Below are 215,949 nucleotides of genomic sequence, written 5' to 3' on the forward strand. Positions count from 1 at the left end.
AAAGTACAGATAATTGCGTGAAAATGTAAGGAGAAGAAGTACAAAGTCGTCTGAAAAATTATTACTCCAGTAAAGTATAGATACACAAAATATCTACTTAAGTAAGGTAACGAAGTATTTGTACTTCGTTACTTGACACCTCTGCATATATGACAATAAAAGAAACAATCCAATTGACAAAAATGTTTGGGCCTACCTCAGGAAAGAGAAAACTACAAATTAACTCCACTTTATTTGTGAAGTTCAGCTGAGTTTTAGAATTATCCAGAAGAGCTTTAAGGTGTTGATAAAGAATGGCACACTGCTGCTCATTGTTCATGTAGACAGGAACACGTGGCTTAAGGGGGAACCACTTTGATGGTTTCCCATTGAGAACATCCTGCAGGGCAAACAAAAAGTGTTAATTTAAGCCATTAATGAATAACTGGCATAACCATTCAAAATATAGCTAAGAGCATATTGGATAATCAATTGACAATGTTGAAGTTGATAATGATAACAGCCCTGGGTGAGTCATTTACGAATGCTAATCTTTAAATGATGATACATTTATATTTCAGCACCACTAAATGCTGCTCTGTTCCCTTTGAAGTGACAATGCAGTTCACCAGTGTCTCTTCGTTTCTTGTCCGATCCTGGGCTGCTTGGATGTGCTGTGGGACATTGAGCCCTATTTTAACGATCTGAAACGCAAGTCCAAAGCGCAAAGCGCAAGTGACTTTGTGGGCGGATCTTGGGCGCTGTTGCTATTTTCCCGGCGGGAGAAATAACTCTTGCTGGGCGCAAATCAATAAGGGGTTGGTCTGAAGTAGGTTCATTATTCATAGGTGTGATTTGGGCGTAACGTCAAATAAACCAATCAGAACGCTATCCAACATTCCCTTTAAACGCAAGGGCGCAAGTTCCATGGCGGGTTGCTATTATTATGACGGATTTGACAGGCGCACGCCAGGAGCGGTTCACAGCCGAGGAGACCCACGTTCTTGTAAGAGCAGTCAAAGACAGAGAAGTTGTTTTGTATGGGGATGGGAGAAATCCGCCCAAATCAGCGTCGGTTAAACAGGCGTGAGAGGAAATAGCCGCAATTGTCTCATCAGCTGCGCCAAGCACTACAATGATATCAGGAGACGGGGGGATCCCAAGCTTGCCAGCATAAATCGGGCACACCGGGCACACAGGAGGACATCGCTGCGTCCACCCTCACCGCTGAAAGGGTTTGGTGGCTTTGAAATCAGACACAAGAAATGCAAGCAAGGTCCAACCCCAAAGTACACTTACAAATCAAGTTCACATACATGAAGGTTTCTTATGAAAACATTTTAATTATTATTTAGATAAAATAAACGTAATACAGCCACACAACAAACTTATGAAAATATTTTAATCGTTATTTGCATGATAATTGTTTAATGCTGCCACACAAAATAAATAAAAACTATCACCACAAGGCTCACCACAATGATTTCCCTTATCTCATGTATTAATATTTTTTATTGTAACAATTTATGATTTAATGATTTCCCTTATCTTATATTTTTTATTGTAACAATTTATGATTTGCAAAAATAACTGTTGCATCTGTGTAGATTAGATAAGCAATGTGCGTTGTGCACGCTATACATTATGGTCAAGCATGCGCCCTTAAAATAGCATAATGAACCACGCGCAACGCGCCACTGACTTTAGACTAGTTTGTTTTTGTTAGTAGCGCAATTGTTTTTTGAAACTGCAAAATAGCATAAGAGATGGTTTGCGCCGGAGCACGGCTCCTTTTTTGCGCTGAACCGCCCAGGGAGCGCAAGTTCATTCCCTAGTTTGCCGACGTGCGTCTGTGGAGGGAAAAACCCGCTGTGCGCCAGGGCAAAATACGAAATGATACATGCGTCACTGACAAAGTCAATTGCGCTGGGTTCAAGATAGGGCCCATTGTGTGTGATGCTTCTTTTTAGCCTATACAGAGGTTGTGTCTTTGCCTCTAATAAGCATTTTGCCTCGTCTGTCCAGAAGGCAAACCTGTGCCCATAGCTTGCAAACATTAATAAAAAAAATTATAGGAGCAATTAAAGGAACAAAAAACAAAATAAAAAAAAATTAATTGTCTCCTAAGAGAATTAATAAGGGTTTTTTGTTTTTCATGATAAATAAAATGTTGTATTGACAAAATATTCAAAATTAATGACAGATTTAACTCATTTATGGGACCTCTGAATAATTTTTGACCAAAAGTACAATACTTTTTGACATACCCATTAATTTGAAATCGTTCCATTAGCACAAGGCACCACCATTTTCTAATCATAGGCTTGTCAATCTAAAAGCCCAGTTAAAAGGTCATACTGTTTTCTACTTTTACCAAACAAACTTGAAAAAGTAAATAAAATAAACATATATTTCCTATTATTAACTTACCTCCTGGAAATCGAACTCGATGTCACAAACAAAGAGGGTGTACTGAAATACAGGAGACAAGCTGTTGTTAACACTGTTCACTAGACCTTACTTATAAACAAATTAAAGACCCTACCATCAACACAAAAACACCACAGTCATTCCCTCTTGTCTGACGTGGCAAAGCCTATGATTGAGAAAAGGAGAAAAACTCAGTTTAGAAATTAATAATAGATGAGGTACAGATGCAAAATAATTTTTGCAGTAGAATTATCACAGAAAAATCCTTTCGAGTCATTTCTGTCCAGATCCCTGGATCAATTTGGTTGGCAATTTTCTGTAGAAAAAAACATGTATATGATTGATCAAATTTAAATAACAGCTCATCTGTAACCTGAGAACAGACACACCATGCAAAAAAATGGCTAAATGAACGTATACAAAACCTGCAAGACATGGCTAGGAGAACATAGCCAAAAATTAGAGTAAAGGCAATAAAGCATGGGCTTTAAACTTTGAACAAAGCTAACTATGTAGTAGAACAAAAGCTAGAAATGGCTAAAGGAACATAGCCAAAATTAGAGGCTGAAACTGCATGTCTAAATTCATAGATGGACCTAAAAATTGCTCTGTATTCCTCATCTCCAAAGCCGGATTCGTGCTCTGCATATTGAGAGTCTAAAAAGACTATCTCCCTTCGAAGAGGCCTCATAATCTATAATGTATGAAGGTGTAAAAAGAAAAGTTCTTGGAAGAAGCATTTATGGTTAGTATATTTTAAGAAACACACCAATTACGCTTTAATTAAAATATGTATGCGACATTCAATATCTAGAAAGAAATGATGATTCCTTACACAGACAATGTAGTGGTCAGGGCCATTAGCTTTTGTCCATGCTGGGAAGACTACTAAGTCTTTCATATCTGCATCCTCCTAAAATTATCAAATTTTTGAAATAAGAAATTATGCTTTTTTATAGTTTTACCTCCCACTCACTATATACACTCACCGGTAATGCTGTAACAATGTTTGGGGTTTCCTTCCAAGTAGGAACAACATAAAAGTTCTCTATGTATATATCTTTGCCCTATGGAAAAAGAAAGCACGCAAAAATGTAGGTTGATTCAAACACATGTATACTCTTTGACAGTTTAGATTGTAACAATTTATATACATACAATATTCCGAGCCATTACAATAATGCAGGTGTTTCCAATCTGCAAGAAATAGTAAAATTAGTCACTCATTAGTTAATGTGTAAATACAAATATGGGTTTCCAAATGCAGACTGCTTACGTGAAAATCCATATCCCTCAGCAAAACCAAGCTCCAAAACTCCTCTCTAATGAGACACAATTTCCCCTCTTTGACAATAATTTCAGCTCCATGCCGATTGACGTCCAGCACATAATCAAGCTATAATTTTTTTTTTAAATAGTCAAACAATAGTGCTCAACTGCAAATGCATGCACATTAAATTTCAACAATAATAATTTTACCAGTTTTTCTTGCAATGGATGCCAGTCCCTTTCCCATGGCTTTACTGGTGAAAAATATTCCAACAAGGTTGTTGGTCCCAAAGCAGCGTTTTCTGGTGATGGAGTCTCAGTCACTGCAGGGATGGCAATGGTAAGGTAAAAACTGGAAACAACAATTTACTTACCTACTGACACATCCAGATTCCTCAGAGGTTATATGTTCTACAAAAACATAAATGAACAGCTCAGTCAAATGAGTAATAAAGTGTTACATTCATAACAAAAGTGCACAAGTACTGTTAAAAAATTACCCAAAACTGTCACGTCCCCGGAACAGGTAGGAGGATGCAAGTGCAAAGTTAGAAATAAATAACATTTATTAACTGAAATAACAAAACAGGCAGGAACAGGGACCAAGACATACATAATATGTTATGTTACATTATGTTATAAATTGTTAGGCTCTTACAATACACCAGCATTGTGTTTTATTATAGTTTCAAAGAAAGAAATGGTGAATGAGGCCCTTTTCCATCGTGGAGGATGCTGGGTTTAGGGAGCTTGGATCCCACTTATGTTATTCCTACTTGAAAGGTATGTAATTAATGAAGAGGTTCAATACAAGTTCAGTATGTAAAATAAAGACTACATTTATTTCTATCCACAGGCTTTGAAGGGCATGGTTGAAAATAAATACAGGGAGACTAAGGACAAGACAAGAGAGCAGTTGCAGAAAGTTGTGTCTGTAAGCCTTACATCTGACATGTGGACATCACTACACATGGATGCATACCTAGCAGTAACCTGCCATTTTATCGATGAAGAGGACAAGCTCTGCACCACTTTATTAGATGTACAACATTTCCCTAAGTGTCATACTGCAGAGAACCTGGCTACTGGACATATGAAGATCATGGAGGAGTGGGGCATAAAAGATAAAGTAAAGTGTCTGCTAACTGCTGCTGCAGCCAACATAAACTTGTGACATTTTTTTGAACAAGCACTACTGCAAAAGAGAGACTGGCCCAAGTACAGGAACAGATGGGGAGACCAGTTCTTAAGTTGATTATTGAAGTGGACACTCGCTGGAACAGCACTTATAACATGCTGGAACGACTCCATCAGTTGAGAGAACCAGTGGGGGCAGCCCTGGCCTCTCTAAGGACTGACATTACCCCTCCCACAGCACTGGAGTATGAGCAGGGGCGGAGTGGGACCAAAAAATCTACCAGGAAATTTCGTGTACCGGCCCTCCGTGGTAAAAAAAAAATGTTTCGTAGCCTATTTGTAGTAAAACTAGGGTAGGCTAATACAAATCGTAATCAATTTGCCCCCCCAAAAAAACATTTTCATAATAATAATAAAATCATTAAATCATGGCTAATTTTCCTAAATGAGTAACTATACAAAATGATACCTGGTTGAAAGACGGAGATGCGCACCTCAATCAGCTATTACATAACAGAGTGAGGCCAGAGATGAATGTGCTCATAAACGGAGTAATATGGAATAATTTGTGTATCTTTGAATAACTGTAAGAATATTTCCTTTAAATATAATTTTTGTCATATAAAGTTTTGAGAGATAATAATGTTTTTTCCACGGTTATTGCTTATTTATTTTAACATGTTTGGCGCATTTGCTCAGAGTTTATTTCAGTAATATTGCTTTTTTTCCCGCTAATAATAATACAATTTACATGCCAATCCTGCTTCCTTGTCTTTTTATTCATTTCATTATGCTGTAATGTTAATTTATATGTGGATATGAGACGTTCATTGCCGTTATATAATCTCGTCTAATATTAAAATCATATCTGGAATAATGTGTGCATCTTTGAATAACTGGAAGAATACAGTTCATTTGAAAATAATTTTTGTCAAAGTTTTGAGAAATAATAATGTTGTGAGGATATTTATATATTCAAGTTGAATACTCTCGTCTATTAATATGGAAATCTAATAGAAATCTAATAGTAGGAAATATAAAATGTGATACTGAAGTTACCCTTCTAAATTTTATTTATGATATATAGCCATATGGAGATAAACCTTTGCAAATGTGCTGATTTTATCCATTCAAGTACTGAACACCAGGCTAGAGATTTTAAACATCCTTAATCCACACTTTCTATCAAATAGTCTCCGCTTGATGGATCAATCCGACCGCATATGTACTGAAATAAACAGGCATTCAGCGACGCGGCTTTTCACATCAAAGGCCGACAGGCTATGCCATTTGGAGAGGGGCCGTTCAATAATCCCCCTATATTTTTTAAAAATCCTAACATGATTGGACCTGCCGAACAGGTTGAGCACTTTTATATAGCCTGCTGTGTTGAGCAAAGAGGCTGCACAGTTTGACCAGAGGGAAGCGGCCGCACATCAGGCCGCCAGACGGGGTTAACTTGCAATGTATAACTATTATCAGACCGGCCCTCGCAGCCTCAAAACACTACCAGGCCCACCGGGAAATGTCCCGACTCTCCCGATGGCCACTCCGCTACTGAGTATGAGGCAGTTCAAGATGCTCTCCATGTTCTTGCCCCTTTCCACCAGGCTACAGTAGAGCTTTCTGGAGAGAAAAGAGTATCTGCCTCCAAAGTGATACCTTTGATGAAGATGCTACATCACAACATTACAAACAAGTGTGAAGGCCTCAACACAAATTGCGCAAGGCAGCTGGGTGACAGCCTGGTTCAGAGGGTCAGGGAAAAGGCTGTACATTTAGAAACATTAAGTGTGATGACTATTCCCACATTACTGGATCCCAGATTCAAAAAAAAAAAAGATTTTTAGGTCAAGGAAAAATGCAGGAAGCTATAACAAGATTAAAATCTGAATGTACTACTGTCATCAGAAGTGCTGGTGTTAATTCTGTTTCCACCAATACCCCCCCAGCTCAGCTGCCAGCCTCTTCAGAAGCAGGCCAATCTACAAACCACAGTAAGTAGAATATTTTTTGGGGGTGTATATTTTCACATTTCTGATTAGTACATTGTTAATGGAGATTTTTTCTTTGTACTATTACTTTTAGGTGACCTTTGGCACCTGCTGGATAGCACGGTTGATCTAAGTAGAAGGAGCTCAAGTGCAACCGCAGATGCTACTGTTGAAGTGGACCGATACTTATCTGAAGTGAATGTCACAAGAACGGAGGACCCACTAGTATATTGGGCTCAACACAAACATCAGTACCCACACTTATACCAGCTGACACTGTCATTTTTATGTTGCCCTGCATCTTCCGTTCCATGTGAAAGGATCTTTTCCAAGGCTGGAGAGGTTTTATCTAAAAAGAGGAATCGTCTTAATCCCAACACACTACAAAAAATTCTGTTTCTCAATAAAAATCAATAATACATTCCAAAATGATGTGTTGCAACTTTCTTCATTGTACCCTCAGTCCCATAAGCACTATACAGGACTAAAACTACTTATGGTTCCACTTTACACACACAAATTTTATTTTTACATTCTTCCCACCCCAGACTACTGTACAAAACAAAGTCGTACTTGTATAGTTCATAATGTCATTTTTCAAACAATTAAACTAATAATTAACTGGGTGTAATACATCTCAAGAAAATTCACACAGACAAATAGTTTTTTATTTTTTTATATAACCAGAAAATGAACAAATTTCTGCTTAGGTCAGTGCATAAAATGTATTTTATTCATCTGCTATTTCTTTTAAACGTCGCTAGATGTCACTAGGGAGCACTGTTGAATGAAGCTTCGGGTAATGAACCTTTGGGTGAAGCAATGGGCTGTGAAGAGTCAGTGGTTCAGGAATCCTCATTTTGCCATCACTAGATGCAAGTGCAAAGTTAGAAATAAATAACATTTATTAACTGAAATAACAAAACAGGCAGGAACAGGGACCAAGACATACACTGTAATACTGACACAAACTGAGGCAACCATAGATATGTATATAAAGGCTAGATGGCTCAAGGCGGAGTCCCTAACGGCATCACCTGGCGGCCATCTTACGACAGGGTGCTCGCTCACTCGTAGCATTGAGTTTAATGGTGCAGGTACTTTTAAATGACCATAACTTGCTCAATTTTCTACCGATTTTCAAACGGTTTGGGTTTTTACAAACGTTATTAACGTGGCTATAATTCTGGATGCTTTAACATGTTTCATGAATTTATTTTTTATTTTTAGTATAGGTATGCAGTGTCATAGGTACATCTTTGATGTTTATAACAAACCAAACCGTTTGAAAATCGGTAAAAAATTAAGCAAGTTATGGTCATTTAAAAGTACCTGCATCATTAAAACTCAATGCTACGAGTGAGCGAGCGCCCTGTCGTAAGATGGCCGCCAAAATGCGGACGTTGCACTCAATTGGCCAGCAGCGCGGACGAGCCATCTAGCCTTTATATACATATCTATGGAGGCAACGATCCAGCAACTGAACATCTTCTTCTTCTTCTACTTTTTAATGGCGGATCATATCTTTACGATACATACCGCCATCTACTGGATAACTACACAGGAGTGTGTAAAATGGACTTTGGCAAAAGACACCTTAAATCATAAAACAATAAAAAAAAAAAAATTAATAATAATATAAACCAAATAACCTAAATTATTCTACTTAATCCAGTATCATTAAGATAAATAATGAGGTATCTGTATCTTTGTCCCTGAATTCCTTGCTCCTGTAAAATATTATGAATGTCATTTTCTGCATCTGAGTCTTTCCATTTCTGTCTAAATTGGTCAAATTTCTTACAATTTTATATAAAATATGGGTGACATCTTCCAAGACTTTACATTCAGAACATGCGCCATTACTTTTATCTATTAAGGACAATGTGGAATTAAGGCCTGTGTTGCCCAACCTCAATCTGATTATAATAACTTCTTCATGCCTATTAAGACCCAATGAGGTGATTCTTTTCCCTCCAACATAATTCTGATTCCTATGATAGTGGCTGGCCTTACTCTCTGATTCCCATTCATCTCGCCATCTAAGCATAATCTGTGATTTAATGAAAGCTTTAGTATCTCCTTTACCTAGTGGAATGTAAATTTCAACTTGGTCTAATTCCAAAGCTTCTTTAGCTAATTTATCAGCAGTTTCATTGCCATTAATTCCATAATGGCCTGGGATCCAACAGAACTGTATCACTAATCCGAGGCTTATGATATTTAAAATAAGATGCTTTATTTCCAATACCAAATCTTCACGTATTGAATTATCTGATATAAAACTTTGCAATACTGCTATAGAGTCAGTACATATGACTGATCTAAGAGGTTTAGTTTCTTCAACCCACCTAAGGGCAGTTATTAAATGTAGTCATCTCTATTGAATATACTGATAAATGGTCACTCACTCTATACCCATATCTTTTCCCAAATTCTGGAATATAAATACCAATACCTCAATGCCCATTGGGTTCTAGAACCATCTGTAAATATTTTCAGGTATCCATAATATACTGTATTTAAATAACTTACACAAGCTTTATTAAAATTTTCCCTACAGAAATGCTCGCTTTTTTCTGCTAATAAATTAATATTAACCTCCGGTATAGGAAGCAGCCATGGCGGAATACAACTTAAAGCTAATGCTGGCCCATACTTCAATTCTTTTAGTCCATAATGATCCACTATGTTGTCAATATTCCAACCAAAACCATTGGACTTTTTACAATATTCCCAACAATCACTAAGTACTGACAGAGCTGGGTTGTTGAAACTTCCTTTTAACCTTACCCAATAAGTTAATGACAATTTCTCATACCTTAAATTAATAGGGGTTTCCTTAGATTCTACTAATAAAGCATTTGAGTTGTTTTAAAACCACCAAGGGCAACCCTTAAAGCCTTATACTGCATTCTTTAAATTTTCTTAAGGGATGTCTTACATGCTGAGCTATACATTATACACCAATAATCAATGATTGATCTTATTAAGGCTTTATATATGTTAATTAGAGACTGCTTATCAGCTCCCCAATTATGCCCAGTGACCATTCTCATAAGGTTAATTACCTTTTTACACTTTGTTTCAATATACTCAATATGATTTTCCATGTAAGTTTGGTATCCAACCATACTCCTAGATACTTAAAATTTTCACTTCGTTCAAGTTGCTGATTATAAAGCATAATTTTATAAGTTTCAGGGACTTTTTTCCTAGTAAAATACACAACCTGTGACTTTGAAATAGAAAATTTAAAACCCCAATCTATTCCCAACTGTTCAAGTAGATGAATGTCCTTTTGAATTGCATTATTAACATACGAAATGTTACGTCCTCTTCTCCAAATGACAGCATCATCTGCATATAAAAGTCCTTCGTTACTATTTCCCAGTTTTTCATATATGTCATTATACAACAGTTCTTTCTGGTTCTCGAATCTGATTGGCTAAGAGCTATGCAATATTGTGCTGATAACGGCACTGTAACCACTTCACCTTTCGTATTATTCCGCCACCTAGTGAATGGAGGTCCTAAGCAGGCTCATCTCTGAATGGAAAAACACAGACGCCCTGTTTTGAATCACTCTCCGTGTGTCTCATTAGTTTACTAGCTCATAAATCAGTCTGTGAATCCCCAATCGGAAGTTATTATTCCGTCAAAGATCAGCCCTCTTGGATGTTACGTTAAAGTTAATGGGAGAAATGTCTTGTCACATCGTGTGGAGGATTAACACTTGGAAAGAGGAATATAAACAGCTATATTTCTTATCAGAACGCGAAAACACTGTGGAACTGCAGGTAAGCACAGCAGCTTTTAAATGTGGACATTGATCATTTACTTTATCGTGACGTGACTATTAAAACATGTTATGAGATATCGCCACTGGCATATTTATAAGCAGCATGCAAAAACATCTCTCTGACACTTATAAAAAAACGTTTTATATAGTACTGACAAGAACAAAGTTTAATAATAATAATCGAGTGCTCGTATCGCGTTAAGAATAAATGAGAAAGCAATAGTAACGTTACACAAGTAGTTTTATTAACTTTTACCTCGCGCCAAAACAATAACAACACAAAAGACACTAAATATGAATAAAAAAAACAAGTAATAGTTTGATCATGACACCAAATACTGCTGATTTGATCTCATTTTGACGATTATAAACAAACAAGGCCAACATGAGAGCCAGGGAATTCATGTCAAAGATGTAGCCCAGAGAGGGCGGTGGTCAGCGGGGCGAGTGAACACTGACGTCCGCTCATGCTTTGGTTCTCATTCGTACCGAATCTCACTAAGCAAACGTTCAAACAGGCGCTATCTTTACTAATCGACTGCAGATTTAAATATAATACATATACATTCTTGACTGAACTAATCTTAAAACTACACTTTGAGACCAAGAAACGGTAATATAAAGTAACGGCTTTTCCGTCCATTGAGTTGTTATGAGCTTCAAAGCAGCCGAAAATTTTACCTGTCATTCTGGCCGCCCTCAAATCCGTGGCGGAAGTAGTAGTTCTTAAACAAAGAGGCTTTTAAAATAACTCCGTTGTTGTTTTCTAGTTTTCGTTTATCAAACATGTGCCGTCGAACTGTTGTATAAAAGCAATATCGCTCTCGTAGTCGTGTGATATAGCTCTATATCATCACGGCTGTGATTGCCTCCGGCCTCGTGCCTCTGGCCTAATCACAGCCGTGATGATATAGAGCTATATCACACTCCTACTCAAGCGATATTGCTTAATTAATCATTATGTTAAACAAGATAGGACTGATAACACTCCCCTGTGTAATTCCATTTTCAACAATAAACTCATCAGACACCACATCACCCACTTTGACCCTGATGGAACGTTGAGTGAGAAAGTCAGGTATGTAATTATACATTTTCCCATTAATTCCCAATTTTCCTAATTTAATCAACAGACCTTCTCTCCACATAGTATCATATGCTTTCTCAATATCCAGGATTACTGCCACCATAACTTCTTTCAATATTAAAGACTTTTCAACTTCATTACATACTTTAACAAGCGCATCTGTTGTTGATTTGCACTTTCTAAATCCAGTTTGATATCCTTTAAGTGGATTTATGTATTCTAGAAAATAATTCAAACACCATACTACCATAATTTTTTCCATTAATTTCCCAAAATGTGAAGTGAGTGCAATAGGCATATAGTTTCCTGGGTCACTAGTATCATTCCATACTTTATTAAACAGATCAAGAACTTTCTCCAGTATATTATCAGGTAACTTCCTAAACATAGCATAACACAGATTGTCTATCCCTGGTGCAGAGTACGAGGTATTTCTCAATGCCTTTTTAAGTTCAGATTGTCCATTGTTAGTGTTCTACGTAGAGTCTTAAAAGCTCTATTCCTATCTTTGATAGCCTCAGAACACTTATTATTCCACCATGGAACACTATTTTGCTTCTTTTGAGCAGGAATGCTTTGGTTGGCAGCAGCCAATATAAAAGAACTGATACTACTATCAATTTTATCAACTGTCTGATCATTATTTATTGATATACTTTCCCAATTCGCAGAGATTTCTACAAATTTCTCCCAATCTGCTTTTTTAAAATTCCATCTTTGGGGCACATAATTCTGTTCAAACTTAAATTCAATATCAACTTTACATGTAATTGGAAAGTGATCACTACCCATGCTTGTGCTCTGATCTATTTCCCACTCACATCTACTCGCTATTTTCCTATCAACTAGAGTTAAATCTAAACAAGATGTGTCATTTTTATAAATATTAACTCTAGTACTAGTGATGGGACGTTCGCGAACGAGCCGCTCTAAGAGCTGATTCTTTGTAGCGAACGAGCAGAGCCGAATCTTCAGACGCATGCAGGGGTGGCACCGCAAGAGCCGGCTCTTCTAATGGAGCCGTGCCAGAAGAGCCGAATCTATGAAAGAGCCGGACTGCCATCACTAAAATGTAGAGCCGGAGCTTGAGCTGAAAGAGCCGAATCTATGGAAAGAGCCGGACTGCCCATCACTATCTAGTACCATAACCATTATTTATACACACTAACATTCTATCATTTATCATTTCTTCCACTGCCTCACCATTCAAATCAGTCCGTTTACTACCCCATAAACTATTGTGAGCATTGAAGTAGCAACTGAACATACAGGTGACCGGGATATATATACACAAAGACTAGTTGGTAACAGGTGTGATGATTGGTAATCAGTGAAAAGTCCAGATGACACCAATCAGAACAGAGACAACAGAAACACGATTGAAACCAGGCCCGGTACTAGACTTGCTGGACTGGGGGGGCAGTCAGGAATTTTGGGTGGGCAGCCATTTCTCGACAAAATGCTTCATACACTAAAATGATGGATGTTTCAATACAGTTTTATTTTGCATCTGTATTATAATAAAGGGCCATTCATATGCTCTTTTGCACACTCAAATTCAAAATTTTAAATGTAGATGCACTGCAAAGGTGCTAGATAGATAGACAGACAGACAGACAGACAGACAGACAGACAGTTTTTTTTTTGCTTTTTTTTAAATGAATAACATATTGTTTTGGTTATGTATGTATTTAACTATATTTACATGTATTAAAATTGTTTTTGTTATTGCATAGCATGTTGTATATTTACATATAAAATTCTAAATGTTCTGTACTGGTTATATTTTAATGCATGTCTACTAAATATTAATCTGATTAATGTAGCTATTTATCTTTAACTCATTGCAACAAAGCAAATGCCAAACTAGCTGTGAACAAATATACAATCTGAACAAATGAACAATTTCTCTAGACTTTTACCTTTAAGAACAAGTCTTCTGCTTTTCGTGGCAAAAAGGTCTACACATTTCTCCATATCCAATCTGTTAGTGATTGATTTTTCATTGGCCAAAATGACTAAATTGCTCTTTCTCTTATGCAACATTGTGCGTCTAAAAGGAGTTAGAACCCTTGAAAGTGTGGAGAATGATCTTTCACATGATGCAGAGGACACTCCAATTACTAAAGCCGTTACATACAACCGATGCAACTCAGGAAATGCTTCCTTGTATCCATGGACGTGTTTGCACATTGCTGAAAGATCTGATTTGGTGGGAAACTGTCTCAGCAACATTGGTTTGGCAACACACACTTCATTTGTAAGACTTTCTCTTTCAGATCCAACAAGAAGCTGCAGTGGGCTGAGTGTACTTACATCAAGAAAAGCTTTAGACTGCGGGAGAAGTGAGCTCACTGCCTTTATCAATGCAAGGTTTTTTACTGAGAATCTACTTTCCATCTCAGTAATTGCTCTGTCCAGAATATGCAGCAATGATCTTTTCAGAGACATGCTAGGATCATTAGAGGAATCTGAGTCAGTTTGACCAACAGAGGTGAGGACAAAACTGTCTGACAGGTGTTTGTTCACTGTTCTTTTTCTTTTCTGGCCAGGAATTTCTGCACTCATTTCAAATTGATCCCATGATGGATCTGTTCGCATGTCTTTTAAAGCCTGCAAGGAAGTACTGATGACCTCACTTGCTGTACACAGATTTACAGTGTTACTCTGGAAAAGAGCATTTGCAGGTTTTAAGACTCCAAGTATTTTTACAAGGAAATTGCCAGTTTTAAAGAAATTGTGTTTTTCAAGCTGTACCAACAAGCCAGATGCTTCTGTTTGAATGTCCATGTGTGCAGTTCTGCTGTGTGAAACTTCAGAGAGAATTCTTAAAACATCCTCCTTATTGTCCACCAGACACTTAGTCACATCATAGTGGCTTGTCCACCTACTTTCCTTAAGGCAAGGGACATCATAGTTTTGAACAACATAATGGCGATGGAAAAGTGAGTGGAGTGCTGAAGATAAATCAAAAAATATTCTAGCACAAGGTTCTGCTTGAATTGCGTGTACTACAGCTAAGTGAAGTTGGTGGTTGTAACAATGTATGTATGGGATTTCTCTACCAAGTTTCTTTTGAAGCAGTGCTTGCACCCCACCCCTGATACCACTCATTACAGAAGCACCATCATAGCATTGACTGATGATCTTGTCAGTACTATAGCCTTGATCATTCAGGACTGTAAGAATTTGTGAAGTAATGTACTCAGCATCTAACTGCTTAAGGTCTAGCAGGCCAATTAGATGCTCTTCTGGAACTGAGTTGCACACAAACCTTATCACCAGGGACAGGTTTTCCACATTACATTTATCTCGAGTTCCATCACTTTTTATGCAAAATTCTGGTGTGTCTGCACTTTCATATTTTCCTTTAACCTCATTCAGCACACACTGTGCTAAAATTTCAATTATTTCATTTTGCATGTGGTTAGAAGTGTATTTGGCATTTTGAGGTAAACTACTTGCAATTTCTGCCAGTTTTGTGTCCTTCATCATAGTATACTCAAAAAATTTAAGGAAGAGGCCAGTGCTATATTCTCCACTCTTAAATTCAGAATGAGAGCTTTTAGTACTTCCACGAAATGCAAGTTCATTGACAGACAGGAAGCGCACAACTTCAGCTAGAGATTTAACATAATAGCGTTTTTTCTCCACATGGGACTGTCCTAACAGACAGGTTATGGTTTCACCGCTGGCCTTTCTACGCTCATACTCTGCCCATGTGGTCGCAGCATGTATGTGCCCATGGCAGGATGCATGCTCTTGAAACCCCTTATCTTTCTCCAGTGCTGACTTCCAGTTTGTGTATCCACGGCGAGTGAAAACAAGATCTTTGTCATTTCCAGTTCCAAATTTGCGACAGGGGAAACAAAAGCATGCATCCAGCTTTACAGAATATTCCAACCAAGGCCTTGAATGATACCAGCTAGAATTAAAAGCTCTGGTTGTGCTACCAAACATGCGTTTTGGGTAAGAGTTTAACACTGGCTGTGTTGGAACAGTATCATTCAGCTCATGGCTTACATCATCTACACAATTTTTTTTTTGCAGACTGCACACTAGCTACATGTTCAGTGGTGCTTGGAGAACTGTCTAACTGTGCTTCGTTTGGCACAAGTACAGTATCACCCAAGCTTTGCGAAGAGGTAACTCCTGCGTTATCAGTCCTTGCCTCGGGTTTTCTAAGAGGTATTAAAAACCTTTGCGTGGTGACAACAAATTTTCAAAGCTAGCCGTTCACTACAAACAGTAAGTTCACCAATACTGCTAAGTAAAAAAATCAAAATGAATTAAATAAGCAAATAAAGATTAATTATGAGTTTTAAAAACCTGTTTAGAGTAAATTAATATTTAAGTAATAGAGAATATCTGAGTGCCGTTCGTTGCTGCTGATCGCTCCAGAGAAAATATCACACTGCGGTCAGTTATGACAGACGCGTCAAGTTTAGACTGAGCTGTCCAATAACAGTTCAGCAGGGTCAAAATGCTTTTCTGATTGGCTAAGCAAATGCACTTCTAGAATTTGAATAAGGCAGTGCTATTTATTTATTTTTGTTTTAGTAGTATTTTTAAGTGAAAGGGTGATGAAAATCTCCATTAATAATGAAACATTTGTCAGTAATTTGTCATGCCATTTTTATGTAATTAAATATATGAAATAATAAGCAGCATTATAACACCTTAATATGTCATCTAATATAAAGATATAGAAACAGATCTGAAGGTTTTACATAATTTGCCTCCCTTAATCAAAATTCATAATTCACATTCTGTGACTTATCAATGTCGGCAAATGCAGAGAGAATAAAAAGAAACCCGGAGCCCCCGACGAATTATAAAAGTTTTTAATCAATGTCAACATTGAAAAATATGATAATGCGGCAACGGCGTTCAATACAGGTATGTGACCCTGTCTATGAAAACCCAGTCATTTTTCTGATTTGCTTTGTTAAAATAATCGTACTTAACTTACAGAAAATAGGATAACCTTGGTATCTTTATATTGACTAAAAGTAAGTTCATGTCAAAGATTGAAATCATACTATGGTTTTCACAGGCAAGGTCGTGGCTGTCTCTCACAGCACATAAGTTGTTGGCAATTAGTGATGTTACGTTCGTGAACGAATCGTACTTTTTGAACGAATCTTTTAGGTGAACGAATCATTCTCGTTCACGCCATCCATTGACTCATATTTCTCGTTCACTGAAATTTCCCTCCCTTCTTGAGGAGCACGAACAAATGAAGCGCGGCTTTCTTTCTGCCTTCAAAGAGTGACAAAACTACGAGCCAATGGCAATCGAGTATAAGCTGTGGCCAAGCATATGATTGGCTCAACGTACTGAATGAATACGCCCTTCACTGACCGAGCCGCTGTTTTGAGTCTGAACGAACGAGATAGAGAGACAGGGATCGCGTTCTTAAATAAACTGAATTACTGGTACAAGTTACAACCTAATGAATGAGAGGGATCGTATAGAAAGCGAGAGCAACGTAAACAATCTTGTGAAAGAATCATGTGGTTTTATTTTAGTTATAGTAACCATGTTTAGGCGGACTATTTACCTTAATACAAATGATACTCAAGGTAATTACTGTTGAAAAATTTGGTATTTCTGTTTAATATAGTTTTATATATCTATATAGTTTAATCCACCCTTTCACTGAACTTAAATCAGTCATCTGCGTCTGAACGAAGTCTTGAACGACATGACCGAAATTATATGATTCGTGAACGAGGATCTGATGACTGACTGAACTAGAGGAGGCATGCACGGGAGTCTTTATTTACAACAAATCCAGATTAGGTGTACTATAAATGTATGTGTGTCTTAATATATTCTGTAGCATGATAAAATTATGTTTAGTATTTCACAATTGGAGCTTTATTTAAAACTAATGAGTTTTTGCAAGTCTTTCATTGTCTTATAACACATAATGACACACATCTTCGCCACCTATTGGCGTATTTATGTAAAATTAAGAAATGGTCACTGAACGAATCATTGAACGAGTCTGAACGAATCATTTTGGTGAACGAACTGAAAATGAACGAGTCACCCATAGATATGTATAAAGGCTAGATGGCTTACCGGCGCTGAGAGCCAATGGGACCCGACGACGTCACACGGCGGCCATCTTAGGACAGGACCGCTCGTCCAGTTATAACATTAAAGTCTATTGTGCATGTAGCGCTGAAATAACTATATTTTGCTCAATTTTCAACTGATTTTCAAATGGCTTGGTGTGTCATAAAGTCAGGGATGCGGCTATTTAACTGCATACTTGTGAAAAATTATACATCGAAACATCGGCATCAGCACAAATCATAGCCACGTTAATAAGGTTTGTAATACACCAAACCGTTTGTAAATCCGTCAAGAATTCAGTAAGTTACGAGCATTTTAGTTGGCGTATGTCACTCACCTTCCGTCCACAGCAGCAGGGAGCAGCACTATGGCAGCATTGACCTAAGATGGCCGCCAAGTGACGACACAGCTGACTCCGCCTTGAGCCATCTAGCCTTTATACATATCTATGGAGTCACCTAAATGAACGAAAATTTCCATCACTAATATATCGCCATCTGTTGGTTTGGCATGCTCATGACAATGCTTCATACCGGGGTTTTGCGTGTTCGAGTTGACGTGGAATTGTTTTTTTTTTATGAAGGAGGGGAACACAAAACAATGATACGTGCAAAACAAGCCAATAATCCCTTATTTTTCCTCACTTTCCCCAGTTGCATTTTCTCTAACTTACTTGAGTATTAACGGCGGCTGGCAACCAGCGTATGTACATTACTGCCCCCTTCTGCTTCGGAATAATGGAACTCAGCAGCTGTGTGTCATTAAAAGCAAAGAAGGCGCTGCTATTTTATTTATTTTACTTGTATATTATATTAAAACATTTACATTTACTTAACGGATTCCATTTTTCTTCACTTATTATCATTTACTTAGTTCTTGTACATACTTACACCCATAATGTCACCTTTGCTCTGGTGGTTGCAAAGGGTGGAATAACTGGGCACGCACCAGAGAGAAGCGCGGCATCGGCCTCCGGTATAGTTATCCGACCCAAAGCCGACGTAACAGACAAGCCTGATGAGCGGGAAATACCGTTGACTTGACTGAAGATTTGGCCAATGCGTGGCCGATACTTATTAGATGTTTCAAATAAGGAGGCCGACGTACGCTCTTGAGCCGACGTTGGGCAGACGTACTTGTGCTGTCTGGGATGTAATCTGAACCATTGAGAAGTGAGTGTTTTCCCTTGTATAGGTGACCTTTGGTATCTGGACACCACAGTGCATGACAACAGACGGAGCTCCAGTGTGACCGCAGATGCAACGATTGAGGTGGATCGTTATTTGTCAGAGACATATCTGGCAAGGACTGAGGATCCATTGGGATATTGAAACAAACAGAAGCTCCAACATCCCAATTTATATAAGCTGGCACTGACCATCTTATGTTGTCCAGAATCAATACTGCACTATTGCATTCCCAGTCAGCACTGCACTCACAATAATTTCTTTACACTATTTACAATTTGGGGCATTTACTGTTATCACTAACCCAAAGAACTACTGAATGGTTGAACACAAAGTTGTATATGTGAGAGTTGTGTGAACATAGGTTAACACAAGCAGAGTAAAATACTTTATTTAATACACAGGCAATAGAAAAAGCCCACACCATGACAATTTGGTTGCTCAGGATGAATAGATTTGTGTGCGATACATTGCTTTGCACAGCAGGTGTCACCAGAGAGCACACTGTTTCACGAGGCTTCAGGTAAATGAACCCTTTGGCAAACCAATGGGCTGGAAAGCCTTAGTGGTTCAGGAAGCCTTATTTGGCCATCACTAGCAGTGTTTATTTAACTTAAAGTAAAGCAACAGGCAAACACAATCCAAACTAAGGACAAGCACACATTGAACACATGAAGGCACTGGGATTAAATACACTGGGTAATGAGGGATAACAAGAGACACCTGGGAAACAATCAACACACAGACCAATGAACAAAAGACCTACTCAAAACTACAAACATGAACGACACAGACAAAACTTCAAAATAAGAGTCCTTAATTGTGAGACACAAAATGGAATCATGACACTCCCATTCTGAAACAGAAAACCCAGAGTTTCCCTCATTTCAGGGTTAACATAAGAGTTTGCACTTAACCTCCTTTCTGAAAAGGGACCCAGGTCCATCAAAAAATGCAACACTGACAAACAAATACAACAGTAACAAATAAAAACACATAAAAACAACAAAAGACAACAAATATGCATATTTCAATATAAGAAAGGCAATTAAACTAAAGCTTCCGCATGTAGGATTGATAGTGGACACTAGAAAACCTTGGGTCAGACAGCACCTTAATGATAGTGTTCTGTGACATATCCAGCCTACAAGTAAATTTATATATGAGGAAGAGTATCAACACACTATTTTTGTGAGAAGTGTCATACATCTCACACTATTTTTGTCTGACCAGACCATAACACTCGAACATCGCGCAACGTGGCCCGTTGCTTTCTTTCTTTCTTTCTTTCTTTCTGTTTTTACGTAATTCATTAATGACGCTAAAAGGCACGGTGGCAATGTGCAATGTTCAAACAACTTAACATAAGATGTTTATTTTTTCGGACAGACCGGCCCAGGAGACACCTTATCAGCAGCACATTGGTTCTTTTTAATTTGACATTTGGCTAGCCCAGTCACAATTTTCGGGCTTTTTTATGAAGCATGCAGCGTCAGTCAGTATGCGTCTGTCAAAATAAGAGACGACTGAGAACCGAGTTGATGTGTGGTAAGCAGAACTGCTTTTAAAACACTGTCGTTAGATATCCTCTTGATAAAACGCAGTCAAAAACACAAGTGAAAGACCAATGGTTGTTTGCAAAATGACAGTAATTACACTGCAATAAAATACAGTGTGGGCATAATTATTTGGTAGCTACATCAAACTTTTGATCACAGTTTTTATCAAACATATTTTACTAATTTCAAACCAAATTAATCTTAATAACTACCATCAATTTTGTAAATAAAGCATTTATAAGTGATTATTAATGATGGCTGGCTGGAGAAAAAAGCACCTTATATTCAGGTGTGCAGAATTATTATTATTTTCTTTTACAGGTTGGCCAGTCTGTAGTCTCGCGTAGCCAGACCTTCAATACTGAAGGTCTGGTGCTTTTCGCTGCTTTTTCTGGACAAAGCCCACCAACGAGCTGTTTGACCGACATGTCAAACAACCAATCACAGTTTGTTTCATCTAGCGTCACGTTTCGGACTCCCCACAATAACGAGCCGGCTGGCAACAAGTCAGTTATTGAAATAACCAGCCGCAACCAAATAGTATCTAAATAAACAACATTACCCACCATAGGACAACGTTGTGCACTTCATCAACAGCCACACCAATGAGACGATCCTGTTAAACGTCTGTTTGAAGCATATCTCTCCAAGCAATACAGGAGAACCAAACTTTTTGACTCCACTAACTGCCTTAAAGAAAACTCTTGGACGCCTTTTAGAGAGTCGATGCCGCGAACTTTGCAGATTTTTGAGAATCCAATGTTTAGCTGATCATGATAATGTCACGGTCCTGTCAGACATCTGTGTTAGATGTAGGTCTGAGTGCATCTGGCAGGACCGTGATAGTATTATGTTCTGTGTGGGGACATGTGGAATCACATTGTGTGTGTGGTTTCCACATGTTCCCGATGTCTTGTTGCTGTCATGATCTTGCCAGACCTTAGTATAGGTTCAGGTCTGTGTTAGAGAGCAAGATCATGGCAGCATTGTGTCTACGTGGGAACACGTGTGTTTCACATCATGTCTGTGTAACATGTGTTCCCAGTGTTTTGTGGCTGTCATAGTCTTGCCTGACCCTGGTTATTATCCAGGCGGTATGTCAGAGGGCAAGACTATGGCAGCATTGTGTTTATGTGGGAATACGTGTGTTTTCACATCATGTATGTGTAACACGTGTTCCCAGTGTCTTGTCACTTTTACCCTACTCCCTTATGTACTCGTGTCTGACGTAATTAATTATGTTCACCATTGATGTGGTGTCTTTATATTGCCCTTTCGTTCTCTGTTGTGTGCGCGTGCATTGTCAAAGTTATTTGGCTCTGTGTTCATGTATTTCGTGTTAAAGAGCTGTTCCTGTTGTTCCTGTGTTTTGGTTTGTGTTTTACCACAGTCTTTAGTTTCCTCATCTGTTTTACCCCCACGTGGGTGTTTCTGTTTTGTATTTAATAAATCATAGTTTATTTTTGTACATCGTGTCTGCGTTTGGGTTCTCCTTTAGTTTTCCTTTTTTGGTGTTATACACACCGTGACAGATAACTGCTCATTATTATCCACGTGAACACGACTGATTCTCTTCCATCAATGGAACGTCAGAGCTTTGTTTTCCAGGGACTGAAACTAATCGCGACACTCGCGTCTACTGGAAATCCGTTTTTTCCAACCAATCAAAGACGACTTTAACATTCTCACAGGGTTTCCAGAAAAGTGTACGAAAAACATCAGACGTTCAGCCAACAGTTTGTGGGCGTGACTAGCCAGTCTGGGACAAAATGCCAGGGCCAATTTTTTGTCCCAGTCCAGCCCTGGCACACACATACAAAAACACACGAGTCAGGAAATTTGACACACTTTTTCCTATTCTTATAAAAGACGCGGTTGCAAACAGCAAATCTAAATCCTTATTTACTCGCGTCTATGAGTATATATCTCGGCACAGCAAGTTTATTAAATGCATGATCACATGCATGTCCACACATTTCATAACACATTAAGCTATTGAGTGTATTAAGAAGACTTTGATTATAGTGCATAAAAACATTTGTGGTGCTTTTATAATACTTTGTCCTTTTAATCGGTTGTCAGTAACAACCATGGGTAACACACAGTATCGGAATTGGATCGGTCCTGTAAGTCCAATATCCGATACAGCAAAAAAGGCAGAACCAAACACTTCTAGCCCAAAGACAAAAATGAATCACAGTGAAGAACTAAATATGAACACATAGCAAACCGATCAATGCAATGCAGACAAATGAATTAGATCAAACTTACCAGATGGCATAACTGGGGGGGGGGGCATTTTGCAAACATTTTACCGACTTATTCACATGGTCATGAATATATTGATGTGACTCACACCTGGAGATAAAGTCACATCAATGAACACCAACCCCCTCATGAATCAATGAGTGGTGCTTGAATGAATTTGAGGAGACTTAAAGAGAAAATGTTTTGCTTGTAGTTTAATAACAAAAAATAGTGTAGGATAAAATCTAAATAATAAGTATCAAATATAAATTTTGTACACATAGCAGACAACTTTGTGTCAGTTTAAAAACAGGTCTTGAAGATACAAGTGAACATCACATGACTGGCATTTCCAAAGTCTTTATCCGAGCAATGCAAAGTAACTGAAACTTTGAGTGATACACAACAGAGCTTTGCTATGAGCGGTCACATAAACTTCATGTGGCTCATGTTACCATATAACTTTCAGTCCAAAAATGTGAATATGTCTTTCCACTTCATAGTTTCGTACTGATGAGAGTGATGCAGACCTGTAAGAAAGTTATAAGTAGCTGTTAGCATAAATTTTCCACAAAATTACCACATTAGCTTACATACATAACTGATGGGTAAATATCACTGATAACACTAACTTCTTCCACCCTGAAGCTATTTTGGGGATTTTCGCCTGGATTTGGCCTACCCAATTTCAAAAGCTTCCCATACCCACATGCAGAGGTTTACATACAAATGTTTGGTATCATTTTACAGGAAACCCTTTGAAATTACATAAAACACTGTTGAACGTGCTAAACATGGTTGTATGTGATGTCAGTCCTCTAATAAACACAAAAATAAATAGGCGCTTTTTGATGTTTTTTTTCTAAAGTTTTTATTTAAAGGTGTATAACTCTGGCCCTGAGTGCCTCAGCTCCCTGCAGACAGTTTTGTTTGATTCCAGCAATTGCCAGCTCACAGAGGAAAAAATATTTTTTTCTCTATCATAATCTATGCAAAAGTTATTTTACTCCAACTGATGGGAGGAATAATACCCTTTTTGTATACAATTTCTGCCTAAAAACATTTGAAGTGCTCCCATAACCACATACAGTGGAATAAATGCAATTTCTTTATATCATTTTGCAGAAAACCCTTTGAAGTTACATAAAAAGCTGCTGTTTGTAACAAATAGTGTTATTTATGTTGTTTTTCATATGATGAAACACCAAATTTTCTTTTTTTTATGTTGTAAATACTGCCTTTGATAGTGTATAACTCTGGTTCTGTGTGCTCTAGCAGACTGCAAACAGTTCTGGTTGTTACCAGCAGCAGACAGTAAACACCCAAAAAAAGAATGATCTCTTTAGCATGTCGCATTCAAAAGTTATTTTCATTTTACTGAAGTGTCCGAAAATACATTTTTCATATAAATATTAATTTTTTGTTTAGCACATATAATAAATAGCAAGGGATTATTAATGCACACAACCAAAGAAAATGCTGTGAATGGACTCATTTTTTAGAGTAGGACCTAAGAGAAAAGATGGTGTATTATTTGTGGCTATCTGTGCTATCTGAGGCAGTCCACACTCAGTTTTCCCATATGTTTACAAAAGACGATTTTTTACATCATTATTCATTCAACTATTGTTGGATATGTGTTAATAATAGAACAAAAATAACGCTGTAGCCTTATTCCTGAGAATGAGAGCTTTCATTTGATATAAGACTTGCCCATGTTTGTCATACTTGAAAAATATGAAATATGTGAATATTAAATCATATACAAAATTATGGGGGGGGTGATAGTGTAAATTAAGTGTAAATAACTTTCTTACAGTAAAAGATTTCTCAAAGTGATGCATATCTGGAGAAAGTAGAGAGTCTAAGCTTTCAAACAGTATCTCATATGTGTTACTGGGGTCCATGATGGACCATTAAAGATTAAAAGAATATTTTATTTGAGTCAAAATACGAAATTTTGTCCCCGGGACTGGGTCCTCAGGGTTTAAGAGGCTAAATTCAGTTCAGTGATTAGTTATATTTATACAACAGTTATTTCTGGTTCTTGAATCTGATTGGCTAAGAGCTATGCGATATTGTACTGATAACGGCACAGTAACCGCTTCACCTTTCGTATCATTCCGCCACCTAGTGAATGGAGGTCCTAAACAGGCTCATCTCTGAATGGAAAAACACAGACGCGCTGTTTTTAAATACTCTCCGTGTGTCTCATTAGTTCACTAGCTCGTAAATCAGTCGGTGAATCCCAATCGGAAGTTATTATTCCGTTAAAGATCAGCGCTCTTGGATGTTACGTTAAACTTAATGGGAGTAATGTCTTGTCACATCGTGTGGACACTTGAAAAAAGAGGAATGTAAACACTAATTTTTTCTGGAGCTATATCTCTTATCAGAACGCGAAAACACTGTGGAACTGCAGGTAAACAACGCAGCTTTTAAATGTGGACATTGATCATTTATTTAATCGCGACGTGACTATTAAAACATGTTAAGAGAATATTGCCACTGGTATATTTATAAGCAGCATGCAAAAACATCTCTCTGATACTTATAAAAAACTGTTTTATATAGTACTGACAAGAACAAAGTTTAAATATAGCTGCAAGCAGCGATACCGGGGTCAAGCCAAAAAGGGCACAGAAGAAGGTAAACTTGAGTCCGGATGAGCAGTTTAAAAAACCTAGCAAAACCTACTAATTTCAGACAAATTAATATAACAGTAATCAGCAAAAAAGCTGTGTTCTTATTCAGTGAAATCTCTCCCTCACGTCTTGAGGAGCATTGACAACTAGAACACTGAAGGAAATGTGAGTGGTGCTTGCAGTGGTAATACTCAGCTCACAAAATGTTACTGTGGTGTTAATGAGTCGAAAGAGCCCACCCCCATGTCTCTACGCTGTTCTGATGAAGAGATATAGCTCTTGCAAAAACAGTTGATAAGGTATTCTCATTGGTTGCTAGACAGTAAATTGACATCCACCAGTGATTATAATCCAAGCCATGAAATGAATAATCCATGATGACTGATGGTTTTAGATGTGTTTGTTGCAGTAGTTTTAGGCAAAAATTACCATTTTCTATCTCAAAACCACTAGGTGGCGCTGTGACAAAATTGTGCATGCAACTTCAGGTCATGATTACGTTACATCGAGCTAGTTTTATGACTATACACTTTAGTTTAGTGAAGGAACAGTTGTATGACCATAGGGCTGGCTTGATATCACAGGTTTTGTTCAATTATAACGCCAACTAGTGGTGCAAGCAAGCAATTTTTTTTGTGTAGCCTCAGACTGTGGTCGTACATCAGCGTATCAAATCTGGTGAAAAAATCTCTTTTCGTTGCGAAGTTATAACCATTTATGTGTAAAAAATACAAAATTTAAAGGTAATTTTTCGTTTTTTGCATTTTTCGGCCATTTCTGATGAAAATTTTAATATAACGTCAATAGAACTTTTTGTTCAGAAGGTAAGGTTAGTTTCTTCCTATGGTATTTTTGAGTCGGTCAGAATTACGCTCACGGAGATATTCGCGCGTGTTTTTTAAGCGCTATTTTGCCACACAGGGTTAACCGTAAGGCGAATCCTGGCATGTTTGGTATCGTTGGACTCGGCAACTATTCAAAACTCCAAGGAAACAAGTCCCTTGTAAATACGATGATCATAGCCAAAGTTATAGGCCTATAAAATATTCGTCTGGCCACTAGGTGGCGCTGCAACGAAACTGTGCATGCTCCCTCAGTTCCTGACTGGCATCTCAAGTACCAAGATTTGTGTCAATAGGCCTAAGTTTGACCAAGATACAGCCTAAAATCTGTTTTTTTGCGCTCTATGTAAAATTCGTTGACGCGCTATACGACAACGGATTGGTTTATCGAAATTCTTTTAATAACTTTTTGCCTTGAGTGTCTCTAGATGCTGCATACCAATTTTCGTGGAAATCGGGCAAAAGCTCTAGGACGAGTTCGCAAAAGTAGGTTTTACGAATAATTCAAAATGGCGGAAAATTTTTCATGACGGAAAATGACGTCATATGGTCATTTCGAATCGTCTTGAGCCAAGGAATCAGAGGAAACAAGAATTTTGTTTCTAGGACTTACGGATCAGAAGTTATAAGCAAAAAGGTAAGTGCAATTTTGGACTGTTGGTGGCGCTAGCGGGTTTGAGATAGAGACTCCAAAATTGCTGTGGATACTATTTGGACTGTCCTCCGTCAGTGTGCCAATTTTCATAACTTTCCTACGTACGGTTCTATGGGCTGCCATAGACCGCAATGGAACAGGAAGAAGAATAATATGTAAATATAGCTGCAAGCAGCGATACCGGGGTCAAGCCAAACATGGCCAAAAATGATTCATACGTGATGACTGTCATGATTTAAGATCTAAGTTTGCATTATTTTTAGTAAAAAAATAGCAATTTTTTGTATCTTGAGACCACTAGGTGGCGCTGTGCCGAAACAATAAATGGTGCCTCAGGTCATGACTGTGATGACACATACCAAATTTAGTGTAAATACGATAAAGCGATACGGAGATATAGCCTTAAATTATTTGACCACTAGGGGGCACTGACCAAAACAATAGATGGTGACTCAGGTCATGATTGTGATGACACTCACCAAATTTGGTGTAAATACGATGAAGAGATGCAGAGATATAGCCTCAAATCTTTTTGACCACTAGGGGGCACCAAAAAGTTTACAAGTCCTCTCAGAACATGTTGCTGATGAACCATACCAAGTTTCATAAAAATACGCAATTGCGTTTCTGAAATACTTGAACTTAAAGAAAAAATTCAAAATGGCCGACACACAAAATGGCCGACCAAAAACCATTTGGTATCGTTTGACTCGGCATGCCTCACGAAATCTAACAAGACCACTTTCATAATTTTATATTCAAGTTTGTAGTAGTTATAAGCAAAAATAGACATTTCTTATATCTCGTGACCAGTAGGGGGCAGTGTGACGAAATGGTGCATGCACCCTCAGGGCATCACTGTTATGACATATACCAAGTCTCATATTAATACGCAAAAGTTTTGCGAAGATACAGGCTCAAACACATTTTAGCGTGTACGTCCTCGCATTCTTTGATGCGTTATACGACAACGGACAGGTCTACTGAAAAGCTTTTGATAACTTTTTGTCTAGAGTGTCTCTAGATGATGCATACCAAAAATCAAGCCAATCACACGAGCGCTCTAGGAGGAGTTCGAAAAAGTAGGTGTTCAATATAATTCAAAATGGCCGACAGGAAGTAGGTTTGACTCAGACATATTTGGTACAGTCGGACTCAGCATGAGCCAAGGAATCAACAGAGTGAAGTCTTATGTCAGTGTGGCAATTTAATCAAATGATATAAAGATTTTAAACAATTTCTTTACATATCCTGACCACTAGGTGGCGCCGTCCTAAAGATTTATAGGTGCGCTCAGAACATGTCACTGATGAACCATGCCAAATTTCGTAGCGATACGCCATTCTCTTTGTGAAATACTGAACTTAATGAGAAAATTCAAAATGGCCGACACCCAAAATGGCCGACCGAAAACTGTTGGGTATTGTTTGACTCGGCATGCCTCAAGGAATCTAACAAGACCACCTTCACGATTTTAGACTCAAGTTTGAACTAGTTATAAGCGAAAATAGGCATTTTTTGAATCTGGTGACCACTAGGTGGCGCTGTGACAAAACGTTGCAGGCACCCTCAGGTCATGACTGTTATGACATATACCAAGTTTCGTGTCAATACACCAAAGCGTTGCGAAGATACAGCCTCACGTCCGTTTTGGCGTGCTCGCCGCCATATATGTTATCAATTTATATGAGAACGCATTGGTCTATCAAAAAGCTTTTGATAACTTTTTGTCTTGGGTGTCTCTAGATGCTACATACCAAAGGACATGCAAATCAGACAAACGGTCTAGGAGGAGTTCGAAAAAGTAGGTTTTACTGAAAATTCAAAATGGCGGAAAGATGTGCATGACACAAATGACATCAACATGTGCAATTGAATCATCATGAGCCAAGGATTCAGAGGAAACAAGAATTTAGTTTCTAGGACTCGCGGGTCAGAAGTTGTGAGCATGAACATAAGTGGATTTTTGGACTGTTGGTGGCGCTAGAGGGTTTGAGTCAGACACACCAATGTTGCTATAGTAACTTCTGAGACTGTCCTCTACATGTGTGCCAAATTTCATAACTTTCCTACGTACGGTTCTATGGGCTGCCATTGACTTCAATGGCGGAAGAGGAAACATAATAATAATAATAATAATAATAATAATAATAATAAGAAAACTAACAATAACAATAGGGTTCTACGCCCCTTCGGGGCTTGACCCCTAAATATAGCTGCAAGCAGCAATGCCGGGGTCAAGCCGAAAAGGGCACAAAAAGATGTAAAATTGAGCTTGGATAAGCAAATTGAAGAACCTAGGTAAATCTAATAATTTTAGATGAAAAAACAAAAAAGTTATCAACAAAAATAATCTAAGTTCTTGTCTACTGCAATCGTCCTTCTGTTATTGACAATCATGGAACATTAGAGCACTGAATGACATGTGAGTGGTGTTTGCAGTGGCAAAACATGGGTCACATCATGTTATAACAAGTTTAATTAGTCAAAAGAGACCATCCCCGTGTCTCTACAATGTTCTGATGCAGAGATATTGCTTTTGCAAAAACGGTTGATAAGGTATTCTCAATGGTTGCTAGGGAGTTAATTGGCAACATCCAGTGATTATAGTCAAAGCCATAAAATGAATAATCCATGATGACTCATGGTTTTAGATGTGTTGTTGCAGTAGTTTTAGGCAAAAATACCATATTCTATCTCAAAACCAGTAGGTGGCGCAAAGACAAAATTGTGCATGCAACATCAGGTCATGATTGTGTTACATCTAGCTAGTTTTATGACTATACACTTTAGTTTAGTTAAGAAACAGTTGTATGACCATAAGGCTGGCTTGTTATCAAAGGTTTTGTTCAATTATAAGGCCATCTAGTGGTGCAAGCATACAATTTTTTTGTGTAGCCTCAGAATGTGCGCATGCATCAGCGTATCAAATCTGGTGAAAAAATCTCTTTTCGTTACAAAGTTACAACCATTTATGTGTAAAAAACACAAAATTTGAAGGTAATTTTTCGTTTTTTGCAATTTTCGGCTATTTCTGATGAAAATTTTAATATAACGCCAATAGAACTTTTTGTTCAGAAGGTAAGGTTAGTTTCTTCCTATGGTGTTTTCGAGTCGATCGGAAAAACGCTCGCGGAGATATTCACGCGTGTTTTTTAAGCGTTACTTTGCTACGCAGGGTTAACCGTGAAGCGAATTCTGGCATGTTTGGTATCGTTGGACTCGGCAACTATTCAGAACTCCAAAGAAACAAGTCCCGTGAAAATATGTCAATCGGAGCCAAAGTTATAGGCATGGAAAGCATAAGTCTGACCACTAGGTGGCGCTGCGACGAAACTGTGCATGCACCCTCAGTTCCTGACTGGCATCACAAGTACCAAGTGTCGTGTCAATAGGCCTAAGTTTGACGAAGATACAGCATAAAATCTGTTTTTTTGAGCTCTACGTAAACTTCGTTGAGGTGGTATACGACAACGGATTGCTGTATCGAAATTCTTTTGATAACTTTTTGCAATGAGTGTCTCAAGATGACACATACCAATTTTCGTGGCAATCTGACAAAAGCTCAAGGACGAGTTCGAAAAAGTAGTTTTTTTGATTAATTCAAAATGGCGGGAAAATGTTCATGACGGAAATGACATCATAGGGTGCAATCGACTCGTCTTGAGCTAAGGAATAAGAGGAAGCAAGAATTGTGTTTCTAGGACTTACGGATCAGAAGTTATAAGCAAAAACATAAGTGCAACTTTGGACTGTTGGTGGCGCTAGCGGGTTAGACATAGAGACTCCAAATTTGCTGTGGGGACACATTGGAGTGTCCTTTATCAGTGTGCCAAATTTCATAACTTTCCTATGTACGGTTCTATGGGCTGCCATAGACCGCAATGGCGGAAGAAGAATAACTAATAATAAATATAGCTGCAAGCAGCAATGCCGGGGTCAAGCCAAAAAGGGCACAGAAGAAAGTAAAGTTGAATTGGATAAGCAGATTGAAGAACCTAGATAAACCTAATAATTTTAGATAAAAAAAACAAAAAAGTTATAAACAAAAATAATTTAAGTTCTTGTCTACTGCAATCGTTCTTCTGTTATTGACAATCATGGAACATTAGAGCACTGAAGGACATGTGAGTGGTGTTTGCAGTGGCAAAACATGGGTCACATCATGTTACAACAAGTTTAATAACTCAAAAGAGACCATCCCCGTGTCTCTACGATGTTTTGATGCTGAGATATAGCTTTTGCAAAAACGGTCGATAAGGTATTCTCAATGGTTGCTAGGGAGTAACTTGGCAACCACCAGTGATTATAGTCAAAGCCATGAAAGGAATAATCCATGATGACTCATGGTTTTAGATGTGTTGTTGCAGTAGTTTTAGGCAAAAATACTATATTCTATCTCAAAACCAGTAGGTGGCGCAATGAAAAAATTGTGCATGCAACATCAGGTCATGATTGTGTTACATCTAGCTAGTTTTATGACAATACACTTTAGTTTAGTTAAGAAACAGTTGTATGACCATAAGGCTGGCTTGTTATCAAAGGTTTTGTTCAATTATAAGGCCATCTAGTGGTGCAAGCACACAATTTTTTTTGTGTTGCCTCAGAATGTGCTCATGCATCAGCGTAGCAAATCTGGTGAAAAAATATATTTTCGTTACGAAGTTACAACCATTTATGTGTAAAAAACACAAAATTTGAATGTAATTTTTCGTTTTTTGCAATTTTCGGCAATTTCTGATGAAAATTTTAATATAACGCCAATAGAACTTTTTGTTCAGAAGGTAAGGTTAGTTTCTTCCTATGGTGTTTTCGAGACGATCGGAATAACGCTCGGGGAGATATTCACGCGTGTTTTTTAAGCGCTATTTTGCTGCCCAGGGTTAACCGTAAGGCGAAATCTGGCATGTTTGGTATCGTTGGACTCGGCAACTATTCAGAACTCCAAAGAAACAAGTCCTGTGAAAATACGTCAATCGGAGCCAAAGTTATAGGTGTATAAAACATTTCTCTGGCCACTAGGTGGCGCTGCAACGAAACTGTGCATGCACCCTCGGTTCCTGACTGGCATCAGAAGTACCAAGTGTCGTGTCAATAGGCCTAAGTTTGACGAAGATACAGCCTAAAATCAGTTTTTTTGCGCTCTACGTAAAATTTGTTAAGGCGGTATACGACAACGGATTGCTGTATCGAAATTCTTTTGATAACTTTTTGCCATGAGTGTCTCAAGATGATACATACCAATTTTCGTGGCAATCGGAGAAAAGCCCTAGGACGAGTTCGAAAAAGTAGGTTTTACGAATAATTCAAAATGGCGGAACAATTTTTATGACGGAAAATAACGACATAGGGTCCAATCGAATCGTCTTGAGCCAAGGAATCAGAGGAAGTAAGAATTTTGTTTCTAGGGCTTACGGATCAGAAGTTATAAGCAAAAACATAAGTGCAACTTTGGACTGTTGGTGGCGCTAGTGGGTTAGACATAGAGACTCCAAATTTGCTGTGGGGACACATTGGACTGTCCTTTATCAGTGTGCCAAATTTCATAACTTTCCTACGTACGGTTCTATGGGCTGCCATAGACCGCAATGGCGGAAGAAGAATAACTAATAATAATAATAATTATTATAAAAAGAAAACTAACAAATACAATAGGGTTCTACGCCCCTTCGGGGCTTGACCCCTAATAATTATTATTATTATAAAAAGAAAACTAACGGATACAATAGGGGTCTTCGCCCCTTCGGGGCTTGACCCCTAAAAAGAAAAAGAAAACTAACGGATACAATAGGGGTCTTCGCCCATTCTGGGCTTGACCCCTAATAATAATCGAGTGCTCGTATCGTGTTAAGAGTAAATGAGAAAGCAATAGTAACGTTATACAAGTAGTTTTATTAACTTTTACCTCGCGCCAAAACAATAACAACACAAAAGACACTAAATATGAAAAAGAAAACAAGTAATAGTTTTATCATGACACCAAATACTGCTGATTTGATCTCATTTTGACCATCAAAAACAAACAAGGCGAATATCAGAGCCAGGGAATCCCTGTCAGAGATGTAGCCCAGAGAGGGCGGTGGTCAGTGGGGCGAGTGAACACTGACGTCCGCTCATGCTTTGGTTCTCATACGTACCGAATCTCACTAAACAAATGTTCAAACAGGCGCTATCTTTACTAATCGACTGCATATTTAAATATAATAAATATATATTCTCGACTGAACTAATCTTAAAACTACACTTTGTGACCAAGAAACGTTAATATAAAGAAACGCCTATCCGTCCATTGAGTTATTATGAGATTCAAAGCAGCCGAAAGTGTTACCTGTCATTCTGGCAGCCCTCAAATATGTGGCGGAAGAAGTAGTTCTCAAACAAAGAGGCTTTTAAAATAACTCCGTTGTTGTTTTCTAGTTTTCGTTTTTCAAACGTGTGCCGTCGAACTGTTGTATAAAAGCAATATCGCTCTCGGAGTCGTGTGATATACTCCAGGCCTACGGCCTCGTGCCTCTGGCCTAATCACAGCCGTGATGATATAGAGCTATATCACACTCCTACTCAAGCAATATTGCTTAAATAAAACTGTTTTCATATTACTGTTTTCAGATGCGCATCGACTGATTGTTTATAGCTTCTGTTTTAAACAATATATTAATGGGTGTGTTTCTTTAAGCACGTAAAAACTGTTTAAAAACACTTCGCATGGCATTGTGTCCATGTGCGCGAGTACTCGTGTCTCCTCACGCGTAAACAATGCGCCGCTTGTAAACAATGGCATTGCGTGTGTATGGAATCCTATTACAGCACAGACTTAAAATCCTGTAGTGTATCATTACTGAAAGTTGAAGGATACATGATAGTGAATTACTGTGTCTAAACTGCACGGATGTATAGTTATTCGCCATTACATGAGTACACTCGTCCTTGTTTGTAAACAATGTCCGTTTTTCAATCCGAAGCGTGCAGTCTGCTGAGGTTTCATATGCAGGGTGAACTGCACAAGCCATGAGCATATTACATGATAGCAAATATATAAATGAGGATAAATGACTTACATCAGGAATATTATCCTCCTCCAGTCGGTCTTTCATTGTTCTTTTTAGGTAACTTTAACACTCTGGGGTCGACGGTGGCGCGGGCGCCGCAAACTCTTTATTTTTCAATCACTCCGCAAAGAGAGTTAGATAACTCTGCTGATTTTGGTCATACAGATATGATTTATACATCATTTAAAACGTTAAAGTGTCTAGTTTTTTTTCTGTCCACTCCCAATAAAAACAGAATGTTGTGCTTTTCGCAAAATTAAGAAAATAATCATGATGCGTGTTTTGTTCTCTCTCCCTCTGTGAAGTCCTTTCAGAAACACGTCAGAAAAATTAACTGTAACTTAAGGAATACTTCTCATATAAACAAAAGATACATATCGACATAATGCTTGGAATGTCTGCTTTTGGAAGATGTAAGTGAAATCGAAATCAAATATTGTAATTCGTTGTTAACTGTGTTAGAAGAGGGAGATGTACCGTCTTTCTCGTGTTCCTGCATTATCTATAATGAGCCACGCCCCGCTCCATTGAAGAGAAGAGCAGAGATCATCCATATTCATTAGTCAACCCCAGTCAATGGAGACTCCTCTGCAGCCATTCAGTGCTGTGTTTAGTTTTAATCCAAGTGTTGGTGACATGACATCTACTTGTTTACTCAGACTGTAACTTAAGTTATCTCCAGACGCGAGTGTGTGTGCTTCATCAAACAGACGCGATCGACGTCCAAACGCACACACAAATACCTCATATTTGACGCGCTTTGTGGTATCATTATAAGATATGCGATTGTAAACATCACATCTACTTGTTTACTCGCGCCTAAAGTTATCTCCAAAACGACGCGAGTGTGTGCTTCGTCAGTGTGACGGGATCGAGGTCCAAACGCACACAAAAACACAAGATGCCTCATATTTGACGCGCTTTGAGGTAAAATAATAAAGTATGCTCTCTCGCCTGTAAATACAAGTCATCTCCAGGCGCTTATGTTTTCTTTGTGCTTCCGTCAGACGCGGTTGACGGCCAAACGCACACACAATGCCTCATATTTGACGCACTTTTGTATTAAGACGGACTTAAACACATCTAAAACCCTGTTTGTTCGCGTATATCTCTGCACGGTAAGTTTATTTAACGCAGGACCACGCATGGGAAGGCATTTATTTTGTGTTGCTTTCACAAACAAACACGTAACAAGGCGTCGTCTCATTAGCCTATGCAGCTCATTATGCAAGTGTTTTGTTCTTCAGCTGTCAATCACAGACTATTCAAGAGCTTCCAGCCTCCTTGCATATTGCCTTCCTAACCAAAAAGTGACTTTGAAATTGTAAATCAATATTATTGTCTTATGTAAATGAGTAAGCAGAATGATTTTCACATCATTTTAAAGAAAAAACTCTAGACTACTAGATCCTGTTTTGAAAAGTCTTGGGAAAACATGTTTAGTATGAGTTTTTTTTACTTATATCAGTCACTTAAAAATTTAGCTTTTTCAAAAACCACGCATAAACATTTTTCTCTCAAAAATACAAACATGTACATACATGTTGATCATATAATATAGTAGCCCAGTTTGTGCTGAACACAGTGTTATAAGACTTTTGCCATTATTATGTTTTTAAGCAACTGAAAAAAGCACAAATGTCAGTGCATGTCAAAACTTCTCCAGGGCCCTAAAAACCCCTTAGACCCCAGAGGGTTAAAGATGAACGCTTCTTTACTCTTCCTCATTGTCCAGACATAACTGAAGATCCTGTAGTTTATCACTCAAACACGCAGTAAAGCATTTTAATCTGTCAAAACTTTATACTTTGTTTGTCACTGTTTAAACTGTACGTCTAGTCATTACAAAGTGAATAGCGGGTACCGTCTGTGGGCGTGACCTCATTATAGATAATGAGATCAACCAGGAAAAACTCTCTTTACTTCAATACAGATTATATAAACAGGCAATATTTGTTTTCGATTATAATTGACTTGTTTAAAAGTAGACATTTCAGGCTTTATTTGGATATGTGTATCATGTTTGTGTGATAAGTATTCGGGGAGATTCAGTTGATTTTTATTACGCGTTTTGAGAGACAGCTGGCGGAGACAGAGATGTCTAAATGCGCACCCTGTTTATTTTCTTTATTTGACAAAAACACAAAGATTTGTTGTTATTGTGAATGTACACAAATTAAAGAAGACCCTTTACAGTTTCAAATGATGTGTAACACGTAAGTGTATGATTATAAATTATGGAGTATTTTAAGTTGATTCTGCAATGATAAGGAAGTTAAACATAAAGTTCCAATGTACTGTGGGATAGTGATGGTCAACCCGGATCTTTTTAAGGATTCGGGTTAATCTGAGTCACTCACTAATATGATCCGGGTTGTGCGAGTCACTTGAGTCACTTGAATCACTTGGTCAAAATCTCCCAGTTCCAATCGCTAATACTAATGCAACCAAGCAACTCAGATCACGCATGCAGCTATGAGTCTACGACTCCTCTGCTCGCAAAAAGGGCTCATGTGACCTGAGGAACTTGTAAAAAAAACATGCATGTCCGTGGTAACATTATCAATAACATAATTGTAAAAGTTCGGTGTGTGTGTTTAGTTTCATTTCATAACGACAAATATATCAACACCACGTTTAAAAGATGTGAGGCTTTGTTGAATTGGGACGTGAGAGGAACATGTCCTGTTTCAGATTGACTTACAAGATCCACGATAGGCTTCGGTTAATGCAGCCACACAGTCACTCATCCGCGCAAGAACATGATCTTGTGAGTGAGTCCCAGACAGAGCCGCTCGCCCGCTCCTGTACGGGTCCTGTGAGTGAACCACTCACGTCACTCCGAGTGACTCAGTCAACAAGAGGAGCCGTGTACGTCCGTCGGTGGCGGATCTTTACAGCAGCACTGCTGCAACAGTCCTCGTATTTAAAATTTTTAAACATTTGCAGCTTCTACCCAAAACATTGTGCCAGTCAAATATTGCAACAGATTAGCCTACATGAGTCAGTGGGTTAATAACACGAGCAAGGCTCGTCGGATTCAAGCTCTATGAGTTGAGTCACTCTTTGTGTGAATCCCCGAGCCGCCGACCAACTCATTGTCGCGCGCACGCATCCCTTTGTACTCGGACTCGGAGCTGCAGAAAATTACGAGTGAGCTTTTGGCTCACTCGGTACCTCCAGTCGACATTTGGTGATGTAAATTAACTCGTTGTTGCAAGTTATAGAACATATGGCAGTTTATGTAGAGTTATGTGTTGTAATTCTGTTGAAGAGCTTTGTGTTTGACCCAATTTCTCATTTTAAAGCAAAATCTGAGAGGACTCAACTGACTCGGGTTAATGGTCACTAAGGACTCATGGTTCTCGAGTCATTTTAGGGATCGGGTTAAATGATCCGAGTTTCGAGTGACTCGCTCATCACTACTGTGGGAGGACAGAAAACTTCATGACATACAACTCAAAAACAAAAAGCTAAACATGTCACATATCTTTGAAAAGTTGATATTCTTGTGATTCATTTAAGATACAATCAACACAGCATGGAACAAATAGTGCTTTTTATAAGCATTTTTAGCCTTTTTCAAATGTCTTAACATTAAATGGCTTAACATCAATATCATTTATGTTTTTCCTGTATGAAAATATCCACAAAAGCAACATCAAAGACGGAATTTGGATTGTAAGTAAAACACAAAACCTAATATTTGTAACAAAAACAACATTGGGATTGATGCACAGACCTGTGAAAAAACAAAGTGGTTTAAGCAAATTAAACATTGCATGTTTATTGCCTCCTCATTTGTAAGTTACTTTGAATAAAACATTCAGTTTTATATCACGGAATAAATCAATAAAACCTCAGGAAAACTCAGCAGCAATCAGTTTAAAGTCATTGCTTTAACAGGACCATATGGAAGCACAAGACCTATTGCTATTGCACCTTTGGTCACAATGCTGCCAAATTGCATTTTATTGCTAAAGACACATTCATATATATATATATATATATATATATATATATATATATATATATATATATATATATATATACAGTCTTGTTCAAAATAATAGCAGTACAATGTGACTAACCAGAATAATCAAGGTTTTTAGTATATTTTTTATTGTTACGTGGCAAACAAGTTACCAGTAGGTTCAGTAGATTCTCAGAAAACAAAAAAGACCCAGCATTCATGATATGCACGCTCTTAAGGCTGTGCAATTGGGCAATTAGTTGAAAGGGGTGTGTTCAAAAAAATAGCAGTGTCTACCTTTGACTGTACAAACTCAAAACTATTTTGTACAAACATTTTTTTTTTTCGGGGATTTAGCAATCCTGTGAATCACTAAACTAATATTTAGTTGTATGACCACAGTTTTTTAAAACTGCTTGACATCTGTGTGGCATGGAGTCAACCAACTTGTGGCACCTCTCAGCTGTTATTCCACTCCATGATTCTTTAACAACATTCCACAATTCATTCACATTTCTTGGTTTTGCTTCAGAAACAGCATTTTTGATATCACCCCACAAGTTCTCAATTGGATTAAGGTCTGGAGATTGACCTGGCCACTCCATAACATAAATTTTGTTGGTTTGGAACCAAGACTTTGCCCATTTACTAGTGTGTTTTGGGTCATTGTCTTGTTGAAACAACCATTTCAAGGGCATGTCCTCTTTAGCATAGGGCAACATGACCTCTTCAAGTATTTTAACATATGCAAACTGATCCATGATCCCTGGTATGCGATAAATAGGCCCAACACCATAGTAGGAGAAACATGCCCATATCATGATGCTTGCACCTCCATGCTTCACTGTCTTCACTGTGTACTGTGGCTTGAATTCAGAGTTTGGGGGTCGTCTCACAAACTGCCTGTGGCCCTTGGACCCAAAAAGAACAATTTTACTCTCATCAGTCCACAAAATGTTCCTCCATTTCTCTTTAGGCCAGTTGATGTGTTCTTTGGCAAATTGTAACCTCTTCTGCACATGCCTTTTTTTAACAGAGGGACTTTGCGGGGATCCTTGAAAATAGATTAGCTTCACACAGACGTCTTCTAACTGTCACAGTACTTACAGGTAACTCCAGACTGTCTTTGATCATCCTGGAGGTGATCATTGGCTGAGCCTTTGTCAATCTGGTTATTCTTCTATCCATTTTGATGGTTGTCTTCCGTTTTCTTCCACGTCTCTCTGGTTTTGCTCTCCATTTTAAGGCATTGGAGATAATTTTAGCTGAACAGCCTATCATTTTTTGCACCTCTTTATAGGTTTTCCCTCTCCAATCAACTTTTTAATCAAAGTACGCTGTTCTTCTGAACAATGTCTTGAACGACCCATTTTCCTCAGCTTTCAAATGCATGTTCAACAAGTGTTGGCTTCATCCTTAAATAGGGGCCACCTGATTCACACCTGTTTCTTCACAAAATTGATGACCTCAGTGATTGAATACCACACAGCTATTTTTTTGAACACACCCCTTTCAACTAATTCAACTAATTGCATAGCCTTAAGAGCGTGCATATCATGAATGCTGGGTCTCATTTGTTTTCTGAGAATCTACTGAACCTACTGGTAACTTGTTTGCCACGTAGCAATAAAAAATATACTAAAAACCTTGATTATTCTGGTTAGTCACATTGTACTGCTATTATTTTGAACAAGACTGTATATATATATATATAAATATAAAAAAAAAAAAATATATATATATATATATATATTTATATATATATAAATTCTACTTTAATGAAAATGTTTCAGGGTGCAGCTGTAGCATGTCATAGGAGGACTGGTCTAGGACTGCTGGACTGTATGAAACTGCTGACATTAGCTTAGCTTAATATTTTATATATTCTGTTAATAGAACTTTTATTATGTGTTTTAGTCTAGGACTAGCCTTAACCTTTGTCTGTCAAAACCGGAGATAAATGTTTGATAAAGAAAAGTGTATGTATCTATTTATTAGGACAATAAAAAAGCAATAATACCAAATACATATCTATATACACCTATACAACATATTTTTTAATAATTTTCAACTTAATTTCAATGAAGACATTCTGACACAGTGCTAAAAGACTATGGGGCGGTTTCCCGGACCAGGATTAGCTTAATACAGGACTAGGCCTTAGTTTATTAGGAAATATAACTAGTTTTAACAAACATACCTTACTAAAAACATTACCTGTGTGCATTTTGAGGTAAAACAAAGGGCCCTGATGTATTTTAAGATATGTAAGTGCACGTTGTTTTCAGTTTGAAGAGCTCTTGAAAGTTTTTAAGTCTAGGAATAGTCTAATCCCTGTCTGGGAAACCGCCCCCAAATGAATGAAGAACAGCTTTAAGGTGGTTGAGGGACAAATCAAAATGGAATACCAGGGTGAGTATGGAGATTGGGCACAAGCTGTGTGATCTTACAATGCAGTCCTGTGTAAGGGTTTTGTCTTGTTTAGTGTTTGGGTTTATTGTTGAGGTCTTTTATGTTGATATCATGTTCTAGTTCAGGGCCCGTTTCAGAAAGGTGATTAAGTGAAAACTGAGTATGTTAACCCTGAAATGAGGTTAAACCTGAGAGAGTGGGGTAAGTCAAGCCTGTTTCAGAATAAGAGGTAACTTATACTCAGAGTCTGTTTCCAGGGTAACTTACTCTTTGAACCTAACCTGGTCAGGAGCAGGTTTTATCCTGTAAACTCAGAGTTTCTTGTGGTCTCCTCCCCATTTTTAGTAGCGGTGTTTAATCTTGTTAGTCGCTTTAGTACATTCATTCATTGCGCACATCTTTATCACGTACACTGTAAAATATTTTTACTGTCTTTAAAGGTGCAGTGTAGGGGTATTAATATTAATAGTCGAAGATTCGATGCATCGATAGGAGAAGCCTGATTCGACTACCAATCTCACAGTCGAATCGTCGCAGATGTGTTATAAAATGAGGATCCTTCAATTTTGGCCATATGGGTGCACACATTATCTGACAGCATATTATTATAATCCTGCAAATAATATGTGAAGTAGCAGCTTTCGATAAATATTTTTAAAATGCGTTAATAAATCCAACAATCCCTGTGACAGGGCTACACGTCCAAAAAGAGGTTCTATGTTAATAAACCATTGCCTGGTCGGAGCCGATGGTGTAGTGGACGGTGCTCCGACACATGGTGCAAACCCGAGTTCGAATCCCGGCTCGAGGTCCTTTGCCAATCCCATACCCCTCTCTTCACCCTATACTTTCCTGTCATCTCCTTAAAGGTAGGGTAACAGATTTGATCCTGAAACATTTTTAGTTATGCTGGTTAAAAGTCTCCTCACATCCTGATAGCAATCACTGTGTTAAGTTGTTTAAATGTATTTGTTGAAATTTGTCATCTGTGAAAGGCGTAGGACCAAAAAATGTTCAACAAATCATAGATTTCGGTCCGAACGGACGTTTCCTTTTTTGTCCCTCATACGTAAGTGTAATTTGAATTCCCACCGCGCAGCGAGTCCACGCAGACACCATACGTCATCGTCGCGTTCATGTGCGCTCACCTCCTGTCTGGAGCCACAAAAGTAAAGGCATCTTTTATAACAACAACAGCAAAAACTGCCTGGATCAGCAAGAGCAAAAACCCAAATTAACGTCGGTAACTTTACTGCTTTACCACGAGATGCAAACAGCTGCAGGAGGGGAAGAGTCTGAAAGGGTCATTGCACTGTTTTTTTTGGTAAGGTAGGTACGCGATATGTTTGTATTGAGATGGATTCAGATATTCTACTTTGATGAAACATTGTGTTGCTTATGAAATTTGTGTCCGTTTACGGATTAGCATAACGATATAGTTACTACGTCTACACAACCGAAAGTGTGCTTAAACTAATTCTGATGTAAACCAGTTGTTTATGTTGGTTATTTTGGAAGTGTTATTCACTTTGTACTGCAAAGTTTTCTCACTGGTGAATGAGACATGAGAAGTGACCGTCTGATCTGTGTGTGTTTTGAAAAGTGTTTTGTTATTTAGGAGTTCATTAAAAAACGGATGTTTTTCGACGGGTATAAGTTTTTTAAATGTATTTAAAACATAGTGGTTATCTTGTCAAAAGTTAAACTACAAAACAGGTAAGCCGTTTCTTTAAATTCCGGTGATGAAACGGAAAATATCTGCACTGAACCTATATTTATACCTGACATGACTGTCTTTCTTGTGATTTAATATTACGGTCGGTGTTCACTTTCAAATGATAGCAAAGAGATTCCTGAAATAAATAATATCATTAGGTCTTTTTTGTATCTAAAGTGAATACAGAGATGATCAAAGTCAAAGCAAGCAAGCAGGTATTTCTGTGTTAAATAATATGCGTAGTGTCTATAATCATTCATTTCAGTGTTTATCTTGTTATAAATTAACGTTTAATGAATTGTATGTAAAGCTCAGTTTTTTTATCATTTGCAGTAACAATCACAAATTATTTGTCATTTCTCATTTGTCGTTATTTTGGGTCATGACTGCTTTGACGCGCTAAATCTTTAAATTAAATAAAAACACTGAATTGTAGCCGGGGTTTCCAAGGCAGGATCACCTTTGCGGTATATTTTTAGGTTTGGTTATCAAAAAGTTTTTTGTGTGATGTTCTGTAGATCGTGGCTTTAAAATGTTATGAATAATTAAACAAATGTTGCCGTACATTTTACCTTAAAAATATATAAATGCATTGTCAGTTTTGTCTGCGTTCATCATTTGAAATACAGTTTTGGTCACTTTATCAGAAAGTTGTTTATGTGTGCTGCTTGTGAAAGAAAATAAAAGCAATTTGTACCTGGTCTGACCCCCTCCCAACCCATGCACACACATAGATGATTCGACTATCGGTCGACTATGGAAAGATTCGACAATTCGGATTCGAATATGTAAATCATTAGTCGAGGTTTTTATCGAAGAAGAAGACGTTTTTATCTACATACTGAGGGTCCCCTTACATGGAAGTCACCATTTTGTGCCACCATGTTTCTATAGAAGCCCTTAACGGACAAACTTTTTTAATAAGTTGTCTCCGAAGATGACATGTTTGTCCAGTGGCAGCTACTGTAGCTTCTCTATGCGTTTCAAAACAGCAGTGGACTGAGACATTGGTTGCAATTCGCAACCTCACCACTAGATTCAGCTAAAATTTACTCACTGCACCTTTAAGTTATAATTAAATTGCCAATACAAATCATTTTAACTTATTACTTTATACACCCTTTTACAGCCCCCGTGATCAAATAGCCTGCACGTGCATCTTGGCAATGGAAGTGGTGTTGTTCCCCAGTGGTTCTAAAGTGTAAGCAGCTCAGGAAGTTTATCAAAACGATTTGCCAGCATCAAAACGTCTGGTTGTTGTGTTTGGTTACACAAATATAATATACTAATATATGTATATATGCATCTGGCAACTATATCCATCTCCTAACGTTTTCTTTCCAATCCACTATAGTACACAAATGTGGTGGCTGTGTTGAAAAAGTTGATATAGATACTTAATTTGTATAAAGATGAATGTGAAAATTGTTAAAATTATAATAATGATGCTTTTTTTCTCTCTCGCGCGCTCTCTTTCTCTCTGCAATGTCTAATGACCTGTGCATTCTCGAGGATGTTCTTAAGTTATGTTTAACTTGACGCGAAGTCACGATAAAAGACACGCATGTGTGTCAAAAGGTTTTATGAAAAAAAATGCATGTGTAAATTGAAAGTTAGTTTGAACGAAAAACTGTTATCCAATCATAGCAGTGGGCGTTTACTTGCAAGTCGTCAGTGCAGCCCGCCCATTAAAACGGATAATTTCTCTAACCAGTAGTGATGGGCAGTCCGGCTCTTTCCATAGATTCGGCTCTTTCGGCTCAAGCTCCGGCTCTACATTTTAGTGATGGCATTCCGGCTCTTTTCATAGATTTGGCTCTTCTGGCTCGGCTCCCTTAGAAGAGCCGGCTCTTACGGTCCCACCCCTGCCTGCGTCTGAAGATTCGGCTCTGCTTGTTTGTTACAAAGAATCAGCTCTTAGAACGACCCATCACTACTAACCAGCCTTTTGATTCTCAAAATCAGGGTACAAATTGGCCTATTACTTACTGCTTTTGATGTTTTTGGATGTAAAAACCATGCAAACGTCATGAGTAGACCTTAGACAACAGTATAAAACAATAAAAACGACAGAGGAAGGGCACCTTTAAAGTCTGGATGGCTTCCAACTTCTTAAAATTTAATGAATAGAAAACTGAAATCTGGTGGTACCATTAATACCCCTGATGTAAATCTTGGTGACTTCAAGTCATTTGTGAATCATGTTTTATCAGCTAAGGCAATTATAAAGTCAAATCATTTGTATCTTTTACTGATTTTAAAAGGGTCATCCATGTTTTATATCATCCCATCTGTCTATTGTAATAGTTTCTATGTAGGTATTGGTGAGGCATCTCTAACACGTTTGCTGAACGAGAACACATTGCACCTATTTTGGCTTCCCTTCACTGGTTGATCGTTCCTTCAAGAATTGATTTCAAGATTTTACTTTTAGCTTTTAAATCAAAATAACATTGCTCCTAAATATCCCTCTGATCTATTACACCCATATGCTCCATCCAGAGCACAGGTCTGCTGGGCAACTGCTTTTAGTCTTTCCAATGCAAGATTAAAGAGGTGACTGTGCCTGGGCAACCTTCCCACGCCTGGCTCCATGATGCTGATTTAGTGATAATGCTGATTTACGATGGGGTGCAGCAGGATAAGCACTTCCAGTTAACCGGACGAGTGTTGACCGCCGTGAGGGAGGAACAGGCTTATCTCACCAGAAGCAGTGGCCGGACACAGATGCATTGCGATGCATTGCGGTCTTCCAACCTGAAGGGGCCAGGCTCTGGTGGCGGAGACCACTCGAGCACGACCTCCCTGACTGCCTGGCCGAGCATAGTCATCATTTCCGAGTCGGATTCGGATCGCGTCACCTGTTGTAAAGGTGACAACGCATGCTCGTCCGCGGAGCCGATGAACTTGCCCTCAAATGCCACAAATGCCACCTGAACTTGCCCATCCGTATGTGCATTAATACTGTGCATTAATTTACCCAACAGGAGGATACAGTGATTCTGGAGTCAGAAACAGGTTGCTAAATTTATGGAGTCAACAGTACACTCATTCGAGAATGGTTTCTATTGGATGCGTCTGAAGAATTGAAAATCAAAGAACTGTGGATACTGAGTATGCGTGAGCCTGAGCCAAACAATACGTATATTGGACATCAGTAAGTTTCTGTGCTATTACTATGAACATAGAGTCATAGACCATAGATATAATGGAAAAAGAAATGGCACTGTTAAAAATGTTTTTGATTCAAATAAACTAACATTATATATAAGTAAAACAAAATTGATTGTATTTGGTAATCGTTTACCGAACACAATAAGTAAATTAATTATTAATGAAGATGAAATAGAATATAACAAGATTTCAAAGTCAATTGCAATATTATATAAAGTTAAAGATTTTTTAAATGAAAAATCATTATATACCTTGTATTGTACCCAAGTGCTTCCATACATTAGTTATTGTGTGAAAGTATGGGGAAATACATATAAAACAAACATCAATCCAATATTTCTGCTTCAAAAGAGAGCCATATGAATAGTGAAGAAAACCAACTATAGGGAGCCAACAAACTCCCTATTTATTGAACTAAAGGCCCTAAAGCTTAAATGATTAGTAGTAGAACTAAAAACATTACAAATTATTTACAAAGCAAAAAAACATAAATTGCCAAGGGTTGATCACAGCAAGAGAATGTCAACATGATGTTGTGAAGTGGCGTAAAGCCCAAGTGCTCATTGGTTGGTTTCATGTAAACATGTGAACCAATCAGAGCCTGTTTTACAAGGCATTAAAGTCCTAGTGGTGTAGAGCTTGGGAAGCGACATTAATTTATCACCCTCTCCATGAAAGTGCTCTTTTTGAATGAGCGGATTTTCCGATGGCTTCTGACAGCTGTGTGTTGCTGCGTTTGCAGCAGGTAGTATTGTTTATTGTGATGTCAGAAACCTTTGATTTTAACAGAGACTGATTATCTGTGTATGCTTAGTGTGCTGTATGTGCATTTATTTAATTTATCCTCGGATGAGTGATACGGCTTGAAGGCTACTTTCTCTCCCGGTATGTATGGTTGTTTTACTTGTGTTACGTCATTGTTTTTGTATTAATTTGTGCGTCTTATGTTGGCAGGTAACTGCACGTCTGAGTCTCTGTAATCCCGAGTTAGGGCGCAGTCACACTAAAAGCGCTTTAAACGCTTGCAAACGCAAGGCGCGACGCACTGCCTTTTTTAAAAAAAGAGCAGTGCGGCGCGGCTTTTCATGTTGCTAAGCAACCACCGAGTCAGCTGTCTTGTCAATCAAATATTGAAGCATGAGCGCTCTTTTGCTGTTAACTGTCATATTAGCAGAAACTTTAAAAAGAGGACGCTTGCTCTGACCTTGTTTGAGGGTGAGAGATGCATAAACACGCAGGAGAGAGTGAGCGAGTGGAGTCCGGTTCTTCAAAGCAACTGTAAACTTCACTGACCACAACGTAAGGCCCGCCTCTCCCCTCATTCGATTGGACAATGGAAGACGCGAATGACGTCAGGCGCTTTCTCCGCTCTCAGCGCTCCTTCAAAAACGCGTGCGCGACAGGCGGCAGAAAACCGCAAGGCGCTCGGCGCGCATAAACAGCGCGCAAACGCGCCCTGCCCATAGAATATCATTCAAAAAAGGCGCCTGCAACTGCCATAAACGCTTTTGGTGTGACTGCAGCCTTATGGGACGTGGAACGTAAATTTATTGGATGCGACTACATTGCTGCTTTGTCTGGGCTTTATTGCCCCATTTTAATTGTGTACCCGTCAGACTGCGGCGCCATTAACACTTTGTGAACTGCATCTTATCGAGTGGGTTGTGTTAAGTGGCAATATTATTAACCCCTTGTGTACTGCATTGATTCAGTGGTTTGGCTGGGGAAGTGTACCCCTAACATCATTGTCATCTCAACCCATTTTTGCTCAAAGTACATCCTAATGCATATATCGTGTGGTCTACTTGTAGAACGGATCGCTTACAGTTATGCTGTTATGTTTTTGTTATTTTGTTTTGGTTTAGTTAAATGTTTAATTAATGTACATTTGTAAAATGAGATGTCTACTGTGGGTTGTGTGTTCACAATTTGCTGTGTTTGTGATTATGCGGTGTTTCACGAGTGTATAAGGTGTGCGGTGCTGACTTCCTGACCCCTGTAGGCTATCTCTCATTACGGATGTGATTTTGGTTTTGTGTTATGCAAATTCTTGTCAATAAACCACATAGATGTTTTTATAGTATGTAATAATAATGAATCTATATTTGATAAATGTATGATTGATGTCTGGCTCACTCCATCTTCGACAGATAGGACCTGTGTGTCTTAATTAAGATTTCCCGAGTGGTGTAGTCGGGACATTAGTAGCCTCTTTCAAAATTCGTAGATCACTGCTTGTACAATTATGCCACAATGACTTAAGGGGAACTTGTATATTCAAAAAGAACCAAGTGAGGACTAATGCAAAATACTATTGTCTTTAGTTAAAGGTGTAAACCTACAGAACAGCTGTCATGAGGAAAAATGCACTAGGCAAAATGAATGTTTATAGTATGAATGTTTATAGTCTATTTATGTTTGTTTGACAACATTATATTATAAGGCAATACATATTGTATTAAAATATGAGCTGTTTTAAAAAGGGTAGGCATACACCTGTTTCAGACTTATGTAAATATGTTGTTGTTTGTTAGCTCAACTGTGTTAAACAACTGTTGTCTGTCTGAAATAAATCATTCATTTTAAATCATTCAAATCAACATGTATTGACTGATAAGATGATTGATAGATGGAAAGTAAGTTTATTTAATATTAACATAAAATTTACAGGAAATATGAGATGGTACAGCTATTTATATTAAACATTAAACATTTTGACTAAAATGTGTTTAGTGTTAAATGTGTGTAAATTGTGTGTCGATTATATTTTAAGTTGATATGAGCTTGATATTTTTTGTTAAAGACACACTATGCAGTTATTTTACCTTAATATAACAGCTTCAAAGTTATTTCGGTGGCAAACAAAGTCATAGTAGGGCGAATCATCCTCCTGTTGAAGCTCGGGGAGGACGCCGCTAGAAAAACCAGCAATGCAAGCTTGAGAGAAGCGCCCATGACAAATCTTGCGAGAATCGCAACTTGCTTTACGGCAACTACGTCACACACGTTAGGCTTGTTCGACTTCGTGCGGCGCAGCAAGAACCGACCGCCGGATGACATCAAAGTACCGCGAGAATGATCCGAGACGGCACTTTGACGTCATCCGTCTGTAGGTTCTTGCAGCGCTGCATGAAGTCGATCAAGCCTATAACAACAACTGCACACGCAAATTGGAGACATGATGCCAAGCGATTTTAAAGTTAAGAAAACGCATTCGGAAGAGAGTAGGAAAAGGAAAAGAGAATCTGACCACATTAGGAATCGGACAAGAGTCCCACTCGGTCAGGTTTTTACTCGTTGGCGTGAGCTTAAAGACAGCACTGGATGCAACAGGGATGCTGATCTGGCAATCTTGTTGATGGACTAGTAAGTAAATCTCTTATTTGTAAACTTGTTTGCGGTCTATGTTGTATGTTGTTGCGCTTGCTTGTAGTATGTCATGCGATTATCATGACAACAGTTGTCAATATCTCACATAATTATCAGGACATAAATAAGCCTAGAGGTTGTAAATAGTGTAAACATGCACAATTTGCAAAGTATTATGATAAAAAGCAATAATCATGTATAATGACATTATAACGGCCAATGTTATGAAATAATGCAACGTACACAATTAACTTTATCATGGCATTTTGTAATGTTTACATTACAATAAAAGAACACAAATGAAATTATACAGTAGACATAGACTATAGACTGTTTACTTGTGATTTAGTTGCAATCATGAAAAAACGTTATAAGCCACACAAACGCGGTAGGCTACTTTATTATTATAGGCCTACTCTACACTTGGAATAAACTATCCTATTACCATCATCAGTAGTTTAGTAGACTATGCAGTAGCCTAATATTTGTATGAAATTGTAAAAACATTACCTGGTCATTATCTTCGGAGGTGTACAGAGTGGGGGTGGAAATTACGACTGTTGCAAGTATTCTCCAGCGACTCTAGGGGTCGCTGTTTGAAAAAACCCTGAAAAATGCATAGAGCACCCCTAAAGTTATTGATGATTTAATAGAATAAATAGAATAGATTTTAGGTGTGGTGTTCGACAGCAATTTATCCTTTGATAGTCATATCTCCAACGTCTGCCGCACAGCATTCTTCCATCTTAGAAATATCTAAAAAATACTCCATGTGCTGTCTGCATCCGATGCGGAGGGGCTTGTCCGTGCTTTTGTGACCTCTACGGTGGATTGTTGTGGCTCCTTACTCGGGGCATGTCACGCAGATCGGGTGGGCGGGCTTCGGCTGGTTCAAAACGCGGCTGCATGAGTGCTTACTTGTTCTTAAAAGTATGACCACATTAACCAAATTTTGGCATCTTTAGACTGGCTACCAGTCAAATATCGCATAGAATTTAAAATACTACTAATCACCTGCAAAGCCTTAAATGGCTTAGCACCCTCGTTTTTCTCAGAGAATTCCTGTCAGAATCAGTGATGTTGGTAACGCGTTACTTAGTAACGCGTTGCTCTAATTTGACCACTTTTTTTAGTAACGAGTAATCTAACGCGTTAATATTTCCAAACCAGTAATCAGATTAAAGTTACTTATCCAAGTCACTGTGCGTTACTATTTTTGAAATTTTCCTTGGTAAAATATATATTTTCTTGTATATTTCTTCTTGCGTCTCGGGAAGTGAAGTCAGGTGTGCGACAAGTCACGTTTTCAGCACGAGGACAACTCATGTCACGTGTAAGCGACACAAACGTAAACAACGTACAATAGAGAGAGAAGAGAGATGCAGCTACAAAAACACTACGTCAAATTAAAAAAAAAAAAAACATTTGGAGTCGCGGAACGGCACAGACAGTCAAACTTAAGAGCAAGTCCCACCCGGTGATGCGAAGCAGTGAGCAGGAGTTCATCCACTACCCAAACAACAAAAGCTGGACTTCAGTGCAAAACCAGTAAGTGTGGGAGAGTTGAAGAACGAAAGTAACAAAGCGATTTTCTCAGAGCCTGATAACATCTGCATCTCACTATGACAGCATATTAGCACATAACCTCTGAAAGAGTTGATAAATATCGCGTTATTTACTCACCGATTTCCACGTGTAGATCCAGAACTGTGTTTTCAACCATGATAAGTACATTCCAAAAGCGGTCTTTTTTTACAATACTGATAAATCTACAAGGTATTTACTATATAACATCCTGAAGACTTCTCAGTTTTTCAAAATAAAAGTAAGTCGAGTTTAAACTATATTTAAACTTATTTTGTGAGTAGATCCTGTCGGGTCAAAAGTAACACTTGTTAGTTTTGTCCCGCTGCTAATACTGTGTATAATATGTTAAAAAAATTATATTATTCTAATTTGATTTAATTTTATTTTCATAGTGTTCAAAACTATTGAATTTTTTTTTTAGTCTCAGCAATTTAAGTTTGTACTGTTGGTTGCTTTTGAAACTTTTGATAAAACTGAAATTTAAAATAAAAATGTAATTTAATTATTTTTTACAAAGATAAATGACAAAAATAAGTTTGCAGTTACATATTAAAGAGGTCATAGTCATATATATTTAATAAAAACAAGTGTAACACAAAAATCTATCATGTTTTGTTGTGTTACTTTTGACCCACCTGTGTTTTACTTTCGTCCCTGCTGTCAAGGTCAAAAATAACAATTCACTACTCTTGTTTAAAGTGAAATTATACAGAAGTCGTTTTACATTAGTTCAAAATTCCAGCTGGTAGACCACACTTGTGAGTTATTGACCACAGCAAAAATATATCTCTGTCTAAAACATTAGCTTTTAAAATTAAGTTTTTCTGAAAATGGCCCCTGCTCTTCCCTATTTATGTTAAGTGAAGTCAAGAAAGACTCATATATATATATATATATATATATATATATATATATATTTTTTTTTAGGTTTTTAAAACACAACAGTTCAACTTAAAATGTCAGGGGATACATTGTTGACGTTACTGTTAAAAATGCACTTCAAATAAAGTGAGTGTTGGCAAAACCGGTTGTCATTTTCAATGTTGAGGCAGTGTTGGCAGCTACTGGAATGTAACTAACAAAGTAACTTGTAATCTAACTTAGTTACTTTTAAAATCAAGTAATCTGTAAAGTAACTTAGTTACTTTTTAAAGGAGTAATCAGTAATCAGATTACTTTTTCAAAGTAACTGTGGCATCACTGGTCAGAATACAATCCATCACGTACACTGCGGTTGCAAAATTCTGGTCTCTTAACCCTCTGGGGTCTAAGGGGTTTTTAGGGCCCTGGAGAAGTTTTGACCTGCACTGACATTTGTGCTTTTTTCAGTTGCTTAAAAACATATTAATGGCAAAAGTCTCATAACACTGTGTTAAGCAAAAACTGGGCTATAATATTATATGATCAACATGTAAGAACATGTTTGTATTTTTGAGAAAAATGTTTATGCATGGTTTTTGAAAAAGCAAAAAAAGTGACTGATATAAGTCCACAAAACTCTTTCTTTACAAGACTTTTCTAAAAAGAATCTAGTAGTCTAGAGTTTTTTCTTTAAAATGATGTGAAAATCATTATGCCTACTCATTCACATAAAACAATATATTGATATACAATATTAAAGTAACTTTTTGGTTAGGAAGGCAATATGCAAGATTGCTGGAAAGCTGTTAAATAATCTGTGATTGACACCTGAGGAAACAAAAGACTTGAATAATGAGCTGCATAATGAGCCTTTAGGCAGGAATGTAAGATGACGCCATTATTCATTGCGTGTTTGATTGTGAAAGCAACACAAAATAAATGCTTTCCCATGCCTGATCCTGCGTTAAATAAACGTATTGTACAGTATACACTGTTTGCAATTGTCTTTTATAAAAATACCACAAAACGCGTCAAATATAAGGCATCATGTGTTTGTGTGTGCGTTTGGCCATCGCGTCACACTGTCTGACAAAGTGGATTAACACAGCACTGAACGCAGAGATCAGATTGATTGTCCATTGACTGGGGTTGAATGAATATGGATGATCTCTTTTCTTCTCTTCAATGGAGCAGGGCTCATTATAGATAATGCAGTAACATGAGAAAGACGGTACGTCTCCCTCTTCTTATACAGTTAACAACAAATGACAATATTTGTTTTCGATTACACATTGATTACACATCGATTAGACATTAAAAGAATTATATAAATATTTATTTTTTGTTTGTATGACAAGTAATCGTTAAGCTACAGTTCATTTTTCTGATGTGTTTCTGAAAGGAGTTCACTTAGGGAGAGAGAACGTCTCGGTTACGGATGTAACCCTCGTTCCCTGAAGGAGGGAATGGAGACGTCACTTCGTAACCTACGAATTGGGAACTCGCTTAGAGAGACCAATCTGCTTCGATAACTACTAAAACGCCAATGAACTTGGCATTGAGATATTTGCGTAATGCTGGCGCCACCCCACCAGGTGCGTATATAAGCAGCAGGTGCAAATATGCAAATTAGCTTCTTTTCGCTGAGAAAGCCAGGAGAATGTGACCGGCCGACAGCAGGGAGCAGCACCTGTGGCGACGGGACGTGACGTCTCCGTTCCTTCCTTCAGCGAACAAGGGTTACATCCGTAACCGAGACATTCCATTTCAGCCGGTCACTACGACGTCACGTCGTGACCGACGAATTGGGAATCCCTGCCAAAACGCCACTAGGGACTGACCTCTTCCAGTCTCTGCAAAAAGCCCTCCAATTCCACTTAAGGAATGGAGAAATTGGATAAGGCAGAAGGCCGGGCACTAGATGTTCCTTTAACCCCACAGAAGTGCCAGCGACTGGGAAGCGCCCTACCTGAGCGGGACAGGAACGCTGCGGAAGTCACCGCCCCTCTTAAGGGCTAATGGTAGACGAAAGACAATTTTAGTTGATAAAGGACAGCCGTGGCTGTATAAGCAAAGCAGTGCTCTGCTAAGGGAAACGTGGGCTGGTAGGATTAACCCCACGGAAAATACTCACAAAGGAACCCCGCTTAGGGGACGCAATGTGGAGCCCGAGCCAGACACGTAGGTTCGCGAGGAGACAGCTAGTGAGAGGCTGACAGCCAATGCTCTGCAACATAGGCTGCCAAGGGAGCGGAGGAAGGACAATTCAAACCATTACGCATTTTTGTTCTGATGGCCTTCCATACTGACACTTGCGAGTCTGCTCTCCGTGCTCCTCCTGATGAGGAAAGAACACGAGAGGAAACAGGCTCGATACGAACAGTGTAAAATCTAATGAACGTATTGGGTCTCGCCCAACCAGCAGCTCTACAGATGTCTGTTAGCGAGGAACCACGGCTGAGAGCCCAAGATGAGGCAACACTCCGTGTGGAGTGCCCTCTCAAATTAAATGGGCAAGGAATACCCTGCAGATTATAAGCCAGGGCGATAGTATCAACTATCCAATGAGACATCCTCTGCTTAGTGACAGCTTTCCCTTTCTGCTGACCACCATAACAGACAAGGCTTTGCGTACGATCCACGTAGAGTCGCAATGCATGTAACAAAGCCATGGTTGGGTCTGCCTCCTCCGGGGGCAGCGCTTGCAAGCTCACCACCTGATCTCTGAAGGGAGTGGTGGGAACTTTGGCCATGTAGCCTGGTCTGGGTCTGAGTGTTTTGCTCGAAACAGCAGGACCAAACTGAAGGCACGAATCGTCAACGGAGAATGCATGTAGGTCCCCTACTCTCTTCACAGAGGCCAATGCTAGCAGGGTCAGAGTTTTCATTGATAAAAACTTAAGACTCACAGACTGCAAAGGCTTTCAGCACCATGGACAGGTCCCAGGGAGGAATAGAGGGAGGGCGCGAAGGGTTCAGCCTTCGAGCGCCTCTAAAACAAAATAACTAAGTCGTGCTGGCCGACCGATCTGCTGTTGATAAGCGAGTGATGAGCAGATATAGCAGCGATACCAACTTTAATGGTGGAGGGTGACAGCCTACGCTCCAAACGGTGTTAATGGGGCATTCTCAGGGGTCCTCGCGTTGCGAAGAGCACCAGGTGACAAACAGGTTCCATTTAACCGCGTAAGCCCGTCTTGTGGACGGCGCTCGTGCCGCGGCGATGGTGTTAGATACCGCTTGTGTTAAATCACCTAAACCTTGCGCACGCTCAACGACCATACATGGAGATCCCACAGGTCGGGGCGCGGGTGCCATAATGTGCCCTCTCCTTGAGAAAGAAGGTCCTTCCTCAGGGGAATCCGCCAGGGAGGGGCTGTCGAGAGGAGCATTAACTCTGGAAACCAATTCATGGTCGTCCAGTAAGGCGCAACCAGTAAAAGGCTCTCCTCGTCCTGCCTGACCTAGATATGAAAGCACGATATTAATGGGGCATTCTCGGGGGTCCTCGCGTTGCGAAGAGCACCAGGTGACGAACAGGTTGCATTTAAGCGCGTAAGCCCGTCTTGTGGACGGCGCTCGTGCCGCGGCGATGGTGTTAGATACCGCTTGTGATAAATCACCTAAACCTTGTGTGCGCTCAACGACCATACATGGAGATCCCACAGGTCGGGGCGCGGGTGCCATAATGTGCCCTCTCCTTGAGAAAGAAGGTCCTTCCTCAGGGGAATCCGCCAGAGAGGGGCTGTCGAGAGGAGCATTAATTCTGGAAACAAATTCATGGTTGTCCAGTAAGGCGCAACCAGTAAAAGGCTCTCCTCGTCCTGCCTGACCTTGCAGTGTCTGTGCGATTAAGTTCACTGGAGGGAATGCGTATTTGCGCATCCCCCGCGGCAAGCTGTGTGCCAACGCATTCACGCCAAGGCTGCCCTCGGTTAGTGAATAAAATAGGTGACAGTGGGTATCGTCCGGCGACGCAAACAGATCTATCTGCGCACGACCGAACCTCTTCCAAATTAGCTGAACCATATGGGGGTGGAGTGGCCATTCGCCAGGGCGCGCAGCTTGGGAAAACGCGTCTGCCGCTGTATTGAGCGAACCCGGGATGTAAATGGCATGAAGGGACCTCAGATGCTTCTGACTCCAAAGGAGGAGATGACGAGCGAAATGCGACAGGTGACGAGAGCGCAAACTGCCTTGACGGTTGATATACGCAACGGTCACAGTGTTGTCGGTGTGTACTAGTACATCCTTCCCTCGCAGCTCCATAGCGAAGCGTACAAGTCCCAGATATACAGCCCACAACTCGCAGCAATTTATATGCCAGTGCAGCTGGGGTGCTGTCCACACCCCTGAAGCTGTCAGCCCCTCGTACGTGGCTCCCCAGCCCTTGTCGGATGCATCTGTGTGGACAACAGCATGCCGAGAGACTTGTCTCATGGACACACCGGCCCTGAGAAACGCGGGGTCTGACCACGGGGGAATGTTAGGCGACACGCAGGTGTAATGGTTACATGATGGATGCCTGCGCGCCACGCTCTCCTCGGGACTCGATCGTGAAGCCAACTCTGAAGCGGTCTCATATGGAGCAGCCCGAGCGGTGTCACAGTCGCGGCTGCTGCCATATGCCCCAGGAGCTTTTGAAATTGGACCGCATTCTTCCCTCGAAATGAACCGAGGCAAGTTAGAATTGACTGGCCGCGCTCTTCTGTTAAACGTGCCAATAAAACGATCGAGTCCAGTTTCATACCGAGAAAAGAGATCCTCTGCGTGGGGCAGAGTTTGCTCTTCTCCCAGTTGACCCAAAGACCCAAACGGGCGAGATGCCGAAGCGTTAAGTGTCTGTGCTCGCAAAGCGTCTGCCGAGAATGCGCTATTATAAGCCAATCATCGAGGTAAGCTAGGATGCGAACACCGCTCTCTCTCAAGGGTTTTAACGCCGCTTCCACCACTTTCGTGAACACACAGGGAGAGAGAGACAGCCCGAATGGTAAAACTTTGTACTGATATGCCCGCCCTCGAACGCAAAGTGGAGAAACGGCCTGTGACGAGGGAGAATGGACACATAAAAGTACGTGTCCTCAGCGGAGAGCTCCTCAAGACACCCACTGGCAATAGAGGAGAGGGAGGATGAGCATGTGAATGCCCGCTCACGTCTCTCTCGATCCTCTGGAATGCACACTTTTTGTGGTTGCCGGCTGAGAAGCCGGCGGAACAGAAACAAAACTAAACCAAGGATTCTCCACCTGGCCCTCCTCCAGGGGAGGGAGCAGTGCGTTCACCGTCTCCTGAAGAGTGATCCCTTCCAAATCCAGGTCGCCCGTCTCAGGGCCGCTTCGATTTCCGGGAAACAGGCGGGGCGGGCAGTCGACAGCTGTTCCCCCTCTGTGGCCTGGATGATGTCCTAGCGCGGGGGGGCGGAGGCAGCCGCCGCAGGGTGCCCTCGGCAAGGAGCAGACGGGGCAGCCGGCGCTGGGGGGCGAGACACAGGTCGCTTACGCCGAGGCATGATCTGGGCGATCGCTTCCTTCTTCTTCTGGGCGGCGGATAACTGCTGGGCGAAGGACTCCACCGACTCACTGACATGTCCACTAGACACAGCCATAGGTGGCATTCTTGGACCACCAGCGTGGACATTGCACGACCAATCGCCTGCGCTGTCACCTTTGTTGCACAGAGAGCCAGATCAGTGGCAGCCCGGACCTCCGAGAGGACAGGCGACTCGTGTCCTCCCTCATGCAGATCCCTCAAGGCCTTCGTTTGAGGCAGGGCTGAAGCCGCCTCTCCCCATGCCTGGTGGGCAGCGCCCGTTAAACCAGACGACTGTCTGCAAGCACGGGAGGGTTGGGCGGTACTTCCAGGAGGGAGCAATGGCCAGACACAGCTGCATCGCGACTCCCTGCTCCACGGGAGGGATCCCTGTATAACCCTTAGTGGCTCCGCTGGTGAGGGGGGAGGGCTTAAACGGCTCGTGACCGTCCTTCGGACCCATGTACTTCCCGCAACCAAGATCGCATGGCCGAAAAGCCATCCTGAAAAGGACGCTGATCCCTGGATATACACGAGAGTGGCTGCCTTTAACAAGGCACAAAGCTCTCCGTATCACTCTTTTAGGGAAATTCACTCAAATGCTCAGTTGATGATGCACACAGGGAAAGGCAATGCACACACTAAACTCAAAACAAAAAAGATGTAGAGTCGTGGAATACTGCGAGGCGTCCGCTGTGGGTACTGCTAGTCCAACCAACTTCAGCAATCGATCCCAAACAGAGCAGAGTAGCTTCTCAGTAGCAGATACTGCCGGCTTTCGAAGCGAAAAAGCTGATTTCCATGTTTGCATCTGCTGCTTGTGTGCGCGCCTTGCGGGGCGGCGCCGGCATTGTGCAGGTGTCTCGGTGCCAAGTTGGTTTGCGTTTTGGTGGTTGTCGAGGCGGATTGTTCTCTCTAGGCGAGTTCCCAATTCGTCCCAATTGGAAGTAGACACAAAGAAACTAGACACTTTAACGTTTTAAATGTTGTATAAAGCATATCTGTATGTCCAAAATCAGCAGAGTAATCTAAGTCTCTTTGCGGAGATATTGCACGCGACCCCAGAGTGTTAACTAGGGATGTCCCGATCCGATCATGTGATCGTAAATCGGGCTCAATCACGTGATTTCAGACTCGATTGGAATTGGACATTACCTCCCGATCAGGACTTGGATAAATGGTTTTAAATTGGCACATAGGCTGAAGGTCTCATTCTGCTCCGTGCCAGTGTACGCGCTGTGCTGGTGAGTGTGAACTGACGAGAAGCAAATAATGACGTGTTTTCATTCATAGACTTCACGCACAAAAACGGATTGTGCTACCAGGTTTTTACCGCTCATTTAAACGACATCACCATGTGCTCAGTTAATATACATTGGTACGTAGCTCCGCGTTTCACTCTGGGCCTCGATAACGCGCATTCGCGCAGGTTCATGACATTACACATTGTAGGGATGAGGGATAGGGAGAGAGAGGTGGGAATGGTGCCCACGTTGAAAAAACTCTAGAAGTCTAAAAACAAAGTATTAGGGGTGTAACGGTACACTCAGCTTGCGGTTCGATTCATATCTCGATGCTGGGCTCACGATACGATGCGTGTCTCGATACTTTGGACACATTTAAACAATTAAACTGAAATTCAAATAACACATTTATTTTCATTAAACATATTAACAATTTTAGTAACGTTTTGTTGTACATACAACAATAAAGAATTGTAAGAAAGGCTTAACTGAACATACAGCAGGTCTATCACTGAAAAAAGTGAAATTTAACAAATTAGAAAATATTACATTTTTATAATTCCCTTCAGGCACAGAAATAAGATAAACCTAAGACAGTATGTCTTTTACTAATAAAAGTGCAGAAAAAAATCAAATAAAAAATGGTGTTCTGTTGAAGTACTGCAGGTTTAACATAGACAGTTTAGGGTTTGTTAAGGTTAATTGCAGGTTTTTTGGAGAAACACCAGCATATCTACATTTTCAGGGAGAAGTTGGGATCTTTGAGCATTAACAATATCCGCTGCTGTAGAAAAACATGTTCGCTTGGAACAGAAGTGGCTGGAACTGTTAGGTAAGCATTGGCCAGAGGGAAAAGATGTTGGTACATTTGAGCGTTTTCTTTCCACCATTTCAGTGGACAACTAGTGAGGGGAATAGAAGTGTCCTTTTTGTACAGCTCAACCTCTACTTCTATGCTGATTGTCCAATTGCTGGTTTAGCAAAAGTTGCATCAAGCAGATCTTCCAGTGCTGTCTTTTTGCTAGGTGTTGATCTTGCTCAGTTTAGTGTAGTTTAACACACACTTGTTTTAACGGTTTAAGCAGTTTTACTATATGTGGCGTTACCAAGTAAAGAAAATGTATAAAATAATCCGACTATGCCACCCTGGATAAATACAAGGGAGAAATCCGACCCAGGCACACAGGCAAAGTCTACCATTTGAAGGCAAAGGAAAATGGAGATGTGCGTATCAGTACAAAATTACACTTTATTATAAAATATATAAAATGTTGTTCATTCTTTCCCACAAACACTCAACAATGAATGAAACTCCAGGGCCAGGATTAGTGGGAACAAGGCAGGCCCGCTGCAACCATGGAGGTTGTCTAGACGCACCCCAATTCACCCCACAGCAAATTCCCTGCACACCCCAGGAACATATGTCAATACACAGCACGCCGTGAACTACACCACCCACTGGAAACAGTAAGCCCCCCTGTTCCACACGAGTCCGTATAGGCCCTTAGAGAAAAAAAGAAAAAAACAAAGTTTCAATTTTACACACTATAAATAATCAAATCACACATACAAATGTGGGGACAGCAATTGGCATTTTAACCCCAGACAACAATCAATCGGCCAATGCCTATTGAACACTGGAACACCATGGGACAACTCACAATACACAACTTATAATAAAGAAAATTAGAAAATAAATCAAACCATAACACACACCAATTATACAAATAACAAGCAAACTAATATAAATTAAATACACAACCACAACATTACACAAAAAGAGGGCCACTTAAGAAAGTCCAGCTGATGTAACTTGACACCACCCTCGGGGGTAGCCGAACTGTAAATGCTGCGGACACCCGTAACACACACCCACTCACAGAGCATTCATGTACAAGAGCAAAACAGCAGCGATGTCATAAAAGTGTTCATTAGGAATAAGGGTTTAATTCAATCATGTTCTCCATTTACCCCTAATCAAAGAAAACGGACATTGGTTTACCATTAAAAACTTCAAAACCACCCCAGTGCAAGGGATAAGAGACATACTTACGATGTGTTTTAAACGCTAGTCGCACAGCTGTATGACTACTCACAGATCGCAGCAGAAGCTCAATTTAGCAAACTGAATTTGTCCGGGGATCTTCACAGCGTAACACACCATGAATATCACTGCTCATGTAGTCAGTAAAAGAAACTAACGTACCTGCCAGCGAACTCCGCCATGATCGTTCACAACAACGCCACCAGCCGCACTCTAAATTAGCCTATAAATAGTACACACATTAGTCTCACAGCATACGGGTCATCACTCCACCGGCAAAAACCAAACATACCGGGAGAGAAACAGCAACAGGATCCGGAAATGCCAGGGAGAACGAGAAGTATCCCACACCAGCGAACTCTCTAACTGTCAAAATAAAAGTCCTTAAATAGTATACATGCCGCCACCCCATTGGTTCTGCCGAATACACTCAACCCAACCAATAGAAAGGACACAAAAACTACTCCAATCATATACCCAGCAGTACATCAACCAATTAGATACAAGCCTCATACTACATATTTCTTCGGCATCACTTATGTCAGCACTGTCGAGACTATCAAGTTGACGGGCATTTTTGCGGACTGTGCTCAAGACAGCTGCCGTTATAGCCGCTTGTTGCTCAAGATAGCGTTCCAGCATATCCACTGAGCTGTTCCACCGGGTAACCACATCGATGATGAGCTTGTGTGTCGCGATCTCAAGCATCTTTTGCTTTGTAGGAAGCACAGCTGTTGCTGTTGCACTGCGGTGAAAAAAAGCCATGACTTTTCTTACGCGACCAAGCAAGCGACTGACGCGGGAAACATTAAATCCTGCTTACGAAGCAAGATTCAGTGTGTGCGCAAAGCACCTGACATGCGGTGACAACCCAGCTTCTCTCACTGCCACATCCAGATTGCGTGCGTTGTCAGTAACGACAGCAATTCCGCGATCAGTACTTTCAAGCCCGCACTCTTGTATAGCCACTTTTAAAACTTTGGCTATGTTTGTTCCAGTGTGTGATTCAAAAAGCGTCCGAGTCTGAAGCACAAAACTTTTCAGTTCCCATTCAGTGGTTATCACATAAGCCGTAACGATAAAGCTCTGAACTGCCCTCGAAGTCCACCCGTCAGTTGTTATTGCCACACTATCTGCCTGTTTTGTTTTTCTGGTTATTGGATTTATCTGCTTGCCCTTTGAGTATGTTGTATTGCCTCTTTGGATTTGTTTGCCTTTGTTATGTATTCACCAGGTTACCAGCTCACTCTCCCGCAACGAGCACAATCACACTATACCACGACCATTCACCCACTCTTTGTCTGGTCTCGTTAAAGCATACATCTATCCTGAGTGTACTGTGGATACTTATCTGACTCTACTTACCATTTGAATATTGTCATCCGTTTTACCTGTTGTCATCATCGTCGTCGTCGTTGTTAAGGAAAGATAAGGAAAGTTATTTGTTGTTCACTATGACTGTCAAGGAGTGTATGTGTGGAGTTACCTGTTGTAATCTTCTTCATATCCTCATCATTTATCTGTTTACCAATACTATCTGCCTGTGTTAAAGGGGACATTCCAGAAGACGTTTTTAAGATATTAAATAAATCTTTGATGTCCCCAGAGTACATATGTGAAGTTTTAGCTCAAAATACCCTATAGGTAATTTATTGTGGCATGTTAAAATAGGCTCTTTATGGGGCTGAGCAAAAATGCACCGTTTTTGTGTGTATCCCTTTAAATCCAAACGAGCTGCTCAGGTGGGCGGAGTCTCAAGCACTCGCGTGTAGAGAAGACAGAGCAAGAGGGAGATTCTCTCACGAAAGAAGTTAGTGAGTGATGTTAAGCATTATATATTTGAACAAGTTTAAAAAGTCAATCATCTGTTTTATGCACACTAAATACATGTTTATCAGCAGATGGGGAACATTGTGGAATACAAATAAAGACTTTAAGGTCTCATAGTGTTTTAAACGGGCACAATGATTTACAGCATGTTACAATAAATTACACTTCCACAAACAGAAGTTTACTTTTTGACCAATTCAATTTTTTTTCAATTCAATTCAGTTCAATTTTATTTATATAGCGCTTTTCACAATACATAATTGTTTCAAAACAGCTTTACATTAATAGAAGCAGTAAAAGCACAGAAAAACGACAGATAGCACAACATAATACACGATAGCATAAGCAGTCAAATTTGCTGCGGCTATGACTCGACATTATAAGCGAGCGTATTACTAATGTAACGTCTAGAAGAGGAAGCTAAGTTAAGCCCAAGAAGGCTGCCTCCCCGGGGTAAAAAGTCCTAGGAGGGAAAAACCCTTGGGAGATATATATGTATATATACTAGGGCTGTCAATAGATTAAAAAAATTAATCTAGATTAATCGCATGATTTCATGAGTTAACTGCGATTAATCGCAAATTAATCGCACATTTTTATCCATTCTAAATTTACCCTAATTTAACACTTTTCAAGTTTTTAATATTCTAATCATATATACATATATAGATGCTTTATGCAAATGTATGTTAACAACAGCCTGTTTACATTTTAACAGAATCACCAGCCATTGTTTTGTATATGAATTTTCCTTTCAGAAGATTTTTCTTTCTCCATTTTTGTTTGCTGCTGCATCATTTGTGACCTGTGCTGGCAAGTTGAGTCGGAATTAGCAAATTAAAAAAAAAAAATAGTTGTTCATATTTTGACATTCTCTATTAAAACATAGAACAATGCACGATTTGTTGAAATATAACAAAATATGACAGAACTACACGTGTTTGAAGTTGAAAGAGTCAAATTACCACAAAAATTACCACATCCATACATTATATTACCACATCAATACCTTAAAATCACTGGTAAAACTAATAGATTTAGCACACACAAAGCAAAAACATCATCAATGTATGTTCAACTTTTTTTCCTTTTGTTTGATTGACATTGAGACAGACTGCTTAAAATCTAAGTGATCTAATATAATGTTACACATCAGATATTTTTAACCAACAGTTAACCAAATATTTACTTAAGACATAACAGATTATAGAACCTACCTGCGTGAATTCTTATCAAAACAGATATTTGTAAAACTTTAATTTTGTGTAGATGTCTATATATCCGGGTCGCGCACTCGCGCGTCTGTGTGCACAGGCTTCAGATATCAGTCAGTCAGCGTGAGAAGATCGCTTTTGAGTCTTGTCGCTCTTAATAACTCTTTAACATTAATCAGGTACCGAACTTTATCTCTCTTAATGACTCTTTTAACATCAAGCAAGTCCTGCAGTCTATTTTATAAGTCATGCATAAAAGCGAAACCAAAATGAATTGAGACGCATTTTTGTATTAGATTATGCATTAGGAGGACGGTAACGTTACACCTCTCAGACGTATAAATAAAGATCATATCAGATGTCCAACGAGCATTTAGAGCATTGGATTTGGTAGACGATTTGCTTAATGTTCTTATTTCTATAAAAACCTTTTACTCATTAAGAGAGAGTCACATTTGTCTGCGTCTCTGTTCATTCAACTATGGGCTGGACCAAGGGTCAAACAGAAATTGCGCGTTGCGTTAATCTCCGTTAATAAAATTTGTGGCGTTAAAATGAATTTGCGTTAACGCGTAATTAACGCGTTAATTTTGACAGCCCTAATATATACACATATAAACGGATAAGGAGATTAAGCGGAGATTAAGCGGAGATTAAGCGGGTTCTGCCGGTGATCGTTGGTCAGGCATCAGCTGGGCATCACGTTGAAGGACGACCAGTAGATCAGAGGTGTGCCGACTTTCACATCTACCGGAACTGGGTCTGTTTCTCACATTGTCCTCGGGGTCGAGGACGAGACAGGGAGAGAAAAACAAAATCATATTAGCGTAGGGGCCGTTCACATGTAATGCAAGTGTCACACAGTGATGTGGTTTAATCAGCTTAGTTTCAGACAGACTAACTATTGCGGCAAAATTATATTATCCACAGTTGAGGATTTTGCAAATTGGGGGCCCACTGCGACGGTATATATGGTAACTAAGGGTCACCTTCCGGTCTTTAAGAGAAAATGAAACCTGTCGACCCGTTTGACTAAGGCCTGTAACCCCACTGTCGTCGTTAATGTAGGTTCAGTGGCAAACGGGTCTATATTGCATACTATTTACAAGACCACAAGAAAACCCCAACATCGCAACCTGACCATAAGTGTCAACCCGTTTGACTAAGGCTGGAGGCCCCACTGTCGTCGTTAATGCAGGTTCAGTGGCAAACGGGTCTGTATGGAATACTATTCACAAGACACATGAAAGCGCCAAATCGCAACCCGACCATACGTGCCAACCCATTTGACTAAGGGTGGAGGCCCCACTGTCGTCGTTAATGGAGGTTCAGTGGCAAACGGGTCTGTATGGCATACTATTCACAAGACACACGAAAGCACCAAAATCGCAACCCGTCCTTACGTGCAAACCCGTTTGACTAAGGCCAGAAGCCCCACTGTTGTAGTTAATGCAGGTTCAGTGGCAAACGGGTCTGTATGGCATACTATAAAGCGCCAAAATCACCACCCAACCATACGTGCCAACCCGTTTGACTAAGGCTGGAGGCCCCACTGTCGTCTTTAATGCAGGTTCAGTGGCAAACGGGTTTGTATGGCGTACTATTTACAAGACACACGAAACGCCAAAATCCCAACCCGACCATACGTGCCAACCCGTTTGACTAAGGCCGGGAGCCCCACTGTCGTCGTTAATGCAGGTTCAGTGGCAAACGGGTCTGTATGGCATCCTATTCACAAGAAAAAAATCGCAACCCGACCATATGATAAGATAATGTTTTATTTATTTATTTGGTTGGTCTGTGTTATGACCGCGAGTGCTTTGTTCCGTACAAATAACTAATTCGAGTTAAGTACCTTTACTAGACAAATTATGCGAATGCTTTGTTGAAGAGGAAAGTTTTAAGTCTAGATTTAAAATGATCGACTGTGTCTGATTCTCGGACATCGGTTGGTAAATCATTCCAGAGCTTAGGGGCTAAGTAGGAAAAGGATCTTCCACTTTTAGACACTTTTGATAGTCTAGGGATAATCAAGAGACCAGAATTCTGCAACCGTAGTGTGCGTGATGGATTGTATTCTGATAGTAATTCTCTAAGATATGAGGGTGCTAGGCCATTTAAAGCTTTGTAGGTGATTAGTGATATTTTAAATTGTATGCGATATTTAACTGGTAGCCAGTGTAAAGATGCCAGAATTGGGCTTATGTGGTCGTACTTTTTAGATCGAGTAAGTACCCTTGCAGAAGCGTTTTGAACTAGCTGAACCTTGTTTACTTGATTTGTATGGCATCCCCCGAGTAGCGAGTTACAATAGTCTATTCTAGAGGTCATAAAAGCATGGATAAGCTTCTCTGCGTCAGATGTAGACAGTATATGGCGTATTTTCGAGATATTTCTAAGATGGAAGAATGCTGTGCGGCAGACGTTGGCGATATGACTATCGAAGGATAAGTTGCTGTCGAACATCACACCTAAGTTCCTAACCGTGGAAGATGGCACCACAGTGCAGCCATCTATGTGCAACTTGTAATCTGACATATTATGTTTGTAGCGATTCGGTTCAATAATAAGTATCTCTGTCTTATTGGAGTTGAGCTTAAGAAAGTTATGTGCCATCCAGTCACTAACATCGCTAATGCAGTCTTTTAGCTTAGAAAACGTGTGTGTTTCGCTGGGATGTGAGGAGATGTAAAGCTGGGTATCATCCGCATAGCAGTGAAAACTTATGTTATGTTTCCTGATAATGTCTCCTAGGGGTAACATGTATAACGAGAACAGGATAGGACCTAAAACGGATCCCTGCGGTACACCGTATTTAACCAGGGAGTGATATGACTCTTCCTCGTTTACATAAACAAAGTGATGGCGATTGGTTAGATACGACCTAAATCAGGCTAGCGCCTGACCACTGATACCAACATAGTTTTCTAGTCTATTGAGTAGGATTGTGTGATCTATTGTGTCAAAGGCTGCACTAAGGTCTAGTAATATAAGAATTGAGATTTCAGGGAGATTTGAGATTGGTCTAAAGTTATTAAGCTCTCCCTGATCAAGCTGTGGTTTTTTAATCAGCGGTTTAATAACTGCTAGTTTGAAAGCTGTTGGAACGTATCCTATTTCTAGCGATGAGTTAAAGATATTTAGAACCGGGGTTGACACTTCAGGGAATACCTCTTTAAGTAGTTTTGTGGGAACGGGGTCTAATATACAGGACAATGATTTGGATGATGTAACTAGTCTAGAGAGCTCATCTATTGTAGTAGGTTTAAATGAATCAAGATGTTCGTATAGTAGTCTAGTGTTAAGTGAACTAATGGGTAGAGTGGTGGCTGCCTGGGTAGCTACGATGTTTTCCCTAATAGCCGTAATTTTGTTAGAAAAGAAGTTCATGAAGTCGTTACTATTGTGTTGAAGTTTACTATTGTGTTGAAGTTTACTATTGGTTTCTGTTTGTTCTTTGTTTCTAGTCAGTTTTGCAACTGTGCTAAAGAGGAAACGAGGGTTATTATGATTCTCATTTATAAGCTTGCTAATATAGGTAGATCTGGCGGTTTTAATAGCCTGTCTGTAGTGTTTAACACTCTCTTTCCATGCTGCACGCCATACCTCTAACTTTGTGCTTCTATAATTTCTTTCCATTTTCCTAGTTGCCTTTTTGAGGGCTGCGGTGTGATGGTCATACCATTGGAGCTGGCGGTTTTTCTTTGATTCTCTTTTTTCGAATGGGAGCAACGGCATCCAATGTGTTAGAACAGACATTGTTTAGGTTTTCTATTACAATATCTAGATCGTCACAGTTATCTGCTACATGTTTCATTTGGGACAGGTCTGGAAGAGTGCTAATAAAGCTATCTTTAGTGGTGGAAATTATTGTTCTGGCTAATCTGTAGCATGTTGTGGATTGAGTGATCCTATCTAGAGGTACAGTGTATGACACAAGGTAATGGCCAGAAACTGCATCATTTTGATGTCATTAATATTGAGTCCGAGTGACAGAATTAAGTCTAATGTGTGCTTACGAGTATGCGTTGGCCCTGTCACGTTTTGTCTAATATTGAGAGAATTTAGAACATCCAGAAACGCACGTCCTAATGCATCTTTTGGGTTATCCACATGAATATTAAAATCACCAACGATAAGAGCTTTATCTACAGTGACTACAAGCTCAGACAGGAAATCTGCTATTTCTTTAAGGAAATCTGCATGGTGGCCCGGAGGTCTATAGATTGTAGCTAAGGCAAAAGAGAGCAGTTATTTCCATATTTAACAACATTAGTTCAAATGATTTAAATTTTAGTTCAGATTTTTTGTTTACTTTAAACATTTTGTTGTATATTGTAGCTACACCACCCCCTCTCCCCTTTAATCGAGGTTCGTGTTTATAATAATAGTCTTGTGGCCGATCCGTCTGTTTCCTGACCTGCACCCTGGATAGTCAGAGTGTATTAGAAGTAAGACTATTGGTCAGATTTATAGAGAGAATCGCCCTTCCTTCCTGAGACGGATGGAGGACATCTCTCTTTAGCAGGTCAGGTCTCCCCAGGAAATGCTTTCAATTGTCTATAAACCCTACGTTATGCTGAGGGCACCATTTTGACATCCAGTCATAAAGAGACCATAATCTACTGTAAATTTCATCCCCCCGGTAGGCGGGGAGGGGACCAGAGCACATTACATTGTCTGACATTGTTTTAGCAATTTCACATATCTCTTTAATATTATCATTGGTGATCTCCGACTGGCGGAGTCTGGTGTCATTCGTACCGGCGTGAATAACAATTTTAGAAAACTTACGCTTAGCATTAGCCAGCACTTTAAGTTTTGATCTAATGTCTGAAGACCTGGCTCCCAGTATACAATCGACTATGGTGGCTGGTGCCTCAATGTTCGCGTTCCTAAGTATCGAATCTCCAATAACCAAGGCATTTTTAACAGACGTCTCAGTCGGTGTATTGCTTAGAATATCAAACCTGTTAGAAATTACCAGGGGGGTCTTGGGCGGGCACCGGATACGACTGTGCCGCCTGACAGTCACCCATTTAGTCGGCCGCCTTGACTCAGATGCCGGAACCGAGCTATGTGTATTACGTTTAACACTAGGCGCACCCGAAACAGTGTTTGTAGCATTAGCGGTATTAGTGTTTGTAGCATTATCGGTATTAGCGTTTGTAGCATTAGCGGTATTAGCGTTTGTAGCATTATCGGTATTAGCGTTTGTAGCATTAGCGGTATTAGCGTTTGTAGCATTAGCGGTATTAGCGTTTGTAACATTAGCGGTATTACTGTCATCAACTAGCGTTTGGATGCGCGCTTCTAGTTCTGCAATCTTCTCTGTCAGCCTTACTACTTCAATACACTTAGCACAAGTAAACCCCTCTATGCTGATGGAAGAAGCTAAACTGTACATGTGGCAAGTAATGCAGGTTACAATAACAAGCGGCGTCTTACCGCTTTCATGTTGGGTGATGGCGTCTTCGGTCAACTGGACGCGCCCCGTGAAGCTACATCGCGAGGGAAGCTCGCTCGTAGCACGCCCCGATCGTCTGCGGACGTCTGTAGCCAGGGTGATGTGAGGCACGCTGAATCTGCGAAGGCCGGGCAGCAGCTCCTCCACGGCTCCCCGATCGCTTTCATTCTGGGCGATGGCGTCTCCGTTCCCTCGAGCACGGTCCGTGAAGCTGCACCGCCTAGGGTGTTCGCTTTTTGCACGCCTCTGTCGCTTGTGGACGTCTGGTGCCTGGGTGAACTGGGCGCTGTACGTCGCGTAGGATCTGCGATAACCGGGTATCAACTCCTCCACAGCTTCCTGCTCAGGTGAGGACAGGTCTGAATAGCATACATTGGATGAGTTCGCCATTAGATCGGCAAATGGTAACTAAAGCCCGTTTGTTGATGCTAGCGGGCTATATGCTAACACTGGGTGTTTATTAGTGATAAATCGTTTCACGTGGTAGTACTGCTCAATAGTCGTCACGGTAAAGTATTCTTGAGATAAACTAATATGTTATATTATATAAATAGGAACAAGGTATTCAGAAAATAGGATTTGGATGATGAACTCGACGGAGCTCTGATGCACGATGCTCAATGTGTGTTCGACTCCAACCGGAAGTGATGCGTGATCCGATGAACGACCAAACCACACAAGCACATTTAAATGATCTGTAATAAAACAACACGTTTAATGCTTAAACTTTAGAGAAACAGATCAAATAACATGTTTAAGTTTATTGTGATTGAACACATTCGCGTTTCTGTCAGTCTCTCACGGTCTGTCTTATAACTCCTCGTATTCATTTAAAACTTGAGAGAAACATTAAACAACATATTTATGATATGATAGTGAATACACGTTTTTCTCTCACTCTGTCTCGTGCAGTGCATTAATCCTCGTGTTCATTCACATAAACTTCAGAGAAACATAAACAACATAACTTACTTGAAGGCGAACCGTCGCGTTGCTCTCTCTCTCTGTTCGTTCGCTCACTCTCTCTCACTCACTCGCTCTCTCTCTCTTGCACTAAGATAACGTTAATCATTTAGAACGTTAATTCAACATAGAAAGATTATTAAAACTACAAGTTGTAGGCTCCTGTTTGTGTTTGAGGGAATACAAACGCGTTGTGCTGTCAGTCATACTTTCGGTCACTCGCACTCGAGGTAGGTCATGGTTGGATAGCGCAGTTGAAGGGGCGGTATCATTATAATAAGATCCCTTAGCTACGTCATGCGGGGAGCGAAATCCGCATGACCTATTTATTCACATGCTTCCAGAGAGAGCCTAACCAAAACAAAGTTACAGGGTTGCTATTTTTCATGTTTTCTGCGTTGGTAGAAGCACTGGGGACCTGATTATAGCACTTAAACATGGAAAAAGTCTGATTTTCATGGAATGTCCCCTTTAAGCTCATTTATAATAAATCACCTTTTCTGTTTTAATTTTGTGTTCTCTGGTCTATATACCATAACAGCCTTTGTGTTTAAATAAACTTCTGTGTTTGGAATCCACTCCAAGTCTCGCTCATTACAGACATGTTGTTACCCTTTTTTTTTATTATTTTGACATTTGTGACCTGTCATGGAAACTAGTGACACAAGTAGGCAGCACAACTTTTGAGATAATGAGAAAGTTTTTTTTTCAAAATTTGTGATTTTCTTTTTTTCCATAATCTGTTAGTTGAGATCACAAAGAAGCCTGCACAATGTTTGAAAGCCAATGTTGATATTTGAAATCACCTAAACAAACACGCCCCTACCCCAATAGAATCTGGACCTTCTTTTAAAAGAAAGTCCTTTTTGTTGGGTGTTTTTACACTCTAAAACTACAGTCTAACTTTTTAAAAGATTGATAGACACAACATCAGTGTCCGTGTGGTTTTCATTGTATGACAATATGCAAAAAAACATTAAAAAGCCAGCAACATCTGAGACAAAGTTTGTATTGTAGATGAAATATGGTCTATGAAAATGAATATTTATAACAATAAAACATTGACTTTGATGTCCAGAGCTGTGAATAAACAAAGTGGTTTAAGCAAATTGAATTATTATATAAAACCCCTTCACATATTCCTGTTTCATGAGAAACAATCAATTTTAAATCATGTTTCTGAGTCACATCTACACTTTCCTTGTGGCCTTTACTTCTATCTTTTTCGAAGTTTCTTGTTCATCATCTGAGTTCAGTTTAGATGGAGATTACTTATTGGGTGGACTTTTTCCACTACATGAAGCTGAACATGCAGAAACCCTGTTCTCCCCGGAGGCCATTGAATGTTTTAGGTAAGCGAGAATTTTTTTTCATGTTAGTTTAACAAGCCTATAATCTGGATGCTTATAATACCCTTACTATTACTATGTACTTTTGTGAATTGAAGTCACATTTCCTCAGTATTTCATTCATTTAAAACTTTTGTTCCCAAGACAAAACCTTACTACAATTTTCTTCTATCAATTATCTTAGGCAAACTTCCTCAGACTCAGGCTATCAAATGTTTCAAGTCATGAGGTTTGCTGTTGAGGAGATTAATAACTCAAGCACCCTGCTGCCCAATGTCTCTCTGGGTTATGAAGTTTTTGATTATTGTTCTGACACTAAGAATTTTCCTTCAGTCTTCAGTTTTATCTCACAGAACGGATCAATAAAACCTAAAGAAAAACTCAACAGCCATCAGACTAAAGTAATTGCTTTAACAGGACCTTATGGAAACACAAGAACTATTACTATTGCACCACTGATCACAATGGACCTTATACCACTGGTAAATTTTATGTTTAATAACAAACACGCACATACTTCATAACCTCCATCCAGTGCTGACAGACTTCATCACTTTAACACAGAGACACATATAAGTACTTATGTGCATAAAACTAAATGTTGAGTGTGTATAATAAATGTTACATGTCAAGCAAATTGTTTTTTTTTTATTATTCTTTTTCAAAGGTTAATTATGGAGCTACCAGCTATACACTGAGTAATAAACTTCAGTATCCATCTTTTATAAGAACAATCCCTAGCAACAAAGACTTGATACAGATGATTATTCACATCATCAAGTGGTTTGGATGGAACTGGGTTGCCTTTCTTGGAGACCCAGACAGTAAAGAAGGCCTTCAACTATTTAACAATTATATCAGAAATACGGGCATTTGTTTGGCTTATCAAGAAATTATCAGTCAAAGTGCAAACTACAGTCTAACTCTTCAAAAGATTGATAAGCTCAACATCAATGTCATTGTGGTTTTCACTGTGCCACAATATGCAAAAAATATAATCAAAGCAGCCATAACAAACAACATCCGAGACAAAGTTTGGATTGCAAGTGAAACATGGTCCATGAATCAGCAGCTTTTAAAAGAGCCAGGAATTGAGAAAATTGGAACAATTATTGGCATTACAGAGAGATTTTTGTCATTGCCAGGATTTAATGACTTCATTTATAAAACCAAAGAAACAACTGAGGTTTATCCTAATGATAACACTGAGAGTGAAATCCACACAAATACATGTAATCAAGATTGTGACAACTGCTCATTGGTGACCGCAGAGGAAAATATAAATGAAGATCCCACATTCTCTTTTGCCATCTACGCTGCCATATACACCATAGCTCATGCATTACATAAAGTTCTGCACTGCAACATGAACCAATGCAACAAAAATACAACAGTTAAGCCATACATGGTGAGTAAATACATTCAGATGTCCATTGTAAAATTATTTATTTATAAACAAAGTATGATTAAATAATTAATAGTACTGTATATTATATATTACATTCCCTGATAAAGGAAACACTGCATAAAAAAAGCAAAAAGAAATCACCAATGGGGTAAAAAATCTTGAATAAGTTTACGTTTTTCTTAAACACTTAATTCAACAAAAATTCTTACCCTATAGGCAGATTTTTTTTGCCTGTTTTAAGCACAAATTCACTTACATTTTTTAATTGTTCACAAATACACTTAGGGTGTTTTCACATATACACTGTTTAGGTCGGCCCAAATGACGTGTCGCTCCGAGTACGGTGCGTTTGGGTCAGTGTGAACACAACAGCCGCACTCGGGTGCGCACTAAACGGCCGCTCCGAGACCGCTCTAAACAGGTGGTCTCGGAGCGGCTGTTGCCGAACTCTGGGGCGACCCACCTGTGGTGTGAACACTGCTGGACCTCGGGCCGAACCAAATACAGGAAGTTCTCCACATGTTTGAGCCACTGGGCTTCCGTTGTGACGTGAACCGGGTGTTATATTGTGGGTTAACAACAAACAAGCCAATCCTGGTCCGTTGCATAGAGATTCGCTGTCTCCTTTACGTTTGAGCTGATGATTTTATAAATGCATAGCTGTCCTCCACACACAAATAGTGACATTACGGGCTTTTTAGCAAACGGCTCCGTGACAAAAGCTTTAATAGAACAGCTACGCAATTTCGCGTTAAAGCAAAGAAATTTCGCAAAGACGTGCATCGTTTATCTCCACATCTTGATAGCTGCGCTCTCCCTGTCAGGCTGGTTGTCGTGGAAACGTGGGGGTGGTCATGAGACGGTAAGAGCTGTCAGAGACCAATGACAGCGCTGACCGTTGTCACATGGTGTTCGGTGCGGCATTTCGAGTAAAGTAAAAAATATATATATGTGAACACGGACCGCACTAACTGAAAAATGATTTTTGGTGCGCTCCGAGGCCGCACCACGGTGCGCACCAACATATGTGAAAACAGCCTTAATTTGTATAAAAACTAGATTTATTTTAAATACTAAGTAAGAAAGTCATTTTTTGCAGTGAACGAGATGTGACAATGTAATGACAATAGCTACATTTACATGGACACATTTTACCTCCATCGGATTAAAATCCTTCCGAATAATAAATCCTATCATAGCGTTTACATGAACACTTAATAACGTGATCGGATTGATGTGTGTGTTTATATGACACAAGATTTACATCAGATTTGATCATTTGACATGCGCACATTGCACAAATATAGTTTCACGCTGTTTCAAGATTTGCTTTGTGCCTCACTGATTATAAAGCAGCAGCAAAAACATCCATTCATGTGTGCCCAAAAAGCGAATTTTACTTCACGCGGTGCTGCAGGGACCGTTCGCGAGTCCAAACACACGCGTTTGTGGATCAGAGAATAAATCATGGACTGACCGGACAACGCTGTCTTGTATCACTTTATGGGGAATTGGACGGATAATAGGAACAAGATTAACAAGACAATCACTTCTTGTGACTTCCTTCAGCAAAACAAACTCGAGTTATTTGCGTCACATGTCATTACGGCAATTCTACGTCATTGCACGTGTGCATATGCTCCACACTCCCGTCCGGTAGGTGGCGGAAATGCACCTTTCAGGGGGTTTGCCAACCGCCATTAAAAAAAGAAAAGATGGCACATGCGCAGAGCCTCCCAGTTTCAGTTATCCATCCGATCAAGTGTATACATGTCATTTTGAGCGGATTACAAACGGTATAAACCACCCCTAACAAGTGGATTCGATTTTTAATCAGATTGGCACTTTTTAGTCCGATTGAGGTGTTTACATGGAGCATTTTTATTCAGATTGATAATTTAAACGGATTACAAATGTCCATATAAACGCAGCTAATGAGTAGCGAGTCCTGGTCCATAAGTAATTAGTTCAGCGCTGTGACAGGAGGGACACAATGTCGCTAATCCAGCTCCCACTGAATTTCTGATCATTAGCGCTTGCTTCTGCAACGTGTCCATTTCACTCTTGTAATGTTTGTATCCCGTCCGCACCCGCAAACATTCGGAATAATGGACATATACAATGTAGCAAATACAACTTTCATTTGCATTTGATTGGCGGATAATTGTATGTTTTTCAGCAAATATTCTTTCTTTTCTTTAAGTTACAAAGGGTAAACTTTTATGATTAACTTAACTGTAAACATTCATAGACACGTAGATTAAGTTTTGTCATGCAATAAATCCAAATCTTTAAATGAGCGTGGGTTTCTAGCATGAAGTTCTCAGGTAATATTTGTGGTTTGACCCAGAGGAGAAAAAATTGTATACCAACCAATTCATTGTGGTATTATTCACTGGGAAATTTTTGCAAATCAACAGAAACATTATTACCAGAGATTCAGAAAAAGATATATTATTTGTAAAGGATATGCAACAACATTTAAAAAATCTATAGAGGCCAAACCAACAATTTCCATATACCCGAAATATGGCACCCCCTGCCCGCATTAGAAGGTAGGGGTGTGCATTGGCACTGCCCTCACAATTCGATTAAATTACGATTCACCAGGTAACGATTCAATTAGATTCTACGATGCATTGCGATGCATCAGAATGCTACTGTACACAACAAAGCAAATTTTTAATCAGTCAAGTAGTAAAGTCAAGTGCAACTATTCTCAACAAAATACGGAAGCTTAGCAGCTTTAAGACAATGACAATTATATACCTGAGATGAGAATTTTACACACAGCCTAAGTCTTGTCTAGTTTCCCATTAACATAGAATCCAAAATGTGCCCATATGTCCACTTTCCATGGAAAAGGGTGCGTTTTTATTTACCCGTCTATCACGGTCATCTCTCTCCACTTCAGCCATCTTGATTGTTGTTGTTATGCCCCCAGAAGTAATTGAAACTTCACAACTTTATTGTCCACTCAAGGCCAGAAAATAAACAGTGACATAATCGATTATGGCACTTTGCTGCATCGATGTTGAATCGTGCATGCGCGCATTGCGATGCATTGCCGAATCGATTATTGTTGACACCCCTATTAGAAGGTGCATCATCAGAGGAACCTCCCATGATTGACTAGGAAAGCTAGGTCCTAAAACCAAACTCAGGCTGCAAAAGACAGGGCATCAGTTCTCTAGAACCCCCAGTAGCAGAACAATTTGGGAAGAAGGTGTATAGGCATCGCCTCGGCATAGTCTGTACCATTGCATCCAGCCCCATCAGGGTCAGGAGAACCATAAAGCAAATAAGACACAAATATGTCCGTTAGACCATTTTTGGATAAAAAATTGGTTTACCACCTCAGGGTGGAGTCTCCATGCCCGGGGCTCAGTCTCTGCCTTGACAGTGCTTCACACTCAGGGCTCTTGGAATATGGATCGTCCTGGGCAACAAAGAGACCACAGTTTCTTCCATGTAGACAAGGAATGAAGGTATTGCTCTGGGAGAACCCTTTGAGCCATTACTGAGGAGGTCTCATGTACAGTAGTACTGATGCCATAAGCTTTGACATAATTCGAACATTGTAGCATTGTGTTTTAAAGGCGGAGTCCATGATGTTTGAAAGCCAATGTTGATATTTGAAATCACCTAAACAAACACGCCCCTACCCCAATAGAATCTGGACCTTCTGTTGATAGACCCGCCCCACACATACGCAACCCGGCATTTGATTTGATTTGATTGGCTATAAGTGTGTTTTGGTAGTCGGCCCGTCTCCCTTTCCACAGCGTTTTTCAAACATCGTGGACTCCGCCTTTAATGGTGCATGTACATTTAAATATCCATCACTTGCTCAATTTTCTTCCGATTTTCAAATGGTTTGGTTTCTTACAAACATTATTAATGTGGCTATAATTCATTAAAAGCATGCAGTGTCATAGGTACATCTCTAACATTTATAACAAACCAAACAATTTGAAAATTGATAGAATATTGAGCAAGTTATGGTTAATTAAAATGAAATGGATCATTAAAACAAAATGCTACAAGTGAGCGAGCTGCCTGAGACAAGATGGCCGGCAGGTTCGAACTTCGACCTCCATTGGCCAGCAGCGCAGGTGAGACATCTAGCCTTTATTTTACATATCTATGGTCAGAACTATGTGTCGGACGCATCCAATAGAAACTGTTCTCAAATCAGTGAACTGGTGACTCCATAAATGTAGCAACCTGTTCCTGCCTCCAGAATCGCTGTATCGTGCTGTTCTGTAAACGCATGCACAATATTAATGTCTCATCAAGTTGGACGACTCAGATAGAAACTGTTCTTGATTCAGTGTATCGGTGACTCTGGAATACCAGCATGTTTGCTGCGCATGCTCAATATCAACAAACTTCACCAGTTCTCGGTTCAGTCAGTGTACTGTTGTGGAGAGATCCTATGAAGAGTTGATACATTAGATACAGATTACTCTCTTATTTAGAATCAGAATAACTGTCAAGCACATCTGAAGTGAGTAACTTGTGGATCATTGCTGTCTCGACTCTCGAGACACAAACTTTTTAAACGATTCAGTCCAGCTCAAGGGGAATGGGAGGGTCATCAGCTCGGTTGGCACATCAATTGCCAAGAGCTGACGGCTATATTTCTGGCCCTGAAATACTTTCTCCCCCAAGTGAGAAGCTGTCATGTCCTAGTGCGGGAGGATAACACAGCGACAGTCTCATACATAAGTCACCAGGGAGGTCTGCGCTCGCGCAACTTGAACAGGATAGCGAGGCAGATTTTTCTCTGGGCTCAGGACAAGTCCCTGTCACTCAGAACAGTGTACATCCCGGGGAACCTGTATGTAGGAGCATATTTACTGTCCAGGCAGACATTATCAACTGGGGAATGGAAACCCCACCCAGACATAGTGTCTCAGATATGGACCTGATTTTACAGAAAGGAAGTGGACCTCTTGGGTCTGGAGGCAATGGCACACACATGGCCGGACAAACGCCTTTATGCGTTTCCTCCAGTGGCGCTGCTCCCGCAGGTTCTAGCCAGAGTTCGCCAGCAAGGCTCTTGCCTCTTACTGATAGCACCGCATTGGCCGAACAGAGTATGGTTCTCAGAGATAATATCTCTCCTCAACAACTCGCCATGGGCGAGTCTGGAGAGGAGGGGCCTTCTTTCTCATATGATAATGCATCTCAGGCCCGACCTGTGGAATCTCCATGTTTGGCTCCTGAAGGGTACCAACTGAGGGACACAGGCTTGTCGCCTGATGTTATTGACACTATTTTGAGTGCTAGGGCTCCTTCCACTAGAAAGAATTATGCCTTTAAATGGGGTGTCTTTGAAGCATGGTGCATGACGCATGATGCAGATCCTGTTAACTGCCAGATTGCTACAGTTCTGAGTTTTCTGCAGGAAAAGATGTCAGCAGGCTTATGCCCATCCACTCTCAGGGTTTATGTGGCTGCTCTTTCGGCTTGCCACGCTTTGGTGGACGTGGTGCTCCTCGGGAGGCATCCTCTGCTCGCTCGCTTTATTCGTGGGGCAAAACGATTGAGGCCTCCAGCGAGAACTAAGATTCCTTCGTGGGACCTAGCTATAGTCCTTGAGGGTCTGGTTCAGACCCCCTTTGAACCTCTAGAGTCAGCGTCTGATAGACTTCTGACACTAAAGATGTTTTTCTAATGGCAATAACTTTTTTAAAAAGAATTAGGGAAATCTGTCTAGATTTTGCCCCAGGAATGGTGAAGGTGATTTTGCATCCTTATCCTGATTACTTGTCTACGGTTCCCTTTTCGACTGCACATCCGGTCATTCTTGACTTTCTGCCCTCCGCCGTTCACTATGACGGAGCAAGAGTTATATCACAGATTGTGTCCAGTCCGTGCTCTTCAGGCCTATGACCACTGCACTAGCCAGTGGCGTAAGTCAGAGCAATTGTTTGTCTGTTTTGGGGGCCGCAACAGAGGTGCTGCGGCCACCAGGCAGTCCAAATCACATTGGGTTAGGGATGCCATTGCTCTTGCCTATGATGTCAAGTCTTGCCAACAGTTCTGAGAGCTCACTCCATCAGGAGAGTAGCCTCTTCTACTGCTTTAGTAAAAGGGGCCTCCTTGCAGAGTGTTTGTGAAGCGGCGGGCTGGTCCTCTCCGCATACATTCATAAGATTTTATAGCTTGGATGCTCATGTCACTCTATGGTCTCATGTCCTCGAGTCAACATCTCAAGCTGCTGTCTAAACCATTTGTTCCAAGAGGGGGTATCCCCGCTGCTACTATTAGTAAGTGGTGCCTCCTTACAAAGCGTTTGTGATGCGGCGGGCTGGTCCTTTCTGCATACGTTCATAAGATTTTATAGCTTGGATGCTCATGTCACTCCAGGATCTCATGTCCTCGAGTTAACATCTCAAGCTGATGTCTATACCATTTATCCATAAAGGGGTATCCCCCACTGCTACTATTAATAAGGGGTGCCTTCTTATAGGTGTTTGTGAGGTGGCAGGAGCATCCTTTCCGCACACATCCACTATTTCAGCTTGGTTGTTTATGTCTGAGATTTCTTTGCGGTCTTTGTGCACACTTACACATCCGTAAGGGGTCCAGACATCTCCAAGCATGGCAGCGTGGGTATTGTCGTTCCCCATAGCGCTTAGCAGCGCAGCATCGAGTAAAGCTTTTGATAGGGAACGGAGGGGTTACTTGAGTGTAACCTTGTTCCCTGAAAAAGCGGAACGAGATGCTGTGCTGTCTTGCCGTACAGTAGATGTCCTAGGACTGGTCTTCAAACAAAAAGATCTGATGACACAGCTGGTGCTCATCTATTTTATAGCATTGCATCGGGTGCGCTGTGATGTCGTCATCAACCGAGGCTATATACCTCCTGTAGTGTTTGCACACTATATTCAGCTAACTATATTCAATAAATGAAAGTTATAATATGGACAGTTGTGGCCTACTTGGTTAGAGAGTTGGGCTTGTAACCCGAGAGTTGCCAGTTCCAGTCTTGAGCAAGGCACCTGTCCCCTGCAGTGTTATCTGCCCACTACTCTGGGTATGTTTTGTTCAATACTCATTGGGTTAAATGCAGAGGTCACATTCCAAGTATGGGTTACTATTACATTACTTACACTTTCACTTCACTTAATTATTTGACTCTTATTTTTCACAACAACAGCTTCTAGGAGAAATTACGAAATTGAATTTTCCACTGAATGGCCGTCAGGTGAAATATGATGATAATGGTGATCCAGCTGTCAGTTACGCTGTTGTGATCTGGCACACTGTAACAAATCCTCCATGGATTGAGATGGTGGGCACTTATGACACCTATCCAGAAATTTATTTTACCATTGACAACTTACTCATGCCCTGGGGTAACAATACTTCTTCTGTAAGTTACTTCTGATAATCTTTATTTCCTTACAGCCTTAATATGAATGTTTATATGTCCAGATTAACTTTTAACACCCTTTATTATTCTATAAAGATTCCTTTCTCAAACTGCTCTGTTGAGTGTAAGGAGGGATTTTCAAGAGAACATGTGGGATATCATGATTGCTGCTTTCTGTGTAATAAATGTCCACAAAACAGCTATGTGAATTATTCTCGTAAGTACCTTAAGTAGTGAGTCCTTGATATTTAAGCTTTATAAATCCAGGACACGACTATAATACTTTACTGTATAGGCAGATTTTTATACATTTTATGAACGGTTTGGTCATCACAAGATTAATATTTTGCCTGTATTACCAAACATTCATATCTTTTACCTGTTTTTATTCCAGGGGACCCCTATATCTGTTTTCCATGTGCTGAGAATGAATGGTCTGATGGGGGCAGTGTGACATGTCAGACACGTTCTGTTATCTATCTACAGTTCACAGATATCCCCTCCATTGCACTTATATTTTCTAATATATGCTTGATTACTCTTCTTATCATCATGGTATTTATTTTCGCTTACAATTACAACACACCAATGGTGAGGTCTGCTGGTGGCAACATGTCTTTCCTAATGTTAGTGTGTCTGATTATGTCTTGCCTAAGTGCATTCTTTTTCTTTGGTGAACCAACATCTGTAAAATGTATGTTAAGAAATGTCTTATTTACATTTTACTTTACCGTCTGTCTCTCATGTTTAGCTGTTCGTGCCTTTCAAATAGTTTGTGTCTTCAAAATGAATGAGTTCCCTAATGTGCACAGGTTGTGGGTAAAGAACAACGGCCAGTGGATCGTTGTCACCTCTTTCTCTGTCTTTTATTTCAGTGTTTGTGTTATGTGGATGACCTTTGGACCTCCCAAACCCTTCAGTGACTTACTGTCGTTTAAACAACAGATATTTCTTTCCTGTAAAATGGGGCATGTTATATCCACTAGCACAGTTGCATTCATAAATGTTGTTCTTGGTGCCTTGTGTATCTTGTTTTCTTACATGGCACGAGATCTTCCTAAAAATTACAATGAGGCCAAATCTATAACCTTTAGTATAATTTTTTATATTGTGATCTGGATTGCATTCTATACAGCTACTTTTTTCATTAATAGCAAAGACAACTTTCTTATGAATGCATTGGTTCAGATATCCAGTATATATGGCATTCTCTTTTGCTATTTCTTACCAAAATCTTACATCATGTTATTTCAACCAAAGAAGAACACTGCTGCATATTTTCAAACATCTATTCAAAATTACACACAAACTATTAGTAGAAGTTAAACCACAACAATTCCTTCACATGGATATTTTGATTACTTTTAGTTTCAGATAGTTGCTTAATAACAACAGTATATATATTACAGATACATCAGTTCCCTTTCAGTCGGTCACTACGACGACAATGAACTTTGGCATTGAGGTATTTAATGCTTGCGCCGGCCCGCCAGGTGCGTATATAAGCTGCAGAATACAAAATTAGCTTTTTCGCCGGCAGTATCTGCTACTGAGAAGCTTCTCTACTCTGGTGGGAACGATTGCTGAAGTTGGTTGAACTGGCAGTACCACAGCGGACGCCAGCAGTATTCCACGGCACTGCATCTTTTTTGTTTTGAGTTTAGTGTGTGTGTTGCTTTTCCCTGTGTGCATCATCAACTGAGCATCTAGAGTAAATTTCCCTAAAAGAGTAATACGGAGAGCTTTGTGTCTTGTTAAAGACAGCCACTCTCTCGTATATCTGGAGATCAGCATCCTTTTCAGGATGGCTTTTCGTCCATGCGATCTTGGGTGCAGAAAGTACATGGGTCCAAAGGACGATCATGAGCGTTGTCTCTCATGCTTGGGCATCGAGCATGCGGAGGCAGCGTTGGCTGAGGGTAATTGTTCTCACTGCGAGGACATGTCCCTTGTGGATTTGGAGAGACGGTTGTCTTTCCTCTGGGAAAAGCGCCACCCCCGTCCTGCGAGTGTCGAGCACCGCCACGGTGCGGCTGTGAGGCTCTCAAAGGATGATCTCCGCATCACTATGCTGAACCTCGCAACATGAAGACCCCCGAGAATGCCCCATTAATGTTGTGCTCTCATATCTTCAACATCGGTTGGAGTGTAGGCTGTGACCCTCCACCATTAAAGTTGATATGGCCGCCATATCTGCACATTACTCTCTAATAAACGGCAGATCGGTCGGCCAGCACAATTTAGTTATTAGGTTTTTAAGAGGCTGAACCCTTCGCGCCCTCCCTCTATTCCTCCTTGGGACCTGTCCATGATCTGAAAGCCCTGCAGGAACCTCCATTCAAGCCTCTGCAGTCTGTGAGTCTGAAGTTTTTGTCAATGAAAACTCTGACCCTGCTCGCATTGGCCTCCGTGAGGCGAGTAGGGGACCTACACACATTCTCCGTCGACAATTCGCGCCTTCAGTTAGGTCCTGCTGTCTCGAGTGTAACACTTAGACCCAGGCCAGGCTATGTGCCCAAAGTTCCCACCACTCAGAGATCAGGTGGTGAGCTTGCAAGCGTTGCCCCGGAGGAGGCAGACCCAACCATGGCTTTGTTATGCCCCGTACGCACACTGCGACTCTAGGTGGATCGCACGCAAAGCCTCAGGACCTCAGACCAGCTCTTTGTCTGTTATGGTGGTCAGCAGAGAGGGAAAGCTGTCACTAAGCAGAGGATATCTCATTGGATAGTTGATACTATCACCCTTGCTTATAATCTGCAGGGCATTCCTTGTCTATTTAATTTGAGAGCACACTCCACTAGGAGTGTTGCCTCATCTTTGGTACTCGCTCGTGGTTTCTCGCTAACAGACATCTGCAGAGCTGCAGGTTGGGCGACACCTAATACGTTCTTTAGATTTTAAAGTGTTCGTATCGAGCCTGTCTCCTCTCTTTCTTTCCTCATCAGGGGGAGCACGGAGAACAGACTCGCAGGTCGGCTTGCAGCCTCCGACTGGTGCTTCACAATAAGTGTCAGTATGGAAGGCCTTTAGGACAAAAATGCGTAATGGTTTGATTTGTCCCTCCTCTGCTGCCTTGGCATCTGATATTGCGGAGCATCGGCTGTCAGCCTCTCACTAGCTGCAACCTCGCAAACCTATGTGTTGGGGTTGGGCATCCACATTGCGCCCCCTACGCGGGGTTCCTTTGTGACTATTTTCCGTGGGGTTAATCCTACCAGCCCACATTTCCCTTAGCAGAGCACTGCTTTGCTTACACAGCCATGGCTGTCTATTCTCAACTATGGTTGTCTTTCGCCCACCATTAGCCCTTAACGGGATGGTGGCTTCCGCAGCGTTCCTATCCCGCTCGGATAGGGCGCTTTCCAGTCGCTGGCACTACTGTGGGGTTAAAGGAACATCTAGTTCCCGGCCTTCTGCCTTAATCCTATTTCTCCATCTCCTTAAGTGGAATCGGAGGGTTTTTGAAAACACTGGAAGAGGTTAGCACCAGTGGCGTTTTGGTAGGGATTCCCAATTCGTCGGTCACAACGTGACGTCGTAGTGACCAACTGAAAGGGAACGTCTCGGTTACAGATGTAACCCTTGTTCCCTGAAGGACGGGAACGGAGACGTCATGTCCTGTCGTCACAGGGCTGCTCTCTGCTGTAACGGCCGTTCACATTTTCCCGGCTTTCTCAGCGAAAAGCAGCTAATTTCATATTCTGCAGCTGCGGCTTATATACACACCTGGCGGGGCGGCGCCAGCATTATGCAAAAACCTCAATGCTAAGTTCATTGGCGTTTTAGAAGTTATCGAAGCAGATTGGTCTCTCTAAGCGAGTTCCCAATTCATCGGTCACAACGTGACGTCTCCGTTCACTCCTTCAGGGAACAAGGGTTACATCCGTAACCGAGACGTTATTAGCAAGTTTCTAATATTGACACTACATTCTGTCTGTATAAACCTTTTCAGAGTTTGGAAGACATCACGTGTTTATTTATAAAGTGTAGTATGTGTGTAGTATGTATAAAACAATAGATTCTGCTCTGATGCAGTGGGTGGTTCAAGTCATTAATCATGGCCACAGTGCTAACAAAAACTCTTTACATAGAAATCTATCTCTTAAACTGTATGTTAGTAGATTTAAAGAGTAACTATAATTTTACCACAACGTTAAATGGGCATCTATGTAGAAGAGAAAATATAGATAAGTTAATTTCATTTCTTTTTTTAATAAAAAACTTTTTTTAAATAAAAATGTATACAGCTGTTACTTAATGTGAACTTATTTTGTTGTTGAATTATAATTTAACTGTAATTTATAAAATAGAGTATGAAATAAAAAAGATGCAACATGCTGCAATTTTAAGGCAACTTGCTCCACAGCTTTTTTTGAGGTTTACTCAACTTTAGAACAGGTTCACCTAACTCAATTTACTAAGAACTTTAAGGTCAGGTGTCCCTTACCTTGTTTTTGTTTTGTAGCTACCAAGACTTAATATTTAAACTTGCAATGCTTTTCTAATGTGCCATAATAAAGTTTGTTCTTTGAAAATGTAAAAAATGTATTTGGATCTGGTTAGTTCAAACTAGTAGTGTACTGTGACTCTTGAACCTAGGCCCTCTACCACATCAAACCCCCCCCCCAAAGAACCGCAGTCCAGGTACCAAGACATAACGAGAGTCACAACTCATATCTTATATGAGACAACACTTTCATCAAATCATGACTGACAGCACTTGTAAAGCATATTAGCGACAAACACTTTAGCAAACAGTGATCAGCGATACACGAAAAATGGTAATACTATAAAAACTAAATTGACAGAAAATTGACAGTAATAAACATTATGCAGAATCACAGCAAATGTGTTCGATGATTGCCGAGGAGGTAAACTTACTTTAAATTTATTGACCAGTAATTCTGCAAAATGACTTCTGTATGAACCTTAGAAACTATAAAACAGAATTAATAATTTATTACATTTTAACTCTTTTCCTGCCATTGACAAGTTAATCCGGCAATCCATATTTCCATTAGCAACTCTTTATTGATGTTAACACTCAGCAAACAGTAAGTAAACAATGGGCAAATCCAGATAATCAGAAACGTGTACACAATCCAAAATCGGGGCAGGCAGATATCATTCATATACATTACTCAGTCCGAGATCAGGGCAGGCAGAAAGCAGTCGTAGCGGCTCCAGACGCGGGAAGTGTTCTTTCAAGGGCGACCTCGGGGCTGGTTTATCCGGGTGTAGTCTGTGGAATTCATGGATGAGGTTGGGATCCAAGATGTTGTTAGCGATTTCCCACGACCTCTCCTCGGGACCATACACCCTCCCAGTTGACGAGGTATTGGAGGTTGGAACCCTGTCGTCTGGAGTCCAGCAGCTCGCTGACCAGGAAGGCCTCTTCACCGTCCACTATGATGGGAGGTGGCCCTGATCCTCCGGAATCTACAACTGCTCCCAGGTCCTCAGCGGGTTTGAGCAGGGACACATGGAAAGTAGGAGAGAGGGAATTCTGTGCATATTCCGCCCAAGGTAGGAAGCGACACCAGTCCTGTTGGTTCTTATGACAATGAATTCTGAGGAATTTGGTTAGTTCTTGATTGAGACGTTCAACTTGACCATTGGATTGAGGGTGATAACCGGATGTAAGACTGATATTGATGTTTAAAGCTTTGAAGGATGCTTTCCATACCTTGGACGTGAATTGTGGACCCCGGTCAGATACAATGTCCTCAGGAAGTCCGTAGTACCGGAACACACAATGAAGCAGCTGTTCAGCAGTTTCCATGGCGGACGGCAGCTTGGGCAGAGGGATAAAACGACAGGCTTTACAGAAACGATCAATGACAGATAGCACCACTGTGTTACCTTCGGACCTGGGTAGATATGTCACAAAATCCACAGCGATGTGAGACCACGGTCTTTGTGGGATTACAAGGGGTTGGAGGAGACCAGCCAGGTTCTGATGAGGGGTTTTGCTGGCTGCGCAGGTCGTACAAGCATTAACAACCGCGCTGACATCTGGATACATAGATTGCCACCAAAATTTGTTCTTTAACAACAGTAGCGTGAAATTAATCCCAGGGTGCCCGGAGGAGAGAGATGTGTGTACCCATTGGATGACTTGCTTCCTGTGGGATTGAGGAACGTAATTATGGCCTGCAGGGCATTCGACTGGTGGTGGATTGACATTATTAAGTTGATTTATTTCCTGCATGACATTCCACTGAACAGGGGCTACAATGAGGGAAGGCGGGAAGATGGGCTCAGAACAGATAGGCTGGGATGTAGAATCATAAATCCGCGATAGAGCATCTGCTTTGGTGTTCTTGGAGCCAGGTGGTATGTGATAGTGAACTGAAAAATTGTGAAGAACAATGGCCATCTCGCTTGACGAGTGATGAGACGTTTGGCAGATTGCAAATATTCCAGGTTGCGATGGTCTGTGAGAATAAAAAATTGATGTTTAGTGCCCTCTAACCAATGCCGCCATTCTTCTAGAGTCGTTTTCATTGCCAAAAGTTCTCGGTTTCCAACATCATATTTTCGCTCGGCTGGGTTCAGTTTTTGGGAGTAGAAGGCACAGGGGTACACTTGCTAGGGTTACCTTGTTTCTGTGAAAGTACAGCACCCACACCTGAGTTGGAGGCATCCACTTCGACTATAAAGGGTCTTTCTGGATCTGGGTGATGCAGGATGGGAACTGAGGTGAAACGAGTCTTCTGATCACTGAAAGCAGATTCAGCATCAGGGTTCCAGGAGAGTTTGTGGTTCGACTTATGCACTAGGGACGTTAAAGGAGCTGCAATGATACTGAAATTCTTTATAAAATGTCGGTAGAAGTTGGCAAATCCCAGAAATCGTTGAAGTTCCTTCACAGTAGTAGGCCTGGGCCATTGTAGTACTGACTCCACCTTCTTCTCATCCATAGCAACCCCTTCTGGACTGATGACATAACCCAAGAAGGATGTTGTAGACTGGTGAAACTCACATTTTTCTGCTTTTACATAAAGCTCGTGTTCAATGATGCGTTGTAGGACTGTGTATTACATGTTGTTTCAAGGAATCTAAATAAATCAGAATGTCGTCAATGTAGACAATTACAAAACTGTTGAGCATATCTCGGAGCACATCATTGATGAATGACTGGAACACAGACGGACTGTTAGAGAGCCCGAAGGGCATCACCAAATATTCATAGTGACCATCGCTGGTAGAAAATGCTGTCTTCCACTCATCTCCTTCACGAATACGAATCAGGTTGTAAGCATTACGTAGGTCCAACTTACTGTAAATCTTGGCGCTGCGTAGCTGTTCCAAAGCAGCTGGCACTAGGGGTAAGGGGTAGCGGAATTTCACAGTGATGTCGTTCAGGCCACGATAATCGATACAGGGGCGTAGACCACCATCCTTCTTACCCACGAAGAAAAACCCTGCAGACGCTGGTGAAGTAGAATGACGTATGAAACCCTTCTCTAGCTCTTCTTAAATGTATGTCTTCATAGCTTGTTGTTCAGGTTCAGATAAAGGAAAGATGCGCCCCCTAGGTGGTACGGTGTTGGGTAGCAGTTCAATGGCACAGTCACTGGGTCGATGAGGTGGTAATTGCGTAGCTTTGGTTTTGCTGAATGTGATGGGCAGATCTGAATACTCGTGGGGAACATTGTCAGGTAAACTGGTTACTGGATTAATTTGCGATGTACATACAGAGAGTTCAGGAGACTTAGGCCCAATCCCAATTCTATTTTATACCCCTCCCCCTTGCCCTTACCCCTACGCCTACCCCTTCTCCTTGCCCCTTGAAACAGAGTGTCAAGGGGTAGGGCTGAAAATATTCCCCTAAGAAATGGGACACCACTACTAGACCGTTACACGTCATCATAAGTCGTTGCTAGCTCCTACGTCATAGATGCTCCGATGTAATAATAAAATAAAATTTAATATTACAAGAAATTATTAAAAAAATATATGTTGTGGAACTATCACAAAGTCAATAACATTAGCAAACTTTTTTCATGGCGATTTTTACAAATCTTTTTTCTGAGAACATACCGTATACATGAACACAAGATTAAAGGCAACATAAAACAAGTGGTTATTTGTTATTAAAATACTTTTTAATGTCCAAAAATACTTAAATTTATGGGCCATATTGGAAATTTATCATACCCCTTCGTCTGAAGTGTGGTCCTGAAAAATCTTCATTTGAAGGGCTATCTGGCCCTTACCCCTACCCCTTCCCCTTCAGCCAAAAGAGAATTTAGACACCCCTACCCCTTCACGTGAACGCGCGAAACAAAGGGGAAGGGGAAAGGGGAAGGGGTAAGGGGTAGAATTGGGATTGGGCCTTTACTCAAACAGGATTTCAAACATTCATCGCTCCAATTCAGAATGTGCTTCTCCTTCCAAGAAACGAGTGGATTGTGAAGATGGAGCCAAGGAAAGCCCAAGATGATTGGGTTGTGAGGTGATGAAATAACATAGAATGCAATTTCTTCAGTATGATCAGTTCCAGTGACAAGCGTAATACTTTGTGTGATATGAGTGATGCGACCGGAGCCCAGCGGTCGTCCATCTAGCGCTGCGATAGAGAGAGGAGGTACACAAGGGGTTACTGAAATACCGTGAGATTTTACTAGTCTTGAATCAATAAAGTTTCCTGCAGCCCCTGAATCGAGTAGTGCCTTAGATGATATCTTCGACTGCTGCCATGACAACGTAACAGATACTTCCATACATTCAAAGACAGTAGAAGGAATTGAGGCACTCACCCGTCCAAGACATGTTTGTGATGGTCGTGTGGGACAAACAGCGAGAACATGACCAGCTTCACCACAATACAGGCACAAACATTCACGGAATCAGCGTTCTCTCTCATCCGCCGTGAGACGTGCTCGTCCCACTTGCATGGGTTCATTCATGTCAGATGAGGGGCCTGTGGGAGTTTCAAATCCGCGGCAATCAACAGTAATCCAAAAACAGTCCAATATAAACACCAGAAAGCAAACACGGGTAAACACAGGTAAACACAAGGAAACGCTCAGAAATGCTGCTAGGGGCAAACAAGACTTTGCAAAGTTAGAGTGGCAGAGTCCCAGGTTAAATAGACCCGCTGATACGCTACAGCTGGTGTGTAATCAGCGGGTCACAGTGCATTATGGGGAATGTAGTTCAATATGCGGGTGAATGGGAAGTACCGGGAGCGTTAGCGCTGACATCCGTCACAGCCACTCAAAACACTAAGCCATGTGCCATTTTTTTCATTCTAAATTATTATTACATCATGTCACAGATTTCTGAAAATGTTAAAGTAGGGTTGCCCTGATTTACCTGATTTATGTCTACCTCGAGTTTTACAGGGTTTTTTGTATTTCTGCAGCCTGTTAAAATGTTTGCTATTATTTGTGGATTGAGGTTGATTGTGGCTGAAATGAAACACACTTATTTATTTATTTTTGCACACAATACGAGGTGTATAAGCCATGGCTGTCATGCTAGTTGTTAGCTGCTCTTTTTTGCTGCCTTATGAGTAATGCCTTGAAGTATTAAATAAATTGATAAAATGTAAAGCCAATTGGTCTGGCTATTCTTTTTTTGTGTGTGTTTTTTTGTTATAGCCTATTGTGATTTAGGAGGGTGAATGGGGGAGGAATAAATACAAATGTATGAATGGTTTATTAGTAAGATGCCTAAATGTAATGCATTTTAAGTGAATTGGGTTTATTAATAAAGAATACATAATCCATTTTTTTATGCATTTAAAACACATTGGATTAAGTAAAACTATTACATAAATTTTACTGGTTTAATTTACCTAAAAAATATATATCATATAAAGTTTATTTGTTTTTTAGATTAAAAGTATGTAATCCAAATGAATGGAAAGGTTACATGCAATCAAAATACATAAATCTTATGAATTAGGCCTAAATATTTTTTTGAGTGTAAAGGAGCCATTGTTTTACCATTTGCATGCGCGTATGATCTCCGTTGTTTACCAGAATGCAATCCTTAAAGCTGTTCCTCTTTGGTCTTAGAAAGAGCTGGTTACATACATTCTAAATCAAAAAACATCTTGCAGACATCTTCTATATGTCTATATGACATATTTTAGGAATTGTCTCAGAGAAGTAGGAAACAATCAAAATAATGCATCTTGCAGATGTTAATGCAGACATCAAATAGACATTTCTGAGATGCATGTGTGTTATCAGGGTGGCAATATACCAATAGCGGGTGTACGAGTAAATGTTTGTTGCATTTATTTACGGTAACTATTTGATAATGCAAAGGGTATGTTTGCCTGAGTTTAACTATTCAGTTAAAATATATAAGTGTATGAGAAAAAGCTGAAAAAAAAGATTAGGATGAATTCGACAGAGCTCCAAACTTAGATCATGTGGCAGCAGCAGTGAACCAGAATCCTAAACCAGAACATTTGTATAGATTGGTGGTCTATATTAAATATACTGTCTGAAACTAGTACACAATAACAACAATTAATTGATTAATACTAGGATTTGTGTTTGTTTAAATATGACTCATAGATGTTGCGATGTAAAGGGGAAGGAGATTTATATGTGCCTCAGGTTTAATCAATAAAACACTTTCACATAGGATATACTTGTGTATCCACTATCATGACTGCTCAGGAAGCCTCCTTACTCCTTGTTCCTCTCCTCTTCTCTTTGCAGTGCAATTAAAGAATTGAAATGTCATACAAGATGGTGATGCTTGATCAGTTTCTGGGTTGTAGGATGTAGGACATAGGATCAAGGTGGCAGAGTGGCCATCGGGAGAGTCGGGACATTTCCCGGTGGGCAGGTAGTGTTTTGAGGCTGCAAGGGTCGGTCTGTTATACATTGCCAGTTATAGCAACCCCGTCTGGCGGCTTGATGTGCGGCCGCTTCCCGCTGGTCAAACTGTGCAGCCTCTTTGCTCAACATAAAAGTGCTCAACCTGTTCGACAGGTCCAACCATGTTTAGGATATTTTTAAATATAGGGGGATCATTGAACCACGCTCCCCAAATGGCATAGCCTGTCGGCCTTTGATGTAAAAAGCTGCTCCGCCGAATGCCTGTTTATTAGAGTACATGATATGCGGTCGGATTGATCCATCAAGCAGATAGACTATTTGTTAGTAAGTGTGGATTAAGGATGTTTAACATCTCTAGCTTGGTGGTCAGTACATGAATGGATCAAATCAGCACATTTGCAAATGTTTGTCTCCATATGGCTATATAATAAATAAAAATAAGAACTTAGGGTAACTTTGCAGTATCATTTCCTACTATGTGATTTTCATATTACATATAACAGCATAATGAAATGAATTAAAAGACAAGGAAGAAGGATTGGCATGTAAATTGTATTATTATTACCGGAAAAAACAGCAAAATAACTGAAATAAACTCTGAGGTAAATATGCCAAACACGTTAAAATAAATGAGCAATAGCAGTGGAAAAAAACATTATCATCTCTCAAAACTTTAAATGACAAAAATGATATTTAAAGGAAAAATTCTTACAGTTTTTCATTATGTAATAGCTGATTGACAGGTGCGCTTCTCCGTCTTTCAAACAGGTATAATTTTGTATAGTTACTCATTTAGAAAAATTATCCATGATTTGATGATTTTATTATTATTATGAAAATGTTTTTTTTTTTTTTTTGCAGATTGATTACGATTTGTATTACCGTAGTTTTACTACAAATACAAGACCTTTTCTTACCACGGAGGGCCGATGGTATACGAAATTTCCCGGTAGATTTTTTGGTCCCACTCCGCCCCTGTGAGGAAGCATTTTTGTATTTCAACATATCAAGTTTTCCTTATCAATAATAGTTGACAAAGCATAGAAAAACATTTATTCATTTTTAAAGTAACCTTTTACTTTTATTATTTATTGATTCATTCAATTTTTATTGATTGTTATTTTATTTACTCTCAAGCTAAGATTTTTGTGATATTTTTCTTCATAAGAACCAGACTGAAGATTTTTAGCTATAATCGTGATCTTCACGATCCACATAATGCAAGTGCCAGTAGCCTACTTTGGAAGTCCAAAACAGATACAGACAACACAAGTGTAATTCAGCTTTTCCCGGATGATTTTAATTAACAAATCTATGTTAGAAACTATACTGAGATACTGTTAACCATCTCCCTTAGACTCAGAGTTTCAATGACTCTGCTCTTCTAAGTGAGTAAGGCACATGAATGCCACTGGAATTCACCCGAAATTGCAGATGACATCAGAGCGTTTGGCAGAGGCTGCATGAAGACTTCATATAATGTTGGAAAAAAACAGTTTAGTTTCTTGCACAGAAAAATGCATCCTTCTGGTCCTATCACAATTAAGCATGACTGAGATTTATTTTAGAATAATAAACTTTGATTATAAATAGATCAAATAAATATATCTTAAAGAATATACTTATTGTCTTTTTATTGTAAATGTCTCTGAAAAAACAACATGACTGTGTTACTGGATTACAGAATTGTAATTTTTATGTGATCTATTTATTTCAGGTAACCAAGATATTCAATTTTTATTCACAATATCGACAGATTCATTCTTAATGCGGAACACAGGTCTGTTGATGTTTCTTATCTCAGTACTTATTTCATCAGTATTGGGACAATAAAGGCAAAATTGCTCTGTTTGTTTTGGAGTCAAGAAAGGTGAATATGAGGCAACAGTACAGTATATTCACCTGTTTTAACACAATTTACAAAGTCAACCTAACAAAACGTTTACATTTTAATTTTCTGATGTGATCACCATATTAAGACTGATTGTCTGACAAGTGTTATGTAATGAACAGTCCTATAATTGTTCACACACGAAAAGCAGAGAATGTGTAGTACTGTATCAGTATCAGTTTGATCTTTGCATTTGATGTTTGGTAGGCAGTGTTGTTGTCAATGGTTCATAAACGGGATATTGTACACGTGGTGTTACAATATGAATGTTTGTGTGAAGTAATAATGACTTTTTCATATAATTATGCATTAGCCCCGCCTTCAGTATAGCGCGATTTGTTCCTTTGGCAACTGGCTAGCGCTCCCGTTCCCCCCACAGCATTTTAAACAATCAGCTCAAATAACGAACCTTACGTAATAAATATTCATAAGCAAAGCCACGAGGGCCTATCAGAATGATCCGCGGACCGCCGACGTCATGTCGAGGAAGTGCTCGGTTAGTGTACAGATGACAGGTAGAGAGACGGTTCAACCGGTTAGTTATCTGTCCGCCGTGACACCGACAGCTATGGACGTATTGATAGCGTGTGTTTACAGTCAGCGGTGATAGCGCCTGCTTTTAATAGCGATAAAGAGAAACAACCAAACTGCCGAACGGATCAGTGACGCTTTTGTGTGAGGTAAGTTAACGCCAATCTCATCAGCGGCTAACTGCTTTTAAATGTGTTGTTTCATTCGTTCAAACTTAGTTGCAACTCAGTATCGATGATAGCATATATTTATGTATGTGTAGCATTAGGCAATTTATCCTATATGTTGGCTGTGCTTCATAATAAAAGTTCCTGCCTAACTACTGTGGGCATCATCATTTATTTATCATCTTTTTTATCATAATTTATTACTCGGATCGCGACTTTGATATGCTCGTTCTAAAATCAGTTTAGGAGCATTTCTTACAAGATCTTAGAACCTATTCAGCTTTTCTGGACACCATAGAGTTGTGAGGTTTTGAGAGGTGAGATTTGTGTTTTATGTAACTTATGCAGTTTTATTTGGACTGTCCTCATTCATGCTGCCTGTGTTGTTATATTAAGGGTCATTATGTGTTTGATTTGTTACACTTTCTTCTCGATACTGACATGAAACATCATGTGGCTGGGATACGCTAAAAATCAATATTTTATGCGAGGAATAGCCAGTTTGTACTGTTTGAATGTTTAGTCCTCAAATAAACTGTGTGGTACGCCTTGTTAAACCTTGTCTAATCTGTTTAGATGGTTGACAGTAGACCATGTTATTTAGTACTGCATGTCTTTATTACCAAAGAATTTCTTAGTATTATGTTCTGTGTGCCAAAATGTGCTTTACAGTATATAACAGAGCGTACACTGCTTTAGGTTCATACAGTAAGTGTGCCTTCAGTGATTGTCATCTTATGCTTGTATTTGACTGTGTTTTACTTTTAGATGGATGATTTCAAAGGTTCTGACTGGACACTTAATTCAGATCTGAGCACAGAATCGCTTTCATCATACTGTTGTTCAGCCTGTGATGGGAGTGAGAAAGTGTTGAGGAGCCGAACTAAAGCCAGGAGTCTGTCTTCACCAATGGCCCACAGCTCTGCTAAGTTCAGGTATGAGATGAGCACATGACGTCTAATTTAGCAGTGGGTTTTAACTGTGAGTTTATGAGAGAAGCAAATGTTCATTATCATACATAATCAATTGTAATTTTGTATGCTGATAGTACTAGATTGTTTGCGTTAATGATGAATAGTGAATTGTCAGAATATATTAATCATATTGCTGGTTTATGAGACAAACAAACTACATTTCTCATGATTCCCCTGTGCCAGACACACAAAAATCATCATTTCACACCTGTTGTGCAACCATTGCTCTTCCCTTTTTATCAGTTGTGCTAAAAAGCTTGCTTTATTTGTCCAAATGAGTGAAAAAAGAAAATCAAATATTCCCGGTATTGTCACTTTTTTCCAAACAAAATTACTTCCTGTCTTGTAATAAAGAAATATTTGAAAGGAGAAACAATGGACGGTTGGAAAGTCTTAGATTTTTGAGAGGCATCATGTTGTGATGGAACCATAGTGCTTGAACCTGTCAACACCGCCTGCAGCTATATGTTGTGTTCATTGTTTAAGATTGTGTCTACTTAAGGAAGTTATTATTTGTGTCCACACCATGTTATTGCACCATCACATTTGTTCTGTAATTGCATGTAAGGTTTTCCACATTTGCAAAACTTCTGCTTTTAAAAAATGTGGTGGCCTGAGTTTTAATACTAAATATCACATGGGTAAATAAAAAGATTTTCCTCCTGTCCAGAGATATACCATTGCAGTTATCTTCATATAGTTTGAATGTAATTATCATTTTAAATAACACATTTTTAAATAACGAGAGAGCTGTTTTTAAATGCAACAGTGCATCTAAGCGTAAACTGTAAAACAAAGAAAATGTATTAGCCAGTTTGTGAAAAGACGCTCGGAAATCTGTTAAGACACAAATGAGTACACACACAATAATTAGACACATTAATAATTAGTCTTTCTATTACCGTGTCCCCGCTGCTTGCATACAACAACAGCAACAATCACCCAGTGTTTCCAGTGTATTGTGATTCAAAGTTTAGCACAGGTCTGGTGCTCTTGTCAAACTGTATAAAAAGATTGTAAGTGCCTTTCAAATCATGTGACACCAAATTTAGATCTAAACATACACAGAGTTTAAAATGTTTATGAGTTTGTTTTTGTAAATTGGGTATGAGCACCATTTAGTGGATAATAGCGGAATTACAAATTACCATAAAAACTCGTCAGGGAAGTGTCATTGGCAGGAAAAGGTTTTCTCTTAAATTGATGAGATAACTTGTCAATGGCTAGGAAAGAGTTAATGCACAAATACTTGCACACACAAAATGTGAACGCAAAATGTGAACGCCCATTTTGTTTGAGGTGAGGATTGCCGGTAACAAATACTGAATTTCCATCTTGTTTGTGCCATTTGCAATAGCCCTAATTGCAAAACTTTAAGTTTTCCTCAAAAGGGAGCCAAAATGGTATTTGTTTCTTAAGTAATTCTGTTTGCGTCTGACCATCACGCGCATTTGCACACGTTTCAGTTTATTAAAGTTACATACAATGCGAGAGCAAAAATCTTAGGTCTACCACACCTCTTTTGCCCAACAACAGTTCCATATATTAAAAAACAACCCTAAAAAGCACATCCATACACACACGCACGCACGCACACACACACAACAACAATAATAAACGCAATAATAAATTATGATAAACAAACACAATAGTAACACACTAAAAAAATAAAGGGCTGTGCGATATGCTGGATAACTTGTAGAACCTCTTACAAAATGTAGTGTGACCTTGACCTGTGTGGTAGTATTCTTGGGTAATGTTTGACCATACATCGAGTGTCATCGCTGCCCTGGTGGTGTTTTTTTAAAGCATCAGTAACATTCTGCTTTTCATTTAAAAATAAGCTGGTTGACCGGATAGTCCCTTGAGGGTTTAAGACAGTGGTCACCAACCCTGTTTCTGAAGATCTAGCCTCCTGCATAACTTAAAGGAACAGTAGGGATGGGCGATATGGCCTAAAATCCATATTGCGTTATACATTGCAGCCTCTTGCGATAGCGATATGTATTGCAATATAATAATTTTAATAGACTCATTTCAGAACAGGTTATATAGACCCTTAGAAAAGCCAAACTGCTAAAAAAGTTAGTAAAAGTGAACCGTTATGGATAGATTAGTCTTGTTACCACTCTTAGCAGGAACTTTTGCCTGACACACTCTACAGCAGGGGTGTCCAGACTTTTTTGTGTGGTGATCTACTTTTAAAATGATAAAGCCGACAAGATCTACCTGCTAAAAAACACAGTTAATTATTTTTATAACACTTAACACTTTAAATGCTTGTGAGGACTATACTGCATATATATATATATATATGCGATCTACCAGCATTGCCGTATTGGACACCCTTGCTCTACAGAGTATATTTTCCTGCTGCTTGTTGGACGGCTTAAATCCAAATAATAGATGTTGCATCAGTCTTTTTCACAAGCTCCTCTGTTTTGCTGACGCATCCATGTTTATTCGGCTGCAGCTCGTGGCTCTAAAGTTCGCGGGTAGATTGTGTCATCAACACGCATTATCGCGATAGTGCAATAGATTTAAAATCTCTATTGTATGCCAATTTTGTATTGTTTATATTGCATATCGTTTATATTGCCCATCCCTAAGGAACAGTATGTAAGATTGTGGCCAAAACTGGTATTGCAATCACAAAACTTGTGGCTAAAACTGGTACTGCAATCACACGACTGGTGGCCAATACACAACATGACAACATAAACATCAGTTGAGGCCTGCAACTCCACTTTTTAAATGACAATATCCTGGCCGGACCACTGTTGTGAGTAATATAAGTATTTGAAATGAAAATGATTTCCTAATGTCTAGTGACATATCAGGGCTATTTTATGATTAATTGATATACATTTCTTACATACTGTTCCTTTAAATCCAACCCTGACTCAAATTTTTGGGTAACTGTGATAACCTTGATTAGCAGGTTCAGGTGTGTTTCATTAGGGTTGGAGGTGAACTCTGCAGGAAAGTAGATCTGTAGGAATAGGGTTGGTATACACTGGTTTAAGATATTGAGACTACTGTTGTTCACACTGTCAGTTTAAATCCGATTTTTGTGCATATCTGATTAAAGTGACTGATGTGGTGACTGTGGTTTACGGGGACATGAATAGTGTATAATGGTATGTTTACTATGCTACGCACACATGCACATTCACAATGTAACTGTTACAACGGTGTTTAGCGTCTCCCGTCAGCAGCAGGATCTTTAGCGCACTAGGAAAATATATAAATGGAGTACTGGATTAAAACCTTAAATACTGCGCATAATCTATGCATACAGCATCCAAGGCATAATCTATAAAAGACTTCTTCCTGTAATCATGTAAGAATGCTGTGTAATTTTTTTTCTTGAGATTAGACTTATTTCTTAGTTTGATAACTGTTTAATACATGAATAGCCATGTTCTGTAGTAAAGCTTAAAATTTTAATTGATGCATAGCGAAGGTATAAGGTAAGGCAGCCTGCATGTTTATTTAGTTTTGTTTTGATTGTATAGTCCTTTTGATTATTTTTCTGCACTCCTCACGACTGCGAGAGCAGCCTTCCTCTGCTTTTTAAAAAATAGTTTGTGTTGATAATAAACATTTAAACTAACATTGTGATATGCTGAAAATACATATTTTATATAGATGTTATTGTAGGCACGTGAAGTACACATGTCATCAACTTGCTGTCGGCCGCTAACCACTTGGTCATTATCAAAAAACCTTAAAGGCATTCTAAGCGAATCGGTGTGTTGATTTCTGAAATGTGTTTTCAAACAAACTGAGCGTAGTTAACTCCTCCCCTCCATGCTTTCATGAACGAGCCCAAACCCAACCCCCAAATCCTTCTTGGCGTTTATTGGCTGGAACACTTTGTTTTGTTTCGTGGTGCAGGTTTGGCCACTGTGTTTATATTGAAGGTTGTAGAGCCTGGGGTGTATTCCAGAAAGCAGGGTTAACTTACCATCAGATTAACCCTGAACTTTGGGTTGATCAACCCCAAACTTGCTTACTCTGGGTATGTCGGTTCCAAAACACAGTTTATGAGTTAGTTCAATCAACCCACTGAAAGTAACCCAGAGTTAATGCGCGCTCACGGTAACAACATAAAGGCATTGTCAATGGATCACAGATTTCACGAGTCACCATGGAAACGTCAGATAACTTAAAAGTTTTTAAATGAGAAATAACATTATAAACCAATACTTTCTGTCAAAATCAATGTTTTATAATCGGCTTAGAAGTGTGTGATTACAAAACAGATAAAATTAATTAATTAAATAATTAATATGAACCTTACCCCATTTAAGTCCAATATTATATGTGTCTCAACGAAAATACACATAATATTATTTAAATATTATTTAAAAGCCTGTAAAAATAATCATAGATTTTATATATGATTTTAAATATATTAATTATATCTAATTAGATATAATTAGACATAATCAAGATTATCTTTTCTCTTACCAAAATTAACAATGGTTTTACTACAGTTAAAAAAAACATGGTAAAACCATGGTAACCACAAAATAACCATGGTTTTGACAACCATGGTTTTCAAAAACCATAGTTAAACCACAGTTAGTGTAGTAAAACCATGGTTTTGCTGATTGTAATCAATGCACCAAAAAAACATGGTTACTACACTTTTACCACAATAAAACCATGGGTAATTTTCGTAAGGGATGTTATAAAAAAACAGTTTCTTTAAAGAAAATATCATAATTTTTTAAGACAGCAATAAATATTTTAACATTGTAATATTATGCAAAATATACGCTTCCACGCCCGCTGCACGGTCATCATATGTACACGCATGCGCAGACATCCTCCGGAGCCTCGTTTTATTAACTAAAATGAACTTACCCTGTAACATAACCTGGTCCGGAGCAGGTTATCTTCAGAGAGTCAGTTGCTATGGTAACTTACATAACCTGAAAGTTACCTCGGTTTTTGGAACCAAAAGCAGAGGATATCCGCTTACTTACTCCTAAACTTACCCAGGTAAGTCACATAACCAGCTTTCTGGATTACACCCCAGGGCTGTCTACAGAGATCGCGTTTTTTTACAGTTTGATCAGCGGACAGGCAGCAAGCAGATAGTGAGGAGATGTTTGATGTATGTAACAAAAAATGTTTTATGGTCTAAAACGCGTGAATTCGCTTAGAGCGCCTTTAATTTATGTAAGAAATAAAAGATATTGAATTATTTTGACAGTTAAAGCAAAACTGTTAATATTACAAAACAATAAAATATTTGATAATATATACAATATTATATTCATGGCTGTAAAGTGTAATTAAAAAACTGAAGTGAATATAAGTACTTCACTAAAAGATTGATCGTAATTTTTAATTGTGATCAAAAGTTTGAGCAAAACAATTGTGATCATTTGTCCTGTAATTGTGAACCCCTAATATATGTATATGTGTGTATGTGTTTGTGTGTATGTATTATATGTGTGTGTATATACGTGCGTGTATATATATATATATATATATATATATATATATATATATATATATATATATATATATATATATATATATATATATATATATATATATATATATATATATATATATATATATATATATATATATATATATATATATATATATATATATATATAATTTAATTAAAAGAAATGTTGAAACATTAATGATTGTAAAAGAAAGACGTTTAACCTATTACACAAGTCTGCTACACACATGCACGTTCACAATGCAACTGTTACAACGTTGTTTAGGGTCTCCGCCAGCAGCAGGACCTTCAGCACACACCGGGGAAAAATATAAATGGAGGACTGGATTAAAACCTTAAATTATACTATAGACCCCTTCAAGGTTTGTAAACATTGAATGACTATCGGGTACGCGTGCGGCATGGGGTCAAACTGTTCATACCATCCAGGCTTTATAATTTTATCTAACAGGGCTGAAAAATGATGACTTACCTCAAATGAAGTGAGCACAAACACAAGCCTCCTTGATATTTGCATTGTCCCTTGCGTTGTTGTTAATTGCTTGCTGCCACAGATGTTGTATTTTTTTGTTTTTGAGATTCTGAATGAATCGCAAAAACTTAAAGGTGCAGTGTGTAACTTTTATAAGGATCTCTTTGCAGAAATGCAATATAAAATACATAACTATATTATCAGTGGTGTATAAAGACCTTACATAATGAACTGTTAAGTTTTTATTACCTTAGAATGAGACGATTTTATCTACATACATAGAGGGTCCCCTTACATGGAAGTCGCCATTTTGTGCCGCCATGTTTCTACAGAAGCCCTTAAAGAACAAATGTTTTTACTAGGTTGTTTACGACGATTGCTATCGTAGCTTCTCAATGCGTTTTGGTGAATGGTGGACTGAAACGTTGGTTGCAATTTGCAACCTGAACACTAGATAAAATTTACACACTGCACCTACGCCTGTGACGTGAACCGTGAAGGGGTCTATACAGCCATGTATATTACTGTAAAAAATCTGAAGAAACTACAGTATTACTGGCAGCTGGTTAATTTTACATTTATGTTATTATATTTACTGTGAACAGTTTATTCAAAGTAAAATGAACATGAAACATTTTCAGTCTTTATCTTCTACAGTAAGTTACTGGCAACCAGCTGCATAATTTTTGCAAAAGTTTTTTAGGGAATTCTGGTTGGTGTACAACATATGTGAAGTATCTGAGGTTTGATTTTTACCTGGAAGTGGTATGGCCCAGAAAAGGGGCGGAGTTTTACCTTTTATAAGCCGGGGCAACCCTAAAGACAGTGCTTGTCTAATAATTCTGTGCAATGTTATGCAAGAGTGCTACTATGGTGCCTCAAGCAAATCCAAAACCTTTTTTGGAATATATTTTTTTGTTTGTCCTTTGGTACTTTTAGTCGTTTTAGTGGACACCTGTATATTCTTCACTGTGGATGGACATTCTGGCACTGTAAATAAGTTCCACCTTGCACGAAAGTGCTTCTGTGAGTGAGGCATCATTTTTATGATCCTTTCCCCACACCATATTCCCTGAAGGTGAGCTTGTGGGCTTGTCTTTATCATACAGGTTATTTGATTGTGTTTTTTTCAAAACTGGCTATTTATTTTTTCATTTATACTTAACAGTTTGGTTTAGGTGGCGGAACTGAGTAACCTGAAGTCTTTGTTTTAATACACTGCTTTTCCGTACAGATCAATCTATCTTGCAGTCTAGCCTGAAGTCAGAATTTATAATAATGACCATTTTGAACAAATGTTATTTAGCAGGTTGGTTGCAGATTTGCTGTTGAGCATTGGTTTTTGGCTGCCCTGGTCCTTTAGTTTGAAATTTCACATTCTGGTTCTTGCAAAGCTTTAATACATAATGCAGTTTTATTTTTAAGTTTAATTTAGTACTCCTTTGCTTGGCTCACCTCTTTTAAATGCAAGATTTACATATCCGCAACAAAAAAAAAAAACTCAAATAATCATTTACATTAATTTGATTTTAATAATGTTTATCTTTATTGATGCACCGTTACTGCTTTACTGCTCTGGACAATCATGAACATATAGACGATCCATAAATGCTAAGCAGACAAATCACAACAACAAACTGGCACACCGTCCAACGACTGATAAATAAAGCAAAAAAAGCTGACAGTTGGTGTCCGTCTGCCGTTTTAGCCCAGGGTCCCCGCGGGTCCTTAAAAAGTCTTAAAACGTCTTAAATAAAATGTTCGATTTTTAAGGTCTTAAAATGTCTTAAAATCTGGAATTTCCACTAAGAATCAAATCGCTCTTGCGTTACTCTGATGTCATCCACTTGTCATTTTTTTGCAGCGCCTAATGAAGTCGTTCACACAATGCATCCTACCAGGCAATCAAAAATAAACGAGAAGTTGTTTCTGGTGATGTTATCCCGCTGTTAGCAAGTTCATTACTAACATGGATTTAACGGAGTGGAAGTTGGATGAGCAAGATCCGATGAATGCGGTAGATATAACCCATTTTTTAAGCATTTTGATTTTACGATTCCTGGACGAAATCATTGTCTTTGATCAAAAACAATGAAAGCTAATATTGGTGAATAAAGCCAAATTCATGCTAAATGATTATTGATTCAGTCAAAAACTCCAACAGCTTTGCAACCAGAAGCTTTAGTTACCTGAAATTAAGAAAAGTAATAGAGGCTTCCTGAAATATATAAAATGTAATAGAGATGCATTTCATTATTATTGCCCTTTCATCATTAAATGTTCTGCAATACTGTATGTGTACAGTAAGCTCAAGTTAAAAAGTACAATTCCATAATCCACTTAAAGTGCTCTATTTTCATGTACTAATGTTGTACTTAATATAGCCTACATTTTTTTGTTCTTTAGTACATTAATATGAAATATGCTAAAATGTTATTTAAAAATGTATTTAGGTACCACTTGAAATAAATTTGAACCCATCTTTGTATGAAAGATGGGTACACGTTAACTTCAAGTGGTATACATTTTTGTAATACGAGATATGTTAAATGCATTTCAGTTCATATTAATGTAATCTCAAAATAACACTGATAATGACACTTAGATGTTTTTAAGATTAGTACTTAGGATAAAGTAGAAACTTTGTATTATGCACAACACTATTTTGTGAAAATAGGGCACTTTAAAGGGATAGTTCAACCAAAAATAACAATACTGTCATAATTTTCTCACTCTCACGTTTTTACAAACCTGTATACATTTTTTTTTGTTCTAAAAAACACAAAGGAAGATATTTTGAGGACTGTTTGTTATCAAACCTTTAATGAGCCCCATTCACTTCCATAGTAGGATAAAGTATAATATGAAATTCAATGGGGCCCATTAACGGTTTGTTTACTAAACATTAGGTAAAATTAAACGGTTAGCAAAAACTTGAGAATTGGGTGGGGCCGAGGGGTCACTGTTGCAAATACCTCTCTCCTGACATCTCACTCCAAACTTTTGGTAAAACTTGAGAGCCCAGATATACATGTCCGACAACAAAACAGATAATATGTTAAAATATAATTAAGTTGTGTTAAAATACAATATAACTCAATTAACCTACTTAAGTCTGTGTCATTAATGTTAATCAAACAACCCAAGACAAAGAGAAAATCCCTTCTGTAGCTCTAGAAAATAATCATATTTAATTTATACAAAGACTTTACCTAATGTGCAACTTTGTTCTTTTTTTATAAATATTTGTAATTTCTTAATTTGTTACTAAATTTTTCCCACCCCTTTTTTGCTGATCTGAAAAATGATCAGATCTGTGCCTCAAAAACCATAATGTGATCTGAACCATGAGTATTGTGATTCGTCACACCCCTATTTTGTAATGTTCTGGGCTGTTCTCCATGTCTTTTTCAAAATGCTAAGAGGGGCCAGAATTTTGAAATGAACTGAAGTACCTTAAAGGCAGATTTTTACATACACAGTCAACCATGTCAGAATTGTTAGGCGAATTAGCACTTAGTATAAAAGTTGTTGTTTCCCTGTGATGTGTCTTGAGTGTGGCTCAGGCGAGCTGTGTCGTGCTATGCTTCAACACACAATTCTGTGTCGTGTCGCGCTGAACATTTTCCTGTTTGTTATGATAAAGTTTTACATTTTTATTTTAGAGGACTTAAAAAGGTCTTAAAAGTCATTAAATTTGCTGTTAAAAATGTGCAGATACCCTGTAGCCGCGTTTAAAAGCTTTGGTGTGCACACCAAATGTTCTTCTTTTTTGCATTCTGACTTTCATTATTTGCAATGCTTCTTGTTGCATCTTTAGTGATTTTGCAACTGTTTACTATGCCTTTTCCAAAGAAGTGGGCTTTTTTTAAGAAGTACATGGACTTAGAGGGATTTGCAGCGAAAGACAGTCAGATTTGTTAAATACCAATTAAATGACTGTAGTGACATTTCTGAAGAATAAGGACTTTTTAATGACTGACTAATAACCTATACGTTGCCATTAATTACTGAACCAAAACATAAGAGTCTGACAAAATATGCTCATTTACAAAGAAAACATGTCAGACATTGCATCTAAACTTTTTATATGTTAAGTTAAATTGCCTAATCAGAATTAGTTTTTCCGGATTTAAGATCTGTGCACTCACTGAATGTCTTTTAAATTAGCATTGGTAGAATGACTGCTTTGTGAAGAGTTGTGTAAGAGCAGGCTGATGAGTTGATGGCTATTTTAGCATATGGTCAACCTGTCAAACCTGTCTGTTAAAAAGATAAAAAAAATTACTCAATGCTGGGTGACCTCACCTAAGCCTGTTAATGTGGATGTGTCACACAGGTTAAAAGCCATTTTTTGTTTTGTTTTGTTTAACTGGTTCAAATATTCATGATCATGACCTGCTGTTAGTGGAGAAAAATGGGTAACACTTTATTATAATGTTCATTAATTAACATTAGTTAACTACATTAGTTAATACTTAAAATTTGGTTAACGTTAGTTAATGCACCGTGAACTAACATGAACAAACAATGAACAGCTTTATTTCTATTTACTAACATTAACAAAGATGAATAAATACTGTAACAAATGTATTGCTCATGGTTTGTTCATGTTAGTTAATACATTAACTAATGTTAAATCATGAACATTATAATAAAGTGTTACCGAAAAAGGTTATTTAAAAACAAACTCAACATTAGTCATTGCAGTCAATTATAAGTTAACTATTTAATGAAACTAAAATAAAAATTCTGTCATCATGTCCTTATGTTGTTCTAAACCTGAGTATTTATTTATTTTTAACACAAAATAAGATATTTTAATAAATGCTGGTAAGCACACACAGTGATTTTTCACACATTTTTCAAAATATCTTCTTTTGTGATAAACAGAGGAAGCTCTCTATCTCTTTAAAGGGATAGTTCGGCCAAAAACGATATTAAACCCATGATTTACTCACCCCCAAGCTGTCCGAGTTGCATATGTCCATCGTTTTTCAGACAAACACATTTTCGGATATTTTAGAAAATATTTTAGATATTTCTGTTCATTAAATGTAATGTTGCTGGGTCCAGGAATAGTCCACGACCTTCAAGTACAAAAAAGTACGTCCATCCTTCACAAATTAAATCAAAACTGATCCATGATGATAATCAAAGTTATTCTGTGGGTAATCCGTGTGGTGTTGTTGTAGAAATATCCATATTTAAAATGTTATTAACTTTATAATCTAGCTTCCGGTAGCTCCGCCATCTTAGACTCAGGAGAGAGGATTAGCGTAGTGTACGCACTTTTCTTAGTGACGTATGACAAATTCGGAGGGCGGGGGCACCGAGCAGCAGCAGAGAAACTCTGTACGCTGCGTAAGCTCTCATCCTGAATGCGCATCACTCCAGAATGGCGGCGCTGCCGGAGGCTAGTTTATGAAGTTAATAACATTTTAAATATGGATATTTCTACAACAACACCTCACGGATTACCCACAGAAGACCTTTGTTTATCATCCTGGAGCCGTTTGGATTTAATTTGTGAAGGATGGACGCACTTTTTTGGACTTGAAGGTCGTGGACTATTCCTGGACCCCGCAACATTACATTTAATGAACAGAAATATCTAAAATATTTTCTAAAATATCCGAAAATGTGTTTGTCTGAAAAACGATGGACATATGTAACTCGGACAGCTTGGGGGTGAGTGAATCATGGGTTTGATGTCGTTTTTGGCCGAACTATCCCTTTAAACAGAGGTAAACTTTCCCTTTAACATCATTACACTCTGTTCATTTTTTTTTAAGGAGGACACAATCTCTTCATGGACCCAGTCCGGTTACCACATTTGGGCCCAAAGCTTGCATGCTGAATAACCCTAAAGCTGTCATGTAAGTCTTTCACATCTGTCATTTGCAAACACTTGCATTCACATACTGTACGAGTTACAGACTTTATTTACATTTATTCATTTAGCTGATGCTTTTATTCAAAGCGACATACAAATGAGACAGAGGACTTAACATTGTGTCAGCGAGTCTATAAAGCCATGTTTACAAGAAAGACTAGAATTGAAATTAGGAAATATATTTTTTATCTACTTCTATTTATAGTCATTTTCTAAAAGTATTATCATTTAGATCATATTCAAAATTCATTATTTAAAATTAACACAATATTAGTTGCATATGTATTTGACAGTAAAGAAAATTACCTAAATCTCCTTATGATGGCTTTATTCTATTGCTTATAGAGCATAATGATAACTTTATAGATACTCTGGTGGCCATCATAAGGAGATATAGGTAATTTTCCTTACTGGCCCCCTCAAAGTCTTGACCCAGAGCAAATTTGGGGTGAGTTGGAAAATAAACTGCACTTGTACATTCAAAGGCATTCCTGATTCTCAGGAAATGTATTGACAATATGCCAGAGAGATGTGCTGCTGTAATTGGTGAACAAGGTGGACATACCAAATATTATAGTTTAAAGTGAATAAAAACAGTATGACTTTTGGTTGTGCTCGGAGCAACCATGATTATGAAATAAAAGTGTTTTAATAATTTTGGAAACCACTGTAGCTTTATGCAATTTATATTTCAGTAAAGATCTTAATGGTGTCATAAACAGAAGCAATCTTATGATGTGAAGCATGTCAAAGTCGAAGCAAAAATTGTAACATGCTTCTCTTTCATTTCTCTAATAGTGTTTAGCTGCAATCTCGTCAGATATTTAGATTCATTTGCAGTCATGTTTCATTGCTGCATGATTTTGTATGAGCTGTAATTCATGAAGAACATTATTCAGAAATGAGGTTAATTTTTACAGATATTGTAAATGTTATTGTCAGCACACAAGATCTGATAAACAACTGTTTGTACTACATGGTCATGAGACCAATTTTATAGTGAATTACATTACTCAAGCTATTCCCGTTCAGTAGAAAAAAGCCATTTTATGTCACAGATTATGCCAGCATGCTTTCTGTGATGTTTGTCTTTCTGACGACAGACTCTCAGTTTACTTATCTCTATCTAGGTAAGTTTAAATTGTAAACAACTGTTGTAAAAAACTACAAACACTGCAGCAGCACACTTACATGCATGTGTGACATAATAGCCAGATCTTCACATTTGTAAACAGAAAAAAGATATAATCACGCAGTGGTGGATGATTTTAAACTCACTTTTCCTACGAAATCTGATTATAAATTATTATAATAAACATACTGTTGTGAATCAGGTAAGGTTATTTTTGAAGACTTTTTATGTACTAGCTCATTACCTGATTTTTATTTTATATATTGCAGCTTTAGTTTATAGTATTTGTAGAAGTAGTTTTTCTTGATGCCATCTGTAATAGTCGGGTAGTTTATTCTGCTTTTTAATGTCTGCTTCATCTTTGGTAAAGTTGACTGGGCCATTGAGTCCTTTAATTTGTATCTGCCGATACCAAGTCCCAAAATTTTCCTAGTGATTGGTGCACACTTCAAGAGTATATGCTTAACAACTAAATAGTGCCTGAATCTTGGCTGTTCTCTGCAGCAATTCATTTATTATTATTATTTTTTTTAATTGTTTTTATTTTGAAATTGAGACAACATAGGTTAGTAGTACAAGAAGGCAAAGTAAAAAAATTATAGCAATTTGTAGTTTTACAAAAAATATATGTAATGCATGCATTCTTAAGTCTGTGGGCACATGCACTATATAGACATGTAGACAATGAAAGGGTCAAACCCTTTTTTGACTCTTTTTTTAAAAAATGATTATGAAAGGGGTTCCCAGGTGGCCTTTAAACTAGTTATGCTACTGGAGAGTTTGTGTCTAAGCTTTTTTAGCTACCATCATTGGACAGCTTCTCTAAGTTAATAGTCAATGCCATGAAGAGAGTTGTACCAGCCAAAAACAGCAATTGCTGGGTCATGGGAGAGGTCACAGGACTATGCCTCAGAGTAGAATCTAAAAAAAATTGCTTTAAATCTCATAGAGTTTCAGGCATGACCAAAAGAGATACCCCAGGGTACCCTCAGCGATTTGCATTTGTTGCAGTAAAAAGAGATAAAAGGGTAGAACTTATTAAGCTTAAATCTACAATAATGAACCCTATGTACTACTTTATATTAAAATGTATTAGTGCCTTAAGTTAATAAAGCCTGTATTTATGGCCTTATTAGACTCTGTCTAATCATTGTCTGTTTTTTGAATCCCTAAATCCTATTCCCAGAAATCTTTTAAATGTAAGGTAGATTATGTCAAACTTACAGGTGAAGACATCCATGAAATGAGAGATCAAATTAGGAGTGTTGGGTGCGACAAAGTAATTTGAATATTTAATTTTCATTTGGAAGAAGTTCAAAGTGTGGGATAGGCATGCAAAAATAATAGTTGATGGTTCAAGTTCAAATTTCTCTTTCAGCTGGGAAAATGTGGGGAATTTAACATTTCATACATGTCTCTCATGGTAACCAAAAAATGTGGGGTCTAAGGGGCAGATCACACAGAACGTGTTTATGGCAGTGGCAGGTGCCCTTGTTTTTTTATATTTACATAAAAACAATAAAAAATGCTCACTGCTCTTTTCTGAATTAAACAAAGGCAGTGCGGTCCGCATTTTTTTAATGAGAAAACTGTTAGGCTGACATTGAACTTATCCTTATTCGAACACTTGAAACCAACTTTTTCAACCCAAAATGGTTTATGCACCAAGCACACGACCCAAAAGGGTTGTTCCTATTTTCGTAATGAGTAATGGGTGTTTTGGGCGTAATGTGCAATAAACCAATGAGAGTCTCAGCTCTCATTTCCCTAAAATGCAAGTTGCGCCTGGCGCCATGCCTAATCCCTATTTAGTAAGCGGAATTTGTAAACTGAAAAACTAATAGGAGGAAGAAGACCACCAGTTTAAGATTAATGTTAAAATTGTGTTGCTTTTATTTGTATTTTATTAAAACCTTTAAAAGCTGTTTTCTTTCAGTCATGGAAGTAAAAATGGCAGGCTTTTAATTGCTGTAAATGTATTGATATCCTACATAATCATTGTAATCCTATAAAATAATTTGCAAATATGCAAGAAACGGTTTGTACTCTAAAAATACAAACAAGAGATAAAGAATTTACAAACGTGCGGAGAGCCGTTTCAGCACTCGGACAGCGCCATGGTTTTTTAAAAAGCATTACTTTAAAAAGGTTCTCGTCTCACCTTATCCACAGGTACAGAGTCATCATATACAATAAATCCGTGGGAAAGCATTTTAAAGGACAAGTTCGGTATATGGCTGCATAGGTGCACTGGAACAATCCTTCCTAAAATGCATTAAACTTTCGTTTACAAAGACGTGAAACTCCCGTGACGTGAGTGGTCAGGGGTGTTCACTGATATGCTCACACAAAATCGCTGCAAAAGATGCATTCCAACAGGTTTTATCGTAGTTTTTGTCCAACTCCATTGACTTGTATTAGACGTGCTGTGAGGTACGGTATTACTCCGCGCCGGGAACGTTGTTTGTATTCTTGCAATTGGCAAAGGTGGATTATCGCGACTAACTGGGCTGGAGTGTCTATTATTCAAGCTCTCAACGAAAGAATGTACGGGTGTGAGGCGTTTGACAAAATAGGTCCACAAGTTTACAACGAATGGTAAAACACCTGTTGGAAAGCATCTTTTGCAGCGATTTTTGTGTGAGCATATCAGTGAACACTAGGGGTGGAACAATACATGTATTCGTTTCGAACCGAATCGGTACGGGGGTCACGGTTCGGTGCATGAATTTAAACGGAGAATACACGGTATGAAAATAAAAAAAACTTGCGTGCAAAATAATTAATGTAATGCGGAACTACTGTTAGATACGCGGGTTCTTCTTTATGGACAGCTAATCTGTTGCCCCGCTTTAGCTCTGAAGCTCTGATTGGCGCCGATGCAGCCGAGCTCCGCCTATGTATGCGCTCTATCAGAGCCCGTCTACATTCTCTGGCACTCTGCATTGTTTTGTCACATGGACGCCGGTCCAGTCAGTGAATGAGCAGCCGACAGCGAGTATGGCAAATGGTGGTGAGGATCCGCCAGCCTCTTTAAGATCGCAAGTTTGGCAAAACTTCAGTTTTCCAGTCAGTTACAGAATATACAGGCGAGAGAGTGGTGGAAAAGACGAGGACTGTGTGTCGGCGTTTTCAGCAGTTGTTAGGGATGTGAGTGGAAATACATCTAATCAGGGCTCTCAAGTCTCACGCATTCGCCTTGACACGCATTTCAGTCAGTTCAAACGCCACACTTTGTATTTCTCACGCTGAGAAGTAGGAGATAAATTGTCCTGCTATATACAACAGGCATACGCAGGGCAGTTCTGTCGAGTTCAGCTGCTTTCAGTTTTTTAAGCGTGCTCAACTTTACGCAGCGCCATCAGCGTCAGAGTACCGCGAGAAATCTTGCGGAGGAGGCTGATTTCAAATCGCTCTCGCGTTACTCTGACGTCATCCACTTGTAGTTTCATGCAGCGCCTCGTGAAGTCGAGGTACGAACCGAACCGGGACTTCTGTGTACCGTTCCACCCCTAGTGAACACTCCTGACCACTCTGTGAGTTTCACGTCTTTGTAAACGAAAGTTTAATGCATTTTAGGAAGGATTGTTCCGGTGCGCCTGTTCGGCCATTGTAGAGGTGGGAGGTGAGGCAACAAGCACCCGAAAGAGACTCAATAATAATCTTTTACATTTGAATGCTTTAATTTTTCATATTTAAAAGCTTTTTTTGCGCTGCTGCGCATCCATGTGTGTAATAAGCAAACTCTCGTAGTCGTCCCGTTTATAGGGGCATATTTCTAATGCGCTCATTAAATAACAAAAACTATATTGCGCCATAGACTTTTAAACTTTACACCAAGTTTTAATTGGTCAATTGTTTAGCTGCCTCAAAATAGCAACGCGCCAACAATGCGCCTGAATACACGTGAAAATTTTCGTTGTGCCAGGTTGAAACTAGCAGATGGCATTTGCGTCGCGCATTGCGCTGCATTGCGCCAGGTGTATGATAGATCCCATGGTGTCGAATAATCTCTTTGAGAAAAATTTCATGCTGGAAAACTATGTTGGTCTGCGGGGCAATGGTTCATGTCCTTTTTAACAAATAGAAGCCTTAGGGTATCTATTTGCCAACACAGCTAATCCCCTTGTTAACTCACCTATGATGTTTCTCAGCTTAATTCTAGTCCCAGTTTTATTTTCTGTTTTTATACTACGACTTTGTTCCATTTTCAGGGAATACACTTTTTTTTGTCTACCAGAGCACATAAACGCAGCTTAAAGCACCAGCTGTGGTTCAACTTGCCAGTGTTTCTTTAGTAGGGCTGGGCGATTAATCGAAAAATAACCGAAACCGAAATTCAGAACCTCTAACCGACATTATTTTATCATGTCGGTTATTTCGGTTTTTAATCCTGTGAATACTTTCCCTTTAAAAACAAACTGCTGCATGTGATGTTGCGTAACTCCGCCCCGTCCTGTCAGTGGCACAGCGAAACATGGAGGAGAACTCAAACACTGTTTAACTGAGCAGCAGGATCATCTAGTGCCCAAAAGAAGCACAGTACTTTTTTTTAAGAAGTACTCGCGAATGTGCAGGCACCTGTGACAAAAATACGGAATGCGCGATCGGGTTTTTACCGCACACGCGCTCAGTTTAATCTACCGATGGGTCTCTAAGCAGCCCGGGTAATGTCATTACATCTCACTCACTCAAAACCGCGAAAAGACGCGCCCGCGTGAGTTTAATTAGACACTTCAGAGATGACGGAGAGAGAGAACGGGAGAACTTCTAGTCTACATTAACACCAAAAGCATTACAGATGAGAATAAATGTCTTAGACATCAGTGCCCAGTTAAGAAAAAATGGATTGAATACAAGAAACGTGTAAAGGATACAGTCCAAGTATGTATTTTGCCCTACTCATCTCATTACAATATGCTATCTGGATACAACTTATTATGCATGTATCTTATGTCTATAATTAGTCATGGGGGTTGTATGATTCTTTGGTTCATAACTCCCCCTTCATTAATTGTACATAATGACATGCAACATCTGCATAGAGTTAAGTCTATTTAATATTTTTCAGTAATGCAGTTATTTTGGGAAAAATGTGAATAATTGCATTGCAGGCTGATTTAAGGTGTGCCCTAAACTTTCCAACCTTGTCAGGGAACTATGAGGCAAAAAAATAATCGTTTATTAATCGTAACCGATGTCAAATGTTAGATAAACCGAGGTTTTGATTTTAGGTCAAATCGCCCAGCCCTATTCTTTAGCTGAGCGCTTTGGTTGCTATAATACTTTTTTTTAGTCGTTGTACCATTTGTTTGGGTTGGTATTTTTACCATCACTCCTTCACTGTCATTGGATGACTGAGTGAAAAATGACATTGACAGGCTCCGCGTTTCACCCAGTTGAACATTTTTTAAATCTCGGCACATACCCCAGCCACATGAAAAACAGTCCCGTGGACACAGGGCCTTAAAGTTATAGATCAATTTGGCAGTTTTAAAAAAGCTCTGTTTCTATTGCCTTGCAAAATTTCTATGGCTATTGGAATTCTTACATATTTACATTTCCACACAACAGACCTTTTGTGTGACGGATGAAATAAACACCAGACAGAGCTGGGCTTTATCATTTTAAGAACTGGATTTAATCATCTTTGTTATCTCGGGAGATCCCTATATAGGCAACTTTAAAATTGTTTATAAAATTGGTTATTGACAACCCTATTTAATAGACTAGAACATTATTTTGCCATTAATGATTTAGGTAAGTTGACTTAGGTAAGCAATGCTCTGACTAAGCTGAAAGGACCTGCGTTTGTAAGGCTGGAACATCCAGGCTATAAAATGAACAAATTTGGACAAATTTCGGGCAAGCATGTACAAGAGTTGGTACGCATATGGATCGTATTGACCCGAACCACTTTTGCCCTAAAGCAGTTTAGATCCGCCCAACAGGAAGTCGGCCATTTTGGATTGTTTAAAAAATGCATGCAGTGAACTTTTAAATACTCCTCCTAGGGAATTCATGCGATTGACACCAAACGTGGTGAACATGATGTCTAGACATTAGACTTCTCGAATGCTGTTGCCATGGCGACATGACAAATTATGCCGAAATCAAAGGAACAGGAATCATCTTATATCCAAGGCAAAAAATGTCTTATTGTGATGACACGCGGTGTTTATATTCGGCCAAGGATTCCGATCGCATCGATGTGCCTGTTATGAGTCTTGGGCTTGCGCCACCAGCAGGCGCCAGAAAGTGTGTCGTTTTAAAAGTGGATATTTTGACTGTCATATGCGATAAACTTTTAAATACTCCTAGAAAATTCATGTGATTGAGACCAGACTTGGCCAACATGATGTTGAGACATTGCACTTGCTAAATTGCAAACAGATTATTGATATCTCGAACTCTGTTCCCATGATGAGGCGACAAATTTATGGCGAAATCAGAGAAATAGAAAGCGTCTTATATCTAAGGCAAAAAATTTTCTAATGTGATGACATGCGAGGTGTATGTTTGGCCAAAGATTCTGATCGCATCGATGTGCCTATTATGAGTCCTGGACATAGCACCACCAACAGGCGCCAGGAAGTGTTTCAGTCATAAAGGTGGATATTTTGACAGTCGCATACAGTAAACTTTTAAATACTCCTCCTAGAGGATTCATGCGATTGAGACTAGACTTGGCCAACATGATGCCAAGACATAGGAGATGCTAATTTGCGAAAGGATTTTTGATATCTCTAACGCTGTTGCCATGGCATTGTGTCAAAGTTTACTTTATTTCAGGCATATTTAAGGCTTTTGGCATGCTTAGATTAACCAAAAATTTGGCACATATATCACAGTTGTCAGCTGTTAAGTGTGGACAAACAGGTCAGCCATAGGTGTGCCTCTTAAGTCGCTCACTAGCACCCCTGTTTGTCTAAAATGTGGGGTTTATTTTACCTACAGTCCCCAAATGGGTTAGTAACAACATTATATAGCCCACTGATATTTACCCACTTCATGCACTTGCCCACCGTGCATTGTTTTCTCGGAGGCACCATGTAGCGATAAAAAAAACTAGCGAGGGCATGCCATCGCTGCTTGCAGCTATATTAATAGTTAAAGTTAGCACTTTTGTTTAAACATTACAGTAAAACTGCTCTTTTTAACGCTTTCACCACCAGCATTTTTCATGATTTTGACAAAAGTTTAATGCCTTCCAGAAAATGCTGCTTTTTAAATATATAAGCATACAATATATGAAATAAAAGAATTGACCCTCTGCTTTCAAACAAAAAAATCCGTTTCATCCTACCTTCATGTGTTCTGTTTTTATCACCTCTCAAATATGGGTAGGTTTCATCAAAAACACAACATTTTAGGGAGTAAGCTGAGATAATTCCTTTTTTGTGAAGGACTTTTGATAGAGATCAGATGCAATGCGATCTTTAAAACATACACGGACATACAGCTGTTTGCCCTAAGGCAATACTTCCGTTTTTTATAAGTTGTGGAGGAGCGCCACCTTGTGGATAATAGCGGTATGGCAGATAACTCGTCAATGGCGGGGAAAGAGTTAAAGGAACAGTATGTAGGATTGTGGCCAAAACTGGTATAGCAATCACAAACCTTGTGGCTAAAACTGGTACTGCAATCACACAACTGGTGGCCAGTACACAAAATGACAACATAAACATCAGTTGAGGGCTGCAACTCCACTTTTTAAATGACAATATCCTGGCCAGACCACTGTTGTCAGTGTTATAAGTATTTGAAATGAAAATGATTTCTTAATGTCTAGTGACATATCAGGGCCATTTTAAGATTAATTGATATACATTTCTTACATACTGTTCCTTTAATATGTTAAATTATTAACCATAGTGATTTTGCAACTTTTGTTGTTGTTTGATTTTTTTGGGATCGTATCTTTATCCAAAACTTTCTTTAGAAAAACTTATATTCATATATAGTTTGATATTGGATTATTATATGCTACACTGTTCTACTACTAAAAATAATGGATACCTCCATGTACTCCTAGATCATATTCATAATATGGTCAGGAATAGAGTACTATTTATTACGTTACTAATAAGAAATTACTCCATGTAGCTTCAAATACTCCATCCTAGACTACATTATATTTAAAGCGTAACTAAACCCCTGGTCAGAGCCTGACTCCACCCACTGGCAATATTTGAAAAATGCAAGATAAGTGGACAGATCCCAACGGAGATAGAGGGGACGAACTTAAGTGTGTAGTGAGATCGTAACAAGGGCGTGGTGAGCTTGAATCTGCTTACGTCACGAGTTACTTTTTGGACCCAGCATCCAATAGGAAAATTCAACTGCAGTGGCCACCGTTCAACCTGAAGAGGGCAGTACTCAGACGTTTTTACACCATATATTGTAGTATTGAAACACTTTATATACAAATGTCAAAAAACTTACTAAAATGAATGAACAGCGCTAATAAAGCATCATTCTAACAGAAAAAGTTGGTTTAGTTACTCTTTAAAATTGTCATGCTTTGTTGTTCTTTTCCCTTCATTGTTTTCTTTGTTTCTATTTCATGTGAAGCTTGAATTGAATTAAATTGTATCATGCAGTCATGCGTTTTTCTATGTTTTCTGCTCCGGACGTTAGCTTTGTTAGAAAGCCATACTCGTTATATTAAGAACCATTTTGATAAACCATGTGTTCAACTGCATGCCGCGCTTGTATCAAAGTACAGTGAGATCAGACTGCTTTCAAATTGCTCTGGTGATACAGTAATGTCTGCCGCCAATCGTTCTGTTCAGCACTGCATGAAATTAAGAAATTAGTTGTTCTGGGGGGCACTGCATAAGCAGATTATAACAATACTTGGCATTAACCCTCGAGGCGCCACGGTCGACTTTTGTCGACAAGATGCGTCACTGAATGTAACTGCCGATTTTGTCACATAGGGTGTCAAATTTCGTTCACCCCCCCCTCCACTAGATGGCAGACATGTCCTACTTTATACCCGACTCAGAAAAACATCATGCTTCTATACAAACTATTAGAGCAAGAGCGCATTGAAGTGCACAACAGCATAGCTAGTGTGCAAGTGAGTCATTTTATCAGAGCGATAACCTCAGCGAGTTTTTTCAATACATGATCATATAATGGCATCAAAAAAGCTTACCTGCAATGAAGTGTTGGGTCTTATATTCGCTGACAATGATTCTGAAGGGGAATATTTGCCTTCAGAAGATGCTGGTGATTCATTTTTAGTGACCACGATTCAGACGCGCCCCTGCTTTGCAATCGTGCGGCTGCACAAAGTGAAAGTGTAGCTATACACCAAGCACATGATAAATCCTTTGCCCAATGTCAGTGGTGGGAATGTTACACGGGGTCGGAGAATTCATCGGGTAAGCAGGCGTGTTACAGGTGTGGGGAATGAGGCTGGAGGTAATATGCTCGTCCAGTCTTTTTACCGTGCAAGCAATGTAGAGCGAGCTGCGTCTTCCCGAGCGGGCCCTGGGAGTCTGTCGGGCGAGCGGCCGACTTCCAGTGCTCCGTCCCGTGCACCTCCTCACAATCACGGCGACAGTAATGGCAATAGTCCCAGCTGTGCAAATTCTCTCCACTCGGGGCGCATGCGAGGCAGATCTGGCCATGCGGCTCGTAGCAGGAGCAGAGGCGGTGTTATACACGGGGCAGAGGAGCCATTATGCATAACGTTAGTCTATCGGCGCGCAGATCAGTTTGTTTACTACTTACTATTTACCTGAGCATTCAGTATTGTGCAATATAGCATACAGAAGGTGAGGGACATTTTGGGGGAAAGAAGTGCTGCATTTTATCATTCAAACATGTGACTTTTCATGAAAATTCAAGATGGCTGCCACATATGACGTCATAATATGCAAATTTAATGGGACATTTTATTCCCCTCCATAAAGTGTGTCATCCTTAATATTTCTCTAATTTACAGAAAGTCTCTATCTCTTATCACGTTTAAGATATAGCCTTTTGAAAGTAACATGTCAAAATTAAACGTTTTAGGAAAAAACCTCTGGCGCCTAAAGGGTTAAGGTAATCATCTTGGCTCAGATCCAAATTTGACTGGTAAATGATAAAGAATGATTCCTCTTCTTTTGTATTTATTGCATTTACGGCTGTCACAATGATTAAATAATCATCTCATCGTGATTGTTTGACCTCATCGCGATGATTTCACACCACCGCAATGATTGCACATTTCTTTAAAAACACAAGGGGGAGCTGCAGGGCCTGTATAAACGAGACAGTATCAGATGCCGCTCCTTAACTGACCGTGTAACGTTATATATTGCAAAGCCATTCAGTACAGTGGAAAAACAGCATTTAAAGAAATGCTGCAAAACTGTATGGAATTAATTTTGCTGCAAGAAATGCTGCAAAACTGTATGGAATTAATTTTTTGCAGACACTACAGACACGTGGTCCAGTACTAATACGACCTTAGTAGGATTGGCTACTATTTAAGGCCTCTTCTGGTATAGTCAGTTTTTTCATTGCATTTTTATTTTCAGTTTTTTTTTCAGACAATTTATTGTGTTTATTTCTTATAAAGAATTTTCAGTTCTTCAAAGATATCGTCGCTGTCCGATGAAACTCACGTATGTTCATTTTGCCGATTTTGAGATTTTTCGACAGATTGAATGTCCAGGTTCATTTCCATATACAGTATGCGTCACATACCTAAATAGCCAATGAAAACTTGTGAAATCATGTCATCTGATTTTCACGTACCCGTTTGGTGTCAAAGCTGTCAATCACGCCGCATATCTTCCGCCTGTGAAGCATCTCGCCGGTCTCGTAAAGTTTCATCGAACCTATGCACTGGATATAGCCGAATAAACATGACAATGACTTTCCTTCGAGGTAAACGTTTCCCCCGGACGCCAGACTAACATCTATGAGTTACTTAATTATGGTAGGACTGTGCAAACAAAGTATCTGTCTAGCATTGGTGATATTTACGCTGGGGATGTCCCCACCACTTTTTGAAAGCATTTGGTTAAAATGTTCTGAAAAATCAAGCGATGCTTAATGGTTTTGTGGTCCAGGGTCACATATGTTGCGTTGTATGCTTATGGTGTGTTTTCTTGTACATATGTAATGAAATTCATTGTAATCATTTATTAAACGCGATGCTGTTTTCTACGGTATGGTGCTTTGGCATTGTTCGGTTGAGCTGGTGTTGCAGGGACTGTTACATGTGTGATGTGTGCATTCGACATTGTTGAGGGTTTATAAATTTATGCTGAGTATTTTCTTGTTGTTGACTGGCCTACGCTATGCCCATTTTTGATGCGCGTTATTCAATATTTTTCCCGTCCTGCAGTAATGTTTTTATAAGATCTTTTGTCCCCACCACTTTTCAACCCAAACTGACACCCCTGTTCTGTAGCATTACCATGTCAGTGTATTGATTCATTGTCCCTTAATGGTTTGCAAGAGACATTTAATACACTTATAATTAATATTAAATAAAGTAAGCGTATTTAACCAAGACGTAGGCTATTTAATAAACTGAGCGTATTCATCTGTCAATACGAAACGCGACTTGGCCATTCTAATTAATGATCGGAAGAACGCGTATCGATCAAAGTTACTGTAAAATATGCACGCATGTCCATTTAAACTCAATTTTGGTCAAATGTGGATTATATCATTACACTGGCAAGAATATGGTTACATGTAAATATGCCGTACCAAGTATGACAACGCTACATTCAACTGCTTTTGATATACTGTGTTTTTTTCACTTCCTGAAAAGTAACCGTTTTGGACATACGTGAGTTTCATCAGGCAGCGACGATATATTCATTAAATAATTACTTTTAAATATGTGTTATGTGTATTGAACAAACAAAAACTGTGTGAGAATTAAATGTCAAAGCAATTAAACAGGCAATTAATCGTCATAATTGTCACAATTTATTAGGCAATTAACCATCAGCCAAATTTCATAACCGTGACAGACCTAATTGCATTGCATATTGTATGTTCAGGGATGAAAGATTGATAAGCAGACATGCTGTTCATGACTGGATGTAACTTTTTATACTTTGCAGTAAAAGTGGCTCTTCTATTGACTTTGTCCTATCAGTGCGTCTCTCATGAATGAAACCGCTCTAAAGCATGACATGCAGCCCATACAGTAAGAAGCACATTTTGAGCTTTCTTAAATGTTTATTTCTGACCTGACAGAAGTGCTTGTTTGTATCTGTCCATTTAGGCATATTCAAGATCCAGCCAGTCAGAGGTTGACATGGCAAAAGCCCCCCGAAAGTGTCCTTGTTATAAAGAAAGTCAGGGATCCCAGTCTACTGCAGCCTTTTAAAGAGCTCTGCATATTCCTGACACAGGTGAGAAGAGTGTTAGAATAGCATAATAGCATGTGTTTTATTTAAGAATGCTCTTTATTTTAACAGCACAATGTTTATTTTTTAGTTCATATTACAGAGTGTTTGCTCTTTGTTGATGCCATATCTGTTTTCTGTGTCTATGGCTGTTAGCAAAAAAAAATGGTTGTTTACGTGGAGAGGAAAGTCCTGGAGGATCCAGCCGTTGCCAATGATGAGAGCTTCATCCCTATCAAGAAGAACTTTTGCACCTTTACAGAAGGTGAGACATTATTTGAACATTAGAGGGCTGTACATTTACTTTTTTTGGACATAGCACTGGTGCTACAGAGGTTGAAAGTTTTGTAGCACATGCCAAACTGTTGTAGCACAAACATAAAACTTAATTATTACAATTAAGTTATTATCTCTGTAAACAACACAAGTAGTGAAGTTCATCACTTACATTTAAGGGGTAGTTCACCCAAAAATTATAAATCTGTCATCATTTACTCACTCTCATGTCGTTACAAAACTGTATATATTTATTTGTTCAGATGAACACAAAGGAAGATATTTTGAGAAATGTTTGTAACCAAACCGTTAGTGGACCCCATTTACTTCCATACTATTCTTTTTTCCTACTATGAAAGTCAATGGATTCCATAAACGGTTTGGTTACAAACATTCCTCAAAATATCTGCCTTCGTGTTCATCAGAACAAAGAAATTTGTAAGGGTTTGTAACAACATGAGAATGAGCAAATGATGAGAGAATTTTGCCTGGTCAGTACTTGGATGGGAGACCACCTTGGAAAAAACAGGTTTCTGCTGGTAGATGTGTTAGTGAGACCAGCAGTGGGTGCTCACCCTGTGGTCTGTGTGGGTCCTAACACCCCAGTATAGTGACGGGGACACTATACTGTCAAAAAAGCACCGTCCTTCGGATGAGACGTTAAACCGAGGTTCTAAATCTCTGTGGTTGTCCTTCGAAAAAGAGTAGGGGTGTGCGCCCCGGCATCCTGGCCAAACTTTCCTGTTGGCCTACTAATCATCCTCTTATACTAATTGGCTATATCACTCCTCTCCACTAATAAGCTGGTGTGTGGTGGGCATTCTGGCACAATATGGCTGCCGTCGCATCATCCAGGTGGTGGTGGAGGAGAACCCCCCTTTCATATGTAAAGTGCTTTTTGAGTGCTGCAGAAAAGAGCTATATTAATGTAACAAATTATTATTATTATTATAAGTATCTTCTCTTTGTCTTGGGTTGTTTGATTAAAATTAATGACACAGACAAATTAAGTAGATTAATTGAGGTTACTGTCTCTTTAAGATAAGCACAGACTAGTTTCTGACTGTAATACACTCAAGAAATAAACAAATGTTTCTACTAGGAAAAAAACTGTGGTATTTCGAGATAATTTTGTTTGTATGTGTCCTGTCAAGAACAGAAAGATTATATGCTCACTTGCTCTTTGAAACGCATCTCTTCGTGTATGCACTTCTGAGTGCCCTTAAACGCGCACGCACACACATACGGAGGGAAAAATCCAAACGGCGTTCAGGAAGAAGATGCAGCATAAGTCGCACCATGTAAAATGAAAATTATGTTGCTTTTCATTGCTCTATTTGCCAAATGTATTTTAATCTACTACAGTATGAGACACAGCCGCATAGCTCTCTCTAAAGCAGTGGTTCTCAAACTTTTCAACATGCGGCCCCCTTTGTGTATGGTGCATTCCTTCGCGGCCCCCCAAAGAAAATGTATGACAAACAGTTCTAAAACTTCACATTTTAAATTATACAAGGTAGTGCTGCCTTATTTTTTTTTAGGTTTAATTTCACAGAATTCATGGTAAATTAATGTATTTTATGAAAATGTCATAAAACTGGGGCCCCCCCCCGGCACCATCTCGCAGCCCCCCTGGGGGCCCCGGACCAACGTTTGAGAATCACTGCTCTAAAGTTTACACATCAAGAGTTCTGATCTTTGAAGGGCAAAGGGATGATCACGGCTGATTGGAGCTGGACCGGACACATTCAACCGCTTGTGAGTCTGTGCGTACAGGAAACTGCTCACTTTAGTGCCTTTCTGTGGTTAAATGGTGTATTAATCCCCGAATCGCATGCGAGCCTAACTGTGGGTTGTGATCTGTACGGAGTTTTAAAACTCATGTTTTAATAGCACAACCAATAACAGTGCACCGTTAATATCACAAACTAGAACATGGAAATCACTTCACACAATAGACCCCTTCACGGTTTACGTCACAGGCTGTTCCCACTGCGCATGTCGGGGTCAGAAAAGTCATTACAGCAGATTGAGTTGCGTATTATTTGGTATCGTCAAAAATGCCTACTTACGTCGTGGGCTGTGAAAATTGCACCAGGTCTTCCGTTAAGTTTTCGCGATTCATGCAGAATCTCAAAAACAAAAAAAATACAACATCTGCGTCTGCAAGCAATTAACATGCAGACTGGGACAATGCAAAGATCAAAGAGGCTTGTGTTTGTAGTGCTCACTTCATTTGAGGTAAGTCATCATTTTTCAGCACTGTTAGATTAAATTATAAAGCCTAAATGGTATGAACAGTTCGACCCCATGCTGCGCGCACACCCGATAGTCATTCAATGTTTACAAACCTTGAAGGGGTCTATATTAAGCAGATGTTATGAACATGCGAAACTGTACTTTCGTGCCACAATGGAAAATTTATTAATCGCACAGAACAGTTTTTTCATAGCATATATGTAGCACTGTACAGCCCTGCATTACATGACTCACTTGAATAGTTGATTTTAATTGGTAAAGCTTTTAGAGCTACGATACATGCTGCCCTCTCAACACGATACAATTTCATACATCGTTTTACAACAAGCTTTGTGACTCTTATGTCATTAATAAGATGCAGAAATGGTTGTCCACTAACAACATCACCGGTTGCTCATCTTATACTTGTCTGTGCATCACATATAAGCAGAGCTTTAGCTTCACCTTCTAATATGCTTTGTAATGTGATGGGTTCTTCTGTGGATCTCCAAGTTTGAACTTGCAAAGTTGTTTCTAGATTTCTGAATGAAGATCACTTTGATGTGTGTTTTACAGATTACGATGACATTTCCAATTGTGTAGACTTTATCATTTGTTTGGGAGGAGATGGCACACTGCTGTATGCTTCCTCTCTCTTCCAGGTTTGGAAATCGCTTTATATCAAATACAGAATATTTGATGTAAATGTCATTTGATATTGTCAGAGTCAGAAATCTGTGGAGGAATATAACTAGCATTTAAATGTACTTTTTTTAAGTAACATTGTGTTACTCATCTCTAGGTGCATTTACATGACAATTTAAATGTTCAATTATAAGAAAAATGCTGCATGTAAACACCTAAATCAGAATAAAAAGAGCCAAACCGACTTAAAATCTAATCGGTTTTAAGAGGGGTGGTTTATACCTAGTATAAGCCGCTCAAAAGGACATGTTAACACTTGATCAGATTGATCACTGAAACTGGCTCCCTCTGCCCATATGCAATGATGTAGAATTGGCTTAATGACGTATGACGCAAAGAATGAGCTTGTGTTGTTGAAGGAATCAACTTGTTGTTTTGTCATTCTTAAATTTTCCTAATCTCCTTCCAATCCTCTGTGATATGAGACAGCGTTGTCCGGTCAGTTCCTGATTACCTGATTAATACTCTGATCCACAAACGCGTGTGCTTGATTTCACACGGCGTTGCGCAGTGCCGCTGGAGCGATAGAGTACAAAAGAAAAATGGTGGACTCCCTCTCGTAGTCGGTCTCTGCAGCACTGCATGAAGTCAAACACACTTTTTGGGCACATGTCAGGGTTTCCCGCAGACAATTTTTTAGTTAAGGTGTTAGGGTTGGGTGGGGGCCGGCCGTGGGTGTGTTGGCGTGGCAATCGAAGGGGCGGTCATGATGAAAATTAAAATATTTTTATTTAAAACACTCAAATAAAACTTAATTTTGAAGAAACTATGACAAAAAATGAACACATACTAGATTATTAAGGAATTAAATGTTTTTACCTCTAACGGGAATGCAAATACGATGACAATTTCAGACCCCTGAAACTAAGGGGCTGTTTACACTTGGTATTAAGATGTGTTTTCATCGATCGGATCACAAGTGGACGAGAGAGACACATGACGTTTACACCTGGTATTTAAATCCGTCTCTTTTGTCCACTTTCGACCGCTTCTGTGCTGAATACTATGAGGGGGTGGTCTGTGAGACGGTGGGCGAGTCTCTCTGCTGTCATTCAAACCCGAGCGGGAGTAATTATGAGTTTATATGGACGCAAACTAATATAATGTCGGAGTGCACTGCTTGTTTAGCAAGTAAACATGCTGCACAGTGTTTTGTACATGAGTATGTAAGAGCTTTCTTTAAATTTTCAGCGCAATTGATGAAATAGGATCGCGCAACTTTCACACGCTTTCAAAACGAAACTACGGAGATCCTCCGCTTTAGTTTGATCAATGAAAGGCTAAAAATAGCGCTGTTCACCGAATGTTCACGCCAGGAGTCAAAAAAGACGTAAAACTTGTGTTTAATACCTCAGATTAGATAAATGGGCGGAGAGAAGGCGGTCGCGTGTGGCTGTTCGAACGCATTCAACCACATGTGCGTTCCGCAGCTCCAAAGCGATCCGATCGAAAGTGGTTTCGACCACCTCTGGATGTGGTTGAAAGTGGTCGAAAGTGGACGAGCTCAAAACGTTTTGAACACCGTTTACACCTGCCATTAACGTCGTCCACTTGTGATCCGATCAACGAAAACACATGTTAATGCCAAGTGTAAACAGCCTCTAAAGGGTTTAAAAACACAAACTAAAGCAGATGTTGTAGAACGTCTTGCGAACGATGATAGATGGCGCAAAAATTGTAAAAAAAAAAGATTATTTTTCACTATTAATTACATTATGCTAAAGGAGTGTAACTATTGTAGAATATAAATAATGCACATAAATAAAGTGAGCAAGAGCGCTCAACAATTATATCTAATCAACAGGCACGTGAAACCTAGCTGGCAGGTTCCTCAAACAACAAAATCACCAGCTAACTTACTTTAAATTTGACTATAGACTAATACAATAACAGGCTTAAATAAACCCCAAACATAAGTGCACATACAGTTCTCACGGAGACGTCAACTGGCTATCCAGACATGATGGACTACGTCTTTCTCTTAAATTGGTCTTGTGTAGCGCGTGCACGCTTGCGGTGTAAAGCTCGTCCACGCTATCCTCCGAGATGTTTTATCACGGTGACGGTCCGGACCACGTCTTTCTCATTTCAGCCGAGTGGCGCGTGTGCCTGCTCACAGTGTGAAGAGCATCCGCGCTATTCTCCGAGATGCACCTTTTTTGCAGCAAATTATTATATATTTTTTTGAACGACCTAGTTAAGGCGGTAGGGTTTTCCAGCTTGGGCGGGCCGTCCGAACTGAAAAGTGCTAGGGAAACCCTGCACGTGAAAGGGTGTTTTGCTCCTTGATAAATCAGCAAAAAAAGCTCTGTTTACTCATCATTTACTTATTAATTATGACCTGAAGTAGATGCATCACAATTGTAGGAGAATTGCTTGTAAAGGTAACTTGAAACGGCATGAAATTCTATATTCGTGAAATGTGTGCATGTCAAATAATCAAATCTGATCTGAAGCTTGTGCCATCTAAATCAATCCGATCACATTATTGAGTAGGGGTGTGCGATATGACAATATTTTATTGTGAATGTTTAAAATGTATCCACTTTTTCGGAAAAGTGCCTACACCAAGTATGTGACAAGTGCAAAAGTTCTTTAAAAAATAATGCAAAAGGGTGTTGTGTGCGGATTTATCCTCTCTGAAAACCGGTTTCAAAAAATTGCCCAAAATCCAGGATTTTTCCGCAAATTTATGTATACAGCTAAACACACCTCTGTGTTGATGGGCTTTTATTGTCAGAATGGCGATTGTGTTTTTTATTATTAAATGTTAATAGATTTAGTTTGTTTCTGTTATATTCCTCCATAGAAATCTTGTTATAATGATTGTAATTTTTAATGTGTTTGGTAAATTATTATAATCAACTATAAATGTGTTTGATATACTGTAGGAGAGTGTTCCTCCTGTCATGGCCTTTCATTTGGGTTCTCTGGGTTTTCTCACTCCTTTTGACTTCAGTACATATCAATCTCAGGTCACACAGGTTATTGAAGGTCAGTCATCCTCAGGTTCTGTTTGTGACATCTTTGATATTTTTTAACAGTGTGAATGTCATGTGAACTGAAATTTCAATTAAACAAAGCATGTTTTTATTATAGTGTGACGACATTTTATTAAAAGACCATTTTTAAAAAATGTGTATGTTTATGTTTGTGGGATGAGTTGATATTGCAATTTTAGTATCTGAAAAATCTAATAATGTGTTAATTTTTGAAGGAAATGCTGCGATTATACTGCGCACTCGTCTGAAGGTTAAGGTGGTTAAAGAGTGCAGAGAGAAAAATGGAGTAGCTGATGAGAAAAGTTTAATCATCACTACAGGAGACACCGAGTCGAATCACAAAACTATGCAATATCAAGTGAGTAACAGACTTTTTGACTCTGTGTGTGGACTTCATTAGCTAAAATTGATTGAAATGATTAAAAATTTGTAAATTATTAAAATAGTGTAGTAGCTCAGGATCTACAGTTATTAACACTGATTTACTAACATATCGATTTTATTTACATTTAAGTAATATAGCATACATCACACACGTGCGCATGTTTACTTTGCCATTCAAAATGTGCATGCAATTTTATCAGCAATCCTCAAGAGGGTGAGTGTAATAGTTTTAACAATGGCTAAGATCGCTAATTTCATTTGTTTTTATTTATTTTTTCGGTGTGTCTTGTTGAGTGTCACATCCTTGCATTCTATTTACTCTAGTTTTACCTGTCTGGTCTGTCTGCTTTTTAAAAGAAAGCTTAAAGGAAAAGTCTACTCATATTCAATATTAAACTATGTTATTACCTTAACTAAGAATTGTTGATACATCCCTCTATCATCTGTGTGCGCGCACGCAAGCGCTGGAGCGCGCCGCGACACTTCGATAGCATTTAGCTTAGCCCCATTCATTCAATGGTACCATTTAGAGATAGTTAGAAGTGACCAAACACATCAACGTTTTTCCTATTTAAGACGAGTAGTTATACGAGCAAGTTTGGTGGTACAAAATAAAACGTAGCTCTTTTCTAAGCGGATTTAAAAGAGGAACTATATTTTATGGCGTAATAGCACTTTTGGGAGTACTTCGACTCAGCGCAGTAACACCCTCCCTCTCCCATTATGAGAGTGAGAAGGGGAGCGGACTCTTCAGGCGAGTCGAAGTACTCCCATAAGTGCTATTACGCCATAAAATATAGTTCCTCTTTTAAATCCGCTTAGAAAAGCGCCACGCTTCACTCCGTACCACCAAACTTGCCCGTACAACCACCCGTCCCAAACAGCAAAAACGTTGATGTGTTTGGTCACTTTTAACTTTATCTCTAAATGGTACAATTGAATGAACGGGGCCAAGCCAAATGCCATCGAAGCGTCGCAGCGCGCTCCAGCGCCCACGTGCACGCACACAGACGACAGAGGGATGCACCAACAATTCCCAGTCAAGGCAACAACACACTTCAACATTGAAAATGAGTAGACTATTCCTTTAAAGGGATAGTTCGGCCACAAATAAGATTAAACCCATAATTTACTCACCCTCAAGCCGTCCAAGATGCATGTGTCCATCATTTTTCAAACAAATACATTTTCAGTTATTTTAGAAAATGGCCTAGATCTTTCAGTTGAGAAAATGCAGTTTTGGGCCACCTCCTTCAAGCCCAAAGATTGTGCATCCATCCTTCATGAAAGTGATCAAACGCCATCAGAGGGAATGTGTGCGGTTTTGTCACAGAAATATCCATATTAAAATGAAAATAACTAGTGTCTGGTAACACCGCCATCTTAGACGCTTCCACATTTATTTTTGGACTTGAAGGAGGTGGCCCATATCCTTTTCTTTTATAAACTGAAAGATTTAGGACATTTTCTAAAATAACCGAAAATGTGTTTGTCAGAAAAATGATGGACATATGCATAGGCAATAAAATGTTATTAAGTATAATAATAATAATACTTCGTAACAATCTAGTGAAAATCTTCTTTGTGTTTTATGACCTATTACTGAAGTAAGCCAGTGAGACTTTATTATTATATGAGTATGAAATTCCTCATTAATAAACCAATTATTTGGGAAGTAAACAGTCATTTGCCATTTTTGACTACACAATACATGTCACATTTGAAACAATCAAATTACCTACTTGACAAACATCCTTCCTTTTAAGATTTTAAAGAACTGTGAGGTTCTCTTTGAAACAATCGCTCCGTATATCACTATGGGTAACACCTCAGGCATGATAGACTATTGAAGCACCACTAACACCACGTCTGTCTGAAGGGCGGACCAATCACAGCTCACAACAACAGCCTTTCCCTATATATACTGCTATAGGGCTTATTCGATCGACGTCATCAATGTTCGCGGCGGCCATATTGTTGACATAAAACTGTCAGTCTGTCAATTGACAAGCGAGGCAGCGTGGGTATTATGCATGGTATTATCGGTGTATTTTTTAAAACTGCGCGATGGTGTGTGGTGTAATACACGGATGCTCTAACAACAGCAAAAAGAACCCCGGAATTAGTTTTTATGCAATATCGACTGTCAGAAAACATGAAAGGAAGGAGACAGACGAGTTGAACCAGCGAAGGAGAGACTCCCAACACAGCAAAGTCTGTCCCCATCATTTTACCACAGGTAACGTTAGGGATATATGCTCACAGCAAAGTCTGTCCCCATAATTTGATCACATATGGTTAGCTGTAAGCAGTGGCTGAAACTGCTCTTTCAAATAAGCTGCCATAAATTGAGACAGTTCTTAAATTAGTATTAACAACTATATGAACATAATAATAGGTCTGGCATTGATAGAGAATTAAGGGCCGTTCACATAGTTTTGAAAATCGTTTTATATTAAACAGAATAGCGGAGCTCACACCAAAACTATAACAAAACAGATACAATGAACAACATCATTTGGATCACTTTCTGAGCGATTTTTCCCACCTGATGAAGGATAAACCTTGATAGCATTAAAATCTATTTGAACTTCAAGTGCACGGCCACTTAAAATGACATTGAAGCTCATTGCTGAGCTCTATAACATTAGATTACCTCCAGTTGCTGTGAAAATTGACTACGTAATGCTTTTTAATCTATTACATTAACTAACTGTTATGCCAAAAGGTAAGAGATTACACAAACTATTAGATTCACTGTTTAGAGTTACTCGAAACGCAGCGTGTTGAGGACATCTGCAAAAGTTTTTATTACAAGCAATATTAAAGGCAAGTGATTTGCGCGAGTGCCGTGAGCGAATTAGCATAAACGTATTGTTTGGTGATGTGGACGATGATATAGTTATCGTTATAGTTATAATGTGAACGGCCCTTCAGTGCTTGTATGATGTATGCGGATACTGTATGAACGATATAGTTATAAATATCCAGATAAGTTACGGCTGGCAATAAGGACGAATCTTTACTTAAGGCTAGTGGGTCTATTTGATATGGGTCCACAATAATCAAGCTCATCTTCTCTTAATACAGACGAGATTAAGGCATTAGGCTACTGCTCCCCTCGACTCAAATCTACGTGCGGATAGGGGCAGGACAGATGTCATGTCAACAAGATGGCCGCGGCTAGCGACTTCCGGTGTTTGCGAATAAGCCCTATTAGTGTTGTGAATGCGGCATTTTTGTTCTTTTTCCCCATGAAGACTTTTCTTCAGCATGTACTGCTCCATAACGTACCTTTAAGGTTGCCGTTGCTGAATGTAGCGCAGTTAGAATCTGTCATGGTTTGACCTGCTTGTTGGACTGGAGCACCCTGTACTGTATATGTTTGCGTTGTAGTGGCTTGTGTTACACTGATGCAAAATAAAACTTCATTCACCCCAATGGGAAGCATATTTACACTGCCTGAATCATTTCATATCCCCTACACAGTGCTTAATTTGTAAAACAAAAGGTGCCGGAACACAAAACGCATATTAGAGCAGAGGGGTGCAAGGCAGGTGCAGGTCCTGGTAGTTGCTAAAACGGTGCTGAAAACAGCATGCTGCGTGCTCAAATACTCCCTGTACTACACTTATCATTAAAACACACAAAAGCCCACATAAACCTCGTGCTTAACTGTTAAACTCAATTCATCAATTCATTTTGCAACAGGTATATAGGCTTCTTCACATTTCACAAAGCTTTCAATAATATTAATAGGTAAACAAACGCTTGCTTACCTTAACTAGTTGTCTAACCCTTACGAAATAAACCATGTTTTTTTGTGATAAAAGTGTAGTATCCATGTTTTTTTGGTGTATTGATTACTATTACGAAAAACACCCCACATCTGGCCTGTTTAACCTTGAGCTGAGCTTCGGTCCCAAATGCTGCATTCCATCCTTGACTTGTCACCAACCTCTTCACCGCTGCAACCACTCGCCCTTTAAATGTGAACTGCAAACCAGGCCTACCCTACCTTGCTCTTGATCCTGGCTGCCATGGCAGCCTCCTGTTCATTAACAGCTGTGGTAGTTTTTAAAGAGCCACACAGATCCAAAATCAAAACTGACTTGTATTGCAGAGTGTCATGTACCTGTCCATCAATGTAAACAACGTTTTAAAACTATGACATGCCCACAGCTAGTTAGTGTTTAAACATCATATCATGCTGTGTTTTCAGTTTATGTTGTTTTCACTAGAACAATATAAATTGCGTAAATTGCATGTTTTTGTTGTGTTTATACTAGTGTTGTCACAATACCAACATTTTTGTTTCGGTACCGATACAAAGTCAAGAATTGCGGTTCCGGTATTTTTTCTGAAAAAATACCTGGTTAAAAACAGCTCTCTCAAGTGTGTGGGTGTTGGGGTGGGTGGAGAGAAGCTTAATAACTTTGGTGTCAGTCAGTAGAGAGAAAGAGGAGAAATGGAAGTCAGATGTAAGTGTAGTGTAATCTAAGGTATGTGGTGAAAATAATTGGTTACTGATGGATGAAGTTTTGTTGGTAAAAAAGTTTGCAAAGTCATCAGCTGACAAAGAGGAGGTGGGTTGAGTGGGACAGAGGAGAAAGTTTACAGTTTTGAACAGCTACCTTGTGTTGGGTGCGTCAGTTACCTTGGTGGTAAAGAAAGATGTTTTAGCTGTAGTGACAGCAGCAGAGAAAAAGGAGAGAAGTGACTGGTAGTGACAGAGGTCGGCCTGGTTGTTAGACTTTCCGCACAGAATTTTTTATTTTCTTTGGTGAAAATGACAATCCTATCGCTAGATATGACCATTATGCCTTGGTTGGGATCGTTTAGGGCCCTTTGAGGGCGCACTCACATTATCCAAACCAAACCAAACCATGCCCAAGCGCGATTGTCACCCCTCCCTACTCCCCCAGATGCACGCACTCACACTGTACTTTTTCGATCCGGGCGCGCTTTCGTCATTAAGATGCGATTGTTTTGAAAAAAAGCAGGAAGTAAAGCTCTCTCTTAACACTGGAACCCACTGTAAAAAAGTCTGTGTGGTGCGCGATTACAGACAGCCCTCACACATGTCATCATATTGCTTAGTTGATCTGTCACGTGCGCAGCTCGGACATTCACGTAACCCCGCTGCTTGCATCAAAAGGTTTTTACGGTGGCAGATGAAGGTGAGTGGTCGCGCAACTGACGTCTTCACCTTTTGAATCGCACTCAGGCGCGATTGCACTCACACCACAGCCTTCCGCGCCTGAGCCCAAGTGAACCGCGCTCCGGCCCACCTCTGCAACCCGGCCGCGGCGCGATTAACCAATCCGCACCCGGACGCGGTACAGAGCGATCACAAATGTCAAACGACCCAGGCTTTGGGGATCAAACACGCCCGAGCGCGGTTTGGTTTGGATAGTGTGAGTGCGCCCTGAAGCTGCGTTGAAACTGCAGTTTTAAACTGAATTAAAACTGTAAACTGTTGAGGTCCAATAAAGTCTATTAAATTGAGAAAACAAAGAAAGACATAAACATCTTCTATGACATGGAGGTGAGTAAATTATCAGGATTTTTTTATGAAAGTGGAATAAACGTTTTAAGAAGAATTTTCTTATTAAGAATGTTTTCTGAATCTGTCTCCAGATCAGTAATAATAATATTAACCCTCAAGAGTTCCTTTAAAAAACTTCCTTAAGTGTTCCTAAGGCCACAAAATGACACCTTCCCAAAACTGCTCTAAAAATATCATACGTCAATATTTTCTTTCATTTTAAACGATGCTATCTTTTAGAACTACTTCTGCCTGAAACATACATATCAAATATTAATATAATTTGTGAAAATTTTAACCCTTTATATGCCTGTTTGTTTACATTAGCCCACGTTTTTTTTAACAGAAAAAACAAAAAAAAAACTAAATATTTTCCAAAAAACACATTTGAACCACCATGTGATTATTATTATTATTATACCCTGAGATGGGTCAAAGATTGGTAGCAACATTGATTTTCATGCATTGTTATTTTTTGAACAGGGTCAGATTTTATAAAAAACTTCCTTAAGTGTTCCTAAGGCCACAAAATGACACCTTCCCAGAAACGGCTCTAAAAATATCATACGTCAATATTTTTTTTCATTTTAAACGATGCAGTCTTTTAGAACTACTTCTGCCTGAAACATACATATCAAATATTAATATAATTTGTGGAAATTTTAACCCATTATATGCCTGTTTGTTTACATTAGCCCATGTTTTTTAACATAAAAAAACAAAAAAACAAAATATTTTCCAAAAAACACATTTGAACCACCATGTGATTATTGTTATTATTATACCCTGAGATGGGTCAAAGATTGGTAGCAACATTGATTTTCATGCATTGTTATTTTTTGAACAGGGTCAGATTTTATAAAAAACTTCCTTAAGTGTTCCTAAGGCCACAAAATGACACCTTCCCAAAAACTGCTCTAAAAATATCATACGTCAATATTTTATTTCATTTTAAACAATGCAGTCTTTTAGAACTACTTCTGCCTGAAACATACATATCAAATATTAATATAATTTGTGGAAATTTTAACCCTTTATATGCCTGTTTGTTTACATTAGCCCCTGTTTTTTTTAACAGAAAAAACAAAAAAACTAAATATTTTCCAAAAAACACATTTGAACCACCATGTGATTATTGTTATTATTATACCCTGAGATGGGTCAAAGATTGGTAGCAACATTGATTTTCATGCATTGTTATTTTTTGAACAGGGTCAGATTTTATAAAAAACTTCCTTTAGTGTTCCTAAGGCCACAAAATGACACCTTCCCAAAAACTGCTCTAAAAATATAATACGTGAATATTTTTTTCATTTTAAACGATGCAGTCTTTTAGAACTACTTCTGCCTGAAACATACATATCAAATATTAATATAATTTGTGGAAATTTTAACCCTTTATATGCCTGTTTGTTTACATTAGTCCATGTTTTTTTAACAGAAAAAACAAAAAACTAAAAATTTTCCCACAAAAAAACATTTGAACTACCATTTGATTTTAATTATTATTATACCCTGGGATGGGTCAAAGATTGGTAGCAACATTGATTTTGATGCATTGTTATTTTTTGAACAGGGTCAGATTTTATACAAAACTCACACTTGTGATTCTAAGGCCAAAATGACACCAAAATTACACCTTCCCAAAACCTGCTCTAAAAATATCATACATCAATATTTTTTTCCACTTTAAACTATTAAATCTTTTAACACTACTTCTTCCTGAAACATACAGGTCAAATATTAATTAAATTTGTGGAAATTTTAACCCTTTAAATGCCAATATGTTAACGTTAATCAAACCACAGTGTTCAGCTGATGTTGTAAAACCTTTTGTGGGACATCGTAGCCCAAATAGTGACCTGTCCTGATTTCTCACTCCAGAGACTAAGGACTGATTCATTTTTTATCTGTAAACACCGGTCAGAATGAGCAGCCCCACATAAGCCTGCAGTTTCTCTGTCTCAAGATCTCTCCAGTCTGTGACTGTCTCCCATGTAGGTTTGTCATGGCCCCAATATGCTGCAGGATTTCATGCATCAGCATCAATGAAAAGCTTGAAGTCAGGGCACTGATTCGGGCAGTGGCATAGTTTGTGAGCCCTGGGATCAAATCTCTGGCTGCTGGAAAGTAGCGGAGCGTCTCCATGTTTGTGGGAGACCAGAAGATTTTTCAATTTTTGACGTCCATCCTGCCGCCACTTCATCCATCCTCTCTCCGCTCTCACCTTGTGACAAGTCTTCTGAAGATCTCTCTAATGAATTAGACTCCAGCTGGTCTACTTCTACCTCTGAGGCCTCCGTGTCGACCTCAGAATCCTCGGAGGAAGATGAGGAGCCATCCTCGCTCTTGAAGTGCATGATTATTTCAGGAGCCTTATGTGTGCTGTAATGCCTTGCCATTTTCACTACTTCTGCTATACTGTTCATACTTCTAGCAGTGTACTTGCATAAACAACATGAGCGAGAAACAAAATGAAGATTGATTTTGTTTCGGTTCTGGCCTCTCATCGTTTTTATTACTGAATTAGTTTATAACGCAGAATGTTCCTTTCAAAGAGAGAAGAATTTGGATATGTTGAATATGCCCCCCATGCCCCACTCATCACCGACCCCACCCCGACATCACCCCACCCCCTTACCACTCAGACACACTTTTTTTACACACACACCAATTTTCAACATTAAAGGTTTATCTTTTCAGCAGCTATGCGGTCCGCAGAAAACAGCAAAAATTGTGACATTTTGATGAATGCATGAAATGGTAAAAAGTAGCGCCACCTGGTGGACAAGTATAAAAATTAAAACTTCAAGGCCAGTAGTTTAAAATGATATATTGACATAAAGGTATGTATTAGTTTATGTTAAGATAAATGGGGGGTCAAAAATGGTAGTTATAATGGTTTTCAATGGGGCAGTTTTTGTCCGAAGGAACACATTAGTCGGTTTTTGCGTAGCTTAGCCATTTTAAGCTAATTTAAAAAACTGAAACCAATATTCTAAAATGTATCAAAAATGATTAACCTTTGGCAAGTTTGGGCAATATTCAATCATCACAGTCAAGATGGTTTAAAAATCAAAATCAAAATGGCACAAAATGTCCCTAGGAACTCTTAAGGGTTAATATATTTAATTGTAACACACTTTACATTTTAGACAAAATCTCAACTTGTACTTGATCCTGTATGAGAGAGGAAGGCAGTGAAGTGGTTTGAGTATGGAGAAATATGCTCATATTTGCGCACCTTCAACAGAATCCTAACAGTGCTGTTCTGATTGTACTGCAGTTTCCAAATACCTTTTTTTATGGATCCCGATAAGAAGCACATTGCAGTAATCCAGTCTAGAAGAGACAAATGCATGGACAAGCTTTTCGGCATCTGCAAAAGTAAGTGTAGGATGGATTTAGGCAATAATCCTGAGGTCGAAGAAAGAGGTCTTACACAGAAGATTGATGTGAGCCTCAAAAGTCAGATGACAGTTCATTATAACACCCAGGTTGGTGACTAATGTTAAGAGTGAAATATCCTGGCCAGAAAAAGTAATACTGGTAAGGACATACTATATATACAGACCTGATGTGGGGTGGCGACTAGACTGGCTATTGTCTTGGAGCTGTTTAGCTGAAAAAAATTTGCTTTGTCCACGCCTTTATCTTCTGCAGGTAGGTTGGTCAAGGTGGATGATGGCAGAGCAGCAGAGGAGGTTGTATTTGTCCTGATATAAAGTAGCGTGTCATCAGCTTAGCAATTAAATTAAATTCTATGCCAGTTGATGACATGGCCGAGGGGGAGCGTATAGACGGTAAACAGGGTGGGGCCAGGCACCGAGCCCTGAGGGACACCTCAGGTGACGTTGTGCATCATGATTTTAGCATCCCCCGAGGCAATATGTTCAGTTCTCATGGTGAGATAAGACTAAAACAGTTATAAACTGAGTCAGGTAAACCAATTGAATGTAGGCAATGAAGGAAAATATTATGTGCCAAACACTTAAGTCAAATCCAAGAGGATAAGAGAAGATAATAAGCCAGTGTCTGCTATTATCGGCAAGTCATTTGTGATCCTATACAGAGCTGTTTCCATGCTATGGTCAGAGCGGAAACCAGAACGAAATTTTCCAAAACTTTGGAAAAATGGAAGGTTGGAGATGGGCCTATAATTGGCAAGGACTTCTGGGTCTAAAGTGGATTTTGTGAGAAGTGGTTTGATGACAGCAGTTTTTATTGTAGCTGTAACATGGCCAGCCTGAAAGGAAATGGTTTATAACCTTAGTAATAAAGGGACTTATGGCACAGAGATTGGATTTTACCAAGGCTGTGGGAAAAGGGTCAAGGGCACAGGTGGATGATTTTATTTTTCTCTCTTGTTGTGAGATGTCCCAAAAACAGAGCAACTAAAAAGACTACTACAGCGGGTATCATATTACACCCCTCCTCTGTGGATTCTAAATGAAAAGTTAAAAAGTTTTAGGATGGTATTTATAGTAAAAAAAAGTAGTTTGGAGTTTACAGAGCTATTGTTAATTATATTAGAATAAAAGTGTGACAGTGTAACTCAAGGACTTTGCATAGGCCTTTTGATGTTCTCTATAAGCTTGAACACCAAAGCCATGTCACACAAACGGCCAGACTCACAAAGAGAACAAAAAGAGAAAATGGACAGGTGAGGACCTTTAACTAATAATAATGGAAACAAGGCAATGACAGGGCAATAAAGGGGGAGGCAGAGATACATTAAAATATCAGATCAAAAGTCATGAACTTAACATGAAACAGTATATTTTGAAACTAAAGAAAACTATGGATATGATCCACATCCAAAAACACCAAACAAATATAACTTTTTATATGGTACAATATGAAAGTTGGGTTCAAGCCCTTTCCAGATCTTTTTTTTGTCTAAAAAAGTTATGGCTATCGGAAGTCGGCTGATCTCTGTGATTTTCAGGCGTGGAATTTTGAAATAAAAAACTGGTTAAAAGAAAGGCAATGAAAATTAAAACACAGCAGTCAAGTGTTACAAGTAAAAGTCACTATACATATTTTTAAAGATAAAATGGTCACTGTGACCCCAAGGAACACAATACTTACAAACATTTGAACATTATTGTGTTATTATATTATTTAAACCGCATCTATTTGCTTTTATTGTGCTTTACTGTTACTTTTAGTGAAGTTTTACGTTGTTTACTATGGGCATAGTCTCTGAACTTTTGATCACCTCTTGTATGTTTAGATGGCATTTAATTTTACTTTGTAGCTTACATTAGAATAGCAAGCACAGCCCAGGTTGCTTGACTTGGGACGTTTAGGCCACTGACATCACCAGGATTGATCAAGTTGACACGATCATGTTTATCATTAGAGAGTAGCTGCTCATTTAGACTCATGTGCACGATCTTATGATAACTTTGTATAAAGAAAACTTTGCATGCCATAGTCTACACGGGACTGGTGGGAGGTGTGCATTATATGCCTTCATTCTACATGTTATGGTTTTTTGACACTAAACAAGTGAATTTTGCATATATATTTTCAGAGATGATAGATAAGATGTCATAGAATAATAATTTAATGACAACCCAATAAAATAAAAAAGTAACAACTATTTTTTCTGAAAATGTTCCAGCCTGATATCTGATGGGTATTCCCAGAATGCATCACAAATTTCTGCTAACTATAATACATGCTTTTACATTAATATTGACCATGCAGTGACAGGTGTGTGTAAACACAGCGTATACATCAAAATCTATAAATCGGATCTGTTTTTCATTCTGTGTCAGGTGCTGAATGAAGTTGTCGTGGACAGGGGTCCATCTTCCTACCTCTCTAATGTTGACCTGTTTCTGGATGGTCATCTGATCACCACTGTTCAAGGAGATGGTTAGTGTGAAATTAAACCTGTCCTGATGTAATAGATGTAATAAGATAAACACTTTTGATGACATCATCATTTTGGGCAAAGCAAGGTGTGAAGGCACTTATTGTTTATATATATTGTATATATAGTTTTTCAAGTGCTGTTATTTGTGTTAAATGTGTGTCACATTGTTGGAATACCTTTGACTGTTCTTTCTTAGCCAAAATATAATTTGTTGCCAAGTTCCTGTTGGATTATTTAATATTTGTGTGTGTCAGAGGGTGGGTCACTTTACTTACAACAATGGCAGGTCTGTACAGAGAGACTGCAATTACACTCTTGGAATGATAAACAATAAGGAAATAGTTTACACACCATTAAATATTTTGTCTATAGAATAATATAATGAAAAAAAGTAGCAGTCAAACCTGTATTTCTCTTTCTGTCAGGTGTGATCGTGTCCACTCCCACAGGAAGTACAGCATATGCCGTAGCAGCAGGTGCGTCTATGATCCATCCTAATGTTCCAGCGACTATGATCACACCCATCTGCCCACACTCACTGTCCTTCAGACCCATCATAGTACCTGCTGGTGTTGAGCTGAAGGTAAACACATAATAGTCCTACCCTTCTCTGGCTTTGAGCGCATGACATCATCTTTGAACCATGTTGTGCTCTGACATTAGATCATGCTTTCCCAAGAGGCCAGAAATACAGCCTGGGTGTCTTTCGATGGTAGAAGACACCAAGAAATTGCACATGGTGACAGGTAACATGAACATCAGATATGCACCTAGGGCCTAACAACGCCCCTTAGCTGTTATAAAATGCACTGTACCCCACTGCTTTGCGGGGCTTAATGCTTTTATAGAACATTTACTTCATATGCATAATGCTAGCAGGATTTCATAAAATAAAACACAAAAAAGTTGTAAATATATTAGTACAAATATTACTCTTCCGCCAAACAAAGTAGTTCCTCAGAATCAAGTGTGGCTGCAACAGAGCACAGTTCCCAACCAACACAGATGTCTGTTAGACAGTCTACTAATACTGTAAAAATTGGTAGTTGATAAGTAGCTGCAAAGTTACTTTAAATAGTAAAATGTCTAAAGTTGACTATCGAAATAAGGTCGCCGTGATTTCACCAAGTAAGATGTGATCCTGGATCAACATTTTTTGTTGATCCTGGATCAACGTTTCAATCAAAGATACCCCAACCAACCCTTAACTCAAACCCTAACCATTTTTAAAACCTGAAATTAGTGTTAAATAATAGTTTAAGGAGTATTTCTTAAAAGCCCCTAACCTAACCCAATCCTAAACCTAAATCTAACATGCACAGTAATCTTAATCCTGCAATCTGATTGGTTAATGAAAATGTTGATCCAGGACCAACAATGGTGTTGATCCAGGATCACATCTTACTTGGTGAAATCACGTTCACCATCGAAATAAAGTGCTATTGCAGCTGGTCTGCACAGGTGTCCCATTTTTTTATTATTTTACTTGATCAGATTTAATCTTGACAAACTGTACCTCAGACGCTTATTAGCATCATACCTACATTTTTGTTTTACAATAAAAAATTTACAGTGACACAGATTTGAGTACAAGCTTCAGTGTCACAGCCGGCTCGACGCTGTGATGGATAAAAGAGGCAATGAGATTAACAGTAAATCAAACCAGATTTATCATCACCAACACTTTATAACAAATAATAATAATATTTATGATATTAAAACACCAGTACCTGAAAACATCTACTTCATACAAGACACAACAAAAACACCTGTATCTATTAAACTACAAAAGCAACAAAGTACACAATTTAGGAGTTTTAAGGCCTTTGTGCTGTCAGCCAGTAAGGAAAGTAAGGAAACTTTTTTTTATTTAACCTTTATTTAACCAGATGATCTCATTGACATTTAAAACTTATTTTTCAAGAAAGGCCAAAGATTGATGAGTCAATAAGACCAGGAAGTAAATAAAGTTCAGAAAGACATATAGGCCAGTGACTAAGCATGTAAGGTTATTGTCATACATCTTTCTGTTCTTCGTAGTATCACCATCACTACATCCTGTTTCCCTGTTCCCTCCATCTGTTTCCGGGATCCGATGAATGACTGGTTTGAGAGTTTAGCTCAATGTTTGCACTGGAACGTTCGCAAGAAACAAAGTCATCTGATCTGTGAAGAGGAAGACTTCTGACAACACTCATCTCTACTAATATCTCCTAAACGCACTCAGATGTCAAACTCTGTCATTGTGTACTTTACATAAAAACATGGCAAAAGCTCCAGGTTATGATTTACATTTATATTACCTAACAGTTATGGTACGTTTCAGACAAACTCCCATTACTAATCTGAGATTACTAAGTAAATATGATTGAACTGTTTCTATACAATTATTACTGCATGTGAGCGTCTGTCTGTCTGTGTGCGTGCGTGCGTGTGTGTATTATCTAAGCCATGATGGATCAAGAATAAATCATTGAGGTTACACTGTATATCATCCCACTGTTCAAACATTCAGAATCAGGTATCAGACCTAACCGTTGTGTGTGTGTGCATTGTGACATTTTCTGACTACTGACTACAGATTTCCCTTACAAATTTCCATTACAGTACACACACATACACTTTCTCAAGGGCTATTGTCACTAAATGTTTATATACAGTAATTTATGCTGCAATATTTACTTTAATATAATATTGTATTACTTTATGTCTACATAGTGACAATACAACAAAACTATATATGATACAGTTTTATTCATTGTAGGCTAGTAATGGTTCTGTATAGTAATCTATGTTGGATTGGGAGGTTTTGCAGTATGATAATTCCCTGATGTGTAATGAGTTTATCATAATGAGCATATACAGATTGCATAATTTTTGTGCAATTTTAACAATTGCATAATTCAATATTTGTATCTTTTGTATTTTATTTTATTTTATGTTAGTATGATCTGGATGTGTTCTTCATAGATTTTGTTATATTCACCCTATAACAGATATCACTTATTTCCATTAAGATTTTATGTGGACAGTGTATTGTCAGGTTTCGGGCGGTGAGGTTTCATTGTAAAGATTCTAGCAATAAGTGAATTTTGTGCCTTACTTAATGAGGAGCGTCGAATCAACATCTGGGGCCTAATTTATAAAATGCTGCTGTGTAGAAACCGCCCTAAATTTGATCTTATAATCATTTCTCAAAAGCGCATAGGTGTGATTCCTAGAACATTCAGTATGTACAGGAAACACACATATGCCTCACTTTCAGATGTGAAATCTATAAATCACAAATGATCTTGAAAAGAGCTGCCTAATTAATGTCATTGACACATAAAAGAGCGCCGGCCATTGTTTAAATCCTTTTATTTCCAAAAACCTGCAGCTGTCTGCTCATACCCTGACGTGGCGCTAAGCACTTTTCCACGTCAAAGACCATTTTCGTGTGAACATTGCGTGTGAACTCATATCTGTGTGTTTGCACGCTTTATAAATGAGGCCCCTAATCATTCAGGGAAAAGCCTTTCTTAAGCTGTCAAACTCAAATGTATTAAAGTTGTACATCTTAGTAATAGTTAATGTAGCTAAACTTGAATATTCATAAAAATGTTTTGGACTTCAGTGTTTAAAACTGTATTGTTTGCATTGGTGTCTTACAAGCAACCTGTTTTTACAGTGATTTCCTATACAGTTTTTCCATTCCATGTTTTTTTTTTATTTTGTATACAAATGTCAATAAGGTTTCAATGTATTTTTGTTGAATTATGCTTTGTTATTATCAATAATAATTACAGCCAGATTTTCAAAACTGTTGTTGTTTGATACCTGATATTTTTTAACTAAGAACTTATAATGGAATCAGTATTTATGTCATTTACCAAAAGAAATCTGGGGAGAAAACAATAAATGCAAAATCTCAGAAATGATTTTTTTTAGACATATCGGTGGAGGATAACAACAGGATACTACTTCAGAGGTTAGCCTTGAATTAATTAATTATAATTACAAATGCATGTGTCAGCTATGAAAGAGCTCTTTGATGTGCATTTTCAATGCTTCATGTATTATTCAACAGATGTCCTGAATCACAGGTGTATAAAAAAACGCTTGTTTATTTCATCTGTTCATGGGAACAATCAGAAAAATAAATATAGCCTGGCTGCAGGACAAACACTGAAAGTGCAGAGAACAAAAAAGAAAACAACAACGTCAATGTCTGTCAGAGAGATGTTTGAAACATGGCAGCGCGTATGATTCACATCACACCCTTCAGGTTTACTGTATTAATACTACAAGGTGATTTTAACAAAATATATATGAGCATTATTAATTGTAAACAAAGGATAAATGGGTCATTCTACAAAAAAGGTGGAAATGCTTGTCCCTTGCTTTTGCAGACCCCTTAATCGTTTAATTTGACCCAATAATCCCATAATGATATATATTTAATAAATATAGACTGTCCTTAAAATGATAAAAGAGTTTATTTATTTAATTTTCCTTTTTTTAAACTTTTTTTTTAAATGTCTGGTCCTGAAAATTGCCCTGTCCCTTTGATCATGCATGGAAGTTGAACTGTGTACTTATTATTTAAAACCATGTTTTTTTATAAAACAAATCTAATTTACATGTACCTTTGTATGAATTTACTACACTATTACTACACTACACTATTAATAAATATTTGTCCCCCAAATTTATGTCATTGGTGTTACCACACCCAAAGCACTTGAGATGTCTTACCTTATTTGTCTAAAATATCACGATATATCTAAGAATTTTGAGATAAGATTTTTTTGATGTCATTAGTGTTACTCTTTTTTTATAGCTGGGAGTGTTAAGATCTTTACATAAAAATACATTATACTGAATAAGTATGTGATTGTTACATCTGTAAATTGTCATTGGTGTTTCTTCTCTAATGAGTACTTCCTAAGCACTATTCCTTTAACTGACCAACATAAAAGCATAAAAACAAAACAAGATGGAACATTTTATGAAAGTTTATAAGTTTTATCATATTCATTATCTATTATTATATTCTAATTTTGTCATTGGTGTTACATTGTGTCATTGGTGTTAAACCAAGTTTTGGTGTTATTAATGTATTTTCTTGTACTTTCTAGTAATATTTTGTTGTTGATATGGGATGTAAGACATTGTTGATATTTCAATCTTTGCATCAAAGCCTTTTTGGTTGAATATTTTTGTTTTTGTTGGTTTTAAAGAAAAGAAGTCAAACTGAAAGATTTGTCAGGCATGTCCTAAATTTCAAATGTAGTGAAGACACAAGCCAAACTGAGATGGTGTAGTCAGCGTAGTATCAGCATAACTCTTAAAGGATTAGTCCATTTTCTTAAAAAAATCCCGATAATTTACTCACCACCATGTCATCCAAAATCATTTTAATGGACTTTAATGGACCCCAACACTAAAATTGCTGTTTCAACGGAGTTTCAAAGGACTCTAAACGATCCCAAACGAGGCATAAGGGTCTTATCTAGCGAAACTATGCACATAAAAAATATGCACTTTTAAACCACAACTTCTCGTCTATCTCCGGTCATGTGATGCGCCAGCGCGACCTCACGCAATTCGTCATCACGTCAAGAGGTCACAGATGACGAATGTGAAACTACGCCCCAGTGTTTACAAGTGTGCAGAAAGAGGAGCGTTCCGACGTTGTTGTATGTGGAATGATACTAATTCATGTCTTTGTGTCAGTTTATTGTTTAAAATGGTCTGCAAATGTGCGTTTCATATATGTAACACGCAACCTTTCCACGGCATTACGTAATAACGTGAGGTCGCCCTGGCGCGTCGGGACCGGAGATGGACGAGAGGTTGTGGTTTGAAAGTGCATATTTTTTATTTTTCTTGTCAAAAATGACAATCGTTTGGCTGGATAGGACCCTTGTGCCTCGTTTGGGATCATTTGGAGTTCTTTGAAACTGCAATTTGAAACTGCATTAAAACTGTTAAGTGTTGAGGTCCATTAAAGTCCATTAAAATAAGAAAAATCCTGGAATGTTTTCCTCAAAAAACTAAATTTCTTCTCAACTGAGCAAAGAAAGACATCCACATTTTGGATGACATGGTGGTGAGTAAATTATCTGGATATTTTTTTCAGAAAATTGACTAATCTTTTAAGTGATAATGAGAAATGTTAAAGGTGTAACGGAGGATTTTCTCGAATTTTAGAAAAGGAGCGCCTTCTCCGCTTTTTTAAAAAATGCAATTGCGCAACACTCCTGATTGACAAATAGGAAGATCAATAGTCTTGATGATCCACCCGGAAAAAGAAAATCCTCCGCAATACCTTACGTCTGAACATCAAGTTTGACAATTTCCATCGAAATCAGTGAGACTTTTTCATAATTTAAAATATTATAAATTAATCTGAAATCTTTTTATCAAAATCCCTCCCAAAATTAAATTTCTTCCTTTTTTAATCTTTTATTTCAGTTTTTTTAATATCTTTCACTTCACCCAAGGATGGATGTACATGTACAGTATATGGAGTGCTTGATCGTTCAAAAGCTTTTCAGCTCTCATGACCCGTAGTTGATGCTAGTTGAGTCTTTCTATACAGCTTGATCCCAAATTAATCTGAGATAGTTGTCATGAGAATAATAGAGTAAAGAATAAGTGTTTGAACTAACTGCTAAAGTGGATATGAGTGTGAACTGGCTTTTAGGGTTTGTCATTGGAGACCCCACTGTTAATTTAGAAATCCTATCAGAACCACCTTGAAAATTGGGTTAAATTTGCCTTATGTAAAGTCCTTAGGGCTGCCGTATACTCTAATAAGTGTGAAAAACAATAAGTGACTAGACCTTCTGTGTTAGGCCCCTTAAATAAAGCTGCACCCCAACAGGTGCTGTCCCAAAACTCCCCATGCACCTTCAGGTCAAGTCATCTTTAATTCCTGTTTGCCGTCTTTGCCGTTCTTTGGTTGGGTTACAGAAATGATAGAAAACAAGCATGAACATCAGCATGAAATAATCTCTCTACACAGTCAAATATTTGGTTTCATCATCCATGCATCTGACATAGCACTGAAAGGTCAATTCGGTTCAGGTTTCTTTTAAATCCTCTTTTTATTTTTCCTGAATAAATTGTATTATTCTTTCATCACATAACATGACATGTTACATCAAGCCTACTACAGGTTTACACTGAAACAAACATGAAGTTTACAATGGGTATATGGAGTCATTCACAACAGTGAATGTAACATTTATTTCCATCTGTATTCATTTTTTTCCAAAATACATATTTCAGATTTCCCACCCACAAATCATATGGAAGCCACAATCTTTTTTTAATAATATTATTTTTTTAAAAGGAAGTTTCTCTGCATAAACAAACACAAGTATGTAGACCAAAAACTGTTTACATTTCCAAACAGTCCACAAGCCGACCACAACACGGTGTGATTTATTACATTGTTTACGTTCTCTTGTAGCTTTGTTCATGTCATGAAACCTATTTTACACAAAACAATAGTCATAGTATTTTTTTGTACTGTATAAACGGTATGTTGGGTAGTACTGCTTAAGGCCCATGCACGTATTATGAGGTCATTATTAGTCATTGTTATTTTATGACCGTTGTGTGTCTTGTATTTCTTGTGCCACTTTCATGCAGTCTTAAAATGCGTCCCGGCTGGGGTCTGTAAAACGGATGAATTAAACACATATAATGGCAGGTGATCTGGTTTCCCTGACATACATCACAGTCAAAAGCCCCAATGGATCAAAACCTATAGGGTGTTATTAATGGCTTTCTTATTATTGTAAATCAGCCCTTTATCTATGCATATATCTCCCCTTGGTGCATGAAGTCTATGCTTTCCTGAGGTGAAAAGATCAAACACAAATAGCGTTGAGGTGCGTGGGACACAAGCTTTTTGTAACCCCAATGACAGCTAATACTGGTAAATGCTTTCATCTGTCAGTTTGCAGTTTCTGTTTGTTGGCAGTGTGGCCTGTACAGTAAGTGCTATACATTGCTACATTAGTTTATAACCCATCTAATTACTTTATAATATACTCTCGTATCTCCTATCCCATATATATTCTGATCCATGTACATCATATTTTCAGATCTTATATATACTATAGAACTCTATTTGTTTGTTTAATAAAATATGATTCTTCTATATGATTTAGATATAGTTATTTATGAATGAAAATAAATAAATTGTTTTGAAACGTAATTAGCTGTAGACTGTGTTGTATGAATCTCTCTGAACACAGATTTTATGGTAGGGCAAGCACAGAAAACTCTTTCCGTTGTGTGTGCATGGGCAGCCCTTTAATATAGGCTCCAAGATTCAAATAGAAATCTACTCGTCGCACTATACGTTGGAATATATTCTTTACCCAATATATGATATGATCATGGTTTGGGATTTCTATGTAATATCTTTTGCAACTAAACCTCGTGAAGAATGAAAACGGCCCTCATACTGTTTGTCCCTTCAGCTATCAACAATCATCTGTGGACACGATTGTGAGAAACGATTGCAGCTCATATCAGTCACTATGGCTAATTTACATTTGTTAAATGGCTCCATTTCATAGCGGTGTTAAGAAAATACCACAGATTGAAAAGCATGCCATTAATGTTGGAAACAAAAGTTCTGTTATTTCAATTATGATTATTTACATTAGTTTCTCATATACAAACACATCGGTCCCTAATAACCTTATTTTTTAACTACTATTATCTAGTTATTCTTGGACTTACTTTTGCCTTAATACTCTGACAACTATTTTTCTCCGGTGAGAAAATAATTGCATAGAAGGTCTGAAAAGTCGCTCCCAACCGAATGTTTTTTGTCTGCTTGTTGATCAGATCAGACTCTTTGGAATGGTAACAAATCTAGATGCATACACACACACACACACGCACGCACACATATCCAAAATCATTCACACGTACTGTAACATATACCTACTGTAGCAATATCAATAGATTTTTTTCATAACATGCATTCGTGTTTCATTTCTCTCTCTAACTTCTTAATTTTACTTATTAAGAAAAATCTTTTCAAACAAATCATGGCTTTGACACCTAATGTTATTACAAGAGACTGGGCATCACTTTGTTTAATTTCTTATGAACCTTACAGAGAGATTAGAATGATGTTTACAGACAGATAAACTCTTCTGACCACCACTGTAAAAACATCTAACAATTGTGCTCTTTACTTATACTGACCACCATCCACTATTGCTATTGATTTTAAAACCAAATCAAATCCTTTTAACAAAAAGGAAAACTGTAAACAAGTAACAAAGCAATGGCTTTAAACAAACAAATAGATAAATAAATACATTTAGAAAACAAAAGCCTGAATTCAAAAATAAAAGTAAACTTTACAGCCTGTATATTGGCTTTCTATGTACAAACAATGTGGAAAAAATAGAGATTATAAATAGAAAAATATGTGGAACGCTCCACAAACATAAGGCGACGATCGGACAAAACAGAATAACACAACCTACCAATGACTTATCTATATTAGCCCGTCTGCAGTCGGAGGACAATTCCTTAATATTTTAGAACAAACTATTATTTATTAAAATCTGGTCAGAATTTTTTATGATCTCTTATATTTAGCCTTAATATCCCATTGTCCTATTCTTTATATTCACTGTGGTTGGGTGTAGAGGTAAATCCTCATCGATATATTAAACAGTGTAAGGTCTTGGATTACATGCATTCCGAGTCCACTTTACACTTTAATAGCACATAGAAAAAAACACGACAAAACCAGGATTTTTTCTTTTAAGTTGAGTGGAATGTTGAGTTAAAGGACTTAGCATAGAGACGTGTGTTCATGTTTTTCCTTTTTTTCTTTTTGACAACAAAAAGGAATTCTTTTGAAGCAATTTATAGGAAAAACCTATGAAGTTTATCTAGTTTCTTTCATTCCTGAGAGGGAGGTGAAGTGGATTTCCAAAGAAAGAATGAGAGAAACGTGGAATCACAGTTCTCTGCGAGCTGCACTTCTCTGATTGAGAACAGGTCGACTTTGTTGTTTTTTAATGCAGGTTTTCTAACGATCTCAATAATCAGATTTGCGTTTGACCTGTGTTGTTTGTTAACATTTGCCTTTATGTGCTGTTTTTGTAGATCAGCAGTAAAAGTGGTTTAGAGCTGACGAGCCCATCCAAGAAGGACCCAAGCTGCTCTGTTGAAACACCGATACAGAGAATCTAAAAAAAAAAACAATATACAAGAAAGAGAAACCATTAGAATTCAGTGAGCGACATTTTACAAATGTACATTTTACAGTAATGTTTAAAGGGACACTTCACTCATTTGCATTAAGCTTTGTATAGTTAGAACCTTAGTCATGTTTTTGAATGGTCATGCATCATTCCCTCAGTTTCCCCTGAGACAGGAGAAATACAGATTTCAGTGTTGCACTTCCTTCTTTCAATGATGTAAAAATCATCATATTGCATCATTGAAAGAAGGAAGTCCAATATCTTTGTTGAGGGGGTGAGACTACAAACACCCATTTTCTCGGTCAAATAGGCACCAAATTCGAAATGTATGTTACATTTCGACTACAAATATGACACACTTTCAATAAAAATTAATGTTTCTACGGGTGAAATGCTCCTTTAAGAATGGTTAAACTATTTATACAGTAAATGAATTGTACACTGTAAAAAGATGCAGCATTTTTGTCAAATTAACTTAATCTTTTAAGTTAAAAATTTCAACTTGATTTTCTAAGTTATGTCAGCTATTCATGAACCAAAATTAAAATATGTATGTTGAATTGACTTGGAAAACGTCTTGGTTACATATGCAACCCTCGTTCCCTAAAGGAAGGGAACGGAGACGTCACGTCGTGACCGACGAATTGGGAATTGGGAACCGCTTCGCGGGTGACCTATCTGCTTCGAGAAACCTTTAAAACGCCAATGAACTTGGCATGCAGATAATTGCATCTACCGGCGCCGGCCCGCCGCATAGGTATTTAATGAGCGGCAGGTGCAGTTATCAAATCAGCTATTTTTTGCTGAGAAAGCTGGACAGAAGGACAGACGTCACGTCGTGACCGACGAATTGGAAATCCCTACCAAAGCGCCACTGAAGCTGACCCTTCCAGTGCCTGCGTAAACCCTCCGACTCTCCCCTTTAAGGGAACGGAAATGGGGTTGAAGCAGAGGCCGGTCACTACTTGTTCCTTAACCCACGATAGTGACTAGGCGAACTGGGAAGCGAACTCGTCAGGCGGGACTAAGATCGCTGCGGAAGAAAAACCCTCTAGGGGTCTACCACTAAGGTGATAGAAAAAAAGACACGAAGTCTCTAAAAAATACACTCTCTTAGCAACACTAGAGGAACTCCGCTAAGGGAAACGTGGTAAATCATAAACTTTCCACGGAAATACTCACAAAGAAACCACTAGGGGGCGCAATGTGGGCGCTAGCCTCACCCAGATAGTCAAGAATACATCCACTGAGAGGCTGGCAGCCGATGCTCCGCAACATCGGCCGCCAAGCGGTGGAAAAAGACAAAAAACATTTTTTGTAATGTTTTTGCCTTAATGGCCTTCCATACTGGTGCGGTTTCTGCGCAGCCACAAAGAAAGGCTCCAAACCGACACAGGAGCCGTTCCTCGATGTTCTCACTGATCTGACGAGAGAACTCGAGAGGACACCGGCTCAACACGAACACTGTAGAATCTAGTGAACGTATTAGGTGTCGCCCAGCCAGCAGCTCTACAAATATCTGAAAGCGAGGAACCACGAGCCAAAGCCCAAGATGAAGCCACGCTTCTGGTTGAATGGGCTCTCAAACCAAAAGGGCAGGGAATGCCCTGTTTCTCATAAGCCAGGGCGATTGTGTCTACAATCCAGTGAGACATCCTCTGTTTAGTGACAGCTCTCCCTTTCTGCTGACCACCGTAACAGACAAAGAGCTGCTCTGAGGTCCGAAAGCTTTGAGTGCGATTCAAATACACACGTAGTGCACGTACAGGACATAACAAAGCCATAGCTGGGTCTGCCTCTTCCAAAGGCAGAGCTTGTAAGTTCACCACTTGATCCCTAAAGGGAGTGGTGGGACCTTTAGGCACGTAGCCCGGCCGGGGTCTCCGTGTAACGCTGGATTCAGCCGGCCCGAACTGAAGGCACGAATCGTTGACCGAAAATGCATGAAGATCCCCTATCCTCTTAATAGAAGCCAGTGCGAGGAGCATCAAAGTTTTCATAGTGAGAAACTTGACACTCACCGTCTGCAGAGGCTCGAACGGGCAGTCCCTGAGAGCGTTCAGCACCATGGACAGGTCCCAAGGAGGAATAGAGGGAGGACGCGAAGGATTGAGCCTCCGTGCACCTCTTAAAAACCTAATGACCAGATCGTGCTGACCCACAGATCTACCGTCTATGGGTGCGTGATGCGCGGATATTGCCGCGATATCTACTTTAATAGTAGATGGTGACAGCCTCTTCTCCAAGCGGTGCTGGAGATATGAAAGCACAATACTGATCGGGCATTCTCGGGGGTCCTCTCGTTGAGAAGTACAACCCCAAAACAGAAAAAGTTGGGATACTGCAGAAATTGTGAGTAAAAAAGTAATGGAATAATTTACAAATCTCATAAACTTATATTTTATTCACAGTAGAATATAGATAACATATCAAATGTTGAAAGTGAGATATTTTGAAATGTCATGCCAAATATTGGCTTATTTTGGATTTCATGAGAGCTACACATTCCAAAAAAAGTTGGGACAGGTAGCAATAAGAGGCCAGAAAATTTTAATGTACATATAAGGAACAGTTGAAAGACCAATTTGCAACTTATTAGGTCAATTGGCAACATGATTGGGTATAAAAAGAGCCTCTCAGAGTGGCAGTGTCTCTCAGAGGTCAAGATGGACAGAGAATCACCAATTCCCCCAATGCTGCAGCGAAAAATAGTTTTCTGAGTTTCTAAGAGAAAAATTGCAAAGAGATTGATGTTATCATCATCTACAGTGCATAATATCATCCAAAGATTCAGAGAATCTGGAACAATCTCTGTGCGTAAGGGTCAAGAAGCGAAAACCATACCGGATGCCGGTGATCTTCGGCCCCTTAGACAGCACTGCATCACATACAGGAATGCTACTGTAATGGAAATCATAACATGGGCTCTGGAATACTTCCAGAAAACATTGTCAGTGAACACAATCCACCGTGTCATTCGCTGTTGCCAGCTAAAACTCTATAGGTCAAAAAAGAAGCCATATCTAAATATGATCCAGAAGCCCAGGTGTTTTCCCTGTGCAAGGCTCATTTAAAATGGACTTTGGCAAAGTGGAAAACTGTTCTGTGGTCCAACGAAACAAAATTTGAAGTTCTTTTTGGAAAACTGGGACGCCATTTCATCTGGAATAAAGAGGACAATGACAACCCAAGTTGTTATTAGCGCTCAGTTCAGAAGCCTGCATCTCTGGTGGTTTGGGGTTGTATGAGTGCGTGTGGCATGGGCAGCTTACACATCTGGAAAGGCACCATCAATGCTGAAAGGTTTATCCAAGTTCTAGATACATATGATCCCATTCAGACGTCGTCTCTTTCAGGGAAGACCTTGCATTTTTCAACATGACAATGCCAGACCACATACTGCATCAAGTACAACATCATGACAGCTTGGTAGAAGGATCCGGACACTGAAATGGCCAGCCTGCAGTCCAGATCTTTCCCCCACAGAAAACATTTGGTGCATCATAAAGAGGAACATGCGACAAAGAAGACCTAAGACAGTTGATCAACTAGAAGTCTGCATTAGACAAGAATAGGACAACATTCCTATTCCTAAACATTGGTCCTCCTCCAGCTGTTCCTTATATGTACATTTAACTTTTCTGGCCTCTTATTGCTACCTGTTCCAACTTTTATTGGAATGTGTAGCTCTCATGAAATCCAAAATGAGCCAATATTTGGCATGACATTTCAAAATGTGTCACTTTCAACATTTGATTTGTTATCTATACTCTATTGTGAATAAAATATAAGTTTATGAGATTTGTAAATTAGTCCATTCCTTTTTTACTCACAATTTCTACTGTGTCCCAACTTTTTCTGTTTTGGGGTTGTACACCAAACAACAAACAGGTTCCATTTCAGCGTATACGCCTGTCTCGTAGACGGCGCTCGCGCTGCAGCGATGGTGTTAGATACCGCCGGGGGTAAATCACCTACAACCTCCGCGCCCCGTCCAGAGACCACACATGGAGGTTCCACAGATCGGGACGGGGGTGCCATAATGTGCCCCCTTCTTGAGACAGAAGGTCCCTCCTCAGGGGAATCCTCCAGGGAGGGGCTGTCGCGAGGAGAGTGAGCTCTGGAAACCAACTCCTGGTGGCCCAATATGGAGCAACTAAAAGAATTTTCTCCTCGTCCTCCCTGACTTTGCACAATGTCTGTGCAATGAGGCGCACTGGGGGAAATGCGTATTTGCGAAGACCTCTCGGCCAGCTGTGCGCCAATGCATCCACGCCGAGTGATCCCTCGTTCAATGAATAAAATAGGCGACAGTGGGTTGTTTCTGGAGATGCAAACAGATCTATCTGCGCTCTGCCGAAACGTCTCCAAATCAGCTGGACCGATTGAGGGTGGAGTCGCCATTCGCCGGGGCGCGCTGCTCGGGAAAGCGCGTCTGCCGCTGCGTTGAGCGACCCCGGGATGTGAATGGCACGAAGAGACCTCAGATTCTTCTGACTCCAAAAGAGGAGATGGCGGGCGAGATGCGACATGTGACGAGAGCGCACTCCGCCTTGGCGATTGATATACGCAACAGTCGCAATGTTGTCTGTGCGAACTAATACATCTTTGCCTCTCAACTCGCTGCTGAAGCGGACGAGCGCAAGATATACAGCCCACAGTTCTCGGCAATTTATGTGCCAATGCAGCTGGGGTGATGTCCATGTTGGAGGCATCTGTGCATACTATTGCATGTCTGGAGACCTGTCTCAGTGGCACCCCCGCCCTGAGAAACGCTGGGTCTGACCACGGGGTGAAAGTGAGACGGCATTTCGGTGTGATCGTGACACGGTGAAAGCCGGTTAGCCACGCTCTCCTCGGGACTCGGTCGTGAAGCCAATGCTGAAGCGGTCTCATATGCAGCAAACCGAGCGGCGTTACAGCCGCGGCTGCAGCCATATGCCCCAGTAATTTCTGAAATTGTTTCAGAGGGACCGCAGTCTTGCCCGAAAACGTATTCAAGCAAGCCAGAATCGACTGAACGCGCGCCTCCGTGAGGCGTGCTGTAAGATTGACCGAATCCAATTCCATGCCGAGAAAAGAGATCTTCTGTGTAGGGCACAGTTTGCTCTTCTCTCGGTTGACCTGAAGACCGAGACGGGCGAGGTGTTTGAGCACCCGATCTAGATGAGTGCAAAGCATTTGACGCGACTGTGCTATAATGAGCCAATCGTCGAGATATGCCAAGATGCGAACACCGCTCTCTCTGAGAGGTTTTAAAGCGCCCTCTGCCACTTTTGTGAAGACGCGGGGAGAGAGAGAGAGCCCGAACGGTAAGACTTTGTACTGATATGCTTTTCCCTCGAACGCAAAGCGGAGAAACGGCCTGTGCCGGGGAAGGATTGAGACATGAAAGTACGCGTCCTTCAGGTCGATTGCTGCAAACCAATCCTGTGGGCGAATGCATTGAAATATGGTTTTCTGCGTAAGCATTTTGAACGGCATCTTGTGAAGTGCTCGATTCAGAACGCGCAGATCCAGGATCGGTCGCAACCCGCCGCTTTTCTTGGGTACGATAAAGTAAGGGCTGTAAAACCCTGACCTCATCTCGACTGGAGGAACCGGCTGAATCGCGTCTTTCGCCAATAAGACAGCAATCTCTGCACGTAGTACGTGCGCATCGGCGGGTTTCACTATAGTGAAACGGATGCCTGTAAATTTGGGAGGTCGCCGGGCGAATTGTATCGCATAGCCAAGACGGATCGTGCGTAAAAGCCAGGGCGACGGACTGGGAAGTTGCTGCCAAGCTTCCAGATACCGGGCGAGGGGAATTAACGGCACAATCGTAGTACCCGCGGCGAGCGGAACGGCGGTGCTCGATGACGCGCTCTCTTGGGCTGCGTTGACATGTGTATTGTGAGAATGAGCACTCACCTGACTCCGCTGATGGATGGCTGCGCGGGGAAGACTCTGATGAAGATATCTCGGTGCGCTTAACACATCCGTTGGCGAGAGAGGAGGGGGAGAACGTAGGGTTATGAGCCCATCCGTCACACCCGACTGCCTCTGATGACCTGGAGGAGGAAGAGGAATTCGCTCTTTTTGTGGTTTTGTGGGTGCCGGCTGAAAAGCCGGCGGAACGGAAATTAATGAAAACCAAAGATTCCCCACCCGGTCCTCCTCCGACGGGGCAGGTGCTGGTCTCTTCCGACGCGGCATGATGTTAGCCAGAGCCTCAGTCTGCTTCTGGGTGGCGGAGACCTGTTGTGCGAAGTCTTCCACCGCCTCGCCGAACAGGCCGGCCTGGGACACCGGGGCGTTTAGAAGCCGGGTTTTGTCGGCATCCCGCATGTCCGCAAGGCACAGCCAGAGGTGGCGCTCCTGGACCACCAGGGTGGACATAGCACGACCGACGGCTTGTGCGGTGGTCTTGGTCGCACGTAGCGCCAGATCCGTAGCCGCACGCAGGTCTTTAAAGACCGCCGAATCGTGACCTCCCTCGTGCAGATCCTTCAGAGCCTTAGCCTGATGAACCTGCAACAAAGCCATGGCATGTATGGCTGAGGCCGCCTCCCCACAGGCCTGGTATGCAGACTCCGTCAGAGCTGACGAATGCCTGCAGGCCCGTGAGGGAAGGGCAGGACGGTCCTTCCAGTAGGAGACGCCGGCAGGACACAACTGCATCGCTACCGAACGCTCCACTGTCGGGATACCGGCATACCCTTTAGCGGCCCCCCCATCGAGGGAGGTGAGGGGTGATGGCTGATACGGACGGTTCCGGGAGGAAAACGGGGTTTTCCACGTCCGAGTCAGCTCATCATGCACCTCGGGAAAGAAAGGTACCGGTGGGGAAGACTGCCCGTGCAGCCCCAAAGTACCAATCGTCTAGGCGGGACGGTACGGGAGGGGGAGGAGCTCTCCACTCCAACCCGACCGTCTCCGCAGCCCGAGCGAGCATAGCCGTCATCTCCGGGTCGAGATCAGGAACCGCAACCCTTCCCGAAGGAGGGAGAGGATCCGGATCAACGTCCGAAAATGACGGCCCCCCCTCCGATGTTACGACAGACAGGGAATCCTCGGGAGGTCCAACGGATGCAGAAAGCAACGCAGAACGCGCGCTCTCCGTCTCCATCGGAACCTCAGATGGTTGCGGATCCGGTGGCTGAGAGCCGCTGGACGAACCAGCTGGTTCAGCACCGTGAGGCGGAGGTCGTCTCTCCGTAGCATCACAATCGCCTTCTTGGCGGTGATCAGCAACGGAGGGCGGCGTTCCCGGAGAAACGCCACACGACCCCGCAGATCCGCAAGAGTCAGGCTCTCGCAAGCGGAGCATGTCCCTCCCACGAAAGCCGCCTCAGCATGCTGGAGACCCAGACATGAGAGACAACGATCGTGTCCATCGCGAGGACCCATGTACTTGCCGCATCCAGGAGTCGAACACGGACGAAAAGACATCTTTAAAAAGACGCTTAACGCCCGTGAGCAGTGAACAGCTGTCTTTAAAAAGACGCAAGTTCAACTGCAGCTCTTTTAGGGGAAATCACTCTTTTAGCTGTGTAGTTGATGAAGCACACAGGGAGGAGAACGCACACACTCAAATAAAAGAGAGTGAAAAGAAAGAGGTGGAAACACTCGCGAGCCTCGCTGTGGTGCCTTCGCCCAACCAACTGACACGCAGAGATCTATTCCTTCAGAATTAGAGCAGCTTCTCGTGAGCAGTGTTAGTCTGCCAGCTTTATGCTGCATTTTTTTTTGCAGTGTAGATATTTAACAAAGGTTTTAATGACCCCAGCAAAAGACTAGTCACAGCATAACATCTTATTCTATCAAGAACTCATATGTGCTCCAATATAAATAACCACCAAACAAAACGCGTATATGTTTAGAAAATATATGAATTTCAAAAATTTGAATATTAGACTAATGAACTAATAATAATAATAATAATAATACATTACATTGTTTGTAAGCCAGATACTCAAAACTTATTTTAACGCAGGACCTAAAATAACATTTAATTCAAGCATGCAACTCTGTCATTACAGTATTTACTTACCCTCTTGTCTTTTCAGACCTGTATTTCTTCTGTGGAACAAATAAGGAGATGTTCTGGTTATATGTTCATTAGGATTCACTTTAACACATAAATAAATGAAGCACAAAAGAGGGTTTGAATAAATAGCTCAATCAATCATGCATACAGTATACAGTCTATGCATAATTATATTAAGTCATGGCCATTATATATCAACATAAAGATTTTATTGTACCTGCAGGATGACACACACATCAGTCTGACCCTGCTGCCCCGATCAACAGTTCTTGTTTAATGGTCACACATTTTTACTGGTTCTATAGCATCACATCTTTCTCATGGGGATTTAATAAGGAATTTTCATTGGGAGGTAAAACATTTTTGTCCCGTTTTACCTGTAACAGAAAGTCTGTGTAACTCTAATACACTCCTGTATAGGGGTTATTCGATCTACGTCATCAATGTTCGCGGTGGCCATATTGTTGACATAGAACTGTCAGTCTGGTATTATGCATGGTATTATCGGTGTAATTTTTTTTAAACCGCGCGATGGTGTGTGGTGTAATACACGGCTGTTCTAACAACAGCAAAAGAACCCCAGAATTAGTTTTTATGCGATACCGACTGTCAGAAAACATGAAGGAGACAGAGGAGTTGAACCAGCGAAGGAGAGACTCCCAACAGCAAAGTCTGTCCCCATCATTTTACCCCAGGTAACGTTAGGGATAAATGCTCACAGCAAAGTCTGTCCCCATAATTTGATCACATATGGTTAGCTGTAAGCAGTGGCTGAAACTGCTCTTTCAAATAAGCTGCCATAAATTGAGACTGTTATTAAATAAGTATTAATAACGAACATAATAATAGGTCTGGCATTGATACTAGGTAGGGAATTAAGGGCCTTTCACATTATAACGATCGATAACTATAAAAAATATAGTTTTGAAAATCATTTTATATTAAACAGAATAGCGGAGCTCACACCAAAACTATAACGATACAGATACAATGAACGACATCATTGGGATCACTTTCTGAGCGATTTTTCCCACCTGATGAAGGATAAACCATTGATAGCATTAAAATCTATTTGAACTTCAAGTGCACGAGCACTTAACATGACAGTGAAACTCATTGCTGAGGTCTATAATACAAGATTACCTGCAGTTGCTGTGAAAATTGACTACATAATGCTTTTTAATTTATTACATTAACTAACTGTTATGCCAAAAGGTAAGAGATTACACAAACTATTAGATTCACTGTTTAGAGTTACGCAAAACGCAGCGTGTTGAGGACATCTGCAAAAGTTTTTATTACAAGCAATATTAAAGGCAAGTGATTTGCGCGAGTGCCGTGAGCGAATTAGCATAGACGTATTGTTTGGTGATGTGGACGATGATATAGTTATCGTTATAATGTGAACGGCCCTTCAGTGCTTGTTTGATGAATGCGGATACTGTATGAACGATATAGTTATAAATATCCGGATAAGTTACAGCTGGCAATAAGGACGGATCTTTACTTAAGGCTATTGGGTCTATTTGATATGGTTCCACAATAATCAAGCTTATCTTCTCTTAATACAGACGAGATTAAGGCATTAGGCTACTGCTCCCCTCGACTCAAATCTACGTGCGGCTATGGGTAGGACAGATGTCATGTCAACAATATGGCCGCGGTTAGCGACTTCCGGTGTTTGCGAATAAGCCCTAAGGCATACCTGTCAAACCTGTATTTTATAGTACAGACCCTTTTACTGTTTGTACACAATGATGACGTAGCAATGTATGGGTGCGCATTTTGGCAACGGAAGTAGGGGGAGAATCAGCAAGCTACGGGAGCAGGATTAAGCAACACAGACACAGAAAGTTATTTTAAAAGGTTGACTTTACCAAATGGCATCGGGCTACCAGATCCGTGTACTATAGTGAAGTGGACAGAAGACGTTAGCGGATGGCCAAATATATAATATAAATATAAGATATATAATAAAAATATACAAATATTAGTGCAACGGTAAACGCAACAACCAGACATTTTGATGCTGGGAAACCGTTTTGATAAACTCTCTGAGTTGCTAACACTTTAGAACCAATGGGGAACAACACCACTTACATTGCCAAAATGTGCGCGCAACTATTTGATCATGTGGACTGTAAAATGGTCTATAAACTGTAACATCTCACTTAAACGACACCCGCCAATAAAACAAAAAGTTGCATCCTGAGGAAGGTGCACGATAAGCGGCAGTGTGGAAACACTGCTATTTGTGCTTCACTGTCATGTAAAATCAATCACTCGGGTCAAGCTTACAAATACGCTCCTTAGGCATTAAGGATTGCAACGTCTTTCAAACTGTGGGTCGGGACCATTTAGTGGATTGGTCACTTGGTGGTTGTAGTGAATGACTCATATTAAATGTCATATTAATGGCAATGGTTTTGATGTCAGGTGGTTTGGCATTGCAATTAACTTACATTTAATTCATATCATGAAAAGATAAACTACTCTTTTCTGAAAGAAGGAATTGGTGTGTGTGTGGGGGGGGGGGGTAATGTTGGGGTTGGGAAATTCCCTTTATTTTCAAATCCCAATGTTGACAGGTATGATTTGGTGTGTATGATTCACTTATAAATGATTATATACAAAAGTGATTAAGATAAATGTGGTTTGTGTTTTGTAAAATGTGCTTGGACAAAAATGTGTTCTTTACTGTAGCATTGTAGGTGGAGGTGTTATTAATAAGATCAAATTAAAAATGCAAACCATTGCTGGGATGTAATGTAATTGTAAAGTTCCTTACAGTCTGGATTCCAGAAGAAACAGTGAAGTCTTGACATCATGCAGGCCTGAGCTGCTGGAGTTCTGTGATTCCACTTCTGAATGGCTTAACACAAAAACAACAGATCCATTTGTTTTGTGTGAGTAATGGTTCAAATTACGTATGAGTATGAGAAGACTGTTGCAATTGAATTACTATTTGGATAAGTATACTGTTTAGGCATTACTTTATAGTATCTGAGTTGACTATGAATGTAAAAGAAAAGCAAAACTTGAGAGTTTGTCCGTCACTGCAGCTTTAAATCACTGTGCTTTGACTTTTATTTCTACTTGTACTGTTAATGTATACTGCACACTGTAAAAAACACTTTGCTGCCTTAATTTTTTGTTAAATCAAATCAGATTTACAAGTCATGTCAACAGAGATGAGTTGTCACAACTTATAAAATATAGTTGAGAAAAGTCAACTTAATTTTATAAGTTATAACAACTTACATGTAGTTATAACAACTCAGCTCTAGTCAATAAAAATAATAGTAAGTTGAAATGACTTGCGAATCCAAGTCGATTCAACAAAGAATCCTAAGGCAGCAAAGTATTTTTACAGTGCATACACACAGTTATTTAGAAACTCTCGCAACACTAACTTGTGCACAAGGCGGGGTTTGATGATGTCTCACAGCAGAGCAACACTGCCCTCTTATGATGGTATGTTTTCATTTATCATTAATAAAATATTAAAAATAAACCATGTTTCCTTCACTTTACTGTATATTGTCAATGAAGACAATTTCCACTAGACGACCTTGAAAACTGTACATTGTCAAGTGCAAATCTCAACTTTTTAAAGATTTTTTTACAGGTTTACACATACAGTAAGCTGCGAGTGTAAATTTTACTTACAAGTGTGAATATTTATTGTATACGTTTTCAAATTCAAATCCACAAGCTCTGGAGTTTTGTTACTCTTTCAGCTGAATTACATAAAATTTAAAGCATATTAAAAAAGAGCTGAATTCAATCGCAAAGGACTTGTATATATTTTCTCACCAGAAGAAACAGATTGCTTCTCTCCCTCTCTCTGTCTTTTCATTAAATTAAAACATGAAAGAAAAACTTCATAGGTTTTTCCAGTGCAAAGTCTTTCAACGTCCTTTTTAGACAACCTGAAATGACAAGGAAAGAGTGAGTTGGTCACACACAGATGACAGACTTGACTGGACTGATAAAACTGAAGCCATCAAGAACAAAAGTCCCTAACCACCAGGTCATGACCGAGTACCGAGTTGTGGACAAGTAGCCACCGGGTTGTAAGCTTATTTAAAAAACTGAAACCAAAATTATAAAATTTATCAAAAATGATTAACCTCTGGAAATATTTGGCAATATTCAATCATCACAGTCAAGATGATTTAAAAATCTAAATGGCACAAAATGTCCATAGGATCTCTTAAGGGTTAAGGCTACATTTTAATTAAAGCTCTAAATGTAGGTTTGGTAGGAACCTAAATATTCAGTCTTGTGTCAATCATGATCTCACAAAGTTCCTCACAAATTTCATTTTTCTGTGGCATTCTCACGGATTGGTTACTCAACTACATTTTCCTATTTTCAAACCACTGTCGCCTCGGTTTAGGGTTAGATCTGGTGCTTGTGTTAGTATGTCACTTTAAGTATTTGTTTATACTATTTTTTCTGATGTATTCTTTTATATTTTTTAAACTTTAAACAATTGTCGCCTACCGTTAGGGTTAGAGTTAGGTTTGGGTAGGAATGTCATTTTATGTAAATCTAACCCTAAACCGAAGCCACAATGGTAAGAAAATAGGACAAACAGTTAAGTAACCAATCCGTGAAAATGCCACGGAAAAGAAAGTCCGTGGCAGGGCCACAGAAAAATGCAGAGATCCTTGAGAATGCCACGGAAAAATGAGCAAAAAATTCCATGACTATGCCACGGAAATTTGTGAGACCAGGTTGGCAGTTCTGTTACTTGTGGCTCAAGCAAGCCAAGTTCGTTTACCATTAAGTATTAATTATTTTATCTATACTTCCGGGTGCTAAGGCACTGATATTAAAGATATCAACGGGCTTAATAAACTCATTAGGAAAGCGATTCTGTCACTGAAGTGAATCTGAGAGAGAAGAATATTGGCCAAACTACTGACAATCATAATCCCCTTTATGACTCTTAAACGAGAAGTGAACAGGAACTGATCAAGAAGCCGTAACCCTAGATCATTCATACTGACATAAAACTTTACAATTCCTTAACCTTGTGCAGACGTATCATTAACCCTACATGTGTTCTACAGAAGAATAAGATGAATCAATACAAAAATCAATACAACTTATTCTTGGAATCGTTTTGTTTAATAATTTACTTTTTATTCAATGTAGTAACTTTTTGTTCATTTGCATTATATTTGTATATTTATTACATAAATATATACACTTTAATCTGTATGCTGGACAATATACTGTACATACATGCACATACAGAAACTGTGAGTTTCAAAGGCATTGCATTCAATTAGTCCAATAGGCATTAAAAAGCAACTGTACCCACCTTGAGTTTGGTCTTCCTCACCACAAGGAGCTGAACTTCTTGCCAAATCCAGTGATGGCTGTTTTGTCACAGTAACATGACACAATGAAACAAATAAAAATAAAAATATTGGCATTAACATTTTGTATCTTCTTTTTAAATTTGATTGACAAATGTAATCATTTTAAACCATTGCAAACGTCAGATCAAATGGGATCACTTTAGGGCAGTAGTTGCAATGATGTCTGGTGATATCTGTCTGAGAAAGAACAGGTGCTGGGGTGCCTTCTCTTTTTCTAGAGTTACTGTCATGGTCATCCATCCATCCATCAGTTCTCCTTACACTTATCCATGACCTGGCCTGGCCAACAGAGGCATGTTCTGGGTCTCTTCCTAGTTAAACATACCTGGATCACCTCTGTTTAGATGAAACAAACTGTGATTGGTTGTTTGACATGTCGGTCAAACAGCTCGTGGGCGGGCTTTGTCCAGAAAAAGCAGCGAAAAACACCAGACCTTCAGTATTGAAGGTCTGGCTACGCGAGACTAGCGTGTACGGAACAAAGCATTCACATAACTCGTCTGAGTAAAATACTTATGCCGCAATAGTTAGCCTGTCTGAAACCGAGTGGATTGTAAACCACAATACTGTATGACACCGAGGCAATGAGACAAACAAACCCATTTCATGCTGATGTGAAGATTATCACATCACTGATCTACTGGCGTTCCATCATCGTGATGCCCAGCCGATGTCTGCCCACGACCACCGGCCGCCACATTTAATCTACTTATTTGTGTGTATATATACTGTGTATGTGTATATATATATATATATATATATATATATATATATATATATATATATATATATATATATATATATATATATATATATATATATATATATATATATATATATATATATTATTTTAAATGTTTTAATTCCCATAAAATTTTATAAAATAGTACCTATTATATAGTATATCCTCTATAGAATTAGCTGGCTCTGCCTCAAGATTTTTTTTCTCCCTGGGACTTTTCCCACAGGGTTTTTCTACTATGAGTTTTTTCCGACCCCTAGGCAGTCAGCTGACATTGCCTTAACTTAGCACCCTCTTGTATAAAAAGTAATATTTTCTAAAATGTACATGATTTGGAAGGTTCTTAGCTAATACAGGCTTATCAAACTGAATACAGATTTTTATGCACAGAAATACAATTCTGTTCATTTCTAACAAAAATTAGATGTGTAAAAAATGCATATTACACAGTAAAGCTTTAATTTTTATTCTTGGTCCAAAATATGAATTTCTATTTAATCGGAAATTAATTATAATTATATAATATTAAATCAAGTGTTCATTGGCAGTTCCTATTCCCTATATTCTTTGCTTACCCTCTCCTAGTTTGCCAGCCTGCTCTGCAGCCCCTCCAGGCAAAATTTTCGACAACACGCTCTCTCCCTCCACACCCGGCTGACCTGCAGCTGCACTTCCTATTCCAGCAGGCCGTGGAACTGCTTTGGAACCTAAATGACACAAAACACCAAAAACTTGTTTGCATGATACAAAAAGAAAACTACTGCAAACTAAACGAGTAAATGCAACAATAATCTACTTACTAATCTACTAATATAATAATGAAAAGTCTGTGGTAACTGTAATGCACATGTGGTTACTGAGTTTTTTCAGTTAATCACCTGCAATACAACCAGAATTCACTGATTCAACAAGCCATTTATTGGGCTTTTATTGTCAGAAAACCGAAATCACGTCTGCTCTGTGTCGAGCTTGGACATCCCATGCTGCAGGCCAGAGTAATGATGGGCCGACATAGGTGAGTGGCTTTTCTCTGGGTGGTATTTTAGCTGACAAACACACTTTCATCCATACATTTTGGTTAGGATTGACTTTCATGTCCTTTTGCCTCATGTAGGTAAAGTTGGTTAAATGACTGTAGAGATAAACCCATAGACAGCCGTAGTTGTGGCAATTGTATGTAGTCTGGTAACCTAGGTGTCACGTATCATAAAACCCATGCTTACTTTTTCATACTTTTCAATGGGGACGAATGGATGTGTGCGTGGGTGCACTTATCGACAAGGCTCAAACTAAATTAATCAGCATTAGAGGACCCCCGTCAGGCTGAATTACGAGAGACACTAGACCTCTGCTCAGTGTTCTGCATGTGTTCAGTAATTTAAATCTAAAACTTATACCACTAGCAGTTAATCATAGGTTAGTGGTGCAGCCTACGATATATGACCTAAAATCTGCTCCAGAGTCCTGCAACAGGCCGGGTACTCCGCATAAAAGTGTCTAAAACGGGTGGATTGTGACATTCCTAAACTTCACGGACGGGGATGCGGGCGGATAATTAACTCTGTGCGGGTGGGTAGTAGCGCAAATGAAAATATGTGCAATATTTGTATGTCTAAATTACAATTTCACGCGCAACATATGACGTTTGACCCATCACGTAACCACCTAGGCTTCTCGTAGCCTAGTTGGAGCGAGCATTGCAGGAGTTGCATAAAGCTTTGTCGTTGATAGCTGGAAGCTGGGAACGTCTTCTCTTAGAAAGCATTTAGACGAGACTTAGGAGCACAGCAGGGGTTGTGTAGGTAGGTTGTATTTTTTTCTTGTTCCCTTTTCATTAATAGGTCTATTTGTGTATACACAAATTACATCAGATGACGGACCTTGAGTACCTGATTCGACAAGATCGATGTGTCCGTCTATCTGTTTCTGTACTTTGTTTTACATAAAATATTCAATAATCAATCATAAACTTTGCATTTTTGTTTTTGCCATCAATACACTGGAGTGAAAAGGATTAAATGAAATGCAGACGGACCGCATATTAATATTGTATAAATTTCGGTACTCACATATCTGGCCATATGGTTCCGATTATTTCTGACATATGTAAGGTTCCACCCTTCAAAATGCATCTCACATTTTAATTCAAAACAATGAAAAATAGGTAAAAATCCTGCAAGATCCTCCTTTGTTTACATGCACGCTTACGATCATGTTTTTACGATCAGTGAAAATGCATCTCTTTCTGCTGCGTTAGACTGTTCCAATAAATATTCTGCATTATTTTATGTTTTGTCCAATCAGATAAGATTTGAGAACTTAAATTGTACTGGAAGTGCACATTGGGTAAGCGAGGTGTCATTTTGCGCACCTTCGCTTTGACTAGATGAAGCCAAAATGAAGCCAGCCAATGCCTATCCAGCAAAGTTTTGATTGATGGGGGTAGTAACCAATCAGGAAATGATTACAAGGATTTTACTTATGTCAGTAAAATGTACTTCTGCTTACACATGCAGAGACATGCGTGCACAGTCTGCGCACCCGAATGTTTTGTTTTGGTAGCATAGAGCTGCTGAGAAACCTCTCCAGAGGTTAAATATAATCTCCATTGTGGATCATCGTCTGCAGATTACTTTTTTATGTTGAGAGTGTTTTTGAAAAGGTGATAAGGAGCACGATCGAGGTGCAAAAATACCAGACTGTATAAAAATGAAATGGAGCGCACTGTGGAGCTGCGCTCGGATAAAGTAAGTTTGTATTGTTATGTTCATCATATATTTACAGTTTTTTCATGTTAGCTATTTTTGATTATAAAAATAACAGAGTAGATGACTAAGACACAAGACACATAGGCTAATTTTTGATATGTAAAAGCAGGACTCTGATCTGCCCCACCTAAATTTATAGTGAGGGGCCCCTACTGGTGTGGTGTAAGTTTAACACAGTTACCGATCCCTGTGAGAGGGGGCTGGGTTGTTTTGCCAGGTTGAATCTGAGCTGCTTTTGCTCCAATAGCAGTGACAGGCTCTGGCTTAGTCTGTTGACAAAAAAGAGAATGGTAGTCTTTAGTATTTAGATCTCACAGCTGTTCCTTTTTGTGTAAATTAACATAAATCTCAAACAGTGGCATTTATTTTTCAATTGACAAATCTTGTTATTTTCGCGTCAAAATGTTCTTATGAATAAAAAACACTCAGTCAAGATGCATGATCTAAAAGGCCATTAATGTTTAGATGTGGCAACACCAATCCTGTCACAACATCAGAAAAAACATTTGTTATACTGTTATCTTAGACTGTATTCACAGAAATGAAATCTATTTTAACTGAAAAAGTGTGCCCAGTATGCATAAATTATGAACAACTTGTTGGTAAGGAAGCAAGGAATGACACACATGAAAACAGCATGTTTTGCAATTTGGACAATATTTTGACTAGTATTTTTGAGTATTTTGAGCTGAAACTTTACAGACACATACTGGGCACACCTGAGATTCAAGATCATTCAACGCCCCAAAAGTCAAATTTTGTAAAGAATAATTTATTCTGTATAACCTCCACTAAACCCTGCCTGTAAATGCTTAGAAGCTCTCTACTGCCATATTGCCCCATTCCTTGCTTGATAAAGCTTTCAGTGCACTGATTTTCTTTGGTTATTGCTTTACCACTGCTTTTAAGTCCACTAAATCTTTTCAATGATATTTAAATCAATTTTGTAAATTAATTTAAATCTACAAAATAATCCCTAAACCAAGCTTTAGGCCGCACTTATATAATACCTAACTCAACCAAACCATGCCCAAGCGCGATAGTCCCCCTTACCTACTCCCCAGGAGTATAATGCAATTTTTTTAAGAAAACCGGAAGTAATCGTCCACTTAACACATCTTAATATCAGGTGTAAACAACCTCTAAATCAGGCTTGTATGTTGTATCTCAGAGGAGGACCAAATGTCTCTAGATGGAACAAACTGTAATTTGCACTACTGTTTGTTCAAAATAAATGAAAAGAACTTTAGCATTTGGTATTTTTAGTGAACCTGTACGAACCACAATCCCCCAAGGTTTGTACTGAATTGTTACTCCTATGTATGATTACAACCCTATATTTACCCTTTGGACTGTCACCACACACCTTCACAGGATATGTGGATGCAGACTGTTGCATTTGTTGCAACTCCAGGACATCCATGTGCTGAATTATATATAGACAAATGAATAATATTTGCCCAGTCAGAACAGATGGCGGTGCAGCATCAAGATGCTGTGCTTGCCTATATAAGAGAGGTGGGGTTGAGGCTAAATGCAAAGAAAAGTATGAAGCTAGGCTGGTCACACACTGTAAAACAACTTGAGAGGCTGTTAGAGCTGATGGCAGCAGCATCCAAAATGAGTTTTCTCCAAAGCAGAGTGTTTTCCCTGAAGAGCAACCTGTTTCTTATGATCATGGTCACGTGCAATGTCATCATGCCTTGACATTATGGAAGAAACCATGGTTCCTTTCCCATGGGCTGGTATTAGGGGCTCAGTGTCATCATGTTACACTCCCAGTGTCCAATCAGATAAGATTTCAGAACTTAAATTGTCCTGGAAGTGCACATTGGGTAAGCGAGGTGTCATTTTGCGCACCTTTGCTTTGACTAGATGAAGCCAAAATGAAGCCAGCCAATGCCTATCCAGCAAAGTTTTGATTGATGGGGTAGGAACCAATCAGGAAACAAATTTTATAGACTTGTTATCGTTTCTTATTCAAAAGTGATGTACACATGCACATATATGATAAGGTACAGTGTAACGTAAGAACGATGAAGCGTTAAGAAGGTTTCGGGAAACCCAGCCCTGGATTCAGGACAACTGCTTTGATTTTGGACACCAATAGATTGAGGCCCACCTCGACTTAATCCATGCCCACCCATATGTCACGTTTTGCATCACTGCACAGAGGACCTCTTTTCTGGGTGTAGTATGAAATTCAATGAAAATGCAGGCTCGGTTGTCTCCTGCTCATATAGAATCCATTCTGATTTACATCAAGGTCACACACAAACATGTTTTAGTATTAAGGAAGAAACCATGGTTTCTTTTCCAAAATGTCTGTTTTGGGGCTAAGTGTTGTCACGTCAGGCATTTGACAGATCCTTCACAGGCTGGAGAATGGTTATGGGAGGCCATGTAGGTCATAATCTATTTAAGTGTATCAGCTCAGTTGGCACATAGATTGCCTAGAGATACTGACAGTCTATTCCATTCTGAAACATCTATTTGCAGAGGCCTTGTGCTTGCGCACACAGTAAAAGTTGCCACACCAGATTCTCCTGTGGGCACAGGGAAAGCTGCTCTCGCTCAGAGCAGTATATATTCCCAGGTGTCTAAATCAAAGAGCAGACGTCCTGTCAAGACAGGGGCTGAGGCCTGGAGAGTGGAGACTCTACCCCAAGGTGTTGGAGCTCTTCGGGAGGAGGTTTTAATAGGCAGAGGTTGTGGAGACCATTCTTTACTCCAGAGCACCCTCCACCCTCTTTAAAGCTTTATGCCTTAAAGGGAAAGTCTTTAATTTTTGGTGCAGTGAGCACCTGTATGACCCAGTTAACTGCCCGACTGGTACAATTACAAATAAATTTAAAACTTATAAAATGAAGTTGACTTTTTTCAACTATATTTTATAAGTTGTAGCAACTCATCTCTTGCCAAGATAAAAGTTGAAATGACGTTTGAGCCCATTGAGACGGTTCCAGTCAAGTTTGTGGAACTGAAGACAATATTTCTGTTGGCGATCACATCTTTGAAGAGAGTGGATGACCTTCAGGCCCTGTCAGATTTCCCAACTTGCCTGGAATTTGCACATGGGATGGTTAATCCTTTTTTGTGCCCGAGGCCTGGTTATGTGCCTAAGGTAATGACTAATATGTCATGGCCCATTGTTTTGCCAACTTTCTGTCCCCCTCCATTTAAGAATCAGAAACAGGTCCACCTTTACCGATTGCATCAGAGCTCATTCCACTTGGGATATGGCAGCCTCTAGGGCCTTGTGGCTAGGGGCTTCAGTTCAGGATGTCTGTAATATGGCAAGTTGGTCGTCTACGCTCACATTTGTTTGGTTCTATGAGTTAGATGTGGGTGCTACACCTGGGACCCAGGTACTCATGTCTTAGCTGTACGTGATGGCTTCACACAGAGAAGCACTTGGTAGCATGGTGCTTTGATACATCATTCCCATAGGTTCGGCGATGCAGTGCTAGTTCCCTAGCCATGTAACCATTGTTCCCTGAGAAGGGAAGAAGATGCTGCATCTCCCTCCATCTCTGTCATGCCTTGCTTTAGCACATTTAAGCTAAAGCCGGTTTCACTGGATGCACTTTTACATTTACATTTAGTCATTTAGCAGCCATTAATGAGTTATCTCGTCAGTTAAGAGAAAGTGCTTCCCTGCCAATGATGAGTTTTTACAACAATCTATATTTCCGCTCTTATCCACTAGGTGACGCTTTACCCGCCTTATAAAACACTAAAGGATCCACTGATCCAAAAACACTAAAAACTCTCTTGATCTCTAACAAAAGTCTTTTACAAAAATGCAATTATCTCAGCTTTTTGCTGACAATTTTAAAGAAACCTACCCATGTTTGGGATGTGATAAAAAGAGAACAAATGAAGATAGGATGAAACATTTTTAAAACACTGTTAAGGGTATGTTCTTTTATTAAACTTTTGTGAAAATAAAAAAATGCAGGCACTGGCTGGAAACTTTTATAAAAACGCTGGCGGGGAAAGAGTTAAACATGGCTACAGAATACAGCAGATCTTGTCACAACCGGCAGATCATTTCACAGATGTGGAACCAATCCAGAGAAGTTACGTGATTGTGATTTTTATAGCTTTCTTGTTCCTACATCACCCGCTTATGACATGTCTTCTGCGACTCAGCATCTCATTCCCTTTTCAGGGATCAATGGTTACTACCATATTTTTCGTTCTATAAGCCGCGTTATTTTTTCATAACTTGGCTGGTGCCACGTCTTACAGTCAGATGCGCCTTGTAAGTCAGTATGAATTAATTTTGACATTTATGAGGCAAGAGACAACATTACCCTCTACAGCCGCGAAAGTCCGCCATATGCTGCTGCTGTATTTATATAATTCAATGAATTCAGTAATGTGGAATGACGAGTATGCGAACTTTACGCTAGTTGGCTTGTTCGGTTTATTTAGCCTATTCAACCTTCCAGGTAAGTTCTGTATGCTATGGTTTACTGTTAAATAACTGATAATATTACTTTAACGTACAGACATCTATTCAGCCTGCTGTTCTGTCTGCTATTGTTTAGTTGAATAACGTGACTTTTCAGATTACATGTCTGTTCTTCGGCTTGAATTTTGAGAAATAATTTTTTAAAGAAATACGACGTATAGTCCACTGTGACTTATATATATTATTTCGTCTTAATGGCGCATTTTTGAATGATGTGGCTTATACTCGGGTGCGGCTTATAGTATGGTATGTAGCCTGAAACATTCTTTATAGCTTTTGTAAGGGTTTTTTTGTACCTGGCCATATTGACTACTCCACTGTAGCACATCTATGGGCTAAATGTATGTACAGTTGTGGACGAAAATATTGTCCCCCTTGTTAAATATGAGCAAAGAAAGCTGTAAAAAATCTGCATTGTTTCTGCGTTTTATCTTTTATTTTAAAAATTCATAAAACTCCAATGTTTCATTGATAAAAAACATTCTATCTCTAGTTTTGTTATAGAGTTCCCAAAGGCTAAACTCTGTTTTAACACAATTTTGTACCATACCATACAAATAAGGGACTTAAAAGTGTTTAAATAGGAGTTGAATAATCATGACATAGCTGTATTACAAAAAATCTCTCAAAATTCTAAAACATTACATTTTATATTGACATTATCACTTTTTATTTGCCACTAAGCTGTTATATATGCAATTTTTGCATATACTCTGTAGCTTATTAAAGCATAAACTTCTAAATTATTATTATCTCCGGGGCTGAATAATCCTAACGGCAACTGTATATTGATATTAATATCGATACTGCATATTGTAAAAGTGGACATAATATTTTAACCTCTTTAAATATTTGTGCTGTTTCAGCAAGCAAAGTCAATTAAAAAAAATTAAACACTTAAAACACTTAACTTTTTCGCCGCCAGCGTTTTAAAAAAAAAGTTGCCAGCGTTTTTCATGATTTTCACAAAAGTTTGGTGCCTTCCAGAAAATGTTCTTCTTTGGATATATGAACATACAATATACCAAATGAAAGAACAGACCCTCTGCTTTCAAACAAACAAAAAAAAAACGTTTCATCCTACCTTCAGTAGTTATTTTGTAATCAGCTTTTGAATATGGGTAGATTTCTGCAAAAACACCACATTTTGAGCAAAAAGCTGAGATGATTCCATTTTTGTGACGGACTTTTCATAGAGATCCCATTCAGAGCGATCTTTAAAACAGACACGGACATGCAGCCGATTGGCATAGGGCAATACTTCCGGGTCTAAAACTATCCACCTGGTGGATAATAGCGGTATTGCGGAAAGCCGGAAATACTTGTCATTGGCAGGGAAGCGTTTTCTCTTGATTGACGAGATATCTCGTCAATGGCGGCGAAAGAGTTAAAGGACATTATGGCCTTAAAAGGAATAATGGTTTTCTGTTTATGTACTGTGTTAAAATATAAAATAGTTCTTGTGACATTGTTAAAAGAGCAACAAATTAACCATTAAACTATTTTACATTTTATGCGGTCAAGGTCTAAGAATATTTTTACAGAAAAAATACAAAAAAATTTCAGTTTAAGGAAAATTTATGAATGACTAATTAAATTACAAGATTGACTTACTGCAGTGGAAGTTGTCTGTGCTGCTGCGGTGGGTTGCCGAGCCATTGGCCCAGGCTGGACAGGTTTAGATTGCAGTTGCTGGGCTTGTACTAGCTGTGGTTGTGTTGAACCTGTGGAAGATGTCTGCAGTCCTGGCCTGGTAGCTGATGTCTGTGCCGACTGAGGAAGCTGTGTCCGCTGACCCTGCTGTCCATCAATGGATGGCTGTGAGCCAGGTTGTCTGCTTGAACTTGAAGGTCCAGTAGAACCCTTCTGTGTAGGCCCAACAGTTCCTGGCTGTCTAGAAGATGAGATGTGTTCCTGTTGCTTTCTACTGGAGGACCCTTGATGGTGGGAGGACTGTTTTCCAGAGCGAGAGCTATGGTGCTGGCCTGAGGGATCACGGGAGTAATCTGAGGAGTGGTAGCCCTGAGAGCGAGACTCTCCCCTCCTCCCTGAAGATGACAGGGAGCGGGAATCATTCCGCATGGATGGATCCTTTGAGGAACGTGAAGATCGAGAGGAACGAGGCTCATCTGAGTGGCGTGAGGAGTGCCTACCAGAACTTCCACTTCCGTGTTGGCGATACTCTCGAGAAGACATGTGACGGGTATGGCCATAATCATTTTGTGGCCAAAGATCTTCCGGCGGCTCATCGTAGTCATGGTATGTGTGCTTGACATGGCCACGCCTGCCAGAATGACCATTGCTGCCATAGTGACGAGAACTACGAACCTCACGTGGCTTCTCAAACCAGTCCGTCTCCTCTTGTCCGAGATGGTATGCTTTGGAAACCAAAAGCAGATCACAATCAATTTCGATGTCCGATGGCAAAAGAAGATTGCACACTGAGGCCATGCAAAAGAAAAAGAAAAAAATGCCAGAACTTAAAGAAATACATGCACCACATTTTAACACAATGTATAGCACATAAACAATTATCAAATAAGAAATGCAGCTTAATAAAAAGTTTGGAAGTCAAAACCATTTAATGAAGTGCTTTGGGAAAGGAAACAAATACGAGACAACACAACAACTCATGCAGATTTTGCCATGAGCACAGCATTGACAGTCAGTTTTGTCAAGAATTGTAAGCTGCTTGCAGACAAAACATGGGCATGCACTTGGTTTTCACTTCTTTACTTCTGCTAATCACTCTCTTTTTCTGGGTGGGTGGGGGATGTATAAAGTGGGCACTGAAGCTGGCATTCAGCTCCCAATTACCTTCGCTGTCAGAAACAGCACAATGCATATCGTCAATTATATACATATCATCTGGTTCATAGACATGGGTCCGAGGAAGGTCTCGAATATGGTCCTGAACATCAGGAAGCGAGTGACTTGAACCATATGAATTTGATGGATAGTTGAAAGCCCTCCCAACACCCATGAGCTTTGTCATGAGGTGGGAGCTCTCCTTTTCTGAATATTGAGAGTGAGAAGACGGGTGCACACTGTGGCCATGGTTGCTGTGATATGACCGGTTTTTATTGCCCCCTTCATATGATCTGCTGTTGTATCTCTTCTCACAGGATGAGATTTTGTCCATGCCATAACCCGCTGAACGGGACCTGCCATAACCATAGAGGCACTCATCATTGTAGTTTCCCCACTGTTGACTGTAGGCACTTCGTAGCCCATAGACGTCATCCTGAAGTTTATGGTACTGTGAACCTGAGCCATAACCACTGGTTGTAGAGGTGCTCATGGTGTATGAGGCCAGATCAGCCTCTACATCATGAGCCTCCTCAATTGGGGAAAACTTTGATATCTTTTGCTCAATGCTTTGTTTACGATGTTTGCTCCTTCTGGAAGACATGACGGCTGGAGGGCACAGGTACTTGTGCCTCTGGGCTGCCCGTGTAGGTGCTGAGTGTCTGTAGTCATCATAGTAATATAATGATCCCCCACCCATGCTACTGCTTCCCACTACACGGCTATGCGTATTTGTCCCTTGTGCTTGGTAGCTGCCGGTGCTCTTACCCCTGCCATGGTGCTGGTCGTACAGATCTGCATCACGTTCATCCTCTGGTCTGCCACATGAGCTCCCCCCGCGACTGTGAAGTCCATCTGTCCCGTAGCGCCCATGACCCTCACTGCGATGTGAGTCTGGAGCAGTGCCCATGCCCTCTTTAGTCAGTTCACATATGTCATCAATTAAGACATAGTTTCTTGAGACATTCTGCTCTAGGTTTGAAGATCCATACAAGCCTTCACTAGAATACACAGAGGGGCTGTCCATTGAATGCATGTGGTCAGATATTGCTGCCTGCCCATATGTGTTGGTAGCAGCAGTACTGTATTGTCCATAGGAACTAGCTGTAGTTACTGTATATCCATATGTATTTGCAATAGTTGTTGTGTACTGCCCATAACTACTGGATGAGATTGTTGTGTATGGTCCATAAGCAGAGGATGCTGAAACAGATGAGTAGGGACCATAAGTGCTTGACACAGCTGTGCTGTATTGGCAATAGGGTGGACCCAACCCAGACTGGCTGTAACTTGTATCTTGGGCAGTTATTGTTACTGTAGGGTTGCTTACAATCTCATAATTAGTGGGCATCTTGTGTTCAAGGTCAGCAAGTGATGTCTGACGGGGCTTCTGCTGAAAAGTGAGAGTGTCTGCCTGCGGCTGATAAGTGCTTGTTTGACTGACCGGGTAGGGGGGTGCCTGGCTTGGATAAGGTGCACTGTGGCTTGGATAAGTCGTTCCACCCATAGGTGGTAAGGTAGGCTGGAACCCTGGATGGCTTGGCTGTGTTGGATGTGGCATCAAAGTGTCTGTTGGATATGGAGGTTGGCTTAGTGGGAAGCCCTGGGAAGGAAAGGTCCCTTGGACCTGATATGATAGGGTTGGATACGTCTGCAAGGGAGTGGGCTGGGGAAAAGCTTGGGCTTGGGTGACTGATGGATAGGGAGGTTGATTGAAAGCTGTGCTTGGCAATGTAGATGCTTGTGGGGTAGGTGCAGTAAGTAGACTTTGTGGGTACTGGTATGACATGAAGGACGATGTGGGGGGAAACTGGGCAGCAGTGTTTAGCTCACAAGTAAACTGGCTCAAGGGTGCTGTGCTGGGTCTGGTCAATAACCCGTTGCCCTCAAAGGATGTGGCTGCAGATGTCAGGCGAAGGTTGTTGAGCTCAGAGTCTGACATATAGTCTCGTGAGTCACCCATGCAGCGTAGATATGCTATCTCCCTCCTTTCTCTCTCTTTCACTAATGTTTCTTTTCGTTGTGTAATGCCTAGCTCCAAGTATCTAAGCTTGGCATCAATTTCTTTTTCCTCCTCCTCTAACTCAGCCTGTTGTTTGCGTAGCTTTGTAGATTCTTGCTCTACAGCCTTCAGCTCATGGGTCAGGTCCTTCAACAGACTGGTCTTTGCTGCTAAGCGGGAACCACCCTTAAAGGAAGACAAAGAGGGCATAAACATTTGGGACAGGTTAGGGGCAACCATAGGCAGTGTCTCCTCTGGTGGAGGGCTGGGCAAGGTCCTCTTGACTTTCCTTAGGAGGGAGCTCTGCTGCAGAGCTGCCAGCTACAGAGACACAGTACCCAAGAAGAGTGAAAAGGCCAGGAGCATGAAACACAGAGGACAACACAATGTTACATATTAGCATATCAAACACAAATGTGATTCTGATCAAAAACTATTATCTAGCCTTTTGGATAATATACAAAGCAAGAAAATGTTTTCATATTTACAGTGACCATTAAGAACAAAACAGGGTGACCATACTAGTCATAAGCAGCGGTCCCAGAAGTTGACTGGAGCTTTATTGATAACAAGGTTTCACTTTAAAAATACAAGAATGATTAATATGAAAAAAAAGTTTTGAATGTTGAAGTTCTGGACACATTCAAATTCTAAAACTAAAATTATCAGAGATGTTGAAACATATATATTATTATATTGTAACTTGTACAATCAAAGAAGGAATTGAATTATCCATACCTGACTCTGCAGAGCTTGCTGTTGATAAAAGGACATCCTAGCCTTGGCATTTTCATCTGTAGTGGGACTTAGAGGCTTGGGGTCTGACATAGATCTCTGGATATTCTTCATTGGCCTAGGAAGAGCCTGATGTCTCTGTGGTAGCTCGCCAATACTCGACTTCTTCTGCGGGGTGACATGGGCTTTATTTAGCCTCTCGCTAGAAGAAAATGAAGTTTCTATGACGTGTTGTGGAGAGGAAAGTGGGGAAACTGGCGAATACAGCACCTGTGGAGATTTTGGTTGTTGCCGGATCAGACTGGACAAAGACTCGTTATGCAGGTGATGCTGTTGGTAGCCAAACTCCAAAGGATCAGGTCTCCTTCTTCCTAACATCACAACACTTTGTTGATGTGGAGAGAGTTGATCTGCTGAACCAACTAACTGGACACTGGTGGGGCAGACAGTGGTAGCAATGCTTATCTGTGGAACAACAATGCTTTGAGGCTGGGACTCAGGGTCCGTTTGACAAGATATGCTTTGACCCTTCTGTGTCCTTTCAGGACCAGAAATATAGTGGACAATTTCAACCTTGTTGGGGTCTGGCATAGTAACATTTATGCTTGGGGCCACTCTAACCAGTTGATCTGTCTCTGTTTGGCAAGAGCAGTCTCGGATGGTCTGGATGGCAATGCTGGATGATGTAGCTTTAGTTGCTGAAGTTGCAAATGAAGGCATTTCAGATTTATGGTCTACACCAGATTCACTAACATGTCTAGTGTAACGAGTGCGTCTACGTCTAACTGGCTGCTCCCATTCTGCCTGGTCTTCATCATCATCTGTCTGAACACTGCAGTCCACACTACGCCTAGTTCTTCGCCGTCTTGACACCAGGTACCTTTCCTCTCTATCTTCATCATCTGTTTGCACACAGGTGTTTACAACTCTTTGGGGAAACATTGTAATTTCTCCCTCATTTCCATCCTGCAGACGAGGCATAGATCTTTGTTTACGCATAGACCGAATTTCTGTCTGATCATCACTTTTCCTCAAGCACATTTCTGATGCAGAATTTGGCAGCGGTCTTAGGAAAACTTGAACATCACTATATAGCACATCTGGGACAAATTCTTGTGGCTGATTTATTTTTCCAGCTTTGCCTCTAGGGTGCTGGGTATTTGTATTGGCTGCAACAGCACTTGTTGCAGACTTCTGACTCTTTTGCTCCTCAAGTTGCTGCTGTAGCTGTTGTTGCAAAGACTGTATCTGGTCAAGCTGCTTTTTTTGTTGAGCTAGCTGCTCTCTTTGCAGAAGTAACTGATTTTCTCTTTCAGCTTGCTGTTGCTTCAAGACTTGTTGCTTTATAGTTTGTAATTCCTGTATCTCCCTTTGAACCAACATTTGCTCTTTTTCTCTATCTCTCTGCAACTCTGCACGCTCCCGCTCAAGCTCTTCTTGAAGCCGTAACTGACGCATCTTTTCCAGCTCTACTCTTTCTCTCTCTAACTGCAAAACATGTTCTTGCTGTTGATGTAGTTTTTCCTCTGTTTCTTTTTCTTGATTTGGGAAGAAACTTTCAGGAACTGTAGTGGTTGAAGTAGATGTGCCTCTTTGTGTTGATGGGGACAGCTGTGTTTTGGACTGAGCAGAAGTGTGACCATGTACTGGAGGAAAGGAATGAACATGTGGTTTAGCTTGTGGTTGCTGGTGTTGTATAAGAGGCTGGGCAATGGACTGATGGTGGGGAAGAGATAGGTTTAATGGAAGAACTTGCATGTCAGTTTGGCCCATTGGCACAACCATTTGTGTTGAAATAGGTGCTGGAGTGGTAGAACAAGCAGGTACACAGGAGGGCTGTTTTGGTTGTGCCACTGTATTAGCTACTGACAAGCTTACCGGAGCCTTGCCAAGGAACAATGGTGTATCTTGGGCTGTTATTATAGATAGGGACTCAGTCACTTTTGCAGTTGTAACAGAGAGAAGATTAGGTGTAGGGTATTGGAAAGGCACTTGCCCTGTCCTTGGAGCTACTGGCAATCTAGTTAGGCTTGCCAAAGGTACTGGGGTCATATTTGGTGTAGGGTATGGTCTGTATACACCTCTTAATAGAGGTTGTAGCACTGAAGCAGGCTGTGTAGTAATTGGGACTGTGGATGCAATTGGTGTGTTAATAGTTGAATAGATCATACCATCAACTGATCTGATAGCTGATGGATACATAGCTCGAAGACTGGCTTGTCTTGCATTGATTAGATCAGTTAAAGTTTGACTATGGGAAAGAGGCTTTCCGTCTGGACTGTACTTAAAGCTATGTCTGGGAGCTTGCAGCAGATTAACTTTAATAGGTGGACCACTACACCTCCCAGTAGCTAGTAAAATGTCTGGGTTGCTACTATATCTATCCATTGAGTTGAGGGCAGCACACATTCGACTTATTTCTCTGGCAGTTGTAGCACTGTACTGGGCAAGATTAGATTCTGCAAAATCACCTGGGAAATATCCACAATCTGTGCTGATGTTGGTCAGAGAACTGTACCTTCTAATTGGTAGAGCTGAAACATCACCCTGACGAAGATCTGTGTAGGAGCCATATTGAAGCCCCATCCCAGTGTATTCTCGTTCATATCCATCCTTATATGTGTCTGTGAATAATTCTCCCGTGGACTGAAAATGAGGATCAAGCTTTGCTGAATATGATAAAAAACCAGCCTCAGCAATGTTAGTTTCAGACATTGATGGTTGAAGCCGTCTAGGTAATGGCAATGTGTGTGATTTAATGGCACAATTTTGGTATGTCTCTTGATCTCGAAACAAATCAAGTTGCTGATAGAGCGGTGTCTGTATCGGAGGTATTGTTGTAGATTCCTTAGTAATGTCATCTTTGACCTGTTTTTGAGAGAATGGAACACCCACACAACTGCCACCAAATGGCAGGTTATAAACCATGTCACAACAAGTCACTTGATTTTCTGATTTCATTTGGCTTGACCAACCCACTGCATCCTGAATGTCCTCAGATTTGACGAGATGTGTAATAGCAGGGCCTTGTGCAAGTCCATCCATCTGAACCATCATGCTATGAGGCTTAACATTTGTTAGAGGCTTGACATTTGTTAGATTCATAATCTCTTGCTGCTTCTCTCTTAACTCAGAAGGACCTCCAAGACCATAAACATCAGATGTCATGTCGGAAGAGATGGCATTAACCTCTATGGCAGTGCTTGTCTGAGTTACAACCATGTCTTTTTTAAATGCAGGTAGTCGGCTTGATAAGTCCAACTTTGCATATGAGGCAGCTTGTTGTTGAAGTTGATGATGGTGCTGAAGCTGCTCCTCAAGAATTTGTTGTTGATGTTGAAGCTTCTGCTGTTGTATAAGTAACTGCTGTTGCTGGATACTCAAATCTTCCAGCTTAGCATCAATCTTTGGTATAGATGGATCTGTTGGTGGCTGTTTATTTAGTGCAAGGCAAACAACTGGTCCCATACCTTTGCCAAAATCGACTCTGTTCTCAAGAGGATCACAATACAGCACAGGCTGCTTGGGTTGGGACATGAACATAGAAGCAGCTACTGTAACACTAACGGTTGTTGCTGTTGAGGTAACAACATGTAGCTGCTCCTGTGTATTCAAGTTCATTACTAATGGCTGAATAGTTGTGGATTGACGAATGGGACTTAATTCAGTACTGCCAGAATATTTATGAGATTCTGTGGACAAGGAAGTTAAATCCATTCCTTGGTCAGTCATGATAACTGACATTGGCTTCATGGCAGTTCTTAGGTCCACAACACTCCCACTATGTAACCTTTGTCCTTGCTCAATTCTTGAGGTACCTGGAACTGTTGAAATGTGACAAAGTGATATGTTGTCCATTGACAGCGAACCATATGTGTACATGCTAGCAGTGGTCACCATGCTTGTTCCAACATTAACTTTTCCAGGCTTATAACTCCTATAGAAACCCCTATGTGGTAATTGTTGATGTGGTGGAATATCAGGGGGGCTATCAGGAGGTGAGTAGTCATCAAATGTTGACTGGCGGCTAAACCTCGTCGGTGAAGACAATGGAGATGTAGCTGTGTTAACTTTCACTGGCTTTGGTGGGCTAGTAGCCTCTAACTCTTCTGTTCTCATCATAAAAGAACTATTTGGAGAGGATTTCTGAAAGAGGCATGGTAAGGCAGTCCTTTGTGAAGTCTGAGTGCTCTGTGTCAAAACTGGAGAAGTATGATAAACCTTTGCAGAGGAAGCTAGCATTGAATGACTAACAGTTTGAGTTGAGAGCTCAGATGTTCTTTTAGATTGGGATTGTGTTGGACTATGAATAGGAGAGGAAGTGGGAGAAAGAGGTGGACTCCTTTCGTGATACACATGACCTCGAACTGAAACTGTGCCAGATTCTGAGGATGTTGAATTATCTCTCAATTGAACTCCTTTGCTAACTGACACTTTTTTTACAGCACTTTGGTTGTAAGCCTGAGTGATTTCAGCTATTTTGTGAGACATATTTGAAGCACTGTTAGTTGTCATGGTAGTGCTTCCTGTTTGCCGACCATATAAATTAGGCTGTGTGGTGGACACTGTTTGACTGGTCCTAGTTTGAGAGACAGTGACTGTATCCCTAGTGAACACCCCATAGGCAGCAATATTAGTGGCTGCAGCAGCTGGTGTAATACCATTTTTACCAGTTTGATATCTAAGTCTGTCTTTGTTTCCATCTTTAGAGAAATGTTGAGTTACTTTGACATCAGGTATGCGTCCTCCAGTCACTGTTTCAGAAAATGATACTGGTGCTGAGATCTGGGTGGGGCTTGTGCCCGGAGTCAATAAAGCATTGCTTTGTTCCAGCAACTTAGCAAAGGCTGAGCCTGTATCTAGTAATTGCTTTTCTGAGTAGGAGTCATCCATTTCAATTTTGTCATCAAGCTGCTTTGAAATGTTTTGTGAAGTCTGGCGGATCTCTTCATATATATCCACTGTATTCTCATTCTCATAAGTGATATCATCTTGATCAGTATAATCATATTCATCCTCATATTCCTGTCTGTTTCTAATGTCAGACTCTTGATACGAACTTGTGTTGTACTGCTGGCCAGAGCATGATTGCTGCTGCTGTTGTTGTTTCTGCAACATCTCAGCTTTCCTCATCATTTCTTCGTATACTTCTTCTGCACTTTTTAATTGTTTGCTGCTAGAAGTAGTAGTTATAATAGGTGTAGAAGATGTGGTCTGTTGTTTTTCAGTAGGAGAATAAAGTGACATAAATGTTGGTAGGTTGTACTCACTGCCAGATTTGTACAACTTTGGCTGCATTTCATAGCCCTCAGTATCTGAATCAGCTGAAGGAGAGTACTCTGAGCAGGAAGACCGGTGAAGTTCCTCCATCTCAGCTGCCTGTCTCAGCTCCTCTGTTGGAGAAGCATCCTCAATAGGGGACAGATTGCTGGGGGGTGTTTTGGATCGTTCTCTGCGCCTTTGTGCTCTTAGCTCTTCTTTGTCACGTTTTGTTTTTCGGACAGTGCTTCTAATTCTCTGTTGTTCCACTTCTCTCATCTTTTCCTGCTCTCTCAGTAGTTCTTCTTCTTCTCTCAATTCATCTTCTTCTGAGGAATCCTCAATGGTGGGTAGGAGTGGTCCATGGGAGCGATGCCTGGCCTTCCTCTGCTGCTTTGCTTCTTCTAGCCGTTGCCTACGGCTAGGACTACTGTCGCTGTCGTCTTCCATGGAGGATATGGAAGTAGGGGATATCCCTGAGGTGTAGCTAGAGGTGGTTGGTGGAAGTGTTGAGGAATATTCTCCTCTAGAACGCTCTTCTGGAGAACCGGTAAGGCTTTCCATTTCCAGCTCAGGCTCTCTGTCCAGACTTAGGTCATTGTCATTATTTAGTTCTATGTCTCGACTATAGCTGTTGGAGTTGTTTAGTTCTATGGTTTTGAATCTGCGCAACCCTCCTTGAGACGCCATGAGGTCCTCTTCAGCTGATCCTTTGTATACATCACTTGTAGTTTTGCTCTCCTCTTCAAAGCTACTAGATTGATAAGTAAGACGGTGCTTTTCTTTCCCTGAGTCACTGATGTGCTTTTGTGTCTTTTTTGGCTTTTTGTAACTATAGTCTTCATCATCATTGTCTTCCTCTTCTTCAACATCATCCTCATCATCTGCACTCATCTCCATGATTTGTCGCCTCATAAATTCCTCATCAGTAATCTCTTCAGGTTCTAAGTTTTTTTTCTTGATTGATCTAAGCTCTCTCTTGGTTTCCCAGTCAGTTGGCTCTTCTTCCACCTCCATAATGCCTTCAAGGTCCTCATCAGAGTCATATTCCTCTGGACTAATTGATATAGAGCGAGATCGATGCTTTCTGATGTCTTCATGGTGGTCTTTCTCGCGCTTGTTGCCATTTGTTCCTTTACCTTCAGATGGCACTTTAAACTCTAGAAGGGGTCGCATGGAACTCTCAAGCTTAATCAGTTCAGACGGGCTTGGTGGTGTATGGTGCCCTGTGAGACCTCTCTCATTTAACTTCAGCTCCTCCTCCTGAATAAGACCAGTGATCTCACTATGCGAACTAGAGATCCCATCTGAGGAATAACCAGTATCACTCAAACTTTGCGGGCTCCGTGATAGGTCTTGGTTGCTGTTTATCTTGCTTGTTTCCTGGAGAACAAAAGAAAATGAAATAAATACAAGAGTCATAGACTTTAGTCATATTATGAATTTATGAACAACTTTATTTTAAAAGTCCTAAATTTGGAAGTCTTCCTTTTTCTGCCTTTTAAATACTTCACTTCTGCTTCTATCAGTCAGTACACAGAGTGCAATTGGGTAAGATTACTTTTGCGCTCACTTGAAACAGCTTCAGTTAAGAAAGTGTGGTGTTAGGTAGTTTGACCCAAAATGTATATATTGTTTTTTGTGATTCTGCTTTCATGGTTGATCACAACTCCCCTCCCCCAAAAGACCTCTGGATTTAGGGTACATTATAATTTAGTGCATTATTTTCTACTGCGCTACTTTAAACATTTTTAATGCTAGACAGATGTGGTTGTTGTGTTTGACATCCTGCACATGAGCACCATGTTTTTAAGATGCTGTGAGTAAATTATGGAAACTTTTAATTGCAGTGCAGCTCGTCAATGTCAGTTCCAGAACTGGCGGGGAGCAAGTAGGCATGGCAACAGTTTTATTTAACTGCAACATGGTGGGTCTGCACTATGGTTTTTAAACCATTCCACTGCCATTCCACTCCTGTTTCAAATTTATTGCCCAGCACTAACATTTTGTATTTGTAAATGCAATGTTGACGTAGTAAAGCTATTCAATTTTACCATTTAGCAAATCTAGTAAATGTTTCTAGCCTTCTATAATATACAGTTCTAATTTGATAAATACTTGGTAATAGTCTATGACTTAGTGGCTTACGTCATAGTATTTGGACCTCTGTAGCTCTTTTTTGTCATCTCGAGCAGGAGTCTGAATTGGCTCTGTTATTTTTGCCTTTTCAGTTGATGTACTGTAAAGGTCAGACTCTTTATCCAGTTTGGGTGCCGTTTGCTTCCTTTGTTCTTCACCAATAAATGTAGTAGTTGCTGTAGCATCAGTAGGTAGGGAAGTTTTTATAACACTTCCTGGTCTAGCCATGGGGGCCGTAAAATCACTCTGCTGAGAAACTGACGGTTTCTTCTGTGGCGACATTGCTTTAGGACCTTGCTGCTGTTGACTTGAGAGTTGTTGGTGTTTGGGTGACCCCACTGGTTGATGGTTAGGAGAGGAATGTGAAACAGGCAGAGGGTCAAGCCCACCAGACATCAGTCTCTGAGTCTGACAGTTTAGACAAAGCCATTCTTTTTTCTGCAAAAGAACAGGGAAGATTAAACTCACTTACATTTACATTTACTCCTTTATCCAAAGCTTTTGCCTAAACTCAGAGTAAACACAAACTCAGGTTAACATATTTTATATAATGTTAAGTAAACTTATGTTATGCATTATTAAATGGCAAAAAATAACAGCATGTATACATAACACATAAATACAAAGCCTATTCAAGTAAAAGTTATTTTCCTGGGTTTTTTTAGGCATAAATGCCTGATTATTCAAATGAAGCTCTTTACTGATTCACAAATTCTTGCATACAATAAGCTGGCTTGGTCTATTATAAATTTTTTGTGAACGAAGCGAAACTGAAAGTGAAATTTTGATGTCACAGAAAAATTGCGGTGCTGTAGTTACAATGAACCATTTGTTGTAGCCCTGGAGAAGAGTTATCTCAGAGAGAATATCTTACTTTGGAGTGGAGTGTTCAGTCTATGGGCATGTGCAAGTGTAAGAGACGTAGTGTTTCTTTTTAAAGTGACATTGCCAACTACTGGCCTGACATGCATAATACAGTCTTTATAGTCATTTTTGTGGACCTGTATGACCAGGGATCATTTCAACAGTGTTGTCATTTGTCATGAAAAAGCACTTTCATTATGTACATTACCACTTCTAATTTACTCCACCTTCACACTAACAAAGCAGTTACAATAAAATGCAATTATTATTATTATTATTAATGATAATAATGCAGTGTTTTCCTGTACATGCCTTATCCTTGTCCCAGACTAAAACGAATGTTTGAGCTGCATTAATTTAAAAACATCTTGCACTCACATTTCATATATCAGTGCCATCGTTTTTGTCTCAAGCTGCACACCAGTATTGTTTTTGTAAGGTATGTTTGTAAAAACGACTTAAATGTCCTAATATAACTAAGGTCTACTCCTGAATTCATGTAAATCCTGTCTGGGAAACAAAACAGGATAATAATAATAATAATAACAATATGCCGCAGCTACGTTATTGCTGTATTATGAGTTATTGTAACTGTGATGGGAATGGTTTAATGTGAGAAGTAATGTGCGAAAACAAGGGAAAACAGTCAGGGCTTAACAAAAAATATATATATTTCTACAGCGCTTTTCTCATTTTGCAGCTGTACAGAGTCATAGACTTTAGTCATATTATGAATTTATGAACATGAATTAATATTTGCATAAGCAGTATAGACATAATTACATTTCTACAAGATTTACTTTGACCATTATGTTATAGATAAAATAAGCAAAGTTTAAGAACTAGACCTAATGATAGCAGTCTCCCAGATAGCAAGCCAACTCAAGTGGGAGAGCCAGTCCTCCTCTGACACAAAATTCCAGGTTTAATCCACAGAGATCAACTACAAGTTTCACCAGAACCTAAAACAGCTGTTGACTATTAAAAAAGCACTACTCATATATTGCAAATTGCTTTTCTGTTGTGTATGTCATGAGCAATGCTGAATTATTTGCCAATTACTTGTGCGTTTATGGGGCACTGTGATTTGAGAGAAGAACCTGTCAGATCACACCACTTTTCAAATTTATTTTTAGATTAAGGAGTCTTATTCTGGTCCAGGAGACTCAGCACTCATAGTAAATGTCTCCCAATATACCCAATTCACAATTTTAAACTCAATACAATAGTAAAGACTGAAGTGTCTGAAACAATGATGCAGGGGCATCATGCACCCAATTTTTTTAAGGGAGCACAGTGTGCACAGCACAGTATTTGCACAGACATTATGGGGTGGTTTTTAACAAACTAAAAACTATTACATAACTATATTTAACTTACTAAAAACATTACTTGTGTGCATTTTGAGGCAAAACAAAGGGCACTGATTTATTTTAAGATATGTCAGTGCAAGTTGTTTTCAATTTGGACAGCTCTTAAATTTATTTTAGTCTAGGACTAGTCTAATCCCTGTACGGGAAACCGCCCCTAAAAAATCTAAATATGTATAAAGTGGCAGAAGCTACATTTGAAATAGCATTTATGTTTATTTACAGAGATTGTTTAATTTTACCATTAACATATTTGCACATCAACTGTGTTGTTATAAAATATATTTGATTTTAAATGCATAAAGTTTATAAATACTTTGAAAATGAAAATGACAAAAACAAAACATTTACGCTGATTTACAAAAAAGCAAAGCACCATCAAAAGTATCTTTAGAAAGGTTCAGAGCAGCATATCAAGTGTTATAAATATAAAAACAGGCACTCATTACAGGAGACTGCATTACTAAAACAAAAATCATTATCGTTGTTTATTTCCTTTCATACTCTAATTATGTTCACTTACATCACTTAACAGAATACATTAAAACATTTTAGCATATTCTTATAGGCTACCCAGACAAAAAAGGTAAGCAGAGTTTATGAATTATTTTATTGCTATTTTACACATAAATGAAAAACAAAATGGTTATTCAAACAAGTAAAACTAGTAAAGACAAGAGCAAAGAAGGGTGGACGATACACTTCTGCTTTCACTGAAAACCTTGTGTTATAATGAATGTGTCTGATCTATGGACTTTATACTGAATCTCTTACTGTACATTGTATCTGCACGCTGATGTTTATGTGAAAAACCCTCTGCACCAACAACTCATTTAAACATTACATGCATATGCTCAACAGTCACTTCTGTTATTGGTTGTAATGATTCAAGCTGCAAGAACAAAAAATAAAAATAAATATTTGATACAACATAAGCAGATCTAAATGTATTCTTTTCAGTCATTCATTGTGCACAGATGCTGATCGCATCAGCGGTGGCACTGTTGCATATGGGTTCGTAGTATAATTAATTAAAAAATGTGCATTCAGCACGTAAATCTCTGAAAAGTGAAGAATTGATCATATGCCTATAAAATCAAGTAACATATGAAAAGATGCTTCATTTACTTTGGGTTGCATGCAAAATCCATAAATCCATGTTCATAAATTTGTTGTCGTTTGTTGTTTTTTTATTTTTTATTTAGCAATGTCCAGGATTGCTAAGCAACTCCCAGCAATGTCTAGGATTCAGACACACTCAATCAGTTTAAAGTTTGATTCTCCAACAACATACACATCAAGCTGCTGCTTCTTTGGCTTTTGCTATGATTTATAGTTCTGCGTAGGACCTATGCCATAGCCTCTACACCGTATGCTGCAAGTCAGTTTTCATTTATACTTCTGTGCAGTTGTTCGCAATAACACATGCAGATCGATAGTGGGCAATGTCCACATGCATATTACCGTATTACAGTATCAAAGCAAAAGCCGAGGAAGCAGTAGCTTGTTGTGTACGTTGGTTTTACTGTCGCAAGCAGAAATCCGCATGAGAAAATGTGACAGTTTTTTTTCCTGATGGGAGAGGTTTTTTAGCAGACCAATCACAGTGCTTGCGGTCCGCGTAGAACTGACGCGTTGTTACATTGTGGGAGAGGTACGTGTCAGGCTACACAGAGCTATGCACAGCGGGCTGTGCGATTAATCGGAAAAAGAATCACGATCTCTACTCATACATAAATGCAGCTTCTTTCTAAGTGACGGCGATTCACTTGCACAACAAAATTGGTTCCGAAAAAAGGCAAATAAATACCTCTGGACGTTTCTCAGTCGGAGGAGTGTGGCCTCCGGATGTCTCATATGCAGGCTGCATAAGTCATCAAGCCTGGTTTATTTAAAGGGGACATTCCACAAGAAATATTTACGATATTAAATAAATCTTTTATGTCCCCAGAGTACATATGTGAAGTTTCAGCTCAAAATACCATAGGTAATTTATTGTGGCATGTTAAAATAGGCACTTTATGGGTCTGAGCAAAAATTCACAGCTTTTGTGTGTATCCATTTAAATCCAAATGAGCTGCTTAGGTGGGCGGAGTCTCAAGCGCTCGCGCTGTAGACATGACAGAGCAAGAGGGCGATTCTCTCACGAAATAAGTTAGTAAGCGATGTTAAGCATTATATATTTGAACAAGTTTAAAAAGTCAATCATTTGTTTTATGCATACTAAATACATGTTTATACATACTAAATACATGTAGACTTTTAGGTCTCATGCTGCTGCCAAGGCACAATGATTTTCAGCATGTTACAATAAAATACACTTCCACAAACACTCAGAAGTTTACTTTTTGACCAAACCACACAAGCACATTTAAATGATCTGTAATAAAACAACACGTTTAATGCTTAAACTTTAGAGAAACAGATCAAATGACATGTTTAAGTTTATTGTGATTGAACACATTCGCGTTTCTGTCAGTCTCTCACTCTCTATCTTGTAACTCCTCGTATTCATTTGAAACTTCAGAGAAACATTAAACAACATATTTATGCTTAATGTGTATGATAGTGAATACATGTTGTTCTCTCACTCTGTCTCATGCAGTGCATTAATCCTCGTGTTCATTCATATAAACTTCAGAGAAACAAATTAAACAACATACTTGTATTGATGAAAGTGAACCGTCGCGTTGCTCTCTCTCGTTCGCTCACTCACTCTCTCTCGTTCATTCGCTCACTCTCTCTCTCTCTCTCTCTCTCTCTCTCTGTCTTGCACTAAGGTAACATTAATCCTCATTTTCAACCTTAAGAAAGACCAAAACTACAAGTTATAAGATTGTAGGCTCCTGTTTGTGTTTGAGGGAATACAAACGCGTCGTGCTGTCAGTCATTCTTTCTCGCCGTCTCTCGCACTCGCTTCATGGTTGGATAGCGCAGATGAAGGGGCGGTATCATTATAATAAGAGCCCCTTAATACGTCATGGGGGGAGAGAAATCCGAATGACCTATTTATTCACATGCTTGCAGAGAGAGCCTTACCAAAACAAAGTTACAGGGTTGCTATTTTTCATGTTTTCTGGGTTGGTAGAAGCACTGGGGACCTGATTATAGCACTTAAACATGGAAAAAGTCTGATTTTCATGGAATGTCCCCTTTAAGTTAACTGAGCATTACATTTGGAATTCATAAACATATTTATGATTAACTAAGAATAATAGCCAACTTTATATTTGTTAATAGTCGGCCGGTGGTATTTATTTAAATTATTTATAATTATTATTTATTAATGTCAACATTCTATTAGTTATGTTTAACAGCTAACAAATTTTAAGTTACTCATCTTAAGGGGTCTAAAATAAGGAATAAGGAATAGACTTTTAAGACACTTTATTATAACTGAAAGTCCGGTGTAGCACAATTTTTACTTGAGTGCAATAAATATTTTTGTTAAAAAAATGAGAATCGTGATCTCATTTCCCATGTTAAAAAATTGTGATTCACATTTAAGCAAGAATCTTGCAGCCCTAGGACAGCGTATGCACAGTGTATGCACAGCCTACAGAGTAGCTACAGCGCAGAAGTATACTTCGCCATTGAGTCTAAACCAGGGGTGGCAGAGTTTAGCTTCAACCTTAATCGAATACACCTGAATGCCATTTCCAAACAGTCCTGAAGACTTCAATTAGATTTTTCAGCTGTGTTTGATTAGGGTTGGAGCTAAACTCTGCAGGGATGTGGCCCTCAGGACCAGGAATTGCCCACCCCTGGTCTAAACCAAGCGTGCCGCACAAGCCCTGAAATGTGAAGCCAAAATGTCTCGATTGCCCCCCCCCCAGTGACTGGTCCCAGTACAGGTCATAAACCCCGCCTCCCCATGTTATTCAATGGGACTTGAGACCAACTAAACAATTTAATTACACTTCAATTATCTTTTCAATTATCCATTATACTATATGACTGTATGTCTTTAACATTACAAGTAAGCAACCTCCATGCTAATAGCACCTTGTTTCTGTTTCCCTGTCTCATCCTCAGCTCACCGAAGACATCTGAGAGACAGACTTGATTCCAGTTTGCTGTGATGCTCATCCCACCAATTATCTACCTTATTTCAGCTGTAACGTGTCAGATAAGAACTGGCTCTCCTGGCTAAGCCTTGTTTTCTCACAGGGAGTTCCCAAAGGAGTTTTTCTTCACCCCTTAACCGCTGTTGCCCTGTTGGCGTATTATATTATTACCTAATACTCAGACTCAACCTTATTGTCCCTTGTAGGGAAAAGGCAACAGGCTGCCAGTAAAACACAAGCCACATCCATATACACATCAGTATCTTCCATATAATCATACAATAGATCAATAAAATTTTGACATACACATTAAAATTCAAGAAATGTTACATATCAAGTATCTTCTCCTCCATGGAACAATTAAATAGTATGACAGCCATTGTAACAAATGAGTTCAGAGATCTTTTGAAATGCGAAACCCTTTGTACCTCACTACTTAGACATATATGGGCAAGAACTTGTTTTGGAGAATTCCTTACCTCCAGCAGATGAGGCGTTGGGTTAAACCCACAAAGATTGCACACCTGTGTGTGACACTGGGTGCAGGACTTGTAGTTCGGTGGTTCTGTTGTCCCGACATTAAATGCAGTCTTACATAGTGGGCAGGTGATGTCTGGCTTCTGTCTAACTGGCTGAGCCTGCTTCACTGACAGTGGCTGCTGTTCCAATGCTGTTTTTTGATGGTGTGTTGAAAACTGCGGTGGTTTTGGCTCTTTCTGATGGTGCACTGGCGACTGTTGCGGTACAGATTGTTTCTCCAGAGGGGTCTCAGGACCTTTAGAAAGCACAACACCTCCTGGGCTTGTTTTGACAGTGCCAGGCGCAGCTGTTCTGGCACCAGCATTCGCATCATTAAAGATCACCCTGGAACCCTGAGCACTCTGGTTACGGACAGTTGAGGGCTGATGTGAGGATCCAGAAAGAGGATCAGCAGAAATGAGTGTGCTTGCCTGATTTAAAAGAGATGCCCCAAAACCAAAGAGCTTAGTTAGACCATCTTGGGGAGGAATGTCTTGGGATGGAGGTTGACGGGCCGGGGAGCTTCCGGCACTTCGCGTCTTTTCAGGTTGACCTCCGTAACGCATGGGAGATCCACGTCCTAAGTCTGACTGTGATTGAGCCTTAACTAAGCCAGGTAAAGGCACTGCTCCTGGATGAGGAAGTTTACCCAGATGAACTCCCCTTTCTGGACTTTTTGGTCCAAATACCTCCCCGCGCTGCCTCAGGGGATCCCTAGACATTGAATGGAGGCTTGCTTGCGCTTCTTTTTGTGTTTGTGGTTCACTATGCAGTCCAGTCTGGTCAGGTACAGTGGGACCAAACTGTCTCTGGATCCCAGAGGACGACTGGCTTTGAGCCTGGGGATGAATTTTCGCCTGTGTCTGCATTTGGGATTGTTGCTGTGTTGTAGGTTGAGCTGAGAGTTGGGTTTTGGGTATGGGATCGGGCTTAGGCTGATGAGAGGGAGAATGTATCTGCTGCTGACTTTTGGACCGTGGGGTTGTCATGTCAATTCCCAATGCTCTCTGCATCTGGCAGTTTAAACAGAGCCACTCCTTGACCTGATGGAAAAACACACATTAGTGCATCACTCATATATCCTGGGTAACACTTTGAAGCAAATGTTGTGAACTGATGCATACAGACTGAATGGTAACAATCTGCATTTGAGTCCTCAACATCAAATGTGCTGCATCCTAGTTCTACTATATCTAAAGATATCGCGCCACTGCGTCTGTGTTGCTGTATCTATGTTGCTTGGTGTTAGCTGAATACTTTTTAAACATCATTACATTTTTGTTGCTGTGTGTTTATTTTTTAAAGCCTTGCCAAGTATATGAATAACCATTTAGTTCCAAACGCTATAGCATCATGCTGTCAGTCACTGTCTCCTGTACTGAGCGAACTCTTATCCTTTCTCGTAACCTTCAGAGAAACAGATAAAGCACATGAAAACATTTGTTTTCATTTGTTTATAGCTCAAGAGCAAAAAAACAGTGTGGATGAAGTTATAAAAGCTACATTGTCTGTAATAAGCTTCTTCAAGAGTCTTCATTCGTTTAATCTCTCCGCCAGTTCTTTATCTTCTTATTTTCTAAGATATTTCTACATTATAAATCACAGCCCGTATAAAATCCATTGACAACATTTTGCACCACTGTATATCCTACTGTATTGTACCTACACATCACTTGAATGACCAAAATAAATGAGAATATCAATGCATGTATACACAGTGCCAAAGACAACAATGATTTTAAAGCAAAACAAAATAAAACTGTGACAAAGAAGGTGTCCCAGGGGAGATATAAACATACAGATGTATAAATGAAAAGATTTATATAAAAATCTATAATAATAAGGAAGTCTGCAATTAATTTAATTGAAAAAAAAAGATGAAGGTTCTTACCCCTACGAGGTGTGGGTTGGGATTGAAGCCACACTGATTGCACACTGTATTGTGACATTGAGTACACTTGTTGAAGTTTGGAGACCCGTCAACACTTGTTAGCTCTGCAGTATTGCAGATCGGACACAGTTTACTGCTAGGCATCGGTGCTATTTGAGGTACTGAGTAGGGTGAAGTTGGTGCACTAGCTCTGTCAGGAGAGACTGTTGGTGAGCGGCCTGTTCGTCCACTGCAAGTCTTAAAGTCAACCTGAAGGTTACGTCTGGATGCATGTTGTCCAGGGCTCTGATTGGCTGCCATGCCTCCTGATGAAATTTGAATTTGAGATTGATGTGTAGAAGAAGTCTGGGAATGTCTTGGACCATCATGGACAACCTTTTTGTATGGGTTTGCACTTCCTTGCATAGGGCTTGATGGAGGCCCTGTCCCTCCAGCCAACCTAAATGATAACAAAAAGAGAGAGTGAGACAGTGATTCTTTTGAATGCCCCTTATCCTAAGGTAGACATTGATTAGGACCATTTCTTACTAAAACAATAAGCACCAAGAAACCTACACATGTGCATGTGTTCTAGGGGTGTAACGGTTCTCGGTAAAGACGCGGTGCACCGTTTGATTCGACCACGCATTTCTAAGATAGTTTGGTGAAAAAACAACGCATAAAACCGCTAATGTATGGTTCTGAATAAGCTCTGCGTGTGTTTAGGTGAGAGTACCTGTCTAATCCTCTCAAAGTATGCAAATCTGTTGCCAACCTCACAATTCCTCCTCACATGTTGGGGTGTGTGCGCACGTGCGTGTGGCGCAGACCGTTTAGCAAGGGAAGGAGAAAAGATGCTAATAGAGGCACCAGCTTCAAATAAGTCTACTGCAGCAGCGATGCTCAAGAAAACATGGACAAACCTGTAAAATGTGCAGTGCCATATGCTCAAGGCAATACATCTAATATGACGAATCGCTTGCGCCGTCATCACCAGGGTGTTGTTGATGGCACGCAATCACAGGTGAAACAGAAACAGCACTCATTGCCTTTTGTGTGTAAATGTTTACAAACTGATCTTCTTGCGAAAAAAAATTGAAGATAGTGGCATATAATATAAAAAGTAACCCAGTGTTCTAAGATATTTTATGTGCATTTTGAAGTGCACAGTAAAGTTGGTACATGTAGTATAATAATACAAGTGCTCTTAAGTGAAAATGTTGACCTTGGCAGAGGTTAAAAATGGCTTAGGTTTTTATTTATGTAAAGAAGCCTGTTGTGACTGAAGTCTACCGAAACGTACCGAAAATCGTGACCCAAACACCGTGATTCGCATCGAACCGTGAGTAATTTGAACCATTACACTCCTAATGTGTTCACGTTGCCTTACAGAATAAGAATAAATTACAAAATAAAAGGGGTATAGTCATGATATATTTAAAGTATTTAAAAACGGAGTGTCTTTTTGCACATAGCTTCAAATAATAGTATGCGTCATAGTGCAAACAAAGTCCCTTTTTAGCAAACACCAGTCTAGTGTACTAGCTTCGCCCACCAATGTGTGGTTGGAGCACTTAGTTTTAAAAATAGACGCACAGAATTCAGCAGCTTCAGTGGTGCAAGCAGTAGAGCGTATGGCTAAATCGTGATATCACATAAATATTACATTGAAAAGGCATTTATTTTTAATAAAAATAAAGAAAATGTTGGAGTGTAAATAAAGTGCCTAATGAGTGTTTATTAAGAATGAAAGTATTTATTGGGTAGGGTTAGGGGTCGGAGTAGGGAGGGCTTTTATTTTGTAGAGAGGGCTTCTATTGTGTCTGGACTGGAGGGAGGAGACTAGAGACTCTGAAAACGGATCATGACAATCAACTTTAATTACAACAATAGACCATTTGTGTGTTTGCAAACAGAGATGACGTTTTTTGTGGGCGGAGCCCAACTGGTGTCAGAAAGTTGCAGCTCTGCAGTAGCGGTATGAAGTGTTTTAGCGTTAAACTGTGATTGTTATGGATCCAGTGTTCTGTCTAGGACTGTTTCCCCTAAGTTTAACTTTAGTGTAATGGTTCTTATAGCGTTTATATCACGTTACGTTTATTTTTTAGATAAATTAAAAGTTTAAATGACTTGGCTACTGATATACACTCACCTAAAGGATTATTAGGAAAACCTGTTCAATTTCTCATTAATGCAATGGTGTAATGATGTGGGGGATGTTTTCTTTGCACACTTTAGGCCCTTTAGTGCCAATTGGGCATCGTTTAAATGCCACAGCCTACCTGAGCATTGTTTCTGACCATGTCCATCCCTTTATGACCACCATGTACCCATCCTCTGATGGCTACTTCCAGCAGGATAATGCACCATGCCACAAAGCTCGAATCATTTCAAATTGGTTTCTTGAACATAACAATGAGTTCACTGTACTAAAATGGCCCCCACAGTCACCAGATCTCAACCTAATAGAGCATCTTTGGGATGTGGTGGAATAGGAGCTTCGTGCCCTGGATGTGCATTCCACAAATCTCCATCAACTGCAAGATGCTATCCTATCAATATGGGCCAACATTTCTAAAGAATGCTTTCAGCACCTTGTTGAATCAATGCCACGTAGAATTAAAGTGCCCATATTATGAAAAACTCACTTTTTCTGGGTTTTGCTGGGTTTTGGGGTGTTCATTTGTGTCTCTGATGCTCCCACACACATACAAACTTGGAAAAAAATCCATCCATGCTGTTTTGAGTGAGTGTTTCTGAATGTCCTCTGCCTTGAGTCTCAGATTGCACGAGTTTAAACTCAGCGCCGTTGTGACGTAACTAGCCGTTTCGTCACATTCCGTTTGAATTTTAACGCCCACCACCCCACTCGCAGGTCTCCACCCACCAGGTAGCTAGAGAGCACAGAGCAGTCACTTCGCTGATACCCTCTATGCCAGAGGTTCTCGGCTCTGGCCCTCGGGATCCACTTTCCTGCGGAGTTTAGCTACTGCCCTGATCAAACACACCTAAGCAAGGTAATCAAGTTCTTCAGGAATACCAGAAAATTGCAAGCAGGTGAGTTTGATCAGGGTTAGAGCTGGGCTCTGCGGGGGGGTGGATCTCGAGGGCCAGAGTTGAGAACCTCTGCTCTATGCTGTTATCATGTCTCACGGAAATAACAGGACTATTTGGATAATATGGATTATACTCCCACCTACTTTTAAAAACAAAGTTTTAACGCGTGTTTATTGGAACCTAAAGAGAAATCTTATATATAGTGTGTTACGACGCAAATAGTCCTCAGATTGTAGGCGATAAGACGTTCATGCGAAATCTGATGTAAACAACAGACTATGTATCACGGATTATATGCATTTGTGGACAAAAATGGTCATTGGATTTCATTGGACTTTCATGGATTATTCACACATCTGAAACAGACTTGATTCTATTCGCGATCGTTATATCAACACAAAAGGTAAGAAGTCACGTTATATTTTGCATGTTGTCATCTTCTGTCACAAAATACTACATTTATGATGCTAGAGCATCTGTATCTCAAAACAGACATCATACATTGATGCTAATCCCGTAAATTTTACCTTTTAAATGTATAGCAGTAATTCTTAGAGTTTGGTCCACGGAAGACTAGCCAAAGATGACCTAAACTAGGCAAGTGTTTATACAATCGTCACTTATCACTTATTTAAGTAGATTTTAATGCACTTGTGAAACTGTGATATCAGTTCTTGCCATTCTGTTTTAACAAAACACTGGTTCGGTGGCTAAACCAAAGTGGAGTCAAAAGAAAAGATCAAGCGTCAACTGAAAGCAGCTAAAATCCACCGATCTATTAGTTTTGTTATGTACTAGTTTTTGTTTCATGTGTAAAATCCCTGTAATTTCAGTGATATTGGACATTAGGGGGAACATTTTTTCAGCATTTTATTGTTAAAACTTCCTATACCAACCACCTCAGTTTTAAACTAAATGGCTCTTTGAAATGACATTAATTGGGACCTAGGCTGTTACGGTATGTTTAATTCTGTTAGGTGGTCCTCAGAATAAAAGTTTGCAGCGTGGTTTCGAAAGTTAAAAAAAAATGTAACGGCTTTATTTTACAATTCTACATGCACTAATAGTGCTTTGACAAACTAAAAGTGTTTTGCCAAACTATCCGAGACCGGGCCTTACCGACCCGGCTTTTCTAACGAGGCTAACGTACCCCCCAAGTCTCTATGCCTTTCCCAAGATACGGTCCGGACCTCCCGCTAGCTTCTAGCAATTAGCACACGGTCCACAAGCAGTAAACATCCCACGCCGGGTCTAAATTTCTATAATTTGCGAAAATAATGCGTTTGAAAATGTTTTGTAACGAGAATATGTTAGCATTGTCCAGGGAAAACGAGTGTATTGTTGAGACTGCTACATCACAATTTACTGTCGAATCATTATGTGTCATGAGTTTCTTCTCCTGGAGTGTACTAATTAAGTGATACTTTTCTGCTTGATTTGTCTGTTAGCCACATAAACCGTTAATAATAATATATAAAAATAACACAGTATGGTCTGTACTGCTCACGATATCACTATGCACGCGCACGGGCACATGACGTTAGTAGTGGGCCGTGATCAAAGGAGCAGCAGCTCATAAATATGTAATGACCCCCTCAAAACGGCACAATCTGAAATGCACTGAAACAGAGGCTACTAGAGATGGGTAACAATCTTTTTCTACAAGCTATTTCGAGCAAACAACTTTTGAAACATGTTTTATGGAACTCATACACATATTTAACACATATTTAAAGCAGTCATAAGATGGGCACTTTAAGGCAGTTCTGAAGGCGAAAGGGGGTCAAACACAGTATGAGTGTAGTGTTCCTTATAATCCCTTAGGTGAGTGTATGTGCAGGTATGTAATGTATATGTATTGTTCTTTATTGGTGAATCAAAAAATATATATTTTTACAGTATGAATTGCTAAAGTACATATAAAAGCAATACTATCATGTATTCTATAGAATACCATTTATTAAATATTTCATAATTTTCCTGTTTTCTATTATTTCTGTTTTCTATTATATGTATATATATATATATATATATATATATATATATATATATATATATATATATCTCCTAGATGTTTGTTCTAAACTAAAACTTTGTTATTATAAAATTATGTTAACATACAAATTAATATGCATTACATCATGTGTGTGTTATATTTATATATTTATGTATGTAAACATAATAATTTTAGAACAAACAGGAAGAAGACATAGGCTAAGATATAAAGGTAAAAAGAAATTATTTAAAAAATGTAATGTTTTTAATAAATTGTGATGTTATTGCTTTTTCAGTATAACCCATTAAAATCTTTAATCTTTCTAAATAAATTATAAACGTAACATGATGAAAACGCTATAAGAAATACAGACTTCGAAAGAACACAGGACATCTTCTCTAATTATTTTCTATTCTAATTATTTAAAGATTTTTAGATGATTTCATTACTACAGTCTGTCCTTATTGCAACCATAAACACGTTTATCTTCAAATGGTGTCTTCAACCATGGTATACTATAAAAATGAAGGCCATATTTTTTTGCTATTCCTATTTTGAAACTCAACAGCACAACAATACATTTTCTACTGAGTTATCTTGCTCGTTTCACTCATGTGTAATTCATTTCCACTGTTTTTCTCCCACCACATTACGCACGCAGCTTGCAGTGACGTAACTGTGAGGTCTACTCGCAAAAGGTCTATACAAGAACGGGCAGACAGGCATAGGGTCATATTCCAAAATACGACTAAGAACAAACAAACACTGAAGGGAAAAAGGGAAACAGAGCTTAAATTGAATGGAGATGAAAATGTTGATCCCTGGCAGGTGAGGACGACTGAAGACAGGAAACAGGTGAGGGTTTTCACCTACTGTAATTCGCACATCACTAAGATATTGTCACAAATATTGCAGAAATGATTATTAAAAAATAATCATAAGCTGGGTTTCCATCAGCTACATTTTGAAGTATTACCATTATCAGTAACGAATGGTAAAAACGCCAAATGTTATGTAATAAAAATCCCTTAATTGGCAAAAATGTTTTTACGCTCACTCGAGGTGGATTTTGCCTTTTTTGCCTGCATCAAAAATGCAGCTTTTCTTCTTTTGTGCACAGCATTCAGTTTGGCAATTACAAGCTGCACTGCTAGTAAATGTATAACTTGCCCAATCATAACTAAATGCAGTCCGGTTTCCAAAAGTGTTTATGCCAGATACTCACTTAATCTCATGTGTAATCAGAGTTTAGTGTTAAGTTAGTGTCTTGCGAGTATTTTGTGAATGTGAGCATCTCTATTCTCATAAACTCTTTCGACGCCTCTGCAGCAGGTACGCATTTTGACATGATGCATGATGCACAGGTTTCACATGATGCACCAAACACATATTTTGACACGACGAGCCACACACGACACTGTGGTTGTTGGTTTTGTCTTTCATTAGCTCGCTAATTTAATTAAATAAATGTTTACTGTAAAATATCTTCTTAAATAATTAAAGCGTTAGAAAAGAACAGCTTTAAAAATGTTTAATCAATTGCATATTTTCACCTAAGCTCTTTCTGTCACTGTTTAAACCAAAGCTTTTCCATAATAAACTTGTGCAGCCAGGCACTGTTTATGCCTTCATATATTCTTTCATTGGACACTAGAGGGAAGCAGAGTTCAGTCAATCTGGGGTTTCTGGTGAACTGACAATTATACAGTCAAATCTATGTATGTGCTTAACATCAAAGTAAAAAGAACATATATCTACACACACACATGCACACACGCACACTCACTCAACATTACTCACAAGGGGATAATGTCTAATGTAACAGATTCCTTTATAGTAGCTACTTTAATTTCAGAGAAAATTTTAAGAAAAGTCATTATCTTGTGTTTTATAAATAAAATTGAAATATATATTATCTTCGCTATCACTTCAAAAGCTTGTACTGTATGTCAAAATTCTAATCTTTTTCAAGAAAGAGTAAAAGGCAATGTATTTTTAAATAATTTTTTTATTGGTTAAGTATTTGCAACTCCCACTTAAACAGAAAGAGAAAAACATTTGTTGTTGAAACGGACAATAGGGACTTCTGGCAGGGTCAGGATTTTGCTGTGACAGATGGTATTATTCAAGCTGGCCATGAATGCAGATTAATTAATAATTAAAGAAACACAAAACAGGAAGAACTCATGACAGCTACAGCCACAGACATCCTCATAACCTTCTAAACCCTCTTCTCCCCTTACCCGATTTTAACCAGAGGTGGACATTAACTAAGTAAATTTACTTTTTGAGTATATATATGAAGATTTCGGTTCCAAAAATCAATAAACGTTTTTTTTTTTAGTTACCGCCAAAATCAGCATTTTTATCAGTATTACAAAGTCAGATATCCGCCGTGTTCATCTGTCATCTTTTCGGCAAAAACGCCAGTCCTCCTTCTCTACAGAATGCAATAAAGAAAAATGCAGACTGTTGCTTGTTCTCACACGACAGCATCAAGCTTCTGTCATCATGCTAACACATTGACCCCAGAGGATCTTATGAAAAACGTTCCATTATTTTACTCAAAGTCAACGAAAATCGAGCAGGACCAATCGCTGTCAAAAAAGTTCAGCGACGACGTCCCAAGGATGACAGCAGCAATGACAGTGTTCATAATATGACAAAGTAATATGACATAATATGACAAAGTAAGTGTTTTGATTAATGCCATTATTAAGCTTTTATCAGTTTTTTTATCAGTTTATACCACTAGTCAACTAAATGAATATAACATGGCAAAGATGAATGCACATTTATACATTGATTCAATAGATTTATAGCATTTTGAAAAAAAAAACTAGTCATGGATTTATTGGATTTTGCGGAAGTAATAATTAGCTTTTATAATAAATCTTTAAAAATGAAATTATGGATTAGAATTTTTAATGTTATTATAACCTAAAGATGCTATGTGAAAGTTTGTAACAGAAAATAGTGGTTTTCATTTTGTCACTTTCTTAGTATAGAAAACACATGTTTACCCAAATTAGTCAAAATGGATTGATTGCGTTTTGTATGCTCTTTATATGTACTTTACTTGAGTATAATTTTTTTCTAGAAACTTGTAACATTTACGTCTTACTGTATTACATTTCTGTCAAGAATGTAACACTAATCAGCTAAAAACGAATTCATGACAAGTGGTTAAACAAGCATATAACACAAGAACTATGTCGAAACCTCTATAATGCCCATTGATCATTGCTATGGGGAACCAATCTGCATATGAGGCTGGGGTACTGGATGTTGTGGAGACATGGACGACAATACTCTGCACTACACAGTGCAGGGCAGAACATTGCAACCCAAAGAAAGAGGCATAGAATGAACTGTGAGCAGCAAAGCCAGGCACAAAAATAAACACAGGTATGAAACTGATGAACTAAGAGGTGTCTTGTCTGCACTAAGCACAACATTCAGCAAACAATGTTGGCACCATGGCCGTAGCCAGCTATGAGGCTATCGAGGTCTGGACCTCTGTAAATTTTTCATATTAAAAAATAAAATAAAAGTTCTCTGAATGACTAATTAGTAATTTAAAACGACTTATGTTGGCTTTCGCATATATAATTAAGTTTGTACAGTTTACTGTATAGTTAAACGTAAAATGATGCAAGCAGCTGTGAGACACGAGTGTAGCTTTCGCAGTGTTGCCAGATCCCGTTGTGAAAAATCCTCTTTAGACGTAAGGTTTAATGTTTTAGCAATTAATGTGATATGTTTGATGCCTGAAGAAGATCGAGAGGTCGAAACGTTGCAATAAAGCAATAAACCCTTCTATTTTTGCAAGTGGATAGTGTGCGGGACCTCTCTTTTTTCATTTGTTAGCAATTAATGTGACACTTTGAGAACTGTATGAAGTGGGAATGTACAGGTTACTGTTAGCGATGTCTTTGATTTATTTCTTAAAGACAAGGGGCCTCATTTATAAAGCGTGCGTATGCACAGATTTGATCATAAAGTGTGCAAAAATCCACGGCAAAGTCCATATTTATAAAAACAAAAACTGTTGTTTCTGTAAGAGAAAGTTAAAAATGGTAAAGCATATGTCAAATGATTGTAAAATTCAACATGCTTTTCATAATACAAACAATATATATATAAAAAAACTGTCTTTGACATGGAAAAGTGCTTAGTGCCACGTCAGGGCACTTTTGCTTGTCTGATTGCTGCAGGTTTTTGGAAATATAAGCCATTCTTGCTGCTGGAAATTAGGTTTAAACAATTTGACAAGCCCTATTTTATTTATCTATGACATTAATTAGGCATCGTTTAAAGGCGGAGATCTGAAACTGCTCAGCTGCGCAAAAGATCATTTGCGATTTATAAATTCCACATCTGAAAGAAAGGGGTATGCGCGTTTTCTGCACATACGTTCGGTTTATGAATCACTCATTTTTGATAAATGATCGTAAGATCAAATGTAGGATGGTTTCTACACAGCATTCTATAAATGAGGCCCCAGGTTTAAAATTATAATTTTTTCTTTATGGCCTATTATGTTTGTTTTCGTACTAATATCTGGCAACACGGGTTGACCAGCACCTAAACCATAATCAAATGGCAAATCTTTCAGCGTGGGCAGGTTATTGCTGCCATAACACTATATTCGGTAAGACATATGCAATAATCATCACGATTATGTATGTAAGAAATGCTTTCAACACTAAAATAGTACAGGTACAAAGATGTAGAACAACTGGATTTAAATGAAATTTGTAGATGTAAATATTTGGTATGAAGAAGGCTATATTTCATTGTTTAGGAGTTAGCATTAAGAAAAGCATGCTAAAAACATTCATAAGTTCTTGTTAACTGTGCATTGCCTAATATTGCTAATTAAAATGATTAATAAAATGCTATAATAAGCATTTTTACATGAAAATAAATAAATTATCCACCATATTAACAAATTGTGATCTAATAAATATAATATAACCATGCCCACCCCCAACATACAGACAGAATGTGTATCCAAAGTGTTAAATGGCAAATAGGTTACAACAGAATATATTAAATCCCAGGTAAAAAAAATAAAGTATACTTTAATGTACTAAAAGTTATGCACTACAAGGGGCGGACAGGGATCATACATCAGTGCCCTTTGTTTTGCCTCAAAATGCACACAAGTAATGTTCTTAGTAAGGCACGTTTGTTAAAACTACTTATATATCATAATTAAACTAAGGCCTAGTCCTGGCTTAAGCTAATCCCTGTCCAGGAAACCACACCAATAATAAAAGGTATAGTTCTACTTGAAAAAGTATACAATACCAGTAATACTTAAATAGCTTTCTAGAGTATTTAAATAAATGCAAAATAGAACAGTCAAGTACACATATTTTCTTAAGTCTATCTTAAGTTTTAAGAAAATTGTATTAACTATAACATTAGTGCACAAAATAGTACATTTACTAAGTGTACTTAAAGTGTGTTTTAGTGCACTTTTTTCTAGCATTTGTTAACTCTTAACAGCCCTGGACCTCACTACTTTTCAAACTCTGGCTACGGCCATGGTCGGCACTAAACATAATAGAAAGTTACGTGAGTCTGCGGCACTGCATGAATCACCACGCTGTGGCCAGAATGGAAAACACATAACAGTATGTAAAGATGAAACGTTACAGAAATAAAAGCTTTTTTTGAGATGCTCTAACAGTTCACAATTCAGATTTGAAAACATACTGTCCTGATGGAGAGTGGGTGGTGATCATCTGACAAGAGAAGGCACACTGACTGTAAAGAGCCTTTAACTGTAAATCGCCTTGATGGATGATGTACAATAGCAAAGGCATATCAATCAATCAATCAAACTTTATTTATAAAGCACATTTTAAAACCACCTGAGTAAACCAAAGTGCTCTACACTAACATAAGTAGACAAAGGAAATAAACACAGCTTAAAAAATAAAAGAAGAAATAGAATAAAAGATACAATATAAAAAATAAAAGGTTTAGAGACGGTTAAGGAACATTAGGAAAACATACTGGGAACATACTGGGAAGCTGGCCAATCGGGGACACAGAGCTTTTCAGAACGATGAGCTTTGTAGTTTGTACAAAATCAGAGCATTTCAGGAAGACAAGGATTTATGGAGCACCAATAATGTACGGCATGTGGAAAATAATGTTTTTTTAACCATAAATCATGCAAACACATTGAATTATAACAACTACACCAAATAAGTTGGTTTTAGCAATATAATAGGTGCTCTTTAAAAGTAATGGCATCACACTACAGTGAGGGGTTACTAAGTGAATTATCTGATTTATCTATCATCTCGACAATCACTTGAATAATAGCCGTCTATAAGAAGTTTTCTTTACTTATTTGAAAGGGACCAAGGATGTGCGAGTCAGATCTACACCAGGATAAAGTAAACTTATGGTTCTAACAGGCAGTCTGCTATAAACAGACAGTGATGTTATTAACGTGACCAAGAGTGGCCAGTACCAGCTGACCCTAATACCTTCACAAGCCTGTTTCATGAGGTAAACATCTTTTGATCTTTGGGTGTTTTCACACGTTAGTCATTGTTTCAGAACCTGGTGCGTTTTCTGCTTGGTTCAGTTCATTTAGGCATATGTGAACATGACAATTGCGCTCGGATCCACACCAAAACAACCGCTCCGAGACCGTCCCAACAAACAGGCTCTTATTGCTTTATTAACCATGAACATAACTGATAGCTCTTTCTTGATGAATTCTGGTGAGCATATCAACGCCATTCAAAGCCAAAGTGCACCTTATTTAGATGTTTAGAATTTAGTTTTTTATCTTTTGATAATGACTATATTTCAGTCTAATAGATTAAAACTGCTTAGAAATCTACTATCTTTGACGCACACACACATGTTGTACTAGCAATATACAAGGTGCACAAGAATACCTTAACTTTTTATTCCCCACTTCAAGCACTGCTGAAATGAAACATGAGCGTGGCAGTCATCTATTTTATTGCCAAGACACTGCACATTAGTTAGTGTGATGGATGACAAGGGAGTACGAGAGAAGAATCCACACCTTCCCTGGTGCTTCAAATGATTGTTAACCCTCTGGGGTCCTTAGGTGATTTGGCATCCATGAGCAGTTTTGACCTGCACTGACAGTTTTTTCAGTTGCTTAAAAACATATTTTTGAAAAAAGTCTCATAACATTGTGTTCGGGCTACAACATTATGTTGTATTTTTTAGGGAAAAAATGTTTATGCATGGATTTTGAAAAATCAAAATTTTACTGTCCACAAAACTCATACTAAACATGTTTTTACGGGACATGTGATGACCAGGCGTGTAATTGTGTGTGTACTGAACTTGCTGTGCGGATAGACGCGAATAAACGTAAAAGTAGACATTCCAAGCATTATGTAGACATTTATTTTTGTCTGGCACATATTCACTAAGTTCGCCTCACTGACAATAAAGTGGGGCCGCTGATATGTGTGTTTGACATGCTGTCCCGGGGCGAGGGTTCCAAGCTCGGGAAATACCCCCAAGTTCGGAGTGCTCCCCTTGACCGGGGAAGGTGGCCCGAGCTTGGGGCATGCCCTGACCTGGGTTATCCCCAGTGCTGAGCTGAATGGTGAGGCGATGGGGTGGAGGTGTGTTACGATAGTTCCAGAGAATGAGGGTAAGGAGTCTTGTTTATTTATAGAGCTGGTGTTGAGTAGTTATGGTGATTAGTGATCAAGAGCCAGCCGTGGTCATTAACTGATCGGCTCCTCCCAAACCCTGTTTATAAAACATAATTAAATTTTTCCGACACGTTTCTGAAAGGACTTCCCTGTAGAGGTCTTCTCGGATCCAAAGAAATGTACCCGACCCGAAATGACCCGAATCACTTTATACGTGAACCTGACATGCATAAATAAAAAAAATTAAAAGAAAGACCCATCCCGAGACAAACCCGAGAAAATTAGACCAAGTCCGACCTGAACTAGTGGCAATTTTTTTATCTCGACTGGACCCGAATGTAAACGGCACTTACGTGTGTGCATTCTGCAGACCCAAACGCAGCAGTCAGACAGAAAGAAACTCCGGTGGACTCACAACCAATTTGGTGAGCTGCTCCATTTGGTTTACTTTGTTATCTGACGATGACACAAAGGTAACTGCTAAAATGTACATTTAAAATTGACTGACATGTCAACGAAAATTAACCTACAGCCAGCCACACAATGTTGCAAGCGCTCTTGGCAAACAGAGGAGAGGTTTGAAAAGGACATTGACGCACACACGCGAGAGAGTTCGGGCTTTCGGGTCCGTTCGGCAAAAACACATTCATTTTAAATTACCCGAGACCGATGCCGCTATATTATTCCCGACCCGTGTCCGAGGCACACATGAAACCTTTAGACCTGAACCTGATCGGGTCTCGGGTCGGACCTCAGGTTTTTGGATCTAAGTGGACCCTTGAAGACCTCTACTTCACTGAGGGAGAAAGAACAGAGCACGCATCATGTTTATTTTCTTAATTTTGCGAAAAAGCAACATTCTGTTTTTATTGGGAGTGGACACAAAAAAACTAGACACTTTAACGTTTTAAATGATGTATAAATCTGTATGTCCAAAATCAGCAGAGTAATCTAAGTTCTTTTGAAAAGTGATTAAAAAAGAGGTTGCGGTGCCCATGCCGCCGTCGACCACAGGGAGTTAAACATGTCATAGCCAACTAGCCACATGACTATGGTAAACTAACTTGTCAATAGGCACTTCTCTAAGTACAACAGCAGTTTCGGATGAAGGTCAGTGTAGATACTCAATTGAGTTTCTGAAGTTTGGTCTACCTCTATGAAATGTCTTTAGGATTTCCCCTCTATAAACATGGATGTTTTTAAATATGGAGGACCACCATAACAGTTAACAAAGGAAGACTTTGGTTCTTTTATGTCAGGGTTAGCAAGAGGTCTATTGAACGACCTCAGAACAAATCTTGGCACAAACAGCTGGTTGTTGTTGTCAAAGGTGGTCTCCATCTCCTGGATCATATGCACCTTACTCTGTACTTACCAGGTGTTCAGCCAGTGAGATGTTTGAATTCAACCTATTCTCCCCAGGCTACACTCAATGAGAGAGCACATCAAGCGTGTAGGTGAGAACAAAGAACAATGCCACCAGGCCCAATAGGCATAGAGAAGCTTTAACATTTTGGAGGTCTATCCACATCAGAAATAATACATCTGCACCCTCCAACAAATGAGGCTACTTAGCAAGAGCAAACATTGCTGATAGTAACTCCCAAACTACTGAAGTCTCCCTAACACACTTGACCTGTTCGAGTTTGGATACTATCCAAACCACTCTATAAATGATGCACTCTCATTCTCCTGGCTCTTACCTACCCACAACAGGTAAGAATGTAAGAATGCTGTTCATCGACAGTTCAGCAATCAACACAATAATCCCTCCTCCCTCTGTGACTGGATCTTTCTGTGACTGGATCCTGGTCTTTTTAAGCAAAAACCTCAGCCTGTACATGTTGACCGCAACATCTCCAGCACAACGACCATAGGTGCGTATTCACACCATCCAAAACGAACCATGACTGAGTGCCTATGACCCCCCAAAGCCTGGTTTGTTTGACTAGTGTGAGCACTCCGTACTGTGTCTGTGCGGTTTACTTAGGCTCAGGGACGGAACGGACAGTGTGAGCGCAAATTGTGCCAGAACACATTTCAAAAGGTGAGACAGTCATTCAGTTCTGCGACAATCGTTAAACTTCATCTGCTTTTGTAAAAACCTTCTGATGCGTGCAGCATGGTTATGTGAAAGTCTGAGCGGTGCAAGCGATAGATCGACTAAGCAATGTGATAGGCATGTTGAGAGGGCTGTGCATAATTGTGTCCCAAATTACTCAAAGTAGAAACCTCAAACCTAACATTACGATAGGCTCCAGTCCAGTATTGAGAGAGCGATTTACTTCCGGTTTAGGTGCCTTTTTTCCTGTGTTTTCGAAGCTTTGATTGTGTTTACGGTGCGCAATATGACATGTGTTCACATGTATTTTTCACACAATTTACTTTTCTCTATATCATTGTTTTCACTGTCCTACAAACGGGCTGATGTCTTCCTTGTTTTATGAAGTCCCTCCTTCAGAAATACGTAATGAGTTCTCATGCGTAGCTGGTTTAGTGTGCTGTAATTGTCGGCAGCTTAGCGCACGTTGTCTGGAAAGGTCATGGCAGATTGAGAAAGCTATCCTCAGCAAAGGCCAAACTATGGGAATTTGACTTAGGGATGAAAATAACAGTGTCTTAATGGCATAAACAAAAACACTCTATTAACGCAACTCTTCCTCTTCTCTGTGGAAGCGAAACAAGGTCACGTCCTTTTTTGTCGTATTTCTGTAGGCGGAGGTTGGTCAAAAATTCAGAATATTGTTGTCATCATCTAACTAGAAAGCAGAGGAATCTAGTCCAAACGAGCCATTTCTGTAGTCCTTAAAAAGAGAATTCTGTTAAAGAAAATATATTGCTTGGCATTAAACTTTTTAAACTAATTTTGCAGGTATTGTTTATGCTCTAATAGCAACATTACACACCAAAAATGGGATCACGAAAAATGCCACCTTTAAAACAATCCTATCCTAATGTAAAAACTGTGCTTAGGCACAGATCGATTAAAGTACAGTGTGAGTGCAAACCTGTAGGGGACAATCGTCCTTGGCCACAATTCAAGGCAACCGTGCCTAATACAAATGTGTCCTGAGTCCGTTGCTCTTTGTTGCTGACTCATGACTGCCCTGCCAAATTCAGCTCCAACCACAACATCAAGTTTGCAGTTAGATGACACAACTGTAGTAGACCTTATAAGGAAACACCATACAGAGAGGCAGTGGCACATTTTGTGGAACGGTACGGTGCAAACAATCTGTTTCTCAGTTTGGAAAAGAGAAACGAGATTGTGATGATAAACTCTGCTAACCACCTCCCACTGGCCATTGATAGCTTTACTGTGGAGAGAGTCAGCAGCACTAAAGATCTCATCTGGACCACCAACATTCTCTAAGAAGGCCCAGAATGACCTCCACCTCCTGTGCTGGCTAAAAAGAGCAAGATTTCCTCCACTCTTCCATACCACATTTTACAGGGGCAAACCTGGAATTTTGCTGACCAGCTGCATCAGCGTCTGGCATGGGAACTGTAACGCAGCAAAATGTAAGACCCTAAAATGGACAATAAACACAGCTGCAGCCATCATCGGTGTCCTACTCCCCTCTATCTTGGATATTCTGGTCCCATCCTTGGGTTTCTGAGGACACCAGAGAACAACAGACACAGCTCCATCTGTGTGCCACTTAATGATGAGTATAGCCAAAGCCTGGATCACCCCGAAGCTATAAGAAGACTTATTTAATAATCTGTTCATAACTTATCTTCCCTCTTAACCTCCTGGTTGCCTGCTACTGTACAATCTCACTGCTCAGTTAGCTTTTACAAACAGTATTCATCCTCTGTTTAGTTGCAGCAGTGTTGATGATGAGTTAACTGGACCTCCTAGTTTCTCTCAAGGTTTTCCATCACTTATACATCGTTTCAGTTTTGGTTCTTTGCTGCTGTCACCTTTGGCTTTCCTACTGGAAGACTGCTGACATTAGGCTTAGTGTTTTATACTTTACTAATACTCATTTATACTATCTCATACGGTGGATCTTGAACAATTTTTTCTTAGTTTGTAATGCTGATGTACATTTTATTTGCATTGCATGGTATTATTACAGATTCTTCATGTATATTATAATTTTCCTATTTTCATATCTCTTTTTGCCCATTTTCATTTAACGTGGAAGGACATGTCTAATGACAGATATCATGAGTACAAAGTACAAGCCTTTGGATGAAATTAAAGGTAATCCCGATGCTCATCCATTTCCTAAAGTGATTTAAAGTTTGATATAGTGGTCATAGATTCAGTCAACTTTCTATTAACAGGCCGATTGCAATCTAAGAGACAATCATTTACAGTTAGTATTGCTATTATAAGTCTACAGTAGATCTGATTACAAACCTTACAACTAGATTTTATTTATTTCAAAATGCTCTCTTCTGTGATAATTGACTATGCAATGACTGTAAAGCTGCTTGGAACAATGCAAAATTGGCCAAAGTGCTTTTGAATAAATGTGAATTGAATTGAACCTGAAGCTAGGAAAGCCTTGTCACCAGTGCTGTTAAATGTGCTCTACATCTAAATACATCACACTAGTGGGAAGACAGAGGTGTGCATCACAGCCAACGAGCCAGGATCCCAGTCTGCTATAATATTTGTTGAAAGCCCAGGTAAGCTGAGCTGCTAGAGAAGCCATCACCGCTTGGGCACTCGAAGGGATTTAATACAGGTGAGATTTTTGTCATCACTCGCTGACCTTCATCAAGTGCCAAGACACAACATAGTCTTGTAGCATTAACTTTTGGAACAGTACATGTCAATTACACTTATCCAAGGCCCGATGCCAGGTTGCTGTGGTGAAGTCATATCATGGAAAATCACATATGGTGTTTAATAAGTAGGAGGCTAATAGGACTGTAACGCTTGCTGGGCATGGCATCTGCTTTTGCAGTCAGAGAGAAACAAACAGCGAAAGATGATAGACTTAGTAGGGTGCAGTGGTCTCTTTTCTGTTACAACGTGAGGAATTTCTGTCTGTGCAAAAAGAGCAAACAGCTTGGCCAGGAGTCTTCAGTCCTGCAGACTATAGAACCTCATTTACTGCGTCTCAACCAGCAACTCCAATGTAGCTGCAGCAATTATATGACTCCTGCATAGCAATCTCAACTGAGTGACAAACTGACTTGGAAAACAACAAAATATATCAAACTGAATATAAATCCTGCCCCTAAAAAAACTGTGTGGGTGACAGATATACCACACACCATACAACCTTGCTCATTACAATACTTACAAATAGTATTAACTAGGGATGCAATGAAATGAAATTCTTGGCCGAAAACCGGAAAAGAGGAAACCAATGCCGAAAACCCGAAACAGAAACACCAAGATAAATTATTATGCCAATTATTAGTACAATTGCATTTATGGCTATCACTGTGTACTAACTTTACTATGGGTGTGTGACGGATCATAAAACTCACGGTTCGGATCACATTACAGTTTTTGAGGCACGGATCAGATTATTTTTCGGATCAGCAAAAAGGGGGTGAGAAAAATCTAATAACAAATAAAGAAATGTATAAATTTTACATTTATAAAAAAGAACAAAGTAGCACTTTAATAAGGTCTGAAATTAGCATTAGGTACAGAAATCAAATTAATTGAATCATAACACTGTCTTTATTGTATAAATTAAATATAATATTATTTTAAGAGCTACAGAAGTGATTTTCTCTTTGTCTTGGGTTGTTTAATTACCATTAATGACACAGACGGTTAATTGAGTAGGTTAATTGAGGTTCCTCTTTAAGACCAAATAATCACAGACTGGTTTCTGACTGTAATCTATACATACACTTAAGACCAGGGCCGGCTTCAAGGGGGGGGGCATTCGCAGGCCGTGCCCCCCCAAACAGGTTGTTGTGCCCCCTACACAGTTTTTTATTAATTTAATATATATCAAGAATAATTTAAATAAATTAAACATTGAATGTTTCATGACTTTTATTGTAATCAAATAAGGAAAATATAGTTGATATATGTTTTCTTTAATTAAAATAGACCAGTTTCTCTGATTGGTCTATTTCTCGTCTTTAGAATATTTGTGACTTAATACTAGCAACGTGTTTTTTCGCGGCATTTTATGGATCATGTAAAAAATGGATATTAGAACATTTAGAACGAACCTGCTCTGCTCCATCTGACTTCATGCAAACACAGATTGGTTCAAACCCGGAGATTAGAGGTAGAGGCGGAATTTTCAAATCTACAGGACACTGTTTTAAGGAAGTTTAATGTTCGTACACGCCGGCTTCAGCTTTTTTAAAGCTAAGTTAGCGTTGTTTTAATTTATGTAAGCTTAAATGTGAAGTGTGGCTATAGACCGTTAACAGTATTACGACATGATTATGGTAAAGCGGCTTTTAGGACGTGGTGTATGCTGCGAAATGAAACCCATTCATTTCAATGCTTTGCACCACACAAGGGCGGTTTGTTGTTGCGTCGACAGTCTGTACCAGTTGTATGAGTGTGTGCTTGCACTGTATTTGTTATTTTAAAGCCTTGTTTTTGCAAGTTATTGTTGCTAATTGCGTGCCCCCCGTTGGAAGCCACGTGCCCCCCTGTTAGATATGGTCTGGCACCGGCTCTGCTTAAGACATAAACAAATGTTTTTATTAGAATAAAGAATACTGTGGGGATAATTTTCTTTATATGTGCCCTGTCAATAACAGAAAGATTTTATGTTCGCTTGTTTTTTAAACGCGTCTTTCTCGTGTGTGCACCGTTGAGCGCACTTAAATGCGCGCGCACTATTGAGGGCACTTAAACGCGCGCGTACACAGAGACAAAGGGTGAATCCCAAACAGCGCAGCATAAACGGTCGCTCCACATAAAAATGTTACGTTGTTTTTCATTGCTTTATTCGCCAAATGTATGTTAATGGACTACAGTATGAGATACATTAGCGCAACTCTCTCTAAAGTTTACACATCAAGAGTTTTGATCTTTGATGGGCATACTGTGATGATCACGTTTGGAGCGGACACATTCAACCGCATGTGCCTTTGTGCGTACAGAAAGCTGCTCACTTTATGCACCTATGAAGTTGTTTCGCAATCCGCCACTAAACATTACAAGAATAAGATGGTGATGTGTACGCGTGTATTGCTTTGGGGATATTGTTGTATTAGAGGTAAAAATTATATAAATACTGTTCAGTTTCTTGCACAAACCGATCATTTCGTGTCTTAGGACATTGATTGTCATCACGAGCCGCATGGTTTAATTTGGATTTGTGCATTTTTTTCTATCAGATTTTGTTACCATACACTTGCATTGTACAACTGACAGACTGAAACGGCTGGAGTTAAAAATCTATATTTGTATCATCTTGGATGACCTTGGGTAAGCTGATAATCATAAAAATTTCATTTTAAGATGAACTATCCCTTTAAACATGGAAAAGTCATATTTTCATGATATGTCCCCTTTAAAACCCTAATTCCACTTTCTCTCAAGTAAAATACTGAGAACACTCAGGTTATTTTCATCGGTGCTAAATTTAATCTGGCAAACTCTGACATCTGTTTATTGACTAATAACAATTTAATAATTTACCAGTTTTCTCAGGTTGAGTTTGGATGTCATCCTTAGTAGGTATTAGTTTATCAATTAAAGCACACATTATAGGAATACAAAAATGTAAATTACCCCATAATTTACTCACCTTAATGCCATTCTAGGTGTTCTTTCTTCAGCCGAAACACATTTAGAATTAAATAAAATAATATCCTGCCACTGCCAAGCTTTGTAATGCATTTTATGGTACTCAGTTTTCTGTAGCCCATCCATTATGAAAAAAGGAATCCATACAGGTGGATTAATGTATGTCTTCTGTAGTAAAGTGAAATTATATGTTTGTGAGACAAAACTATTTGTATTCTGAGCATATTTAGCGATTGATATACGTTATGGGCTCATTTTAATTTTTGGGTGAAGTATTCCTCTCTGAACTCTATCTGCATATTTCCACTGGCGAAACATCAGTGGTCTTCAACATCTCAACAAAAGCTTTGAACCGGTTCACAGAACGAAAACAAAAACCAGAAACTATTGATGTTTTGCAAGGAACAGAAACAAAACCAGAAACTTTCAAAAAATATATGTTCAGGAATGGAATCGTTTATTTAAAATAATGGTAACCGGCTAATTCCGTTATTTTTTCAGTTCTTTGACATGATTTCTGTGCAATATGACTAGGTGAAGTTCACTTCCGGTCGTTGTTGACTCATCAGAGAAATGAGAAGCTTGCCACCAGCAAGTAGCCGACTCAAGCCCAAGTCTCTAATGCTCAGTTATAAGAGGGAAATATTGTAGGCTACCAAGTATCTCAAGATGTTTGTTATTTTAATACTACAGTGGTATAACGGATCGCAGTTGATCGGTACAGATCACGACCCACAGTTCGGCTCGCATGCGATTCGCAGATTAATACACAAATTTAAATATAAGGTGAAAGTTGATAATTTGCATGTGTTTCCAAATGTTAACACTTAAGTGATTTTAAACAATTTAACCACAAAAAGTACGCAAAGATTCACATGTGGTTGAATGTGTCTGGTCCAACTCCAATCAAACGTGATTATCCCTATGCCCTTCAAAGATCAGAACTCTTGATGTATAAACTTGAGAGAGAGTTGTGATACTGTGTCTCATACTGTAGTCTATTAAAATACATTTGGCGAATAAAGCACTGAAAAACGACGTAATTTTACTTTATGTGGAGCGACTGTTTATGCTGCATCTTCTTTCCGAAGCGGCGTTAGGAATTCGTCCTCCGTCTGTGTGTGTGCGTGTGTTTAAAGGGACAATAAGTAGGATTTATCCTCATCTAGTGGTGAAATTGTATTTTGCATTCAAACGAATAGTGCTCTCTAGCGCCTCGCTTTTCCAAATGCGTGTTGCACCTACGGTAGCCGTTATGTAATCACTGATCTCCTTGTCCGTTTCAGCTAGACATGTGTTCTGAATGAAAACGTGTTGTGGAAACGCGTTGGTAGGCTAGTGCTTTTTGTCCCTCTCTGCTATTATAGTTTATCAATACGGCGGAACGACATGGAAGCCTCTCTGGAATTACCCGTTCAATGTAAATAAAGAGAAGAAATTCTAAGCTTACAAAGAAAAGTCAGATCACTGGCAGAGGTCATTTGACACCAACGAGGACATATTTATGAATAAAGACATTGATTTTGATTAATAAAACACTTAAAACCCTACTTTTTGTCCCTTTAAGTGCACTCAAAAGTGCATACACGGAGAGATGCATTTCAAAAAGCAAGCAAACAATCTTTCTGTTCTTGACAGGACACATACAAACCAAATGATCTCAAAATACCACAGTATTTTTTTCTAATAAAAACATTTGTTTAAGTTGTTTCCCAATAAACCACAGAAATTGTCCTCGTCTTAATTCATCTATAATGCTGAAACAAATGTAGGCATGTCAGAATTACAGTTATGCCGCTTACATAATGTAGCCTTATTTAATGTTTGATGACAAGATAGAGACTTAAGGAAAACTATGTAGACCAATAATTCAAGTTTAATGTCCTAATGATCAGCCTACTTATTTGTATGTCCCACAGCTGACATGGAACGTTATTAACCGGTTCGGGAACTTAATTGTTTTGTTCTAACTGGTTTAGGAACGTCAATTTGAGGGTTGAACTGAAAACTGGAAACGATAAAATACTGTTTCTGTTCGGAACTAACCAATTGGGGAAAAATCTGGTTCAAAGCCCCAGCTTTTTGCTCAAAATTTGGTATTTTTGAAGAAACCTACCCATAATTGATAGATGATATAAAGAGTCATATACCTAGGATGGCATTTAGGTGAGTAAATTATGGGCTCATTTTCATTTTTGGGTTTCATTCCCTACATCCACTAGCACAGCAATCCATCTGCATGTCTTGATAACTTTAGGCATTGATAACTCTGACTCTCTACTGTAACCCTCTATCAAACTTCAGTTGCCTCTAAAAGGAAAACCTTTTCCAGTGATTTCTCCAATTATTTATCCATTACAAAGACTCCCTTTGATAATACAAGTAAAATATTTTGATTCTCACTCTGCACAATCTTGCACCTTGTGATTGCATGACCCAGGGCAGAGAGCTTTCAACTGTGTTACACCTAATCTCTGGGACTTTTCAGATTTATACTTAATTTAATAATGCTGAATTGATGTTGTTATCTGATTTTTATAAGTGTTTTAAGTTCTGTGTCCTTGAGTGCTTTGAAAGGTGCCTTTTTAAAATACATTATTATTATTATTATTATTAAGCATATGCTTTTCTTAGTTTCTTTTTTTATTGCTTATTGTAAATTGTACCCCTTAGCCTATATCATTAAAACAGACACAAAATGTTTTCCTTCATATGTAAACTCAGTAAACTATTTACCAAAACCCATTTACACTTTGACTCTACATTTTGATACAGTGCCAACTCTAGTACACAAAGTTTTTACAACCCAGCTCTCATTCCAGAGTAAACAATAACTTGTATGAATGTAATAAGTTTTACAAAGACATTCAGGCGCAGTGTCATTTAAACGAAGCGCAACAAAGAAACAAGCACAAACATACGTAAGTGCTGTATGTATCAACGATCATGTTGTTTTGATCCTCATCCTACACCACTGACACACACGACTGAGATATATGAGCTGCTGTGTGAGTATTGCAGTGCTATCAGTTCTCAGCGCAAACGCTTCTCCTCCATCACATGCAGCCATTTGCAGAAGGACGCAAAGCATGTGCGTAAATGCGCATCCTCGTGACTCATGAACACACACACACACACATACGATATGTAACCAACCATACTTTATTATTACAAACGTACAGCTAGAAATAAGTAGACGTGTAATTAAAGGTACGCAATTCATCGCCAAATCTCCAGCAGTTTTACATGACATATATGTCAATATTGAATCTAATATTAAATCTGCGCTTTATACAGTAGTCTGAGTGATAAGAGCACTGGACGCCTGACAGTAAATACATCACATCCTACTTGCTCTCTATCTCTCTTTACTTCCCCGTTTGTCATCATGTGTCTCAGGTGTGTCGATCAGCTTCACATTTTACACAAGCCGTGTCTTTATTTTTTACGCACGGCGGTGAACGCGCACCACACGCGGATGCTGAGCGGAGAGACAGCGTCACACATGGATGCTGAGCATCCTCCGCCTCGCGCAAAAATAAAACAGCCGCACGACCGCTGGTTGTGAATCGTAAATCTCATTGATAAAACCAAGCAAAGCAGTATCAGCGATGAGACAGATGATCTCGCTCACCTGTTCACGCCTCCGCTGGGTTCGGGGGTTCTTCCCGCCCCGGCCGCTGCGCCATTCACGGGCTTCACGAGCTGTCCGGAGGCCGGCGGTGCTGAAAGCAGAACACCCGCCTCACCGCCCTCCATACTCGCCTCGTTACCCATGTTTGAATCGAGCGACCAATCGACTGTGGTCTATGTTTAATATTTGTAAAATACTGAATGAACGCGATGATAGAAATCCGCGTTCAGCGCTGATCTTCATCCGCCATCATCATCTTCATCATCATCTCTCTCCCTCACTCCCTCTCTCTCTGATGCGGATTCAGTGGGAGGAGACAGAGATTCATCAACTACAGTACACACGCATCACGTGTGCTCTATATATAAAATCGTGTATTTATGCATAGCATTTGCTGCTTCTAGCCCTGAATATTTTTCTTTTTTAAACCTGCTCAATGAAAGAGATCCACACACATATTGTGTAACAGACCACAATAATGATGTTGTGGTTGAAAAGCAGGGCAGAAAATCTTCAGAGCTCATATAGTAAAGACTGTAGGGTCAGGGTGTGCCGCCGCTGGCAATCCATCAGAAAACCTTTTAGTCTTGTTCAGCACTATCATTGCACTCATAGCAACCTGATTAGATCAAAACTCAATGTCCTGAGCTCGTACCACTGTAATGCTTTTGCAGAGAAAACATTTGCACATATTTTTTGGAGAATTATTTCTGAACGAAACGGTCTGCATGCAAGTCGACGTTTCCAATATTCAAGTAAAGTGCAGAGTCACTGCACTGCTGGCATTATAACTCATTCCGTTCACAAGCCCAGACTGAGGTGTCAATGTAGCGCACATTTAAAAGATTACATTTGGGCATTTACTGAGTGAAGTGACTGCAGGCTGTACACAACACTGTGATGGGCCTGCAGTTCTGAACACACATACAGTTCAGTTTAAAGGAGGCGAATGGAAAAATGATAAAGTATTCATTTGACCCACTTCACAGGAATCAGGCTTTACATTTTAGAAATCGTATCACTTTAAAAATTATAAGGGATAAATGGATCCCCTTTAGCTAACAAATACATCTTGCTATGCTAATAACATTTGTAGCACAGAGCTGGTCTCTCTTCTATTAAGAGAGGTCTCCAGGTGTCAGAAATGATTTATTGCTTTTTCATGAAACTCTCTACAGTATAACTACCAGAAATATCCTCATACCGAATGTAGTGATGCCCTTAAAATAGGAATACATGCGTGTGTGCGTTGTAACTGAATGTGTGCGCTACGATGTTGTCAAGAACCAGAGGGATTAACTTTCCTCAATGGA

At 39.3% G+C, this 215,949-nt stretch overlaps 3 protein-coding genes across 8 annotated transcripts; 2 read left to right on the plus strand and 1 right to left on the minus strand.

Annotated features, from left to right (window-relative positions):
- The first annotated feature begins 70,226 nt into the window (after positions 1-70,226).
- Positions 70,227-83,101, plus strand: LOC129414176 (taste receptor type 1 member 1-like). Its single transcript, XM_055168118.2, has 6 exons — positions 70,227-70,705; positions 70,887-71,184; positions 71,370-72,110; positions 79,282-79,497; positions 79,594-79,714; positions 79,892-83,101. Exons 1-6 carry the CDS (start codon positions 70,527-70,529, stop codon positions 80,821-80,823), a joined length of 2,487 nt encoding a protein of 828 aa, XP_055024093.2. The 5' UTR covers positions 70,227-70,526; the 3' UTR covers positions 80,824-83,101.
- Positions 83,102-92,673: 9,572 nt separating this feature from the next.
- Positions 92,674-141,084, plus strand: LOC129414185 (NAD kinase). 2 transcript variants are annotated; one of them, XM_055168130.2, is made up of 12 exons: positions 92,674-92,882; positions 93,669-93,835; positions 105,636-105,719; positions 119,119-119,248; positions 119,399-119,507; positions 122,333-122,418; positions 125,353-125,455; positions 125,679-125,821; positions 137,182-137,281; positions 137,708-137,865; positions 137,946-138,028; positions 139,323-141,084. In XM_055168130.2, exons 2-12 carry the CDS (start codon positions 93,669-93,671, stop codon positions 139,468-139,470), a joined length of 1,311 nt encoding a protein of 436 aa, XP_055024105.2. In that variant the 5' UTR covers positions 92,674-92,882; the 3' UTR covers positions 139,471-141,084. The 2 variants fall into 2 exon arrangements, with proteins under 2 accessions (XP_055024105.2, XP_055024106.1); XM_055168131.2 differs by lacking the exon at positions 92,674-92,882 and adding an exon at positions 118,955-119,040 and having other exon boundaries at positions 93,793-93,835.
- Positions 141,085-144,357: 3,273 nt separating this feature from the next.
- bsna (bassoon presynaptic cytomatrix protein a) lies at positions 144,358-214,939 on the minus strand. Of its 5 annotated transcripts, XM_055168126.2 has the most exons (15): positions 214,637-214,939; positions 190,593-191,031; positions 188,662-189,744; positions 181,891-182,319; positions 174,754-181,125; positions 174,487-174,651; positions 171,756-174,069; positions 170,553-171,316; positions 164,640-164,727; positions 162,266-162,397; positions 160,888-160,945; positions 159,369-159,484; positions 158,341-158,424; positions 155,556-155,584; positions 144,358-147,505 (listed from the first exon to the last, which is right to left on the minus strand). In XM_055168126.2, the coding sequence occupies exons 1-11, from the start codon at positions 214,777-214,779 to the stop codon at positions 160,905-160,907; spliced, it is 11,970 nt and encodes a 3,989-aa protein (XP_055024101.2). In that variant the 5' UTR covers positions 214,780-214,939; the 3' UTR covers positions 144,358-147,505; positions 155,556-155,584; positions 158,341-158,424; positions 159,369-159,484; positions 160,888-160,904. The 5 variants fall into 5 exon arrangements, with proteins under 5 accessions (XP_055024101.2, XP_055024102.2, XP_055024104.2 ...); XM_055168127.2 differs by having other exon boundaries at positions 171,756-173,934; positions 174,487-181,125; XM_055168129.2 differs by having other exon boundaries at positions 172,515-174,069; positions 174,487-181,125.
- Positions 214,940-215,949: the final 1,010 nt, after the last annotated feature.

The sequence above is a fragment of the Misgurnus anguillicaudatus genome, chromosome 5, assembly GCF_027580225.2.
Source record: "Misgurnus anguillicaudatus chromosome 5, ASM2758022v2, whole genome shotgun sequence".
In the NCBI taxonomy this organism is placed as follows: domain Eukaryota; kingdom Metazoa; phylum Chordata; class Actinopteri; order Cypriniformes; family Cobitidae; genus Misgurnus; species Misgurnus anguillicaudatus.

Coding starts and splice junctions, on each gene's coding strand:
- LOC129414185 (XM_055168130.2), top strand. CDS start 93,669: ATGGATGATTTCAAAGGTTCTGACTGGACACTTAATTCAGATCTGAGC. Junction 137,866..137,945: donor CTGCTGGTGTTGAGCTGAAG/GTAAACACATAA, acceptor CTCTGACATTAG/ATCATGCTTTCCCAAGAGGC. Junction 138,029..139,322: donor GAAATTGCACATGGTGACAG/GTAACATGAACA, acceptor TGTTCTTCGTAG/TATCACCATCACTACATCCT.
- LOC129414176 (XM_055168118.2), top strand. CDS start 70,527: ATGTTTCTGAGTCACATCTACACTTTCCTTGTGGCCTTTACTTCTATC. Junction 71,185..71,369: donor CAATGGACCTTATACCACTG/GTAAATTTTATG, acceptor TCTTTTTCAAAG/GTTAATTATGGAGCTACCAG. Junction 72,111..79,281: donor CAACAGTTAAGCCATACATG/GTGAGTAAATAC, acceptor TCACAACAACAG/CTTCTAGGAGAAATTACGAA.
- bsna (XM_055168125.2), bottom strand. CDS start 214,779: ATGGGTAACGAGGCGAGTATGGAGGGCGGTGAGGCGGGTGTTCTGCTT. Junction 182,320..188,661: donor CAACGCCTCATCTGCTGGAG/GTAAGGAATTCT, acceptor GTTCTTTTGCAG/AAAAAAGAATGGCTTTGTCT. Junction 162,398..164,639: donor GCCCCCTCTCACAGGGATCG/GTAACTGTGTTA, acceptor TGTGTCATTTAG/GTTCCAAAGCAGTTCCACGG.